At 51.1% G+C, this 283,831-nt stretch overlaps 64 non-coding genes across 64 annotated transcripts; all 64 read left to right on the forward strand.

The window, feature by feature from the left end:
- Positions 1-2,850: 2,850 nt before the first annotated feature.
- On the forward strand, positions 2,851-2,922 carry trnad-guc (transfer RNA aspartic acid (anticodon GUC)). Its single transcript has one exon. It is a non-coding gene; the product is annotated as a tRNA-Asp (tRNA).
- Positions 2,923-6,123: 3,201 nt separating this feature from the next.
- trnad-guc (transfer RNA aspartic acid (anticodon GUC)) lies at positions 6,124-6,195 on the forward strand. Its single transcript has one exon. It is a non-coding gene; the product is annotated as a tRNA-Asp (tRNA).
- Positions 6,196-12,677: 6,482 nt separating this feature from the next.
- On the forward strand, positions 12,678-12,749 carry trnad-guc (transfer RNA aspartic acid (anticodon GUC)). The gene has a single exon. It is a non-coding gene; the product is annotated as a tRNA-Asp (tRNA).
- Positions 12,750-15,950: 3,201 nt separating this feature from the next.
- On the forward strand, positions 15,951-16,022 carry trnad-guc (transfer RNA aspartic acid (anticodon GUC)). The gene has a single exon. It is a non-coding gene; the product is annotated as a tRNA-Asp (tRNA).
- Positions 16,023-19,227: 3,205 nt separating this feature from the next.
- On the forward strand, positions 19,228-19,299 carry trnad-guc (transfer RNA aspartic acid (anticodon GUC)). The gene has a single exon. It is a non-coding gene; the product is annotated as a tRNA-Asp (tRNA).
- A 3,207-nt stretch (positions 19,300-22,506) lies between these two features.
- On the forward strand, positions 22,507-22,578 carry trnad-guc (transfer RNA aspartic acid (anticodon GUC)). Its single transcript has one exon. It is a non-coding gene; the product is annotated as a tRNA-Asp (tRNA).
- A 3,211-nt stretch (positions 22,579-25,789) lies between these two features.
- trnad-guc (transfer RNA aspartic acid (anticodon GUC)) lies at positions 25,790-25,861 on the forward strand. The gene has a single exon. It is a non-coding gene; the product is annotated as a tRNA-Asp (tRNA).
- A 3,202-nt stretch (positions 25,862-29,063) lies between these two features.
- On the forward strand, positions 29,064-29,135 carry trnad-guc (transfer RNA aspartic acid (anticodon GUC)). The gene has a single exon. It is a non-coding gene; the product is annotated as a tRNA-Asp (tRNA).
- Positions 29,136-32,340: 3,205 nt separating this feature from the next.
- On the forward strand, positions 32,341-32,412 carry trnad-guc (transfer RNA aspartic acid (anticodon GUC)). The gene has a single exon. It is a non-coding gene; the product is annotated as a tRNA-Asp (tRNA).
- Positions 32,413-35,618: 3,206 nt separating this feature from the next.
- Positions 35,619-35,690, forward strand: trnad-guc (transfer RNA aspartic acid (anticodon GUC)). The gene has a single exon. It is a non-coding gene; the product is annotated as a tRNA-Asp (tRNA).
- Positions 35,691-38,900: 3,210 nt separating this feature from the next.
- On the forward strand, positions 38,901-38,972 carry trnad-guc (transfer RNA aspartic acid (anticodon GUC)). Its single transcript has one exon. It is a non-coding gene; the product is annotated as a tRNA-Asp (tRNA).
- A 3,205-nt stretch (positions 38,973-42,177) lies between these two features.
- trnad-guc (transfer RNA aspartic acid (anticodon GUC)) lies at positions 42,178-42,249 on the forward strand. The gene has a single exon. It is a non-coding gene; the product is annotated as a tRNA-Asp (tRNA).
- A 3,203-nt stretch (positions 42,250-45,452) lies between these two features.
- Positions 45,453-45,524, forward strand: trnad-guc (transfer RNA aspartic acid (anticodon GUC)). The gene has a single exon. It is a non-coding gene; the product is annotated as a tRNA-Asp (tRNA).
- Positions 45,525-48,721: 3,197 nt separating this feature from the next.
- Positions 48,722-48,793, forward strand: trnad-guc (transfer RNA aspartic acid (anticodon GUC)). The gene has a single exon. It is a non-coding gene; the product is annotated as a tRNA-Asp (tRNA).
- A 3,208-nt stretch (positions 48,794-52,001) lies between these two features.
- trnad-guc (transfer RNA aspartic acid (anticodon GUC)) lies at positions 52,002-52,073 on the forward strand. The gene has a single exon. It is a non-coding gene; the product is annotated as a tRNA-Asp (tRNA).
- A 6,477-nt stretch (positions 52,074-58,550) lies between these two features.
- Positions 58,551-58,622, forward strand: trnad-guc (transfer RNA aspartic acid (anticodon GUC)). The gene has a single exon. It is a non-coding gene; the product is annotated as a tRNA-Asp (tRNA).
- Positions 58,623-65,096: 6,474 nt separating this feature from the next.
- On the forward strand, positions 65,097-65,168 carry trnad-guc (transfer RNA aspartic acid (anticodon GUC)). The gene has a single exon. It is a non-coding gene; the product is annotated as a tRNA-Asp (tRNA).
- Positions 65,169-68,356: 3,188 nt separating this feature from the next.
- trnad-guc (transfer RNA aspartic acid (anticodon GUC)) lies at positions 68,357-68,428 on the forward strand. Its single transcript has one exon. It is a non-coding gene; the product is annotated as a tRNA-Asp (tRNA).
- A 3,209-nt stretch (positions 68,429-71,637) lies between these two features.
- trnad-guc (transfer RNA aspartic acid (anticodon GUC)) lies at positions 71,638-71,709 on the forward strand. The gene has a single exon. It is a non-coding gene; the product is annotated as a tRNA-Asp (tRNA).
- Positions 71,710-74,913: 3,204 nt separating this feature from the next.
- On the forward strand, positions 74,914-74,985 carry trnad-guc (transfer RNA aspartic acid (anticodon GUC)). Its single transcript has one exon. It is a non-coding gene; the product is annotated as a tRNA-Asp (tRNA).
- Positions 74,986-78,188: 3,203 nt separating this feature from the next.
- trnad-guc (transfer RNA aspartic acid (anticodon GUC)) lies at positions 78,189-78,260 on the forward strand. The gene has a single exon. It is a non-coding gene; the product is annotated as a tRNA-Asp (tRNA).
- Positions 78,261-81,468: 3,208 nt separating this feature from the next.
- On the forward strand, positions 81,469-81,540 carry trnad-guc (transfer RNA aspartic acid (anticodon GUC)). The gene has a single exon. It is a non-coding gene; the product is annotated as a tRNA-Asp (tRNA).
- A 3,205-nt stretch (positions 81,541-84,745) lies between these two features.
- trnad-guc (transfer RNA aspartic acid (anticodon GUC)) lies at positions 84,746-84,817 on the forward strand. Its single transcript has one exon. It is a non-coding gene; the product is annotated as a tRNA-Asp (tRNA).
- A 3,204-nt stretch (positions 84,818-88,021) lies between these two features.
- trnad-guc (transfer RNA aspartic acid (anticodon GUC)) lies at positions 88,022-88,093 on the forward strand. Its single transcript has one exon. It is a non-coding gene; the product is annotated as a tRNA-Asp (tRNA).
- A 3,205-nt stretch (positions 88,094-91,298) lies between these two features.
- On the forward strand, positions 91,299-91,370 carry trnad-guc (transfer RNA aspartic acid (anticodon GUC)). Its single transcript has one exon. It is a non-coding gene; the product is annotated as a tRNA-Asp (tRNA).
- A 3,205-nt stretch (positions 91,371-94,575) lies between these two features.
- Positions 94,576-94,647, forward strand: trnad-guc (transfer RNA aspartic acid (anticodon GUC)). The gene has a single exon. It is a non-coding gene; the product is annotated as a tRNA-Asp (tRNA).
- A 3,189-nt stretch (positions 94,648-97,836) lies between these two features.
- On the forward strand, positions 97,837-97,908 carry trnad-guc (transfer RNA aspartic acid (anticodon GUC)). Its single transcript has one exon. It is a non-coding gene; the product is annotated as a tRNA-Asp (tRNA).
- A 6,466-nt stretch (positions 97,909-104,374) lies between these two features.
- On the forward strand, positions 104,375-104,446 carry trnad-guc (transfer RNA aspartic acid (anticodon GUC)). The gene has a single exon. It is a non-coding gene; the product is annotated as a tRNA-Asp (tRNA).
- Positions 104,447-107,857: 3,411 nt separating this feature from the next.
- Positions 107,858-107,929, forward strand: trnam-cau (transfer RNA methionine (anticodon CAU)). The gene has a single exon. It is a non-coding gene; the product is annotated as a tRNA-Met (tRNA).
- Positions 107,930-110,688: 2,759 nt separating this feature from the next.
- trnad-guc (transfer RNA aspartic acid (anticodon GUC)) lies at positions 110,689-110,760 on the forward strand. The gene has a single exon. It is a non-coding gene; the product is annotated as a tRNA-Asp (tRNA).
- A 351-nt stretch (positions 110,761-111,111) lies between these two features.
- trnam-cau (transfer RNA methionine (anticodon CAU)) lies at positions 111,112-111,183 on the forward strand. The gene has a single exon. It is a non-coding gene; the product is annotated as a tRNA-Met (tRNA).
- Positions 111,184-114,381: 3,198 nt separating this feature from the next.
- Positions 114,382-114,453, forward strand: trnam-cau (transfer RNA methionine (anticodon CAU)). The gene has a single exon. It is a non-coding gene; the product is annotated as a tRNA-Met (tRNA).
- A 2,760-nt stretch (positions 114,454-117,213) lies between these two features.
- trnad-guc (transfer RNA aspartic acid (anticodon GUC)) lies at positions 117,214-117,285 on the forward strand. Its single transcript has one exon. It is a non-coding gene; the product is annotated as a tRNA-Asp (tRNA).
- A 351-nt stretch (positions 117,286-117,636) lies between these two features.
- Positions 117,637-117,708, forward strand: trnam-cau (transfer RNA methionine (anticodon CAU)). The gene has a single exon. It is a non-coding gene; the product is annotated as a tRNA-Met (tRNA).
- A 3,203-nt stretch (positions 117,709-120,911) lies between these two features.
- trnam-cau (transfer RNA methionine (anticodon CAU)) lies at positions 120,912-120,983 on the forward strand. The gene has a single exon. It is a non-coding gene; the product is annotated as a tRNA-Met (tRNA).
- Positions 120,984-123,744: 2,761 nt separating this feature from the next.
- trnad-guc (transfer RNA aspartic acid (anticodon GUC)) lies at positions 123,745-123,816 on the forward strand. The gene has a single exon. It is a non-coding gene; the product is annotated as a tRNA-Asp (tRNA).
- A 351-nt stretch (positions 123,817-124,167) lies between these two features.
- On the forward strand, positions 124,168-124,239 carry trnam-cau (transfer RNA methionine (anticodon CAU)). The gene has a single exon. It is a non-coding gene; the product is annotated as a tRNA-Met (tRNA).
- Positions 124,240-127,010: 2,771 nt separating this feature from the next.
- trnad-guc (transfer RNA aspartic acid (anticodon GUC)) lies at positions 127,011-127,082 on the forward strand. Its single transcript has one exon. It is a non-coding gene; the product is annotated as a tRNA-Asp (tRNA).
- A 351-nt stretch (positions 127,083-127,433) lies between these two features.
- trnam-cau (transfer RNA methionine (anticodon CAU)) lies at positions 127,434-127,505 on the forward strand. Its single transcript has one exon. It is a non-coding gene; the product is annotated as a tRNA-Met (tRNA).
- Positions 127,506-130,687: 3,182 nt separating this feature from the next.
- trnam-cau (transfer RNA methionine (anticodon CAU)) lies at positions 130,688-130,759 on the forward strand. Its single transcript has one exon. It is a non-coding gene; the product is annotated as a tRNA-Met (tRNA).
- A 3,196-nt stretch (positions 130,760-133,955) lies between these two features.
- Positions 133,956-134,027, forward strand: trnam-cau (transfer RNA methionine (anticodon CAU)). Its single transcript has one exon. It is a non-coding gene; the product is annotated as a tRNA-Met (tRNA).
- Positions 134,028-136,788: 2,761 nt separating this feature from the next.
- On the forward strand, positions 136,789-136,860 carry trnad-guc (transfer RNA aspartic acid (anticodon GUC)). The gene has a single exon. It is a non-coding gene; the product is annotated as a tRNA-Asp (tRNA).
- A 351-nt stretch (positions 136,861-137,211) lies between these two features.
- On the forward strand, positions 137,212-137,283 carry trnam-cau (transfer RNA methionine (anticodon CAU)). The gene has a single exon. It is a non-coding gene; the product is annotated as a tRNA-Met (tRNA).
- Positions 137,284-140,480: 3,197 nt separating this feature from the next.
- On the forward strand, positions 140,481-140,552 carry trnam-cau (transfer RNA methionine (anticodon CAU)). The gene has a single exon. It is a non-coding gene; the product is annotated as a tRNA-Met (tRNA).
- A 2,761-nt stretch (positions 140,553-143,313) lies between these two features.
- Positions 143,314-143,385, forward strand: trnad-guc (transfer RNA aspartic acid (anticodon GUC)). Its single transcript has one exon. It is a non-coding gene; the product is annotated as a tRNA-Asp (tRNA).
- A 351-nt stretch (positions 143,386-143,736) lies between these two features.
- trnam-cau (transfer RNA methionine (anticodon CAU)) lies at positions 143,737-143,808 on the forward strand. The gene has a single exon. It is a non-coding gene; the product is annotated as a tRNA-Met (tRNA).
- Positions 143,809-147,008: 3,200 nt separating this feature from the next.
- On the forward strand, positions 147,009-147,080 carry trnam-cau (transfer RNA methionine (anticodon CAU)). The gene has a single exon. It is a non-coding gene; the product is annotated as a tRNA-Met (tRNA).
- Positions 147,081-150,263: 3,183 nt separating this feature from the next.
- Positions 150,264-150,335, forward strand: trnam-cau (transfer RNA methionine (anticodon CAU)). The gene has a single exon. It is a non-coding gene; the product is annotated as a tRNA-Met (tRNA).
- A 2,765-nt stretch (positions 150,336-153,100) lies between these two features.
- On the forward strand, positions 153,101-153,172 carry trnad-guc (transfer RNA aspartic acid (anticodon GUC)). The gene has a single exon. It is a non-coding gene; the product is annotated as a tRNA-Asp (tRNA).
- A 350-nt stretch (positions 153,173-153,522) lies between these two features.
- On the forward strand, positions 153,523-153,594 carry trnam-cau (transfer RNA methionine (anticodon CAU)). The gene has a single exon. It is a non-coding gene; the product is annotated as a tRNA-Met (tRNA).
- A 2,769-nt stretch (positions 153,595-156,363) lies between these two features.
- Positions 156,364-156,435, forward strand: trnad-guc (transfer RNA aspartic acid (anticodon GUC)). The gene has a single exon. It is a non-coding gene; the product is annotated as a tRNA-Asp (tRNA).
- Positions 156,436-156,785: 350 nt separating this feature from the next.
- Positions 156,786-156,857, forward strand: trnam-cau (transfer RNA methionine (anticodon CAU)). Its single transcript has one exon. It is a non-coding gene; the product is annotated as a tRNA-Met (tRNA).
- Positions 156,858-160,051: 3,194 nt separating this feature from the next.
- trnam-cau (transfer RNA methionine (anticodon CAU)) lies at positions 160,052-160,123 on the forward strand. The gene has a single exon. It is a non-coding gene; the product is annotated as a tRNA-Met (tRNA).
- A 2,762-nt stretch (positions 160,124-162,885) lies between these two features.
- On the forward strand, positions 162,886-162,957 carry trnad-guc (transfer RNA aspartic acid (anticodon GUC)). The gene has a single exon. It is a non-coding gene; the product is annotated as a tRNA-Asp (tRNA).
- A 351-nt stretch (positions 162,958-163,308) lies between these two features.
- On the forward strand, positions 163,309-163,380 carry trnam-cau (transfer RNA methionine (anticodon CAU)). The gene has a single exon. It is a non-coding gene; the product is annotated as a tRNA-Met (tRNA).
- Positions 163,381-166,561: 3,181 nt separating this feature from the next.
- On the forward strand, positions 166,562-166,633 carry trnam-cau (transfer RNA methionine (anticodon CAU)). The gene has a single exon. It is a non-coding gene; the product is annotated as a tRNA-Met (tRNA).
- A 2,762-nt stretch (positions 166,634-169,395) lies between these two features.
- trnad-guc (transfer RNA aspartic acid (anticodon GUC)) lies at positions 169,396-169,467 on the forward strand. The gene has a single exon. It is a non-coding gene; the product is annotated as a tRNA-Asp (tRNA).
- A 351-nt stretch (positions 169,468-169,818) lies between these two features.
- On the forward strand, positions 169,819-169,890 carry trnam-cau (transfer RNA methionine (anticodon CAU)). The gene has a single exon. It is a non-coding gene; the product is annotated as a tRNA-Met (tRNA).
- Positions 169,891-173,073: 3,183 nt separating this feature from the next.
- trnam-cau (transfer RNA methionine (anticodon CAU)) lies at positions 173,074-173,145 on the forward strand. The gene has a single exon. It is a non-coding gene; the product is annotated as a tRNA-Met (tRNA).
- Positions 173,146-175,906: 2,761 nt separating this feature from the next.
- trnad-guc (transfer RNA aspartic acid (anticodon GUC)) lies at positions 175,907-175,978 on the forward strand. Its single transcript has one exon. It is a non-coding gene; the product is annotated as a tRNA-Asp (tRNA).
- A 351-nt stretch (positions 175,979-176,329) lies between these two features.
- trnam-cau (transfer RNA methionine (anticodon CAU)) lies at positions 176,330-176,401 on the forward strand. Its single transcript has one exon. It is a non-coding gene; the product is annotated as a tRNA-Met (tRNA).
- A 2,761-nt stretch (positions 176,402-179,162) lies between these two features.
- On the forward strand, positions 179,163-179,234 carry trnad-guc (transfer RNA aspartic acid (anticodon GUC)). The gene has a single exon. It is a non-coding gene; the product is annotated as a tRNA-Asp (tRNA).
- A 351-nt stretch (positions 179,235-179,585) lies between these two features.
- trnam-cau (transfer RNA methionine (anticodon CAU)) lies at positions 179,586-179,657 on the forward strand. Its single transcript has one exon. It is a non-coding gene; the product is annotated as a tRNA-Met (tRNA).
- Positions 179,658-182,430: 2,773 nt separating this feature from the next.
- Positions 182,431-182,502, forward strand: trnad-guc (transfer RNA aspartic acid (anticodon GUC)). Its single transcript has one exon. It is a non-coding gene; the product is annotated as a tRNA-Asp (tRNA).
- The last annotated feature ends 101,329 nt before the right edge of the window (positions 182,503-283,831 follow it).

The following is a 283,831-nucleotide window of genomic DNA, read 5'->3' on the forward strand; positions in this document are numbered from 1 at the left end:
GTCAGCAGCAGAGTGGCGCAGCGGTAGCGTGCTGGGCCCATAACCCAGAGGTCGATGGATCGAAACCATCCTCTGCTATGGCTGTACTCCTTACGTGTCTTTTGAAGAGCTTGCAGATGTATGGTCTTTGTTACTTAGCTGACCTGGTCCAGTAAAGAGTTCACGCTTCCTTTACTGCTGTTCTCGATGCATTTATTGCTCTTGAGTGCATTCACACGCCATTGCGGGACATTGAAGCATCGTGAAACACCGTAACTGTCCTCACTAGTCCATTGTCACTCTTATGGACTTGAAAAATCCCAGCCAGTTTCCATTCGTTTCGGGGAACCTCCTCCTTTTTGACGATCACCACATCTCCAACTTGCATGTTTCTTCTTGGCGTATGCCATCTTTGTCTCAGAGCAGTGTTGGTCAGATACTCCTTCCACCATTTGTTCCAGAACTATTCCGACAAATATTGCAATTATCTCCATCTCATTTTAGTATACAAGTCCATCCATCCATCCATCCATTTTCCTCCGCTTATCCAGGTCCAGGTCGCGGGGGGCAGCAGTCTTAGTAGGGAAGCCCAGATTTCCCGGTCCCCGGCCACCTCCTCCATCTCCACCGGGAGGACACCAAGGTGTTCCCAGGCCAGCTGTGAGACATAATCCCTCCAGCGTGTCCTAGGTCTGCCCCGGGGCCTTTTCCCGGCTGGGTATGCCCGGAACACCTCACCAGGGAGGCGTCCGGGAGGCATCCGGACTAGATGCCCGAGCCACCTCAACTGACTCCTCTCGATGTGAAGGAGAAGCGGCTCTACTCTGAGCCCTCCCGGATGACTGAGCTCCTCACCCTATCTCTTAGAGTGAGTCCAGCTACCCTACGGAGGAAACTCATTTCAGCCGCCTGTATCCGAGATGTCATTCTTTCGGTCATGACCCAAAGCTCATGACCATAGGTGAGGATGGGAACAGAGATCGACCGGTAAATTGAAAGCTTTTTTAACCACGACGGTCCGTTACAGCGACCGCATTACTGCCGAGGCTGCGCCGATCCGTCTGTCGACCTCACGCTCCCACTTTCCCTCACTCGTGACCATACCTAAGATACCTAAACTCCTCCACCTGGGGTAGGACCTCATTCCCAACCCGGAGGGAGCACTCCACCCTTTTACGACTGAGAACCACGGCCTCTGATTTGGAGGTACCGAGTCTCATCCCAGAGGCTTCGCACTCAGATGCAAACCGTCCCAGTAAGCGCTGAAGGTCACAGCCCGTAGAGGCCATAAGAACCACATCATCTGCAAATAGCAGAGATGAGATTCTAAGGCCCCTGAAACAGATTCCCTCAACACCTTGGCTGCGCCTAGAAATTCTGGGATGTCCATAAGTGCACGTGGCACCAGGACACCCTTGGCTGCAGGTCTATGATCGACTTTGCAGTCGTGTCATCAGACCTGCGTCCGCATGTTCTGGACAGGCGGGTGAAGAGAGGGGCTGAGCTGTCAACTGATCACCACCTGGTGATGAGTTGGATTAGATGGCGGGGGAGGATGCAGGACAGACCTGGTAGACCCAAACGAGTAGTGAGGGTGTGCTGGGAACGTCTGGCAGAGTCTCCCGTTTGTCGAGTCTTCAACTCTCACCTCTGGCAGAGCTTCGCCTGCATCCCGGGGGAGGACCGGGATATTGAGTCCGAATGGGCCATATTCCGTGCCTCCATTGCTGAGGCGGCTGACCGGAGCTGCGGCCGCAAGGCGGTCGGTGCCAGTCGTGGCGGCAGGCCCCGAACCCGATGGTGGACACCAGAGGTCAGGGCCGCCATCAAGCTGAAGAAGGAGTCCTATCGAGCATTGATGGCTTGTGGGACTCCGGAAGCAGCTGACAGGTACTGTCAGGCCAAACGGTTTGCGGCTTCTGCGGTTGTCGAGGCAAAAACTCGGGTGTGGGAGGAATTCGGTGAGGCCATGTAGCGCGACTTTTGGTCGGCCTCGAAGGGGTTCTGGCAAACCGTCCGGACCCTCCGAAAAGGGAAGCATTGCCCAGTCCACACTGTTTACAGTGGAGACGGGGCCTGCTGACCTCGACTGGGGATTTGTTTTGGTGAAGTAGGTGCAGACACATCTATTAAAAAATGAAAATACAAAATATACAGTATACAGTATAAATATATGTACACGGTCTGTTTTTTGTTTGTTGTTCCGGAACTGCAGTCTGATTGTTTTTCCTAAGAGTCCAAACTGAGCGTTAATTTAACGCATATAGAGTGTCAAAGTGGCAGGATGAGGCAGAGGTGGGGTGTGAACAGTGTCGGGGGGGGGGGGATTCCGGGACTTGTTGATGACGCTGACAGCAGACGGGAAGAAACTGTTCTTGTGGCGTGAGGTTTTGGTCCTGATGGACCGCAGCCTCCTCTCAAAGAGACTGTGTCCGGGGTAAAAAAAAAAAAAACTAGCAAGACAGCCTCAAGATCCAAAAGTGTTAAGGCAGTCCCATAGTGTCCCCACATCATGCCATGTGTCTATTTGCCTTGAGACATGAGTAAATTAGCTTAAATGCTAACATGCTAATGGTCATCATGTTAGCACCAAGCAAGAGAGTTTTTTTTCAGTCGGGTCTAAAAGTGGGGGCAATGTGAAGCTGTGTCTGTGCCACCTACTATGTTGCTGTGTCCCTGGTCCAGTGTGTTCTCATCTTGGGTTGGAATGTCCCCATGCTGGTAACGGGTGGGGAATACAGTCCGTTGATGAGGATAAGCGGGATGGATTTCAGTGGTTAAAGTCTCCAGCTACCATAAAAACGGTCATGGGCCACGAGCCTGTTCTGAATTCCCCTTTGGCCAATCGACACCACATCATCGCCGCAGCAGTCCTCGTTAGTATAGTGGACAGTATCTCCGCCTGTCACGCGGAAGACCGGGGTTCGATTCCCCGACGGGGAGTACCTCTTTTGTATGTCACAATGTCAACAAACAAACCCTTCTCATTAGAACAAAACCTCTCTTAATCTTCTTCTCAAGGTGTTCAGGTGTCTTGTACAATCTGACAGTCTTTTGCTGCCAAATCATTCCAGTCGTGGATAATGGAGCTGACCAGGAAAATGCCAGCTGTGGGATTTCAACCAGTGCCTCCTGAGCGTAAGGAACCTTAATCTGGCGCTTTCGATCACTCATCCACCCAACCTAAAACGGTGCCCTGATCAGGAAAAAAAACTGTGACCTTGTGAGGTTCACTGACAACAGAGGACACTCAAAAGGAGCCGCACAAAGCTGGGTACTTGGACAGATGTCAGCAGCAGAGTGGCGCAGCGGTAGCGTGCTGGGCCCATAACCCAGAGGTCGATGGATCGAAACCATCCTCTGCTATGGCTGTACTCCTTACGTGTCTTTTGAAGAGCTTGCAGATGTATGGTCTTTGTTACTTCGCTGACCTGGTCCAGTAAAGAGTTCACGCTTCCTTTACTGCTGTTCTCGATGCATTTATTGCTCTTGAGTGCATTCCCACGCCATTGCGGGACATTGAAGCATCGTGAAACACCGTAACTGTCCTCACTAGTCCATTGTCACTCTTATGGACTTGAAAAATCCCAGCCAGTTTCCATTCGTTTCGGGGAACCTCCTCCTTTTTGACGATCACCACATCTCCAACTTGCATGTTTCTTCTTGGCGTATGCCATCTTTGTCTCAGAGCAGTGTTGGTCAGATACTCCTTCCACCATTTGTTCCAGAACTATTCCGACAAATATTGCAATTATCTCCATCTCATTTTAGTATACAAGTCCATCCATCCATCCATCCATCCATTTTCCTCCGCTTATCCAGGTCCAGGTCGCGGGGGGCAGCAGTCTTAGTAGGGAAGCCCAGATTTCCCGGTCCCCGGCCACCTCCTCCATCTCCACCGGGAGGACACCAAGGTGTTCCCAGGCCAGCTGTGAGACATAATCCCTCCAGCGTGTCCTAGGTCTGCCCCGGGGCCTTTTCCCGGCTGGGTATGCCCGGAACACCTCACCAGGGAGGCGTCCGGGAGGCATCCGGACTAGATGCCCGAGCCACCTCAACTGACTCCTCTCGATGTGAAGGAGAAGCGGCTCTACTCTGAGCCCTCCCGGATGACTGAGCTCCTCACCCTATCTCTTAGAGTGAGTCCAGCTACCCTACGGAGGAAACTCATTTCAGCCGCCTGTATCCGAGATGTCATTCTTTCGGTCATGACCCAAAGCTCATGACCATAGGTGAGGATGGGAACAGAGATCGACCGGTAAATTGAAAGCTTTTTTAACCACGACGGTCCGTTACAGCGACCGCATTACTGCCGAGGCTGCGCCGATCCGTCTGTCGACCTCACGCTCCCACTTTCCCTCACTCGTGACCATACCTAAGATACCTAAACTCCTCCACCTGGGGTAGGACCTCATTCCCAACCCGGAGGGAGCACTCCACCCTTTTACGACTGAGAACCACGGCCTCTGATTTGGAGGTACCGAGTCTCATCCCAGAGGCTTCGCACTCAGATGCAAACCGTCCCAGTAAGCGCTGAAGGTCACAGCCCGTAGAGGCCATAAGAACCACATCATCTGCAAATAGCAGAGATGAGATTCTAAGGCCCCTGAAACAGATTCCCTCAACACCTTGGCTGCGCCTAGAAATTCTGGGATGTCCATAAGTGCACGTGGCACCAGGACACCCTTGGCTGCAGGTCTATGATCGACTTTGCAGTCGTGTCATCAGACCTGCGTCCGCATGTTCTGGACAGGCGGGTGAAGAGAGGGGCTGAGCTGTCAACTGATCACCACCTGGTGATGAGTTGGATTAGATGGCGGGGGAGGATGCAGGACAGACCTGGTAGACCCAAACGAGTAGTGAGGGTGTGCTGGGAACGTCTGGCAGAGTCTCCCGTTTGTCGAGTCTTCAACTCTCACCTCTGGCAGAGCTTCGCCTGCATCCCGGGGGAGGACCGGGATATTGAGTCCGAATGGGCCATATTCCGTGCCTCCATTGCTGAGGCGGCTGACCGGAGCTGCGGCCGCAAGGCGGTCGGTGCCAGTCGTGGCGGCAGGCCCCGAACCCGATGGTGGACACCAGAGGTCAGGGCCGCCATCAAGCTGAAGAAGGAGTCCTATCGAGCATTGATGGCTTGTGGGACTCCGGAAGCAGCTGACAGGTACTGTCAGGCCAAACGGTTTGCGGCTTCTGCGGTTGTCGAGGCAAAAACTCGGGTGTGGGAGGAATTCGGTGAGGCCATGTAGCGCGACTTTTGGTCGGCCTCGAAGGGGTTCTGGCAAACCGTCCGGACCCTCCGAAAAGGGAAGCATTGCCCAGTCCACACTGTTTACAGTGGAGACGGGGCCTGCTGACCTCGACTGGGGATTTGTTTTGGTGAAGTAGGTGCAGACACATCTATTAAAAAATGAAAATACAAAATATACAGTATACAGTATAAATATATGTACACGGTCTGTTTTTTGTTTGTTGTTCCGGAACTGCAGTCTGATTGTTTTTCCTAAGAGTCCAAACTGAGCGTTAATTTAACGCATATAGAGTGTCAAAGTGGCAGGATGAGGCAGAGGTGGGGTGTGAACAGTGTCGGGGGGGGGGGGGGATTCCGGGACTTGTTGATGACGCTGACAGCAGACGGGAAGAAACTGTTCTTGTGGCGTGAGGTTTTGGTCCTGATGGACCGCAGCCTCCTCTCAAAGAGACTGTGTCCGGGGTAAAAAAAAAAAAAACTAGCAAGACAGCCTCAAGATCCAAAAGTGTTAAGGCAGTCCCATAGTGTCCCCACATCATGCCATGTGTCTATTTGCCTTGAGACATGAGTAAATTAGCTTAAATGCTAACATGCTAATGGTCATCATGTTAGCACCAAGCAAGAGAGTTTTTTTTCAGTCGGGTCTAAAAGTGGGGGCAATGTGAAGCTGTGTCTGTGCCACCTACTATGTTGCTGTGTCCCTGGTCCAGTGTGTTCTCATCTTGGGTTGGAATGTCCCCATGCTGGTAACGGGTGGGGAATACAGTCCGTTGATGAGGATAAGCGGGATGGATTTCAGTGGTTAAAGTCTCCAGCTACCATAAAAACGGTCATGGGCCACGAGCCTGTTCTGAATTCCCCTTTGGCCAATCGACACCACATCATCGCCGCAGCAGTCCTCGTTAGTATAGTGGACAGTATCTCCGCCTGTCACGCGGAAGACCGGGGTTCGATTCCCCGACGGGGAGTACCTCTTTTGTATGTCACAATGTCAACAAACAAACCCTTCTCATTAGAACAAAACCTCTCTTAATCTTCTTCTCAAGGTGTTCAGGTGTCTTGTACAATCTGACAGTCTTTTGCTGCCAAATCATTCCAGTCGTGGATAATGGAGCTGACCAGGAAAATGCCAGCTGTGGGATTTCAACCAGTGCCTCCTGAGCGTAAGGAACCTTAATCTGGCGCTTTCGATCACTCATCCACCCAACCTAAAACGGTGCCCTGATCAGGAAAAAAAACTGTGACCTTGTGAGGTTCACTGACAACAGAGGACACTCAAAAGGAGCCGCACAAAGCTGGGTACTTGGACAGATGTCAGCAGCAGAGTGGCGCAGCGGTAGCGTGCTGGGCCCATAACCCAGAGGTCGATGGATCGAAACCATCCTCTGCTATGGCTGTACTCCTTACGTGTCTTTTGAAGAGCTTGCAGATGTATGGTCTTTGTTACTTAGCTGACCTGGTCCAGTAAAGAGTTCACGCTTCCTTTACTGCTGTTCTCGATGCATTTATTGCTCTTGAGTGCATTCCCACGCCATTGCGGGACATTGAAGCATCGTGAAACACCGTAACTGTCCTCACTAGTCCATTGTCACTCTTATGGACTTGAAAAATCCCAGCCAGTTTCCATTCGTTTCGGGGAACCTCCTCCTTTTTGACGATCACCACATCTCCAACTTGCATGTTTCTTCTTGGCGTATGCCATCTTTGTCTCAGAGCAGTGTTGGTCAGATACTCCTTCCACCATTTGTTCCAGAACTATTCCGACAAATATTGCAATTATCTCCATCTCATTTTAGTATACAAGTCCATCCATCCATCCATCCATCCATTTTCCTCCGCTTATCCAGGTCCAGGTCGCGGGGGGCAGCAGTCTTAGTAGGGAAGCCCAGATTTCCCGGTCCCCGGCCACCTCCTCCATCTCCACCGGGAGGACACCAAGGTGTTCCCAGGCCAGCTGTGAGACATAATCCCTCCAGCGTGTCCTAGGTCTGCCCCGGGGCCTTTTCCCGGCTGGGTATGCCCGGAACACCTCACCAGGGAGGCGTCCGGGAGGCATCCGGACTAGATGCCCGAGCCACCTCAACTGACTCCTCTCGATGTGAAGGAGAAGCGGCTCTACTCTGAGCCCTCCCGGATGACTGAGCTCCTCACCCTATCTCTTAGAGTGAGTCCAGCTACCCTACGGAGGAAACTCATTTCAGCCGCCTGTATCCGAGATGTCATTCTTTCGGTCATGACCCAAAGCTCATGACCATAGGTGAGGATGGGAACAGAGATCGACCGGTAAATTGAAAGCTTTTTTAACCACGACGGTCCGTTACAGCGACCGCATTACTGCCGAGGCTGCGCCGATCCGTCTGTCGACCTCACGCTCCCACTTTCCCTCACTCGTGACCATACCTAAGATACCTAAACTCCTCCACCTGGGGTAGGACCTCATTCCCAACCCGGAGGGAGCACTCCACCCTTTTACGACTGAGAACCACGGCCTCTGATTTGGAGGTACCGAGTCTCATCCCAGAGGCTTCGCACTCAGATGCAAACCGTCCCAGTAAGCGCTGAAGGTCACAGCCCGTAGAGGCCATAAGAACCACATCATCTGCAAATAGCAGAGATGAGATTCTAAGGCCCCTGAAACAGATTCCCTCAACACCTTGGCTGCGCCTAGAAATTCTGGGATGTCCATAAGTGCACGTGGCACCAGGACACCCTTGGCTGCAGGTCTATGATCGACTTTGCAGTCGTGTCATCAGACCTGCGTCCGCATGTTCTGGACAGGCGGGTGAAGAGAGGGGCTGAGCTGTCAACTGATCACCACCTGGTGATGAGTTGGATTAGATGGCGGGGGAGGATGCAGGACAGACCTGGTAGACCCAAACGAGTAGTGAGGGTGTGCTGGGAACGTCTGGCAGAGTCTCCCGTTTGTCGAGTCTTCAACTCTCACCTCTGGCAGAGCTTCGCCTGCATCCCGGGGGAGGACCGGGATATTGAGTCCGAATGGGCCATATTCCGTGCCTCCATTGCTGAGGCGGCTGACCGGAGCTGCGGCCGCAAGGCGGTCGGTGCCAGTCGTGGCGGCAGGCCCCGAACCCGATGGTGGACACCAGAGGTCAGGGCCGCCATCAAGCTGAAGAAGGAGTCCTATCGAGCATTGATGGCTTGTGGGACTCCGGAAGCAGCTGACAGGTACTGTCAGGCCAAACGGTTTGCGGCTTCTGCGGTTGTCGAGGCAAAAACTCGGGTGTGGGAGGAATTCGGTGAGGCCATGTAGCGCGACTTTTGGTCGGCCTCGAAGGGGTTCTGGCAAACCGTCCGGACCCTCCGAAAAGGGAAGCATTGCCCAGTCCACACTGTTTACAGTGGAGACGGGGCCTGCTGACCTCGACTGGGGATTTGTTTTGGTGAAGTAGGTGCAGACACATCTATTAAAAAATGAAAATACAAAATATACAGTATACAGTATAAATATATGTACACGGTCTGTTTTTTGTTTGTTGTTCCGGAACTGCAGTCTGATTGTTTTTCCTAAGAGTCCAAACTGAGCGTTAATTTAACGCATATAGAGTGTCAAAGTGGCAGGATGAGGCAGAGGTGGGGTGTGAACAGTGTCGGGGGGGGGGGGGGGGGGATTCCGGGACTTGTTGATGACGCTGACAGCAGACGGGAAGAAACTGTTCTTGTGGCGTGAGGTTTTGGTCCTGATGGACCGCAGCCTCCTCTCAAAGAGACTGTGTCCGGGGTAAAAAAAAAAAAAACTAGCAAGACAGCCTCAAGATCCAAAAGTGTTAAGGCAGTCCCATAGTGTCCCCACATCATGCCATGTGTCTATTTGCCTTGAGACATGAGTAAATTAGCTTAAATGCTAACATGCTAATGGTCATCATGTTAGCACCAAGCAAGAGAGTTTTTTTTCAGTCGGGTCTAAAAGTGGGGGCAATGTGAAGCTGTGTCTGTGCCACCTACTATGTTGCTGTGTCCCTGGTCCAGTGTGTTCTCATCTTGGGTTGGAATGTCCCCATGCTGGTAACGGGTGGGGAATACAGTCCGTTGATGAGGATAAGCGGGATGGATTTCAGTGGTTAAAGTCTCCAGCTACCATAAAAACGGTCATGGGCCACGAGCCTGTTCTGAATTCCCCTTTGGCCAATCGACACCACATCATCGCCGCAGCAGTCCTCGTTAGTATAGTGGACAGTATCGCCGCCTGTCACGCGGAAGACCGGGGTTCGATTCCCCGACGGGGAGTACCTCTTTTGTATGTCACAATGTCAACAAACAAACCCTTCTCATTAGAACAAAACCTCTCTTAATCTTCTTCTCAAGGTGTTCAGGTGTCTTGTACAATCTGACAGTCTTTTGCTGCCAAATCATTCCAGTCGTGGATAATGGAGCTGACCAGGAAAATGCCAGCTGTGGGATTTCAACCAGTGCCTCCTGAGCGTAAGGAACCTTAATCTGGCGCTTTCGATCACTCATCCACCCAACCTAAAACGGTGCCCTGATCAGGAAAAAAAACTGTGACCTTGTGAGGTTCACTGACAACAGAGGACACTCAAAAGGAGCCGCACAAAGCTGGGTACTTGGACAGATGTCAGCAGCAGAGTGGCGCAGCGGTAGCGTGCTGGGCCCATAACCCAGAGGTCGATGGATCGAAACCATCCTCTGCTATGGCTGTACTCCTTACGTGTCTTTTGAAGAGCTTGCAGATGTATGGTCTTTGTTACTTCGCTGACCTGGTCCAGTAAAGAGTTCACGCTTCCTTTACTGCTGTTCTCGATGCATTTATTGCTCTTGAGTGCATTCCCACGCCATTGCGGGACATTGAAGCATCGTGAAACACCGTAACTGTCCTCACTAGTCCATTGTCACTCTTATGGACTTGAAAAATCCCAGCCAGTTTCCATTCGTTTCGGGGAACCTCCTCCTTTTTGACGATCACCACATCTCCAACTTGCATGTTTCTTCTTGGCGTATGCCATCTTTGTCTCAGAGCAGTGTTGGTCAGATACTCCTTCCACCATTTGTTCCAGAACTATTCCGACAAATATTGCAATTATCTCCATCTCATTTTAGTATACAAGTCCATCCATCCATCCATCCATCCATTTTCCTCCGCTTATCCAGGTCCAGGTCGCGGGGGGCAGCAGTCTTAGTAGGGAAGCCCAGATTTCCCGGTCCCCGGCCACCTCCTCCATCTCCACCGGGAGGACACCAAGGTGTTCCCAGGCCAGCTGTGAGACATAATCCCTCCAGCGTGTCCTAGGTCTGCCCCGGGGCCTTTTCCCGGCTGGGTATGCCCGGAACACCTCACCAGGGAGGCGTCCGGGAGGCATCCGGACTAGATGCCCGAGCCACCTCAACTGACTCCTCTCGATGTGAAGGAGAAGCGGCTCTACTCTGAGCCCTCCCGGATGACTGAGCTCCTCACCCTATCTCTTAGAGTGAGTCCAGCTACCCTACGGAGGAAACTCATTTCAGCCGCCTGTATCCGAGATGTCATTCTTTCGGTCATGACCCAAAGCTCATGACCATAGGTGAGGATGGGAACAGAGATCGACCGGTAAATTGAAAGCTTTTTTAACCACGACGGTCCGTTACAGCGACCGCATTACTGCCGAGGCTGCGCCGATCCGTCTGGCGACCTCACGCTCCCACTTTCCCTCACTCGTGACCATACCTAAGATACCTAAACTCCTCCACCTGGGGTAGGACCTCATTCCCAACCCGGAGGGAGCACTCCACCCTTTTACGACTGAGAACCACGGCCTCTGATTTGGAGGTACCGAGTCTCATCCCAGAGGCTTCGCACTCAGATGCAAACCGTCCCAGTAAGCGCTGAAGGTCACAGCCCGTAGAGGCCATAAGAACCACATCATCTGCAAATAGCAGAGATGAGATTCTAAGGCCCCTGAAACAGATTCCCTCAACACCTTGGCTGCGCCTAGAAATTCTGGGATGTCCATAAGTGCACGTGGCACCAGGACACCCTTGGCTGCAGGTCTATGATCGACTTTGCAGTCGTGTCATCAGACCTGCGTCCGCATGTTCTGGACAGGCGGGTGAAGAGAGGGGCTGAGCTGTCAACTGATCACCACCTGGTGATGAGTTGGATTAGATGGCGGGGGAGGATGCAGGACAGACCTGGTAGACCCAAACGAGTAGTGAGGGTGTGCTGGGAACGTCTGGCAGAGTCTCCCGTTTGTCGAGTCTTCAACTCTCACCTCTGGCAGAGCTTCGCCTGCATCCCGGGGGAGGACCGGGATATTGAGTCCGAATGGGCCATATTCCGTGCCTCCATTGCTGAGGCGGCTGACCGGAGCTGCGGCCGCAAGGCGGTCGGTGCCAGTCGTGGCGGCAGGCCCCGAACCCGATGGTGGACACCAGAGGTCAGGGCCGCCATCAAGCTGAAGAAGGAGTCCTATCGAGCATTGATGGCTTGTGGGACTCCGGAAGCAGCTGACAGGTACTGTCAGGCCAAACGGTTTGCGGCTTCTGCGGTTGTCGAGGCAAAAACTCGGGTGTGGGAGGAATTCGGTGAGGCCATGTAGCGCGACTTTTGGTCGGCCTCGAAGGGGTTCTGGCAAACCGTCCGGACCCTCCGAAAAGGGAAGCATTGCCCAGTCCACACTGTTTACAGTGGAGACGGGGCCTGCTGACCTCGACTGGGGATTTGTTTTGGTGAAGTAGGTGCAGACACATCTATTAAAAAATGAAAATACAAAATATACAGTATACAGTATAAATATATGTACACGGTCTGTTTTTTGTTTGTTGTTCCGGAACTGCAGTCTGATTGTTTTTCCTAAGAGTCCAAACTGAGCGTTAATTTAACGCATATAGAGTGTCAAAGTGGCAGGATGAGGCAGAGGTGGGGTGTGAACAGTGTCGGGGGGGGGGGGGGGGGATTCCGGGACTTGTTGATGACGCTGACAGCAGACGGGAAGAAACTGTTCTTGTGGCGTGAGGTTTTGGTCCTGATGGACCGCAGCCTCCTCTCAAAGAGACTGTGTCCGGGGTAAAAAAAAAAAAAAACTAGCAAGACAGCCTCAAGATCCAAAAGTGTTAAGGCAGTCCCATAGTGTCCCCACATCATGCCATGTGTCTATTTGCCTTGAGACATGAGTAAATTAGCTTAAATGCTAACATGCTAATGGTCATCATGTTAGCACCAAGCAAGAGAGTTTTTTTTCAGTCGGGTCTAAAAGTGGGGGCAATGTGAAGCTGTGTCTGTGCCACCTACTATGTTGCTGTGTCCCTGGTCCAGTGTGTTCTCATCTTGGGTTGGAATGTCCCCATGCTGGTAACGGGTGGGGAATACAGTCCGTTGATGAGGATAAGCGGGATGGATTTCAGTGGTTAAAGTCTCCAGCTACCATAAAAACGGTCATGGGCCACGAGCCTGTTCTGAATTCCCCTTTGGCCAATCGACACCACATCATCGCCGCAGCAGTCCTCGTTAGTATAGTGGACAGTATCTCCGCCTGTCACGCGGAAGACCGGGGTTCGATTCCCCGACGGGGAGTACCTCTTTTGTATGTCACAATGTCAACAAACAAACCCTTCTCATTAGAACAAAACCTCTCTTAATCTTCTTCTCAAGGTGTTCAGGTGTCTTGTACAATCTGACAGTCTTTTGCTGCCAAATCATTCCAGTCGTGGATAATGGAGCTGACCAGGAAAATGCCAGCTGTGGGATTTCAACCAGTGCCTCCTGAGCGTAAGGAACCTTAATCTGGCGCTTTCGATCACTCATCCACCCAACCTAAAACGGTGCCCTGATCAGGAAAAAAAACTGTGACCTTGTGAGGTTCACTGACAACAGAGGACACTCAAAAGGAGCCGCACAAAGCTGGGTACTTGGACAGATGTCAGCAGCAGAGTGGCGCAGCGGTAGCGTGCTGGGCCCATAACCCAGAGGTCGATGGATCGAAACCATCCTCTGCTATGGCTGTACTCCTTACGTGTCTTTTGAAGAGCTTGCAGATGTATGGTCTTTGTTACTTCGCTGACCTGGTCCAGTAAAGAGTTCACGCTTCCTTTACTGCTGTTCTCAATGCATTTATTGCTCTTGAGTGCATTCCCACGCCATTGCGGGACATTGAAGCATCGTGAAACACCGTAACTGTCCTCACTAGTCCATTGTCACTCTTATGGACTTGAAAAATCCCAGCCAGTTTCCATTCGTTTCGGGGAACCTCCTCCTTTTTGACGATCACCACATCTCCAACTTGCATGTTTCTTCTTGGCGTATGCCATCTTTGTCTCAGAGCAGTGTTGGTCAGATACTCCTTCCACCATTTGTTCCAGAACTATTCCGACAAATATTGCAATTATCTCCATCTCATTTTAGTATACAAGTCCATCCATCCATCCATCCATCCATTTTCCTCCGCTTATCCAGGTCCAGGTCGCGGGGGGCAGCAGTCTTAGTAGGGAAGCCCAGATTTCCCGGTCCCCGGCCACCTCCTCCATCTCCACCGGGAGGACACCAAGGTGTTCCCAGGCCAGCTGTGAGACATAATCCCTCCAGCGTGTCCTAGGTCTGCCCCGGGGCCTTTTCCCGGCTGGGTATGCCCGGAACACCTCACCAGGGAGGCGTCCGGGAGGCATCCGGACTAGATGCCCGAGCCACCTCAACTGACTCCTCTCGATGTGAAGGAGAAGCGGCTCTACTCTGAGCCCTCCCGGATGACTGAGCTCCTCACCCTATCTCTTAGAGTGAGTCCAGCTACCCTACGGAGGAAACTCATTTCAGCCGCCTGTATCCGAGATGTCATTCTTTCGGTCATGACCCAAAGCTCATGACCATAGGTGAGGATGGGAACAGAGATCGACCGGTAAATTGAAAGCTTTTTTAACCACGACGGTCCGTTACAGCGACCGCATTACTGCCGAGGCTGCGCCGATCCGTCTGTCGACCTCACGCTCCCACTTTCCCTCACTCGTGACCATACCTAAGATACCTAAACTCCTCCACCTGGGGTAGGACCTCATTCCCAACCCGGAGGGAGCACTCCACCCTTTTACGACTGAGAACCACGGCCTCTGATTTGGAGGTACCGAGTCTCATCCCAGAGGCTTCGCACTCAGATGCAAACCGTCCCAGTAAGCGCTGAAGGTCACAGCCCGTAGAGGCCATAAGAACCACATCATCTGCAAATAGCAGAGATGAGATTCTAAGGCCCCTGAAACAGATTCCCTCAACACCTTGGCTGCGCCTAGAAATTCTGGGATGTCCATAAGTGCACGTGGCACCAGGACACCCTTGGCTGCAGGTCTATGATCGACTTTGCAGTCGTGTCATCAGACCTGCATCCGCATGTTCTGGACAGGCGGGTGAAGAGAGGGGCTGAGCTGTCAACTGATCACCACCTGGTGATGAGTTGGATTAGATGGCGGGGGAGGATGCAGGACAGACCTGGTAGACCCAAACGAGTAGTGAGGGTGTGCTGGGAACGTCTGGCAGAGTCTCCCGTTTGTCGAGTCTTCAACTCTCACCTCTGGCAGAGCTTCGCCTGCATCCCGGGGGAGGACCGGGATATTGAGTCCGAATGGGCCATATTCCGTGCCTCCATTGCTGAGGCGGCTGACCGGAGCTGCGGCCGCAAGGCGGTCGGTGCCAGTCGTGGCGGCAGGCCCCGAACCCGATGGTGGACACCAGAGGTCAGGGCCGCCATCAAGCTGAAGAAGGAGTCCTATCGAGCATTGATGGCTTGTGGGACTCCGGAAGCAGCTGACAGGTACTGTCAGGCCAAACGGTTTGCGGCTTCTGCGGTTGTCGAGGCAAAAACTCGGGTGTGGGAGGAATTCGGTGAGGCCATGTAGCGCGACTTTTGGTCGGCCTCGAAGGGGTTCTGGCAAACCGTCCGGACCCTCCGAAAAGGGAAGCATTGCCCAGTCCACACTGTTTACAGTGGAGATGGGGCCTGCTGACCTCGACTGGGGATTTGTTTTGGTGAAGTAGGTGCAGACACATCTATTAAAAAATGAAAATACAAAATATACAGTATACAGTATAAATATATGTACACGGTCTGTTTTTTGTTTGTTGTTCCGGAACTGCAGTCTGATTGTTTTTCCTAAGAGTCCAAACTGAGCGTTAATTTAACGCATATAGAGTGTCAAAGTGGCAGGATGAGGCAGAGGTGGGGTGTGAACAGTGTCGGGGGGGGGGGGGGATTCCGGGACTTGTTGATGACGCTGACAGCAGACGGGAAGAAACTGTTCTTGTGGCGTGAGGTTTTGGTCCTGATGGACCGCAGCCTCCTCTCAAAGAGACTGTGTCCGGGGTAAAAAAAAAAAAAACTAGCAAGACAGCCTCAAGATCCAAAAGTGTTAAGGCAGTCCCATAGTGTCCCCACATCATGCCATGTGTCTATTTGCCTTGAGACATGAGTAAATTAGCTTAAATGCTAACATGCTAATGGTCATCATGTTAGCACCAAGCAAGAGAGTTTTTTTTCAGTCGGGTCTAAAAGTGGGGGCAATGTGAAGCTGTGTCTGTGCCACCTACTATGTTGCTGTGTCCCTGGTCCAGTGTGTTCTCATCTTGGGTTGGAATGTCCCCATGCTGGTAACGGGTGGGGAATACAGTCCGTTGATGAGGATAAGCGGGATGGATTTCAGTGGTTAAAGTCTCCAGCTACCATAAAAACGGTCATGGGCCACGAGCCTGTTCTGAATTCCCCTTTGGCCAATCGACACCACATCATCGCAGCAGCAGTCCTCGTTAGTATAGTGGACAGTATCTCCGCCTGTCACGCGGAAGACCGGGGTTCGATTCCCCGACGGGGAGTACCTCTTTTGTATGTCACAATGTCAACAAACAAACCCTTCTCATTAGAACAAAACCTCTCTTAATCTTCTTCTCAAGGTGTTCAGGTGTCTTGTACAATCTGACAGTCTTTTGCTGCCAAATCATTCCAGTCGTGGATAATGGAGCTGACCAGGAAAATGCCAGCTGTGGGATTTCAACCAGTGCCTCCTGAGCGTAAGGAACCTTAATCTGGCGCTTTCGATCACTCATCCACCCAACCTAAAACGGTGCCCTGATCAGGAAAAAAAACTGTGACCTTGTGAGGTTCACTGACAACAGAGGACACTCAAAAAGCGGCCGCACAAAGCTGGGTACTTGGACAGATGTCAGCAGCAGAGTGGCGCAGCGGTAGCGTGCTGGGCCCATAACCCAGAGGTCGATGGATCGAAACCATCCTCTGCTATGGCTGTACTCCTTACGTGTCTTTTGAAGAGCTTGCAGATGTATGGTCTTTGTTACTTCGCTGACCTGGTCCAGTAAAGAGTTCACGCTTCCTTTACTGCTGTTCTCGATGCATTTATTGCTCTTGAGTGCATTCCCACGCCATTGCGGGACATTGAAGCATCGTGAAACACCGTAACTGTCCTCACTAGTCCATTGTCACTCTTATGGACTTGAAAAATCCCAGCCAGTTTCCATTCGTTTCGGGGAACCTCCTCCTTTTTGACGATCACCACATCTCCAACTTGCATGTTTCTTCTTGGCGTATGCCATCTTTGTCTCAGAGCAGTGTTGGTCAGATACTCCTTCCACCATTTGTTCCAGAACTATTCCGACAAATATTGCAATTATCTCCATCTCATTTTAGTATACAAGTCCATCCATCCATCCATCCATCCATTTTCCTCCGCTTATCCAGGTCCAGGTCGCGGGGGGCAGCAGTCTTAGTAGGGAAGCCCAGATTTCCCGGTCCCCGGCCACCTCCTCCATCTCCACCGGGAGGACACCAAGGTGTTCCCAGGCCAGCTGTGAGACATAATCCCTCCAGCGTGTCCTAGGTCTGCCCCGGGGCCTTTTCCCGGCTGGGTATGCCCGGAACACCTCACCAGGGAGGCGTCCGGGAGGCATCCGGACTAGATGCCCGAGCCACCTCAACTGACTCCTCTCGATGTGAAGGAGAAGCGGCTCTACTCTGAGCCCTCCCGGATGACTGAGCTCCTCACCCTATCTCTTAGAGTGAGTCCAGCTACCCTACGGAGGAAACTCATTTCAGCCGCCTGTATCCGAGATGTCATTCTTTCGGTCATGACCCAAAGCTCATGACCATAGGTGAGGATGGGAACAGAGATCGACCGGTAAATTGAAAGCTTTTTTAACCACGACGGTCCGTTACAGCGACCGCATTACTGCCGAGGCTGCGCCGATCCGTCTGTCGACCTCACGCTCCCACTTTCCCTCACTCGTGACCATACCTAAGATACCTAAACTCCTCCACCTGGGGTAGGACCTCATTCCCAACCCGGAGGGAGCACTCCACCCTTTTACGACTGAGAACCACGGCCTCTGATTTGGAGGTACCGAGTCTCATCCCAGAGGCTTCGCACTCAGATGCAAACCGTCCCAGTAAGCGCTGAAGGTCACAGCCCGTAGAGGCCATAAGAACCACATCATCTGCAAATAGCAGAGATGAGATTCTAAGGCCCCTGAAACAGATTCCCTCAACACCTTGGCTGCGCCTAGAAATTCTGGGATGTCCATAAGTGCACGTGGCACCAGGACACCCTTGGCTGCAGGTCTATGATCGACTTTGCAGTCGTGTCATCAGACCTGCGTCCGCATGTTCTGGACAGGCGGGTGAAGAGAGGGGCTGAGCTGTCAACTGATCACCACCTGGTGATGAGTTGGATTAGATGGCGGGGGAGGATGCAGGACAGACCTGGTAGACCCAAACGAGTAGTGAGGGTGTGCTGGGAACGTCTGGCAGAGTCTCCCGTTTGTCGAGTCTTCAACTCTCACCTCTGGCAGAGCTTCGCCTGCATCCCGGGGGAGGACCGGGATATTGAGTCCGAATGGGCCATATTCCGTGCCTCCATTGCTGAGGCGGCTGACCGGAGCTGCGGCCGCAAGGCGGTCGGTGCCAGTCGTGGCGGCAGGCCCCGAACCCGATGGTGGACACCAGAGGTCAGGGCCGCCATCAAGCTGAAGAAGGAGTCCTATCGAGCATTGATGGCTTGTGGGACTCCGGAAGCAGCTGACAGGTACTGTCAGGCCAAACGGTTTGCGGCTTCTGCGGTTGTCGAGGCAAAAACTCGGGTGTGGGAGGAATTCGGTGAGGCCATGTAGCGCGACTTTTGGTCGGCCTCGAAGGGGTTCTGGCAAACCGTCCGGACCCTCCGAAAAGGGAAGCATTGCCCAGTCCACACTGTTTACAGTGGAGACGGGGCCTGCTGACCTCGACTGGGGATTTGTTTTGGTGAAGTAGGTGCAGACACATCTATTAAAAAATGAAAATACAAAATATACAGTATACAGTATAAATATATGTACACGGTCTGTTTTTTGTTTGTTGTTCCGGAACTGCAGTCTGATTGTTTTTCCTAAGAGTCCAAACTGAGCGTTAATTTAACGCATATAGAGTGTCAAAGTGGCAGGATGAGGCAGAGGTGGGGTGTGAACAGTGTCGGGGGGGGGGGGGGGGGATTCCGGGACTTGTTGATGACGCTGACAGCAGACGGGAAGAAACTGTTCTTGTGGCGTGAGGTTTTGGTCCTGATGGACCGCAGCCTCCTCTCAAAGAGACTGTGTCCGGGGTAAAAAAAAAAAAAACTAGCAAGACAGCCTCAAGATCCAAAAGTGTTAAGGCAGTCCCATAGTGTCCCCACATCATGCCATGTGTCTATTTGCCTTGAGACATGAGTAAATTAGCTTAAATGCTAACATGCTAATGGTCATCATGTTAGCACCAAGCAAGAGAGTTTTTTTTCAGTCGGGTCTAAAAGTGGGGGCAATGTGAAGCTGTGTCTGTGCCACCTACTATGTTGCTGTGTCCCTGGTCCAGTGTGTTCTCATCTTGGGTTGGAATGTCCCCATGCTGGTAACGGGTGGGGAATACAGTCCGTTGATGAGGATAAGCGGGATGGATTTCAGTGGTTAAAGTCTCCAGCTACCATAAAAACGGTCATGGGCCACGAGCCTGTTCTGAATTCCCCTTTGGCCAATCGACACCACATCATCGCCGCAGCAGTCCTCGTTAGTATAGTGGACAGTATCTCCGCCTGTCACGCGGAAGACCGGGGTTCGATTCCCCGACGGGGAGTACCTCTTTTGTATGTCACAATGTCAACAAACAAACCCTTCTCATTAGAACAAAACCTCTCTTAATCTTCTTCTCAAGGTGTTCAGGTGTCTTGTACAATCTGACAGTCTTTTGCTGCCAAATCATTCCAGTCGTGGATAATGGAGCTGACCAGGAAAATGCCAGCTGTGGGATTTCAACCAGTGCCTCCTGAGCGTAAGGAACCTTAATCTGGCGCTTTCGATCACTCATCCACCCAACCTAAAACGGTGCCCTGATCAGGAAAAAAAACTGTGACCTTGTGAGGTTCACTGACAACAGAGGACACTCAAAAGGAGCCGCACAAAGCTGGGTACTTGGACAGATGTCAGCAGCAGAGTGGCGCAGCGGTAGCGTGCTGGGCCCATAACCCAGAGGTCGATGGATCGAAACCATCCTCTGCTATGGCTGTACTCCTTACGTGTCTTTTGAAGAGCTTGCAGATGTATGGTCTTTGTTACTTCGCTGACCTGGTCCAGTAAAGAGTTCACGCTTCCTTTACTGCTGTTCTCGATGCATTTATTGCTCTTGAGTGCATTCCCACGCCATTGCGGGACATTGAAGCATCGTGAAACACCGTAACTGTCCTCACTAGTCCATTGTCACTCTTATGGACTTGAAAAATCCCAGCCAGTTTCCATTCGTTTCGGGGAACCTCCTCCTTTTTGACGATCACCACATCTCCAACTTGCATGTTTCTTCTTGGCGTATGCCATCTTTGTCTCAGAGCAGTGTTGGTCAGATACTCCTTCCACCATTTGTTCCAGAACTATTCCGACAAATATTGCAATTATCTCCATCTCATTTTAGTATACAAGTCCATCCATCCATCCATCCATCCATTTTCCTCCGCTTATCCAGGTCCAGGTCGCGGGGGGCAGCAGTCTTAGTAGGGAAGCCCAGATTTCCCGGTCCCCGGCCACCTCCTCCATCTCCACCGGGAGGACACCAAGGTGTTCCCAGGCCAGCTGTGAGACATAATCCCTCCAGCGTGTCCTAGGTCTGCCCCGGGGCCTTTTCCCGGCTGGGTATGCCCGGAACACCTCACCAGGGAGGCGTCCGGGAGGCATCCGGACTAGATGCCCGAGCCACCTCAACTGACTCCTCTCGATGTGAAGGAGAAGCGGCTCTACTCTGAGCCCTCCCGGATGACTGAGCTCCTCACCCTATCTCTTAGAGTGAGTCCAGCTACCCTACGGAGGAAACTCATTTCAGCCGCCTGTATCCGAGATGTCATTCTTTCGGTCATGACCCAAAGCTCATGACCATAGGTGAGGATGGGAACAGAGATCGACCGGTAAATTGAAAGCTTTTTTAACCACGACGGTCCGTTACAGCGACCGCATTACTGCCGAGGCTGCGCCGATCCGTCTGTCGACCTCACGCTCCCACTTTCCCTCACTCGTGACCATACCTAAGATACCTAAACTCCTCCACCTGGGGTAGGACCTCATTCCCAACCCGGAGGGAGCACTCCACCCTTTTACGACTGAGAACCACGGCCTCTGATTTGGAGGTACCGAGTCTCATCCCAGAGGCTTCGCACTCAGATGCAAACCGTCCCAGTAAGCGCTGAAGGTCACAGCCCGTAGAGGCCATAAGAACCACATCATCTGCAAATAGCAGAGATGAGATTCTAAGGCCCCTGAAACAGATTCCCTCAACACCTTGGCTGCGCCTAGAAATTCTGGGATGTCCATAAGTGCACGTGGCACCAGGACACCCTTGGCTGCAGGTCTATGATCGACTTTGCAGTCGTGTCATCAGACCTGCGTCCGCATGTTCTGGACAGGCGGGTGAAGAGAGGGGCTGAGCTGTCAACTGATCACCACCTGGTGATGAGTTGGATTAGATGGCGGGGGAGGATGCAGGACAGACCTGGTAGACCCAAACGAGTAGTGAGGGTGTGCTGGGAACGTCTGGCAGAGTCTCCCGTTTGTCGAGTCTTCAACTCTCACCTCTGGCAGAGCTTCGCCTGCATCCCGGGGGAGGACCGGGATATTGAGTCCGAATGGGCCATATTCCGTGCCTCCATTGCTGAGGCGGCTGACCGGAGCTGCGGCCGCAAGGCGGTCGGTGCCAGTCGTGGCGGCAGGCCCCGAACCCGATGGTGGACACCAGAGGTCAGGGCCGCCATCAAGCTGAAGAAGGAGTCCTATCGAGCATTGATGGCTTGTGGGACTCCGGAAGCAGCTGACAGGTACTGTCAGGCCAAACGGTTTGCGGCTTCTGCGGTTGTCGAGGCAAAAACTCGGGTGTGGGAGGAATTCGGTGAGGCCATGTAGCGCGACTTTTGGTCGGCCTCGAAGGGGTTCTGGCAAACCGTCCGGACCCTCCGAAAAGGGAAGCATTGCCCAGTCCACACTGTTTACAGTGGAGACGGGGCCTGCTGACCTCGACTGGGGATTTGTTTTGGTGAAGTAGGTGCAGACACATCTATTAAAAAATGAAAATACAAAATATACAGTATACAGTATAAATATATGTACACGGTCTGTTTTTTGTTTGTTGTTCCGGAACTGCAGTCTGATTGTTTTTCCTAAGAGTCCAAACTGAGCGTTAATTTAACGCATATAGAGTGTCAAAGTGGCAGGATGAGGCAGAGGTGGGGTGTGAACAGTGTCGGGGGGGGGGGGGGGGGGGGATTCCGGGACTTGTTGATGACGCTGACAGCAGACGGGAAGAAACTGTTCTTGTGGCGTGAGGTTTTGGTCCTGATGGACCGCAGCCTCCTCTCAAAGAGACTGTGTCCGGGGTAAAAAAAAAAAAAACTAGCAAGACAGCCTCAAGATCCAAAAGTGTTAAGGCAGTCCCATAGTGTCCCCACATCATGCCATGTGTCTATTTGCCTTGAGACATGAGTAAATTAGCTTAAATGCTAACATGCTAATGGTCATCATGTTAGCACCAAGCAAGAGAGTTTTTTTTCAGTCGGGTCTAAAAGTGGGGGCAATGTGAAGCTGTGTCTGTGCCACCTACTATGTTGCTGTGTCCCTGGTCCAGTGTGTTCTCATCTTGGGTTGGAATGTCCCCATGCTGGTAACGGGTGGGGAATACAGTCCGTTGATGAGGATAAGCGGGATGGATTTCAGTGGTTAAAGTCTCCAGCTACCATAAAAACGGTCATGGGCCACGAGCCTGTTCTGAATTCCCCTTTGGCCAATCGACACCACATCATCGCCGCAGCAGTCCTCGTTAGTATAGTGGACAGTATCTCCGCCTGTCACGCGGAAGACCGGGGTTCGATTCCCCGACGGGGAGTACCTCTTTTGTATGTCACAATGTCAACAAACAAACCCTTCTCATTAGAACAAAACCTCTCTTAATCTTCTTCTCAAGGTGTTCAGGTGTCTTGTACAATCTGACAGTCTTTTGCTGCCAAATCATTCCAGTCGTGGATAATGGAGCTGACCAGGAAAATGCCAGCTGTGGGATTTCAACCAGTGCCTCCTGAGCGTAAGGAACCTTAATCTGGCGCTTTCGATCACTCATCCACCCAACCTAAAACGGTGCCCTGATCAGGAAAAAAAACTGTGACCTTGTGAGGTTCACTGACAACAGAGGACACTCAAAAGGAGCCGCACAAAGCTGGGTACTTGGACAGATGTCAGCAGCAGAGTGGCGCAGCGGTAGCGTGCTGGGCCCATAACCCAGAGGTCGATGGATCGAAACCATCCTCTGCTATGGCTGTACTCCTTACGTGTCTTTTGAAGAGCTTGCAGATGTATGGTCTTTGTTACTTCGCTGACCTGGTCCAGTAAAGAGTTCACGCTTCCTTTACTGCTGTTCTCGATGCATTTATTGCTCTTGAGTGCATTCCCACGCCATTGCGGGACATTGAAGCATCGTGAAACACCGTAACTGTCCTCACTAGTCCATTGTCACTCTTATGGACTTGAAAAATCCCAGCCAGTTTCCATTCGTTTCGGGGAACCTCCTCCTTTTTGACGATCACCACATCTCCAACTTGCATGTTTCTTCTTGGCGTATGCCATCTTTGTCTCAGAGCAGTGTTGGTCAGATACTCCTTCCACCATTTGTTCCAGAACTATTCCGACAAATATTGCAATTATCTCCATCTCATTTTAGTATACAAGTCCATCCATCCATCCATCCATCCATTTTCCTCCGCTTATCCAGGTCCAGGTCGCGGGGGGCAGCAGTCTTAGTAGGGAAGCCCAGATTTCCCGGTCCCCGGCCACCTCCTCCATCTCCACCGGGAGGACACCAAGGTGTTCCCAGGCCAGCTGTGAGACATAATCCCTCCAGCGTGTCCTAGGTCTGCCCCGGGGCCTTTTCCCGGCTGGGTATGCCCGGAACACCTCACCAGGGAGGCGTCCGGGAGGCATCCGGACTAGATGCCCGAGCCACCTCAACTGACTCCTCTCGATGTGAAGGAGAAGCGGCTCTACTCTGAGCCCTCCCGGATGACTGAGCTCCTCACCCTATCTCTTAGAGTGAGTCCAGCTACCCTACGGAGGAAACTCATTTCAGCCGCCTGTATCCGAGATGTCATTCTTTCGGTCATGACCCAAAGCTCATGACCATAGGTGAGGATGGGAACAGAGATCGACCGGTAAATTGAAAGCTTTTTTAACCACGACGGTCCGTTACAGCGACCGCATTACTGCCGAGGCTGCGCCGATCCGTCTGTCGACCTCACGCTCCCACTTTCCCTCACTCGTGACCATACCTAAGATACCTAAACTCCTCCACCTGGGGTAGGACCTCATTCCCAACCCGGAGGGAGCACTCCACCCTTTTACGACTGAGAACCACGGCCTCTGATTTGGAGGTACCGAGTCTCATCCCAGAGGCTTCGCACTCAGATGCAAACCGTCCCAGTAAGCGCTGAAGGTCACAGCCCGTAGAGGCCATAAGAACCACATCATCTGCAAATAGCAGAGATGAGATTCTAAGGCCCCTGAAACAGATTCCCTCAACACCTTGGCTGCGCCTAGAAATTCTGGGATGTCCATAAGTGCACGTGGCACCAGGACACCCTTGGCTGCAGGTCTATGATCGACTTTGCAGTCGTGTCATCAGACCTGCGTCCGCATGTTCTGGACAGGCGGGTGAAGAGAGGGGCTGAGCTGTCAACTGATCACCACCTGGTGATGAGTTGGATTAGATGGCGGGGGAGGATGCAGGACAGACCTGGTAGACCCAAACGAGTAGTGAGGGTGTGCTGGGAACGTCTGGCAGAGTCTCCCGTTTGTCGAGTCTTCAACTCTCACCTCTGGCAGAGCTTCGCCTGCATCCCGGGGGAGGACCGGGATATTGAGTCCGAATGGGCCATATTCCGTGCCTCCATTGCTGAGGCGGCTGACCGGAGCTGCGGCCGCAAGGCGGTCGGTGCCAGTCGTGGCGGCAGGCCCCGAACCCGATGGTGGACACCAGAGGTCAGGGCCGCCATCAAGCTGAAGAAGGAGTCCTATCGAGCATTGATGGCTTGTGGGACTCCGGAAGCAGCTGACAGGTACTGTCAGGCCAAACGGTTTGCGGCTTCTGCGGTTGTCGAGGCAAAAACTCGGGTGTGGGAGGAATTCGGTGAGGCCATGTAGCGCGACTTTTGGTCGGCCTCGAAGGGGTTCTGGCAAACCGTCCGGACCCTCCGAAAAGGGAAGCATTGCCCAGTCCACACTGTTTACAGTGGAGACGGGGCCTGCTGACCTCGACTGGGGATTTGTTTTGGTGAAGTAGGTGCAGACACATCTATTAAAAAATGAAAATACAAAATATACAGTATACAGTATAAATATATGTACACGGTCTGTTTTTTGTTTGTTGTTCCGGAACTGCAGTCTGATTGTTTTTCCTAAGAGTCCAAACTGAGCGTTAATTTAACGCATATAGAGTGTCAAAGTGGCAGGATGAGGCAGAGGTGGGGTGTGAACAGTGTCGGGGGGGGGGGGGGGGGGGGGGGATTCCGGGACTTGTTGATGACGCTGACAGCAGACGGGAAGAAACTGTTCTTGTGGCGTGAGGTTTTGGTCCTGATGGACCGCAGCCTCCTCTCAAAGAGACTGTGTCCGGGGTAAAAAAAAAAAAGAACTAGCAAGACAGCCTCAAGATCCAAAAGTGTTAAGGCAGTCCCATAGTGTCCCCACATCATGCCATGTGTCTATTTGCCTTGAGACATGAGTAAATTAGCTTAAATGCTAACATGCTAATGGTCATCATGTTAGCACCAAGCAAGAGAGTCTTTTTTCAGTCGGGTCTAAAAGTGGGGGCAATGTGAAGCTGTGTCTGTGCCACCTACTATGTTGCTGTGTCCCTGGTCCAGTGTGTTCTCATCTTGGGTTGGAATGTCCCCATGCTGGTAACGGGTGGGGAATACAGTCCGTTGATGAGGATAAGCGGGATGGATTTCAGTGGTTAAAGTCTCCAGCTACCATAAAAACGGTCATGGGCCACGAGCCTGTTCTGAATTCCCCTTTGGCCAATCGACACCACATCATCGCAGCAGCAGTCCTCGTTAGTATAGTGGAGAGTATCTCCGCCTGTCACGCGGAAGACCGGGGTTCGATTCCCCGACGGGGAGTCCCTCTTTTGTATGTCACAATGTCAACAAACAAACCCTTCTCATTAGAACAAAACCTCTCTTAATCTTCTTCTCAAGGTGTTCAGGTGTCTTGTACAATCTGACAGTCTTTTGCTGCCAAATCATTCCAGTCGTGGATAATGGAGCTGACCAGGAAAATGCCAGCTGTGGGATTTCAACCAGTGCCTCCTGAGCGTAAGGAACCTTAATCTGGCGCTTTCGATCACTCATCCACCCAACCTAAAACGGTGCCCTGATCAGGAAAAAAAACTGTGACCTTGTGAGGTTCACTGACAACAGAGGACACTCAAAAGGAGCCGCACAAAGCTGGGTACTTGGACAGATGTCAGCAGCAGAGTGGCGCAGCGGTAGCGTGCTGGGCCCATAACCCAGAGGTCGATGGATCGAAACCATCCTCTGCTATGGCTGTACTCCTTACGTGTCTTTTGAAGAGCTTGCAGATGTATGGTCTTTGTTACTTAGCTGACCTGGTCCAGTAAAGAGTTCACGCTTCCTTTACTGCTGTTCTCGATGCATTTATTGCTCTTGAGTGCATTCACACGCCATTGCGGGACATTGAAGCATCGTGAAACACCGTAACTGTCCTCACTAGTCCATTGTCACTCTTATGGACTTGAAAAATCCCAGCCAGTTTCCATTCGTTTCGGGGAACCTCCTCCTTTTTGACGATCACCACATCTCCAACTTGCATGTTTCTTCTTGGCGTATGCCATCTTTGTCTCAGAGCAGTGTTGGTCAGATACTCCTTCCACCATTTGTTCCAGAACTATTCCGACAAATATTGCAATTATCTCCATCTCATTTTAGTATACAAGTCCATCCATCCATCCATCCATCCATTTTCCTCCGCTTATCCAGGTCCAGGTCGCGGGGGGCAGCAGTCTTAGTAGGGAAGCCCAGATTTCCCGGTCCCCGGCCACCTCCTCCATCTCCACCGGGAGGACACCAAGGTGTTCCCAGGCCAGCTGTGAGACATAATCCCTCCAGCGTGTCCTAGGTCTGCCCCGGGGCCTTTTCCCGGCTGGGTATGCCCGGAACACCTCACCAGGGAGGCGTCCGGGAGGCATCCGGACTAGATGCCCGAGCCACCTCAACTGACTCCTCTCGATGTGAAGGAGAAGCGGCTCTACTCTGAGCCCTCCCGGATGACTGAGCTCCTCACCCTATCTCTTAGAGTGAGTCCAGCTACCCTACGGAGGAAACTCATTTCAGCCGCCTGTATCCGAGATGTCATTCTTTCGGTCATGACCCAAAGCTCATGACCATAGGTGAGGATGGGAACAGAGATCGACCGGTAAATTGAAAGCTTTTTTAACCACGACGGTCCGTTACAGCGACCGCATTACTGCCGAGGCTGCGCCGATCCGTCTGTCGACCTCACGCTCCCACTTTCCCTCACTCGTGACCATACCTAAGATACCTAAACTCCTCCACCTGGGGTAGGACCTCATTCCCAACCCGGAGGGAGCACTCCACCCTTTTACGACTGAGAACCACGGCCTCTGATTTGGAGGTACCGAGTCTCATCCCAGAGGCTTCGCACTCAGATGCAAACCGTCCCAGTAAGCGCTGAAGGTCACAGCCCGTAGAGGCCATAAGAACCACATCATCTGCAAATAGCAGAGATGAGATTCTAAGGCCCCTGAAACAGATTCCCTCAACACCTTGGCTGCGCCTAGAAATTCTGGGATGTCCATAAGTGCACGTGGCACCAGGACACCCTTGGCTGCAGGTCTATGATCGACTTTGCAGTCGTGTCATCAGACCTGCGTCCGCATGTTCTGGACAGGCGGGTGAAGAGAGGGGCTGAGCTGTCAACTGATCACCACCTGGTGATGAGTTGGATTAGATGGCGGGGGAGGATGCAGGACAGACCTGGTAGACCCAAACGAGTAGTGAGGGTGTGCTGGGAACGTCTGGCAGAGTCTCCCGTTTGTCGAGTCTTCAACTCTCACCTCTGGCAGAGCTTCGCCTGCATCCCGGGGGAGGACCGGGATATTGAGTCCGAATGGGCCATATTCCGTGCCTCCATTGCTGAGGCGGCTGACCGGAGCTGCGGCCGCAAGGCGGTCGGTGCCAGTCGTGGCGGCAGGCCCCGAACCCGATGGTGGACACCAGAGGTCAGGGCCGCCATCAAGCTGAAGAAGGAGTCCTATCGAGCATTGATGGCTTGTGGGACTCCGGAAGCAGCTGACAGGTACTGTCAGGCCAAACGGTTTGCGGCTTCTGCGGTTGTCGAGGCAAAAACTCGGGTGTGGGAGGAATTCGGTGAGGCCATGTAGCGCGACTTTTGGTCGGCCTCGAAGGGGTTCTGGCAAACCGTCCGGACCCTCCGAAAAGGGAAGCATTGCCCAGTCCACACTGTTTACAGTGGAGACGGGGCCTGCTGACCTCGACTGGGGATTTGTTTTGGTGAAGTAGGTGCAGACACATCTATTAAAAAATGAAAATACAAAATATACAGTATACAGTATAAATATATGTACACGGTCTGTTTTTTGTTTGTTGTTCCGGAACTGCAGTCTGATTGTTTTTCCTAAGAGTCCAAACTGAGCGTTAATTTAACGCATATAGAGTGTCAAAGTGGCAGGATGAGGCAGAGGTGGGGTGTGAACAGTGTCGGGGGGGGGGGGGGGATTCCGGGACTTGTTGATGACGCTGACAGCAGACGGGAAGAAACTGTTCTTGTGGCGTGAGGTTTTGGTCCTGATGGACCGCAGCCTCCTCTCAAAGAGACTGTGTCCGGGGTAAAAAAAAAAAAAACTAGCAAGACAGCCTCAAGATCCAAAAGTGTTAAGGCAGTCCCATAGTGTCCCCACATCATGCCATGTGTCTATTTGCCTTGAGACATGAGTAAATTAGCTTAAATGCTAACATGCTAATGGTCATCATGTTAGCACCAAGCAAGAGAGTTTTTTTTCAGTCGGGTCTAAAAGTGGGGGCAATGTGAAGCTGTGTCTGTGCCACCTACTATGTTGCTGTGTCCCTGGTCCAGTGTGTTCTCATCTTGGGTTGGAATGTCCCCATGCTGGTAACGGGTGGGGAATACAGTCCGTTGATGAGGATAAGCGGGATGGATTTCAGTGGTTAAAGTCTCCAGCTACCATAAAAACGGTCATGGGCCACGAGCCTGTTCTGAATTCCCCTTTGGCCAATCGACACCACATCATCGCCGCAGCAGTCCTCGTTAGTATAGTGGACAGTATCTCCGCCTGTCACGCGGAAGACCGGGGTTCGATTCCCCGACGGGGAGTACCTCTTTTGTATGTCACAATGTCAACAAACAAACCCTTCTCATTAGAACAAAACCTCTCTTAATCTTCTTCTCAAGGTGTTCAGGTGTCTTGTACAATCTGACAGTCTTTTGCTGCCAAATCATTCCAGTCGTGGATAATGGAGCTGACCAGGAAAATGCCAGCTGTGGGATTTCAACCAGTGCCTCCTGAGCGTAAGGAACCTTAATCTGGCGCTTTCGATCACTCATCCACCCAACCTAAAACGGTGCCCTGATCAGGAAAAAAAACTGTGACCTTGTGAGGTTCACTGACAACAGAGGACACTCAAAAGGAGCCGCACAAAGCTGGGTACTTGGACAGATGTCAGCAGCAGAGTGGCGCAGCGGTAGCGTGCTGGGCCCATAACCCAGAGGTCGATGGATCGAAACCATCCTCTGCTATGGCTGTACTCCTTACGTGTCTTTTGAAGAGCTTGCAGATGTATGGTCTTTGTTACTTCGCTGACCTGGTCCAGTAAAGAGTTCACGCTTCCTTTACTGCTGTTCTCGATGCATTTATTGCTCTTGAGTGCATTCCCACGCCATTGCGGGACATTGAAGCATCGTGAAACACCGTAACTGTCCTCACTAGTCCATTGTCACTCTTATGGACTTGAAAAATCCCAGCCAGTTTCCATTCGTTTCGGGGAACCTCCTCCTTTTTGACGATCACCACATCTCCAACTTGCATGTTTCTTCTTGGCGTATGCCATCTTTGTCTCAGAGCAGTGTTGGTCAGATACTCCTTCCACCATTTGTTCCAGAACTATTCCGACAAATATTGCAATTATCTCCATCTCATTTTAGTATACAAGTCCATCCATCCATCCATCCATCCATTTTCCTCCGCTTATCCAGGTCCAGGTCGCGGGGGGCAGCAGTCTTAGTAGGGAAGCCCAGATTTCCCGGTCCCCGGCCACCTCCTCCATCTCCACCGGGAGGACACCAAGGTGTTCCCAGGCCAGCTGTGAGACATAATCCCTCCAGCGTGTCCTAGGTCTGCCCCGGGGCCTTTTCCCGGCTGGGTATGCCCGGAACACCTCACCAGGGAGGCGTCCGGGAGGCATCCGGACTAGATGCCCGAGCCACCTCAACTGACTCCTCTCGATGTGAAGGAGAAGCGGCTCTACTCTGAGCCCTCCCGGATGACTGAGCTCCTCACCCTATCTCTTAGAGTGAGTCCAGCTACCCTACGGAGGAAACTCATTTCAGCCGCCTGTATCCGAGATGTCATTCTTTCGGTCATGACCCAAAGCTCATGACCATAGGTGAGGATGGGAACAGAGATCGACCGGTAAATTGAAAGCTTTTTTAACCACGACGGTCCGTTACAGCGACCGCATTACTGCCGAGGCTGCGCCGATCCGTCTGTCGACCTCACGCTCCCACTTTCCCTCACTCGTGACCATACCTAAGATACCTAAACTCCTCCACCTGGGGTAGGACCTCATTCCCAACCCGGAGGGAGCACTCCACCCTTTTACGACTGAGAACCACGGCCTCTGATTTGGAGGTACCGAGTCTCATCCCAGAGGCTTCGCACTCAGATGCAAACCGTCCCAGTAAGCGCTGAAGGTCACAGCCCGTAGAGGCCATAAGAACCACATCATCTGCAAATAGCAGAGATGAGATTCTAAGGCCCCTGAAACAGATTCCCTCAACACCTTGGCTGCGCCTAGAAATTCTGGGATGTCCATAAGTGCACGTGGCACCAGGACACCCTTGGCTGCAGGTCTATGATCGACTTTGCAGTCGTGTCATCAGACCTGCGTCCGCATGTTCTGGACAGGCGGGTGAAGAGAGGGGCTGAGCTGTCAACTGATCACCACCTGGTGATGAGTTGGATTAGATGGCGGGGGAGGATGCAGGACAGACCTGGTAGACCCAAACGAGTAGTGAGGGTGTGCTGGGAACGTCTGGCAGAGTCTCCCGTTTGTCGAGTCTTCAACTCTCACCTCTGGCAGAGCTTCGCCTGCATCCCGGGGGAGGACCGGGATATTGAGTCCGAATGGGCCATATTCCGTGCCTCCATTGCTGAGGCGGCTGACCGGAGCTGCGGCCGCAAGGCGGTCGGTGCCAGTCGTGGCGGCAGGCCCCGAACCCGATGGTGGACACCAGAGGTCAGGGCCGCCATCAAGCTGAAGAAGGAGTCCTATCGAGCATTGATGGCTTGTGGGACTCCGGAAGCAGCTGACAGGTACTGTCAGGCCAAACGGTTTGCGGCTTCTGCGGTTGTCGAGGCAAAAACTCGGGTGTGGGAGGAATTCGGTGAGGCCATGTAGCGCGACTTTTGGTCGGCCTCGAAGGGGTTCTGGCAAACCGTCCGGACCCTCCGAAAAGGGAAGCATTGCCCAGTCCACACTGTTTACAGTGGAGACGGGGCCTGCTGACCTCGACTGGGGATTTGTTTTGGTGAAGTAGGTGCAGACACATCTATTAAAAAATGAAAATACAAAATATACAGTATACAGTATAAATATATGTACACGGTCTGTTTTTTGTTTGTTGTTCCGGAACTGCAGTCTGATTGTTTTTCCTAAGAGTCCAAACTGAGCGTTAATTTAACGCATATAGAGTGTCAAAGTGGCAGGATGAGGCAGAGGTGGGGTGTGAACAGTGTCGGGGGGGGGGGGGGGGGATTCCGGGACTTGTTGATGACGCTGACAGCAGACGGGAAGAAACTGTTCTTGTGGCGTGAGGTTTTGGTCCTGATGGACCGCAGCCTCCTCTCAAAGAGACTGTGTCCGGGGTAAAAAAAAAAAAGAACTAGCAAGACAGCCTCAAGATCCAAAAGTGTTAAGGCAGTCCCATAGTGTCCCCACATCATGCCATGTGTCTATTTGCCTTGAGACATGAGTAAATTAGCTTAAATGCTAACATGCTAATGGTCATCATGTTAGCACCAAGCAAGAGAGTCTTTTTTCAGTCGGGTCTAAAAGTGGGGGCAATGTGAAGCTGTGTCTGTGCCACCTACTATGTTGCTGTGTCCCTGGTCCAGTGTGTTCTCATCTTGGGTTGGAATGTCCCCATGCTGGTAACGGGTGGGGAATACAGTCCGTTGATGAGGATAAGCGGGATGGATTTCAGTGGTTAAAGTCTCCAGCTACCATAAAAACGGTCATGGGCCACGAGCCTGTTCTGAATTCCCCTTTGGCCAATCGACACCACATCATCGCAGCAGCAGTCCTCGTTAGTATAGTGGACAGTATCTCCGCCTGTCACGCGGAAGACCGGGGTTCGATTCCCCGACGGGGAGTCCCTCTTTTGTATGTCACAATGTCAACAAACAAACCCTTCTCATTAGAACAAAACCTCTCTTAATCTTCTTCTCAAGGTGTTCAGGTGTCTTGTACAATCTGACAGTCTTTTGCTGCCAAATCATTCCAGTCGTGGATAATGGAGCTGACCAGGAAAATGCCAGCTGTGGGATTTCAACCAGTGCCTCCTGAGCGTAAGGAACCTTAATCTGGCGCTTTCGATCACTCATCCACCCAACCTAAAACGGTGCCCTGATCAGGAAAAAAAACTGTGACCTTGTGAGGTTCACTGACAACAGAGGACACTCAAAAGGAGCCGCACAAAGCTGGGTACTTGGACAGATGTCAGCAGCAGAGTGGCGCAGCGGTAGCGTGCTGGGCCCATAACCCAGAGGTCGATGGATCGAAACCATCCTCTGCTATGGCTGTACTCCTTACGTGTCTTTTGAAGAGCTTGCAGATGTATGGTCTTTGTTACTTAGCTGACCTGGTCCAGTAAAGAGTTCACGCTTCCTTTACTGCTGTTCTCGATGCATTTATTGCTCTTGAGTGCATTCACACGCCATTGCGGGACATTGAAGCATCGTGAAACACCGTAACTGTCCTCACTAGTCCATTGTCACTCTTATGGACTTGAAAAATCCCAGCCAGTTTCCATTCGTTTCGGGGAACCTCCTCCTTTTTGACGATCACCACATCTCCAACTTGCATGTTTCTTCTTGGCGTATGCCATCTTTGTCTCAGAGCAGTGTTGGTCAGATACTCCTTCCACCATTTGTTCCAGAACTATTCCGACAAATATTGCAATTATCTCCATCTCATTTTAGTATACAAGTCCATCCATCCATCCATCCATCCATTTTCCTCCGCTTATCCAGGTCCAGGTCGCGGGGGGCAGCAGTCTTAGTAGGGAAGCCCAGATTTCCCGGTCCCCGGCCACCTCCTCCATCTCCACCGGGAGGACACCAAGGTGTTCCCAGGCCAGCTGTGAGACATAATCCCTCCAGCGTGTCCTAGGTCTGCCCCGGGGCCTTTTCCCGGCTGGGTATGCCCGGAACACCTCACCAGGGAGGCGTCCGGGAGGCATCCGGACTAGATGCCCGAGCCACCTCAACTGACTCCTCTCGATGTGAAGGAGAAGCGGCTCTACTCTGAGCCCTCCCGGATGACTGAGCTCCTCACCCTATCTCTTAGAGTGAGTCCAGCTACCCTACGGAGGAAACTCATTTCAGCCGCCTGTATCCGAGATGTCATTCTTTCGGTCATGACCCAAAGCTCATGACCATAGGTGAGGATGGGAACAGAGATCGACCGGTAAATTGAAAGCTTTTTTAACCACGACGGTCCGTTACAGCGACCGCATTACTGCCGAGGCTGCGCCGATCCGTCTGTCGACCTCACGCTCCCACTTTCCCTCACTCGTGACCATACCTAAGATACCTAAACTCCTCCACCTGGGGTAGGACCTCATTCCCAACCCGGAGGGAGCACTCCACCCTTTTACGACTGAGAACCACGGCCTCTGATTTGGAGGTACCGAGTCTCATCCCAGAGGCTTCGCACTCAGATGCAAACCGTCCCAGTAAGCGCTGAAGGTCACAGCCCGTAGAGGCCATAAGAACCACATCATCTGCAAATAGCAGAGATGAGATTCTAAGGCCCCTGAAACAGATTCCCTCAACACCTTGGCTGCGCCTAGAAATTCTGGGATGTCCATAAGTGCACGTGGCACCAGGACACCCTTGGCTGCAGGTCTATGATCGACTTTGCAGTCGTGTCATCAGACCTGCGTCCGCATGTTCTGGACAGGCGGGTGAAGAGAGGGGCTGAGCTGTCAACTGATCACCACCTGGTGATGAGTTGGATTAGATGGCGGGGGAGGATGCAGGACAGACCTGGTAGACCCAAACGAGTAGTGAGGGTGTGCTGGGAACGTCTGGCAGAGTCTCCCGTTTGTCGAGTCTTCAACTCTCACCTCTGGCAGAGCTTCGCCTGCATCCCGGGGGAGGACCGGGATATTGAGTCCGAATGGGCCATATTCCGTGCCTCCATTGCTGAGGCGGCTGACCGGAGCTGCGGCCGCAAGGCGGTCGGTGCCAGTCGTGGCGGCAGGCCCCGAACCCGATGGTGGACACCAGAGGTCAGGGCCGCCATCAAGCTGAAGAAGGAGTCCTATCGAGCATTGATGGCTTGTGGGACTCCGGAAGCAGCTGACAGGTACTGTCAGGCCAAACGGTTTGCGGCTTCTGCGGTTGTCGAGGCAAAAACTCGGGTGTGGGAGGAATTCGGTGAGGCCATGTAGCGCGACTTTTGGTCGGCCTCGAAGGGGTTCTGGCAAACCGTCCGGACCCTCCGAAAAGGGAAGCATTGCCCAGTCCACACTGTTTACAGTGGAGACGGGGCCTGCTGACCTCGACTGGGGATTTGTTTTGGTGAAGTAGGTGCAGACACATCTATTAAAAAATGAAAATACAAAATATACAGTATACAGTATAAATATATGTACACGGTCTGTTTTTTGTTTGTTGTTCCGGAACTGCAGTCTGATTGTTTTTCCTAAGAGTCCAAACTGAGCGTTAATTTAACGCATATAGAGTGTCAAAGTGGCAGGATGAGGCAGAGGTGGGGTGTGAACAGTGTCGGGGGGGGGGGGGGGGGGGATTCCGGGACTTGTTGATGACGCTGACAGCTGACGGGAAGAAACTGTTCTTGTGGCGTGAGGTTTTGGTCCTGATGGACCGCAGCCTCCTCTCAAAGAGACTGTGTCCGGGGTAAAAAAAAAAAGAACTAGCAAGACAGCCTCAAGATCCAAAAGTGTTAAGGCAGTCCCATAGTGTCCCCACATCATGCCATGTGTCTATTTGCCTTGAGACATGAGTAAATTAGCTTAAATGCTAACATGCTAATGGTCATCATGTTAGCACCAAGCAAGAGAGTTTTTTTTCAGTCGGGTCTAAAAGTGGGGGCAATGTGAAGCTGTGTCTGTGCCACCTACTATGTTGCTGTGTCCCTGGTCCAGTGTGTTCTCATCTTGGGTTGGAATGTCCCCATGCTGGTAACGGGTGGGGAATACAGTCCGTTGATGAGGATAAGCGGGATGGATTTCAGTGGTTAAAGTCTCCAGCTACCATAAAAACGGTCATGGGCCACGAGCCTGTTCTGAATTCCCCTTTGGCCAATCGACACCACATCATCGCAGCAGCAGTCCTCGTTAGTATAGTGGACAGTATCTCCGCCTGTCACGCGGAAGACCGGGGTTCGATTCCCCGACGGGGAGTCCCTCTTTTGTATGTCACAATGTCAACAAACAAACCCTTCTCATTAGAACAAAACCTCTCTTAATCTTCTTCTCAAGGTGTTCAGGTGTCTTGTACAATCTGACAGTCTTTTGCTGCCAAATCATTCCAGTCGTGGATAATGGAGCTGACCAGGAAAATGCCAGCTGTGGGATTTCAACCAGTGCCTCCTGAGCGTAAGGAACCTTAATCTGGCGCTTTCGATCACTCATCCACCCAACCTAAAACGGTGCCCTGATCAGGAAAAAAAACTGTGACCTTGTGAGGTTCACTGACAACAGAGGACACTCAAAAGGAGCCGCACAAAGCTGGGTACTTGGACAGATGTCAGCAGCAGAGTGGCGCAGCGGTAGCGTGCTGGGCCCATAACCCAGAGGTCGATGGATCGAAACCATCCTCTGCTATGGCTGTACTCCTTACGTGTCTTTTGAAGAGCTTGCAGATGTATGGTCTTTGTTACTTAGCTGACCTGGTCCAGTAAAGAGTTCACGCTTCCTTTACTGCTGTTTTCGATGCATTTATTGCTCTTGAGTGCATTCACACGCCATTGCGGGACATTGAAGCATCGTGAAACACCGTAACTGTCCTCACTAGTCCATTGTCACTCTTATGGACTTGAAAAATCCCAGCCAGTTTCCATTCGTTTCGGGGAACCTCCTCCTTTTTGACGATCACCACATCTCCAACTTGCATGTTTCTTCTTGGCGTATGCCATCTTTGTCTCAGAGCAGTGTTGGTCAGATACTCCTTCCACCATTTGTTCCAGAACTATTCCGACAAATATTGCAATTATCTCCATCTCATTTTAGTATACAAGTCCATCCATCCATCCATCCATTTTCCTCCGCTTATCCAGGTCCAGGTCGCGGGGGGCAGCAGTCTTAGTAGGGAAGCCCAGATTTCCCGGTCCCCGGTCCCCGGCCACCTCCTCCATCTCCACCGGGAGGACACCAAGGTGTTCCCAGGCCAGCTGTGAGACATAATCCCTCCAGCGTGTCCTAGGTCTGCCCCGGGGGCCTTTTCCCGGCTGGGTATGCCCGGAACACCTCACCAGGGAGGCGTCCGGGAGGCATCCGGACTGGATGCCCGAGCCACCTCAACTGACTCCTCTCGATGTGAAGGAGAAGCGGCTCTACTCTGAGCCCTCCCGGATGACTGAGCTCCTCACCCTATCTCTTAGAGTGAGTCCAGCTACCCTACGGAGGAAACTCATTTCAGCCGCCTGTATCCGAGATGTCATTCTTTCGGTCATGACCCAAAGCTCATGACCATAGGTGAGGATGGGAACAGAGATCGACCGGTAAATTGAAAGCTTTTTTAACCACGACGGTCCGTTACAGCGACCGCATTACTGCCGAGGCTGCGCCGATCCGTCTGTCGACCTCACGCTCCCACTTTCCCTCACTCGTGACCATACCTAAGATACCTAAACTCCTCCACCTGGGGTAGGACCTCATTCCCAACCCGGAGGGAGCACTCCACCCTTTTACGACTGAGAACCACGGCCTCTGATTTGGAGGTACCGAGTCTCATCCCAGAGGCTTCGCACTCAGATGCAAACCGTCCCAGTAAGCGCTGAAGGTCACAGCCCGTAGAGGCCATAAGAACCACATCATCTGCAAATAGCAGAGATGAGATTCTAAGGCCCCTGAAACAGATTCCCTCAACACCTTGGCTGCGCCTAGAAATTCTGGGATGTCCATAAGTGCACTTGGCACCAGGACACCCTTGGCTGCAGGTCTATGATCGACTTTGCAGTCGTGTCATCAGACCTGCGTCCGCATGTTCTGGACAGGCGGGTGAAGAGAGGGGCTGAGCTGTCAACTGATCACCACCTGGTGATGAGTTGGATTAGATGGCGGGGGAGGATGCTGGACAGACCTGGTAGACCCAAACGAGTAGTGAGGGTGTGCTGGGAACGTCTGACAGAGTCTCCCGTTTGTCGAGTCTTCAACTCTCACCTCTGGCAGAGCTTCGCCTGCATCCCGGGGGAGGACCGGGATATTGAGTCCGAATGGGCCATATTCCGTGCCTCCATTGCTGAGGCGGCTGACCGAAGCTGCGGCCGCAAGGCGGTCGGTGCCAGTCGTGGCGGCAGGCCCCGAACCCGATGGTGGACACCAGAGGTCAGGGCCGCCATCAAGCTGAAGAAGGAGTCCTATCGAGCATTGATGGCTTGTGGGACTCCGGAAGCAGCTGACAGGTACTGTCAGGCCAAACGGTTTGCGGCTTCTGCGGTTGTCGAGGCAAAAACTCGGGTGTGGGAGGAATTCGGTGAGGCCATGTAGCGCGACTTTTGGTCGGCCTCGAAGGGGTTCTGGCAAACCGTCCGGACCCTCCGAAAAGGGAAGCATTGCCCAGTCCACACTGTTTACAGTGGAGACGGGGCCTGCTGACCTCGACTGGGGATTTGTTTTGGTGAAGTAGGTGCAGACACATCTATTAAAAAATGAAAATACAAAATATACAGTATACAGTATAAATATATGTACACGGTCTGTTTTTTGTTTGTTGTTCCGGAACTGCAGTCTGATTGTTTTTCCTAAGAGTCCAAACTGAGCGTTAATTTAACGCATATAGAGTGTCAAAGTGGCAGGATGAGGCAGAGGTGGGGTGTGAACAGTGTCGGGGGGGGGGGGGGGGGGGATTCCGGGACTTGTTGATGACGCTGACAGCTGACGGGAAGAAACTGTTCTTGTGGCGTGAGGTTTTGGTCCTGATGGACCGCAGCCTCCTCTCAAAGAGACTGTGTCCGGGGTAAAAAAAAAAAGAACTAGCAAGACAGCCTCAAGATCCAAAAGTGTTAAGGCAGTCCCATAGTGTCCCCACATCATGCCATGTGTCTATTTGCCTTGAGACATGAGTAAATTAGCTTAAATGCTAACATGCTAATGGTCATCATGTTAGCACCAAGCAAGAGAGTTTTTTTTCAGTCGGGTCTAAAAGTGGGGGCAATGTGAAGCTGTGTCTGTGCCACCTACTATGTTGCTGTGTCCCTGGTCCAGTGTGTTCTCATCTTGGGTTGGAATGTCCCCATGCTGGTAACGGGTGGGGAATACAGTCCGTTGATGAGGATAAGCGGGATGGATTTCAGTGGTTAAAGTCTCCAGCTACCATAAAAACGGTCATGGGCCACGAGCCTGTTCTGAATTCCCCTTTGGCCAATCGACACCACATCATCGCAGCAGCAGTCCTCGTTAGTATAGTGGACAGTATCTCCGCCTGTCACGCGGAAGACCGGGGTTCGATTCCCCGACGGGGAGTACCTCTTTTGTATGTCACAATGTCAACAAACAAACCCTTCTCATTAGAACAAAACCTCTCTTAATCTTCTTCTCAAGGTGTTCAGGTGTCTTGTACAATCTGACAGTCTTTTGCTGCCAAATCATTCCAGTCGTGGATAATGGAGCTGACCAGGAAAATGCCAGCTGTGGGATTTCAACCAGTGCCTCCTGAGCGTAAGGAACCTTAATCTGGCGCTTTCGATCACTCATCCACCCAACCTAAAACGGTGCCCTGATCAGGAAAAAAAACTGTGACCTTGTGAGGTTCACTGACAACAGAGGACACTCAAAAGGAGCCGCACAAAGCTGGGTACTTGGACAGATGTCAGCAGCAGAGTGGCGCAGCGGTAGCGTGCTGGGCCCATAACCCAGAGGTCGATGGATCGAAACCATCCTCTGCTATGGCTGTACTCCTTACGTGTCTTTTGAAGAGCTTGCAGATGTATGGTCTTTGTTACTTCGCTGACCTGGTCCAGTAAAGAGTTCACGCTTCCTTTACTGCTGTTCTCGATGCATTTATTGCTCTTGAGTGCATTCCCACGCCATTGCGGGACATTGAAGCATCGTGAAACACCGTAACTGTCCTCACTAGTCCATTGTCACTCTTATGGACTTGAAAAATCCCAGCCAGTTTCCATTCGTTTCGGGGAACCTCCTCCTTTTTGACGATCACCACATCTCCAACTTGCATGTTTCTTCTTGGCGTATGCCATCTTTGTCTCAGAGCAGTGTTGGTCAGATACTCCTTCCACCATTTGTTCCAGAACTATTCCGACAAATATTGCAATTATCTCCATCTCATTTTAGTATACAAGTCCATCCATCCATCCATCCATCCATTTTCCTCCGCTTATCCAGGTCCAGGTCGCGGGGGGCAGCAGTCTTAGTAGGGAAGCCCAGATTTCCCGGTCCCCGGCCACCTCCTCCATCTCCACCGGGAGGACACCAAGGTGTTCCCAGGCCAGCTGTGAGACATAATCCCTCCAGCGTGTCCTAGGTCTGCCCCGGGGCCTTTTCCCGGCTGGGTATGCCCGGAACACCTCACCAGGGAGGCGTCCGGGAGGCATCCGGACTAGATGCCCGAGCCACCTCAACTGACTCCTCTCGATGTGAAGGAGAAGCGGCTCTACTCTGAGCCCTCCCGGATGACTGAGCTCCTCACCCTATCTCTTAGAGTGAGTCCAGCTACCCTACGGAGGAAACTCATTTCAGCCGCCTGTATCCGAGATGTCATTCTTTCGGTCATGACCCAAAGCTCATGACCATAGGTGAGGATGGGAACAGAGATCGACCGGTAAATTGAAAGCTTTTTTAACCACGACGGTCCGTTACAGCGACCGCATTACTGCCGAGGCTGCGCCGATCCGTCTGTCGACCTCACGCTCCCACTTTCCCTCACTCGTGACCATACCTAAGATACCTAAACTCCTCCACCTGGGGTAGGACCTCATTCCCAACCCGGAGGGAGCACTCCACCCTTTTACGACTGAGAACCACGGCCTCTGATTTGGAGGTACCGAGTCTCATCCCAGAGGCTTCGCACTCAGATGCAAACCGTCCCAGTAAGCGCTGAAGGTCACAGCCCGTAGAGGCCATAAGAACCACATCATCTGCAAATAGCAGAGATGAGATTCTAAGGCCCCTGAAACAGATTCCCTCAACACCTTGGCTGCGCCTAGAAATTCTGGGATGTCCATAAGTGCACGTGGCACCAGGACACCCTTGGCTGCAGGTCTATGATCGACTTTGCAGTCGTGTCATCAGACCTGCGTCCGCATGTTCTGGACAGGCGGGTGAAGAGAGGGGCTGAGCTGTCAACTGATCACCACCTGGTGATGAGTTGGATTAGATGGCGGGGGAGGATGCAGGACAGACCTGGTAGACCCAAACGAGTAGTGAGGGTGTGCTGGGAACGTCTGGCAGAGTCTCCCGTTTGTCGAGTCTTCAACTCTCACCTCTGGCAGAGCTTCGCCTGCATCCCGGGGGAGGACCGGGATATTGAGTCCGAATGGGCCATATTCCGTGCCTCCATTGCTGAGGCGGCTGACCGGAGCTGCGGCCGCAAGGCGGTCGGTGCCAGTCGTGGCGGCAGGCCCCGAACCCGATGGTGGACACCAGAGGTCAGGGCCGCCATCAAGCTGAAGAAGGAGTCCTATCGAGCATTGATGGCTTGTGGGACTCCGGAAGCAGCTGACAGGTACTGTCAGGCCAAACGGTTTGCGGCTTCTGCGGTTGTCGAGGCAAAAACTCGGGTGTGGGAGGAATTCGGTGAGGCCATGTAGCGCGACTTTTGGTCGGCCTCGAAGGGGTTCTGGCAAACCGTCCGGACCCTCCGAAAAGGGAAGCATTGCCCAGTCCACACTGTTTACAGTGGAGACGGGGCCTGCTGACCTCGACTGGGGATTTGTTTTGGTGAAGTAGGTGCAGACACATCTATTAAAAAATGAAAATACAAAATATACAGTATACAGTATAAATATATGTACACGGTCTGTTTTTTGTTTGTTGTTCCGGAACTGCAGTCTGATTGTTTTTCCTAAGAGTCCAAACTGAGCGTTAATTTAACGCATATAGAGTGTCAAAGTGGCAGGATGAGGCAGAGGTGGGGTGTGAACAGTGTCGGGGGGGGGGGGGGGGGATTCCGGGACTTGTTGATGACGCTGACAGCAGACGGGAAGAAACTGTTCTTGTGGCGTGAGGTTTTGGTCCTGATGGACCGCAGCCTCCTCTCAAAGAGACTGTGTCCGGGGTAAAAAAAAAAAAGAACTAGCAAGACAGCCTCAAGATCCAAAAGTGTTAAGGCAGTCCCATAGTGTCCCCACATCATGCCATGTGTCTATTTGCCTTGAGACATGAGTAAATTAGCTTAAATGCTAACATGCTAATGGTCATCATGTTAGCACCAAGCAAGAGAGTCTTTTTTCAGTCGGGTCTAAAAGTGGGGGCAATGTGAAGCTGTGTCTGTGCCACCTACTATGTTGCTGTGTCCCTGGTCCAGTGTGTTCTCATCTTGGGTTGGAATGTCCCCATGCTGGTAACGGGTGGGGAATACAGTCCGTTGATGAGGATAAGCGGGATGGATTTCAGTGGTTAAAGTCTCCAGCTACCATAAAAACGGTCATGGGCCACGAGCCTGTTCTGAATTCCCCTTTGGCCAATCGACACCACATCATCGCAGCAGCAGTCCTCGTTAGTATAGTGGACAGTATCTCCGCCTGTCACGCGGAAGACCGGGGTTCGATTCCCCGACGGGGAGTCCCTCTTTTGTATGTCACAATGTCAACAAACAAACCCTTCTCATTAGAACAAAACCTCTCTTAATCTTCTTCTCAAGGTGTTCAGGTGTCTTGTACAATCTGACAGTCTTTTGCTGCCAAATCATTCCAGTCGTGGATAATGGAGCTGACCAGGAAAATGCCAGCTGTGGGATTTCAACCAGTGCCTCCTGAGCGTAAGGAACCTTAATCTGGCGCTTTCGATCACTCATCCACCCAACCTAAAACGGTGCCCTGATCAGGAAAAAAAACTGTGACCTTGTGAGGTTCACTGACAACAGAGGACACTCAAAAGGAGCCGCACAAAGCTGGGTACTTGGACAGATGTCAGCAGCAGAGTGGCGCAGCGGTAGCGTGCTGGGCCCATAACCCAGAGGTCGATGGATCGAAACCATCCTCTGCTATGGCTGTACTCCTTACGTGTCTTTTGAAGAGCTTGCAGATGTATGGTCTTTGTTACTTAGCTGACCTGGTCCAGTAAAGAGTTCACGCTTCCTTTACTGCTGTTCTCGATGCATTTATTGCTCTTGAGTGCATTCACACGCCATTGCGGGACATTGAAGCATCGTGAAACACCGTAACTGTCCTCACTAGTCCATTGTCACTCTTATGGACTTGAAAAATCCCAGCCAGTTTCCATTCGTTTCGGGGAACCTCCTCCTTTTTGACGATCACCACATCTCCAACTTGCATGTTTCTTCTTGGCGTATGCCATCTTTGTCTCAGAGCAGTGTTGGTCAGATACTCCTTCCACCATTTGTTCCAGAACTATTCCGACAAATATTGCAATTATCTCCATCTCATTTTAGTATACAAGTCCATCCATCCATCCATCCATTTTCCTCCGCTTATCCAGGTCCAGGTCGCGGGGGGCAGCAGTCTTAGTAGGGAAGCCCAGATTTCCCGGTCCCCGGTCCCCGGCCACCTCCTCCATCTCCACCGGGAGGACACCAAGGTGTTCCCAGGCCAGCTGTGAGACATAATCCCTCCAGCGTGTCCTCGGTCTGCCCCGGGGCCTTTTCCCGGCTGGGTATGCCCGGAACACCTCACCAGGGAGGCGTCCGGGAGGCATCCGGACTGGATGCCCGAGCCACCTCAACTGACTCCTCTCGATGTGAAGGAGAAGCGGCTCTACTCTGAGCCCTCCCGGATGACTGAGCTCCTCACCCTATCTCTTAGAGTGAGTCCAGCTACCCTACGGAGGAAACTCATTTCAGCCGCCTGTATCCGAGATGTCATTCTTTCGGTCATGACCCAAAGCTCATGACCATAGGTGAGGATGGGAACAGAGATCGACCGGTAAATTGAAAGCTTTTTTAACCACGACGGTCCGTTACAGCGACCGCATTACTGCCGAGGCTGCGCCGATCCGTCTGTCGACCTCACGCTCCCACTTTCCCTCACTCGTGACCATACCTAAGATACCTAAACTCCTCCACCTGGGGTAGGACCTCATTCCCAACCCGGAGGGAGCACTCCACCCTTTTACGACTGAGAACCACGGCCTCTGATTTGGAGGTACCGAGTCTCATCCCAGAGGCTTCGCACTCAGATGCAAACCGTCCCAGTAAGCGCTGAAGGTCACAGCCCGTAGAGGCCATAAGAACCACATCATCTGCAAATAGCAGAGATGAGATTCTAAGGCCCCTGAAACAGATTCCCTCAACACCTTGGCTGCGCCTAGAAATTCTGGGATGTCCATAAGTGCACTTGGCACCAGGACACCCTTGGCTGCAGGTCTATGATCGACTTTGCAGTCGTGTCATCAGACCTGCGTCCGCATGTTCTGGACAGGCGGGTGAAGAGAGGGGCTGAGCTGTCAACTGATCACCACCTGGTGATGAGTTGGATTAGATGGCGGGGGAGGATGCTGGACAGACCTGGTAGACCCAAACGAGTAGTGAGGGTGTGCTGGGAACGTCTGACAGAGTCTCCCGTTTGTCGAGTCTTCAACTCTCACCTCTGGCAGAGCTTCGCCTGCATCCCGGGGGAGGACCGGGATATTGAGTCCGAATGGGCCATATTCCGTGCCTCCATTGCTGAGGCGGCTGACCGAAGCTGCGGCCGCAAGGCGGTCGGTGCCAGTCGTGGCGGCAGGCCCCGAACCCGATGGTGGACACCAGAGGTCAGGGCCGCCATCAAGCTGAAGAAGGAGTCCTATCGAGCATTGATGGCTTGTGGGACTCCGGAAGCAGCTGACAGGTACTGTCAGGCCAAACGGTTTGCGGCTTCTGCGGTTGTCGAGGCAAAAACTCGGGTGTGGGAGGAATTCGGTGAGGCCATGTAGCGCGACTTTTGGTCGGCCTCGAAGGGGTTCTGGCAAACCGTCCGGACCCTCCGAAAAGGGAAGCATTGCCCAGTCCACACTGTTTACAGTGGAGACGGGGCCTGCTGACCTCGACTGGGGATTTGTTTTGGTGAAGTAGGTGCAGACACATCTATTAAAAAATGAAAATACAAAATATACAGTATACAGTATAAATATATGTACACGGTCTGTTTTTTGTTTGTTGTTCCGGAACTGCAGTCTGATTGTTTTTCCTAAGAGTCCAAACTGAGCGTTAATTTAACGCATATAGAGTGTCAAAGTGGCAGGATGAGGCAGAGGTGGGGTGTGAACAGTGTCGGGGGGGGGGGGGATTCCGGGACTTGTTGATGACGCTGACAGCAGACGGGAAGAAACTGTTCTTGTGGCGTGAGGTTTTGGTCCTGATGGACCGCAGCCTCCTCTCAAAGAGACTGTGTCCGGGGTAAAAAAAAAAAGAACTAGCAAGACAGCCTCAAGATCCAAAAGTGTTAAGGCAGTCCCATAGTGTCCCCACATCATGCCATGTGTCTATTTGCCTTGAGACATGAGTAAATTAGCTTAAATGCTAACATGCTAATGGTCATCATGTTAGCACCAAGCAAGAGAGTTTTTTTTCAGTCGGGTCTAAAAGTGGGGGCAATGTGAAGCTGTGTCTGTGCCACCTACTATGTTGCTGTGTCCCTGGTCCAGTGTGTTCTCATCTTGGGTTGGAATGTCCCCATGCTGGTAACGGGTGGGGAATACAGTCCGTTGATGAGGATAAGCGGGATGGATTTCAGTGGTTAAAGTCTCCAGCTACCATAAAAACGGTCATGGGCCACGAGCCTGTTCTGAATTCCCCTTTGGCCAATCGACACCACATCATCGCAGCAGCAGTCCTCGTTAGTATAGTGGACAGTATCTCCGCCTGTCACGCGGAAGACCGGGGTTCGATTCCCCGACGGGGAGTACCTCTTTTGTATGTCACAATGTCAACAAACAAACCCTTCTCATTAGAACAAAACCTCTCTTAATCTTCTTCTCAAGGTGTTCAGGTGTCTTGTACAATCTGACAGTCTTTTGCTGCCAAATCATTCCAGTCGTGGATAATGGAGCTGACCAGGAAAATGCCAGCTGTGGGATTTCAACCAGTGCCTCCTGAGCGTAAGGAACCTTAATCTGGCGCTTTCGATCACTCATCCACCCAACCTAAAACGGTGCCCTGATCAGGAAAAAAAACTGTGACCTTGTGAGGTTCACTGACAACAGAGGACACTCAAAAGGAGCCGCACAAAGCTGGGTACTTGGACAGATGTCAGCAGCAGAGTGGCGCAGCGGTAGCGTGCTGGGCCCATAACCCAGAGGTCGATGGATCGAAACCATCCTCTGCTATGGCTGTACTCCTTACGTGTCTTTTGAAGAGCTTGCAGATGTATGGTCTTTGTTACTTCGCTGACCTGGTCCAGTAAAGAGTTCACGCTTCCTTTACTGCTGTTCTCGATGCATTTATTGCTCTTGAGTGCATTCCCACGCCATTGCGGGACATTGAAGCATCGTGAAACACCGTAACTGTCCTCACTAGTCCATTGTCACTCTTATGGACTTGAAAAATCCCAGCCAGTTTCCATTCGTTTCGGGGAACCTCCTCCTTTTTGACGATCACCACATCTCCAACTTGCATGTTTCTTCTTGGCGTATGCCATCTTTGTCTCAGAGCAGTGTTGGTCAGATACTCCTTCCACCATTTGTTCCAGAACTATTCCGACAAATATTGCAATTATCTCCATCTCATTTTAGTATACAAGTCCATCCATCCATCCATCCATCCATTTTCCTCCGCTTATCCAGGTCCAGGTCGCGGGGGGAAGCAGTCTTAGTAGGGAAGCCCAGATTTCCCGGTCCCCGGCCACCTCCTCCATCTCCACCGGGAGGACACCAAGGTGTTCCCAGGCCAGCTGTGAGACATAATCCCTCCAGCGTGTCCTAGGTCTGCCCCGGGGCCTTTTCCCGGCTGGGTATGCCCGGAACACCTCACCAGGGAGGCGTCCGGGAGGCATCCGGACTAGATGCCCGAGCCACCTCAACTGACTCCTCTCGATGTGAAGGAGAAGCGGCTCTACTCTGAGCCCTCCCGGATGACTGAGCTCCTCACCCTATCTCTTAGAGTGAGTCCAGCTACCCTACGGAGGAAACTCATTTCAGCCGCCTGTATCCGAGATGTCATTCTTTCGGTCATGACCCAAAGCTCATGACCATAGGTGAGGATGGGAACAGAGATCGACCGGTAAATTGAAAGCTTTTTTAACCACGACGGTCCGTTACAGCGACCGCATTACTGCCGAGGCTGCGCCGATCCGTCTGTCGACCTCACGCTCCCACTTTCCCTCACTCGTGACCATACCTAAGATACCTAAACTCCTCCACCTGGGGTAGGACCTCATTCCCAACCCGGAGGGAGCACTCCACCCTTTTACGACTGAGAACCACGGCCTCTGATTTGGAGGTACCGAGTCTCATCCCAGAGGCTTCGCACTCAGATGCAAACCGTCCCAGTAAGCGCTGAAGGTCACAGCCCGTAGAGGCCATAAGAACCACATCATCTGCAAATAGCAGAGATGAGATTCTAAGGCCCCTGAAACAGATTCCCTCAACACCTTGGCTGCGCCTAGAAATTCTGGGATGTCCATAAGTGCACGTGGCACCAGGACACCCTTGGCTGCAGGTCTATGATCGACTTTGCAGTCGTGTCATCAGACCTGCGTCCGCATGTTCTGGACAGGCGGGTGAAGAGAGGGGCTGAGCTGTCAACTGATCACCACCTGGTGATGAGTTGGATTAGATGGCGGGGGAGGATGCAGGACAGACCTGGTAGACCCAAACGAGTAGTGAGGGTGTGCTGGGAACGTCTGGCAGAGTCTCCCGTTTGTCGAGTCTTCAACTCTCACCTCTGGCAGAGCTTCGCCTGCATCCCGGGGGAGGACCGGGATATTGAGTCCGAATGGGCCATATTCCGTGCCTCCATTGCTGAGGCGGCTGACCGGAGCTGCGGCCGCAAGGCGGTCGGTGCCAGTCGTGGCGGCAGGCCCCGAACCCGATGGTGGACACCAGAGGTCAGGGCCGCCATCAAGCTGAAGAAGGAGTCCTATCGAGCATTGATGGCTTGTGGGACTCCGGAAGCAGCTGACAGGTACTGTCAGGCCAAACGGTTTGCGGCTTCTGCGGTTGTCGAGGCAAAAACTCGGGTGTGGGAGGAATTCGGTGAGGCCATGTAGCGCGACTTTTGGTCGGCCTCGAAGGGGTTCTGGCAAACCGTCCGGACCCTCCGAAAAGGGAAGCATTGCCCAGTCCACACTGTTTACAGTGGAGACGGGGCCTGCTGACCTCGACTGGGGATTTGTTTTGGTGAAGTAGGTGCAGACACATCTATTAAAAAATGAAAATACAAAATATACAGTATACAGTATAAATATATGTACACGGTCTGTTTTTTGTTTGTTGTTCCGGAACTGCAGTCTGATTGTTTTTCCTAAGAGTCCAAACTGAGCGTTAATTTAACGCATATAGAGTGTCAAAGTGGCAGGATGAGGCAGAGGTGGGGTGTGAACAGTGTCGGGGGGGGGGATTCCGGGACTTGTTGATGACGCTGACAGCAGACGGGAAGAAACTGTTCTTGTGGCGTGAGGTTTTGGTCCTGATGGACCGCAGCCTCCTCTCAAAGAGACTGTGTCCGGGGTAAAAAAAAAAAGAACTAGCAAGACAGCCTCAAGATCCAAAAGTGTTAAGGCAGTCCCATAGTGTCCCCACATCATGCCATGTGTCTATTTGCCTTGAGACATGAGTAAATTAGCTTAAATGCTAACATGCTAATGGTCATCATGTTAGCACCAAGCAAGAGAGTCTTTTTTCAGTCGGGTCTAAAAGTGGGGGCAATGTGAAGCTGTGTCTGTGCCACCTACTATGTTGCTGTGTCCCTGGTCCAGTGTGTTCTCATCTTGGGTTGGAATGTCCCCATGCTGGTAACGGGTGGGGAATACAGTCCGTTGATGAGGATAAGCGGGATGGATTTCAGTGGTTAAAGTCTCCAGCTACCATAAAAACGGTCATGGGCCACGAGCCTGTTCTGAATTCCCCTTTGGCCAATCGACACCACATCATCGCAGCAGCAGTCCTCGTTAGTATAGTGGACAGTATCTCCGCCTGTCACGCGGAAGACCGGGGTTCGATTCCCCGACGGGGAGTCCCTCTTTTGTATGTCACAATGTCAACAAACAAACCCTTCTCATTAGAACAAAACCTCTCTTAATCTTCTTCTCAAGGTGTTCAGGTGTCTTGTACAATCTGACAGTCTTTTGCTGCCAAATCATTCCAGTCGTGGATAATGGAGCTGACCAGGAAAATGCCAGCTGTGGGATTTCAACCAGTGCCTCCTGAGCGTAAGGAACCTTAATCTGGCGCTTTCGATCACTCATCCACCCAACCTAAAACGGTGCCCTGATCAGGAAAAAAAACTGTGACCTTGTGAGGTTCACTGACAACAGAGGACACTCAAAAGGAGCCGCACAAAGCTGGGTACTTGGACAGATGTCAGCAGCAGAGTGGCGCAGCGGTAGCGTGCTGGGCCCATAACCCAGAGGTCGATGGATCGAAACCATCCTCTGCTATGGCTGTACTCCTTACGTGTCTTTTGAAGAGCTTGCAGATGTATGGTCTTTGTTACTTAGCTGACCTGGTCCAGTAAAGAGTTCACGCTTCCTTTACTGCTGTTCTCGATGCATTTATTGCTCTTGAGTGCATTCACACGCCATTGCGGGACATTGAAGCATCGTGAAACACCGTAACTGTCCTCACTAGTCCATTGTCACTCTTATGGACTTGAAAAATCCCAGCCAGTTTCCATTCGTTTCGGGGAACCTCCTCCTTTTTGACGATCACCACATCTCCAACTTGCATGTTTCTTCTTGGCGTATGCCATCTTTGTCTCAGAGCAGTGTTGGTCAGATACTCCTTCCACCATTTGTTCCAGAACTATTCCGACAAATATTGCAATTATCTCCATCTCATTTTAGTATACAAGTCCATCCATCCATCCATCCATTTTCCTCCGCTTATCCAGGTCCAGGTCGCGGGGGGCAGCAGTCTTAGTAGGGAAGCCCAGATTTCCCGGTCCCCGGTCCCCGGCCACCTCCTCCATCTCCACCGGGAGGACACCAAGGTGTTCCCAGGCCAGCTGTGAGACATAATCCCTCCAGCGTGTCCTCGGTCTGCCCCGGGGCCTTTTCCCGGCTGGGTATGCCCGGAACACCTCACCAGGGAGGCGTCCGGGAGGCATCCGGACTGGATGCCCGAGCCACCTCAACTGACTCCTCTCGATGTGAAGGAGAAGCGGCTCTACTCTGAGCCCTCCCGGATGACTGAGCTCCTCACCCTATCTCTTAGAGTGAGTCCAGCTACCCTACGGAGGAAACTCATTTCAGCCGCCTGTATCCGAGATGTCATTCTTTCGGTCATGACCCAAAGCTCATGACCATAGGTGAGGATGGGAACAGAGATCGACCGGTAAATTGAAAGCTTTTTTAACCACGACGGTCCGTTACAGCGACCGCATTACTGCCGAGGCTGCGCCGATCCGTCTGTCGACCTCACGCTCCCACTTTCCCTCACTCGTGACCATACCTAAGATACCTAAACTCCTCCACCTGGGGTAGGACCTCATTCCCAACCCGGAGGGAGCACTCCACCCTTTTACGACTGAGAACCACGGCCTCTGATTTGGAGGTACCGAGTCTCATCCCAGAGGCTTCGCACTCAGATGCAAACCGTCCCAGTAAGCGCTGAAGGTCACAGCCCGTAGAGGCCATAAGAACCACATCATCTGCAAATAGCAGAGATGAGATTCTAAGGCCCCTGAAACAGATTCCCTCAACACCTTGGCTGCGCCTAGAAATTCTGGGATGTCCATAAGTGCACTTGGCACCAGGACACCCTTGGCTGCAGGTCTATGATCGACTTTGCAGTCGTGTCATCAGACCTGCGTCCGCATGTTCTGGACAGGCGGGTGAAGAGAGGGGCTGAGCTGTCAACTGATCACCACCTGGTGATGAGTTGGATTAGATGGCGGGGGAGGATGCTGGACAGACCTGGTAGACCCAAACGAGTAGTGAGGGTGTGCTGGGAACGTCTGACAGAGTCTCCCGTTTGTCGAGTCTTCAACTCTCACCTCTGGCAGAGCTTCGCCTGCATCCCGGGGGAGGACCGGGATATTGAGTCCGAATGGGCCATATTCCGTGCCTCCATTGCTGAGGCGGCTGACCGAAGCTGCGGCCGCAAGGCGGTCGGTGCCAGTCGTGGCGGCAGGCCCCGAACCCGATGGTGGACACCAGAGGTCAGGGCCGCCATCAAGCTGAAGAAGGAGTCCTATCGAGCATTGATGGCTTGTGGGACTCCGGAAGCAGCTGACAGGTACTGTCAGGCCAAACGGTTTGCGGCTTCTGCGGTTGTCGAGGCAAAAACTCGGGTGTGGGAGGAATTCGGTGAGGCCATGTAGCGCGACTTTTGGTCGGCCTCGAAGGGGTTCTGGCAAACCGTCCGGACCCTCCGAAAAGGGAAGCATTGCCCAGTCCACACTGTTTACAGTGGAGACGGGGCCTGCTGACCTCGACTGGGGATTTGTTTTGGTGAAGTAGGTGCAGACACATCTATTAAAAAATGAAAATACAAAATATACAGTATACAGTATAAATATATGTACACGGTCTGTTTTTTGTTTGTTGTTCCGGAACTGCAGTCTGATTGTTTTTCCTAAGAGTCCAAACTGAGCGTTAATTTAACGCATATAGAGTGTCAAAGTGGCAGGATGAGGCAGAGGTGGGGTGTGAACAGTGTCGGGGGGGGGGGGGGGGGGATTCCGGGACTTGTTGATGACGCTGACAGCTGACGGGAAGAAACTGTTCTTGTGGCGTGAGGTTTTGGTCCTGATGGACCGCAGCCTCCTCTCAAAGAGACTGTGTCCGGGGTAAAAAAAAAAAGAACTAGCAAGACAGCCTCAAGATCCAAAAGTGTTAAGGCAGTCCCATAGTGTCCCCACATCATGCCATGTGTCTATTTGCCTTGAGACATGAGTAAATTAGCTTAAATGCTAACATGCTAATGGTCATCATGTTAGCACCAAGCAAGAGAGTTTTTTTTCAGTCGGGTCTAAAAGTGGGGGCAATGTGAAGCTGTGTCTGTGCCACCTACTATGTTGCTGTGTCCCTGGTCCAGTGTGTTCTCATCTTGGGTTGGAATGTCCCCATGCTGGTAACGGGTGGGGAATACAGTCCGTTGATGAGGATAAGCGGGATGGATTTCAGTGGTTAAAGTCTCCAGCTACCATAAAAACGGTCATGGGCCACGAGCCTGTTCTGAATTCCCCTTTGGCCAATCGACACCACATCATCGCAGCAGCAGTCCTCGTTAGTATAGTGGACAGTATCTCCGCCTGTCACGCGGAAGACCGGGGTTCGATTCCCCGACGGGGAGTACCTCTTTTGTATGTCACAATGTCAACAAACAAACCCTTCTCATTAGAACAAAACCTCTCTTAATCTTCTTCTCAAGGTGTTCAGGTGTCTTGTACAATCTGACAGTCTTTTGCTGCCAAATCATTCCAGTCGTGGATAATGGAGCTGACCAGGAAAATGCCAGCTGTGGGATTTCAACCAGTGCCTCCTGAGCGTAAGGAACCTTAATCTGGCGCTTTCGATCACTCATCCACCCAACCTAAAACGGTGCCCTGATCAGGAAAAAAAACTGTGACCTTGTGAGGTTCACTGACAACAGAGGACACTCAAAAGGAGCCGCACAAAGCTGGGTACTTGGACAGATGTCAGCAGCAGAGTGGCGCAGCGGTAGCGTGCTGGGCCCATAACCCAGAGGTCGATGGATCGAAACCATCCTCTGCTATGGCTGTACTCCTTACGTGTCTTTTGAAGAGCTTGCAGATGTATGGTCTTTGTTACTTCGCTGACCTGGTCCAGTAAAGAGTTCACGCTTCCTTTACTGCTGTTCTCGATGCATTTATTGCTCTTGAGTGCATTCCCACGCCATTGCGGGACATTGAAGCATCGTGAAACACCGTAACTGTCCTCACTAGTCCATTGTCACTCTTATGGACTTGAAAAATCCCAGCCAGTTTCCATTCGTTTCGGGGAACCTCCTCCTTTTTGACGATCACCACATCTCCAACTTGCATGTTTCTTCTTGGCGTATGCCATCTTTGTCTCAGAGCAGTGTTGGTCAGATACTCCTTCCACCATTTGTTCCAGAACTATTCCGACAAATATTGCAATTATCTCCATCTCATTTTAGTATACAAGTCCATCCATCCATCCATCCATCCATTTTCCTCCGCTTATCCAGGTCCAGGTCGCGGGGGGCAGCAGTCTTAGTAGGGAAGCCCAGATTTCCCGGTCCCCGGCCACCTCCTCCATCTCCACCGGGAGGACACCAAGGTGTTCCCAGGCCAGCTGTGAGACATAATCCCTCCAGCGTGTCCTAGGTCTGCCCCGGGGCCTTTTCCCGGCTGGGTATGCCCGGAACACCTCACCAGGGAGGCGTCCGGGAGGCATCCGGACTAGATGCCCGAGCCACCTCAACTGACTCCTCTCGATGTGAAGGAGAAGCGGCTCTACTCTGAGCCCTCCCGGATGACTGAGCTCCTCACCCTATCTCTTAGAGTGAGTCCAGCTACCCTACGGAGGAAACTCATTTCAGCCGCCTGTATCCGAGATGTCATTCTTTCGGTCATGACCCAAAGCTCATGACCATAGGTGAGGATGGGAACAGAGATCGACCGGTAAATTGAAAGCTTTTTTAACCACGACGGTCCGTTACAGCGACCGCATTACTGCCGAGGCTGCGCCGATCCGTCTGTCGACCTCACGCTCCCACTTTCCCTCACTCGTGACCATACCTAAGATACCTAAACTCCTCCACCTGGGGTAGGACCTCATTCCCAACCCGGAGGGAGCACTCCACCCTTTTACGACTGAGAACCACGGCCTCTGATTTGGAGGTACCGAGTCTCATCCCAGAGGCTTCGCACTCAGATGCAAACCGTCCCAGTAAGCGCTGAAGGTCACAGCCCGTAGAGGCCATAAGAACCACATCATCTGCAAATAGCAGAGATGAGATTCTAAGGCCCCTGAAACAGATTCCCTCAACACCTTGGCTGCGCCTAGAAATTCTGGGATGTCCATAAGTGCACGTGGCACCAGGACACCCTTGGCTGCAGGTCTATGATCGACTTTGCAGTCGTGTCATCAGACCTGCGTCCGCATGTTCTGGACAGGCGGGTGAAGAGAGGGGCTGAGCTGTCAACTGATCACCACCTGGTGATGAGTTGGATTAGATGGCGGGGGAGGATGCAGGACAGACCTGGTAGACCCAAACGAGTAGTGAGGGTGTGCTGGGAACGTCTGGCAGAGTCTCCCGTTTGTCGAGTCTTCAACTCTCACCTCTGGCAGAGCTTCGCCTGCATCCCGGGGGAGGACCGGGATATTGAGTCCGAATGGGCCATATTCCGTGCCTCCATTGCTGAGGCGGCTGACCGGAGCTGCGGCCGCAAGGCGGTCGGTGCCAGTCGTGGCGGCAGGCCCCGAACCCGATGGTGGACACCAGAGGTCAGGGCCGCCATCAAGCTGAAGAAGGAGTCCTATCGAGCATTGATGGCTTGTGGGACTCCGGAAGCAGCTGACAGGTACTGTCAGGCCAAACGGTTTGCGGCTTCTGCGGTTGTCGAGGCAAAAACTCGGGTGTGGGAGGAATTCGGTGAGGCCATGTAGCGCGACTTTTGGTCGGCCTCGAAGGGGTTCTGGCAAACCGTCCGGACCCTCCGAAAAGGGAAGCATTGCCCAGTCCACACTGTTTACAGTGGAGACGGGGCCTGCTGACCTCGACTGGGGATTTGTTTTGGTGAAGTAGGTGCAGACACATCTATTAAAAAATGAAAATACAAAATATACAGTATACAGTATAAATATATGTACACGGTCTGTTTTTTGTTTGTTGTTCCGGAACTGCAGTCTGATTGTTTTTCCTAAGAGTCCAAACTGAGCGTTAATTTAACGCATATAGAGTGTCAAAGTGGCAGGATGAGGCAGAGGTGGGGTGTGAACAGTGTCGGGGGGGGGGGGGATTCCGGGACTTGTTGATGACGCTGACAGCAGACGGGAAGAAACTGTTCTTGTGGCGTGAGGTTTTGGTCCTGATGGACCGCAGCCTCCTCTCAAAGAGACTGTGTCCGGGGTAAAAAAAAAAAAGAACTAGCAAGACAGCCTCAAGATCCAAAAGTGTTAAGGCAGTCCCATAGTGTCCCCACATCATGCCATGTGTCTATTTGCCTTGAGACATGAGTAAATAAGCTTAAATGCTAACATGCTAATGGTCATCATGTTAGCACCAAGCAAGAGAGTCTTTTTTCAGTCGGGTCTAAAAGTGGGGGCAATGTGAAGCTGTGTCTGTGCCACCTACTATGTTGCTGTGTCCCTGGTCCAGTGTGTTCTCATCTTGGGTTGGAATGTCCCCATGCTGGTAACGGGTGGGGAATACAGTCCGTTGATGAGGATAAGCGGGATGGATTTCAGTGGTTAAAGTCTCCAGCTACCATAAAAACGGTCATGGGCCACGAGCCTGTTCTGAATTCCCCTTTGGCCAATCGACACCACATCATCGCAGCAGCAGTCCTCGTTAGTATAGTGGACAGTATCTCCGCCTGTCACGCGGAAGACCGGTGTTCGATTCCCCGACGGGGAGTACCTCTTTTGTATGTCACAATGTCAACAAACAAACCCATCTCATTAGAACAAAACCTCTCTTAATCTTCTTCTCAAGGTGTTCAGGTGTCTTGTACAATCTGACAGTCTTTTGCTGCCAAATCATTCCAGTCGTGGATAATGGAGCTGACCAGGAAAATGCCAGCTGTGGGATTTCAACCAGTGCCTCCTGAGCGTTAAGGAACCTTAATCTGGCGCTTTCGATCACTCATCCACCCAACCTAAAACGGTGCCCTGATCAGGAAAAAAAACTGTGACCTTGTGAGGTTCACTGACAACAGAGGACACTCAAAAGGAGCCGCACAAAGCTGGGTACTTGTACAGATGTCAGCAGCAGAGTGGCGCAGCGGTAGCGTGCTGGGCCCATAACCCAGAGGTCGATGGATCGAAACCATCCTCTGCTATGGCTGTACTCCTTACGTGTCTTTTGAAGAGCTTGCAGATGTATGGTCTTTGTTACTTAGCTGACCTGGTCCAGTAAAGAGTTCACGCTTCCTTTACTGCTGTTCTCGATGCATTTATTGCTCTTGAGTGCATTCACACGCCATTGCGGGACATTGAAGCATCGTGAAACACCGTAACTGTCCTCACTAGTCCATTGTCACTCTTATGGACTTGAAAAATCCCAGCCAGTTTCCATTCGTTTCGGGGAACCTCCTCCTTTTTGACGATCACCACATCTCCAACTTGCATGTTTCTTCTTGGCGTATGCCATCTTTGTCTCAGAGCAGTGTTGGTCAGATACTCCTTCCACCATTTGTTCCAGAACTATTCCGACAAATATTGCAATTATCTCCATCTCATTTTAGTATACAAGTCCATCCATCCATCCATCCATCCATTTTCCTCCGCTTATCCAGGTCCAGTTCGCGGGGGGCAGCGGTCTTAGTAGGGAAGCCCAGACTTCCCGGTCCCCGGCCACCTCCTCCATCTCCACCGGGAGGACACCAAGGTGTTCCCAGGCCAGCTGTGAGACATAATCCCTCCAGCGTGTCCTAGGTCTGCCCCGGGGCCTTTTCCCGGCTGGGTATGCCCGGAACACCTCACCAGGGAGGCGTCCGGGAGGCATCCGGACTAGATGCCCGTGCCACCTCAACTGACTCCTCTCGATGTGAAGGAGAAGCGGCTCTACTCTGAGCCCTCCCGGATGACTGAGCTCCTCACCCTATCTCTTAGAGTGAGTCCAGCTACCCTACGGAGGAAACTCATTTCAGCCGCCTGTATCCGAGATGTCATTCTTTCGGTCATGACCCAAAGCTCATGACCATAGGTGAGGATGGGAACAGAGATCGACCGGTAAATTGAAAGCTTTTTTAACCACGACGGTCCGTTACAGCGACCGCATTACTGCCGAGGCTGCGCCGATCCGTCTGTCGACGTCACGCTTCCACTTTCCCTCACTCGTGACCATACCTAAGATACCTAAACTCCTCCACCTGGGGTAGGACCTCATTCCCAACCCGGAGGGAGCACTCCACCCTTTTACGACTGAGAACCACGGCCTCTGATTTGGAGGTACCGAGTCTCATCCCAGAGGCTTCGCACTCAGATGCAAACCGTCCCAGTCAGCGCTGAAGGTCACAGCCCGTAGAGGCCATAAGAACCACATCATCTGCAAATAGCAGAGATGAGATTCTAAGGCCCCTGAAACAGATTCCCTCAACACCTTGGCTGCGCCTAGAAATTCTGGGATGTCCATAAGTGCACTTGGCACCAGGACACCCTTGGCTGCAGGTCTATGATCGACTTTGCAGTCGTGTCATCAGACCTGCGTCCGCATGTTCTGGACAGGCGGGTGAAGAGAGGGGCTGAGCTGTCAACTGATCACCACCTGGTGATGAGTTGGATTAGATGGCGGGGGAGGATGCTGGACAGACCTGGTAGACCCAAACGAGTAGTGAGGGTGTGCTGGGAACGTCTGGCAGAGTCTCCCGTTTGTCGAGTCTTCAACTCTCACCTCTGGCAGAGCTTCGCCTGCATCCCGGGGGAGGACCGGGATATTGAGTCCGAATGGGCCATATTCCGTGCCTCCATTGCTGAGGCGGCTGACCGGAGCTGCGGCCGCAAGGCGGTCGGTGCCAGTCGTGGCGGCAGGCCCCGAACCCGATGGTGGACACCAGAGGTCAGGGCCGCCATCAAGCTGAAGAAGGAGTCCTATCGAGCATTGATGGCTTGTGGGACTCCGGAAGCAGCTGACAGGTACTGTCAGGCCAAACGGTTTGCGGCTTCTGCGGTTGTCGAGGCAAAAACTCGGGTGTGGGAGGAATTCGGTGAGGCCATGGAGCGCGACTTTTGGTCGGCCTCGAAGGGGTTCTGGCAAACCGTCCGGACCATCCGAAAAGGGAAGCATTGCCCAGTCCACACTGTTTACAGTGGAGACGGGGCCTGCTGACCTCGACTGGGGATTTGTTTTGGTGAAGTAGGTGCAGACACATCTATTAAAAAATGAAAATACAAAATATACAGTATACAGTATAAATATATGTACACGGTCTGTTTTTTGTTTGTTGTTCCGGAACTGCAGTCTGATTGTTTTTCCTAAGAGTCCAAACTGAGCGTTAATTTAACGCATATAGAGTGTCAAAGTGGCAGGATGAGGCAGAGGTGGGGTGTGAACAGTGTCGGGGGGGGGGCGGGGATTCCGGGACTTGTTGATGAGGCTGACAGCAGACGGGAAGAAACTGTTCTTGTGGCGTGAGGTTTTGGTCCTGATGGACCGCAGCCTCCTCTCAAAGAGACTGTGTCCGGGGTAAAAAAAAAAAAAAACTAGCAAGACAGCCTCAAGATCCAAAAGTGTTAAGGCAGTCCCATAGTGTCCCCACATCATGCCATGTGTCTATTTGCCTTGAGACATGAGTAAATTAGCTTAAATGCTAACATGCTAATGGTCATCATGTTAGCACCAAGCAAAAGAGTCTTTTTTCAGTCGGGTCTAAAAGTGGGGGCAATGTGAAGCTGTGTCTGTGCCACCTGCTATGTTGCTGTGTCCCTGGTCCAGTGTGTTCTCATCTTGGGTTGGAATGTCCCCATGCTGGTAACGGGTGGGGAATACAGTCCGTTGATGAGGATAAGCGGGATGGATTTCAGTGGTTAAAGTCTCCAGCTACCATAAAAACGGTCATGGGCCACGAGCCTGTTCTGAATTCCCCTTTGGCCAATCGACACCACATCATCGCAGCAGCAGTCCTCGTTAGTATAGTGGACAGTATCTCCGCCTGTCACGCGGAAGACCGGGGTTCGATTCCCCGACGGGGAGTACCTCTTTTGTATGTCACAATGTCAACAAACAAACCCATCTCATTAGAACAAAACCTCTCTTAATCTTCTTCTCAAGGTGTTCAGGTGTCTTGTACAATCTGACAGTCTTTTGCTGCCAAATCATTCCAGTCGTGGATAATGGAGCTGACCAGGAAAATGCCAGCTGTGGGATTTCAACCAGTGCCTCCTGAGCGTTAAGGAACCTTAATCTGGCGCTTTCGATCACTCATCCACCCAACCTAAAACGGTGCCCTGATCAGGAAAAAAAACTGTGACCTTGTGAGGTTCACTGACAACAGAGGACACTCAAAAGGAGCCGCACAAAGCTGGGTACTTGTACAGATGTCAGCAGCAGAGTGGCGCAGCGGTAGCGTGCTGGGCCCATAACCCAGAGGTCGATGGATCGAAACCATCCTCTGCTATGGCTGTACTCCTTACGTGTCTTTTGAAGAGCTTGCAGATGTATGGTCTTTGTTACTTAGCTGACCTGGTCCAGTAAAGAGTTCACGCTTCCTTTACTGCTGTTCTCGATGCATTTATTGCTCTTGAGTGCATTCACACGCCATTGCGGGACATTGAAGCATCGTGAAACACCGTAACTGTCCTCACTAGTCCATTGTCACTCTTATGGACTTGAAAAATCCCAGCCAGTTTCCATTCGTTTCGGGGAACCTCCTCCTTTTTGACGATCACCACATCTCCAACTTGCATGTTTCTTCTTGGCGTATGCCATCTTTGTCTCAGAGCAGTGTTGGTCAGATACTCCTTCCACCATTTGTTCCAGAACTATTCCGACAAATATTGCAATTATCTCCATCTCATTTTAGTATACAAGTCCATCCATCCATCCATCCATTTTCCTCCGCTTATCCAGGTCCAGTTCGCGGGGGGCAGCGGTCTTAGTAGGGAAGCCCAGATTTCCCGGTCCCCGGCCACCTCCTCCATCTCCACCGGGAGGACACCAAGGTGTTCCCAGGCCAGCTGTGAGACATAATCCCTCCAGCGTGTCCTAGGTCTGCCCCGGGGCCTTTTCCCGGCTGGGTATGCCCGGAACACCTCACCAGGGAGGCGTCCGGGAGGCATCCGGACTAGATGCCCGAGCCACCTCAACTGACTCCTCTCGATGTGAAGGAGAAGCGGCTCTACTCTGAGCCCTCCCGGATGACTGAGCTCCTCACCCTATCTCTTAGAGTGAGTCCAGCTACCCTACGGAGGAAACTCATTTCAGCCGCCTGTATCCGAGATGTCATTCTTTCGGTCATGACCCAAAGCTCATGACCATAGGTGAGGATGGGAACAGAGATCGACCGGTAAATTGAAAGCTTTTTTAACCACGACGGTCCGTTACAGCGACCGCATTACTGCCGAGGCTGCGCCGATCCGTCTGTCGACCTCACGCTTCCACTTTCCCTCACTCGTGACCATACCTAAGATACCTAAACTCCTCCACCTGGGGTAGGACCTCATTCCCAACCCGGAGGGAGCACTCCACCCTTTTACGACTGAGAACCACGGCCTCTGATTTGGAGGTACCGAGTCTCATCCCAGAGGCTTCGCACTCAGATGCAAACCGTCCCAGTAAGCGCTGAAGGTCACAGCCCGTAGAGGCCATAAGAACCACATCATCTGCAAATAGCAGAGATGAGATTCTAAGGCCCCTGAAACAGATTCCCTCAACACCTTGGCTGCGCCTAGAAATTCTGGGATGTCCATAAGTGCACTTGGCACCAGGACACCCTTGGCTGCAGGTCTATGATCGACTTTGCAGTCGTGTCATCAGACCTGCGTCCGCATGTTCTGGACAGGCGGGTGAAGAGAGGGGCTGAGCTGTCAACTGATCACCACCTGGTGATGAGTTGGATTAGATGGCGGGGGAGGATGCTGGACAGACCTGGTAGACCCAAACGAGTAGTGAGGGTGTGCTGGGAACGTCTGGCAGAGTCTCCCGTTTGTCGAGTCTTCAACTCTCACCTCTGGCAGAGCTTCGCCTGCATCCCGGGGGAGGACCGGGATATTGAGTCCGAATGGGCCATATTCCGTGCCTCCATTGCTGAGGCGGCTGACCGGAGCTGCGGCCGCAAGGCGGTCGGTGCCAGTCGTGGCGGCAGGCCCCGAACCCGATGGTGGACACCAGAGGTCAGGGCCGCCATCAAGCTGAAGAAGGAGTCCAATCGAGCATTGATGGCTTGTGGGACTCCGGAAGCAGCTGACAGGTACTGTCAGGCCAAACGGTTTGCGGCTTCTGCGGTTGTCGAGGCAAAAACTCGGGTGTGGGAGGAATTCGGTGAGGCCATGGAGCGCGACTTTTGGTCGGCCTCGAAGGGGTTCTGGCAAACCGTCCGGACCCTCCGAAAAGGGAAGCATTGCCCAGTCCACACTGTTTACAGTGGAGACGGGGCCTGCTGACCTCGACTGGGGATTTGTTTTGGTGAAGTAGGTGCAGACACATCTATTAAAAAATGAAAATACAAAATATACAGTATACAGTATAAATATATGTACACGGTCTGTTTTTTGTTTGTTGTTCCGGAACTGCAGTCTGATTGTTTTTCCTAAGAGTCCAAACTGAGCGTTAATTTAACGCATATAGAGTGTCAAAGTGGCAGGATGAGGCAGAGGTGGGGTGTGAACAGTGTCGGGGGGGGGGGGGGGGGGATTCCGGGACTTGTTGATGAGGCTGACAGCAGACGGGAAGAAACTGTTCTTGTGGCGTGAGGTTTTGGTCCTGATGGACCGCAGCCTCCTCTCAAAGAGACTGTGTCCGGGGTAAAAAAAAAAAAAACTAGCAAGACAGCCTCAAGATCCAAAAGTGTTAAGGCAGTCCCATAGTGTCCCCACATCATGCCATGTGTCTATTTGCCTTGAGACATGAGTAAATTAGCTTAAATGCTAACATGCTAATGGTCATCATGTTAGCACCAAGCAAGAGAGTCTTTTTTCAGTCGGGTCTAAAAGTGGGGCCAATGTGAAGCTGTGTCTGTGCCACCTGCTATGTTGCTGTGTCCCTGGTCCAGTGTGTTCTCATCTTGGGTTGGAATGTCCCCATGCTGGTAACGGGTGGGGAATACAGTCCGTTGATGAGGATAAGCGGGATGGATTTCAGTGGTTAAAGTCTCCAGCTACCATAAAAACGGTCATGGGCCACGAGCCTGTTCTGAATTCCCCTTTGGCCAATCGACACCACATCATCGCAGCAGCAGTCCTCGTTAGTATAGTGGACAGTATCTCCGCCTGTCACGCGGAAGACCGGTGTTCGATTCCCCGACGGGGAGTACCTCTTTTGTATGTCACAATGTCAACAAACAAACCCATCTCATTAGAACAAAACCTCTCTTAATCTTCTTCTCAAGGTGTTCAGGTGTCTTGTACAATCTGACAGTCTTTTGCTGCCAAATCATTCCAGTCGTGGATAATGGAGCTGACCAGGAAAATGCCAGCTGTGGGATTTCAACCAGTGCCTCCTGAGCGTTAAGGAACCTTAATCTGGCGCTTTCGATCACTCATCCACCCAACCTAAAACGGTGCCCTGATCAGGAAAAAAAACTGTGACCTTGTGAGGTTCACTGACAACAGAGGACACTCAAAAGGAGCCGCACAAAGCTGGGTACTTGTACAGATGTCAGCAGCAGAGTGGCGCAGCGGTAGCGTGCTGGGCCCATAACCCAGAGGTCGATGGATCGAAACCATCCTCTGCTATGGCTGTACTCCTTACGTGTCTTTTGAAGAGCTTGCAGATGTATGGTCTTTGTTACTTAGCTGACCTGGTCCAGTAAAGAGTTCACGCTTCCTTTACTGCTGTTCTCGATGCATTTATTGCTCTTGAGTGCATTCACACGCCATTGCGGGACATTGAAGCATCGTGAAACACCGTAACTGTCCTCACTAGTCCATTGTCACTCTTATGGACTTGAAAAATCCCAGCCAGTTTCCATTCGTTTCGGGGAACCTCCTCCTTTTTGACGATCACCACATCTCCAACTTGCATGTTTCTTCTTGGCGTATGCCATCTTTGTCTCAGAGCAGTGTTGGTCAGATACTCCTTCCACCATTTGTTCCAGAACTATTCCGACAAATATTGCAATTATCTCCATCTCATTTTAGTATACAAGTCCATCCATCCATCCATCCATCCATTTTCCTCCGCTTATCCAGGTCCAGTTCGCGGGGGGCAGCGGTCTTAGTAGGGAAGCCCAGATTTCCCGGTCCCCGGCCACCTCCTCCATCTCCACCGGGAGGACACCAAGGTGTTCCCAGGCCAGCTGTGAGACATAATCCCTCCAGCGTGTCCTAGGTCTGCCCCGGGGCCTTTTCCCGGCTGGGTATGCCCGGAACACCTCACCAGGGAGGCGTCCGGGAGGCATCCGGACTAGATGCCCGAGCCACCTCAACTGACTCCTCTCGATGTGAAGGAGAAGCGGCTCTACTCTGAGCCCTCCCGGATGACTGAGCTCCTCACCCTATCTCTTAGAGTGAGTCCAGCTACCCTACGGAGGAAACTCATTTCAGCCGCCTGTATCCGAGATGTCATTCTTTCGGTCATGACCCAAAGCTCATGACCATAGGTGAGGATGGGAACAGAGATCGACCGGTAAATTGAAAGCTTTTTTAACCACGACGGTCCGTTACAGCGACCGCATTACTGCCGAGGCTGCGCCGATCCGTCTGTCGACCTCACACTTCCACTTTCCCTCACTCGTGACCATACCTAAGATACCTAAACTCCTCCACCTGGGGTAGGACCTCATTCCCAACCCGGAGGGAGCACTCCACCCTTTTACGACTGAGAACCACGGCCTCTGATTTGGAGGTACCGAGTCTCATCCCAGAGGCTTCGCACTCAGATGCAAACCGTCCCAGTAAGCGCTGAAGGTCACAGCCCGTAGAGGCCATAAGAACCACATCATCTGCAAATAGCAGAGATGAGATTCTAAGTCCCCTGAAACAGATTCCCTCAACACCTTGGCTGCGCCTAGAAATTCTGGGATGTCCATAAGTGCACTTGGCACCAGGACACCCTTGGCTGCAGGTCTATGATCGACTTTGCAGTCGTGTCATCAGACCTGCGTCCGCATGTTCTGGACAGGCGGGTGAAGAGAGGGGCTGAGCTGTCAACTGATCACCACCTGGTGATGAGTTGGATTAGATGGCGGGGGAGGATGCTGGACAGACCTGGTAGACCCAAACGAGTAGTGAGGGTGTGCTGGGAACGTCTGGCAGAGTCTCCCGTTTGTCGAGTCTTCAACTCTCACCTCTGGCAGAGCTTCGCCTGCATCCCGGGGGAGGACCGGGATATTGAGTCCGAATGGGCCATATTCCGTGCCTCCATTGCTGAGGCGGCTGACCGGAGCTGCGGCCGCAAGGCGGTCGGTGCCAGTCGTGGCGGCAGGCCCCGAACCCGATGGTGGACACCAGAGGTCAGGGCCGCCATCAAGCTGAAGAAGGAGTCCTATCGAGCATTGATGGCTTGTGGGACTCCGGAAGCAGCTGACAGGTACTGTCAGGCCAAACCGTTTGCGGCTTCTGCGGTTGTCGAGGCAAAAACTCGGGTGTGGGAGGAATTCGGTGAGGCCATGGAGCGCGACTTTTGGTCGGCCTCGAAGGGGTTCTGGCAAACCGTCCGGACCCTCCGAAAAGGGAAGCATTGCCCAGTCCACACTGTTTACAGTGGAGACGGGGCCTGCTGACCTCGACTGGGGATTTGTTTTGGTGAAGTAGGTGCAGACACATCTATTAAAAAATGAAAATACAAAATATACAGTATACAGTATAAATATATGTACACGGTCTGTTTTTTGTTTGTTGTTCCGGAACTGCAGTCTGATTGTTTTTCCTAAGAGTCCAAACTGAGCGTTAATTTAACGCATATAGAGTGTCAAAGTGGCAGGATGAGGCAGAGGTGGGGTGTGAACAGTGTCGGGGGGGGGGGGGATTCCGGGACTTGTTGATGAGGCTGACAGCAGACGGGAAGAAACTGTTCTTGTGGCGTGAGGTTTTGGTCCTGATGGACCGCAGCCTCCTCTCAAAGAGACTGTGTCCGGGGTAAAAAAAAAAAAACTAGCAAGACAGCCTCAAGATCCAAAAGTGTTAAGGCAGTCCCATAGTGTCCCCACATCATGCCATGTGTCTATTTGCCTTGAGACATGAGTAAATTAGCTTAAATGCTAACATGCTAATGGTCATCATGTTAGCACCAAGCAAGAGAGTCTTTTTTCAGTCGGGTCTAAAAGTGGGGGCAATGTGAAGCTGTGTCTGTGCCACCTGCTATGTTGCTGTGTCCCTGGTCCAGTGTGTTCTCATCTTGGGTTGGAATGTCCCCATGCTGGTAACGGGTGGGGAATACAGTCCGTTGATGAGGATAAGCGGGATGGATTTCAGTGGTTAAAGTCTCCAGCTACCATAAAAACGGTCATGGGCCACGAGCCTGTTCTGAATTCCCCTTTGGCCAATCGACACCACATCATCGCAGCAGCAGTCCTCGTTAGTATAGTGGACAGTATCTCCGCCTGTCACGCGGAACACCGGGGTTCGATTCCCCGACGGGGAGTACCTCTTTTGTATGTCACAATGTCAACAAACAAACCCATCTCATTAGAACAAAACCTCTCTTAATCTTCTTCTCAAGGTGTTCAGGTGTCTTGTACAATCTGACAGTCTTTTGCTGCCAAATCATTCCAGTCGTGGATAATGGAGCTGACCAGGAAAATGCCAGCTGTGGGATTTCAACCAGTGCCTCCTGAGCGTTAAGGAACCTTAATCTGGCGCTTTCGATCACTCATCCACCCAACCTAAAACGGTGCCCTGATCAGGAAAAAAAACTGTGACCTTGTGAGGTTCACTGACAACAGAGGACACTCAAAAGGAGCCGCACAAAGCTGGGTACTTGTACAGATGTCAGCAGCAGAGTGGCGCAGCGGTAGCGTGCTGGGCCCATAACCCAGAGGTCGATGGATAGAAACCATCCTCTGCTATGGCTGTACTCCTTACGTGTCTTTTGAAGAGCTTGCAGATGTATGGTCTTTGTTACTTAGCTGACCTGGTCCAGTAAAGAGTTCACGCTTCCTTTACTGCTGTTCTCGATGCATTTATTGCTCTTGAGTGCATTCACACGCCATTGCGGGACATTGCGTAACTTTCCTCACTAGTCCATTGTCACTCTTATGGACTTGAAAAATCCCAGCCAGTTTCCATTCGTTTCGGGGAACCTCCTCCTTTTTGACGATCACCACATCTCCAACTTGCATGTTTCTTCTTGGCGTATGCCATCTTTGTCTCAGAGCAGTGTTGGTCAGATACTCCTTCCACCATTTGTTCCAGCACTATTCCGACAAATATTGCAATTATCTCCATCTCATTTTAGTATACAAGTCCATCCATCCATCCATCCATCCATCCATTTTCCTCCGCTTATCCAGGTCCAGTTCGCGGGGGGCAGCGGTCTTAGTAGGGAAGCCCAGATTTCCCGGTCCCCGGCCACCTCCTCCATCTCCACCGGGAGGACACCAAGGTGTTCCCAGGCCAGCTGTGAGACATAATCCCTCCAGCGTGTCCTAGGTCTGCCCCGGGGCCTTTTCCCGGCTGGGTATGCCCGGAACACCTCACCAGGGAGGCGTCCGGGAGGCATCCGGACTAGATGCCCGAGCCACCTCAACTGACTCCTCTCGATGTGAAGGAGAAGCGGCTCTACTCTGAGCCCTCCCGGATGACTGAGCTCCTCACCCTATCTCTTAGAGTGAGTCCAGCTACCCTACGGAGGAAACTCATTTCAGCCGCCTGTATCCGAGATGTCATTCTTTCGGTCATGACCCAAAGCTCATGACCATAGGTGAGGATGGGAACAGAGATCGACCGGTAAATTGAAAGCTTTTTTAACCACGACGGTCCGTTACAGCGACCGCATTACTGCCGAGGCTGCGCCGATCCGTCTGTCGACCTCACGCTCCCACTTTCCCTCACTCGTGACCATACCTAAGATACCTAAACTCCTCCACCTGGGGTAGGACCTCATTCCCAACCCGGAGGGAGCACTCCACCCTTTTACGACTGAGAACCACGGCCTCTGATTTGGAGGTACCGAGTCTCATCCCAGAGGCTTCGCACTCAGATGCAAACCGTCCCAGTAAGCGCTGAAGGTCACAGCCCGTAGAGGCCATAAGAACCACATCATCTGCAAATAGCAGAGATGATATTCTAAGGCCCCTGAAACAGATTCCCTCAACACCTTGGCTGCGCCTAGAAATTCTGGGATGTCCATAAGTGCACTTGGCACCAGGACACCCTTGGCTGCAGGTCTATGATCGACTTTGCAGTCGTGTCATCAGACCTGCGTCCGCATGTTCTGGACAGGCGGGTGAAGAGAGGGGCTGAGCTGTCAACTGATCACCACCTGGTGATGAGTTGGATTAGATGGCGGGGGAGGATGCTGGACAGACCTGGTAGACCCAAACGAGTAGTGAGGGTGTGCTGGGAACGTCTGGCACAGTCTCCCGTTCGTCGAGTCTTCAACTCTCACCTCTGGCAGAGCTTCGCCTGCATCCCGGGGGAGGACCGGGATATTGAGTCCGAATGGGCCATATTCCGTGCCTCCATTGCTGAGGCGGCTGACCGGAGCTGCGGCCGCAAGGCGGTCGGTGCCAGTCGTGGCGGCAGGCCCCGAACCCGATGGTGGACACCAGAGGTCAGGGCCGCCATCAAGCTGAAGAAGGAGTCCTATCGAGCATTGATGGCTTGTGGGACTCCGGAAGCAGCTGACAGGTACTGTCAGGCCAAACGGTTTGCGGCTTCTGCGGTTGTCGAGGCAAAAACTCGGGTGTGGGAGGAATTCGGTGAGGCCATGGAGCGCGACTTTTGGTCGGCCTCGAAGGGGTTCTGGCAAACCGTCCGGACCCTCCGAAAAGGGAAGCATTGCCCAGTCCACACTGTTTACAGTGGAGACGGGGCCTGCTGACCTCGACTGGGGATTTGTTTTGGTGAAGTAGGTGCAGACACATCTATTAAAAAATGAAAATACAAAATATACAGTATACAGTATAAATATATGTACACGGTCTGTTTTTTGTTTGTTGTTCCGGAACTGCAGTCTGATTGTTTTTCCTAAGAGTCCAAACTGAGCGTTAATTTAACGCATATAGAGTGTCAAAGTGGCAGGATGAGGCAGAGGTGGGGTGTGAACAGTGTCGGGGGGGGGGGGGGAATCCGGGACTTGTTGATGAGGCTGACAGCAGACGGGAAGAAACTGTTCTTGTGGCGTGAGGTTTTGGTCCTGATGGACCGCAGCCTCCTCTCAAAGAGACTGTGTCCGGGGTAAAAAAAAAAAACTAGCAAGACAGCCTCAAGATCCAAAAGTGTTAAGGCAGTCCCATAGTGTCCCCACATCATGCCATGTGTCTATTTGCCTTGAGACATGAGTAAATTAGCTTAAATGCTAACATGCTAATGGTCATCATGTTAGCACCAAGCAAGAGAGTCTTTTTTCAGTCGGGTCTAAAAGTGGGGGCAATGTGAAGCTGTGTCTGTGCCACCTGCTATGTTGCTGTGTCCCTGGTCCAGTGTGTTCTCATCTTGGGTTGGAATGTCCCCATGCTGGTAACGGGTGGGGAATACAGTCCGTTGATGAGGATAAGCGGGATGGATTTCAGTGGTTAAAGTCTCCAGCTACCATAAAAACGGTCATGGGCCACGAGCCTGTTCTGAATTCCCCTTTGGCCAATCGACACCACATCATCGCAGCAGCAGTCCTCGTTAGTATAGTGGACAGTATCTCCGCCTGTCACGCGGAACACCGGGGTTCGATTCCCCGACGGGGAGTACCTCTTTTGTATGTCACAATGTCAACAAACAAACCCATCTCATTAGAACAAAACCTCTCTTAATCTTCTTCTCAAGGTGTTCAGGTGTCTTGTACAATCTGACAGTCTTTTGCTGCCAAATCATTCCAGTCGTGGATAATGGAGCTGACCAGGAAAATGCCAGCTGTGGGATTTCAACCAGTGCCTCCTGAGCGTTAAGGAACCTTAATCTGGCGCTTTCGATCACTCATCCACCCAACCTAAAACGGTGCCCTGATCAGGAAAAAAAACTGTGACCTTGTGAGGTTCACTGACAACAGAGGACACTCAAAAGGAGCCGCACAAAGCTGGGTACTTGTACAGATGTCAGCAGCAGAGTGGCGCAGCGGTAGCGTGCTGGGCCCATAACCCAGAGGTCGATGGATAGAAACCATCCTCTGCTATGGCTGTACTCCTTACGTGTCTTTTGAAGAGCTTGCAGATGTATGGTCTTTGTTACTTAGCTGACCTGGTCCAGTAAAGAGTTCACGCTTCCTTTACTGCTGTTCTCGATGCATTTATTGCTCTTGAGTGCATTCACACGACATTGCGGGACATTGAAGCATCGTGAAACACCGTAACTGTCCTCACTAGTCCATTGTCACTCTTATGGACTTGAAAAATCCCAGCCAGTTTCCATTCGTTTCGGGGAACCTCCTCCTTTTTGACGATCACCACATCTCCAACTTGCATGTTTCTTCTTGGCGTATGCCATCTTTGTCTCAGAGCAGTGTTGGTCAGATACTCCTTCCACCATTTGTTCCAGAACTATTCCGACAAATATTGCAATTATCTCCATCTCATTTTAGTATACAAGTCCATCCATCCATCCATCCATCCATCCATTTTCCTCCGCTTATCCAGGTCCAGTTCGCGGGGGGCAGCGGTCTTAGTAGGGAACCCCAGATTTCCCGGTCCCCGGCCACCTCCTCCATCTCCACCGGGAGGACACCAAGGTGTTCCCAGGCCAGCTGTGAGACATAATCCCTCCAGCGTGTCCTAGGTCTGCCCCGGGGCCTTTTCCCGGCTGGGTATGCCCGGAACACCTCACCAGGGAGGCGTCCGGGAGGCATCCGGACTAGATGCCCGAGCCACCTCAACTGACTCCTCTCGATGTGAAGGAGAAGCGGCTCTACTCTGAGCCCTCCCGGATGACTGAGCTCCTCACCCTATCTCTTAGAGTGAGTCCAGCTACCCTACGGAGGAAACTCATTTCAGCCGCCTGTATCCGAGATGTCATTCTTTCGGTCATGACCCAAAGCTCATGACCATAGGTGAGGATGGGAACAGAGATCGACCGGTAAATTGAAAGCTTTTTTAACCACGACGGTCCGTTACAGCGACCGCATTACTGCCGAGGCTGCGCCGATCCGTCTGTCGACCTCACGCTCCCACTTTCCCTCACTCGTGACCATACCTAAGATACCTAAACTCCTCCACCTGGGGTAGGACCTCATTCCCAACCCGGAGGGAGCACTCCACCCTTTTACGACTGAGAACCACGGCCTCTGATTTGGAGGTACCGAGTCTCATCCCAGAGGCTTCGCACTCAGATGCAAACCGTCCCAGTAAGCGCTGAAGGTCACAGCCCGTAGAGGCCATAAGAACCACATCATCTGCAAATAGCAGAGATGATATTCTAAGGCCCCTGAAACAGATTCCCTCAACACCTTGGCTGCGCCTAGAAATTCTGGGATGTCCATAAGTGCACTTGGCACCAGGACACCCTTGGCTGCAGGTCTATGATCGACTTTGCAGTCGTGTCATCAGACCTGCGTCCGCATGTTCTGGACAGGCGGGTGAAGAGAGGGGCTGAGCTGTCAACTGATCACCACCTGGTGATGAGTTGGATTAGATGGCGGGGGAGGATGCTGGACAGACCTGGTAGACCCAAACGAGTAGTGAGGGTGTGCTGGGAACGTCTGGCAGAGTCTCCCGTTTGTCGAGTCTTCAACTCTCACCTCTGGCAGAGCTTCGCCTGCATCCCGGGGGAGGACCGGGATATTGAGTCCGAATGGGCCATATTCCGTGCCTCCATTGCTGAGGCGGCTGACCGGAGCTGCGGCCGCAAGGCGGTCGGTGCCAGTCGTGGCGGCAGGCCCCGAACCCGATGGTGGACACCAGAGGTCAGGGCCGCCATCAAGCTGAAGAAGGAGTCCTATCGAGCATTGATGGCTTGTGGGACTCCGGAAGCAGCTGACAGGTACTGTCAGGCCAAACGGTTTGCGGCTTCTGCGGTTGTCGAGGCAAAAACTCGGGTGTGGGAGGAATTCGGTGAGGCCATGGAGCGCGACTTTTGGTCGGCCTCGAAGGGGTTCTGGCAAACCGTCCGGACCCTCCGAAAAGGGAAGCATTGCCCAGTCCACACTGTTTACAGTGGAGACGGGGCCTGCTGACCTCGACTGGGGATTTGTTTTGGTGAAGTAGGTGCAGACACATCTATTAAAAAATGAAAATACAAAATATACAGTATACAGTATAAATATATGTACACGGTCTGTTTTTTGTTTGTTGTTCCGGAACTGCAGTCTGATTGTTTTTCCTAAGAGTCCAAACTGAGCGTTAATTTAACGCATATAGAGTGTCAAAGTGGCAGGATGAGGCAGAGGTGGGGTGTGAACAGTGTCGGGGGGGGGGGGGGATTCCGGGACTTGTTGATGAGGCTGACAGCAGACGGGAAGAAACTGTTCTTGTGGCGTGAGGTTTTGGTCCTGATGGACCGCAGCCTCCTCTCAAAGAGACTGTGTCCGGGGTAAAAAAAAAAAAAAAGACTAGCAAGACAGCCTCAAGATCCAAAAGTGTTAAGGCAGTCCCATAGTGTCCCCACATCATGCCATGTGTCTATTTGCCTTGAGACATGAGTAAATTAGCTTAAATGCTAACATGCTAATGGTCATCATGTTAGCACCAAGCAAGAGAGTCTTTTTTCAGTCGGGTCTAAAAGTGGGGGCAATGTGAAGCTGTGTCTGTGCCACCTGCTATGTTGCTGTGTCCCTGGTCCAGTGTGTTCTCATCTTGGGTTGGAATGTCCCCATGCTGGTAACGGGTGGGGAATACAGTCCGTTGATGAGGATAAGCGGGATGGATTTCAGTGGTTAAAGTCTCCAGCTACCATAAAGACGGTCATGGGCCACGAGCCTGTTCTGAATTCCCCTTTGGCCAATCGACACCACATCATCGCAGCAGCAGTCCTCGTTAGTATAGTGGACAGTATCTCCGCCTGTCACGCGGAAGACCGGGGTTCGATTCCCCGACGGGGAGTACCTCTTTTGCATGTCACAATGTCAACAAACAAACCCATCTCATTAGAACAAAACCTCTCTTAATCTTCTTCTCAAGGTGTTCAGGTGTCTTGTACAATCTGACAGTCTTTTGCTGCCAAATCATTCCAGTCGTGGATAATGGAGCTGACCAGGAAAATGCCAGCTGTGGGATTTCAACCAGTGCCTCCTGAGCGTTAAGGAACCTTAATCTGGCGCTTTCGATCACTCATCCACCCAACCTAAAACGGTGCCCTGATCAGGAAAAAAAACTGTGACCTTGTGAGGTTCACTGACAACAGAGGACACTCAAAAGGAGCCGCACAAAGCTGGGTACTTGTACAGATGTCAGCAGCAGAGTGGCGCAGCGGTAGCGTGCTGGGCCCATAACCCAGAGGTCGATGGATAGAAACCATCCTCTGCTATGGCTGTACTCCTTACGTGTCTTTTGAAGAGCTTGCAGATGTATGGTCTTTGTTACTTAGCTGACCTGGTCCAGTAAAGAGTTCACGCTTCCTTTACTGCTGTTCTCGATGCATTTATTGCTCTTGAGTGCATTCACACGCCATTGCGGGACATTGAAGCATCGTGAAACACCGTAACTGTCCTCACTAGTCCATTGTCACTCTTATGGACTTGAAAAATCCCAGCCAGTTTCCATTCGTTTCGGGGAACCTCCTCCTTTTTGACGATCACCACATCTCCAACTTGCATGTTTCTTCTTGGCGTATGCCATCTTTGACTCAGAGCAGTGTTGGTCAGATACTCCTTCCACCATTTGTTCCAGAACTATTCCGACAAATATTGCAATTATCTCCATCTCATTTTAGTATACAAGTCCATCCATCCATCCATCCATCCATCCATTTTCCTCCGCTTATCCAGGTCCAGTTCGCGGGGGGCAGCGGTCTTAGTAGGGAAGCCCAGATTTCCCGGTCCCCGGCCACCTCCTCCATCTCCACCGGGAGGACACCAAGGTGTTCCCAGGCCAGCTGTGAGACATAATCCCTCCAGCGTGTCCTAGGTCTGCCCCGGGGCCTTTTCCCGGCTGGGTATGCCCGGAACACCTCACCAGGGAGGCGTCCGGGAGGCATCCGGACTAGATGCCCGAGCCACCTCAACTGACTCCTCTCGATGTGAAGGAGAAGCGGCTCTACTCTGAGCCCTCCCGGATGACTGAGCTCCTCACCCTATCTCTTAGAGTGAGTCCAGCTACCCTACGGAGGAAACTCATTTCAGCCGCCTGTATCCGAGATGTCATTCTTTCGGTCATGACCCAAAGCTCATGACCATAGGTGAGGATGGGAACAGAGATCGACCGGTAAATTGAAAGCTTTTTTAACCACGACGGTCCGTTACAGCGACCGCATTACTGCCGAGGCTGCGCCGATCCGTCTGTCGACCTCACGCTCCCACTTTCCCTCACTCGTGACCATACCTAAGATACCTAAACTCCTCCACCTGGGGTAGGACCTCATTCCCAACCCGGAGGGAGCACTCCACCCTTTTACGACTGAGAACCACGGCCTCTGATTTGGAGGTACCGAGTCTCATCCCAGAGGCTTCGCACTCAGATGCAAACCGTCCCAGTAAGCGCTGAAGGTCACAGCCCGTAGAGGCCATAAGAACCACATCATCTGCAAATAGCAGAGATGATATTCTAAGGCCCCTGAAACAGATTCCCTCAACACCTTGGCTGCGCCTAGAAATTCTGGGATGTCCATAAGTGCACTTGGCACCAGGACACCCTTGGCTGCAGGTCTATGATCGACTTTGCAGTCGTGTCATCAGACCTGCGTCCGCATGTTCTGGACAGGCGGGTGAAGAGAGGGGCTGAGCTGTCAACTGATCACCACCTGGTGATGAGTTGGATTAGATGGCGGGGGAGGATGCTGGACAGACCTGGTAGACCCAAACGAGTAGTGAGGGTGTGCTGGGAACGTCTGGCAGAGTCTCCCGTTTGTCGAGTCTTCAACTCTCACCTCTGGCAGAGCTTCGCCTGCATCCCGGGGGAGGACCGGGATATTGAGTCCGAATGGGCCATATTCCGTGCCTCCATTGCTGAGGCGGCTGACCGGAGCTGCGGCCGCAAGGCGGTCGGTGCCAGTCGTGGCGGCAGGCCCCGAACCCGATGGTGGACACCAGAGGTCAGGGCCGCCATCAAGCTGAAGAAGGAGTCCTATCGAGCATTGATGGCTTGTGGGACTCCGGAAGCAGCTGACAGGTACTGTCAGGCCAAACGGTTTGCGGCTTCTGCGGTTGTCGAGGCAAAAACTCGGGTGTGGGAGGAATTCGGTGAGGCCATGGAGCGCGACTTTTGGTCGGCCTCGAAGGGGTTCTGGCAAACCGTCCGGACCCTCCGAAAAGGGAAGCATTGCCCAGTCCACACTGTTTACAGTGGAGACGGGGCCTGCTGACCTCGACTGGGGATTTGTTTTGGTGAAGTAGGTGCAGACACATCTATTAAAAAATGAAAATACAAAATATACAGTATACAGTATAAATATATGTACACGGTCTGTTTTTTGTTTGTTGTTCCGGAACTGCAGTCTGATTGTTTTTCCTAAGAGTCCAAACTGAGCGTTAATTTAACGCATATAGAGTGTCAAAGTGGCAGGATGAGGCAGAGGTGGGGTGTGAACAGTGTCGGGGGGGGGGGGATTCCGGGACTTGTTGATGAGGCTGACAGCAGACGGGAAGAAACTGTTCTTGTGGCTGAGGTTTTGGTCCTGATGGACCGCAGCCTCCTCTCAAAGAGACTGTGTCCGGGGTAAAAAAAAAAAAAAACTAGCAAGACAGCCTCAAGATCCAAAAGTGTTAAGGCAGTCCCATAGTGTCCCCACATCATGCCATGTGTCTATTTGCCTTGAGACATGAGTAAATTAGCTTAAATGCTAACATGCTAATGGTCATCATGTTAGCACCAAGCAAGAGAGTCTTTTTTCAGTCGGGTCTAAAAGTGGGGGCAATGTGAAGCTGTGTCTGTGCCACCTGCTATGTTGCTGTGTCCCTGGTCCAGTGTGTTCTCATCTTGGGTTGGAATGTCCCCATGCTGGTAACGGGTGGGGAATACAGTCCGTTGATGAGGATAAGCGGGATGGATTTCAGTGGTTAAAGTCTCCAGCTACCATAAAGACGGTCATGGGCCACGAGCCTGTTCTGAATTCCCCTTTGGCCAATCGACACCACATCATCGCAGCAGCAGTCCTCGTTAGTATAGTGGACAGTATCTCCGCCTGTCACGCGGAAGACCGGGGTTCGATTCCCCGACGGGGAGTACCTCTTTTGCATGTCACAATGTCAACAAACAAACCCATCTCATTAGAACAAAACCTCTCTTAATCTTCTTCTCAAGGTGTTCAGGTGTCTTGTACAATCTGACAGTCTTTTGCTGCCAAATCATTCCAGTCGTGGATAATGGAGCTGACCAGGAAAATGCCAGCTGTGGGATTTCAACCAGTGCCTCCTGAGCGTTAAGGAACCTTAATCTGGCGCTTTCGATCACTCATCCACCCAACCTAAAACGGTGCCCTGATCAGGAAAAAAAACTGTGACCTTGTGAGGTTCACTGACAACAGAGGACACTCAAAAGGAGCCGCACAAAGCTGGGTACTTGTACAGATGTCAGCAGCAGAGTGGCGCAGCGGTAGCGTGCTGGGCCCATAACCCAGAGGTCGATGGATAGAAACCATCCTCTGCTATGGCTGTACTCCTTACGTGTCTTTTGAAGAGCTTGCAGATGTATGGTCTTTGTTACTTAGCTGACCTGGTCCAGTAAAGAGTTCACGCTTCCTTTACTGCTGTTCTCGATGCATTTATTGCTCTTGAGTGCATTCACACGCCATTGCGGGACATTGAAGCATCGTGAAACACCGTAACTGTCCTCACTAGTCCATTGTCACTCTTATGGACTTGAAAAATCCCAGCCAGTTTCCATTCGTTTCGGGGAACCTCCTCCTTTTTGACGATCACCACATCTCCAACTTGCATGTTTCTTCTTGGCGTATGCCATCTTTGACTCAGAGCAGTGTTGGTCAGATACTCCTTCCACCATTTGTTCCAGAACTATTCCGACACATATTGCAATTATCTCCATCTCATTTTAGTATACAAGTCCATCCATCCATCCATCCATCCATCCATTTTCCTCCGCTTATCCAGGTCCAGTTCGCGGGGGGCAGCGGTCTTAGTAGGGAAGCCCAGATTTCCCGGTCCCCGGCCACCTCCTCCATCTCCACCGGGAGGACACCAAGGTGTTCCCAGGCCAGCTGTGAGACATAATCCCTCCAGCGTGTCCTAGGTCTGCCCCGGGGCCTTTTCCCGGCTGGGTATGCCCGGAACACCTCACCAGGGAGGCGTCCGGGAGGCATCCGGACTAGATGCCCGAGCCACCTCAACTGACTCCTCTCGATGTGAAGGAGAAGCGGCTCTACTCTGAGCCCTCCCGGATGACTGAGCTCCTCACCCTATCTCTTAGAGTGAGTCCAGCTACCCTACGGAGGAAACTCATTTCAGCCGCCTGTATCCGAGATGTCATTCTTTCGGTCATGACCCAAAGCTCATGACCATAGGTGAGGATGGGAACAGAGATCGACCGGTAAATTGAAAGCTTTTTTAACCACGACGGTCCGTTACAGCGACCGCATTACTGCCGAGGCTGCGCCGATCCGTCTGTCGACCTCACGCTCCCACTTTCCCTCACTCGTGACCATACCTAAGATACCTAAACTCCTCCACCTGGGGTAGGACCTCATTCCCAACCCGGAGGGAGCACTCCACCCTTTTACGACTGAGAACCACGGCCTCTGATTTGGAGGTACCGAGTCTCATCCCAGAGGCTTCGCACTCAGATGCAAACCGTCCCAGTAAGCGCTGAAGGTCACAGCCCGTAGAGGCCATAAGAACCACATCATCTGCAAATAGCAGAGATGATATTCTAAGGCCCCTGAAACAGATTCCCTCAACACCTTGGCTGCGCCTAGAAATTCTGGGATGTCCATAAGTGCACTTGGCACCAGGACACCCTTGGCTGCAGGTCTATGATCGACTTTGCAGTCGTGTCATCAGACCTGCGTCCGCATGTTCTGGACAGGGGGTGAAGAGAGGGGCTGAGCTGTCAACTGATCACCACCTGGTGATGAGTTGGATTAGATGGCGGGGGAGGATGCTGGACAGACCTGGTAGACCCAAACGAGTAGTGAGGGTGTGCTGGGAACGTCTGGCAGAGTCTCCCGTTTGTCGAGTCTTCAACTCTCACCTCTGGCAGAGCTTCGCCTGCATCCCGGGGGAGGACCGGGATATTGAGTCCGAATGGGCCATATTCCGTGCCTCCATTGCTGAGGCGGCTGACCGGAGCTGCGGCCGCAAGGCGGTCGGTGCCAGTCGTGGCGGCAGGCCCCGAACCCGATGGTGGACACCAGAGGTCAGGGCCGCCATCAAGCTGAAGAAGGAGTCCTATCGAGCATTGATGGCTTGTGGGACTCCGGAAGCAGCTGACAGGTACTGTCAGGCCAAACGGTTTGCGGCTTCTGCGGTTGTCGAGGCAAAAACTCGGGTGTGGGAGGAATTCGGTGAGGCCATGGAGCGCGACTTTTGGTCGGCCTCGAAGGGGTTCTGGCAAACCGTCCGGACCCTCCGAAAAGGGAAGCATTGCCCAGTCCACACTGTTTACAGTGGAGACGGGGCCTGCTGACCTCGACTGGGGATTTGTTTTGGTGAAGTAGGTGCAGACACATCTATTAAAAAATGAAAATACAAAATATACAGTATACAGTATAAATATATGTACACGGTCTGTTTTTTGTTTGTTGTTCCGGAACTGCAGTCTGATTGTTTTTCCTAAGAGTCCAAACTGAGCGTTAATTTAACGCATATAGAGTGTCAAAGTGGCAGGATGAGGCAGAGGTGGGGTGTGAACAGTGTCGGGGGGGGGGGATTCCGGGACTTGTTGATGAGGCTGACAGCAGACGGGAAGAAACTGTTCTTGTGGCTGAGGTTTTGGTCCTGATGGACCGCAGCCTCCTCTCAAAGAGACTGTGTCCGGGGTAAAAAAAAAAAAAAAACTAGCAAGACAGCCTCAAGATCCAAAAGTGTTAAGGCAGTCCCATAGTGTCCCCACATCATGCCATGTGTCTATTTGCCTTGAGACATGAGTAAATTAGCTTAAATGCTAACATGCTAATGGTCATCATGTTAGCACCAAGCAAGAGAGTCTTTTTTCAGTCGGGTCTAAAAGTGGGGGCAATGTGAAGCTGTGTCTGTGCCACCTGCTATGTTGCTGTGTCCCTGGTCCAGTGTGTTCTCATCTTGGGTTGGAATGTCCCCATGCTGGTAACGGGTGGGGAATACAGTCCGTTGATGAGGATAAGCGGGATGGATTTCAGTGGTTAAAGTCTCCAGCTACCATAAAAACGGTCATGGGCCACGAGCCTGTTCTGAATTCCCCTTTGGCCAATCGACACCACATCATCGCAGCAGCAGTCCTCGTTAGTATAGTGGACAGTATCTCCGCCTGTCACGCGGAAGACCGGGGTTCGATTCCCCGACGGGGAGTACCTCTTTTGTATGTCACAATGTCAACAAACAAACCCATCTCATTAGAACAAAACCTCTCTTAATCTTCTTCTCAAGGTGTTCAGGTGTCTTGGACAATCTGACAGTCTTTTGCTGCCAAATCATTCCAGTCGTGGATAATGGAGCTGACCAGGAAAATGCCAGCTGTGGGATTTCAACCAGTGCCTCCTGAGCGTTAAGGAACCTTAATCTGGCGCTTTCGATCACTCATCCACCCAACCTAAAACGGTGCCCTGATCAGGAAAAAAAACTGTGACCTTGTGAGGTTCACTGACAACAGAGGACACTCAAAAGGAGCCGCACAAAGCTGGGTACTTGTACAGATGTCAGCAGCAGAGTGGCGCAGCGGTAGCGTGCTGGGCCCATAACCCAGAGGTCGATGGATAGAAACCATCCTCTGCTATGGCTGTACTCCTTACGTGTCTTTTGAAGAGCTTGCAGATGTATGGTCTTTGTTACTTAGCTGACCTGGTCCAGTAAAGAGTTCACGCTTCCTTTACTGCTGTTCTCGATGCATTTATTGCTCTTGAGTGCATTCACACGCCATTGCGGGACATTGAAGCATCGTGAAACACCGTAACTGTCCTCACTAGTCCATTGTCACTCTTATGGACTTGAAAAATCCCAGCCAGTTTCCATTCGTTTAGGGGAACCTCCTCCTTTTTGACGATCACCACATCTCCAACTTGCATGTTTCTTCTTGGCGTATGCCATCTTTGTCTCAGAGCAGTGTTGTTCAGATACTCCTTCCACCATTTGTTCCAGAACTATTCCGACAAATATTGCAATTATCTCCATCTCATTTTAGTATACAAGTCCATCCATCCATCCATCCATCCATCCATTTTCCTCCGCTTATCCAGGTCCAGTTCGCGGGGGGCAGCGGTCTTAGTAGGGAAGCCCAGATTTCCCGGTCCCCGGCCACCTCCTCCATCTCCACCGGGAGGACACCAAGGTGTTCCCAGGCCAGCTGTGAGACATAATCCCTCCAGCGTGTCCTAGGTCTGCCCCGGGGCCTTTTCCCGGCTGGGTATGCCCGGAACACCTCACCAGGGAGGCGTCCGGGAGGCATCCGGACTAGATGCCCGAGCCACCTCAACTGACTCCTCTCGATGTGAAGGAGAAGCGGCTCTACTCTGAGCCCTCCCGGATGACTGAGCTCCTCACCCTATCTCTTAGAGTGAGTCCAGCTACCCTACGGAGGAAACTCATTTCAGCCGCCTGTATCCGAGATGTCATTCTTTCGGTCATGACCCAAAGCTCATGACCATAGGTGAGGATGGGAACAGAGATCGACCGGTAAATTGAAAGCTTTTTTAACCACGACGGTCCGTTACAGCGACCGCATTACTGCCGAGGCTGCGCCGATCCGTCTGTCGACCTCACGCTCCCACTTTCCCTCACTCGTGACCATACCTAAGATACCTAAACTCCTCCACCTGGGGTAGGACCTCATTCCCAACCCGGAGGGAGCACTCCACCCTTTTACGACTGAGAACCACGGCCTCTGATTTGGAGGTACCGAGTCTCATCCCAGAGGCTTCGCACTCAGATGCAAACCGTCCCAGTAAGCGCTGAAGGTCACAGCCCGTAGAGGCCATAAGAACCACATCATCTGCAAATAGCAGAGATGATATTCTAAGGCCCCTGAAACAGATTCCCTCAACACCTTGGCTGCGCCTAGAAATTCTGGGATGTCCATAAGTGCACTTGGCACCAGGACACCCTTGGCTGCAGGTCTATGATCGACTTTGCAGTCGTGTCATCAGACCTGCGTCCGCATGTTCTGGACAGGCGGGTGAAGAGAGGGGCTGAGCTGTCAACTGATCACCACCTGGTGATGAGTTGGATTAGATGGCGGGGGAGGATGCTGGACAGACCTGGTAGACCCAAACGAGTAGTGAGGGTGTGCTGGGAACGTCTGGCAGAGTCTCCCGTTTGTCGAGTCTTCAACTCTCACCTCTGGCAGAGCTTCGCCTGCATCCCGGGGGAGGACCGGGATATTGAGTCCGAATGGGCCATATTCCGTGCCTCCATTGCTGAGGCGGCTGACCGGAGCTGCGGCCGCAAGGCGGTCGGTGCCAGTCGTGGCGGCAGGCCCCGAACCCGATGGTGGACACCAGAGGTCAGGGCCGCCATCAAGCTGAAGAAGGAGTCCTATCGAGCATTGATGGCTTGTGGGACTCCGGAAGCAGCTGACAGGTACTGTCAGGCCAAACGGTTTGCGGCTTCTGCGGTTGTCGAGGCAAAAACTCGGGTGTGGGAGGAATTCGGTGAGGCCATGGAGCGCGACTTTTGGTCGGCCTCGAAGGGGTTCTGGCAAACCGTCCGGACCCTCCGAAAAGGGAAGCATTGCCCAGTCCACACTGTTTACAGTGGAGACGGGGCCTGCTGACCTCGACTGGGGATTTGTTTTGGTGAAGTAGGTGCAGACACATCTATTAAAAAATGAAAATACAAAATATACAGTATACAGTATAAATATATGTACACGGTCTGTTTTTTGTTTGTTGTTCCGGAACTGCAGTCTGATTGTTTTTCCTAAGAGTCCAAACTGAGCGTTAATTTAACGCATATAGAGTGTCAAAGTGGCAGGATGAGGCAGAGGTGGGGTGTGAACAGTGTCGGGGGGGGGGGGGGGGGGGATTCCGGGACTTGTTGATGAGGCTGACAGCAGACGGGAAGAAACTGTTCTTGTGGCGTGAGGTTTTGGTCCTGATGGACCGCAGCCTCCTCTCAAAGAGACTGTGTCCGGGGTAAAAAAAAAAACTAGCAAGACAGCCTCAAGATCCAAAAGTGTTAAGGCAGTCCCATAGTGTCCCCACATCATGCCATGTGTCTATTTGCCTTGAGACATGAGTAAATTAGCTTAAATGCTAACATGCTAATGGTCATCATGTTAGCACCAAGCAAGAGAGTCTTTTTTCAGTCGGGTCTAAAAGTGGGGGCAATGTGAAGCTGTGTCTGTGCCACCTGCTATGTTGCTGTGTCCCTGGTCCAGTGTGTTCTCATCTTGGGTTGGAATGTCCCCATGCTGGTAACGGGTGGGGAATACAGTCCGTTGATGAGGATAAGCGGGATGGATTTCAGTGGTTAAAGTCTCCAGCTACCATAAAAACGGTCATGGGCCACGAGCCTGTTCTGAATTCCCCTTTGGCCAATCGACACCACATCATCGCAGCAGCAGTCCTCGTTAGTATAGTGGACAGTATCTCCGCCTGTCACGCGGAACACCGGGGTTCGATTCCCCGACGGGGAGTACCTCTTTTGTATGTCACAATGTCAACAAACAAACCCATCTCATTAGAACAAAACCTCTCTTAATCTTCTTCTCAAGGTGTTCAGGTGTCTTGTACAATCTGACAGTCTTTTGCTGCCAAATCATTCCAGTCGTGGATAATGGAGCTGACCAGGAAAATGCCAGCTGTGGGATTTCAACCAGTGCCTCCTGAGCGTTAAGGAACCTTAATCTGGCGCTTTCGATCACTCATCCACCCAACCTAAAACGGTGCCCTGATCAGGAAAAAAAACTGTGACCTTGTGAGGTTCACTGACAACAGAGGACACTCAAAAGGAGCCGCACAAAGCTGGGTACTTGTACAGATGTCAGCAGCAGAGTGGCGCAGCGGTAGCGTGCTGGGCCCATAACCCAGAGGTCGATGGATAGAAACCATCCTCTGCTATGGCTGTACTCCTTACGTGTCTTTTGAAGAGCTTGCAGATGTATGGTCTTTGTTACTTAGCTGACCTGGTCCAGTAAAGAGTTCACGCTTCCTTTACTGCTGTTCTCGATGCATTTATTGCTCTTGAGTGCATTCACACGACATTGCGGGACATTGAAGCATCGTGAAACACCGTAACTGTCCTCACTAGTCCATTGTCACTCTTATGGACTTGAAAAATCCCAGCCAGTTTCCATTCGTTTCGGGGAACCTCCTCCTTTTTGACGATCACCACATCTCCAACTTGCATGTTTCTTCTTGGCGTATGCCATCTTTGTCTCAGAGCAGTGTTGGTCAGATACTCCTTCCACCATTTGTTCCAGAACTATTCCGACAAATATTGCAATTATCTCCATCTCATTTTAGTATACAAGTCCATCCATCCATCCATCCATCCATTTTCCTCCGCTTATCCAGGTCCAGTTCGCGGGGGGCAGCGGTCTTAGTAGGGAACCCCAGATTTCCCGGTCCCCGGCCACCTCCTCCATCTCCACCGGGAGGACACCAAGGTGTTCCCAGGCCAGCTGTGAGACATAATCCCTCCAGCGTGTCCTAGGTCTGCCCCGGGGCCTTTTCCCGGCTGGGTATGCCCGGAACACCTCACCAGGGAGGCGTCCGGGAGGCATCCGGACTAGATGCCCGAGCCACCTCAACTGACTCCTCTCGATGTGAAGGAGAAGCGGCTCTACTCTGAGCCCTCCCGGATGACTGAGCTCCTCACCCTATCTCTTAGAGTGAGTCCAGCTACCCTACGGAGGAAACTCATTTCAGCCGCCTGTATCCGAGATGTCATTCTTTCGGTCATGACCCAAAGCTCATGACCATAGGTGAGGATGGGAACAGAGATCGACCGGTAAATTGAAAGCTTTTTTAACCACGACGGTCCGTTACAGCGACCGCATTACTGCCGAGGCTGCGCCGATCCGTCTGTCGACCTCACGCTCCCACTTTCCCTCACTCGTGACCATACCTAAGATACCTAAACTCCTCCACCTGGGGTAGGACCTCATTCCCAACCCGGAGGGAGCACTCCACCATTTTGCGACTGAGAACCACGGCCTCTGATTTGGAGGTACTGAGTCTCATCCCAGAGGCTTCGCACTCAGATGCAAACCGTCCCAGTAAGCGCTGAAGGTCACAGCCCGTAGAGGCCATAAGAACCACATCATCTGCAAATAGCAGAGATGATATTCTAAGGCCCCTGAAACAGATTCCCTCAACACCTTGGCTGCGCCTAGAAATTCTGGGATGTCCATAAGTGCACTTGGCACCAGGACACCCTTGGCTGCAGGTCTATGATCGACTTTGCAGTCGTGTCATCAGACCTGCGTCCGCATGTTCTGGACAGGCGGGTGAAGAGAGGGGCTGAGCTGTCAACTGATCACCACCTGGTGATGAGTTGGATTAGATGGCGGGGGAGGATGCTGGACAGACCTGGTAGACCCAAACGAGTAGTGAGGGTGTGCTGGGAACGTCTGGCAGAGTCTCCCGTTTGTCGAGTCTTCAACTCTCACCTCTGGCAGAGCTTCGCCTGCATCCCGGGGGAGGACCGGGATATTGAGTCCGAATGGGCCATATTCCGTGCCTCCATTGCTGAGGCGGCTGACCGGAGCTGCGGCCGCAAGGCGGTCGGTGCCAGTCGTGGCGGCAGGCCCCGAACCCGATGGTGGACACCAGAGGTCAGGGCCGCCATCAAGCTGAAGAAGGAGTCCTATCGAGCATTGATGGCTTGTGGGACTCCGGAAGCAGCTGACAGGTACTGTCAGGCCAAACGGTTTGCGGCTTCTGCGGTTGTCGAGGCAAAAACTCGGGTGTGGGAGGAATTCGGTGAGGCCATGGAGCGCGACTTTTGGTCGGCCTCGAAGGGGTTCTGGCAAACCGTCCGGACCCTCCGAAAAGGGAAGCATTGCCCAGTCCACACTGTTTACAGTGGAGACGGGGCCTGCTGACCTCGACTGGGGATTTGTTTTGGTGAAGTAGGTGCAGACACATCTATTAAAAAATGAAAATACAAAATATACAGTATACAGTATAAATATATGTACACGGTCTGTTTTTTGTTTGTTGTTCCGGAACTGCAGTCTGATTGTTTTTCCTAAGAGTCCAAACTGAGCGTTAATTTAACGCATATAGAGTGTCAAAGTGGCAGGATGAGGCAGAGGTGGGGTGTGAACAGTGTCGGGGGGGGGGGGGGGGATTCCGGGACTTGTTGATGAGGCTGACAGCAGACGGGAAGAAACTGTTCTTGTGGCGTGAGGTTTTGGTCCTGATGGACCGCAGCCTCCTCTCAAAGAGACTGTGTCCGGGGTAAAAAAAAAAAAAAACTAGCAAGACAGCCTCAAGATCCAAAAGTGTTAAGGCAGTCCCATAGTGTCCCCACATCATGCCATGTGTCTATTTGCCTTGAGACATGAGTAAATTAGCTTAAATGCTAACATGCTAATGGTCATCATGTTAGCACCAAGCAAGAGAGTCTTTTTTCAGTCGGGTCTAAAAGTGGGGGCAATGTGAAGCTGTGTCTGTGCCACCTGCTATGTTGCTGTGTCCCTGGTCCAGTGTGTTCTCATCTTGGGTTGGAATGTCCCCATGCTGGTAACGGGTGGGGAATACAGTCCGTTGATGAGGATAAGCGGGATGGATTTCAGTGGTTAAAGTCTCCAGCTACCATAAAAACGGTCATGGGCCACGAGCCTGTTCTGAATTCCCCTTTGGCCAATCGACACCACATCATCGCAGCAGCAGTCCTCGTTAGTATAGTGGACAGTATCTCCGCCTGTCACGCGGAAGACCGGGGTTCGATTCCCCGACGGGGAGTACCTCTTTTGTATGTCACAATGTCAACAAACAAACCCATCTCATTAGAACAAAGCCTCTCTTAATCTTCTTCTCAAGGTGTTCAGGTGTCTTGTACAATCTGACAGTCTTTTGCTGCCAAATCATTCCAGTCGTGGATAATGGAGCTGACCAGGAAAATGCCAGCTGTGGGATTTCAACCAGTGCCTCCTGAGCGTAAGGAACCTTAATCTGGCGCTTTCGATCACTCATCCACCCAACCTAAAACGGTGCCCTGATCAGGAAAAAAAACTGTGACCTTGTGAGGTTCACTGACAACAGAGGACACTCAAAAGGAGCCGCACAAAGCTGGGTACTTGTACAGATGTCAGCAGCAGAGTGGCGCAGCGGTAGCGTGCTGGGCCCATAACCCAGAGGTCGATGGATCGAAACCATCCTCTGCTATGGCTGTACTCCTTACGTGTCTTTTGAAGAGCTTGCAGATGTATGGTCTTTGTTACTTAGCTGACCTGGTCCAGTAAAGAGTTCACGCTTCCTTTACTGCTGTTCTCGATGCATTTATTGCTCTTGAGTGCATTCACACGCCATTGCGGGACATTGAAGCATCGTGAAACACCGTAACTGTCCTCACTAGTCCATTGTCACTCTTATGGACTTGAAAAATCCCAGCCAGTTTCCATTCGTTTCGGGGAACCTCCTCCTTTTTGACGATCACCACATCTCCAACTTGCATGTTTCTTCTTGGCGTATGCCATCTTTGTCTCAGAGCAGTGTTGGTCAGATACTCCTTCCACCATTTGTTCCAGAATTATTCCGACAAATATTGCAATTATCTCCATCTCATTTTAGTATACAAGTCCATCCATCCATCCATCCATCCATTTTCCTCCGCTTATCCAGGTCCAGTTCGCGGGGGGCAGCGGTCTTAGTAGGGAAGCCCAGATTTCCCGGTCCCCGGCCACCTCCTCCATCTCCACCGGGAGGACACCAAGGTGTTCCCAGGCCAGCTGTGAGACATAATCCCTCCAGCGTGTCCTAGGTCTGCCCCGGGGCCTTTTCCCGGCTGGGTATGCCCGGAACACCTCACCAGGGAGGCGTCCGGGAGGCATCCGGACTAGATGCCCGAGCCACCTCAACTGACTCCTCTCGATGTGAAGGAGAAGCGGCTCTACTCTGAGCCCTCCCGGATGACTGAGCTCCTCACCCTATCTCTTAGAGTGAGTCCAGCTACCCTACGGAGGAAACTCATTTCAGCCGCCTGTATCCGAGATGTCTTTCTTTCGGTCATGACCCAAAGCTCATGACCATAGGTGAGGATGGGAACATAGATCGACCGGTAAATTGAAAGCTTTTTTAACCACGACGGTCCGTTACATTACTGCCGAGGCTGCGCCGATCCGTCTGTCGACCTCACGCTCCCACTTTCCCTCACTCGTGACCATACCTAAGATACCTAAACTCCTCCACCTGGGGTAGGACCTCATTCCCAACCCGGAGGGAGCACTCCACCATTTTGCGACTGAGAACCACGGCCTCTGATTTGGAGGTACTGAGTCTCATCCCAGAGGCTTCGCACTCAGATGCAAACCGTCCCAGTAAGCGCTGAAGGTCACAGCCCGTAGAGGCCATAAGAACCACATCATCTGCAAATAGCAGAGATGATATTCTAAGGCCCCTGAAACAGATTCCCTCAACACCTTGGCTGCGCCTAGAAATTCTGGGATGTCCATAAGTGCACTTGGCACCAGGACACCCTTGGCTGCAGGTCTATGATCGACTTTGCAGTCGTGTCATCAGACCTGCGTCCGCATGTTCTGGACAGGCGGGTGAAGAGAGGGGCTGAGCTGTCAACTGATCACCACCTGGTGATGAGTTGGATTAGATGGCGGGGGAGGATGCTGGACAGACCTGGTAGACCCAAACGAGTAGTGAGGGTGTGCTGGGAACGTCTGGCAGAGTCTCCCGTTTGTCGAGTCTTCAACTCTCACCTCTGGCAGAGCTTCGCCTGCATCCCGGGGGAGGACCGGGATATTGAGTCCGAATGGGCCATATTCCGTGCCTCCATTGCTGAGGCGGCTGACCGGAGCTGCGGCCGCAAGGCGGTCGGTGCCAGTCGTGGCGGCAGGCCCCGAACCCGATGGTGGACACCAGAGGTCAGGGCCGCCATCAAGCTGAAGAAGGAGTCCTATCGAGCATTGATGGCTTGTGGGACTCCGGAAGCAGCTGACAGGTACTGTCAGGCCAAACGGTTTGCGGCTTCTGCGGTTGTCGAGGCAAAAACTCGGGTGTGGGAGGAATTCGGTGAGGCCATGGAGCGCGACTTTTGGTCGGCCTCGAAGGGGTTCTGGCAAACCGTCCGGACCCTCCGAAAAGGGAAGCATTGCCCAGTCCACACTGTTTACAGTGGAGACGGGGCCTGCTGACCTCGACTGGGGATTTGTTTTGGTGAAGTAGGTGCAGACACATCTATTAAAAAATGAAAATACAAAATATACAGTATACAGTATAAATATATGTACACGGTCTGTTTTTTGTTTGTTGTTCCGGAACTGCAGTCTGATTGTTTTTCCTAAGAGTCCAAACTGAGCGTTAATTTAACGCATATAGAGTGTCAAAGTGGCAGGATGAGGCAGAGGTGGGGTGTGAACAGTGTCGGGGGGGGGGGGGGGGGGGGGGGGATTCCGGGACTTGTTGATGAGGCTGACAGCAGACGGGAAGAAACTGTTCTTGTGGCGTGAGGTTTTGGTCCTGATGGACCGCAGCCTCCTCTCAAAGAGACTGTGTCCGGGGTAAAAAAAAAAAAAAAACTAGCAAGACAGCCTCAAGATCCAAAAGTGTTAAGGCAGTCCCATAGTGTCCCCACATCATGCCATGTGTCTATTTGCCTTGAGACATGAGTAAATTAGCTTAAATGCTAACATGCTAATGGTCATCATGTTAGCACCAAGCAAGAGAGTCTTTTTTCAGTCAGGTCTAAAAGTGGGGGCAATGTGAAGCTGTGTCTGTGCCACCTGCTATGTTGCTGTGTCCCTGGTCCAGTGTGTTCTCATCTTGGGTTGGAATGTCCCCATGCTGGTAACGGGTGGGGAATACAGTCCGTTGATGAGGATAAGCGGGATGGATTTCAGTGGTTAAAGTCTCCAGCTACCATAAAAACGGTCATGGGCCACGAGCCTGTTCTGAATTCCCCTTTGGCCAATCGACACCACATCATCGCAGCAGCAGTCCTCGTTAGTATAGTGGACAGTATCTCCGCCTGTCACGCGGAAGACCGGGGTTCGATTCCCCGACGGGGAGTACCTCTTTTGTATGTCACAATGTCAACAAACAAACCCATCTCATTAGAACAAAGCCTCTCTTAATCTTCTTCTCAAGGTGTTCAGGTGTCTTGTACAATCTGACAGTCTTTTGCTGCCAAATCATTCCAGTCGTGGATAATGGAGCTGACCAGGAAAATGCCAGCTGTGGGATTTCAACCAGTGCCTCCTGAGCGTTAAGGAACCTTAATCTGGCGCTTTCGATCACTCATCCACCCAACCTAAAACGGTGCCCTGATCAGGAAAAAAAACTGTGACCTTGTGAGGTTCACTGACAACAGAGGACACTCAAAAGGAGCCGCACAAAGCTGGGTACTTGTACAGATGTCAGCAGCAGAGTGGCGCAGCGGTAGCGTGCTGGGCCCATAACCCAGAGGTCGATGGATAGAAACCATCCTCTGCTATGGCTGTACTCCTTACGTGTCTTTTGAAGAGCTTGCAGATGTATGGTCTTTGTTACTTAGCTGACCTGGTCCAGTAAAGAGTTCACGCTTCCTTTACTGCTGTTCTCGATGCATTTATTGCTCTTGAGTGCATTCACACGACATTGCGGGACATTGAAGCATCGTGAAACACCGTAACTGTCCTCACTAGTCCATTGTCACTCTTATGGACTTGAAAAATCCCAGCCAGTTTCCATTCGTTTCGGGGAACCTCCTCCTTTTTGACGATCACCACATCTCCAACTTGCATGTTTCTTCTTGGCGTATGCCATCTTTGTCTCAGAGCAGTGTTGGTCAGATACTCCTTCCACCATTTGTTCCAGAACTATTCCGACAAATATTGCAATTATCTCCATCTCATTTTAGTATACAAGTCCATCCATCCATCCATCCATCCATTTTCCTCCGCTTATCCAGGTCCAGTTCGCGGGGGGCAGCGGTCTTAGTAGGGAACCCCAGATTTCCCGGTCCCCGGCCACCTCCTCCATCTCCACCGGGAGGACACCAAGGTGTTCCCAGGCCAGCTGTGAGACATAATCCCTCCAGCGTGTCCTAGGTCTGCCCCGGGGCCTTTTCCCGGCTGGGTATGCCCGGAACACCTCACCAGGGAGGCGTCCGGGAGGCATCCGGACTAGATGCCCGAGCCACCTCAACTGACTCCTCTCGATGTGAAGGAGAAGCGGCTCTACTCTGAGCCCTCCCGGATGACTGAGCTCCTCACCCTATCTCTTAGAGTGAGTCCAGCTACCCTACGGAGGAAACTCATTTCAGCCGCCTGTATCCGAGATGTCATTCTTTCGGTCATGACCCAAAGCTCATGACCATAGGTGAGGATGGGAACAGAGATCGACCGGTAAATTGAAAGCTTTTTTAACCACGACGGTCCGTTACAGCGACCGCATTACTGCCGAGGCTGCGCCGATCCGTCTGTCGACCTCACGCTCCCACTTTCCCTCACTCGTGACCATACCTAAGATACCTAAACTCCTCCACCTGGGGTAGGACCTCATTCCCAACCCGGAGGGAGCACTCCACCATTTTGCGACTGAGAACCACGGCCTCTGATTTGGAGGTACTGAGTCTCATCCCAGAGGCTTCGCACTCAGATGCAAACCGTCCCAGTAAGCGCTGAAGGTCACAGCCCGTAGAGGCCATAAGAACCACATCATCTGCAAATAGCAGAGATGATATTCTAAGGCCCCTGAAACAGATTCCCTCAACACCTTGGCTGCGCCTAGAAATTCTGGGATGTCCATAAGTGCACTTGGCACCAGGACACCCTTGGCTGCAGGTCTATGATCGACTTTGCAGTCGTGTCATCAGACCTGCGTCCGCATGTTCTGGACAGGCGGGTGAAGAGAGGGGCTGAGCTGTCAACTGATCACCACCTGGTGATGAGTTGGATTAGATGGCGGGGGAGGATGCTGGACAGACCTGGTAGACCCAAACGAGTAGTGAGGGTGTGCTGGGAACGTCTGGCAGAGTCTCCCGTTTGTCGAGTCTTCAACTCTCACCTCTGGCAGAGCTTCGCCTGCATCCCGGGGGAGGACCGGGATATTGAGTCCGAATGGGCCATATTCCGTGCCTCCATTGCTGAGGCGGCTGACCGGAGCTGCGGCCGCAAGGCGGTCGGTGCCAGTCGTGGCGGCAGGCCCCGAACCCGATGGTGGACACCAGAGGTCAGGGCCGCCATCAAGCTGAAGAAGGAGTCCTATCGAGCATTGATGGCTTGTGGGACTCCGGAAGCAGCTGACAGGTACTGTCAGGCCAAACGGTTTGCGGCTTCTGCGGTTGTCGAGGCAAAAACTCGGGTGTGGGAGGAATTCGGTGAGGCCATGGAGCGCGACTTTTGGTCGGCCTCGAAGGGGTTCTGGCAAACCGTCCGGACCCTCCGAAAAGGGAAGCATTGCCCAGTCCACACTGTTTACAGTGGAGACGGGGCCTGCTGACCTCGACTGGGGATTTGTTTTGGTGAAGTAGGTGCAGACACATCTATTAAAAAATGAAAATACAAAATATACAGTATACAGTATAAATATATGTACACGGTCTGTTTTTTGTTTGTTGTTCCGGAACTGCAGTCTGATTGTTTTTCCTAAGAGTCCAAACTGAGCGTTAATTTAACGCATATAGAGTGTCAAAGTGGCAGGATGAGGCAGAGGTGGGGTGTGAACAGTGTCGGGGGGGGGGGGGGGGATTCCGGGACTTGTTGATGAGGCTGACAGCAGACGGGAAGAAACTGTTCTTGTGGCGTGAGGTTTTGGTCCTGATGGACCGCAGCCTCCTCTCAAAGAGACTGTGTCCGGGGTAAAAAAAAAAAAAAACTAGCAAGACAGCCTCAAGATCCAAAAGTGTTAAGGCAGTCCCATAGTGTCCCCACATCATGCCATGTGTCTATTTGCCTTGAGACATGAGTAAATTAGCTTAAATGCTAACATGCTAATGGTCATCATGTTAGCACCAAGCAAGAGAGTCTTTTTTCAGTCGGGTCTAAAAGTGGGGGCAATGTGAAGCTGTGTCTGTGCCACCTGCTATGTTGCTGTGTCCCTGGTCCAGTGTGTTCTCATCTTGGGTTGGAATGTCCCCATGCTGGTAACGGGTGGGGAATACAGTCCGTTGATGAGGATAAGCGGGATGGATTTCAGTGGTTAAAGTCTCCAGCTACCATAAAAACGGTCATGGGCCACGAGCCTGTTCTGAATTCCCCTTTGGCCAATCGACACCACATCATCGCAGCAGCAGTCCTCGTTAGTATAGTGGACAGTATCTCCGCCTGTCACGCGGAAGACCGGGGTTCGATTCCCCGACGGGGAGTACCTCTTTTGTATGTCACAATGTCAACAAACAAACCCATCTCATTAGAACAAAGCCTCTCTTAATCTTCTTCTCAAGGTGTTCAGGTGTCTTGTACAATCTGACAGTCTTTTGCTGCCAAATCATTCCAGTCGTGGATAATGGAGCTGACCAGGAAAATGCCAGCTGTGGGATTTCAACCAGTGCCTCCTGAGCGTAAGGAACCTTAATCTGGCGCTTTCGATCACTCATCCACCCAACCTAAAACGGTGCCCTGATCAGGAAAAAAAACTGTGACCTTGTGAGGTTCACTGACAACAGAGGACACTCAAAAGGAGCCGCACAAAGCTGGGTACTTGTACAGATGTCAGCAGCAGAGTGGCGCAGCGGTAGCGTGCTGGGCCCATAACCCAGAGGTCGATGGATCGAAACCATCCTCTGCTATGGCTGTACTCCTTACGTGTCTTTTGAAGAGCTTGCAGATGTATGGTCTTTGTTACTTAGCTGACCTGGTCCAGTAAAGAGTTCACGCTTCCTTTACTGCTGTTCTCGATGCATTTATTGCTCTTGAGTGCATTCACACGCCATTGCGGGACATTGAAGCATCGTGAAACACCGTAACTGTCCTCACTAGTCCATTGTCACTCTTATGGACTTGAAAAATCCCAGCCAGTTTCCATTCGTTTCGGGGAACCTCCTCCTTTTTGACGATCACCACATCTCCAACTTGCATGTTTCTTCTTGGCGTATGCCATCTTTGTCTCAGAGCAGTGTTGGTCAGATACTCCTTCCACCATTTGTTCCAGAATTATTCCGACAAATATTGCAATTATCTCCATCTCATTTTAGTATACAAGTCCATCCATCCATCCATCCATCCATTTTCCTCCGCTTATCCAGGTCCAGTTCGCGGGGGGCAGCGGTCTTAGTAGGGAAGCCCAGATTTCCCGGTCCCCGGCCACCTCCTCCATCTCCACCGGGAGGACACCAAGGTGTTCCCAGGCCAGCTGTGAGACATAATCCCTCCAGCGTGTCCTAGGTCTGCCCCGGGGCCTTTTCCCGGCTGGGTATGCCCGGAACACCTCACCAGGGAGGCGTCCGGGAGGCATCCGGACTAGATGCCCGAGCCACCTCAACTGACTCCTCTCGATGTGAAGGAGAAGCGGCTCTACTCTGAGCCCTCCCGGATGACTGAGCTCCTCACCCTATCTCTTAGAGTGAGTCCAGCTACCCTACGGAGGAAACTCATTTCAGCCGCCTGTATCCGAGATGTCTTTCTTTCGGTCATGACCCAAAGCTCATGACCATAGGTGAGGATGGGAACATAGATCGACCGGTAAATTGAAAGCTTTTTTAACCACGACGGTCCGTTACATTACTGCCGAGGCTGCGCCGATCCGTCTGTCGACCTCACGCTCCCACTTTCCCTCACTCGTGACCATACCTAAGATACCTAAACTCCTCCACCTGGGGTAGGACCTCATTCCCAACCCGGAGGGAGCACTCCACCATTTTGCGACTGAGAACCACGGCCTCTGATTTGGAGGTACTGAGTCTCATCCCAGAGGCTTCGCACTCAGATGCAAACCGTCCCAGTAAGCGCTGAAGGTCACAGCCCGTAGAGGCCATAAGAACCACATCATCTGCAAATAGCAGAGATGATATTCTAAGGCCCCTGAAACAGATTCCCTCAACACCTTGGCTGCGCCTAGAAATTCTGGGATGTCCATAAGTGCACTTGGCACCAGGACACCCTTGGCTGCAGGTCTATGATCGACTTTGCAGTCGTGTCATCAGACCTGCGTCCGCATGTTCTGGACAGGCGGGTGAAGAGAGGGGCTGAGCTGTCAACTGATCACCACCTGGTGATGAGTTGGATTAGATGGCGGGGGAGGATGCTGGACAGACCTGGTAGACCCAAACGAGTAGTGAGGGTGTGCTGGGAACGTCTGGCAGAGTCTCCCGTTTGTCGAGTCTTCAACTCTCACCTCTGGCAGAGCTTCGCCTGCATCCCGGGGGAGGACCGGGATATTGAGTCCGAATGGGCCATATTCCGTGCCTCCATTGCTGAGGCGGCTGACCGGAGCTGCGGCCGCAAGGCGGTCGGTGCCAGTCGTGGCGGCAGGCCCCGAACCCGATGGTGGACACCAGAGGTCAGGGCCGCCATCAAGCTGAAGAAGGAGTCCTATCGAGCATTGATGGCTTGTGGGACTCCGGAAGCAGCTGACAGGTACTGTCAGGCCAAACGGTTTGCGGCTTCTGCGGTTGTCGAGGCAAAAACTCGGGTGTGGGAGGAATTCGGTGAGGCCATGGAGCGCGACTTTTGGTCGGCCTCGAAGGGGTTCTGGCAAACCGTCCGGACCCTCCGAAAAGGGAAGCATTGCCCAGTCCACACTGTTTACAGTGGAGACGGGGCCTGCTGACCTCGACTGGGGATTTGTTTTGGTGAAGTAGGTGCAGACACATCTATTAAAAAATGAAAATACAAAATATACAGTATACAGTATAAATATATGTACACGGTCTGTTTTTTGTTTGTTGTTCCGGAACTGCAGTCTGATTGTTTTTCCTAAGAGTCCAAACTGAGCGTTAATTTAACGCATATAGAGTGTCAAAGTGGCAGGATGAGGCAGAGGTGGGGTGTGAACAGTGTCGGGGGGGGGGGGGGGGGGGGGGGGGATTCCGGGACTTGTTGATGAGGCTGACAGCAGACGGGAAGAAACTGTTCTTGTGGCGTGAGGTTTTGGTCCTGATGGACCGCAGCCTCCTCTCAAAGAGACTGTGTCCGGGGTAAAAAAAAAAAAAAAACTAGCAAGACAGCCTCAAGATCCAAAAGTGTTAAGGCAGTCCCATAGTGTCCCCACATCATGCCATGTGTCTATTTGCCTTGAGACATGAGTAAATTAGCTTAAATGCTAACATGCTAATGGTCATCATGTTAGCACCAAGCAAGAGAGTCTTTTTTCAGTCAGGTCTAAAAGTGGGGGCAATGTGAAGCTGTGTCTGTGCCACCTGCTATGTTGCTGTGTCCCTGGTCCAGTGTGTTCTCATCTTGGGTTGGAATGTCCCCATGCTGGTAACGGGTGGGGAATACAGTCCGTTGATGAGGATAAGCGGGATGGATTTCAGTGGTTAAAGTCTCCAGCTACCATAAAAACGGTCATGGGCCACGAGCCTGTTCTGAATTCCCCTTTGGCCAATCGACACCACATCATCGCAGCAGCAGTCCTCGTTAGTATAGTGGACAGTATCTCCGCCTGTCACGCGGAAGACCGGGGTTCGATTCCCCGACGGGGAGTACCTCTTTTGTATGTCACAATGTCAACAAACAAACCCATCTCATTAGAACAAAGCCTCTCTTAATCTTCTTCTCAAGGTGTTCAGGTGTCTTGTACAATCTGACAGTCTTTTGCTGCCAAATCATTCCAGTCGTGGATAATGGAGCTGACCAGGAAAATGCCAGCTGTGGGATTTCAACCAGTGCCTCCTGAGCGTAAGGAACCTTAATCTGGCGCTTTCGATCACTCATCCACCCAACCTAAAACGGTGCCCTGATCAGGAAAAAAAACTGTGACCTTGTGAGGTTCACTGACAACAGAGGACACTCAAAAGGAGCCGCACAAAGCTGGGTACTTGTACAGATGTCAGCAGCAGAGTGGCGCAGCGGTAGCGTGCTGGGCCCATAACCCAGAGGTCGATGGATCGAAACCATCCTCTGCTATGGCTGTACTCCTTACGTGTCTTTTGAAGAGCTTGCAGATGTATGGTCTTTGTTACTTAGCTGACCTGGTCCAGTAAAGAGTTCACGCTTCCTTTACTGCTGTTCTCGATGCATTTATTGCTCTTGAGTGCATTCACACGCCATTGCGGGACATTGAAGCATCGTGAAACACCGTAACTGTCCTCACTAGTCCATTGTCACTCTTATGGACTTGAAAAATCCCAGCCAGTTTCCATTCGTTTCGGGGAACCTCCTCCTTTTTGACGATCACCACATCTCCAACTTGCATGTTTCTTCTTCGCGTATGCCATCTTTGTCTCAGAGCAGTGTTGGTCAGATACTCCTTCCACCATTTGTTCCAGAATTATTCCGACAAATATTGCAATTATCTCCATCTCATTTTAGTATACAAGTCCATCCATCCATCCATCCATCCATTTTTCTCCGCTTATCCAGGTCCAGTTCGCGGGGGGCAGCGGTCTTAGTAGGGAAGCCCAGATTTCCCGGTCCCCGGCCACCTCCTCCATCTCCACCGGGAGGACACCAAGGTGTTCCCAGGCCAGCTGTGAGACATAATCCCTCCAGCGTGTCCTAGGTCTGCCCCGGGGCCTTTTCCCGGCTGGGTATGCCCGGAACACCTCACCAGGGAGGCGTCCGGGAGGCATCCGGACTAGATGCCCGAGCCACCTCAACTGACTCCTCTCGATGTGAAGGAGAAGCGGCTCTACTCTGAGCCCTCCCGGATGACTGAGCTCCTCACCCTATCTCTTAGAGTGAGTCCAGCTACCCTACGGAGGAAACTCATTTCAGCCGCCTGTATCCGAGATGTCTTTCTTTCGGTCATGACCCAAAGCTCATGACCATAGGTGAGGATGGGAACATAGATCGACCGGTAAATTGAAAGCTTTTTTAACCACGACGGTCCGTTACATTACTGCCGAGGCTGCGCCGATCCGTCTGTCGACCTCACGCTCCCACTTTCCCTCACTCGTGACCATACCTAAGATACCTAAACTCCTCCACCTGGGGTAGGACCTCATTCCCAACCCGGAGGGAGCACTCCACCATTTTGCGACTGAGAACCACGGCCTCTGATTTGGAGGTACTGAGTCTCATCCCAGAGGCTTCGCACTCAGATGCAAACCGTCCCAGTAAGCGCTGAAGGTCACAGCCCGTAGAGGCCATAAGAACCACATCATCTGCAAATAGCAGAGATGAGATTCTAAGGCCCCTGAAACAGATTCCCTCAACACCTTGGCTGCGCCTAGAAATTCTGGGATGTCCATAAGTGCACTTGGCACCAGGACACCCTTGGCTGCAGGTCTATGATCGACTTTGCAGTCGTGTCATCAGACCTGCGTCCGCATGTTCTGGACAGGCGGGTGAAGAGAGGGGCTGAGCTGTCAACTGATCACCACCTGGTGATGAGTTGGATTAGATGGCGGGGGAGGATGCTGGACAGACCTGGTAGACCCAAACGAGTAGTGAGGGTGTGCTGGGAACGTCTGGCAGAGTCTCCCGTTCGTCGAGTCTTCAACTCTCACCTCTGGCAGAGCTTCGCCTGCATCCCGGGGGAGGACCGGGATATTGAGTCCGAATGGGCCATATTCCGTGCCTCCATTGCTGAGGCGGCTGACCGGAGCTGCGGCCGCAAGGCGGTCGGTGCCAGTCGTGGCGGCAGGCCCCGAACCCGATGGTGGACACCAGAGGTCAGGGCCGCCATCAAGCTGAAGAAGGAGTCCTATCGAGCATTGATGGCTTGTGGGACTCCGGAAGCAGCTGACAGGTACTGTCAGGCCAAACGGTTTGCGGCTTCTGCGGTTGTCGAGGCAAAAACTCGGGTGTGGGAGGAATTCGGTGAGGCCATGGAGCGCGACTTTTGGTCGGCCTCGAAGGGGTTCTGGCAAACCGTCCAGACCCTCCGAAAAGGGAAGCATTGCCCAGTCCACACTGTTTACAGTGGAGACGGGGCCTGCTGACCTCGACTGGGGATTTGTTTTGGTGAAGTAGGTGCAGACACATCTATTAAAAAATGAAAATACAAAATATACAGTATACAGTATAAATATATGTACACAGTCCGTTTTTTGTTTGTTGTTCCGGAACTGCAGTCTGATTGTTTTTCCTAAGAGTCCAAACTGAGCGTTAATTTAACGCATATAGAGTGTCAAAGTGGCAGGATGAGGCAGAGGTGGGGTGTGAACAGTGTCGGGGGGGGGGGCGGGGTTCCGGGACTTGTTGATGAGGCTGACAGCAGACGGGAAGAAACTGTTCTTGTGGCGTGAGGTTTTGGTCCTGACGGGCCGCAGCCTCCTCTCAAAGAGACTGTGTCCGGGGTAAAAAAAAAAATAGCAAGACAGCCTCAAGATCCAAAAGTGTTAAGGCAGTCCCATAGTGTCCCCACATCATGCCATGTGTCTATTTGCCTTGAGACATGAGTAAATTAGCTTAAATGCTAACATGCTAATGGTCATCATGTTAGCACCAAGCAAGAGAGTCTTTTTTCAGTCGGGTCTAAAAGTGGGGGCAATGTGAAGCTGTGTCTGTGCCACCTACTATGTTGCTGTGTCCCTGGTCCAGTGTGTTCTCATCTTGGGTTGGAATGTCCCCATGCTGGTAGCGGGTGGGGAATACAGTCCGTTGATGAGGATAAGCGGGATGGATTTCAGTGGTTAAAGTCTCCAGCTACCATAAAAACGGTCATGGGCCACGAGCCTGTTCTGAATTCCCCTTTGGCCAATCGACACCACATCATCGCAGCAGCAGTCCTCGTTAGTATAGTGGACAGTATCTCCGCCTGTCACGCGGAAGACCGGGGTTCGATTCCCCGACGGGGAGTACCTCTTTTGTATGTCACAATGTCAACAAACAAACCCTTCTCATTAGAACAAAACCTCTCTTAATCTTCTTCTCAAGGTGTTCAGGTGTCTTGTACAATCTGACAGTCTTTTGCTGCCAAATCATTCCAGTCGTGGATAATGGAGCTGACCAGGAAAATGCCAGCTGTGGGATTTCAACCAGTGCGTCCTGAGCGTAAGGAACCTTAATCTGGCGCTTTCGATCACTCATCCACCCAACCTAAAACGGTGCCCTGATCAGGAAAAAAAACTGTGACCTTGTGAGGTTCACTGACAACAGAGGACACTCAAAAGGAGCCGCACAAAGCTGGGTACTTGTACAGATGTCAGCAGCAGAGTGGCGCAGCGGTAGCGTGCTGGGCCCATAACCCAGCGGTCGATGGATCGAAACCATCCTCTGCTATGGCTGTACTCCTTACGTGTCTTTTGAAGAGCTTGCAGATGTATGGTCTTTGTTACTTAGCTGACCTGGTCCAGTAAAGAGTTCACGCTTCCTTTACTGCTGTTCTCGATGCATTTATTGCTCTTGAGTGCATTCACACGCCATTGCGGGACATTGAAGCATCGTGAGACACCGTAACTGTCCTCACTAGTCCATTGTCACTCTTATGGACTTGAAAAATCCCAGCCAGTTTCCATTCGTTTCGGGGAACCTCCTCCTTTTTGACGATCACCACATCTCCAACTTGCATGTTTCTTCTTGGCGTATGCCATCTTTGTCTCAGAGCAGTGTTGGTCAGATACTCCTTCCACCATTTGTTCCAGAACTATTCCGACAAATATTGCAATTATCTCCATCTCATTTTAGTATACAAGTCCATCCATCCATCCATCCATCCATCCATTTTCCTCCGCTTATCCAGGTCCAGGTCGCGGGGGGCAGCAGTCTTAGTAGGGAAGCCCAGATTTCCCGGTCCCCGGCCACCTCCTCCATCTCCACCGGGAGGACACCAAGGTGTTCCCAGGCCAGCTGTGAGACATAATCCCTCCAGCGTGTCCTAGGTCTGCCCCGGGGCCTTTTCCCGGCTGGGTATGCCCGGAACACCTCACCAGGGAGGCGTCCGGGAGGCATCCGGACTAGATGCCTGAGCCACCTCTACTGACTCCTCTCGATGTGAAGGAGAAGCGGCTCTACTCTGAGCCCTCCCGGATGACTGAGCTCCTCACCCTATCTCTTAGAGTGAGTCCAGCTACCCTACGGAGGAAACTCATTTCAGCCGCCTGTATCCGAGATGTCATTCTTTCGGTCATGACCCAAAGCTCATGACAATAGGTGAGGATGGGAACAGAGATTGACCGGTAAATTGAAAGCTTTTTTAACCACGACGGTCCGTTACAGCGACCGCATTACTGCCGAGGCTGCGCCGATCCGTCTGTCGACCTCACGCTCCCACTTTCCCTCACTCGTGACCATACCTAAGATACCTAAACTCCTCCACCTGGGGTAGGACCTCATTCCCAACCCGGAGGGAGCACTCCACCATTTTGCGACTGAGAACCACGGCCTCTGATTTGGAGGTACTGAGTCTCATCCCAGAGGCTTCGCACTCAGATGCAAACCGTCCCAGTAAGCGCTGAAGGTCACAGCCCGTAGAGGCCTTAAGAACCACATCATCTGCAAATAGCAGAGATGAGATTCTAAGGCCCCTGAAACAGATTCCCTCAACACCTTGGCTGCGCCTAGAAATTCTGGGATGTCCATAAGTGCACTTGGCACCAGGACACCCTTGGCTGCAGGTCTATGATCGACTTTGCAGTCGTGTCATCAGACCTGCGTCCGCATGTTCTGGACAGGCGGGTGAAGAGAGGGGCTGAGCTGTCAACTGATCACCACCTGGTGATGAGTTGGATTAGATGGCGGGGGAGGATGCTGGACAGACCTGGTAGACCCAAACGAGTAGTGAGGGTGTGCTGGGAACGTCTGGCAGAGTCTCCCGTTCGTCGAGTCTTCAACTCTCACCTCTGGCAGAGCTTCGCCTGCATCCCGGGGGAGGACCGGGATATTGAGTCCGAATGGGCCATATTCCGTGCCTCCATTGCTGAGGCGGCTGACCGGAGCTGCGGCCGCAAGGCGGTCGGTGCCAGTCGTGGCGGCAGGCCCCGAACCCGATGGTGGACACCAGAGGTCAGGGCCGCCATCAAGCTGAAGAAGGAGCCCTATCGAGCATTGATGGCTTGTGGGACTCCGGAAGCAGCTGACAGGTACTGTCAGGCCAAACGGTTTGCGGCTTCTGCGGTTGTCGAGGCAAAAACTCGGGTGTGGGAGGAATTCGGTGAGGCCATGGAGCGCGACTTTTGGTCGGCCTCGAAGGGGTTCTGGCAAACCGTCCGGACCCTCCGAAAAGGGAAGCATTGCCCAGTCCACACTGTTTACAGTGGAGACGGGGCCTGCTGACCTCGACTGGGGATTTGTTTTGGTGAAGTAGGTGCAGACACATCTATTAAAAAATGAAAATACAAAATATACAGTATACAGTATACAGTATAAATATATGTACACAGTCCGTTTTTTGTTTGTTGTTCCGGAACTGCAGTCTGATTGTTTTTCCTAAGAGTCCAAACTGAGCGTTAATTTAACGCATATAGAGTGTCAAAGTGGCAGGATGAGGCAGAGGTGGGGTGTGAACAGTGTCGGGGGGGGGGCGGGGTTCCGGGACTTGTTGATGAGGCTGACAGCAGACGGGAAGAAACTGTTCTTGTGGCGTGAGGTTTTGGTCCTGATGGGCCGCAGCCTCCTCTCAAAGAGACTGTGTCCGGGGTAAAAAAAAAAAAAATAGCAAGACAGCCTCAAGATCCAAAAGTGTTAAGGCAGTCCCATAGTGTCCCCACATCATGCCATGTGTCTATTTGCCTTGAGACATGAGTAAATTAGCTTAAATGCTAACATGCTAATGGTCATCATGTTAGCACCAAGCAAGAGAGTCTTTTTTCAGTCGGGTCTAAAAGTGGGGGCAATGTGAAGCTGTGTCTGTGCCACCTACTATGTTGCTGTGTCCCTGGTCCAGTGTGTTCTCATCTTGGGTTGGAATGTCCCCATGCTGGTAACGGGTGGGGAATACAGTCCGTTGATGAGGATAAGCGGGATGGATTTCAGTGGTTAAAGTCTCCAGCTACCATAAAAACGGTCATGGGCCACGAGCCTGTTCTGAATTCCCCTTTGGCCAATCGACACCACATCATCGCAGCAGCAGTCCTCGTTAGTATAGTGGACAGTATCTCCGCCTGTCACGCGGAAGACCGGTGTTCGATTCCCCGACGGGGAGTACCTCTTTTGTATGTCACAATGTCAACAAACAAACCCTTCTCATTAGAACAAAACCTCTCTTAATCTTCTTCTCAAGGTGTTCAGGTGTCTTGTACAATCTGACAGTCTTTTGCTGCCAAATCATTCCAGTCGTGGATAATGGAGCTGACCAGGAAAATGCCAGCTGTGGGATTTCAACCAGTGCCTCCTGAGCGTAAGGAACCTTAATCTGGCGCTTTCGATCACTCATCCACCCAACCTAAAACGGTGCCCTGATCAGGAAAAAAACTGTGACCTTGTGAGGTTCACTGACAACAGAGGACACTCAAAAGGAGCCGCACAAAGCTGGGTACTTGTACAGATGTCAGCAGCAGAGTGGCGCAGCGGTAGCGTGCTGGGCCCATAACCCAGAGGTCGATGGATCGAAACCATCCTCTGCTATGGCTGTACTCCTTACGTGTCCTTTGAAGAGCTTGCAGATGTATGGTCTTTGTTACTTAGCTGACCTGGTCCAGTAAAGAGTTCACGCTTCCTTTACTGATGTTCTCGATGCATTTATTGCTCTTGAGTGCATTCACACGCCATTGCGGGACATTGAAGCATTGTGAAACCCCGTAACTGTCCTCACTAGTCCATTGTCACTCTTATGGACTTGAAAAATCCCAGCCAGTTTCCATTCGTTTCGGGGAACCTCCTCCTTTTTGACGATCACCACATCTCCAACTTGCATGTTTCTTCTTGGCGTATGCCATCTTTGTCTCAGAGCAGTGTTGGTCAGATACTCCTTCCACCATTTGTTCCAGAACTATTCCGACAAATATTGCAATTATCTCCATCTCATTTTAGTATACAAGTCCATCCATCCATCCATCCATTTTCCTCCGCTTATCCAAGTCCAGTTCGCGGGGGGCAGCAGTCTTAGTAGGGAAGCCCAGATTTCCCGGTCCCCGGCCACCTCCTCCATCTCCACCGGGAGGACACCAAGGTGTTCCCAGGCCAGCTGTGAGACATAATCCCTCCAGCGTGTCCTAGGTCTGCCCCGGGGCCTTTTCCCGGCTGGGTATGCCCGGAACACCTCACCAGGGAGGCGTCCGGGAGGCATCCGGACTAGATGCCCGAGCCACCTCAACTGACTCCTCTCGATGTGAAGGAGAAGCGGCTCTACTCTGAGCCCTCCCGGATGACTGAGCTCCTGACCCTATCTCTTAGGGTGAGTCCAGCTACCCTATGGAGGAAACTCATTTCAGCCGCCTGTATCCGAGATGTCATTCTTTCGGTCATGACCCAAAGCTCATGACCATAGGTGAGGATGGGAACATAGATCGACCGGTAAATTGAAAGCTTTTTTAACCACGACGGTCCGTTACATTACTGCCGAGGCTGCGCCGATCCGTCTGTCGACCTCACGCTCCCACTTTCCCTCACTCGTGACCATACCTAAGATACCTAAACTCCTCCACCTGGGGTAGGACCTCATTCCCAACCCGGAGGGAGCACTCCACCCTTTTACGACTGAGAACCACGGCCTCTGATTTGGAGGTACTGAGTCTCATCCCAGAGGCTTCGCACTCAGATGCAAACCGTCCCAGTCAGCGCTGAAGGTCACAGCCCGTAGAGGCCATAAGAACCACATCATCTGCAAATAGCAGAGATGAGATTCTAAGGCCCCTGAAACAGATTCCCTCAACACCTTGGCTGCGCCTAGAAATTCTGGGATGTCCATAAGTGCACTTGGCACCAGGACACCCTTGGCTGCAGGTCTATGATCGACTTTGCAGTCGTGTCATCAGACCTGCGTCCGCATGTTCTGGACAGGCGGGTGAAGAGAGGGGCTGAGCTGTCAACTGATCACCACCTGGTGATGAGTTGGATTAGATGGCGGGGGAGGATGCTGGAAAGACCTGGTAGACCCAAACGAGTAGTGAGGGTGTGCTGGGAACGTCTGGCAGAGTCTCCCGTTCGTCGAGTCTTCAACTCTCACCTCTGGCAGAGCTTCGCCTGCATCCCGGGGGAGGACCGGGATATTGAGTCCGAATGGGCCATATTCCGTGCCTCCATTGCTGAGGCGGTTGACCGGAGCTGCGGCCGCAAGGCGGTCGGTGCCAGTCGTGGCGGCAGGCCCCAAACCCGATGGTGGACACCAGAGGTCAGGGCCGCCATCAAGCTGAAGAAGGAGTCCTATCGAGCATTGATGGCTTGTGGGACTCCGGAAGCAGCTGACAGGTACTGTCAGGCCAAACGGTTCGCGGCTTCTGCGGTTGTCGAGGCAAAAACTCGGGTGTGGGAGGAATTCGGTGAGGCCATGGAGCGCGACTTTTGGTCGGCCTCGAAGGGGTTCTGGCAAACCGTCCGGACCCTCCGAAAAGGGAAGCATTGCCCAGTTCACACTGTTTACAGTGGAGACGGGGCCTGCTGACCTCGACTGGGGATTTGTTTTGGTGAAGTAGGTGCAGACACATCTATTAAAAAATGAAAATACAAAATATACAGTATACAGTATAAATATATGTACACAGTCCGTTTTTTGTTTGTTGTTCCGGAACTGCAGTCTGATTGTTTTTCCTAAGAGTCCAAACTGAGCGTTAATTTAACGCATATAGAGTGTCAAAGTGGCAGGATGAGGCAGAGGTGGGGTGTGAACAGTGTCGGGGGGGGGGTTCCGGGACTTGTTGATGAGGCTGACAGCAGACGGGAAGAAACTGTTCTTGTGGCGTGAGGTTTTGGTCCTGATGGACCGCAGCCTCCTCTCAAAGAGACTGTGTCCGGGGTAAAAAAAAAAAAAAACTAGCAAGACAGCCTCAAGATCCAAAAGTGTTAAGGCAGTCCCATAGTGTCCCCACATCATGCCATGTGTCTATTTGCCTTGAGACATGAGTAAATTAGCTTAAATGCTAACATGCTAATGGTCATCATGTTAGCACCAAGCAAGAGAGTCTTTTTTCAGTCGGGTCTAAAAGTGGGGGCAATGTGAAGCTGTGTCTGTGCCACCTACTATGTTGCTGTGTCCCTGGTCCAGTGTGTTCTCATCTTGGGTTGGAATGTCCCCATGCTGGTAACGGGTGGGGAATACAGTCCGTTGATGAGGATAAGCGGGATGGATTTCAGTGGTTAAAGTCTCCAGCTACCATAAAAACGGTCATGGGCCACGAGCCTGTTCTGAATTCCCCTTTGGCCAATCGACACCACATCACCGCAGCAGCAGTCCTCGTTAGTATAGTGGACAGTATCTCCGCCTGTCACGCGGAAGACCGGGGTTCGATTCCCCGACGGGGCGTACCTCTTTTGTATGTCACAATGTCAACAAACAAACCCTTCTCATTAGAACAAAACCTCTCTTAATCTTCTTCTCAAGGTGTTCAGGTGTCTTGTACAATCTGACAGTCTTTTGCTGCCAAATCATTCCAGTCGTGGATAATGGAGCTGACCAGGAAAATGCCAGCTGTGGGATTTCAACCAGTGCCTCCTGAGCGTAAGGAACCTTAATCTGGCGCTTTCGATCACTCATCCACCCAACCTAAAACGGTGCCCTGATCAGGAAAAAAAACTGTGACCTTGTGAGGTTCACTGACAACAGAGGACACTCAAAAGGAGCCGCACAAAGCTGGGTACTTGTACAGATGTCAGCAGCAGAGTGGCGCAGCGGTAGCGTGCTGGGCCCATAACCCAGAGGTCGATGGATCGAAACCATCCTCTGCTATGGCTGTACTCCTTACGTGTCCTTTGAAGAGCTTGCAGATGTATGGTCTTTGTTACTTAGCTGACCTGGTCCAGTAAAGAGTTCACGCTTCCTTTACTGCTGTTCTCGATGCATTTATTGCTCTTGAGTGCATTCACACGCCATTGCGGGACATTGAAGCATCGTGAAACACCGTAACTGTCCTCACTAGTCCATTGTCACTCTTATGGACTTGAAAAATCCCAGCCAGTTTCCATTCGTTTCGGGGAACCTCCTCCTTTTTGACGATCACCACATCTCCAACTTGCATGTTTCTTCTTGGCGTATGCCATCTTTGTCTCAGAGCAGTGTTGGTCAGATACTCCTTCCACCATTTGCCAGCTGTGAGACATAATCCCTCCAGCGTGTCCTAGGTCTGCCCCGGGGCCTTTTCCCGGCTGGGTATGCCCGGAACACCTCACCAGGGAGGCGTCCGGGAGGCATCCGGACTAGATGCCCGAGCCACCTCAACTGACTCCTCTCGATGTGAAGGAGAAGCGGCTCTACTCTGAGCCCTCCCGGATAACTGAGCTCCTGACCCTATCTCTTAGGGTGAGTCCAGCTACCCTACGGAGGAAACTCATTTCAGCCGCCTGTATCCGAGATGTCATTATTTCGGTCATGACCCAAAGCTCATGACCATAGGTGAGGATGGGAACATAGATCGACCGGTAAATTGAAAGCTTTTTTAACCACGACGGTCCGTTACATTACTGCCGAGGCTGCGCCGATCCGTCTGTCGACCTCACGCTCCCACTTTCCCTCACTCGTGACCATACCTAAGATACCTAAACTCCTCCACCTGGGGTAGGACCTCATTCCCAACCCGGAGGGAGCACTCCACCCTTTTACGACTGAGAACCACGGCCTCTGATTTGGAGGTACTGAGTCTCATCCCAGAGGCTTCGCACTCAGATGCAAACCGTCCCAGTCAGCGCTGAAGGTCACAGCCCGTAGAGGCCATAAGAACCACATCATCTGCAAATAGCAGAGATGAGATTCTAAGGCCCCTGAAACAGATTCCCTCAACACCTTGGCTGCGCCTAGAAATTCTGGGATGTCCATAAGTGCACTTGGCACCAGGACACCCTTGGCTGCAGGTCTATGATCGACTTTGCAGTCGTGTCATCAGACCTGCGTCCGCATGTTCTGGACAGGCGGGTGAAGAGAGGGGCTGAGCTGTCAACTGATCACCACCTGGTGATGAGTTGGATTAGATGGCGGGGGAGGATGCTGGAAAGACCTGGTAGACCCAAACGAGTAGTGAGGGTGTGCTGGGAACGTCTGGCAGAGTCTCCCGTTCGTCGAGTCTTCAACTCTCACCTCTGGCAGAGCTTCGCCTGCATCCCGGGGGAGGACCGGGATATTGAGTCCGAATGGGCCATATTCCGTGCCTCCATTGCTGAGGCGGCTGACCGGAGCTGCGGCCGCAAGGCGGTCGGTGCCAGTCGTGGCGGCAGGCCCCAAACCCGATGGTGGACACCAGAGGTCAGGGCCGCCATCAAGCTGAAGAAGGAGTCCTATCGAGCATTGATGGCTTGTGGGACTCCGGAAGCAGCTGACAGGTACTGTCAGGCCAAACGGTTCGCGGCTTCTGCGGTTGTCGAGGCAAAAACTCGGGTGTGGGAGGAATTCGGTGAGGCCATGGAGCGCGACTTTTGGTCGGCCTCGAAGGGGTTCTGGCAAACCGTCCGGACCCTCTGAAAAGGGAAGCATTGCCCAGTTCACACTGTTTACAGTGGAGACGGGGCCTGCTGACCTCGACTGGGGATTTGTTTTGGTGAAGTAGGTGCAGACACATCTATTAAAAAATGAAAATACAAAATATACAGTATACAGTATAAATATATGTACACAGTCCGTTTTTTGTTTGTTGTTCCGGAACTGCAGTCTGATTGTTTTTCCTAAGAGTCCAAACTGAGCGTTAATTTAACGCATATAGAGTGTCAAAGTGGCAGGATGAGGCAGAGGTGGGGTGTGAACAGTGTCGGGGGGGGGGGGGGGGGTTCCGGGACTTGTTGATGAGGCTGACAGCAGACGGGAAGAAACTGTTCTTGTGGCGTGAGGTTTTGGTCCTGATGGGCCGCAGCCTCCTCTCAAAGAGACTGTGTCCGGGGTAAAAAAAAAAAAATAGCAAGACAGCCTCAAGATCCAAAAGTGTTAAGGCAGTCCCATAGTGTCCCCACATCATGCCATGTGTCTATTTGCCTTGAGACATGAGTAAATTAGCTTAAATGCTAACATGCTAATGGTCATCATGTTAGCACCAAGCAAGAGAGTCTTTTTTCAGTCGGGTCTAAAAGTGGGGGCAATGTGAAGCTGTGTCTGTGCCACCTACTATGTTGCTGTGTCCCTGGTCCAGTGTGTTCTCATCTTGGGTTGGAATGTCCCCATGCTGGTAACGGGTGGGGAATACAGTCCGTTGATGAGGATAAGCGGGATGGATTTCAGTGGTTAAAGTCTCCAGCTACCATAAAAACGGTCATGGGCCACGAGCCTGTTCTGAATTCCCCTTTGGCCAATCGACACCACATCATCGCAGCAGCAGTCCTCGTTAGTATAGTGGACAGTATCTCCACCTGTCACGCGGAAGACCGGTGTTCGATTCCCCGACGGGGAGTACCTCTTTTGTATGTCACAATGTCAACAAACAAACCCTTCTCATTAGAACAAAACCTCTCTTAATCTTCTTCTCAAGGTGTTCAGGTGTCTTGTACAATCTGACAGTCTTTTGCTGCCAAATCATTCCAGTCGTGGATAATGGAGCTGACCAGGAAAATGCCAGCTGTGGGATTTCAACCAGTGCCTCCTGAGCGTAAGGAACCTTAATCTGGCGCTTTCGATCACTCATCCACCCAACCTAAAACGGTGCCCTGATCAGGAAAAAAACTGTGACCTTGTGAGGTTCACTGACAACAGAGGACACTCAAAAGGAGCCGCACAAAGCTGGGTACTTGTACAGATGTCAGCAGCAGAGTGGCGCAGCGGTAGCGTGCTGGGCCCATAACCCAGAGGTCGATGGATCGAAACCATCCTCTGCTATGGCTGTACTCCTTACGTGTCCTTTGAAGAGCTTGCAGATGTATGGTCTTTGTTACTTAGCTGACCTGGTCCAGTAAAGAGTTCACGCTTCCTTTACTGATGTTCTCGATGCATTTATTGCTCTTGAGTGCATTCACACGCCATTGCGGGACATTGAAGCATTGTGAAACCCCGTAACTGTCCTCACTAGTCCATTGTCACTCTTATGGACTTGAAAAATCCCAGCCAGTTTCCATTCGTTTCGGGGAACCTCCTCCTTTTTGACGATCACCACATCTCCAACTTGCATGTTTCTTCTTGGCGTATGCCATCTTTGTCTCAGAGCAGTGTTGGTCAGATACTCCTTCCACCATTTGTTCCAGAACTATTCCGACAAATATTGCAATTATCTCCATCTCATTTTAGTATACAAGTCCATCCATCCATCCATCCATTTTCCTCCGCTTATCCAGGTCCAGTTCGCGGGGGGCAGCAGTCTTAGTAGGGAAGCCCAGATTTCCCGGTCCCCGGCCACCTCCTCCATCTCCACCGGGAGGACACCAAGGTGTTCCCAGGCCAGCTGTGAGACATAATCCCTCCAGCGTGTCCTAGGTCTGCCCCGGGGCCTTTTCCCGGCTGGGTATGCCCGGAACACCTCACCAGGGAGGCGTCCGGGAGGCATCCGGACTAGATGCCCGAGCCACCTCAACTGACTCCTCTCGATGTGAAGGAGAAGCGGCTCTACTCTGAGCCCTCCCGGATGACTGAGCTCCTGACCCTATCTCTTAGGGTGAGTCCAGCTACCCTACGGAGGAAACTCATTTCAGCCGCCTGTATCCGAGATGTCATTCTTTCGGTCATGACCCAAAGCTCATGACCATAGGTGAGGATGGGAACATAGATCGACCGGTAAATTGAAAGCTTTTTTAACCACGACGGTCCGTTACATTACTGCCGAGGCTGCGCCGATCCGTCTGTCGACCTCACGCTCCCACTTTCCCTCACTTGTGACCATACCTAAGATACCTAAACTCCTCCACCTGGGGTAGGACCTCATTCCCAACCCGGAGGGAGCACTCCACCCTTTTACGACTGAGAACCACGGCCTCTGATTTGGAGGTACTGAGTCTCATCCCAGAGGCTTCGCACTCAGATGCAAACCGTCCCAGTCAGCGCTGAAGGTCACAGCCCGTAGAGGCCATAAGAACCACATCATCTGCAAATAGCAGAGATGAGATTCTAAGGCCCCTGAAACAGATTCCCTCAACACCTTGGCTGCGCCTAGAAATTCTGGGATGTCCATAAGTGCACTTGGCACCAGGACACCCTTGGCTGCAGGTCTATGATCGACTTTGCAGTCGTGTCATCAGACCTGCGTCCGCATGTTCTGGACAGGCGGGTGAAGAGAGGGGCTGAGCTGTCAACTGATCACCACCTGGTGATGAGTTGGATTAGATGGCGGGGGAGGATGCTGGAAAGACCTGGTAGACCCAAACGAGTAGTGAGGGTGTGCTGGGAACGTCTGGCAGAGTCTCCCGTTCGTCGAGTCTTCAACTCTCACCTCTGGCAGAGCTTCGCCTGCATCCCGGGGGAGGACCGGGATATTGAGTCCGAATGGGCCATATTCCGTGCCTCCATTGCTGAGGCGGCTGACCGGAGCTGCGGCCGCAAGGCGGTCGGTGCCAGTCGTGGCGGCAGGCCCCAAACCCGATGGTGGACACCAGAGGTCAGGGCCGCCATCAAGCTGAAGAAGGAGTCCTATCGAGCATTGATGGCTTGTGGGACTCCGGAAGCAGCTGACAGGTACTGTCAGGCCAAACGGTTCGCGGCTTCTGCGGTTGTCGAGGCAAAAACTCGGGTGTGGGAGGAATTCGGTGAGGCCATGGAGCGCGACTTTTGGTCGGCCTCGAAGGGGTTCTGGCAAACCGTCCGGACCCTCCGAAAAGGGAAGCATTGCCCAGTTCACACTGTTTACAGTGGAGACGGGGCCTGCTGACCTCGACTGGGGATTTGTTTTGGTGAAGTAGGTGCAGACACATCTATTAAAAAATGAAAATACAAAATATACAGTATACAGTATAAATATATGTACACAGTCCGTTTTTTGTTTGTTGTTCCGGAACTGCAGTCTGATTGTTTTTCCTAAGAGTCCAAACTGAGCGTTAATTTAACGCATATAGAGTGTCAAAGTGGCAGGATGAGGCAGAGGTGGGGTGTGAACAGTGTCGGGGGGCGGGGTTCCGGGACTTGTTGATGAGGCTGACAGCAGACGGGAAGAAACTGTTCTTGTGGCGTGAGGTTTTGGTCCTGATGGGCCGCAGCCTCCTCTCAAAGAGACTGTGTCCGGGGTAAAAAAAAAAAACTAGCAAGACAGCCTCAAGATCCAAAAGTGTTAAGGCAGTCCCATAGTGTCCCCACATCATGCCATGTGTCTATTTGCCTTGAGACATGAGTAAATTAGCTTAAATGCTAACATGCTAATGGTCATCATGTTAGCACCAAGCAAGAGAGTCTTTTTTCAGTCGGGTCTAAAAGTGGGGGCAATGTGAAGCTGTGTCTGTGCCACCTACTATGTTGCTGTGTCCCTGGTCCAGTGTGTTCTCATCTTGGGTTGGAATGTCCCCATGCTGGTAACGGGTGGGGAATACAGTCCGTTGATGAGGATAAGCGGGATGGATTTCAGTGGTTAAAGTCTCCAGCGACCATAAAAACGGTCATGGGCCACGAGCCTGTTCTGAATTCCCCTTTGGCCAATCGACACCACATCATCGCAGCAGCAGTCCTCGTTAGTATAGTGGACAGTATCTCCGCCTGTCACGCGGAAGACCGGGGTTCGATTCCCCGACGGGGAGTACCTCTTTTGTATGTCACAATGTCAACAAACAAACCCTTCTCATTAGAACAAAACCTCTCTTAATCTTCTTCTCAAGGTGTTCAGGTGTCTTGTACAATCTGACAGTCTTTTGCTGCCAAATCATTCCAGTCGTGGATAATGGAGCTGACCAGGAAAATGCCAGCTGTGGGATTTCAACCAGTGCCTCCTGAGCGTAAGGAACCTTAATCTGGCGCTTTCGATCACTCATCCACCCAACCTAAAACGGTGCCCTGATCAGGAAAAAAAACTGTGACCTTGTGAGGTTCACTGACAACAGAGGACACTCAAAAGGAGCCGCACAAAGCTGGGTACTTGTACAGATGTCAGCAGCAGAGTGGCGCAGCGGTAGCGTGCTGGGCCCATAACCCAGAGGTCGATGGATCGAAACCATCCTCTGCTATGGCTGTACTCCTTACGTGTCCTTTGAAGAGCTTGCAGATGTATGGTCTTTGTTACTTAGCTGACCTGGTCCAGTAAAGAGTTCACGCTTCCTTTACTGCTGTTCTCGATGCATTTATTGCTCTTGAGTGCATTCACACGCCATTGCGGGACATTGAAGCATCGTGAAACACCGTAACTGTCCTCACTAGTCCATTGTCACTCTTATGGACTTGAAAAATCCCAGCCAGTTTCCATTCGTTTCGGGGAACCTCCTCCTTTTTGACGATCACCACATCTCCAACTTGCATGTTTCTTCTTGGCGTATGCCATCTTTGTCTCAGAGCAGTGTTGGTCAGATACTCCTTCCACCATTTGTTCCAGAACTATTCCGACAAATATTGCAATTATCTCCATCTCATTTTAGTATACAAGTCCATCCATCCATCCATCCATCCATTTTCCTCCGCTTATCCAGGTCCAGTTCGCGGGGGGCAGCAGTCTTAGTAGGGAAGCCCAGATTTCCCGGTCCCCGGCCACCTCCTCCATCTCCACCGGGAGGACACCAAGGTGTTCCCAGGCCAGCTGTGAGACATAATCCCTCCAGCGTGTCCTAGGTCTGCCCCGGGGCCTTTTCCCGGCTGGGTATGCCCGGAACACCTCACCAGGGAGGCGTCCGGGAGGCATCCGGACTAGATGCCTGAGCCACCTCTACTGACTCCTCTCGATGTGAAGGACAAGCGGCTCTACTCTGAGCCCTCCCGGATGACTGAGCTCCTCACCCTATCTCTTAGAGTGAGTCCAGCTACCCTACGGAGGAAACTCATTTCAGCCGCCTGTATCCGAGATGTCATTCTTTCGGTCATGACCCAAAGCTCATGACCATAGGTGAGGATGGGAACATAGATCGACCGGTAAATTGAAAGCTTTTTTAACCACGACGGTCCGTTACATTACTGCCGAGGCTGCGCCGATCCGTCTGTCGACCTCACGCTCCCACTTTCCCTCACTCGTGACCATACCTAAGATACCTAAACTCCTCCACCTGGGGTAGGACCTCATTCCCAACCCGGAGGGAGCACTCCACCCTTTTACGACTGAGAACCACGGCCTCTGATTTGGAGGTACTGAGTCTCATCCCAGAGGCTTCGCACTCAGATGCAAACCGTCCCAGTCAGCGCTGAAGGTCACAGCCCGTAGAGGCCATAAGAACCACATCATCTGCAAATAGCAGAGATGAGATTCTAAGGCCCCTGAAACAGATTCCCTCAACACCTTGGCTGCGCCTAGAAATTCTGGGATGTCCATAAGTGCACTTGGCACCAGGACACCCTTGGCTGCAGGTCTATGATCGACTTTGCAGTCGTGTCATCAGACCTGCGTCCGCATGTTCTGGACAGGCGGGTGAAGAGAGGGGCTGAGCTGTCAACTGATCACCACCTGGTGATGAGTTGGATTAGATGGCGGGGGAGGATGCTGGAAAGACCTGGTAGACCCAAACGAGTAGTGAGGGTGTGCTGGGAACGTCTGGCAGAGTCTCCCGTTCGTCGAGTCTTCAACTCTCACCTCTGGCAGAGCTTCGCCTGCATCCCGGGGGAGGACCGGGATATTGAGTCCGAATGGGCCATATTCCGTGCCTCCATTGCTGAGGCGGCTGACCGGAGCTGCGGCCGCAAGGCGGTCGGTGCCAGTCGTGGCGGCAGGCCCCAAACCCGATGGTGGACACCAGAGGTCAGGGCCGCCATCAAGCTGAAGAAGGAGTCCTATCGAGCATTGATGGCTTGTGGGACTCCGGAAGCAGCTGACAGGTACTGTCAGGCCAAACGGTTCGCGGCTTCTGCGGTTGTCGAGGCAAAAACTCGGGTGTGGGAGGAATTCGGTGAGGCCATGGAGCGCGACTTTTGGTCGGCCTCGAAGGGGTTCTGGCAAACCGTCCGGACCCTCCGAAAAGGGAAGCATTGCCCAGTTCACACTGTTTACAGTGGAGACGGGGCCTGCTGACCTCGACTGGGGATTTGTTTTGGTGAAGTAGGTGCAGACACATCTATTAAAAAATGAAAATACAAAATATACAGTATACAGTATAAATATATGTACACAGTCCGTTTTTTGTTTGTTGTTCCGGAACTGCAGTCTGATTGTTTTTCCTAAGAGTCCAAACTGAGCGTTAATTTAACGCATATAGAGTGTCAAAGTGGCAGGATGAGGCAGAGGTGGGGTGTGAACAGTGTCGGGGGGGGGGGGGGGGGGGCGGGGTTCCGGGACTTGTTGATGAGGCTGACAGCAGACGGGAAGAAACTGTTCTTGTGGCGTGAGGTTTTGGTCCTGATGGGCCGCAGCCTCCTCTCAAAGAGACTGTGTCCGGGGTAAAAAAAAAAAAATAGCAAGACAGCCTCAAGATCCAAAAGTGTTAAGGCAGTCCCATAGTGTCCCCACATCATGCCATGTGTCTATTTGCCTTGAGACATGAGTAAATTAGCTTAAATGCTAACATGCTAATGGTCATCATGTTAGCACCAAGCAAGAGAGTCTTTTTTCAGTCGGGTCTAAAAGTGGGGGCAATGTGAAGCTGTGTCTGTGCCACCTACTATGTTGCTGTGTCCCTGGTCCAGTGTGTTCTCATCTTGGGTTGGAATGTCCCCATGCTGGTAACGGGTGGGGAATACAGTCCGTTGATGAGGATAAGCGGGATGGATTTCAGTGGTTAAAGTCTCCAGCTACCATAAAAACGGTCATGGGCCACGAGCCTGTTCTGAATTCCCCTTTGGCCAATCGACACCACATCATCGCAGCAGCAGTCCTCGTTAGTATAGTGGACAGTATCTCCGCCTGTCACGCGGAAGACCGGTGTTCGATTCCCCGACGGGGAGTACCTCTTTTGTATGTCACAATGTCAACAAACAAACCCTTCTCATTAGAACAAAACCTCTCTTAATCTTCTTCTCAAGGTGTTCAGGTGTCTTGTACAATCTGACAGTCTTTTGCTGCCAAATCATTCCAGTCGTGGATAATGGAGCTGACCAGGAAAATGCCAGTTGTGGGATTTCAACCAGTGCCTCCTGAGCGTAAGGAACCTTAATCTGGCGCTTTCGATCACTCATCCACCCAACCTAAAACGGTGCCCTGATCAGGAAAAAAACTGTGACCTTGTGAGGTTCACTGACAACAGAGGACACTCAAAAGGAGCCGCACAAAGCTGGGTACTTGTACAGATGTCAGCAGCAGAGTGGCGCAGCGGTAGCGTGCTGGGCCCATAACCCAGAGGTCGATGGATCGAAACCATCCTCTGCTATGGCTGTACTCCTTACGTGTCCTTTGAAGAGCTTGCAGATGTATGGTCTTTGTTACTTAGCTGACCTGGTCCAGTAAAGAGTTCACGCTTCCTTTACTGATGTTCTCGATGCATTTATTGCTCTTGAGTGCATTCACACGCCATTGCGGGACATTGAAGCATTGTGAAACCCCGTAACTGTCCTCACTAGTCCATTGTCACTCTTATGGACTTGAAAAATCCCAGCCAGTTTCCATTCGTTTCGGGGAACCTCCTCCTTTTTGACGATCACCACATCTCCAACTTGCATGTTTCTTCTTGGCGTATGCCATCTTTGTCTCAGAGCAGTGTTGGTCAGATACTCCTTCCACCATTTGTTCCAGAACTATTCCGACAAATATTGCAATTATCTCCATCTCATTTTAGTATACAAGTCCATCCATCCATCCATCCATTTTCCTCCGCTTATCCAGGTCCAGTTCGCGGGGGGCAGCAGTCTTAGTAGGGAAGCCCAGATTTCCCGGTCCCCGGCCACCTCCTCCATCTCCACCGGGAGGACACCAAGGTGTTCCCAGGCCAGCTGTGAGACATAATCCCTCCAGCGTGTCCTAGGTCTGCCCCGGGGCCTTTTCCCGGCTGGGTATGCCCGGAACACCTCACCAGGGAGGCGTCCGGGAGGCATCCGGACTAGATGCCCGAGCCACCTCAACTGACTCCTCTCGATGTGAAGGAGAAGCGGCTCTACTCTGAGCCCTCCCGGATGACTGAGCTCCTGACCCTATCTCTTAGGGTGAGTCCAGCTACCCTACGGAGGAAACTCATTTCAGCCGCCTGTATCCGAGATGTCATTCTTTCGGTCATGACCCAAAGCTCATGACCATAGGTGAGGATGGGAACATAGATCGACCGGTAAATTGAAAGCTTTTTTTAACCACGACGGTCCGTTACATTACTGCCGAGGCTGCGCCGATCCGTCTGTCGACCTCACGCTCCCACTTTCCCTCACTCGTGACCATACCTAAGATACCTAAACTCCTCCACCTGGGGTAGGACCTAATTCCCAACCCGGAGGGAGCACTCCACCCTTTTACGACTGAGAACCACGGCCTCTGATTTGGAGGTACTGAGTCTCATCCCAGAGGCTTCGCACTCAGATGCAAACCGTCCCAGTCAGCGCTGAAGGTCACAGCCCGTAGAGGCCATAAGAACCACATCATCTGCAAATAGCAGAGATGAGATTCTAAGGCCCCTGAAACAGATTCCCTCAACACCTTGGCTGCGCCTAGAAATTCTGGGATGTCCATAAGTGCACTTGGCACCAGGACACCCTTGGCTGCAGGTCTATGATCGACTTTGCAGTCGTGTCATCAGACCTGCGTCCGCATGTTCTGGACAGGCGGGTGAAGAGAGGGGCTGAGCTGTCAACTGATCACCACCTGGTGATGAGTTGGATTAGATGGCGGGGGAGGATGCTGGAAAGACCTGGTAGACCCAAACGAGTAGTGAGGGTGTGCTGGGAACGTCTGGCAGAGTCTCCCGTTCATCGAGTCTTCAACTCTCACCTCTGGCAGAGCTTCGCCTGCATCCCGGGGGAGGACCGGGATATTGAGTCCGAATGGGCCATATTCCGTGCCTCCATTGCTGAGGCGGCTGACCGGAGCTGCGGCCGCAAGGCGGTCGGTGCCAGTCGTGGCGGCAGGCCCCAAACCCGATGGTGGACACCAGAGGTCAGGGCCGCCATCAAGCTGAAGAAGGAGTCCTATCGAGCATTGATGGCTTGTGGGACTCCGGAAGCAGCTGACAGGTACTGTCAGGCCAAACGGTTCGCGGCTTCTGCGGTTGTCGAGGCAAAAACTCGGGTGTGGGAGGAATTCGGTGAGGCCATGGAGCGCGACTTTTGGTCGGCCTCGAAGGGGTTCTGGCAAACCGTCCGGACCCTCCGAAAAGGGAAGCATTGCCCAGTTCACACTGTTTACAGTGGAGACGGGGCCTGCTGACCTCGACTGGGGATTTGTTTTGGTGAAGTAGGTGCAGACACATCTATTAAAAAATGAAAATACAAAATATACAGTATACAGTATAAATATATGTACACAGTCCGTTTTTTGTTTGTTGTTCCGGAACTGCAGTCTGATTGTTTTTCCTAAGAGTCCAAACTGAGCGTTAATTTAACGCATATAGAGTGTCAAAGTGGCAGGATGAGGCAGAGGTGGGGTGTGAACAGTGTCGGGGGGCGGGGTTCCGGGACTTGTTGATGAGGCTGACAGCAGACGGGAAGAAACTGTTCTTGTGGCGTGAGGTTTTGGTCCTGATGGGCCGCAGCCTCCTCTCAAAGAGACTGTGTCCGGGGTAAAAAAAAAAAACTAGCAAGACAGCCTCAAGATCCAAAAGTGTTAAGGCAGTCCCATAGTGTCCCCACATCATGCCATGTGTCTATTTGCCTTGAGACATGAGTAAATTAGCTTAAATGCTAACATGCTAATGGTCATCATGTTAGCACCAAGCAAGAGAGTCTTTTTTCAGTCGGGTCTAAAAGTGGGGGCAATGTGAAGCTGTGTCTGTGCCACCTACTATGTTGCTGTGTCCCTGGTCCAGTGTGTTCTCATCTTGGGTTGGAATGTCCCCATGCTGGTAACGGGTGGGGAATACAGTCCGTTGATGAGGATAAGCGGGATGGATTTCAGTGGTTAAAGTCTCCAGCGACCATAAAAACGGTCATGGGCCACGAGCCTGTTCTGAATTCCCCTTTGGCCAATCGACACCACATCATCGCAGCAGCAGTCCTCGTTAGTATAGTGGACAGTATCTCCGCCTGTCACGCGGAAGACCGGGGTTCGATTCCCCGACGGGGAGTACCTCTTTTGTATGTCACAATGTCAACAAACAAACCCTTCTCATTAGAACAAAACCTCTCTTAATCTTCTTCTCAAGGTGTTCAGGTGTCTTGTACAATCTGACAGTCTTTTGCTGCCAAATCATTCCAGTCGTGGATAATGGAGCTGACCAGGAAAATGCCAGCTGTGGGATTTCAACCAGTGCCTCCTGAGCGTTAAGGAACCTTAATCTGGCGCTTTCGATCACTCATCCACCCAACCTAAAACGGTGCCCTGATCAGGAAAAAAACTGTGACCTTGTGAGGTTCACTGACAACAGAGGACACTCAAAAGGAGCCGCACAAAGCTGGGTACTTGTACAGATGTCAGCAGCAGAGTGGCGCAGCGGTAGCGTGCTGGGCCCATAACCCAGAGGTCGATGGATCGAAACCATCCTCTGCTATGGCTGTACTCCTTACGTGTCCTTTGAAGAGCTTGCAGATGTATGGTCTTTGTTACTTAGCTGACCTGGTCCAGTAAAGAGTTCATGCTTCCTTTACTGCTGTTCTCGATGCATTTATTGCTCTTGAGTGCATTCACACGCCATTGCGGGACATTGAAGCATCGTGAAACACTGTAACTGTCCTCACTAGTCCATTGTCACTCTTATGGACTTGAAAAATCCCAGCCAGTTTCCATTCGTTTCGGGGAACCTCCTCCTTTTTGACGATCACCACATCTCCAACTTGCATGTTTCTTCTTGGCGTATGCCATCTTTGTCTCAGAGCAGTGTTGGTCAGATACTCCTTCCACCATTTGTTCCAGAACTATTCCGACAAATATTGCAATTATCTCCATCTCATTTTAGTATACAAGTCCATCCATCCATCCATCCATCCATTTTCCTCCGCTTATCCAGGTCCAGTTCGCGGGGGGCAGCAGTCTTAGTAGGGAAGCCCAGATTTCCCGGTCCCCGGCCACCTCCTCCATCTCCACCGGGAGGACACCAAGGTGTTCCCAGGCCAGCTGTGAGACATAATCCCTCCAGCGTGTCCTAGGTCTGCCCCGGGGCCTTTTCCCGGCTGGGTATGCCCGGAACACCTCACCAGGGAGGCGTCCGGGAGGCATCCGGACTAGATGCCTGAGCCACCTCTACTGACTCCTCTCGATGTGAAGGAGAAGCGGCTCTACTCTGAGCCCTCCCGGATGACTGAGCTCCTCACCCTATCTCTTAGAGTGAGTCCAGCTACCCTACGGAGGAAACTCATTTCAGCCGCCTGTATCCGAGATGTCATTCTTTCGGTCATGACCCAAAGCTCATGACCATAGGTGAGGATGGGAACATAGATCGACCGGTAAATTGAAAGCTTTTTTAACCACGACGGTCCGTTACATTACTGCCGAGGCTGCGCCGATCCGTCTGTCGACCTCACGCTCCCACTTTCCCTCACTCGTGACCATACCTAAGATACCTAAACTCCTCCACCTGGGGTAGGACCTCATTCCCAACCCGGAGGGAGCACTCCACCCTTTTACGACTGAGAACCACGGCCTCTGATTTGGAGGTACTGAGTCTCATCCCAGAGGCTTCGCACTCAGATGCAAACCGTCCCAGTCAGCGCTGAAGGTCACAGCCCGTAGAGGCCATAAGAACCACATCATCTGCAAATAGCAGAGATGAGATTCTAAGGCCCCTGAAACAGATTCCCTCAACACCTTGGCTGCGCCTAGAAATTCTGGGATGTCCATAAGTGCACTTGGCACCAGGACACCCTTGGCTGCAGGTCTATGATCGACTTTGCAGTCGTGTCATCAGACCTGCGTCCGCATGTTCTGGACAGGCGGGTGAAGAGAGGGGCTGAGCTGTCAACTGATCACCACCTGGTGATGAGTTGGATTAGATGGCGGGGGAGGATGCTGGAAAGACCTGGTAGACCCAAACGAGTAGTGAGGGTGTGCTGGGAACGTCTGGCAGAGTCTCCCGTTCGTCGAGTCTTCAACTCTCACCTCTGGCAGAGCTTCGCCTGCATCCCGGGGGAGGACCGGGATATTGAGTCCGAATGGGCCATATTCCGTGCCTCCATTGCTGAGGCGGCTGACCGGAGCTGCGGCCGCAAGGCGGTCGGTGCCAGTCGTGGCGGCAGGCCCCAAACCCGATGGTGGACACCAGAGGTCAGGGCCGCCATCAAGCTGAAGAAGGAGTCCTATCGAGCATTGATGGCTTGTGGGACTCCGGAAGCAGCTGACAGGTACTGTCAGGCCAAACGGTTCGCGGCTTCTGCGGTTGTCGAGGCAAAAACTCGGGTGTGGGAGGAATTCGGTGAGGCCATGGAGCGCGACTTTTGGTCGGCCTCGAAGGGGTTCTGGCAAACCGTCCGGACCCTCCGAAAAGGGAAGCATTGCCCAGTTCACACTGTTTACAGTGGAGACGGGGCCTGCTGACCTCGACTGGGGATTTGTTTTGGTGAAGTAGGTGCAGACACATCTATTAAAAAATGAAAATACAAAATATACAGTATACAGTATAAATATATGTACACAGTCCGTTTTTTGTTTGTTGTTCCGGAACTGCAGTCTGATTGTTTTTCCTAAGAGTCCAAACTGAGCGTTAATTTAACGCATATAGAGTGTCAAAGTGGCAGGATGAGGCAGAGGTGGGGTGTGAACAGTGTCGGGGGGGGGGGGGGGGGGGGGGGGCGGGGTTCCGGGACTTGTTGATGAGGCTGACAGCAGACGGGAAGAAACTGTTCTTGTGGCGTGAGGTTTTGGTCCTGATGGGCCGCAGCCTCCTCTCAAAGAGACTGTGTCCGGGGTAAAAAAAAAAAAATAGCAAGACAGCCTCAAGATCCAAAAGTGTTAAGGCAGTCCCATAGTGTCCCCACATCATGCCATGTGTCTATTTGCCTTGAGACATGAGTAAATTAGCTTAAATGCTATCATGCTAATGGTCATCATGTTAGCACCAAGCAAGAGAGTCTTTTTTCAGTCGGGTCTAAAAGTGGGGGCAATGTGAAGCTGTGTCTGTGCCACCTACTATGTTGCTGTGTCCCTGGTCCAGTGTGTTCTCATCTTGGGTTGGAATGTCCCCATGCTGGTAACGGGTGGGGAATACAGTCCGTTGATGAGGATAAGCGGGATGGATTTCAGTGGTTAAAGTCTCCAGCTACCATAAAAACGGTCATGGGCCACGAGCCTGTTCTGAATTCCCCTTTGGCCAATCGACACCACATCATCGCAGCAGCAGTCCTCGTTAGTATAGTGGACAGTATCTCCGCCTGTCACGCGGAAGACCGGTGTTCGATTCCCCGACGGGGAGTACCTCTTTTGTATGTCACAATGTCAACAAACAAACCCTTCTCATTAGAACAAAACCTCTCTTAATCTTCTTCTCAAGGTGTTCAGGTGTCTTGTACAATCTGACAGTCTTTTGCTGCCAAATCATTCCAGTCGTGGATAATGGAGCTGACCAGGAAAATGCCAGCTGTGGGATTTCAACCAGTGCCTCCTGAGCGTAAGGAACCTTAATCTGGCGCTTTCGATCACTCATCCACCCAACCTAAAACGGTGCCCTGATCAGGAAAAAAACTGTGACCTTGTGAGGTTCACTGACAACAGAGGACACTCAAAAGGAGCCGCACAAAGCTGGGTACTTGTACAGATGTCAGCAGCAGAGTGGCGCAGCGGTAGCGTGCTGGGCCCATAACCCAGAGGTCGATGGATCGAAACCATCCTCTGCTATGGCTGTACTCCTTACGTGTCCTTTGAAGAGCTTGCAGATGTATGGTCTTTGTTACTTAGCTGACCTGGTCCAGTAAAGAGTTCACGCTTCCTTTACTGATGTTCTCGATGCATTTATTGCTCTTGAGTGCATTCACACGCCATTGCGGGACATTGAAGCATTGTGAAACCCCGTAACTGTCCTCACTAGTCCATTGTCACTCTTATGGACTTGAAAAATCCCAGCCAGTTTCCATTCGTTTCGGGGAACCTCCTCCTTTTTGACGATCACCACATCTCCAACTTGCATGTTTCTTCTTGGCGTATGCCATCTTTGTCTCAGAGCAGTGTTGGTCAGATACTCCTTCCACCATTTGTTCCAGAACTATTCCGACAAATATTGCAATTATCTCCATCTCATTTTAGTATACAAGTCCATCCATCCATCCATCCATTTTCCTCCGCTTATCCAGGTCCAGTTCGCGGGGGGCAGCAGTCTTAGTAGGGAAGCCCAGATTTCCCGGTCCCCGGCCACCTCCTCCATCTCCACCGGGAGGACACCAAGGTGTTCCCAGGCCAGCTGTGAGACATAATCCCTCCAGCGTGTCCTAGGTCTGCCCCGGGGCCTTTTCCCGGCTGGGTATGCCCGGAACACCTCACCAGGGAGGCGTCCGGGAGGCATCCGGACTAGATGCCCGAGCCACCTCAACTGACTCCTCTCGATGTGAAGGAGAAGCGGCTCTACTCTGAGCCCTCCCGGATGACTGAGCTCCTGACCCTATCTCTTAGGGTGAGTCCAGCTACCCTACGGAGGAAACTCATTTCAGCCGCCTGTATCCGAGATGTCATTCTTTCGGTCATGACCCAAAGCTCATGACCATAGGTGAGGATGGGAACATAGATCGACCGGTAAATTGAAAGCTTTTTTTAACCACGACGGTCCGTTACATTACTGCCGAGGCTGCGCCGATCCGTCTGTCGACCTCACGCTCCCACTTTCCCTCACTCGTGACCATACCTAAGATACCTAAACTCCTCCACCTGGGGTAGGACCTCATTCCCAACCCGGAGGGAGCACTCCACCCTTTTACGACTGAGAACCACGGCCTCTGATTTGGAGGTACTGAGTCTCATCCCAGAGGCTTCGCACTCAGATGCAAACCGTCCCAGTCAGCGCTGAAGGTCACAGCCCGTAGAGGCCATAAGAACCACATCATCTGCAAATAGCAGAGATGAGATTCTAAGGCCCCTGAAACAGATTCCCTCAACACCTTGGCTGCGCCTAGAAATTCTGGGATGTCCATAAGTGCACTTGGCACCAGGACACCCTTGGCTGCAGGTCTATGATCGACTTTGCAGTCGTGTCATCAGACCTGCGTCCGCATGTTCTGGACAGGCGGGTGAAGAGAGGGGCTGAGCTGTCAACTGATCACCACCTGGTGATGAGTTGGATTAGATGGCGGGGGAGGATGCTGGAAAGACCTGGTAGACCCAAACGAGTAGTGAGGGTGTGCTGGGAACGTCTGGCAGAGTCTCCCGTTCGTCGAGTCTTCAACTCTCACCTCTGGCAGAGCTTCGCCTGCATCCCGGGGGAGGACCGGGATATTGAGTCCGAATGGGCCATATTCCGTGCCTCCATTGCTGAGGCGGTTGACCGGAGCTGCGGCCGCAAGGCGGTCGGTGCCAGTCGTGGCGGCAGGCCCCAAACCCGATGGTGGACACCAGAGGTCAGGGCCGCCATCAAGCTGAAGAAGGAGTCCTATCGAGCATTGATGGCTTGTGGGACTCCGGAAGCAGCTGACAGGTACTGTCAGGCCAAACGGTTCGCGGCTTCTGCGGTTGTCGAGGCAAAAACTCGGGTGTGGGAGGAATTCGGTGAGGCCATGGAGCGCGACTTTTGGTCGGCCTCGAAGGGGTTCTGGCAAACCGTCCGGACCCTCCGAAAAGGGAAGCATTGCCCAGTTCACACTGTTTACAGTGGAGACGGGGCCTGCTGACCTCGACTGGGGATTTGTTTTGGTGAAGTAGGTGCAGACACATCTATTAAAAAATGAAAATACAAAATATACAGTATACAGTATAAATATATGTACACAGTCCGTTTTTTGTTTGTTGTTCCGGAACTGCAGTCTGATTGTTTTTCCTAAGAGTCCAAACTGAGCGTTAATTTAACGCATATAGAGTGTCAAAGTGGCAGGATGAGGCAGAGGTGGGGTGTGAACAGTGTCGGGGGGCGGGGTTCCGGGACTTGTTGATGAGGCTGACAGCAGACGGGAAGAAACTGTTCTTGTGGCGTGAGGTTTTGGTCCTGATGGGCCGCAGCCTCCTCTCAAAGAGACTGTGTCCGGGGTAAAAAAAAAAAAACTAGCAAGACAGCCTCAAGATCCAAAAGTGTTAAGGCAGTCCCATAGTGTCCCCACATCATGCCATGTGTCTATTTGCCTTGAGACATGAGTAAATTAGCTTAAATGCTAACATGCTAATGGTCATCATGTTAGCACCAAGCAAGAGAGTCTTTTTTCAGTCGGGTCTAAAAGTGGGGGCAATGTGAAGCTGTGTCTGTGCCACCTACTATGTTGCTGTGTCCCTGGTCCAGTGTGTTCTCATCTTGGGTTGGAATGTCCCCATGCTGGTAACGGGTGGGGAATACAGTCCGTTGATGAGGATAAGCGGGATGGATTTCAGTGGTTAAAGTCTCCAGCTACCATAAAAACGGTCATGGGCCACGAGCCTGTTCTGAATTCCCCTTTGGCCAATCGACACCACATCATCGCAGCAGCAGTCCTCGTTAGTATAGTGGACAGTATCTCCGCCTGTCACGCGGAAGACCGGGGTTCGATTCCCCGACGGGGAGTACCTCTTTTGTATGTCACAATGTCAACAAACAAACCCTTCTCATTAGAACAAAACCTCTCTTAATCTTCTTCTCAAGGTGTTCAGGTGTCTTGTACAATCTGACAGTCTTTTGCTGCCAAATCATTCCAGTCGTGGATAATGGAGCTGACCAGGAAAATGCCAGCTGTGGGATTTCAACCAGTGCCTCCTGAGCGTAAGGAACCTTAATCTGGCGCTTTCGATCACTCATCCACCCAACCTAAAACGGTGCCCTGATCAGGAAAAAAAACTGTGACCTTGTGAGGTTCACTGACAACAGAGGACACTCAAAAGGAGCCGCACAAAGCTGGGTACTTGTACAGATGTCAGCAGCAGAGTGGCGCAGCGGTAGCGTGCTGGGCCCATAACCCAGAGGTCGATGGATCGAAACCATCCTCTGCTATGGCTGTACTCCTTACGTGTCCTTTGAAGAGCTTGCAGATGTATGGTCTTTGTTACTTAGCTGACCTGGTCCAGTAAAGAGTTCATGCTTCCTTTACTGCTGTTCTCGATGCATTTATTGCTCTTGAGTGCATTCACACGCCATTGCGGGACATTGAAGCATCGTGAAACACCGTAACTGTCCTCACTAGTCCATTGTCACTCTTATGGACTTGAAAAATCCCAGCCAGTTTCCATTCGTTTCGGGAAACCTCCTCCTTTTTGACGATCACCACATCTCCAACTTGCATGTTTCTTCTTGGCGTATGCCATCTTTGTCTCAGAGCAGTGTTGGTCAGATACTCCTTCCACCATTTGTTCCAGAACTATTCCGACAAATATTGCAATTATCTCCATCTCATTTTAGTATACAAGTCCATCCATCCATCCATCCATCCATTTTCCTCCGCTTATCCAGGTCCAGTTCGCGGGGGGCAGCAGTCTTAGTAGGGAAGCCCAGATTTCCCGGTCCCCGGCCACCTCCTCCATCTCCACCGGGAGGACACCAAGGTGTTCCCAGGCCAGCTGTGAGACATAATCCCTCCAGCGTGTCCTAGGTCTGCCCCGGGGCCTTTTCCCGGCTGGGTATGCCCGGAACACCTCACCAGGGAGGCGTCCGGGAGGCATCCGGACTAGATGCCTGAGCCACCTCTACTGACTCCTCTCGATGTGAAGGAGAAGCGGCTCTACTCTGAGCCCTCCCGGATGACTGAGCTCCTCACCCTATCTCTTAGAGTGAGTCCAGCTACCCTACGGAGGAAACTCATTTCAGCCGCCTGTATCCGAGATGTCATTCTTTCGGTCATGACCCAAAGCTCATGACCATAGGTGAGGATGGGAACATAGATCGACCGGTAAATTGAAAGCTTTTTTAACCACGACGGTCCGTTACATTACTGCCGAGGCTGCGCCGATCCGTCTGTCGACCTCACGCTCCCACTTTCCCTCACTCGTGACCATACCTAAGATACCTAAACTCCTCCACCTGGGGTAGGACCTCATTCCCAACCCGGAGGGAGCACTCCACCCTTTTACGACTGAGAACCACGGCCTCTGATTTGGAGGTACTGAGTCTCATCCCAGAGGCTTCGCACTCAGATGCAAACCGTCCCAGTCAGCGCTGAAGGTCACAGCCCGTAGAGGCCATAAGAACCACATCATCTGCAAATAGCAGAGATGAGATTCTAAGGCCCCTGAAACAGATTCCCTCAACACCTTGGCTGCGCCTAGAAATTCTGGGATGTCCATAAGTGCACTTGGCACCAGGACACCCTTGGCTGCAGGTCTATGATCGACTTTGCAGTCGTGTCATCAGACCTGCGTCCGCATGTTCTGGACAGGCGGGTGAAGAGAGGGGCTGAGCTGTCAACTGATCACCACCTGGTGATGAGTTGGATTAGATGGCGGTGGAGGATGCTGGAAAGACCTGGTAGACCCAAACGAGTAGTGAGGGTGTGCTGGGAACGTCTGGCAGAGTCTCCCGTTCGTCGAGTCTTCAACTCTCACCTCTGGCAGAGCTTCGCCTGCATCCCGGGGGAGGACCGGGATATTGAGTCCGAATGGGCCATATTCCGTGCCTCCATTGCTGAGGCGGCTGACCGGAGCTGCGGCCGCAAGGCGGTCGGTGCCAGTCGTGGCGGCAGGCCCCAAACCCGATGGTGGACACCAGAGGTCAGGGCCGCCATCAAGCTGAAGAAGGAGTCCTATCGAGCATTGATGGCTTGTGGGACTCCGGAAGCAGCTGACAGGTACTGTCAGGCCAAACGGTTCGCGGCTTCTGCGGTTGTCGAGGCAAAAACTCGGGTGTGGGAGGAATTCGGTGAGGCCATGGAGCGCGACTTTTGGTCGGCCTCGAAGGGGTTCTGGCAAACCGTCCGGACCCTCCGAAAAGGGAAGCATTGCCCAGTTCACACTGTTTACAGTGGAGACGGGGCCTGCTGACCTCGACTGGGGATTTGTTTTGGTGAAGTAGGTGCAGACACATCTATTAAAAAATGAAAATACAAAATATACAGTATACAGTATAAATATATGTACACAGTCCGTTTTTTGTTTGTTGTTCCGGAACTGCAGTCTGATTGTTTTTCCTAAGAGTCCAAACTGAGCGTTAATTTAACGCATATAGAGTGTCAAAGTGGCAGGATGAGGCAGAGGTGGGGTGTGAACAGTGTCGGGGGGGGGGGGGGGGTTCCGGGACTTGTTGATGAGGCTGACAGCAGACGGGAAGAAACTGTTCTTGTGGCGTGAGGTTTTGGTCCTGATGGACCGCAGCCTCCTCTCAAAGAGACTGTGTCCGGGGTAAAAAAAAAAAAAAACTAGCAAGACAGCCTCAAGATCCAAAAGTGTTAAGGCAGTCCCATAGTGTCCCCACATCATGCCATGTGTCTATTTGCCTTGAGACATGAGTAAATTAGCTTAAATGCTAACATGCTAATGGTCATCATGTTAGCACCAAGCAAGAGAGTCTTTTTTCAGTCGGGTCTAAAAGTGGGGGCAATGTGAAGCTGTGTCTGTGCCACCTACTATGTTGCTGTGTCCCTGGTCCAGTGTGTTCTCATCTTGGGTTGGAATGTCCCCATGCTGGTAACGGGTGGGGAATACAGTCCGTTGATGAGGATAAGCGGGATGGATTTCAGTGGTTAAAGTCTCCAGCTACCATAAAAACGGTCATGGGCCACGAGCCTGTTCTGAATTCCCCTTTGGCCAATCGACACCACATCACCGCAGCAGCAGTCCTCGTTAGTATAGTGGACAGTATCTCCGCCTGTCACGCGGAAGACCGGGGTTCGATTCCCCGACGGGGAGTACCTCTTTTGTATGTCACAATGTCAACAAACAAACCCTTCTCATTAGAACAAAACCTCTCTTAATCTTCTTCTCAAGGTGTTCAGGTGTCTTGTACAATCTGACAGTCTTTTGCTGCCAAATCATTCCAGTCGTGGATAATGGAGCTGACCAGGAAAATGCCAGCTGTGGGATTTCAACCAGTGCCTCCTGAGCGTAAGGAACCTTAATCTGGCGCTTTCGATCACTCATCCACCCAACCTAAAACGGTGCCCTGATCAGGAAAAAAAACTGTGACCTTGTGAGGTTCACTGACAACAGAGGACACTCAAAAGGAGCCGCACAAAGCTGGGTACTTGTACAGATGTCAGCAGCAGAGTGGCGCAGCGGTAGCGTGCTGGGCCCATAACCCAGAGGTCGATGGATCGAAACCATCCTCTGCTATGGCTGTACTCCTTACGTGTCCTTTGAAGAGCTTGCAGATGTATGGTCTTTGTTACTTAGCTGACCTGGTCCAGTAAAGAGTTCACGCTTCCTTTACTGCTGTTCTCGATGCATTTATTGCTCTTGAGTGCATTCACACGCCATTGCGGGACATTGAAGCATCGTGAAACCCCGTAACTGTCCTCACTAGTCCATTGTCACTCTTATGGACTTGAAAAATCCCAGCCAGTTTCCATTCGTTTCGGGGAACCTCCTCCTTTTTGACGATCACCACATCTCCAACTTGCATGTTTCTTCTTGGCGTATGCCATCTTTGTCTCAGAGCAGTGTTGGTCAGATACTCCTTCCACCATTTGTTCCAGAACTATTCCGACAAATATTGCAATTATCTCCATCTCATTTTAGTATACAAGTCCATCCATCCATCCATCCATTTTCCTCCGCTTATCCAGGTCCAGTTCGCGGGGGGCAGCAGTCTTAGTAGGGAAGCCCAGATTTCCCGGTCCCCGGCCACCTCCTCCATCTCCACCGGGAGGACACCAAGGTGTTCCCAGGCCAGCTGTGAGACATAATCCCTCCAGCGTGTCCTAGGTCTGCCCCGGGGCCTTTTCCCGGCTGGGTATGCCCGGAACACCTCACCAGGGAGGCGTCCGGGAGGCATCCGGACTAGATGCCCGAGCCACCTCAACTGACTCCTCTCGATGTGAAGGAGAAGCGGCTCTACTCTGAGCCCTCCCGGATAACTGAGCTCCTGACCCTATCTCTTAGGGTGAGTCCAGCTACCCTACGGAGGAAACTCATTTCAGCCGCCTGTATCCGAGATGTCATTATTTCGGTCATGACCCAAAGCTCATGACCATAGGTGAGGATGGGAACATAGATCGACCGGTAAATTGAAAGCTTTTTTAACCACGACGGTCCGTTACATTACTGCCGAGGCTGCGCCGATCCGTCTGTCGACCTCACGCTCCCACTTTCCCTCACTCGTGACCATACCTAAGATACCTAAACTCCTCCACCTGGGGTAGGACCTCATTCCCAACCCGGAGGGAGCACTCCACCATTTTGCGACTGAGAACCACGGCCTCTGATTTGGAGGTACTGAGTCTCATCCCAGAGGCTTCGCACTCAGATGCAAACCGTCCCAGTAAGCGCTGAAGGTCACAGCCCGTAGAGGCCATAAGAACCACATCATCTGCAAATAGCAGAGATGAGATTCTAAGGCCCCTGAAACAGATTCCCTCAACACCTTGGCTGCGCCTAGAAATTCTGGGATGTCCATAAGTGCACTTGGCACCAGGACACCCTTGGCTGCAGGTCTATGATCGACTTTGCAGTCGTGTCATCAGACCTGCGTCCGCATGTTCTGGACAGGCGGGTGAAGAGAGGGGCTGAGCTGTCAACTGATCACCACCTGGTGATGAGTTGGATTAGATGGCGGGGGAGGATGCTGGACAGACCTGGTAGACCCAAACGAGTAGTGAGGGTGTGCTGGGAACGTCTGGCACAGTCTCCCGTTCGTCGAGTCTTCAACTCTCACCTCTGGCAGAGCTTCGCCTGCATCCCGGGGGAGGACCGGGATATTGAGTCCGAATGGGCCATATTCCGTGCCTCCATTGCTGAGGCGGCTGACCGGAGCTGCGGCCGCAAGGCGGTCGGTGCCAGTCGTGGCGGCAGGCCCCGAACCCGATGGTGGACACCAGAGGTCAGGGCCGCCATCAAGCTGAAGAAGGAGTCCTATCGAGCATTGATGGCTTGTGGGACTCCGGAAGCAGCTGACAGGTACTGTCAGGCCAAACGGTTTGCGGCTTCTGCGGTTGTCGAGGCAAAAACTCGGGTGTGGGAGGAATTCGGTGAGGCCATGGAGCGCGACTTTTGGTCGGCCTCGAAGGGGTTCTGGCAAACCGTCCGGACCCTCCGAAAAGGGAAGCATTGCCCAGTCCACACTGTTTACAGTGGAGACGGGGCCTGCTGACCTCGACTGGGGATTTGTTTTGGTGAAGTAGGTGCAGACACATCTATTAAAAAATGAAAATACAAAATATACAGTATACAGTATAAATATATGTACACAGTCCGTTTTTTGTTTGTTGTTCCGGAACTGCAGTCTGATTGTTTTTCCTAAGAGTCCAAACTGAGCGTTAATTTAACGCATATAGAGTGTCAAAGTGGCAGGATGAGGCAGAGGTGGGGTGTGAACAGTGTCGGGGGGGCGGGGTTCCGGGACTTGTTGATGAGGCTGACAGCAGACGGGAAGAAACTGTTCTTGTGGCGTGAGGTTTTGGTCCTGATGGGCCGCAGCCTCCTCTCAAAGAGACTGTGTCCGGGGTAAAAAAAAAAAAATAGCAAGACAGCCTCAAGATCCAAAAGTGTTAAGGCAGTCCCATAGTGTCCCCACATCATGCCATGTGTCTATTTGCCTTGAGACATGAGTAAATTAGCTTAAATGCTAACATGCTAATGGTCATCATGTTAGCACCAAGCAAGAGAGTCTTTTTTCAGTCGGGTCTAAAAGTGGGGGCAATGTGAAGCTGTGTCTGTGCCACCTACTATGTTGCTGTGTCCCTGGTCCAGTGTGTTCTCATCTTGGGTTGGAATGTCCCCATGCTGGTAACGGGTGGGGAATACAGTCCGTTGATGAGGATAAGCGGGATGGATTTCAGTGGTTAAAGTCTCCAGCTACCATAAAAACGGTCATGGGCCACGAGCCTGTTCTGAATTCCCCTTTGGCCAATCGACACCACATCATCGCAGCAGCAGTCCTCGTTAGTATAGTGGACAGTATCTCCGCCTGTCACGCGGGAGACCGGTGTTCGATTCCCCGACGGGGAGTACCTCTTTTGTATGTCACAATGTCAACAAACAAACCCTTCTCATTAGAACAAAACCTCTCTTAATCTTCTTCTCAAGGTGTTCAGGTGTCTTGTACAATCTGACAGTCTTTTGCTGCCAAATCATTCCAGTCGTGGATAATGGAGCTGACCAGGAAAATGCCAGCTGTGGGATTTCAACCAGTGCCTCCTGAGCGTAAGGAACCTTAATCTGGCGCTTTCGATCACTCATCCACCCAACCTAAAACGGTGCCCTGACCAGGAAAAAAACTGTGACCTTGTGAGGTTCACTGACAACAGAGGACACTCAAAAGGAGCCGCACAAAGCTGGGTACTTGTACAGATGTCAGCAGCAGAGTGGCGCAGCGGTAGCGTGCTGGGCCCATAACCCAGAGGTCGATGGATCGAAACCATCCTCTGCTATGGCTGTACTCCTTACGTGTCCTTTGAAGAGCTTGCAGATGTATGGTCTTTGTTACTTAGCTGACCTGGTCCAGTAAAGAGTTCACGCTTCCTTTACTGATGTTCTCGATGCATTTATTGCTCTTGAGTGCATTCACACGCCATTGCGGGACATTGAAGCATTGTGAAACCCCGTAACTGTCCTCACTAGTCCATTGTCACTCTTATGGACTTGAAAAATCCCAGCCAGTTTCCATTCGTTTCGGGGAACCTCCTCCTTTTTGACGATCACCACATCTCCAACTTGCATGTTTCTTCTTGGCGTATGCCATCTTTGTCTCAGAGCAGTGTTGGTCAGATACTCCTTCCACCATTTGTTCCAGAACTATTCCGACAAATATTGCAATTATCTCCATCTCATTTTAGTATACAAGTCCATCCATCCATCCATCCATTTTCCTCCGCTTATCCAGGTCCAGTTCGCGGGGGGCAGCAGTCTTAGTAGGGAAGCCCAGATTTCCCGGTCCCCGGCCACCTCCTCCATCTCCACCGGGAGGACACCAAGGTGTTCCCAGGCCAGCTGTGAGACATAATCCCTCCAGCGTGTCCTAGGTCTGCCCCGGGGCCTTTTCCCGGCTGGGTATGCCCGGAACACCTCACCAGGGAGGCGTCCGGGAGGCATCCGGACTAGATGCCCGAGCCACCTCAACTGACTCCTCTCGATGTGAAGGAGAAGCGGCTCTACTCTGAGCCCTCCCGGATGACTGAGCTCCTGACCCTATCTCTTAGGGTGAGTCCAGCTACCCTACGGAGGAAACTCATTTCAGCCGCCTGTATCCGAGATGTCATTCTTTCGGTCATGACCCAAAGCTCATGACCATAGGTGAGGATGGGAACATAGATCGACCGGTAAATTGAAAGCTTTTTTAACCACGACGGTCCGTTACATTACTGCCGAGGCTGCGCCGATCCGTCTGTCGACCTCACGCTCCCACTTTCCCTCACTCGTGACCATACCTAAGATACCTAAACTCCTCCACCTGGGGTAGGACCTCATTCCCAACCCGGAGGGAGCACTCCACCCTTTTACGACTGAGAACCACGGCCTCTGATTTGGAGGTACTGAGTCTCATCCCAGAGGCTTCGCACTCAGATGCAAACCGTCCCAGTCAGCGCTGAAGGTCACAGCCCGTAGAGGCCATAAGAACCACATCATCTGCAAATAGCAGAGATGAGATTCTAAGGCCCCTGAAACAGATTCCCTCAACACCTTGGCTGCGCCTAGAAATTCTGGGATGTCCATAAGTGCACTTGGCACCAGGACACCCTTGGCTGCAGGTCTATGATCGACTTTGCAGTCGTGTCATCAGACCTGCGTCCGCATGTTCTGGACAGGCGGGTGAAGAGAGGGGCTGAGCTGTCAACTGATCACCACCTGGTGATGAGTTGGATTAGATGGCGGGGGAGGATGCTGGAAAGACCTGGTAGACCCAAACGAGTAGTGAGGGTGTGCTGGGAACGTCTGGCAGAGTCTCCCGTTCGTCGAGTCTTCAACTCTCACCTCTGGCAGAGCTTCGCCTGCATCCCGGGGGAGGACCGGGATATTGAGTCCGAATGGGCCATATTCCGTGCCTCCATTGCTGAGGCGGCTGACTGGAGCTGCGGCCGCAAGGCGGTCGGTGCCAGTCGTGGCGGCAGGCCCCAAACCCGATGGTGGACACCAGAGGTCAGGGCCGCCATCAAGCTGAAGAAGGAGTCCTATCGAGCATTGATGGCTTGTGGGACTCCGGAAGCAGCTGACAGGTACTGTCAGGCCAAACGGTTCGCGGCTTCTGCGGTTGTCGAGGCAAAAACTCGGGTGTGGGAGGAATTCGGTGAGGCCATGGAGCGCGACTTTTGGTCGGCCTCGAAGGGGTTCTGGCAAACCGTCCGGACCCTCCGAAAAGGGAAGCATTGCCCAGTTCACACTGTTTACAGTGGAGACGGGGCCTGCTGACCTCGACTGGGGATTTGTTTTGGTGAAGTAGGTGCAGACACATCTATTAAAAAATGAAAATACAAAATATACAGTATACAGTATAAATATATGTACACAGTCCGTTTTTTGTTTGTTGTTCCGGAACTGCAGTCTGATTGTTTTTCCTAAGAGTCCAAACTGAGCGTTAATTTAACGCATATAGAGTGTCAAAGTGGCAGGATGAGGCAGAGGTGGGGTGTGAACAGTGTCGGGGGGGGGGGGGGGGGGGGGCGGGGTTCCGGGACTTGTTGATGAGGCTGACAGCAGACGGGAAGAAACTGTTCTTGTGGCGTGAGGTTTTGGTCCTGATGGGCCGCAGCCTCCTCTCAAAGAGACTGTGTCCGGGGTAAAAAAAAAAAAATAGCAAGACAGCCTCAAGATCCAAAAGTGTTAAGGCAGTCCCATAGTGTCCCCACATCATGCCATGTGTCTATTTGCCTTGAGACATGAGTAAATTAGCTTAAATGCTAACATGCTAATGGTCATCATGTTAGCACCAAGCAAGAGAGTCTTTTTTCAGTCGGGTCTAAAAGTGGGGGCAATGTGAAGCTGTGTCTGTGCCACCTACTATGTTGCTGTGTCCCTGGTCCAGTGTGTTCTCATCTTGGGTTGGAATGTCCCCATGCTGGTAACGGGTGGGGAATACAGTCCGTTGAGGAGGATAAGCGGGATGGATTTCAGTGGTTAAAGTCTCCAGCTACCATAAAAACGGTCATGGGCCACGAGCCTGTTCTGAATTCCCCTTTGGCCAATCGACACCACATCATCGCAGCAGCAGTCCTCGTTAGTATAGTGGACAGTATCTCCACCTGTCACGCGGAAGACCGGTGTTCGATTCCCCGACGGGGAGTACCTCTTTTGTATGTCACAATGTCAACAAACAAACCCTTCTCATTAGAACAAAACCTCTCTTAATCTTCTTCTCAAGGTGTTCAGGTGTCTTGTACAATCTGACAGTCTTTTGCTGCCAAATCATTCCAGTCGTGGATAATGGAGCTGACCAGGAAAATGCCAGCTGTGGGATTTCAACCAGTGCCTCCTGAGCGTAAGGAACCTTAATCTGGCGCTTTCGATCACTCATCCACCCAACCTAAAACGGTGCCCTGATCAGGAAAAAAACTGTGACCTTGTGAGGTTCACTGACAACAGAGGACACTCAAAAGGAGCCGCACAAAGCTGGGTACTTGTACAGATGTCAGCAGCAGAGTGGCGCAGCGGTAGCGTGCTGGGCCCATAACCCAGAGGTCGATGGATCGAAACCATCCTCTGCTATGGCTGTACTCCTTACGTGTCCTTTGAAGAGCTTGCAGATGTATGGTCTTTGTTACTTAGCTGACCTGGTCCAGTAAAGAGTTCACGCTTCCTTTACTGATGTTCTCGATGCATTTATTGCTCTTGAGTGCATTCACACGCCATTGCGGGACATTGAAGCATTGTGAAACCCCGTAACTGTCCTCACTAGTCCATTGTCACTCTTATGGACTTGAAAAATCCCAGCCAGTTTCCATTCGTTTCGGGGAACCTCCTCCTTTTTGACGATCACCACATCTCCAACTTGCATGTTTCTTCTTGGCGTATGCCATCTTTGTCTCAGAGCAGTGTTGGTCAGATACTCCTTCCACCATTTGTTCCAGAACTATTCCGACAAATATTGCAATTATCTCCATCTCATTTTAGTATACAAGTCCATCCATCCATCCATCCATTTTCCTCCGCTTATCCAGGTCCAGTTCGCGGGGGGCAGCAGTCTTAGTAGGGAAGCCCAGATTTCCCGGTCCCCGGCCACCTCCTCCATCTCCACCGGGAGGACACCAAGGTGTTCCCAGGCCAGCTGTGAGACATAATCCCTCCAGCGTGTCCTAGGTCTGCCCCGGGGCCTTTTCCCGGCTGGGTATGCCCGGAACACCTCACCAGGGAGGCGTCCGGGAGGCATCCGGACTAGATGCCCGAGCCACCTCAACTGACTCCTCTCGATGTGAAGGAGAAGCGGCTCTACTCTGAGCCCTCCCGGATGACTGAGCTCCTGACCCTATCTCTTAGGGTGAGTCCAGCTACCCTACGGAGGAAACTCATTTCAGCCGCCTGTATCCGAGATGTCATTCTTTCGGTCATGACCCAAAGCTCATGACCATAGGTGAGGATGGGAACATAGATCGACCGGTAAATTGAAAGCTTTTTTTAACCACGACGGTCCGTTACATTACTGCCGAGGCTGCGCCGATCCGTCTGTCGACCTCACGCTCCCACTTTCCCTCACTCGTGACCATACCTAAGATACCTAAACTCCTCCACCTGGGGTAGGACCTCATTCCCAACCCGGAGGGAGCACTCCACCCTTTTACGACTGAGAACCACGGCCTCTGATTTGGAGGTACTGAGTCTCATCCCAGAGGCTTCGCACTCAGATGCAAACCGTCCCAGTCAGCGCTGAAGGTCACAGCCCGTAGAGGCCATAAGAACCACATCATCTGCAAATAGCAGAGATGAGATTCTAAGGCCCCTGAAACAGATTCCCTCAACACCTTGGCTGCGCCTAGAAATTCTGGGATGTCCATAAGTGCACTTGGCACCAGGACACCCTTGGCTGCAGGTCTATGATCGACTTTGCAGTCGTGTCATCAGACCTGCGTCCGCATGTTCTGGACAGGCGGGTGAAGAGAGGGGCTGAGCTGTCAACTGATCACCACCTGGTGATGAGTTGGATTAGATGGCGGGGGAGGATGCTGGAAAGACCTGGTAGACCCAAACGAGTAGTGAGGGTGTGCTGGGAACGTCTGGCAGAGTCTCCCGTTCGTCGAGTCTTCAACTCTCACCTCTGGCAGAGCTTCGCCTGCATCCCGGGGGAGGACCGGGATATTGAGTCCGAATGGGCCATATTCCGTGCCTCCATTGCTGAGGCGGCTGACCGGAGCTGCGGCCGCAAGGCGGTCGGTGCCAGTCGTGGCGGCAGGCCCCAAACCCGATGGTGGACACCAGAGGTCAGGGCCGCCATCAAGCTGAAGAAGGAGTCCTATCGAGCATTGATGGCTTGTGGGACTCCGGAAGCAGCTGACAGGTACTGTCAGGCCAAACGGTTCGCGGCTTCTGCGGTTGTCGAGGCAAAAACTCGGGTGTGGGAGGAATTCGGTGAGGCCATGGAGCGCGACTTTTGGTCGGCCTCGAAGGGGTTCTGGCAAACCGTCCGGACCCTCCGAAAAGGGAAGCATTGCCCAGTTCACACTGTTTACAGTGGAGACGGGGCCTGCTGACCTCGACTGGGGATTTGTTTTGGTGAAGTAGGTGCAGACACATCTATTAAAAAATGAAAATACAAAATATACAGTATACAGTATAAATATATGTACACAGTCCGTTTTTTGTTTGTTGTTCCGGAACTGCAGTCTGATTGTTTTTCCTAAGAGTCCAAACTGAGCGTTAATTTAACGCATATAGAGTGTCAAAGTGGCAGGATGAGGCAGAGGTGGGGTGTGAACAGTGTCGGGGGGCGGGGTTCCGGGACTTGTTGATGAGGCTGACAGCAGACGGGAAGAAACTGTTCTTGTGGCGTGAGGTTTTGGTCCTGATGGGCCGCAGCCTCCTCTCAAAGAGACTGTGTCCGGGGTAAAAAAAAAAAAACTAGCAAGACAGCCTCAAGATCCAAAAGTGTTAAGGCAGTCCCATAGTGTCCCCACATCATGCCATGTGTCTATTTGCCTTGAGACATGAGTAAATTAGCTTAAATGCTAACATGCTAATGGTCATCATGTTAGCACCAAGCAAGAGAGTCTTTTTTCAGTCGGGTCTAAAAGTGGGGGCAATGTGAAGCTGTGTCTGTGCCACCTACTATGTTGCTGTGTCCCTGGTCCAGTGTGTTCTCATCTTGGGTTGGAATGTCCCCATGCTGGTAACGGGTGGGGAATACAGTCCGTTGATGAGGATAAGCGGGATGGATTTCAGTGGTTAAAGTCTCCAGCGACCATAAAAACGGTCATGGGCCACGAGCCTGTTCTGAATTCCCCTTTGGCCAATCGACACCACATCATCGCAGCAGCAGTCCTCGTTAGTATAGTGGACAGTATCTCCGCCTGTCACGCGGAAGACCGGGGTTCGATTCCCCGACGGGGAGTACCTCTTTTGTATGTCACAATGTCAACAAACAAACCCTTCTCATTAGAACAAAACCTCTCTTAATCTTCTTCTCAAGGTGTTCAGGTGTCTTGTACAATCTGACAGTCTTTTGCTGCCAAATCATTCCAGTCGTGGATAATGGAGCTGACCAGGAAAATGCCAGCTGTGGGATTTCAACCAGTGCCTCCTGAGCGTAAGGAACCTTAATCTGGCGCTTTCGATCACTCATCCACCCAACCTAAAACGGTGCCCTGATCAGGAAAAAAAACTGTGACCTTGTGAGGTTCACTGACAACAGAGGACACTCAAAAGGAGCCGCACAAAGCTGGGTACTTGTACAGATGTCAGCAGCAGAGTGGCGCAGCGGTAGCGTGCTGGGCCCATAACCCAGAGGTCGATGGATCGAAACCATCCTCTGCTATGGCTGTACTCCTTACGTGTCCTTTGAAGAGCTTGCAGATGTATGGTCTTTGTTACTTAGCTGACCTGGTCCAGTAAAGAGTTCACGCTTCCTTTACTGCTGTTCTCGATGCATTTATTGCTCTTGAGTGCATTCACACGCTATTGCGGGACATTGAAGCATCGTGAAACACCGTAACTGTCCTCACTAGTCCATTGTCACTCTTATGGACTTGAAAAATCCCAGCCAGTTTCCATTCGTTTCGGGGAACCTCCTCCTTTTTGACGATCACCACATCTCCAACTTGCATGTTTCTTCTTGGCGTATGCCATCTTTGTCTCAGAGCAGTGTTGGTCAGATACTCCTTCCACCATTTGTTCCAGAACTATTCCGACAAATATTGCAATTATCTCCATCTCATTTTAGTATACAAGTCCATCCATCCATCCATCCATCCATTTTCCTCCGCTTATCCAGGTCCAGTTCGCGGGGGGCAGCAGTCTTAGTAGGGAAGCCCAGATTTCCCGGTCCCCGGCCACCTCCTCCATCTCCACCGGGAGGACACCAAGGTGTTCCCAGGCCAGCTGTGAGACATAATCCCTCCAGCGTGTCCTAGGTCTGCCCCGGGGCCTTTTCCCGGCTGGGTATGCCCGGAACACCTCACCAGGGAGGCGTCCGGGAGGCATCCGGACTAGATGCCTGAGCCACCTCTACTGACTCCTCTCGATGTGAAGGAGAAGCGGCTCTACTCTGAGCCCTCCCGGATGACTGAGCTCCTCACCCTATCTCTTAGAGTGAGTCCAGCTACCCTACGGAGGAAACTCATTTCAGCCGCCTGTATCCGAGATGTCATTCTTTCGGTCATGACCCAAAGCTCATGACCATAGGTGAGGATGGGAACATAGATCGACCGGTAAATTGAAAGCTTTTTTAACCACGACGGTCCGTTACATTACTGCCGAGGCTGCGCCGATCCGTCTGTCGACCTCACGCTCCCACTTTCCCTCACTCGTGACCATACCTAAGATACCTAAACTCCTCCACCTGGGGTAGGACCTCATTCCCAACCCGGAGGGAGCACTCCACCCTTTTACGACTGAGAACCACGGCCTCTGATTTGGAGGTACTGAGTCTCATCCCAGAGGCTTCGCACTCAGATGCAAACCGTCCCAGTCAGCGCTGAAGGTCACAGCCCGTAGAGGCCATAAGAACCACATCATCTGCAAATAGCAGAGATGAGATTCTAAGGCCCCTGAAACAGATTCCCTCAACACCTTGGCTGCGCCTAGAAATTCTGGGATGTCCATAAGTGCACTTGGCACCAGGACACCCTTGGCTGCAGGTCTATCATCGACTTTGCAGTCGTGTCATCAGACCTGCGTCCGCATGTTCTGGACAGGCGGGTGAAGAGAGGGGCTGAGCTGTCAACTGATCACCACCTGGTGATGAGTTGGATTAGATGGCGGGGGAGGATGCTGGAAAGACCTGGTAGACCCAAACGAGTAGTGAGGGTGTGCTGGGAACGTCTGGCAGAGTCTCCCGTTTGTCGAGTCTTCAACTCTCACCTCTGGCAGAGCTTCGCCTGCATCCCGGGGGAGGACCGGGATATTGAGTCCGAATGGGCCATATTCCGTGCCTCCATTGCTGAGGCGGCTGACCGGAGCTGCGGCCGCAAGGCGGTCGGTGCCAGTCGTGGCGGCAGGCCCCAAACCCGATGGTGGACACCAGAGGTCAGGGCCGCCATCAAGCTGAAGAAGGAGTCCTATCGAGCATTGATGGCTTGTGGGACTCCGGAAGCAGCTGACAGGTACTGTCAGGCCAAACGGTTCGCGGCTTCTGCGGTTGTCGAGGCAAAAACTCGGGTGTGGGAGGAATTCGGTGAGGCCATGGAGCGCGACTTTTGGTCGGCCTCGAAGGGGTTCTGGCAAACCGTCCGGACCCTCCGAAAAGGGAAGCATTGCCCAGTTCACACTGTTTACAGTGGAGACGGGGCCTGCTGACCTCGACTGGGGATTTGTTTTGGTGAAGTAGGTGCAGACACATCTATTAAAAAATGAAAATACAAAATATACAGTATACAGTATAAATATATGTACACAGTCCGTTTTTTGTTTGTTGTTCCGGAACTGCAGTCTGATTGTTTTTCCTAAGAGTCCAAACTGAGCGTTAATTTAACGCATATAGAGTGTCAAAGTGGCAGGATGAGGCAGAGGTGGGGTGTGAACAGTGTCGGGGGGGGGGGGGGGGGGGGGGGTTCCGGGACTTGTTGATGAGGCTGACAGCAGACGGGAAGAAACTGTTCTTGTGGCGTGAGGTTTTGGTCCTGATGGGCCGCAGCCTCCTCTCAAAGAGACTGTGTCCGGGGTAAAAAAAAAAAAATAGCAAGACAGCCTCAAGATCCAAAAGTGTTAAGGCAGTCCCATAGTGTCCCCACATCATGCCATGTGTCTATTTGCCTTGAGACATGAGTAAATTAGCTTAAATGCTAACATGCTAATGGTCATCATGTTAGCACCAAGCAAGAGAGTCTTTTTTCAGTCGGGTCTAAAAGTGGGGGCAATGTGAAGCTGTGTCTGTGCCACCTACTATGTTGCTGTGTCCCTGGTCCAGTGTGTTCTCATCTTGGGTTGGAATGTCCCCATGCTGGTAACGGGTGGGGAATACAGTCCGTTGATGAGGATAAGCGGGATGGATTTCAGTGGTTAAAGTCTCCAGCTACCATAAAAACGGTCATGGGCCACGAGCCTGTTCTGAATTCCCCTTTGGCCAATCGACACCACATCATCGCAGCAGCAGTCCTCGTTAGTATAGTGGACAGTATCTCCGCCTGTCACGCGGAAGACCGGTGTTCGATTCCCCGACGGGGAGTACCTCTTTTGTATGTCACAATGTCAACAAACAAACCCTTCTCATTAGAACAAAACCTCTCTTAATCTTCTTCTCAAGGTGTTCAGGTGTCTTGTACAATCTGACAGTCTTTTGCTGCCAAATCATTCCAGTCGTGGATAATGGAGCTGACCAGGAAAATGCCAGTTGTGGGATTTCAACCAGTGCCTCCTGAGCGTAAGGAACCTTAATCTGGCGCTTTCGATCACTCATCCACCCAACCTAAAACGGTGCCCTGATCAGGAAAAAAACTGTGACCTTGTGAGGTTCACTGACAACAGAGGACACTCAAAAGGAGCCGCACAAAGCTGGGTACTTGTACAGATGTCAGCAGCAGAGTGGCGCAGCGGTAGCGTGCTGGGCCCATAACCCAGAGGTCGATGGATCGAAACCATCCTCTGCTATGGCTGTACTCCTTACGTGTCCTTTGAAGAGCTTGCAGATGTATGGTCTTTGTTACTTAGCTGACCTGGTCCAGTAAAGAGTTCACGCTTCCTTTACTGATGTTCTCGATGCATTTATTGCTCTTGAGTGCATTCACACGCCATTGCGGGACATTGAAGCATTGTGAAACCCCGTAACTGTCCTCACTAGTCCATTGTCACTCTTATGGACTTGAAAAATCCCAGCCAGTTTCCATTCGTTTCGGGGAACCTCCTCCTTTTTGACGATCACCACATCTCCAACTTGCATGTTTCTTCTTGGCGTATGCCATCTTTGTCTCAGAGCAGTGTTGGTCAGATACTCCTTCCACCATTTGTTCCAGAACTATTCCGACAAATATTGCAATTATCTCCATCTCATTTTAGTATACAAGTCCATCCATCCATCCATCCATTTTCCTCCGCTTATCCAGGTCCAGTTCGCGGGGGGCAGCAGTCTTAGTAGGGAAGCCCAGATTTCCCGGTCCCCGGCCACCTCCTCCATCTCCACCGGGAGGACACCAAGGTGTTCCCAGGCCAGCTGTGAGACATAATCCCTCCAGCGTGTCCTAGGTCTGCCCCGGGGCCTTTTCCCGGCTGGGTATGCCCGGAACACCTCACCAGGGAGGCGTCCGGGAGGCATCCGGACTAGATGCCCGAGCCACCTTAACTGACTCCTCTCGATGTGAAGGAGAAGCGGCTCTACTCTGAGCCCTCCCGGATGACTGAGCTCCTGACCCTATCTCTTAGGGTGAGTCCAGCTACCCTACGGAGGAAACTCATTTCAGCCGCCTGTATCCGAGATGTCATTCTTTCGGTCATGACCCAAAGCTCATGACCATAGGTGAGGATGGGAACATAGATCGACCGGTAAATTGAAAGCTTTTTTTAACCACGACGGTCCGTTACATTACTGCCGAGGCTGCGCCGATCCGTCTGTCGACCTCACGCTCCCACTTTCCCTCACTCGTGACCATACCTAAGATACCTAAACTCCTCCACCTGGGGTAGGACCTAATTCCCAACCCGGAGGGAGCACTCCACCCTTTTACGACTGAGAACCACGGCCTCTGATTTGGAGGTACTGAGTCTCATCCCAGAGGCTTCGCACTCAGATGCAAACCGTCCCAGTCAGCGCTGAAGGTCACAGCCCGTAGAGGCCATAAGAACCACATCATCTGCAAATAGCAGAGATGAGATTCTAAGGCCCCTGAAACAGATTCCCTCAACACCTTGGCTGCGCCTAGAAATTCTGGGATGTCCATAAGTGCACTTGGCACCAGGACACCCTTGGCTGCAGGTCTATGATCGACTTTGCAGTCGTGTCATCAGACCTGCGTCCGCATGTTCTGGACAGGCGGGTGAAGAGAGGGGCTGAGCTGTCAACTGATCACCACCTGGTGATGAGTTGGATTAGATGGCGGGGGAGGATGCTGGAAAGACCTGGTAGACCCAAACGAGTAGTGAGGGTGTGCTGGGAACGTCTGGCAGAGTCTCCCGTTCGTCGAGTCTTCAACTCTCACCTCTGGCAGAGCTTCGCCTGCATCCCGGGGGAGGACCGGGATATTGAGTCCGAATGGGCCATATTCCGTGCCTCCATTGCTGAGGCGGCTGACCGGAGCTGCGGCCGCAAGGCGGTCGGTGCCAGTCGTGGCGGCAGGCCCCAAACCCGATGGTGGACACCAGAGGTCAGGGCCGCCATCAAGCTGAAGAAGGAGTCCTATCGAGCATTGATGGCTTGTGGGACTCCGGAAGCAGCTGACAGGTACTGTCAGGCCAAACGGTTCGCGGCTTCTGCGGTTGTCGAGGCAAAAACTCGGGTGTGGGAGGAATTCGGTGAGGCCATGGAGCGCGACTTTTGGTCGGCCTCGAAGGGGTTCTGGCAAACCGTCCGGACCCTCCGAAAAGGGAAGCATTGCCCAGTTCACACTGTTTACAGTGGAGACGGGGCCTGCTGACCTCGACTGGGGATTTGTTTTGGTGAAGTAGGTGCAGACACATCTATTAAAAAATGAAAATACAAAATATACAGTATACAGTATAAATATATGTACACAGTCCGTTTTTTGTTTGTTGTTCCGGAACTGCAGTCTGATTGTTTTTCCTAAGAGTCCAAACTGAGCGTTAATTTAACGCATATAGAGTGTCAAAGTGGCAGGATGAGGCAGAGGTGGGGTGTGAACAGTGTCGGGGGGCGGGGTTCCGGGACTTGTTGATGAGGCTGACAGCAGACGGGAAGAAACTGTTCTTGTGGCGTGAGGTTTTGGTCCTGATGGGCCGCAGCCTCCTCTCAAAGAGACTGTGTCCGGGGTAAAAAAAAAAAAACTAGCAAGACAGCCTCAAGATCCAAAAGTGTTAAGGCAGTCCCATAGTGTCCCCACATCATGCCATGTGTCTATTTGCCTTGAGACATGAGTAAATTAGCTTAAATGCTAACATGCTAATGGTCATCATGTTAGCACCAAGCAAGAGAGTCTTTTTTCAGTCGGGTCTAAAAGTGGGGGCAATGTGAAGCTGTGTCTGTGCCACCTACTATGTTGCTGTGTCCCTGGTCCAGTGTGTTCTCATCTTGGGTTGGAATGTCCCCATGCTGGTAACGGGTGGGGAATACAGTCCGTTGATGAGGATAAGCGGGATGGATTTCAGTGGTTAAAGTCTCCAGCGACCATAAAAACGGTCATGGGCCACGAGCCTGTTCTGAATTCCCCTTTGGCCAATCGACACCACATCATCGCAGCAGCAGTCCTCGTTAGTATAGTGGACAGTATCTCCGCCTGTCACGCGGAAGACCGGGGTTCGATTCCCCGACGGGGAGTACCTCTTTTGTATGTCACAATGTCAACAAACAAACCCTTCTCATTAGAACAAAACCTCTCTTAATCTTCTTCTCAAGGTGTTCAGGTGTCTTGTACAATCTGACAGTCTTTTGCTGCCAAATCATTCCAGTCGTGGATAATGGAGCTGACCAGGAAAATGCCAGCTGTGGGATTTCAACCAGTGCCTCCTGAGCGTAAGGAACCTTAATCTGGCGCTTTCGATCACTCATCCACCCAACCTAAAACGGTGCCCTGATCAGGAAAAAAAACTGTGACCTTGTGAGGTTCACTGACAACAGAGGACACTCAAAAGGAGCCGCACAAAGCTGGGTACTTGTACAGATGTCAGCAGCAGAGTGGCGCAGCGGTAGCGTGCTGGGCCCATAACCCAGAGGTCGATGGATCGAAACCATCCTCTGCTATGGCTGTACTCCTTACGTGTCCTTTGAAGAGCTTGCAGATGTATGGTCTTTGTTACTTAGCTGACCTGGTCCAGTAAAGAGTTCATGCTTCCTTTACTGCTGTTCTCGATGCATTTATTGCTCTTGAGTGCATTCACACGCCATTGCGGGACATTGAAGCATCGTGAAACACTGTAACTGTCCTCACTAGTCCATTGTCACTCTTATGGACTTGAAAAATCCCAGCCAGTTTCCATTCGTTTCGGGGAACCTCCTCCTTTTTGACGATCACCACATCTCCAACTTGCATGTTTCTTCTTGGCGTATGCCATCTTTGTCTCAGAGCAGTGTTGGTCAGATACTCCTTCCACCATTTGTTCCAGAACTATTCCGACAAATATTGCAATTATCTCCATCTCATTTTAGTATACAAGTCCATCCATCCATCCATCCATCCATTTTCCTCCGCTTATCCAGGTCCAGTTCGCGGGGGGCAGCAGTCTTAGTAGGGAAGCCCAGATTTCCCGGTCCCCGGCCACCTCCTCCATCTCCACCGGGAGGACACCAAGGTGTTCCCAGGCCAGCTGTGAGACATAATCCCTCCAGCGTGTCCTAGGTCTGCCCCGGGGCCTTTTCCCGGCTGGGTATGCCCGGAACACCTCACCAGGGAGGCGTCCGGGAGGCATCCGGACTAGATGCCTGAGCCACCTCTACTGACTCCTCTCGATGTGAAGGAGAAGCGGCTCTACTCTGAGCCCTCCCGGATGACTGAGCTCCTCACCCTATCTCTTAGAGTGAGTCCAGCTACCCTACGGAGGAAACTCATTTCAGCCGCCTGTATCCGAGATGTCATTCTTTCGGTCATGACCCAAAGCTCATGACCATAGGTGAGGATGGGAACATAGATCGACCGGTAAATTGAAAGCTTTTTTAACCACGACGGTCCGTTACATTACTGCCGAGGCTGCGCCGATCCGTCTGTCGACCTCACGCTCCCACTTTCCCTCACTCGTGACCATACCTAAGATACCTAAACTCCTCCACCTGGGGTAGGACCTCATTCCCAACCCGGAGGGAGCACTCCACCCTTTTACGACTGAGAACCACGGCCTCTGATTTGGAGGTACTGAGTCTCATCCCAGAGGCTTCGCACTCAGATGCAAACCGTCCCAGTCAGCGCTGAAGGTCACAGCCCGTAGAGGCCATAAGAACCACATCATCTGCAAATAGCAGAGATGAGATTCTAAGGCCCCTGAAACAGATTCCCTCAACACCTTGGCTGCGCCTAGAAATTCTGGGATGTCCATAAGTGCACTTGGCACCAGGACACCCTTGGCTGCAGGTCTATGATCGACTTTGCAGTCGTGTCATCAGACCTGCGTCCGCATGTTCTGGACAGGCGGGTGAAGAGAGGGGCTGAGCTGTCAACTGATCACCACCTGGTGATGAGTTGGATTAGATGGCGGGGGAGGATGCTGGAAAGACCTGGTAGACCCAAACGAGTAGTGAGGGTGTGCTGGGAACGTCTGGCAGAGTCTCCCGTTCGTCGAGTCTTCAACTCTCACCTCTGGCAGAGCTTCGCCTGCATCCCGGGGGAGGACCGGGATATTGAGTCCGAATGGGCCATATTCCGTGCCTCCATTGCTGAGGCGGCTGACCGGAGCTGCGGCCGCAAGGCGGTCGGTGCCAGTCGTGGCGGCAGGCCCCAAACCCGATGGTGGACACCAGAGGTCAGGGCCGCCATCAAGCTGAAGAAGGAGTCCTATCGAGCATTGATGGCTTGTGGGACTCCGGAAGCAGCTGACAGGTACTGTCAGGCCAAACGGTTCGCGGCTTCTGCGGTTGTCGAGGCAAAAACTCGGGTGTGGGAGGAATTCGGTGAGGCCATGGAGCGCGACTTTTGGTCGGCCTCGAAGGGGTTCTGGCAAACCGTCCGGACCCTCCGAAAAGGGAAGCATTGCCCAGTTCACACTGTTTACAGTGGAGACGGGGCCTGCTGACCTCGACTGGGGATTTGTTTTGGTGAAGTAGGTGCAGACACATCTATTAAAAAATGAAAATACAAAATATACAGTATACAGTATAAATATATGTACACAGTCCGTTTTTTGTTTGTTGTTCCGGAACTGCAGTCTGATTGTTTTTCCTAAGAGTCCAAACTGAGCGTTAATTTAACGCATATAGAGTGTCAAAGTGGCAGGATGAGGCAGAGGTGGGGTGTGAACAGTGTCGGGGGGGGGGGGGGGGGGGGGCGGGGTTCCGGGACTTGTTGATGAGGCTGACAGCAGACGGGAAGAAACTGTTCTTGTGGCGTGAGGTTTTGGTCCTGATGGGCCGCAGCCTCCTCTCAAAGAGACTGTGTCCGGGGTAAAAAAAAAAAAATAGCAAGACAGCCTCAAGATCCAAAAGTGTTAAGGCAGTCCCATAGTGTCCCCACATCATGCCATGTGTCTATTTGCCTTGAGACATGAGTAAATTAGCTTAAATGCTATCATGCTAATGGTCATCATGTTAGCACCAAGCAAGAGAGTCTTTTTTCAGTCGGGTCTAAAAGTGGGGGCAATGTGAAGCTGTGTCTGTGCCACCTACTATGTTGCTGTGTCCCTGGTCCAGTGTGTTCTCATCTTGGGTTGGAATGTCCCCATGCTGGTAACGGGTGGGGAATACAGTCCGTTGATGAGGATAAGCGGGATGGATTTCAGTGGTTAAAGTCTCCAGCTACCATAAAAACGGTCATGGGCCACGAGCCTGTTCTGAATTCCCCTTTGGCCAATCGACACCACATCATCGCAGCAGCAGTCCTCGTTAGTATAGTGGACAGTATCTCCGCCTGTCACGCGGAAGACCGGTGTTCGATTCCCCGACGGGGAGTACCTCTTTTGTATGTCACAATGTCAACAAACAAACCCTTCTCATTAGAACAAAACCTCTCTTAATCTTCTTCTCAAGGTGTTCAGGTGTCTTGTACAATCTGACAGTCTTTTGCTGCCAAATCATTCCAGTCGTGGATAATGGAGCTGACCAGGAAAATGCCAGCTGTGGGATTTCAACCAGTGCCTCCTGAGCGTAAGGAACCTTAATCTGGCGCTTTCGATCACTCATCCACCCAACCTAAAACGGTGCCCTGATCAGGAAAAAAACTGTGACCTTGTGAGGTTCACTGACAACAGAGGACACTCAAAAGGAGCCGCACAAAGCTGGGTACTTGTACAGATGTCAGCAGCAGAGTGGCGCAGCGGTAGCGTGCTGGGCCCATAACCCAGAGGTCGATGGATCGAAACCATCCTCTGCTATGGCTGTACTCCTTACGTGTCCTTTGAAGAGCTTGCAGATGTATGGTCTTTGTTACTTAGCTGACCTGGTCCAGTAAAGAGTTCACGCTTCCTTTACTGATGTTCTCGATGCATTTATTGCTCTTGAGTGCATTCACACGCCATTGCGGGACATTGAAGCATTGTGAAACCCCGTAACTGTCCTCACTAGTCCATTGTCACTCTTATGGACTTGAAAAATCCCAGCCAGTTTCCATTCGTTTCGGGGAACCTCCTCCTTTTTGACGATCACCACATCTCCAACTTGCATGTTTCTTCTTGGCGTATGCCATCTTTGTCTCAGAGCAGTGTTGGTCAGATACTCCTTCCACCATTTGTTCCAGAACTATTCCGACAAATATTGCAATTATCTCCATCTCATTTTAGTATACAAGTCCATCCATCCATCCATCCATTTTCCTCCGCTTATCCAGGTCCAGTTCGCGGGGGGCAGCAGTCTTAGTAGGGAAGCCCAGATTTCCCGGTCCCCGGCCACCTCCTCCATCTCCACCGGGAGGACACCAAGGTGTTCCCAGGCCAGCTGTGAGACATAATCCCTCCAGCGTGTCCTAGGTCTGCCCCGGGGCCTTTTCCCGGCTGGGTATGCCCGGAACACCTCACCAGGGAGGCGTCCGGGAGGCATCCGGACTAGATGCCCGAGCCACCTCAACTGACTCCTCTCGATGTGAAGGAGAAGCGGCTCTACTCTGAGCCCTCCCGGATGACTGAGCTCCTGACCCTATCTCTTAGGGTGAGTCCAGCTACCCTACGGAGGAAACTCATTTCAGCCGCCTGTATCCGAGATGTCATTCTTTCGGTCATGACCCAAAGCTCATGACCATAGGTGAGGATGGGAACATAGATCGACCGGTAAATTGAAAGCTTTTTTTAACCACGACGGTCCGTTACATTACTGCCGAGGCTGCGCCGATCCGTCTGTCGACCTCACGCTCCCACTTTCCCTCACTCGTGACCATACCTAAGATACCTAAACTCCTCCACCTGGGGTAGGACCTCATTCCCAACCCGGAGGGAGCACTCCACCCTTTTACGACTGAGAACCACGGCCTCTGATTTGGAGGTACTGAGTCTCATCCCAGAGGCTTCGCACTCAGATGCAAACCGTCCCAGTCAGCGCTGAAGGTCACAGCCCGTAGAGGCCATAAGAACCACATCATCTGCAAATAGCAGAGATGAGATTCTAAGGCCCCTGAAACAGATTCCCTCAACACCTTGGCTGCGCCTAGAAATTCTGGGATGTCCATAAGTGCACTTGGCACCAGGACACCCTTGGCTGCAGGTCTATGATCGACTTTGCAGTCGTGTCATCAGACCTGCGTCCGCATGTTCTGGACAGGCGGGTGAAGAGAGGGGCTGAGCTGTCAACTGATCACCACCTGGTGATGAGTTGGATTAGATGGCGGGGGAGGATGCTGGAAAGACCTGGTAGACCCAAACGAGTAGTGAGGGTGTGCTGGGAACGTCTGGCAGAGTCTCCCGTTCGTCGAGTCTTCAACTCTCACCTCTGGCAGAGCTTCGCCTGCATCCCGGGGGAGGACCGGGATATTGAGTCCGAATGGGCCATATTCCGTGCCTCCATTGCTGAGGCGGCTGACCGGAGCTGCGGCCGCAAGGCGGTCGGTGCCAGTCGTGGCGGCAGGCCCCAAACCCGATGGTGGACACCAGAGGTCAGGGCCGCCATCAAGCTGAAGAAGGAGTCCTATCGAGCATTGATGGCTTGTGGGACTCCGGAAGCAGCTGACAGGTACTGTCAGGCCAAACGGTTCGCGGCTTCTGCGGTTGTCGAGGCAAAAACTCGGGTGTGGGAGGAATTCGGTGAGGCCATGGAGCGCGACTTTTGGTCGGCCTCGAAGGGGTTCTGGCAAACCGTCCGGACCCTCCGAAAAGGGAAGCATTGCCCAGTTCACACTGTTTACAGTGGAGACGGGGCCTGCTGACCTCGACTGGGGATTTGTTTTGGTGAAGTAGGTGCAGACACATCTATTAAAAAATGAAAATACAAAATATACAGTATACAGTATAAATATATGTACACAGTCCGTTTTTTGTTTGTTGTTCCGGAACTGCAGTCTGATTGTTTTTCCTAAGAGTCCAAACTGAGCGTTAATTTAACGCATATAGAGTGTCAAAGTGGCAGGATGAGGCAGAGGTGGGGTGTGAACAGTGTCGGGGGGCGGGGTTCCGGGACTTGTTGATGAGGCTGACAGCAGACGGGAAGAAACTGTTCTTGTGGCGTGAGGTTTTGGTCCTGATGGGCCGCAGCCTCCTCTCAAAGAGACTGTGTCCGGGGTAAAAAAAAAAAAACTAGCAAGACAGCCTCAAGATCCAAAAGTGTTAAGGCAGTCCCATAGTGTCCCCACATCATGCCATGTGTCTATTTGCCTTGAGACATGAGTAAATTAGCTTAAATGCTAACATGCTAATGGTCATCATGTTAGCACCAAGCAAGAGAGTCTTTTTTCAGTCGGGTCTAAAAGTGGGGGCAATGTGAAGCTGTGTCTGTGCCACCTACTATGTTGCTGTGTCCCTGGTCCAGTGTGTTCTCATCTTGGGTTGGAATGTCCCCATGCTGGTAACGGGTGGGGAATACAGTCCGTTGATGAGGATAAGCGGGATGGATTTCAGTGGTTAAAGTCTCCAGCTACCATAAAAACGGTCATGGGCCACGAGCCTGTTCTGAATTCCCCTTTGGCCAATCGACACCACATCATCGCAGCAGCAGTCCTCGTTAGTATAGTGGACAGTATCTCCGCCTGTCACGCGGAAGACCGGTGTTCGATTCCCCGACGGGGAGTACCTCTTTTGTATGTCACAATGTCAACAAACAAACCCTTCTCATTAGAACAAAACCTCTCTTAATCTTCTTCTCAAGGTGTTCAGGTGTCTTGTACAATCTGACAGTCTTTTGCTGCCAAATCATTCCAGTCGTGGATAATGGAGCTGACCAGGAAAATGCCAGTTGTGGGATTTCAACCAGTGCCTCCTGAGCGTAAGGAACCTTAATCTGGCGCTTTCGATCACTCATCCACCCAACCTAAAACGGTGCCCTGATCAGGAAAAAAACTGTGACCTTGTGAGGTTCACTGACAACAGAGGACACTCAAAAGGAGCCGCACAAAGCTGGGTACTTGTACAGATGTCAGCAGCAGAGTGGCGCAGCGGTAGCGTGCTGGGCCCATAACCCAGAGGTCGATGGATCGAAACCATCCTCTGCTATGGCTGTACTCCTTACGTGTCCTTTGAAGAGCTTGCAGATGTATGGTCTTTGTTACTTAGCTGACCTGGTCCAGTAAAGAGTTCACGCTTCCTTTACTGATGTTCTCGATGCATTTATTGCTCTTGAGTGCATTCACACGCCATTGCGGGACATTGAAGCATTGTGAAACCCCGTAACTGTCCTCACTAGTCCATTGTCACTCTTATGGACTTGAAAAATCCCAGCCAGTTTCCATTCGTTTCGGGGAACCTCCTCCTTTTTGACGATCACCACATCTCCAACTTGCATGTTTCTTCTTGGCGTATGCCATCTTTGTCTCAGAGCAGTGTTGGTCAGATACTCCTTCCACCATTTGTTCCAGAACTATTCCGACAAATATTGCAATTATCTCCATCTCATTTTAGTATACAAGTCCATCCATCCATCCATCCATTTTCCTCCGCTTATCCAGGTCCAGTTCGCGGGGGGCAGCAGTCTTAGTAGGGAAGCCCAGATTTCCCGGTCCCCGGCCACCTCCTCCATCTCCACCGGGAGGACACCAAGGTGTTCCCAGGCCAGCTGTGAGACATAATCCCTCCAGCGTGTCCTAGGTCTGCCCCGGGGCCTTTTCCCGGCTGGGTATGCCCGGAACACCTCACCAGGGAGGCGTCCGGGAGGCATCCGGACTAGATGCCCGAGCCACCTTAACTGACTCCTCTCGATGTGAAGGAGAAGCGGCTCTACTCTGAGCCCTCCCGGATGACTGAGCTCCTGACCCTATCTCTTAGGGTGAGTCCAGCTACCCTACGGAGGAAACTCATTTCAGCCGCCTGTATCCGAGATGTCATTATTTCGGTCATGACCCAAAGCTCATGACCATAGGTGAGGATGGGAACATAGATCGACCGGTAAATTGAAAGCTTTTTTAACCACGACGGTCCGTTACATTACTGCCGAGGCTGCGCCGATCCGTCTGTCGACCTCACGCTCCCACTTTCCCTCACTCGTGACCATACCTAAGATACCTAAACTCCTCCACCTGGGGTAGGACCTCATTCCCAACCCGGAGGGAGCACTCCACCATTTTGCGACTGAGAACCACGGCCTCTGATTTGGAGGTACTGAGTCTCATCCCAGAGGCTTCGCACTCAGATGCAAACCGTCCCAGTAAGCGCTGAAGGTCACAGCCCGTAGAGGCCATAAGAACCACATCATCTGCAAATAGCAGAGATGAGATTCTAAGGCCCCTGAAACAGATTCCCTCAACACCTTGGCTGCGCCTAGAAATTCTGGGATGTCCATAAGTGCACTTGGCACCAGGACACCCTTGGCTGCAGGTCTATGATCGACTTTGCAGTCGTGTCATCAGACCTGCGTCCGCATGTTCTGGACAGGCGGGTGAAGAGAGGGGCTGAGCTGTCAACTGATCACCACCTGGTGATGAGTTGGATTAGATGGCGGGGGAGGATGCTGGAAAGACCTGGTAGACCCAAACGAGTAGTGAGGGTGTGCTGGGAACGTCTGGCAGAGTCTCCCGTTCGTCGAGTCTTCAACTCTCACCTCTGGCAGAGCTTCGCCTGCATCCCGGGGGAGGACCGGGATATTGAGTCCGAATGGGCCATATTCCGTGCCTCCATTGCTGAGGCGGCTGACCGGAGCTGCGGCCGCAAGGCGGTCGGTGCCAGTCGTGGCGGCAGGCCCCAAACCCGATGGTGGACACCAGAGGTCAGGGCCGCCATCAAGCTGAAGAAGGAGTCCTATCGAGCATTGATGGCTTGTGGGACTCCGGAAGCAGCTGACAGGTACTGTCAGGCCAAACGGTTCGCGGCTTCTGCGGTTGTCGAGGCAAAAACTCGGGTGTGGGAGGAATTCGGTGAGGCCATGGAGCGCGACTTTTGGTCGGCCTCGAAGGGGTTCTGGCAAACCGTCCGGACCCTCCGAAAAGGGAAGCATTGCCCAGTTCACACTGTTTACAGTGGAGACGGGGCCTGCTGACCTCGACTGGGGATTTGTTTTGGTGAAGTAGGTGCAGACACATCTATTAAAAAATGAAAATACAAAATATACAGTATACAGTATAAATATATGTACACAGTCCGTTTTTTGTTTGTTGTTCCGGAACTGCAGTCTGATTGTTTTTCCTAAGAGTCCAAACTGAGCGTTAATTTAACGCATATAGAGTGTCAAAGTGGCAGGATGAGGCAGAGGTGGGGTGTGAACAGTGTCGGGGGGGGGGGGGTTCCGGGACTTGTTGATGAGGCTGACAGCAGACGGGAAGAAACTGTTCTTGTGGCGTGAGGTTTTGGTCCTGATGGACCGCAGCCTCCTCTCAAAGAGACTGTGTCCGGGGTAAAAAAAAAAAAAAAACTAGCAAGACAGCCTCAAGATCCAAAAGTGTTAAGGCAGTCCCATAGTGTCCCCACATCATGCCATGTGTCTATTTGCCTTGAGACATGAGTAAATTAGCTTAAATGCTAACATGCTAATGGTCATCATGTTAGCACCAAGCAAGAGAGTCTTTTTTCAGTCGGGTCTAAAAGTGGGGGCAATGTGAAGCTGTGTCTGTGCCACCTACTATGTTGCTGTGTCCCTGGTCCAGTGTGTTCTCATCTTGGGTTGGAATGTCCCCATGCTGGTAACGGGTGGGGAATACAGTCCGTTGATGAGGATAAGCGGGATGGATTTCAGTGGTTAAAGTCTCCAGCTACCATAAAAACGGTCATGGGCCACGAGCCTGTTCTGAATTCCCCTTTGGCCAATCGACACCACATCACCGCAGCAGCAGTCCTCGTTAGTATAGTGGACAGTATCTCCGCCTGTCACGCGGAAGACCGGGGTTCGATTCCCCGACGGGGAGTACCTCTTTTGTATGTCACAATGTCAACAAACAAACCCTTCTCATTAGAACAAAACCTCTCTTAATCTTCTTCTCAAGGTGTTCAGGTGTCTTGTACAATCTGACAGTCTTTTGCTGCCAAATCATTCCAGTCGTGGATAATGGAGCTGACCAGGAAAATGCCAGCTGTGGGATTTCAACCAGTGCCTCCTGAGCGTAAGGAACCTTAATCTGGCGCTTTCGATCACTCATCCACCCAACCTAAAACGGTGCCCTGACCAGGAAAAAAACTGTGACCTTGTGAGGTTCACTGACAACAGAGGACACTCAAAAGGAGCCGCACAAAGCTGGGTACTTGTACAGATGTCAGCAGCAGAGTGGCGCAGCGGTAGCGTGCTGGGCCCATAACCCAGAGGTCGATGGATCGAAACCATCCTCTGCTATGGCTGTACTCCTTACGTGTCCTTTGAAGAGCTTGCAGATGTATGGTCTTTGTTACTTAGCTGACCTGGTCCAGTAAAGAGTTCACGCTTCCTTTACTGATGTTCTCGATGCATTTATTGCTCTTGAGTGCATTCACACGCCATTGCGGGACATTGAAGCATTGTGAAACCCCGTAACTGTCCTCACTAGTCCATTGTCACTCTTATGGACTTGAAAAATCCCAGCCAGTTTCCATTCGTTTCGGGGAACCTCCTCCTTTTTGACGATCACCACATCTCCAACTTGCATGTTTCTTCTTGGCGTATGCCATCTTTGTCTCAGAGCAGTGTTGGTCAGATACTCCTTCCACCATTTGTTCCAGAACTATTCCGACAAATATTGCAATTATCTCCATCTCATTTTAGTATACAAGTCCATCCATCCATCCATCCATTTTCCTCCGCTTATCCAGGTCCAGTTCGCGGGGGGCAGCAGTCTTAGTAGGGAAGCCCAGATTTCCCGGTCCCCGGCCACCTCCTCCATCTCCACCGGGAGGACACCAAGGTGTTCCCAGGCCAGCTGTGAGACATAATCCCTCCAGCGTGTCCTAGGTCTGCCCCGGGGCCTTTTCCCGGCTGGGTATGCCCGGAACACCTCACCAGGGAGGCGTCCGGGAGGCATCCGGACTAGATGCCCGAGCCACCTCAACTGACTCCTCTCGATGTGAAGGAGAAGCGGCTCTACTCTGAGCCCTCCCGGATGACTGAGCTCCTGACCCTATCTCTTAGGGTGAGTCCAGCTACCCTACGGAGGAAACTCATTTCAGCCGCCTGTATCCGAGATGTCATTCTTTCGGTCATGACCCAAAGCTCATGACCATAGGTGAGGATGGGAACATAGATCGACCGGTAAATTGAAAGCTTTTTTAACCACGACGGTCCGTTACATTACTGCCGAGGCTGCGCCGATCCGTCTGTCGACCTCACGCTCCCACTTTCCCTCACTCGTGACCATACCTAAGATACCTAAACTCCTCCACCTGGGGTAGGACCTCATTCCCAACCCGGAGGGAGCACTCCACCCTTTTACGACTGAGAACCACGGCCTCTGATTTGGAGGTACTGAGTCTCATCCCAGAGGCTTCGCACTCAGATGCAAACCGTCCCAGTCAGCGCTGAAGGTCACAGCCCGTAGAGGCCATAAGAACCACATCATCTGCAAATAGCAGAGATGAGATTCTAAGGCCCCTGAAACAGATTCCCTCAACACCTTGGCTGCGCCTAGAAATTCTGGGATGTCCATAAGTGCACTTGGCACCAGGACACCCTTGGCTGCAGGTCTATGATCGACTTTGCAGTCGTGTCATCAGACCTGCGTCCGCATGTTCTGGACAGGCGGGTGAAGAGAGGGGCTGAGCTGTCAACTGATCACCACCTGGTGATGAGTTGGATTAGATGGCGGGGGAGGATGCTGGAAAGACCTGGTAGACCCAAACGAGTAGTGAGGGTGTGCTGGGAACGTCTGGCAGAGTCTCCCGTTCGTCGAGTCTTCAACTCTCACCTCTGGCAGAGCTTCGCCTGCATCCCGGGGGAGGACCGGGATATTGAGTCCGAATGGGCCATATTCCGTGCCTCCATTGCTGAGGCGGCTGACCGGAGCTGCGGCCGCAAGGCGGTCGGTGCCAGTCGTGGCGGCAGGCCCCAAACCCGATGGTGGACACCAGAGGTCAGGGCCGCCATCAAGCTGAAGAAGGAGTCCTATCGAGCATTGATGGCTTGTGGGACTCCGGAAGCAGCTGACAGGTACTGTCAGGCCAAACGGTTCGCGGCTTCTGCGGTTGTCGAGGCAAAAACTCGGGTGTGGGAGGAATTCGGTGAGGCCATGGAGCGCGACTTTTGGTCGGCCTCGAAGGGGTTCTGGCAAACCGTCCGGACCCTCCGAAAAGGGAAGCATTGCCCAGTTCACACTGTTTACAGTGGAGACGGGGCCTGCTGACCTCGACTGGGGATTTGTTTTGGTGAAGTAGGTGCAGACACATCTATTAAAAAATGAAAATACAAAATATACAGTATACAGTATAAATATATGTACACAGTCCGTTTTTTGTTTGTTGTTCCGGAACTGCAGTCTGATTGTTTTTCCTAAGAGTCCAAACTGAGCGTTAATTTAACGCATATAGAGTGTCAAAGTGGCAGGATGAGGCAGAGGTGGGGTGTGAACAGTGTCGGGGGGGGGGGGGGGGGTTCCGGGACTTGTTGATGAGGCTGACAGCAGACGGGAAGAAACTGTTCTTGTGGCGTGAGGTTTTGGTCCTGATGGACCGCAGCCTCCTCTCAAAGAGACTGTGTCCGGGGTAAAAAAAAAAAAAAAACTAGCAAGACAGCCTCAAGATCCAAAAGTGTTAAGGCAGTCCCATAGTGTCCCCACATCATGCCATGTGTCTATTTGCCTTGAGACATGAGTAAATTAGCTTAAATGCTAACATGCTAATGGTCATCATGTTAGCACCAAGCAAGAGAGTCTTTTTTCAGTCGGGTCTAAAAGTGGGGGCAATGTGAAGCTGTGTCTGTGCCACCTACTATGTTGCTGTGTCCCTGGTCCAGTGTGTTCTCATCTTGGGTTGGAATGTCCCCATGCTGGTAACGGGTGGGGAATACAGTCCGTTGATGAGGATAAGCGGGATGGATTTCAGTGGTTAAAGTCTCCAGCTACCATAAAAACGGTCATGGGCCACGAGCCTGTTCTGAATTCCCCTTTGGCCAATCGACACCACATCACCGCAGCAGCAGTCCTCGTTAGTATAGTGGACAGTATCTCCGCCTGTCACGCGGAAGACCGGGGTTCGATTCCCCGACGGGGAGTACCTCTTTTGTATGTCACAATGTCAACAAACAAACCCTTCTCATTAGAACAAAACCTCTCTTAATCTTCTTCTCAAGGTGTTCAGGTGTCTTGTACAATCTGACAGTCTTTTGCTGCCAAATCATTCCAGTCGTGGATAATGGAGCTGACCAGGAAAATGCCAGCTGTGGGATTTCAACCAGTGCCTCCTGAGCGTAAGGAACCTTAATCTGGCGCTTTCGATCACTCATCCACCCAACCTAAAACGGTGCCCTGACCAGGAAAAAAACTGTGACCTTGTGAGGTTCACTGACAACAGAGGACACTCAAAAGGAGCCGCACAAAGCTGGGTACTTGTACAGATGTCAGCAGCAGAGTGGCGCAGCGGTAGCGTGCTGGGCCCATAACCCAGAGGTCGATGGATCGAAACCATCCTCTGCTATGGCTGTACTCCTTACGTGTCCTTTGAAGAGCTTGCAGATGTATGGTCTTTGTTACTTAGCTGACCTGGTCCAGTAAAGAGTTCACGCTTCCTTTACTGATGTTCTCGATGCATTTATTGCTCTTGAGTGCATTCACACGCCATTGCGGGACATTGAAGCATTGTGAAACCCCGTAACTGTCCTCACTAGTCCATTGTCACTCTTATGGACTTGAAAAATCCCAGCCAGTTTCCATTCGTTTCGGGGAACCTCCTCCTTTTTGACGATCACCACATCTCCAACTTGCATGTTTCTTCTTGGCGTATGCCATCTTTGTCTCAGAGCAGTGTTGGTCAGATACTCCTTCCACCATTTGTTCCAGAACTATTCCGACAAATATTGCAATTATCTCCATCTCATTTTAGTATACAAGTCCATCCATCCATCCATCCATTTTCCTCCGCTTATCCAGGTCCAGTTCGCGGGGGGCAGCAGTCTTAGTAGGGAAGCCCAGATTTCCCGGTCCCCGGCCACCTCCTCCATCTCCACCGGGAGGACACCAAGGTGTTCCCAGGCCAGCTGTGAGACATAATCCCTCCAGCGTGTCCTAGGTCTGCCCCGGGGCCTTTTCCCGGCTGGGTATGCCCGGAACACCTCACCAGGGAGGCGTCCGGGAGGCATCCGGACTAGATGCCCGAGCCACCTCAACTGACTCCTCTCGATGTGAAGGAGAAGCGGCTCTACTCTGAGCCCTCCCGGATGACTGAGCTCCTGACCCTATCTCTTAGGGTGAGTCCAGCTACCCTACGGAGGAAACTCATTTCAGCCGCCTGTATCCGAGATGTCATTCTTTCGGTCATGACCCAAAGCTCATGACCATAGGTGAGGATGGGAACATAGATCGACCGGTAAATTGAAAGCTTTTTTAACCACGACGGTCCGTTACATTACTGCCGAGGCTGCGCCGATCCGTCTGTCGACCTCACGCTCCCACTTTCCCTCACTCGTGACCATACCTAAGATACCTAAACTCCTCCACCTGGGGTAGGACCTCATTCCCAACCCGGAGGGAGCACTCCACCCTTTTACGACTGAGAACCACGGCCTCTGATTTGGAGGTACTGAGTCTCATCCCAGAGGCTTCGCACTCAGATGCAAACCGTCCCAGTCAGCGCTGAAGGTCACAGCCCGTAGAGGCCATAAGAACCACATCATCTGCAAATAGCAGAGATGAGATTCTAAGGCCCCTGAAACAGATTCCCTCAACACCTTGGCTGCGCCTAGAAATTCTGGGATGTCCATAAGTGCACTTGGCACCAGGACACCCTTGGCTGCAGGTCTATGATCGACTTTGCAGTCGTGTCATCAGACCTGCGTCCGCATGTTCTGGACAGGCGGGTGAAGAGAGGGGCTGAGCTGTCAACTGATCACCACCTGGTGATGAGTTGGATTAGATGGCGGGGGAGGATGCTGGAAAGACCTGGTAGACCCAAACGAGTAGTGAGGGTGTGCTGGGAACGTCTGGCAGAGTCTCCCGTTCGTCGAGTCTTCAACTCTCACCTCTGGCAGAGCTTCGCCTGCATCCCGGGGGAGGACCGGGATATTGAGTCCGAATGGGCCATATTCCGTGCCTCCATTGCTGAGGCGGCTGACCGGAGCTGCGGCCGCAAGGCGGTCGGTGCCAGTCGTGGCGGCAGGCCCCAAACCCGATGGTGGACACCAGAGGTCAGGGCCGCCATCAAGCTGAAGAAGGAGTCCTATCGAGCATTGATGGCTTGTGGGACTCCGGAAGCAGCTGACAGGTACTGTCAGGCCAAACGGTTCGCGGCTTCTGCGGTTGTCGAGGCAAAAACTCGGGTGTGGGAGGAATTCGGTGAGGCCATGGAGCGCGACTTTTGGTCGGCCTCGAAGGGGTTCTGGCAAACCGTCCGGACCCTCCGAAAAGGGAAGCATTGCCCAGTTCACACTGTTTACAGTGGAGACGGGGCCTGCTGACCTCGACTGGGGATTTGTTTTGGTGAAGTAGGTGCAGACACATCTATTAAAAAATGAAAATACAAAATATACAGTATACAGTATAAATATATGTACACAGTCCGTTTTTTGTTTGTTGTTCCGGAACTGCAGTCTGATTGTTTTTCCTAAGAGTCCAAACTGAGCGTTAATTTAACGCATATAGAGTGTCAAAGTGGCAGGATGAGGCAGAGGTGGGGTGTGAACAGTGTCGGGGGGGGGGGGGGGGGGGCGGGGTTCCGGGACTTGTTGATGAGGCTGACAGCAGACGGGAAGAAACTGTTCTTGTGGCGTGAGGTTTTGGTCCTGATGGGCCGCAGCCTCCTCTCAAAGAGACTGTGTCCGGGGTAAAAAAAAAAAAATAGCAAGACAGCCTCAAGATCCAAAAGTGTTAAGGCAGTCCCATAGTGTCCCCACATCATGCCATGTGTCTATTTGCCTTGAGACATGAGTAAATTAGCTTAAATGCTATCATGCTAATGGTCATCATGTTAGCACCAAGCAAGAGAGTCTTTTTTCAGTCGGGTCTAAAAGTGGGGGCAATGTGAAGCTGTGTCTGTGCCACCTACTATGTTGCTGTGTCCCTGGTCCAGTGTGTTCTCATCTTGGGTTGGAATGTCCCCATGCTGGTAACGGGTGGGGAATACAGTCCGTTGATGAGGATAAGCGGGATGGATTTCAGTGGTTAAAGTCTCCAGCTACCATAAAAACGGTCATGGGCCACGAGCCTGTTCTGAATTCCCCTTTGGCCAATCGACACCACATCATCGCAGCAGCAGTCCTCGTTAGTATAGTGGACAGTATCTCCGCCTGTCACGCGGAAGACCGGTGTTCGATTCCCCGACGGGGAGTACCTCTTTTGTATGTCACAATGTCAACAAACAAACCCTTCTCATTAGAACAAAACCTCTCTTAATCTTCTTCTCAAGGTGTTCAGGTGTCTTGTACAATCTGACAGTCTTTTGCTGCCAAATCATTCCAGTCGTGGATAATGGAGCTGACCAGGAAAATGCCAGCTGTGGGATTTCAACCAGTGCCTCCTGAGCGTAAGGAACCTTAATCTGGCGCTTTCGATCACTCATCCACCCAACCTAAAACGGTGCCCTGATCAGGAAAAAAACTGTGACCTTGTGAGGTTCACTGACAACAGAGGACACTCAAAAGGAGCCGCACAAAGCTGGGTACTTGTACAGATGTCAGCAGCAGAGTGGCGCAGCGGTAGCGTGCTGGGCCCATAACCCAGAGGTCGATGGATCGAAACCATCCTCTGCTATGGCTGTACTCCTTACGTGTCCTTTGAAGAGCTTGCAGATGTATGGTCTTTGTTACTTAGCTGACCTGGTCCAGTAAAGAGTTCACGCTTCCTTTACTGATGTTCTCGATGCATTTATTGGTCTTGAGTGCATTCACACGCCATTGCGGGACATTGAAGCATTGTGAAACCCCGTAACTGTCCTCACTAGTCCATTGTCACTCTTATGGACTTGAAAAATCCCAGCCAGTTTCCATTCGTTTCGGGGAACCTCCTCCTTTTTGACGATCACCACATCTCCAACTTGCATGTTTCTTCTTGGCGTATGCCATCTTTGTCTCAGAGCAGTGTTGGTCAGATACTCCTTCCACCATTTGTTCCAGAACTATTCCGACAAATATTGCAATTATCTCCATCTCATTTTAGTATACAAGTCCATCCATCCATCCATCCATTTTCCTCCGCTTATCCAGGTCCAGTTCGCGGGGGGCAGCAGTCTTAGTAGGGAAGCCCAGATTTCCCGGTCCCCGGCCACCTCCTCCATCTCCACCGGGAGGACACCAAGGTGTTCCCAGGCCAGCTGTGAGACATAATCCCTCCAGCGTGTCCTAGGTCTGCCCCGGGGCCTTTTCCCGGCTGGGTATGCCCGGAACACCTCACCAGGGAGGCGTCCGGGAGGCATCCGGACTAGATGCCCGAGCCACCTCAACTGACTCCTCTCGATGTGAAGGAGAAGCGGCTCTACTCGGAGCCCTCCCGGATGACTGAGCTCCTGACCCTATCTCTTAGGGTGAGTCCAGCTACCCTACGGAGGAAACTCATTTCAGCCGCCTGTATCCGAGATGTCATTCTTTCGGTCATGACCCAAAGCTCATGACCATAGGTGAGGATGGGAACATAGATCGACCGGTAAATTGAAAGCTTTTTTTAACCACGACGGTCCGTTACCTTACTGCCGAGGCTGCGCCGATCCGTCTGTCGACCTCACGCTCCCACTTTCCCTCACTCGTGACCATACCTAAGATACCTAAACTCCTCCACCTGGGGTAGGACCTCATTCCCAACCCGGAGGGAGCACTCCACCCTTTTACGACTGAGAACCACGGCCTCTGATTTGGAGGTACTGAGTCTCATCCCAGAGGCTTCGCACTCAGATGCAAACCGTCCCAGTCAGCGCTGAAGGTCACAGCCCGTAGAGGCCATAAGAACCACATCATCTGCAAATAGCAGAGATGAGATTCTAAGGCCCCTGAAACAGATTCCCTCAACACCTTGGCTGCGCCTAGAAATTCTGGGATGTCCATAAGTGCACTTGGCACCAGGACACCCTTGGCTGCAGGTCTATGATCGACTTTGCAGTCGTGTCATCAGACCTGCGTCCGCATGTTCTGGACAGGCGGGTGAAGAGAGGGGCTGAGCTGTCAACTGATCACCACCTGGTGATGAGTTGGATTAGATGGCGGGGGAGGATGCTGGAAAGACCTGGTAGACCCAAACGAGTAGTGAGGGTGTGCTGGGAACGTCTGGCAGAGTCTCCCGTTCGTCGAGTCTTCAACTCTCACCTCTGGCAGAGCTTCGCCTGCATCCCGGGGGAGGACCGGGATATTGAGTCCGAATGGGCCATATTCCGTGCCTCCATTGCTGAGGCGGTTGACCGGAGCTGCGGCCGCAAGGCGGTCGGTGCCAGTCGTGGCGGCAGGCCCCAAACCCGATGGTGGACACCAGAGGTCAGGGCCGCCATCAAGCTGAAGAAGGAGTCCTATCGAGCATTGATGGCTTGTGGGACTCCGGAAGCAGCTGACAGGTACTGTCAGGCCAAACGGTTCGCGGCTTCTGCGGTTGTCGAGGCAAAAACTCGGGTGTGGGAGGAATTCGGTGAGGCCATGGAGCGCGACTTTTGGTCGGCCTCGAAGGGGTTCTGGCAAACCGTCCGGACCCTCCGAAAAGGGAAGCATTGCCCAGTTCACACTGTTTACAGTGGAGACGGGGCCTGCTGACCTCGACTGGGGATTTGTTTTGGTGAAGTAGGTGCAGACACATCTATTAAAAAATGAAAATACAAAATATACAGTATACAGTATAAATATATGTACACAGTCCGTTTTTTGTTTGTTGTTCCGGAACTGCAGTCTGATTGTTTTTCCTAAGAGTCCAAACTGAGCGTTAATTTAACGCATATAGAGTGTCAAAGTGGCAGGATGAGGCAGAGGTGGGGTGTGAACAGTGTCGGGGGGCGGGGTTCCGGGACTTGTTGATGAGGCTGACAGCAGACGGGAAGAAACTGTTCTTGTGGCGTGAGGTTTTGGTCCTGATGGGCCGCAGCCTCCTCTCAAAGAGACTGTGTCCGGGGTAAAAAAAAAAAAAACTAGCAAGACAGCCTCAAGATCCAAAAGTGTTAAGGCAGTCCCATAGTGTCCCCACATCATGCCATGTGTCTATTTGCCTTGAGACATGAGTAAATTAGCTTAAATGCTAACATGCTAATGGTCATCATGTTAGCACCAAGCAAGAGAGTCTTTTTTCAGTCGGGTCTAAAAGTGGGGGCAATGTGAAGCTGTGTCTGTGCCACCTACTATGTTGCTGTGTCCCTGGTCCAGTGTGTTCTCATCTTGGGTTGGAATGTCCCCATGCTGGTAACGGGTGGGGAATACAGTCCGTTGATGAGGATAAGCGGGATGGATTTCAGTGGTTAAAGTCTCCAGCTACCATAAAAACGGTCATGGGCCACGAGCCTGTTCTGAATTCCCCTTTGGCCAATCGACACCACATCATCGCAGCAGCAGTCCTCGTTAGTATAGTGGACAGTATCTCCGCCTGTCACGCGGAAGACCGGGGTTCGATTCCCCGACGGGGAGTACCTCTTTTGTATGTCACAATGTCAACAAACAAACCCTTCTCATTAGAACAAAACCTCTCTTAATCTTCTTCTCAAGGTGTTCAGGTGTCTTGTACAATCTGACAGTCTTTTGCTGCCAAATCATTCCAGTCGTGGATAATGGAGCTGACCAGGAAAATGCCAGCTGTGGGATTTCAACCAGTGCCTCCTGAGCGTAAGGAACCTTAATCTGGCGCTTTCGATCACTCATCCACCCAACCTAAAACGGTGCCCTGATCAGGAAAAAAAACTGTGACCTTGTGAGGTTCACTGACAACAGAGGACACTCAAAAGGAGCCGCACAAAGCTGGGTACTTGTACAGATGTCAGCAGCAGAGTGGCGCAGCGGTAGCGTGCTGGGCCCATAACCCAGAGGTCGATGGATCGAAACCATCCTCTGCTATGGCTGTACTCCTTACGTGTCCTTTGAAGAGCTTGCAGATGTATGGTCTTTGTTACTTAGCTGACCTGGTCCAGTAAAGAGTTCATGCTTCCTTTACTGCTGTTCTCGATGCATTTATTGCTCTTGAGTGCATTCACACGCCATTGCGGGACATTGAAGCATCGTGAAACACCGTAACTGTCCTCACTAGTCCATTGTCACTCTTATGGACTTGAAAAATCCCAGCCAGTTTCCATTCGTTTCGGGAAACCTCCTCCTTTTTGACGATCACCACATCTCCAACTTGCATGTTTCTTCTTGGCGTATGCCATCTTTGTCTCAGAGCAGTGTTGGTCAGATACTCCTTCCACCATTTGTTCCAGAACTATTCCGACAAATATTGCAATTATCTCCATCTCATTTTAGTATACAAGTCCATCCATCCATCCATCCATCCATTTTCCTCCGCTTATCCAGGTCCAGTTCGCGGGGGGCAGCAGTCTTAGTAGGGAAGCCCAGATTTCCCGGTCCCCGGCCACCTCCTCCATCTCCACCGGGAGGACACCAAGGTGTTCCCAGGCCAGCTGTGAGACATAATCCCTCCAGCGTGTCCTAGGTCTGCCCCGGGGCCTTTTCCCGGCTGGGTATGCCCGGAACACCTCACCAGGGAGGCGTCCGGGAGGCATCCGGACTAGATGCCTGAGCCACCTCTACTGACTCCTCTCGATGTGAAGGAGAAGCGGCTCTACTCTGAGCCCTCCCGGATGACTGAGCTCCTCACCCTATCTCTTAGAGTGAGTCCAGCTACCCTACGGAGGAAACTCATTTCAGCCGCCTGTATCCGAGATGTCATTCTTTCGGTCATGACCCAAAGCTCATGACCATAGGTGAGGATGGGAACATAGATCGACCGGTAAATTGAAAGCTTTTTTAACCACGACGGTCCGTTACATTACTGCCGAGGCTGCGCCGATCCGTCTGTCGACCTCACGCTCCCACTTTCCCTCACTCGTGACCATACCTAAGATACCTAAACTCCTCCACCTGGGGTAGGACCTCATTCCCAACCCGGAGGGAGCACTCCACCCTTTTACGACTGAGAACCACGGCCTCTGATTTGGAGGTACTGAGTCTCATCCCAGAGGCTTCGCAAACCGTCCCAGTCAGCGCTGAAGGTCACAGCCCGTAGAGGCCATAAGAACCACATCATCTGCAAATAGCAGAGATGAGATTCTAAGGCCCCTGAAACAGATTCCCTCAACACCTTGGCTGCGCCTAGAAATTCTGGGATGTCCATAAGTGCACTTGGCACCAGGACACCCTTGGCTGCAGGTCTATGATCGACTTTGCAGTCGTGTCATCAGACCTGCGTCCGCATGTTCTGGACAGGCGGGTGAAGAGAGGGGCTGAGCTGTCAACTGATCACCACCTGGTGATGAGTTGGATTAGATGGCGGTGGAGGATGCTGGAAAGACCTGGTAGACCCAAACGAGTAGTGAGGGTGTGCTGGGAACGTCTGGCAGAGTCTCCCGTTCGTCGAGTCTTCAACTCTCACCTCTGGCAGAGCTTCGCCTGCATCCCGGGGGAGGACCGGGATATTGAGTCCGAATGGGCCATATTCCGTGCCTCCATTGCTGAGGCGGCTGACCGGAGCTGCGGCCGCAAGGCGGTCGGTGCCAGTCGTGGCGGCAGGCCCCAAACCCGATGGTGGACACCAGAGGTCAGGGCCGCCATCAAGCTGAAGAAGGAGTCCTATCGAGCATTGATGGCTTGTGGGACTCCGGAAGCAGCTGACAGGTACTGTCAGGCCAAACGGTTCGCGGCTTCTGCGGTTGTCGAGGCAAAAACTCGGGTGTGGGAGGAATTCGGTGAGGCCATGGAGCGCGACTTTTGGTCGGCCTCGAAGGGGTTCTGGCAAACCGTCCGGACCCTCCGAAAAGGGAAGCATTGCCCAGTTCACACTGTTTACAGTGGAGACGGGGCCTGCTGACCTCGACTGGGGATTTGTTTTGGTGAAGTAGGTGCAGACACATCTATTAAAAAATGAAAATACAAAATATACAGTATACAGTATAAATATATGTACACAGTCCGTTTTTTGTTTGTTGTTCCGGAACTGCAGTCTGATTGTTTTTCCTAAGAGTCCAAACTGAGCGTTAATTTAACGCATATAGAGTGTCAAAGTGGCAGGATGAGGCAGAGGTGGGGTGTGAACAGTGTCGGGGGGGGGGGGGCGGGGTTCCGGGACTTGTTGATGAGGCTGACAGCAGACGGGAAGAAACTGTTCTTGTGGCGTGAGGTTTTGGTCCTGATGGGCCGCAGCCTCCTCTCAAAGAGACTGTGTCCGGGGTAAAAAAAAAAAATAGCAAGACAGCCTCAAGATCCAAAAGTGTTAAGGCAGTCCCATAGTGTCCCCACATCATGCCATGTGTCTATTTGCCTTGAGACATGAGTAAATTAGCTTAAATGCTATCATGCTAATGGTCATCATGTTAGCACCAAGCAAGAGAGTCTTTTTTCAGTCGGGTCTAAAAGTGGGGGCAATGTGAAGCTGTGTCTGTGCCACCTACTATGTTGCTGTGTCCCTGGTCCAGTGTGTTCTCATCTTGGGTTGGAATGTCCCCATGCTGGTAACGGGTGGGGAATACAGTCCGTTGATGAGGATAAGCGGGATGGATTTCAGTGGTTAAAGTCTCCAGCTACCATAAAAACGGTCATGGGCCACGAGCCTGTTCTGAATTCCCCTTTGGCCAATCGACACCACATCATCGCAGCAGCAGTCCTCGTTAGTATAGTGGACAGTATCTCCGCCTGTCACGCGGAAGACCGGTGTTCGATTCCCCGACGGGGAGTACCTCTTTTGTATGTCACAATGTCAACAAACAAACCCTTCTCATTAGAACAAAACCTCTCTTAATCTTCTTCTCAAGGTGTTCAGGTGTCTTGTACAATCTGACAGTCTTTTGCTGCCAAATCATTCCAGTCGTGGATAATGGAGCTGACCAGGAAAATGCCAGCTGTGGGATTTCAACCAGTGCCTCCTGAGCGTAAGGAACCTTAATCTGGCGCTTTCGATCACTCATCCACCCAACCTAAAACGGTGCCCTGATCAGGAAAAAAACTGTGACCTTGTGAGGTTCACTGACAACAGAGGACACTCAAAAGGAGCCGCACAAAGCTGGGTACTTGTACAGATGTCAGCAGCAGAGTGGCGCAGCGGTAGCGTGCTGGGCCCATAACCCAGAGGTCGATGGATCGAAACCATCCTCTGCTATGGCTGTACTCCTTACGTGTCCTTTGAAGAGCTTGCAGATGTATGGTCTTTGTTACTTAGCTGACCTGGTCCAGTAAAGAGTTCACGCTTCCTTTACTGATGTTCTCGATGCATTTATTGCTCTTGAGTGCATTCACACGCCATTGCGGGACATTGAAGCATTGTGAAACCCCGTAACTGTCCTCACTAGTCCATTGTCACTCTTATGGACTTGAAAAATCCCAGCCAGTTTCCATTCGTTTCGGGGAACCTCCTCCTTTTTGACGATCACCACATCTCCAACTTGCATGTTTCTTCTTGGCGTATGCCATCTTTGTCTCAGAGCAGTGTTGGTCAGATACTCCTTCCACCATTTGTTCCAGAACTATTCCGACAAATATTGCAATTATCTCCATCTCATTTTAGTATACAAGTCCATCCATCCATCCATCCATTTTCCTCCGCTTATCCAGGTCCAGTTCGCGGGGGGCAGCAGTCTTAGTAGGGAAGCCCAGATTTCCCGGTCCCCGGCCACCTCCTCCATCTCCACCGGGAGGACACCAAGGTGTTCCCAGGCCAGCTGTGAGACATAATCCCTCCAGCGTGTCCTAGGTCTGCCCCGGGGCCTTTTCCCGGCTGGGTATGCCCGGAACACCTCACCAGGGAGGCGTCCGGGAGGCATCCGGACTAGATGCCCGAGCCACCTCAACTGACTCCTCTCGATGTGAAGGAGAAGCGGCTCTACTCTGAGCCCTCCCGGATGACTGAGCTCCTGACCCTATCTCTTAGGGTGAGTCCAGCTACCCTACGGAGGAAACTCATTTCAGCCGCCTGTATCCGAGATGTCATTCTTTCGGTCATGACCCAAAGCTCATGACCATAGGTGAGGATGGGAACATAGATCGACCGGTAAATTGAAAGCTTTTTTTAACCACGACGGTCCGTTACATTACTGCCGAGGCTGCGCCGATCCGTCTGTCGACCTCACGCTCCCACTTTCCCTCACTCGTGACCATACCTAAGATACCTAAACTCCTCCACCTGGGGTAGGACCTCATTCCCAACCCGGAGGGAGCACTCCACCCTTTTACGACTGAGAACCACGGCCTCTGATTTGGAGGTACTGAGTCTCATCCCAGAGGCTTCGCACTCAGATGCAAACCGTCCCAGTCAGCGCTGAAGGTCACAGCCCGTAGAGGCCATAAGAACCACATCATCTGCAAATAGCAGAGATGAGATTCTAAGGCCCCTGAAACAGATTCCCTCAACACCTTGGCTGCGCCTAGAAATTCTGGGATGTCCATAAGTGCACTTGGCACCAGGACACCCTTGGCTGCAGGTCTATGATCGACTTTGCAGTCGTGTCATCAGACCTGCGTCCGCATGTTCTGGACAGGCGGGTGAAGAGAGGGGCTGAGCTGTCAACTGATCACCACCTGGTGATGAGTTGGATTAGATGGCGGGGGAGGATGCTGGAAAGACCTGGTAGACCCAAACGAGTAGTGAGGGTGTGCTGGGAACGTCTGGCAGAGTCTCCCGTTCGTCGAGTCTTCAACTCTCACCTCTGGCAGAGCTTCGCCTGCATCCCGGGGGAGGACCGGGATATTGAGTCCGAATGGGCCATATTCCGTGCCTCCATTGCTGAGGCGGTTGACCGGAGCTGCGGCCGCAAGGCGGTCGGTGCCAGTCGTGGCGGCAGGCCCCAAACCCGATGGTGGACACCAGAGGTCAGGGCCGCCATCAAGCTGAAGAAGGAGTCCTATCGAGCATTGATGGCTTGTGGGACTCCGGAAGCAGCTGACAGGTACTGTCAGGCCAAACGGTTCGCGGCTTCTGCGGTTGTCGAGGCAAAAACTCGGGTGTGGGAGGAATTCGGTGAGGCCATGGAGCGCGACTTTTGGTCGGCCTCGAAGGGGTTCTGGCAAACCGTCCGGACCCTCCGAAAAGGGAAGCATTGCCCAGTTCACACTGTTTACAGTGGAGACGGGGCCTGCTGACCTCGACTGGGGATTTGTTTTGGTGAAGTAGGTGCAGACACATCTATTAAAAAATGAAAATACAAAATATACAGTATACAGTATAAATATATGTACACAGTCCGTTTTTTGTTTGTTGTTCCGGAACTGCAGTCTGATTGTTTTTCCTAAGAGTCCAAACTGAGCGTTAATTTAACGCATATAGAGTGTCAAAGTGGCAGGATGAGGCAGAGGTGGGGTGTGAACAGTGTCGGGGGGCGGGGTTCCGGGACTTGTTGATGAGGCTGACAGCAGACGGGAAGAAACTGTTCTTGTGGCGTGAGGTTTTGGTCCTGATGGGCCGCAGCCTCCTCTCAAAGAGACTGTGTCCGGGGTAAAAAAAAAAAAAACTAGCAAGACAGCCTCAAGATCCAAAAGTGTTAAGGCAGTCCCATAGTGTCCCCACATCATGCCATGTGTCTATTTGCCTTGAGACATGAGTAAATTAGCTTAAATGCTAACATGCTAATGGTCATCATGTTAGCACCAAGCAAGAGAGTCTTTTTTCAGTCGGGTCTAAAAGTGGGGGCAATGTGAAGCTGTGTCTGTGCCACCTACTATGTTGCTGTGTCCCTGGTCCAGTGTGTTCTCATCTTGGGTTGGAATGTCCCCATGCTGGTAACGGGTGGGGAATACAGTCCGTTGATGAGGATAAGCGGGATGGATTTCAGTGGTTAAAGTCTCCAGCTACCATAAAAACGGTCATGGGCCACGAGCCTGTTCTGAATTCCCCTTTGGCCAATCGACACCACATCATCGCAGCAGCAGTCCTCGTTAGTATAGTGGACAGTATCTCCGCCTGTCACGCGGAAGACCGGGGTTCGATTCCCCGACGGGGAGTACCTCTTTTGTATGTCACAATGTCAACAAACAAACCCTTCTCATTAGAACAAAACCTCTCTTAATCTTCTTCTCAAGGTGTTCAGGTGTCTTGTACAATCTGACAGTCTTTTGCTGCCAAATCATTCCAGTCGTGGATAATGGAGCTGACCAGGAAAATGCCAGCTGTGGGATTTCAACCAGTGCCTCCTGAGCGTAAGGAACCTTAATCTGGCGCTTTCGATCACTCATCCACCCAACCTAAAACGGTGCCCTGATCAGGAAAAAAAACTGTGACCTTGTGAGGTTCACTGACAACAGAGGACACTCAAAAGGAGCCGCACAAAGCTGGGTACTTGTACAGATGTCAGCAGCAGAGTGGCGCAGCGGTAGCGTGCTGGGCCCATAACCCAGAGGTCGATGGATCGAAACCATCCTCTGCTATGGCTGTACTCCTTACGTGTCCTTTGAAGAGCTTGCAGATGTATGGTCTTTGTTACTTAGCTGACCTGGTCCAGTAAAGAGTTCATGCTTCCTTTACTGCTGTTCTCGATGCATTTATTGCTCTTGAGTGCATTCACACGCCATTGCGGGACATTGAAGCATCGTGAAACACCGTAACTGTCCTCACTAGTCCATTGTCACTCTTATGGACTTGAAAAATCCCAGCCAGTTTCCATTCGTTTCGGGAAACCTCCTCCTTTTTGACGATCACCACATCTCCAACTTGCATGTTTCTTCTTGGCGTATGCCATCTTTGTCTCAGAGCAGTGTTGGTCAGATACTCCTTCCACCATTTGTTCCAGAACTATTCCGACAAATATTGCAATTATCTCCATCTCATTTTAGTATACAAGTCCATCCATCCATCCATCCATCCATTTTCCTCCGCTTATCCAGGTCCAGTTCGCGGGGGGCAGCAGTCTTAGTAGGGAAGCCCAGATTTCCCGGTCCCCGGCCACCTCCTCCATCTCCACCGGGAGGACACCAAGGTGTTCCCAGGCCAGCTGTGAGACATAATCCCTCCAGCGTGTCCTAGGTCTGCCCCGGGGCCTTTTCCCGGCTGGGTATGCCCGGAACACCTCACCAGGGAGGCGTCCGGGAGGCATCCGGACTAGATGCCTGAGCCACCTCTACTGACTCCTCTCGATGTGAAGGAGAAGCGGCTCTACTCTGAGCCCTCCCGGATGACTGAGCTCCTCACCCTATCTCTTAGAGTGAGTCCAGCTACCCTACGGAGGAAACTCATTTCAGCCGCCTGTATCCGAGATGTCATTCTTTCGGTCATGACCCAAAGCTCATGACCATAGGTGAGGATGGGAACATAGATCGACCGGTAAATTGAAAGCTTTTTTAACCACGACGGTCCGTTACATTACTGCCGAGGCTGCGCCGATCCGTCTGTCGACCTCACGCTCCCACTTTCCCTCACTCGTGACCATACCTAAGATACCTAAACTCCTCCACCTGGGGTAGGACCTCATTCCCAACCCGGAGGGAGCACTCCACCCTTTTACGACTGAGAACCACGGCCTCTGATTTGGAGGTACTGAGTCTCATCCCAGAGGCTTCGCAAACCGTCCCAGTCAGCGCTGAAGGTCACAGCCCGTAGAGGCCATAAGAACCACATCATCTGCAAATAGCAGAGATGAGATTCTAAGGCCCCTGAAACAGATTCCCTCAACACCTTGGCTGCGCCTAGAAATTCTGGGATGTCCATAAGTGCACTTGGCACCAGGACACCCTTGGCTGCAGGTCTATGATCGACTTTGCAGTCGTGTCATCAGACCTGCGTCCGCATGTTCTGGACAGGCGGGTGAAGAGAGGGGCTGAGCTGTCAACTGATCACCACCTGGTGATGAGTTGGATTAGATGGCGGTGGAGGATGCTGGAAAGACCTGGTAGACCCAAACGAGTAGTGAGGGTGTGCTGGGAACGTCTGGCAGAGTCTCCCGTTCGTCGAGTCTTCAACTCTCACCTCTGGCAGAGCTTCGCCTGCATCCCGGGGGAGGACCGGGATATTGAGTCCGAATGGGCCATATTCCGTGCCTCCATTGCTGAGGCGGCTGACCGGAGCTGCGGCCGCAAGGCGGTCGGTGCCAGTCGTGGCGGCAGGCCCCAAACCCGATGGTGGACACCAGAGGTCAGGGCCGCCATCAAGCTGAAGAAGGAGTCCTATCGAGCATTGATGGCTTGTGGGACTCCGGAAGCAGCTGACAGGTACTGTCAGGCCAAACGGTTCGCGGCTTCTGCGGTTGTCGAGGCAAAAACTCGGGTGTGGGAGGAATTCGGTGAGGCCATGGAGCGCGACTTTTGGTCGGCCTCGAAGGGGTTCTGGCAAACCGTCCGGACCCTCCGAAAAGGGAAGCATTGCCCAGTTCACACTGTTTACAGTGGAGACGGGGCCTGCTGACCTCGACTGGGGATTTGTTTTGGTGAAGTAGGTGCAGACACATCTATTAAAAAATGAAAATACAAAATATACAGTATACAGTATAAATATATGTACACAGTCCGTTTTTTGTTTGTTGTTCCGGAACTGCAGTCTGATTGTTTTTCCTAAGAGTCCAAACTGAGCGTTAATTTAACGCATATAGAGTGTCAAAGTGGCAGGATGAGGCAGAGGTGGGGTGTGAACAGTGTCGGGGGGGGGGGGGGCGGGGTTCCGGGACTTGTTGATGAGGCTGACAGCAGACGGGAAGAAACTGTTCTTGTGGCGTGAGGTTTTGGTCCTGATGGGCCGCAGCCTCCTCTCAAAGAGACTGTGTCCGGGGTAAAAAAAAAAAAATAGCAAGACAGCCTCAAGATCCAAAAGTGTTAAGGCAGTCCCATAGTGTCCCCACATCATGCCATGTGTCTATTTGCCTTGAGACATGAGTAAATTAGCTTAAATGCTATCATGCTAATGGTCATCATGTTAGCACCAAGCAAGAGAGTCTTTTTTCAGTCGGGTCTAAAAGTGGGGGCAATGTGAAGCTGTGTCTGTGCCACCTACTATGTTGCTGTGTCCCTGGTCCAGTGTGTTCTCATCTTGGGTTGGAATGTCCCCATGCTGGTAACGGGTGGGGAATACAGTCCGTTGATGAGGATAAGCGGGATGGATTTCAGTGGTTAAAGTCTCCAGCTACCATAAAAACGGTCATGGGCCACGAGCCTGTTCTGAATTCCCCTTTGGCCAATCGACACCACATCATCGCAGCAGCAGTCCTCGTTAGTATAGTGGACAGTATCTCCGCCTGTCACGCGGAAGACCGGTGTTCGATTCCCCGACGGGGAGTACCTCTTTTGTATGTCACAATGTCAACAAACAAACCCTTCTCATTAGAACAAAACCTCTCTTAATCTTCTTCTCAAGGTGTTCAGGTGTCTTGTACAATCTGACAGTCTTTTGCTGCCAAATCATTCCAGTCGTGGATAATGGAGCTGACCAGGAAAATGCCAGCTGTGGGATTTCAACCAGTGCCTCCTGAGCGTAAGGAACCTTAATCTGGCGCTTTCGATCACTCATCCACCCAACCTAAAACGGTGCCCTGATCAGGAAAAAAACTGTGACCTTGTGAGGTTCACTGACAACAGAGGACACTCAAAAGGAGCCGCACAAAGCTGGGTACTTGTACAGATGTCAGCAGCAGAGTGGCGCAGCGGTAGCGTGCTGGGCCCATAACCCAGAGGTCGATGGATCGAAACCATCCTCTGCTATGGCTGTACTCCTTACGTGTCCTTTGAAGAGCTTGCAGATGTATGGTCTTTGTTACTTAGCTGACCTGGTCCAGTAAAGAGTTCACGCTTCCTTTACTGATGTTCTCGATGCATTTATTGCTCTTGAGTGCATTCACACGCCATTGCGGGACATTGAAGCATTGTGAAACCCCGTAACTGTCCTCACTAGTCCATTGTCACTCTTATGGACTTGAAAAATCCCAGCCAGTTTCCATTCGTTTCGGGGAACCTCCTCCTTTTTGACGATCACCACATCTCCAACTTGCATGTTTCTTCTTGGCGTATGCCATCTTTGTCTCAGAGCAGTGTTGGTCAGATACTCCTTCCACCATTTGTTCCAGAACTATTCCGACAAATATTGCAATTATCTCCATCTCATTTTAGTATACAAGTCCATCCATCCATCCATCCATTTTCCTCCGCTTATCCAGGTCCAGTTCGCGGGGGGCAGCAGTCTTAGTAGGGAAGCCCAGATTTCCCGGTCCCCGGCCACCTCCTCCATCTCCACCGGGAGGACACCAAGGTGTTCCCAGGCCAGCTGTGAGACATAATCCCTCCAGCGTGTCCTAGGTCTGCCCCGGGGCCTTTTCCCGGCTGGGTATGCCCGGAACACCTCACCAGGGAGGCGTCCGGGAGGCATCCGGACTAGATGCCCGAGCCACCTCAACTGACTCCTCTCGATGTGAAGGAGAAGCGGCTCTACTCTGAGCCCTCCCGGATGACTGAGCTCCTGACCCTATCTCTTAGGGTGAGTCCAGCTACCCTACGGAGGAAACTCATTTCAGCCGCCTGTATCCGAGATGTCATTCTTTCGGTCATGACCCAAAGCTCATGACCATAGGTGAGGATGGGAACATAGATCGACCGGTAAATTGAAAGCTTTTTTTAACCACGACGGTCCGTTACATTACTGCCGAGGCTGCGCCGATCCGTCTGTCGACCTCACGCTCCCACTTTCCCTCACTCGTGACCATACCTAAGATACCTAAACTCCTCCACCTGGGGTAGGACCTCATTCCCAACCCGGAGGGAGCACTCCACCCTTTTACGACTGAGAACCACGGCCTCTGATTTGGAGGTACTGAGTCTCATCCCAGAGGCTTCGCACTCAGATGCAAACCGTCCCAGTCAGCGCTGAAGGTCACAGCCCGTAGAGGCCATAAGAACCACATCATCTGCAAATAGCAGAGATGAGATTCTAAGGCCCCTGAAACAGATTCCCTCAACACCTTGGCTGCGCCTAGAAATTCTGGGATGTCCATAAGTGCACTTGGCACCAGGACACCCTTGGCTGCAGGTCTATGATCGACTTTGCAGTCGTGTCATCAGACCTGCGTCCGCATGTTCTGGACAGGCGGGTGAAGAGAGGGGCTGAGCTGTCAACTGATCACCACCTGGTGATGAGTTGGATTAGATGGCGGGGGAGGATGCTGGAAAGACCTGGTAGACCCAAACGAGTAGTGAGGGTGTGCTGGGAACGTCTGGCAGAGTCTCCCGTTCGTCGAGTCTTCAACTCTCACCTCTGGCAGAGCTTCGCCTGCATCCCGGGGGAGGACCGGGATATTGAGTCCGAATGGGCCATATTCCGTGCCTCCATTGCTGAGGCGGTTGACCGGAGCTGCGGCCGCAAGGCGGTCGGTGCCAGTCGTGGCGGCAGGCCCCAAACCCGATGGTGGACACCAGAGGTCAGGGCCGCCATCAAGCTGAAGAAGGAGTCCTATCGAGCATTGATGGCTTGTGGGACTCCGGAAGCAGCTGACAGGTACTGTCAGGCCAAACGGTTCGCGGCTTCTGCGGTTGTCGAGGCAAAAACTCGGGTGTGGGAGGAATTCGGTGAGGCCATGGAGCGCGACTTTTGGTCGGCCTCGAAGGGGTTCTGGCAAACCGTCCGGACCCTCCGAAAAGGGAAGCATTGCCCAGTTCACACTGTTTACAGTGGAGACGGGGCCTGCTGACCTCGACTGGGGATTTGTTTTGGTGAAGTAGGTGCAGACACATCTATTAAAAAATGAAAATACAAAATATACAGTATACAGTATAAATATATGTACACAGTCCGTTTTTTGTTTGTTGTTCCGGAACTGCAGTCTGATTGTTTTTCCTAAGAGTCCAAACTGAGCGTTAATTTAACGCATATAGAGTGTCAAAGTGGCAGGATGAGGCAGAGGTGGGGTGTGAACAGTGTCGGGGGGCGGGGTTCCGGGACTTGTTGATGAGGCTGACAGCAGACGGGAAGAAACTGTTCTTGTGGCGTGAGGTTTTGGTCCTGATGGGCCGCAGCCTCCTCTCAAAGAGACTGTGTCCGGGGTAAAAAAAAAAAAACTAGCAAGACAGCCTCAAGATCCAAAAGTGTTAAGGCAGTCCCATAGTGTCCCCACATCATGCCATGTGTCTATTTGCCTTGAGACATGAGTAAATTAGCTTAAATGCTAACATGCTAATGGTCATCATGTTAGCACCAAGCAAGAGAGTCTTTTTTCAGTCGGGTCTAAAAGTGGGGGCAATGTGAAGCTGTGTCTGTGCCACCTACTATGTTGCTGTGTCCCTGGTCCAGTGTGTTCTCATCTTGGGTTGGAATGTCCCCATGCTGGTAACGGGTGGGGAATACAGTCCGTTGATGAGGATAAGCGGGATGGATTTCAGTGGTTAAAGTCTCCAGCTACCATAAAAACGGTCATGGGCCACGAGCCTGTTCTGAATTCCCCTTTGGCCAATCGATACCACATCATCGCAGCAGCAGTCCTCGTTAGTATAGTGGACAGTATCTCCGCCTGTCACGCGGAAGACCGGGGTTCGATTCCCCGACGGGGAGTACCTCTTTTGTATGTCACAATGTCAACAAACAAACCCTTCTCATTAGAACAAAACCTCTCTTAATCTTCTTCTCAAGGTGTTCAGGTGTCTTGTACAATCTGACAGTCTTTTGCTGCCAAATCATTCCAGTCGTGGATAATGGAGCTGACCAGGAAAATGCCAGCTGTGGGATTTCAACCAGTGCCTCCTGAGCGTAAGGAACCTTAATCTGGCGCTTTCGATCACTCATCCACCCAACCTAAAACGGTGCCCTGATCAGGAAAAAAAACTGTGACCTTGTGAGGTTCACTGACAACAGAGGACACTCAAAAGGAGCCGCACAAAGCTGGGTACTTGTACAGATGTCAGCAGCAGAGTGGCGCAGCGGTAGCGTGCTGGGCCCATAACCCAGAGGTCGATGGATCGAAACCATCCTCTGCTATGGCTGTACTCCTTACGTGTCCTTTGAAGAGCTTGCAGATGTATGGTCTTTGTTACTTAGCTGACCTGGTCCAGTAAAGAGTTCATGCTTCCTTTACTGCTGTTCTCGATGCATTTATTGCTCTTGAGTGCATTCACACGCCATTGCGGGACATTGAAGCATCGTGAAACACCGTAACTGTCCTCACTAGTCCATTGTCACTCTTATGGACTTGAAAAATCCCAGCCAGTTTCCATTCGTTTCGGGGAACCTCCTCCTTTTTGACGATCACCACATCTCCAACTTGCATGTTTCTTCTTGGCGTATGCCATCTTTGTCTCAGAGCAGTGTTGGTCAGATACTCCTTCCACCATTTGTTCCAGAACTATTCCGACAAATATTGCAATTATCTCCATCTCATTTTAGTATACAAGTCCATCCATCCATCCATCCATTTTCCTCCGCTTATCCAGGTCCAGTTCGCGGGGGGCAGCAGTCTTAGTAGGGAAGCCCAGATTTCCCGGTCCCCGGCCACCTCCTCCATCTCCACCGGGAGGACACCAAGGTGTTCCCAGGCCAGCTGTGAGACATAATCCCTCCAGCGTGTCCTAGGTCTGCCCCGGGGCCTTTTCCCGGCTGGGTATGCCCGGAACACCTCACCAGGGAGGCGTCCGGGAGGCATCCGGACTAGATGCCCGAGCCACCTCAACTGACTCCTCTCGATGTGAAGGAGAAGCGGCTCTACTCTGAGCCCTCCCGGATGACTGAGCTCCTGACCCTATCTCTTAGGGTGAGTCCAGCTACCCTACGGAGGAAACTCATTTCAGCCGCCTGTATCCGAGATGTCATTCTTTCGGTCATGACCCAAAGCTCATGACCATAGGTGAGGATGGGAACATAGATCGACCGGTAAATTGAAAGCTTTTTTTAACCACGACGGTCCGTTACATTACTGCCGAGGCTGCGCCGATCCGTCTGTCGACCTCACGCTCCCACTTTCCCTCACTCGTGACCATACCTAAGATACCTAAACTCCTCCACCTGGGGTAGGACCTCATTCCCAACCCGGAGGGAGCACTCCACCCTTTTACGACTGAGAACCACGGCCTCTGATTTGGAGGTACTGAGTCTCATCCCAGAGGCTTCGCACTCAGATGCAAACCGTCCCAGTCAGCGCTGAAGGTCACAGCCCGTAGAGGCCATAAGAACCACATCATCTGCAAATAGCAGAGATGAGATTCTAAGGCCCCTGAAACAGATTCCCTCAACACCTTGGCTGCGCCTAGAAATTCTGGGATGTCCATAAGTGCACTTGGCACCAGGACACCCTTGGCTGCAGGTCTATGATCGACTTTGCAGTCGTGTCATCAGACCTGCGTCCGCATGTTCTGGACAGGCGGGTGAAGAGAGGGGCTGAGCTGTCAACTGATCACCACCTGGTGATGAGTTGGATTAGATGGTGGGGGAGGATGCTGGAAAGACCTGGTAGACCCAAACGAGTAGTGAGGGTGTGCTGGGAACGTCTGGCAGAGTCTCCCGTTCGTCGAGTCTTCAACTCTCACCTCTGGCAGAGCTTCGCCTGCATCCCGGGGGAGGACCGGGATATTGAGTCCGAATGGGCCATATTCCGTGCCTCCATTGCTGAGGCGGTTGACCGGAGCTGCGGCCGCAAGGCGGTCGGTGCCAGTCGTGGCGGCAGGCCCCAAACCCGATGGTGGACACCAGAGGTCAGGGCCGCCATCAAGCTGAAGAAGGAGTCCTATCGAGCATTGATGGCTTGTGGGACTCCGGAAGCAGCTGACAGGTACTGTCAGGCCAAACGGTTCGCGGCTTCTGCGGTTGTCGAGGCAAAAACTCGGGTGTGGGAGGAATTCGGTGAGGCCATGGAGCGCGACTTTTGGTCGGCCTCGAAGGGGTTCTGGCAAACCGTCCAGACCCTCCGAAAAGGGAAGCATTGCCCAGTTCACACTGTTTACAGTGGAGACGGGGCCTGCTGACCTCGACTGGGGATTTGTTTTGGTGAAGTAGGTGCAGACACATCTATTAAAAAATGAAAATACAAAATATACAGTATACAGTATAAATATATGTACACAGTCCGTTTTTTGTTTGTTGTTCCGGAACTGCAGTCTGATTGTTTTTCCTAAGAGTCCAAACTGAGCGTTAATTTAACGCATATAGAGTGTCAAAGTGGCAGGATGAGGCAGAGGTGGGGTGTGAACAGTGTCGGGGGGCGGGGTTCCGGGACTTGTTGATGAGGCTGACAGCAGACGGGAAGAAACTGTTCTTGTGGCGTGAGGTTTTGGTCCTGATGGGCCGCAGCCTCCTCTCAAAGAGACTGTGTCCGGGGTAAAAAAAAAAAAACTAGCAAGACAGCCTCAAGATCCAAAAGTGTTAAGGCAGTCCCATAGTGTCCCCACATCATGCCATGTGTCTATTTGCCTTGAGACATGAGTAAATTAGCTTAAATGCTAACATGCTAATGGTCATCATGTTAGCACCAAGCAAGAGAGTCTTTTTTCAGTCGGGTCTAAAAGTGGGGGCAATGTGAAGCTGTGTCTGTGCCACCTACTATGTTGCTGTGTCCCTGGTCCAGTGTGTTCTCATCTTGGGTTGGAATGTCCCCATGCTGGTAACGGGTGGGGAATACAGTCCGTTGATGAGGATAAGCGGGATGGATTTCAGTGGTTAAAGTCTCCAGCTACCATAAAAACGGTCATGGGCCACGAGCCTGTTCTGAATTCCCCTTTGGCCAATCGATACCACATCATCGCAGCAGCAGTCCTCGTTAGTATAGTGGACAGTATCTCCGCCTGTCACGCGGAAGACCGGGGTTCGATTCCCCGACGGGGAGTACCTCTTTTGTATGTCACAATGTCAACAAACAAACCCTTCTCATTAGAACAAAACCTCTCTTAATCTTCTTCTCAAGGTGTTCAGGTGTCTTGTACAATCTGACAGTCTTTTGCTGCCAAATCATTCCAGTCGTGGATAATGGAGCTGACCAGGAAAATGCCAGCTGTGGGATTTCAACCAGTGCCTCCTGAGCGTAAGGAACCTTAATCTGGCGCTTTCGATCACTCATCCACCCAACCTAAAACGGTGCCCTGATCAGGAAAAAAAACTGTGACCTTGTGAGGTTCACTGACAACAGAGGACACTCAAAAGGAGCCGCACAAAGCTGGGTACTTGTACAGATGTCAGCAGCAGAGTGGCGCAGCGGTAGCGTGCTGGGCCCATAACCCAGAGGTCGATGGATCGAAACCATCCTCTGCTATGGCTGTACTCCTTACGTGTCCTTTGAAGAGCTTGCAGATGTATGGTCTTTGTTACTTAGCTGACCTGGTCCAGTAAAGAGTTCATGCTTCCTTTACTGCTGTTCTCGATGCATTTATTGCTCTTGAGTGCATTCACACGCCATTGCGGGACATTGAAGCATCGTGAAACACCGTAACTGTCCTCACTAGTCCATTGTCACTCTTATGGACTTGAAAAATCCCAGCCAGTTTCCATTCGTTTCGGGGAACCTCCTCCTTTTTGACGATCACCACATCTCCAACTTGCATGTTTCTTCTTGGCGTATGCCATCTTTGTCTCAGAGCAGTGTTGGTCAGATACTCCTTCCACCATTTGTTCCAGAACTATTCCGACAAATATTGCAATTATCTCCATCTCATTTTAGTATACAAGTCCATCCATCCATCCATCCATCCATTTTCCTCCGCTTATCCAGGTCCAGTTCGCGGGGGGCAGCAGTCTTAGTAGGGAAGCCCAGATTTCCCGGTCCCCGGCCACCTCCTCCATCTCCACCGGGAGGACACCAAGGTGTTCCCAGGCCAGCTGTGAGACATAATCCCTCCAGCGTGTCCTAGGTCTGCCCCGGGGCCTTTTCCCGGCTGGGTATGCCCGGAACACCTCACCAGGGAGGCGTCCGGGAGGCATCCGGACTAGATGCCTGAGCCACCTCTACTGACTCCTCTCGATGTGAAGGAGAAGCGGCTCTACTCTGAGCCCTCCCGGATGACTGAGCTCCTCACCCTATCTCTTAGAGTGAGTCCAGCTACCCTACGGAGGAAACTCATTTCAGCCGCCTGTATCCGAGATGTCATTCTTTCGGTCATGACCCAAAGCTCATGACCATAGGTGAGGATGGGAACATAGATCGACCGGTAAATTGAAAGCTTTTTTAACCACGACGGTCCGTTACATTACTGCCGAGGCTGCGCCGATCCGTCTGTCGACCTCACGCTCCCACTTTCCCTCACTCGTGACCATACCTAAGATACCTAAACTCCTCCACCTGGGGTAGGACCTCATTCCCAACCCGGAGGGAGCACTCCACCCTTTTACGACTGAGAACCACGGCCTCTGATTTGGAGGTACTGAGTCTCATCCCAGAGGCTTCGCACTCAGATGCAAACCGTCCCAGTCAGCGCTGAAGGTCACAGCCCGTAGAGGCCATAAGAACCACATCATCTGCAAATAGCAGAGATGAGATTCTAAGGCCCCTGAAACAGATTCCCTCAACACCTTGGCTGCGCCTAGAAATTCTGGGATGTCCATAAGTGCACTTGGCACCAGGACACCCTTGGCTGCAGGTCTATGATCGACTTTGCAGTCGTGTCATCAGACCTGCGTCCGCATGTTCTGGACAGGCGGGTGAAGAGAGGGGCTGAGCTGTCAACTGATCACCACCTGGTGATGAGTTGGATTAGATGGCGGTGGAGGATGCTGGAAAGACCTGGTAGACCCAAACGAGTAGTGAGGGTGTGCTGGGAACGTCTGGCAGAGTCTCCCGTTCGTCGAGTCTTCAACTCTCACCTCTGGCAGAGCTTCGCCTGCATCCCGGGGGAGGACCGGGATGTTGAGTCCGAATGGGCCATATTCCGTGCCTCCATTGCTGAGGCGGCTGACCGGAGCTGCGGCCGCAAGGCGGTCGGTGCCAGTCGTGGCGGCAGGCCCCAAACCCGATGGTGGACACCAGAGGTCAGGGCCGCCATCAAGCTGAAGAAGGAGTCCTATCGAGCATTGATGGCTTGTGGGACTCCGGAAGCAGCTGACAGGTACTGTCAGGCCAAACGGTTCGCGGCTTCTGCGGTTGTCGAGGCAAAAACTCGGGTGTGGGAGGAATTCGGTGAGGGCATGGAGCGCGACTTTTGGTCGGCCTCGAAGGGGTTCTGGCAAACCGTCCGGACCCTCCGAAAAGGGAAGCATTGCCCAGTTCACACTGTTTACAGTGGAGACGGGGCCTGCTGACCTCGACTGGGGATTTGTTTTGGTGAAGTAGGTGCAGACACATCTATTAAAAAATGAAAATACAAAATATACAGTATACAGTATAAATATATGTACACAGTCCGTTTTTTGTTTGTTGTTCCGGAACTGCAGTCTGATTGTTTTTCCTAAGAGTCCAAACTGAGCGTTAATTTAACGCATATAGAGTGTCAAAGTGGCAGGATGAGGCAGAGGTGGGGTGTGAACAGTGTCGGGGGGGGGGGGGGGGGGGTTCCGGGACTTGTTGATGAGGCTGACAGCAGACGGGAAGAAACTGTTCTTGTGGCGTGAGGTTTTGGTCCTGATGGACCGCAGCCTCCTCTCAAAGAGACTGTGTCCGGGGTAAAAAAAAAAAAAACTAGCAAGACAGCCTCAAGATCCAAAAGTGTTAAGGCAGTCCCATAGTGTCCCCACATCATGCCATGTGTCTATTTGCCTTGAGACATGAGTAAATTAGCTTAAATGCTAACATGCTAATGGTCATCATGTTAGCACCAAGCAAGAGAGTCTTTTTTCAGTCGGGTCTAAAAGTGGGGGCAATGTGAAGCTGTGTCTGTGCCACCTACTATGTTGCTGTGTCCCTGGTCCAGTGTGTTCTCATCTTGGGTTGGAATGTCCCCATGCTGGTAACGGGTGGGGAATACAGTCCGTTGATGAGGATAAGCGGGATGGATTTCAGTGGTTAAAGTCTCCAGCTACCATAAAAACGGTCATGGGCCACGAGCCTGTTCTGAATTCCCCTTTGGCCAATCGACACCACATCATCGCAGCAGCAGTCCTCGTTAGTATAGTGGACAGTATCTCCGCCTGTCATGCGGAAGACCGGGGTTCGATTCCCCGACGGGGAGTACCTCTTTTGTATGTCACAATGTCAACAAACAAACCCTTCTCATTAGAACAAAACCTCTCTTAATCTTCTTCTCAAGGTGTTCAGGTGTCTTGTACAATCTGACAGTCTTTTGCTGCCAAATCATTCCAGTCGTGGATAATGGAGCTGACCAGGAAAATGCCAGCTGTGGGATTTCAACCAGTGCCTCCTGAGCGTAAGGAACCTTAATCTGGCGCTTTCGATCACTCATCCACCCAACCTAAAACGGTGCCCTGATCAGGAAAAAAAACTGTGACCTTGTGAGGTTCACTGACAACAGAGGACACTCAAAAGGAGCCGCACATAGACTGTGCAAAACAGTCTATGTACACACAGTATAACAGACCAGAGATTGACCCAACACACCAAAAAAAATTTCAAGACAATCTGACCATGAATCAGGAAGTTATGGCAGATATACATTTCCACCAGTTGGTGGCGCTATAGAGTCCATATACACACACAGTCACAGACTGGAGGGTGACCGAACCCACCCAAAAAATTAGGAGACGATCCGACCATGCGTGAGGAAGTTACAGCAGATATACATTTCCACCAGTTGGTGGCGCTGTGTTTTGAACATGGGTTCTGGAGCGTTAGGTGCGTCCTGTCATGATAGACTTCTCCACCGAAAATCATAGTGATACGTGCAACGGGTGGCGAGGGATAATGATTTGAAACTTCTAGGTGGCGCTAGTGTGTCAATTTAGATTGGTGTCACATGGGAGCACCACCAGGGCGCTCAAGCCTGGATTCTGACCTTACGTGTAAGATTTCAGCAGCCTGTGACCTTCTGCGGGCGAAATATGAGCCTTCGATGGTCAATGGCGAAGGCTGACCATTCCCACCACATGTGCTTTACACACATCACAGTCCATCAACTGACATCATCAGTCTGTCAGTCAAACTGTGTATTGACTTTGATGTACATTGCTTCAAGGCAAGGCCAGACACCAGGCAGGGCCAGATAAGGTAAAAGTTAAGGTTAAAGTAAAAGTTTGGTGGCGTGCCACGCCCACATCCTAAGTAGCAGCCCAAAATCCTTCGCAATTTAACGTGGGCCATCCGTCTAGTGTCCGTTGATGCTACAACGGACTCATTCGGTCAAACCCCCTAGGAGGAGTTCGTCGAGATACGACCCCTACATCCTCCCCCAAATGGCCGCCGCCACCTAAAATGGCCGACTTCCTGTTGGTTTTTGAACATGGGTTCTTGAGACTTTTTTGTGCGTCCTGTCACGAGTGATGTCTCCTCCGAAAATCATGCCCATAAGTGCAACGGGAGGCGAGGGATAATTATTTTAAAACTTGTAGGTGGCGCTAGTGAGTCAATTTGGCTTGGTTTCAAATGGGGGCCCCACCAGGGCCCTCGGGCCTGGAATCTGCCCCCCCTTATGAGTTTTCAAGCACATGCAATCTTCTGCGGGCGAATGATGACCCTTTCTTTGTAAACGGCGAGGCCTGAGCATTCGCCGCCAGGCCACGCCCACCACATGCGCTTTTCCTGCATCATGGTCCATCAACAGGCTTCACCAGGCTGTCAGGCAGTGACCTTGTGACCTCGGTGTTCATCTGATGAATCTCCTGCCAGAAAAGGCCTCATGTAGATGACACGCCTTTAGCCTGTCGCCAATAGGTGGCGCTGTGACGAAATCAGGAAGTGACCTACGGGGGCCTTCGGGGCGGGGCCATGATCACATGTACCAAGTATGATGAAGATCTGACCACGTGGAGCCAAGTTATTCACGTCTACAGTTACGCTCAGCGTGCAAGGCCCGGACAGATGAAAAAGGGCAAAATTTGGGGGCGTGCCACGCCCACATCGTACGGAATATCCCAAAATCCTTCGCAATTTAACGTCGGCCATCCGTCTAGTGTCCGTTGATGCAACAACGGACTCATTCGGTCAAACCCCCTAGGAGGAGTTCGTCGAGATACGACCCCAACTTCTGGCCCGAAAAAGGCCGGCGCCATCCAAAATGGCCGACTTCCTGTTCGTTTTCCAATATGGGTTCTTGAGACTTTTTGGTCCGTCCTGTCACAATAGACGTCTCCGCCAAGTTTCGTGACGATAGGTTAAACTGGTGGCGGGGGCTAATTTTTTTTAAAATTCAAGGTGGCGCTAGAGAGCCAATTTTGGGACATTATATTTGAAACCCATAAAATATCAAATTTTTCGCCAGACCTGATGCGCTCGCCAAATTTGGTGAGTTTTCGGGCATGTTCAGGCCCTCAAAAAGGCCGTCATTTCGTCAGAATAATAATAATAATAATAAACATTACGATTACAATAGGGCTTTCGCACTGGTCAGTGCTCGAGCCCTAATAATAATAATAATTAAAACTGCAAGCAGTGATGAGCGGGCTCGAGCACCCCGACGCGGTCGGGGGTACGCGCGGGTCGGGGGTACGCGCGGGTGGGGGGCGCGCGCGTGTCCGGACGGGCGCGCGAACGCGCCGTTCGAAAAACCGTGGCGATGGGATAAGCGGTAAGGGAGTTACGGCACTTGCAATTTTCCGCCAGGAGGGGGCGACGCCGGCGGCGAGGCGGGTGCGTGGTCACGTCCCGTCCGACGCCCCGAACCGCCATAAGAAAATTCGCGACGATCGGACCGTGCGGTAGGTACTTGCGGCGGATATACGTTTCCGCCTGTGGGTGGCGCTATACAGTCTATGCGCCCACACGGTAACGGACCGGAGGGTACCCCGAACCACCGGAAAAAATTAGGTGCCGATCCGACCGTGCGGAAGGAAGTTACGGCTGATATACATTTCCACCAGTTGGTGGCGCTATAGCGTATGTACACACACTGTCATAGACCAGAGGGTACCCCGAACCACCGGAAAAAAATTCGGGCAGATCCGACCATGTGGGAGGAAGTTACGGCAGATATACATTTCCACCAGTTGGTGGCGCTATAGAGTCTATGGACACGCAGATTCAAAGAGTGGAGGGTGACCCGACCGACCAAAAAAAAATTTTAGAGACTATCCGACCATGTGGAAGGAAGTTACGCTATATACATTTCCACCAGTTGGTGGCGCTATAGAGTCTATGTACACACACAGTCATAGACCAGACGGTACCCCAAACCACCAAAAAAAATTTGGGACCGATCGGACCAAGTGGGAGGAAGTTACGGCAGATATACATTTTCACCAGTTGGTGGCGCTATAGAGTCTATGTACACACCCAGTCATAGACCGGAGGGTATCCCAAACCACCAGAAAAAATTTGGGGCAGATCCGACCATGTGGAAGGAAGTTACAGCTGATATACATATCCACCAGTTGTGGCGCTATAGAGTCTATGTACACACACAGTCACAGACTGGAGGGTGACCGAACCCACCCAAAGAAAATTGGAGACGATCCGACCATGTGGAAGGAAGTTACAGGGGATATACATTTCCACCAGTTGGTGGCGCTATAGAGTCTATGTTCACACACAGTCATAGACCAGAGGGTACCCCAAACCACCAGAAAAAAATTTTGGACCGATCTGACCATGTGGGAGGAAGTTATGGCAGATATACATTTTCACCAGTTGGTGGCGCTATAGTGTATGTACACACACTGCCATAGACCAGAGTGTACCCCAAACCACCAGAAAAAAATTTGGGCAGATCGGACCATGTGGGAGGAAGTTACGGCAGATATACATATTCACCAGTTGGTGGCGCTATAGAGTATATGTACACACCCCGTCATAGACGGGAGGGTACCCCAAACCACCAGAAAAAAATTTGGGGCAGATCCGACCATGTGGAAGGAAGTTACAGCTGATATACATTTCCACCAGTTGTGGCGCTATAGAGTCTATATACACACACAGTCACAGACTGGAGGGTGACCGAACCCACCCAAAAAAATTTGGAGACGATCCGACAATGTGGAAGGAAGTTACAGGTGATATACATTTCCACCAGTTGGTGGCGCTATAGAGTCTATGTACACACAGTATAACAGACCAGAGATTGACCCAACCCAGCCAAAAAAATGTGGAGACGATCTGACCATGCATAAGGAAGTTGCGGCAGATATACATTTTCGCCAGTTGGTGGCGCTATACAGTCTATGTCCACACACAGTCATAGACCAGAGGGTACCCCAAACCACCAGAAAAAATTTGGGGCCGATCCGACCATGTGGAAGGAAGTTACAGCTGATATACATTTCCACCAGTTGGTGGCGCTATACAGTCTATGTACACACAGTATAACAGACCAGAGATTGACCCAACACACCAAAAAAAATTTCAAGACAATCTGACCATGAATCAGGAAGTTACGGCAGATATACATTTCCACCAGTTGGTGGCGCTGTGTTTTGAACATGGGTTCTGGAGCGTTAGGTGCGTCCTGTAATGATAGACGTCTCCACCGAAAATCATAGTGATACGTGCCACGGGTGGCGAGGGATAATGAATTGAAACTTCTAGGTGGCGCTAGTGTGTCAATTTAGATAGGTGTCACATGGGAGCACCACCAGGGCGCTCAGGCCTGGATTCTGACCTTACGTGTAAGATTTCAGCAGCCTGTGACCTTCTGCGGGCGAAATATGAGCCTTCGATGGTCAATGGCGAAGGCTGACCATTCGCCGTGGCCACGCCCACCACATGTGCTTTACACACATCACAGTCCATCAACTGACATCATCAGTCTGTCAGTCAAACTGTGTATTGACTTTGATGTACATTGCTTCAAGGCAAGGCCAGACACCAGGCAGGGCCAGATAAGGTAAAAGTTAAGGTTAAAGTAAAAGTTTGGTGGCGTGCCACGCCCACATCCTAAGTAGCAGCCCAAAATCCTTCGCAATTTAACGTGGGCCATCCGTCTAGTGTCCGTTGATGCTACAACGGACTCATTCGGTCAAACCCTCTAGGAGGAGTTCGTCGAGATACGACCCCTACATCCTCCCCCAAATGGCCGCCGCCACCTAAAATGGCCGACTTCCTGTTGGTTTTTGAACATGGGTTCTTGAGACTTTTTTGTGCGTCCTGTCACGAGTGATGTCTCCTCTGAAAATCATGCCCATACGTGCAACGGGAGGCGAGGGATAATTATTTTAAAACTTGTAGGTGGCGCTAGTGAGTCAATTTGGCTTGGTTTCAAATGGGGGCCCCACCAGGGCCCTCAGGCCTGGAATCTGCCCCCCCTTATGAGTTTTCAAGCACATGCGACCTTCTGCGGGCGAATGATGACCCTTTCTTTGTAAACGGCGAGGCCTGAGCATTCGCCGCCAGGCCACGCCCACCACGTGCGCTTTTCCTGCATCATGGTCCATCAACAGGCTTCACCAGGCTGTCAGGCAGTGACCTTGTGACCTCGGTGTTCATCTGATGAATCTCCTGCCAGAAAAGGCCTCATGTAGATGACACGCCTTTAGCCTGTCGCCAATAGGTGGCGCTGCGACGAAATCAGGAAGTGACCTACGGGGACCTTCGGGGCGGGGCCATGATCACATGTACCAAGTATGATGAAGATCTGACCACGTGGAGCCAAGTTATTCACGTCTACAGTTACGCTCAGCGTGCAAGGCCCGGACAGATGAAAAAGGGGAAAATTTGGGGGCGTGCCACGCCCACATCGTATGGAATATCCCAAAATCCTTCGCAATTTAACGTCGGCCATCCGTCTAGTGTCCGTTGATGCAACAACGGACTCATTCGGTCAAACCCCCTAGGAGGAGTTCGTCGAGATACGACCCCAACTTCTGGCCCGAAAAAGGCCGGCGCCATCCAAAATGGCCGACTTCCTGTTTGTTTTCCAATATGGGTTCTTGAGACTTTTTGGTCCGTCCTGTCACGATAGACGTCTCCACCAAGTTTCGTGACGATCGGTGAAAGTGGTGGCGGGGGATAATTTTTTTTAAAATTCAAGGTGGCGCTAGAGAGCCAATTTTGGGACATTATATTTGAAACCCATAAAATATCAAATTTTTCGCCAGACCTGATGCGCTCGCCAAATTTGGTGAGTTTTCGGGCATGTTCAGGCCCTCAAAAAGGCCGTCATTTCGTCAGAATAATAATAATAATAATAATAATAATAATAATAATAATAAACATTACGATAACAATAGGGCTTTCGCACTGGTCAGTGCTCGAGCCCTAATAATAAACATTACGATTACAATAGGGCTTTCGCACTGGTCAGTGCTCGAGCCCTAATTAAAACTGCAAGCAGTGATGAGCGGGCTCGAGCACCCTGATGCGGTCGGGGGTACGCGCGGGTCGGGGGTACACGCGGGTCGGGGGCGCGCGCGTGTTCGGACGGGCGCGCGGACGCACCATACGAAAAACCGCAACGATGGGATGAGCGGTAAGGGAGTTACGGCACTTGCAATTTTCCGCCCGGAGGGGGCGACGCCGGCGGCGAGGCTGGTGCGCGGTCACGTCCCGTCCGGCGCCCCGAACCGCCATAAAAAAATTTGCAACGATCAGACCGTGCGGTAGGTACTTGCGGCGGATATACGTTTCCGCCTGTGGGTGGCGCTATACAGTCTATGCGCCCACACGGTAACGGACCGGAGGGTACCCCGAACCACCAGAAAAAATTAGGTGCCGATCCGACCGTGCGGAAGGAAGTTACGGCTGATATACAATTCCACCAGTTGGTGGCGCTATAGCGTATGTACACACACTGTCATAGACCAAAGGGTACCCCGAACCACCAGAAAAAAATTCGGGAAGATCCGACCATGTGGGAGGAAGTTACGGCTATATACATTTCCACCAGTTGGTGGCGCTATAGAGTCTGTGTATACACACAGTCATAGACCAGAGGGTACCCCGAACCACAAGAAAAAATTTGGGACCGATCCGACCATGTGGAAGGAAGTTACAGCTGATATACATATCCACCAGTTGGAGGCGCTATAGCGTATGTACACACACAGTCATAGACCAGAGGGTACCCCGAACCACCAGAAAAAAATTCGGGCAGATCGGACCATGTGGAAGGAAGTTACGGCAGATATAAATTTCCACCAGTTGGTGGTTCTATACAGTCTATGTACACACACAGTCATAGACCAGAGGGTACCCCAAACCACCAGAAAAAAATTTGGGCGGATCGGACCAAGTGGGAGGAAGTGACGGCAGATATACATTTTCACCAGTTGGTGGTGCTATACAGTCTATGTACACACAGTATAACAGACCAGAGATTGACCCAACACACCAAAAAAAATTTCAAGACAATCTGACCATGAATCAGGAAGTTATGGCAGATATACATTTCCACCAGTTGGTGGCGCTATAGAGTCTATGTACACACACAGTCATAGACCAGAGGGTACCCCAAACCACCAGAAAAAATTAGGGGCCGATCCGACCATGTGGAAGGAAGTTACAGCTGATATACATTTCCACCAATTGGTGGCGCTATACAGTCTATGTACACACAGTATAACAGACCAGAGATTGACCCAACACACCAAAAAAAAATTCAAGACAATCTGACCATGAATCAGGAAGTTACGGCATATATACATTTCCACCAGTTGGTGGCGCTATAGAGTCCATATACACACACAGTCACAGACTGGAGGGTGACCGAACCCACCCAAAAAAATTTGGAGACGATCCGACCATGCGTGAGGAAGTTACAGCAGATATACATTTCCACCAGTTGGTGGCGCTGTGTTTTGAACATGGGTTCTGGAGCGTTAGGTGCGTCCTGTCATGATAGACTTCTCCACCGAAAATCATAGTGATACGTGCAACGGGTGGCGAGGTATAAAGAATTGAAACTTCTAGGTGGCGCTAGTGTGTCAATTTAGATTGGTGTCACATGGGAGCACCACCAGGGCGCTCAGGCCTGGATTATGACCTTACGTGTAAGATTTCAGCAGCCTGTGACCTTCTGCGGGCAAAATATGAGCCTTCGATGGTCAATGGCGAAGGCTGACCATTCGCCGTGGCCATGCCCACCACATGTGCTTTACACACATCATAGTCCATCGACTGACATCATCAGTCTGTCAGTCAAACTGTGTATTGACTTTGATGTACATTGCTTCAAGGCAAGGCCAGACACCAGGCAGGGCCAGATAAGGTAAAAGTTAAGGTTAAAGTAAAAGTTTGGTGGCGTGCCACGCCCACATCCTAAGTAGCAGCCCAAAATCCTTCGCAATTTAACGTGCACCATCCGTCTAGTGTCCGTTGATGCTACAACGGACTCATTCGGTCAAACCCCCTAGGAGGAGTTCGTCGAGATACGACCCCTACATCCTCCCCCAAATGGCCGCCGCCACCTAAAATGGCCGACTTCCTGTTGGTTTTTGAACATGGGTTCTTAAGACTTTTTGTGCGTCCTGTCACGAGTGATGTCTCCTCCGAAAATCATGCCCATACGTGCAACGGGAGGCGAGGGATAATTATTTTAAAACTTGTAGGTGGCGCTAGTGAGTCAATTTGGCTTGGTTTCAAATGGAAGCCCCACCAGGGCCCTCAGGCCTGGAATCTGCCCCCCCTTATGAGTTTTCAAGCACATGCGACCTTCTGCCGGCGAATGATGACCCTTTCTTTGTAAACGGCGAGGCCTGAGCATTCGCCGCCAGGCCACGCCCACCACGTGCGCTTTTCCTGCATCATGGTCCATCAACAGGCTTCACCAGGCTGTCAGGCAGTGACCTTGTGACCTCGGTGTTCATCTGATGAATCTCCTGCCAGAAAAGGCCTCATGTAGATGACACGCCTTTAGCCTGTCGCCAATAGGTGGCGCTGCGACGAAATCAGGAAGTGACCTACGGGGACCTTCGGGGCGGGGCCATGATCACATGTACCAAGTATGATGAAGATCTGACCACGTGGAGCCAAGTTATTCACGTCTACAGTTACGCTCAGCGTGCAAGGCCCGGACAGATGAAAAAGGGCAAAATTTGGGGGCGTGCCACGCCCACATCGTATGGAATATCCAAAAATCCTTCGCAATTTAACGTCGGCCATCCGTCTAGTGTCCGTTGATGCAACAACGGACTCATTCGGTCAAACCCCCTAGGAGGAGTTCGTCGAGATACGACCCCAACTTCTGGCCCGAAAAAGGCCGCCGCCATCCAAAATGGCCGACTTCCTGTTCGTTTTACAATATGGGTTCTTGAGACTTTTTGGTCCGTCCTGTCACGATAGACGTCTCCGCCAAGTTTCGTGACGATCGGTGAAACTGGTGGCGGGGGCCAATTTTTTCAAAAATAAAAGGTGGCGCTAGAGAGTCAATTTTGGAACATTGTTTTCGGGACCCCCACCAGATCGAAATTTTCGCCAGACCTGACGCGCTTGCAAAATTTGGTGAGTTTTCGGGCATGTTCAGGCCCTCAAAATGGCCGTCCTTTCGTCAGAATAATAATAATAATAAAAAACGGAACGATTACAATAGGGCTTTCGCACTGGTCAGTGCTCGAGCCCTAATTAAAACTGCAAGCAGTGATGAGCGGGCTCGAGCACCCCGACGCGGTCGGGGGTACGTGCGGGTCGGGGGTACACGCGGGTCGGGGGCGCGCGCGTGTTCGGACGGGCGCGCGGATGCACCGTACGAAAAACCGCAACGATGGGATAAGCGGTAAGGGAGTTACGGCACTTGCAATTTTCCGCCCGGAGTGGGCGACGCCGGCGGCGAGGCTGGTGCGCGGTCACGTCCCGTCCGGCGCCCCGAACCGCCATAAAAAAATTTGCGACGATCGGACCATGCGGTAGGTACTTGCGGCGGATATACGTTTCCGCCTGTGGGTGGCGCTATACAGTCTATGCGCCCACACGGTAACGGACCGGAGGGTACCCCGAACCACCAGAAAAAATTAGGTGCCGATCCGACCGTGCGGAAGGAAGTTACGGCTGATATACATTTCCACCAGTTGGTGGCGCTATAGCGTATGTACACACACTGTCATAGACCAGAGGGTACCCCAAACCACCAGAAAAAATTTGGGGCAGATCCGACCATGTGGGAGGAAGTTACGGCTATATACATTTCCACCAGTTGGTGGCGCTATAGAGTCTATGTACACACACAGTCATAGACCAGACGGTACCCCAAACCACCAGAAAAAATTTGGGACCGATCCGACCATGTGGAAGGAAGTTACGGCAGATATACATTTTCACCAGTTGGTGGCGCTACAGAGTCTATGGACACGCAGATTCAAAGAGTGGAGGGTGACCCGACTGACCAAAAAAAATTTAGAGACGATCAGACCATGTGGAAGGAAGTTACAGCTGATATACATTTCCACCAATTGGTGGCGCTATACAGTCTATGTACACACAGTATAACAGACAAGAGATTGACCCAACACACCAAAAAAAAATTCAAGACAATCTGACCATGAATCAGGAAGTTACGGCATATATACATTTCCACCAGTTGGTGGCGCTGTGTTTTGAACATGGGTTCTGGAGCGTTAGGTGCGTCCTGTCATGATAGACGTCTCCACCGAAAATCATAGCGATATGTGCAAAGGGTGGCGAGGGATAATGAATTGAAACTTCTAGGTGGCGCTAGTGTGTCAATTTAGATTGGTGTCACATGGGAGCACCACCAGGGCGCTCAAGCCTGGATTCTGACCTTACGTGTAAGATTTCAGCAGCCTGTGACCTTCTGCGGGCGAAATATGAGCCTTCGATGGTCAATGGCGAAGGCTGACCATTCGCCGTGGCCACGCCCACCACATGTGCTTTACACACATCATAGTCCATCGACTGACATCATCAGTCTGTCAGTCAAACTGTGTATTGACTTTGATGTACATTGCTTCAAGGCAAGGCCAGACACCAGGCAGGGCCAGATAAGGTAAAAGTTAAGGTTAAAGTAAAAGTTTGGTGGCGTGCCACGCCCACATCCTAAGTAGCAGCCCGAATTCCTTCGCAATTTAACGTAGGCCATCCGTCTAGTGTCCGTTGATGCTACAACGGACTCATTCGGTCAAACCCCCTAGGAGGAGTTCGTCGAGATACGACCCCTAAATCCTCCCCCAAATGGCCGCCGCCACCTAAAATGGCCGACTTCCTGTTGGTTTTTGAACATGGGTTCTTGAGACTTTTTTGTGCGTCCTGTCACGAGTGATGTCTCCTCCGAAAATCATGCCCATACGTGCAACGGGAGGCGAGGGATAATTATTTTAAAACTTGTAGGTGGCGCTAGTGAGTCAATTTGGCTTGGTTTCAAATGGGGGCCCCACCAGGGCCCTCAGGCCTGGAATCTGCCCCCCCTTATGAGTTTTCAAGCACATGCGACCTTCTGCGGGCGAATGATGACCCTTTCTTTGTAAACAGCGAGGCATGAGCATTCGCCGCCAGGCCACGCCCACCACGTGCGTTTTTCCTGCATCATGGTCCATCAACAGGCTTCACCAGGCTGTCAGGCAGTGACCTTGTGACCTCGGTGTTCATCTGATGAATCTCCTGCCAGAAAAGGCCTCATGTAGATCACACGCCTTTAGCCTGTCGCCAATAGGTGGCGCTGCGACGAAATCAGGAAGTGACCTACGGGGACCTTCGGGGCGGGGCCATGATCACATGTACCAAGTATGATGAAGATCTGACCACGTGGAGCCAAGTTATTCACGTCTACAGTTACGCTCAGCGTGCAAGGCCCGGACAGATGAAAAAGGGCAAAATTTGGGGGCGTGCCACGCCCACATCGTACGGAATATCCCAAAATCCTTCGCAATTTAACATCGGCCATCCGTCTAGTGTCCGTTGATGCAACAACGGACTCATTCGGTCAAACCCCCTAGGAGGAGTTCGTCGAGATACGACCCCAACTTCTGGCCCGAAAAAGGCCGGCGCCATCCAAAATGGCCGACTTCCTGTTCGTTTTGCAATATGGGTTCTTGAGACTTTTTGGTCCGTCCTGTCACGATAGACGTCTCCACCATGTTTCGTGACGATCGGTGAAACTGGTAGCGGGGGCCAATTTTTTTTTAATTTCAAGGTGGCGCTAGAGAGCCAATTTTGGAACATTATATTTGAAACCCATAAAATATCAAATTTTTCGCCAGATCTGATGCGCTCGCAAAATTTGGTGAGTTTTCGGGCATGTTAAGGCCCTCAAAATGGCGCTCAAAGGCGCGGAAGAATAATAATAATAAGAAAAAGAAACGGAACGATTACAATAGGGCTTTCGCACTGGTCAGTGCTCGAGCCCTAATAAACATTACGATAACAATAGGGCTTTCGCACTGGTCAGTGCTCGAGCCCTAATAAAAAACGGAACGATTACAATAGGGCTTTCGCACTGGTCAGTGCTCGAGCCCTAATAATAAACATTACGATTACAATAGGGCTTTCGCACTGGTCAGTGCTCGAGCCCTAATAATAAAAAGAAACGGAACGATTACAATAGGGCTTTCGCACTGGTCAGTGCTCGAGCCCTAATTAAAACTGCAAGCAGTGATGAGCGGGCTCGAGCACCCCGACGCGGTCGGGGGTACGCGCGGGTCGGGGGTACGCGCGGTTCGGGGGCGCGCGCGTGTCCGGACGGGCGCGCGGACGCGCCGTACGAAAAACCGCAACGATGGGATAAGCGGTAAGGGAGTTACGGCACTTGCAATTTTCCGCCCGGAGGGGGCGACGCCGGCGGCGAGGCTGGTGCGCGGTCACGTCCCGTCCGGCGCCCCGAACCGCCATAAAAAAATTCACGACGATTGGACCGTGCGGTAGGTACTTGCGGCGGATATACGTTACCGCCTGTGGGTGGCGCTATACAGTCTATGCGTCCACACGGTAACGGACCGGAGGGTACCCCGAACCACCAGAAAAAATTAGGTGCCGATCCGACCGTGCGGAAGGAAGTTACGGCTGATATACATATCCACCAGTTGGTGGCGCTATAGCGTATGTACACACACTGTCATAGACCAAAGGGTACCCCGAACCACCAGAAAAAAATTCGGGCAGATCCGACCATGTGGGAGGAAGTTACGGCAGATATACATTTCCACCAGTTGGTGGCGCTCTAGAGTCTATGGACACGCAGATTCAAAGAGTGGAGGGTGACCCGACCGACCCAAAAAAATTTAGAGACGATCCGACCATTTGGAAGGAAGTTACGGCTATATACATTTCCACCAGTTGGTGGCGCTATAGAGTCTATGTATACACACAGTCATAGACCAGAGGGTACCCCGAACCACCAGAAAAAAATTTGGGACCGATCCGACCATGTGGAAGGAAGTTACAGCTGATATACATATCCACCAGTTGGAGGCGCTATAGCGTATGTACACACACTGTCATAGACCAGAGGGTACCCCGAACCACCAGAAAAAAATTCGGGCAGATCTGACCATGTGGGAGAAAGTTACGGCAGATATAAATTTCCACCAGTTGGTGGTGCTATACAGTCTATGTACACACACAGTCATAGACCAGAGGGTACCCCAAACCACCAGAAAAAATTTGGGGCCGATGCGACCATGTGGAAGGAAGTTACAGCTGATATACATTTCCACCAGATGGTGGCGCTATAGTGTATGTACACACACAGTCATAGACCAGAGGGTACCCCAAACCACCAGAAAAAAATTTGGGCAGATCGGACCAAGTGGGAGGAAGTGACGGCAGATATACATTTTCACCAGTTGGTGGCGCTATAGAGTCTATGTACACACCCAGTCATAGACTGGAGGGTATCCCAAACCACCAGAAAAAATTTGGGGCAGGTCCGACCATGTGGAAGGAAGTTACAGCTGATATACATTGCCACCAATAGGTGGTGCTATACAGTCTATGTACACACAGTACAACAGACCAGAGATTGACCCAACACACCAAAAAAAATTTCAAGACAATCTGACCATGAATCAGGAAGTTATGGCAGATATACATTTCCACCAGTTGGTGGCGCTATAGAGTCCATATACACACACAGTCACAGACTGGAGGGTGACCGAACCCACCCAAAAAAATTAGGAGACGATCCGACCATGCGTGAGGAAGTTACGGCAGATATACATTTCCACCAGTTGGTGGCGCTGTGTTTTGAACATGGGTTCTGGAGCGTTAGGTGCGTCCTGTCATGATAGACGTCTCCACCGAAAATCATAGTGATACGTGCAACGGGTGGCGAGGGATAATGATTTGAAACTTCTAGGTGGCGCTAGTGTGTCAATTTAGATTGGTGTCACATGGGAGTACCACCAGGGCGCTCAGGCCTGGATTCTGACCTTACGTGTAAGATTTCAGCAGCCTGTGACCTTCTGCGGGCAAAATATGAGCCTTCGATGGTCAATGGCGAAGGCTGACCATTCGCCGTGGCCACGCCCACCACATGTGCTTTACACACATCACAGTCCATCAACTGACATCATCAGTCTGTCAGTCAAACTGTGTATTGACTTTGATGTACATTGCTTCAAGGCAAGGCCAGACACCAGGCAGGGCCAGATAAGGTAAAAGTTAAGGTTAAAGTAAAAGTTTGGTGGCGTGCCACGCCCACATCCTATGGAGCAGCCCAAAATCCTTCGCAATTTAACGTGGGCCATCCGTCTAGTGTCCGTTGATGCTACAACGGACTCATTCGGTCAAACCCCCTAGGAGGAGTTCGTCGAGATACGACCCCTACATCCTCCCCCAAATGGCCGCCGCCACCTAAAATGGCCGACTTCCTGTTGGTTTTTGAACATGGGTTCTTGAGACTTTTTTGTGCGTCCTGTCACGAGTGATGTCTCCTCCGAAAATCATGCTCATACGTGCAACGGGAGGCGAGGGATAATTATTTTAAAACTTCTAGGTAGCGCTAGTGAGTCAATTTGGCTTGGTTTCAAATGGGGGCCCCACCAGGGCCCTCAGGCCTGGAATCTGCCCCCCCTTATGAGTTTTCAAGCACATGCGACCTTCTGCGGGCGAATGATGACCCTTTCTTTGTAAACGGCGAGGCCTGAGCATTCGCCGCCAGGCCACGCCCACCACGTGCGCTTTTCCTGCATCATGGTCCATCAACAGGCTTCGCCAGGCTGTCAGGCAGTGACCTTGTGACCTCGGTGTTCATCTGATGAATCTCCTGCCAGAAAAGGCCTCATGTAGATGACACGCCTTTAGCCTGTCGCCAATAGGTGGCGCTGCGACGAAATCAGGAAGTGACCTACGGGGACCTTCGGGGCGGGGCCAAGATCACATGTACCAAGTATGATGAAGATCTGACCATGTGGAGGCAAGTTATTCACGTCTACAGTTACGCTCAGCGTGCAAGGCCCGGGCAGATGAAAAAGGGCAAAATTTGGGGGCGTGCCACGCCCACATCGTATGGAATATCCCAAAATCCTTCGCAATTTAACGTCGGCCATCCGTCTAGTGTCCGTTGATGCAACAACGGACTCATTCGGTCAAACCCCCTAGGAGGAGTTCGTCGAGATACGACCCCAACTTCTGGCCCGAAAAAGGCAGGCGCCATCCAAAATGGCCGACTTCCTGTTCGTTTTACAATATGGGTTCTTGAGACTTTTTGGTCCGTCCTGTCACGATAGACGTCTCCACAAAGTTTCGTGACGATAGGTGAAACTGGTGTCGGGGGCCAATTTTTTCAAAAATAAAAGGTGGCGCTAGAGAGTCAATTTTGGAACATTGTTTTCGGGACCCCCACCAGATCGAAATTTTCGGCAGACCTGACGCGCTTGCAAAATTTGGTGAGTTTTCGGGCATGTTCAGGCCCTCAAAATGGCCGTCGAATCGGCAGAATAATAATAATAATAATAATAATAATAATAATAATAAACATTACGATTACAATAGGGCTTTCGCACTGGTCAGTGCTCGAGCCCTAATTAAAACTGCAAGCAGTGATGAGCGGGCTCGAGCACCCCGACGCGGTCGGGGGTACGCGCGGGTCGGGGGTACGCACGGGTCGGGGGCGCGCGCGGGTCCGGACGGGCGCGCGGACGCGCCGTTCGAAAAACTGTGGCGATGGGATAAGCGGTAAGGGAGTTACGGCACTTGCAATTTTCCGCCAGGAGGGGGCGACGCCGGCGGCGAGGCGGGTGCGCGGTCACGTCCCGTCCGACGCCCCGAACCGCCATAAGAAAATCCGCGACGATCGGACCGTGCGGTAGGTACTTGCGGCGGATATACGTTTCCGCCTGTGGGTGGCGCTATACAGTCTATGCGCCCACACGGTAACGGACCGGAGGGTACCCCGAACCACCAGAAAAAATTAGGTGCCGATCCGACCGTGCGGAAGGAAGTTACGGCTGATATACATTTCCACCAGTTGGTGGCGCTATAGCGTATGTACACACACTGTCATAGACCAGAGGGTACCCCGAACCACCGGAAAAAAATTCGGGCAGATCCGACCATGTGGGAGGAAGTTACGGCAGATATACATTTCCACCAGTTGGTGGCGCTATAGAGTCTATGGACACGCAGATTCAAAGAGTGGAGGGTGACCCGACCGACCAAAAAAAATTTTAGAGACTATCCGACCATGTGGAAGGAAGTTACGGCTATATACATTTCCACCAGTTGGTGGCGCTATAGAGTCTATGTACACACACAGTCATAGACCAGACGGTACCCCAAACCACCAGAAAAAATTTGGGACCGATCCGACCATGTGGAAGGAAGTTACGGCAGATATACATTTTCACCAGTTGGTGGCGCTATAGAGTCTATGTACACACACAGTCATAGACCAGAGGGTACCCCAAACCACCAGAAAAAATTTGGGGCCGATACGACCATGTGGAAGGAAGTTACAGCTGATATACATTTCTACCAGTTGGTGGCGCTATAGCGTATGTACACACACTGTCATAGACCAGAGGGTACCCCGAACCACCGGAAAAAAATTCGGGCAGATCCGACCATGTGGGAGGAAGTTACGGCAGATATACATTTCCACCAGTTGGTGGCGCTATAGAGTCTATGGACACGCAGATTCAAAGAGTGGAGGGTGACCCGACTGACCAAAAAAAATTTAGAGACGATCAGACTATGCGGAAGGAAGTTACAGTTATATACATTTCCACCAGTTGGTGGCGCTATAGAGTCTATGTACACACACAGTCATAGACCAGAGGGTACCCCAAACCACCAGAAAAAATTAGGGGCCGATCCGACCATGTGGAAGGAAGTTACAGCTGATATACATTTCCACCAATTGGTGGCGCTATACAGTCTATGTACATACAGTATAACAGACCAGAGATTGACCCAACACACCAAAAAAAAATTCAAGACAATCTGACCATGAATCAGGAAGTTACGGCATATATACATTTCCACCAGTTGGTGGCGCTATAGAGTCTATGTACACACACAGTCATAGACCAGAGGGTACCCCAAACCACCAGAAAAAATTTTGGACCGATCCGACCATGTGGGAGGAAGTTATGGCAGATATACATTTTCACCAGTTGGTGGCGCTATAGTGTATGTACACACACTGTCATAAAGCAGAGGGTACCCCAAACCACCAGAAAAAAATTTGGGCAGATCGGACCAAGTGGGAGGAAGTTACAGCAGATATACATTTCCACCAGTTGGTGGCGCTGTGTTTTGAACATGGGTTCTGGAGCGTTAGGTGTGTCCTGTCATGATAGACGTCTCCACCGAAAATCATAGTGATACGTGCAACGGGCGGCGAGGGATAATGAATTGAAACTTCTAGGTGGCGCTAGTGTGTCAATTTAGATTGGTGTCACATGGGAGCACCACCAGGGCGCTCAGGCCTGGATTCTGACCTTACGTGTAAGATTTCAGCAGCCTGTGACCTTCTGCGGGCGAAATATGAGCCTTCGATGGTCAATGGCGAAGGCTGACCATTCGCCGTGGCCACGCCCACCACATGTGCTTAACACACATCACAGTCCATCAACTGACATCATCAGTCTATCAGTCAAACTGTGTATTGACTTTGATGTACATTGCTTCAAGGCAAGGCCAGACACCAGGCAGGGCCAGATAAGGTAAAAGTTAAGGTTAAAGTAAAAGTTTGGTGGCGTGCCACGCCCACATCCTAAGTAGCAGCACAAAATCCTTCGCAATTTAACGTGGGCCATCCGTCTAGTGTCCGTTGATGCTACAACGGACTCATTCGGTCAAACCCCCTAGGAGGAGTTCGTCGAGATACGACCCCTACATCCTCCCCCAAATGGCCGCCGCCACCTAAAATGGCCGACTTCCTGTTGGTTTTTGAACATGGGTTCTTGAGACTTTTTTGTGCGTCCTGTCACGAGTGATGTCTCCTCCGAAAATCATGCCCATACGTGCAACGGGAGGCGAGGGATAATTATTTTAAAACTTGTAGGTGGCGCTAGTGAGTCAATTTGGCTTGGTTTCAAATGGGGGCCCCACCAGGGCCCTCAGGCCTGGAATCTGCCCCCCCTTATGAGTTTTCAAGCACATGCGACCTTCTGCGGGCGAATGATGACCCTTTTTTTGTAAACGGCGAGGCCTGAGCATTCGCCGCCAGGCCACGCCCACCACGTGCGCTTTTCCTGCATCATGCTCCATCAACAGGCTTCACCAGGCTGTCAGGCAGTGACCTTGTGACCTCGGTGTTCATCTGATGAATCTCCTGCCAGAAAAGGCCTCATGTAGATGACACGCCTTTAGCCTGTCGCCAATAGGTGGCGCTGCGACGAAATCAGGAAGTGACCTACGGGGACCTTCGGGGCGGGAACATGATCACATGTACCAAGTATGATGAAGATCTGACCACGTAGAGCCAAGTTATTCACGTCTACAGTTACGCTCAGCGTGCAAGGCCCGGACAGATGAAAAAGGGCAAAATTTGGGGGCGTGCCACGCCCACATCGTATGGAATATCCCAAAATCCTTCGCAATTTAACGTCGGCCATCCGTCTAGTGTCCGTTGATGCAACAACGGACTCATTCGGTCAAACCCCCTAGGAGGAGTTCGTCGAGATACGACCCCAACTTCTGGCCCGAAAAAGGCCGGCGCCATCCAAAATGGCCGACTTCCTGTTCGTTTTCCAATATGGGTTCTTGAGACTTTTTGGTCCGTCCTGTCACGATAGACGTCTCCACCAAGTTTCGTGACGATCGGTGAAAGTGGTGGCGGGGGCTAATTTTTTTTAAAATTCAAGGTGGCGCTAGAGAGCCAATTTTGGGACATTATATTTGAAACCCATAAAATATCAAATTTTTCGCCAGACCTGATGCGCTCGCCAAATTTGGTGAGTTTTCGGGCATGTTCAGGCCCTCAAAAAGGCCGTCATTTCGTCAGAATAATAATAATAATAATAATAATAAACATTACGATTACAATAGGGCTTTCGCACTGGTCAGTGCTCGAGCCCTAATAATAAACATTACGATAACAATAGGGCTTTCGCACTGGTCAGTGCTCGAGCCCTAATAAACATTACGATAACAATAGGGCTTTCGCACTGGTCAGTGCTCGAGCCCTAATTAAAACTGCAAGCAGTGATGAGCGGGCTCGAGCACCCCGACGCGGTCGGGGGTACGCGCGGGTCGGGGGTACGCGCGGGTCGGGGGCGCGCGCGTGTCCGGACGGGCGCGCGGACGCGCCGTACGAAAAACCGCGGCGATGGGATAAGCGGTAAGGGAGTTACGGCACTTGCAATTTTCCGCCAGGAGGGGGCGACTCCGGCGGCGAGGCGGGTGCGCGGTCACGTCCTGTCCGGCGCCCCGAACCGCCATAAAAAAATTTGCGACGATCGGACCGTGCGGTAGGTACTTGCGGCGGATATACGTTTCCGCCTGTGGGTGGCGCTATACAGCCTATGCGCCCACACGGTAACGGACCGGAGGGTACCCCGAACCACCAGAAAAAATTAGGTGCCAATCCGACCGTGCGGAAGAAAGTTACGGCTGATATACATTTCCACCAGTTGGTGGCGCTATAGCGTATGTACACACACTGTCATAGACCAGAGGGTACCCCGAACCACCAGAAAAAAATTCGGGCAGATCCGACCATGTGGGAGGAAGTTACGGCAGATATACATTTTCACCAGTTGGTGGCGCTATAGAGTCTATGGACACGCAGATTCAAAGAGTGGAGGGTGACCCGACCGACCAAAAAAATTTAGAGACGATCCGACCATGTGGAAGGAAGTTACGGCTATATACATTTCCACCAGTTGGTGGCGCTATAGAGTCTATGTATACACACAGTCATAGACCAGAGGGTACCCCGAACCACCAGAAAAAATTTGGGACTGATCCGACCATGTGGAAGGAAGTTACAGCTGTTATACATTTCCACCAGTTGGAGGCGCTATAGCGTATGTACACACTGTCATAGACCAGAGGGTACCCCGAACCACCAGAAAAAAATTTGGGCAGATCCGACCGTGTGGGAGAAAGTTACGGCAGATATACATTTCCACCAGTTGGTGGCGCTATACAGTCTATGTACACACACAGTCATAGACCAGAGGGTACCCCAAACCACCAGAAAAAATTTGGGGCTGATGTGACCATGTGAAAGGAAGTTACAGCTGATATACATTTCCACCAGTTGGTGGTGCTATAGTGTATGCACACACACTGTCATAGAGCAGAGGGTACCCCAAACCACCAGAAACAAATTAGGGCAGATCGGACCAAGTGGGATGAAGTTACGGCAGATATACATTTTCACCAGTTGGTGGCGCTATAGAGTCTATGTACACACACAGTCAAAGACCGCAGGGTACCCTAAACCACCAGAAAAAATTTGGGGCAGATCCGACCATGTGGAAGGAAGTTACAGGTGATATACATTTCCACCAGTTGGTGGCGCTGTGTTTTGAACATGGGTTCTGGAGGGTTAGGTGCGTCCTGTCATGATAGACGTCTCCACCGAAAATCATAGTGATACGTGCAACGGGTGGCGAGGGATAATGAATTGAAACTTCTAGGTGGCGCTAGAGTGTCAATTTACATTGGTGTCACATGGGAGCACCACCAGGGCGCTCAGGCCTGGATTCTGACCTTACGTGTAAGATTTCAGCAGCCTGTGACCTTCTGCGGGCGAAATATGAGCCTTCGATGGTCAATGGCGAAGGCTGACCATTCGCCGTGGCCACGCCCACCACATGTGCTTTACACACATCATAGTCCATCGACTGACATCATCAGTCTGTCAGTCAAACTGTGTATTGACTTTGATGTACATTGCTTCAAGGCAAGGCCAGACACCAGGCAGGGCCAGATAAGGTAAAAGTTAAGGTTAAAGTAAAAGTTTGGTGGCGTGCCACGCCCACATCCTAAGTAGCAGCCCAAATTCCTTCGCAATTTAACGTGGGCCATCCGTCTAGTGTCCGTTGATGCTACAACGGACTCATTCCGTCAAACCCCCTAGGAGGAGTTCGTCGAGATACGACCCCTACATCCTCCCCCAAATGGCCGCCGCCACCTAAAATGGCCGACTTCCTGTTGGTTTTTGAACATGGGTTCTTGAGACTTTTTTGTGCGTCCTGTCACGAGTGACGTCTCCTCCGAAAATCATGCCCATACGTGCAACGGGAGGCGAGGGATAATTATTTTAAAACTTGTAGGTGGCGCTAGTGAGTCAATTTGGCTTGGTTTCAAATGGGGGCCCCACCAGGGCCCTCGGGCCTGGAATCTGCCCCCCCTTATGAGTTTTCAAGCACATGCGACCTTCTGCGGGCGAATGATGACCCTTTCTTTGTAAACGGCGAGGCCTGAGCATTCGCCGCCAGGCCACGCCCACCACGTGCGCTTTTCCTGCATCATGGTCCATCAACAGGCTTCACCAGGCTGTCAGGCAGTGACCTTGTGACCTCGGTGTTCATCTGATGAATCTCCTGCCAGAAAAGGCCTCATGTAGATCACACGCCTTTAGCCTGTCGCCAATAGGTGGCGCTGCGACGAAATCAGGAAGTGACCTACGGGGACCTTCGGGGCGGGGCCATGATCACATGTACCAAGTATCATGAAGATCTGACCACGTGGAGGCAAGTTATTCACGTCTACAGTTACGCTCAGCGTGCAAGGCCCGGACAGATGAAAAAGGGCAAAATTTGGGGGCGTGCCACGCCCACATCGTACGGAATATCCCAAAATCCTTCGCAATTTAACGTCGGCCATCCGTCTACTGTCCGTTGATGCAACAACGGACTCATTCGGTCAAACCCCCTAGGAGGAGTTCGTCGAGATACAACCCCAACTTCTGGCCCGAAAAAGCCCGGCGCCATCCAAAATGGCCGACTTCCTGTTCGTTTTCCAATATGGGTTCTTGAGACTTTTTGGTCCGTCCTGTCACGATAGACGTCTCCACCAAGTTTCGTGACGATCGGTGAAAATGGTGGCGGGGGCTAATTTTTTTTAAAATTCAAGGTGGCGCTAGAGAGGCAATTTTGGAACATTATATTTGAAACATATAAAATATAAAATTTTTCGCCAGACCTGATGCGCTCGGCAAATTTGGTGAGTTTTCGGGCATGTTGAGGCCCTCAAAATGGCGCTCATTTTGGGAGAAGAATAATAATAATAAAAAACATTACGATTACAATAGGGCTTTCGCACTGGTCAGTGCTCGAGCCCTAATTAAAACTGCAAGCAGTGATGAGCGGGCTCGAGCACCCCGACGCGGTCGGGGGTACGCGCGGGTCGGGGGTTCGCGCGGGTCGGGGGCGCGCGCGTGACCGGACGGGCGTGCGGACGCGCCGTACGAAAAACCGCGGCGATCAGATAAGCGGTAAGGGAGTTACACACACTGGCATAGACCAGAGGGTACCCCGAACCACCAGAAAAAAATTTGGGCAGATCCGACCATGTGGGAGGAACTTATGGCAGATATACATTTCCACCCGTTGGTGGCGCTATATAGTCTATGGACACGCAGATTCGAAGAGTGGTGGGTGACCCGACCGACCAAAAAAAATTTAGAGACGATCCGACCATGTGGAAGGAAGCTATGGCTATATACATTTCCACCAGTTGGTGGCGCTATATAGTCTATGTACACACACAGTCATAGACCAGAGGGTACCCCAAACCACCAGAAAAAATTGGGGACCGATCCGACCATGTGGAAGGAAGTTCCGGCAGATATACATTTTCACCAGTTGGTGGCGCTATAGAGTCTATGTACACACAGTATAACAGACCAGAGATTGACCCAACCCAGCCAAAAAAATGTGGAGACGATCCGACCATGCATAAGGAAGTTACGGCAGATATACATTTTCGCCAGTTGGTGGCGCTATACAGTCTATGTACACACACAGTCATAGACCAGAGGGTACCCCAAACCACCAGAAAAAATTTGGGGCCGATCCGACCATGTGGAAGGAAGTTAAAGCTGATGTACATTTCCACCAGTTGGTGGCGCTATACAGTCTATGTACACACAGTATAACAGACCAGAGATTGACCCAACACACCAAAAAAAAATTCAAGACAATCTGACCATGAATCAGGAAGTTACGACAGATATACATTTCCACCAGTTGGTGGCGCTGTATTTTGAACATGGGTTCTGGAGCGTTAGGTGCGTCCTGTCATGATAGACGTCTCCACCGAAAATCATAGTGATACGTGCCACGGGTGGCGAGGGATAATGAATTGAAACTTCTAGGTGGCGCTAGTGTGTCAATTTAGATTGGTGTCACATGAGAGCACCACCAGGGCGCTCAGGCCTGGATTCTGACCTTACGTGTAAGATTTCAGCAGCCTGTGACCTTCTGCGGGCAAAATATGAGCCTTCGATGGTCAATGGCGAAGGCTGACCATTCGCCGTGGCCACGCCCACCACATGTGCTTTACACACATCACAGTCCATCAACTGACATCATCAGTCTGTCAGTCAAACTGTGTATTGACTTTGATGTACATTGCTTCAAGGCAAGGCCAGACACCAGGCAGGGCCAGATAAGGTAAAAGTTAAGGTTAAAGTAAAAGTTTGGTGGCGTGCCACGCCCACATCCTAAGTAGCCGCCCAAAATCCTTCGCAATTTAACGTGGGCCATCCGTCTTGTGTCCGTTGATGCTACAACGGACTCATTCGGTCAAACCCCCTAGGAGGAGTTCGTCGAGATACGACCCCTACATCCTCCCCCAAATGGCCGCCGCCACCTAAAATGGCCGACTTCCTGTTGGTTTTTGAACATGGGTTCTTGAGACTTTTTTGTGCATCCTGTCACGAGTGATGTCTCCTCCGAAAATCATGCCCACGGGAGGCGAGGGATAATTATTTTAAAACTTGTAGGTGGCGCTAGTGAGTCAATTTGGCTTGGTTTCAAATGGGGGCCCCACCAGGGCCCTCAGGCCTGGAATCTGCCCCCCTTATGAGTTTTCAAGCACATGCGACCTTCTGCGGGCGAATGATGACCCTTTCTTTGTAAACGGCGAGGCCTGAGCATTCGCCGCCAGGCCACGCCCACCACGTGCGCTTTTCCTGCATCATGGTCCATCAACAGGCTTCACCAGGCTGTCAGGCAGTGACCTTGTGACCTCGGTCTTCATCTGATGAATCTCCTGCCAGAAAAGGCCTCATGTAGATGACACGCCTTTAGCCTGTCGCCAATAGGTGGTGCTGCGACGAAATCAGGAAGTGACCTACGGGAACCTTCGGGGCGGGGCCATGATCACATGTACCAAGTATGATGAAGATCTGACCACGTGGAGCCAAGTTATTCACGTCTACAGTTACGCTCAGCGTGCAAGGCCCGGGCAGATGAAAAAGGGCAAAATTTAGGGGCGTGCCACGCCCACATCGTACGAAATATCCCAAAATCCTTCGCAATTTAACGTCGGCCATCCGTCTAGTGTCCGTTGATGCAACAACGGACTCATTCGGTCAAACCCCCTAGGAGGAGTTCGTCGAGATACGACCCCAACTTCTGGCCCGAAAAAGGCCGGCGCCATCCAAAATGGCCGACTTCCTGTTCGTTTTACAATATGGGTTCTTGAGACTTTTTGGTCCGTCCTGTCACGATAGACGTCTCCACCAAGTTTCGTGACGATCGGTGAAACTGGTGGCGGGGGCCAATTTTTTTTAAATTTCAAGGTGGCGCTAGAGAGCCAATTTTGGAACATTATATTTGAAACTCATAAAATATCAAATTTTTCGACAGACCTGATGCGCTCGCCAAATTTGGTGAGTTTTCGGGCATGTTCAGGCCCTCAAAATGGCGCTCAAAGGCGGAGAAGAATAATAATAATAAGAATTAAAACTGCAAGCAGTGATGAGCGGGCTCGAGCACCCCGACGCGGTCGGGGGTACGCGCGGGTGGGGGGTATGCGCGGGTCCGGACGGGCGCGCGGACACGGCGTACAAAAAAACGCGGCGATGGGATAAGCGGTAAGGGAGTTACGGCACTTGCAATTTTCCGCCAGGAGGGGGCGACGCCGGCGGCGAGGCGGTTGCGCGGTCACGTCCCGTCCGGCGCCCCGAACCGCCATAAAAGAATTTGCGACGATCGGACCGTGCGGTAGGTACTTGCTGCGGATATACGTTTCCGCCTGTGGGTGGCGCTATACAGTCTATGCGCCCACACGATAACGGACCGGAGGGTACCCCGAACCACCAGAAAAAATTAGGTGCCGATCCGACCGTGCGGAAGGAAGTTACGGCTGATATACATTTCCACCAGTTGGTGGCGCTATAGCGTATGTACACACACTGTCATAGACCAGAGGGTACCCCGAACCACCGGAAAAAAATTCGGGCAGATCCGACCATGTGGGAGGAAGTTACGGCAGATATACATTTCCACCAGTTGGTGGCGCTATAGAGTCTATGGACACGCAGATTCAAAGAGTGGAGGGTGACCCGACCGACCAAAAAAAATTTAGAGACGATCCGACCATGTGGAAGGAAGTTACGGCTATATACATTTCCACCAGTTTGTGGCGCTATAGAGTCTATGTACACACACAGTCATAGACCAGAGGGTACCCCAAACCACCAGAAAAAAATTGGGACCGATCCGAACATGTGGAAGGAAGTTACGGCAGATATACATTTTCACCAGTTGGTGGCGTTATAGAGTGTATGTACACACCCAGTCACAGAGTGGAGGGTGACCCAACACAGAAAAAAAAAATTTGAGACCGATCCGACCATGTGGAAGGAAGTTACAGCTGATATACATTTCCACCAGTTGGTGGCGCTATAGCGTATGTACACACACTGTCATAGACCAGAGGGTACCCTGAACCACCAGAAAAAAATTCGGGCAGATCCGACCATGTGGGAGAAAGTTACGGCAGATATACATTTCCACCAGTTGGTGGCGCTATACAGTCTATGTACACACACAGTCATAGACCAAAGGGTACCCCAACCGCCAGAACAAATTTGGTGCCGATCCGACCATTTGGAAGGATGTTACGGCAGATATACATTTCCACCAGTTGTCTGCGCTATAGAGTCTATGTACACACACAGTCATAGACCAGAGGGTACCCCAGACCACCAGAAAAAAATTGGGCCTGATCCGACCATGTGGAAGGAAGTTACGGCAGATATACATTTCCACCAGTTGGTGGCGCTATAGAGTCTATGGACACGCAGATTCAAAGAGTGGTGGGTGACCCGACCGACCAAAAAAAATTTAGAGACGATCCGACCATGTGGAAGGAAGCTATGGCTATATGCATTTCCGCCAGTTGGTGGCGCTATAGAGTGTATGTACACACACAGTCATAGACCAGAAGGTACCCCAAACCACCAGAAAAATTTTGGACCGATCCGACCATGTGGAAGGAAGTTACGGCAGATATACATTTCCACCAGTTGGTGGCGCTATACAGTCTATGTACACACACAGTCACAGAGTGGAGGGTGACCCAACCCAGCAAAAAAAATTTGGGACCGATCCGACCATGTGGAAGGAAGATACGGCTGATATACATTTCCACCAGTTGGTGGCGCTATAGAGTCTATGTACACACAGTATAACAGACCAGAGATTGACCCAACCCAGCCAAAAAAATGTGGAGACGATCCGACCATGCATAAGGAAGTTACGGCAGATATACATTTCCACCAGTTGGTGGCGCTATAGCGTATGTACACACACTGTCATAGACCAGAGGGTACCCCGAACCACCGGAAAAAAATTCGGGCAGATCCGACCATGTGGGAGGAAGTTACGGCAGATATACATTTCCACCAGTTGGTGGCGCTATAGAGTCTATGGACACGCAGATTCAAAGAGTGGAGGGTGACCCGACCGACCAAAAAAAATTTAGAGACGATCCGACCATGTGGAAGGAAGTTACGGCTATATACATTTCCACCAGTTTGTGGCGCTATAGAGTCTATGTACACACACAGTCATAGACCAGAGGGTACCCCAAACCACCAGAAAAAAATTGGGACCGATCCGAACATGTGGAAGGAAGTTACGGCAGATATACATTTTCACCAGTTGGTGGCGTTATAGAGTGTATGTACACACCCAGTCACAGAGTGGAGGGTGACCCAACACAGAAAAAAAAAATTTGAGACCGATCCGACCATGTGGAAGGAAGTTACAGCTGATATACATTTCCACCAGTTGGTGGCGCTATAGCGTATGTACACACACTGTCATAGACCAGAGGGTACCCTGAACCACCAGAAAAAAATTCGGGCAGATCCGACCATGTGGGAGAAAGTTACGGCAGATATACATTTCCACCAGTTGGTGGCGCTATACAGTCTATGTACACACACAGTCATAGACCAAAGGGTACCCCAACCGCCAGAACAAATTTGGTGCCGATCCGACCATTTGGAAGGATGTTACGGCAGATATACATTTCCACCAGTTGTCTGCGCTATAGAGTCTATGTACACACACAGTCATAGACCAGAGGGTACCCCAGACCACCAGAAAAAAATTGGGCCTGATCCGACCATGTGGAAGGAAGTTACGGCAGATATACATTTCCACCAGTTGGTGGCGCTATAGAGTCTATGGACACGCAGATTCAAAGAGTGGTGGGTGACCCGACCGACCAAAAAAAATTTAGAGACGATCCGACCATGTGGAAGGAAGCTATGGCTATATGCATTTCCGCCAGTTGGTGGCGCTATAGAGTGTATGTACACACACAGTCATAGACCAGAAGGTACCCCAAACCACCAGAAAAATTTTGGACCGATCCGACCATGTGGAAGGAAGTTACGGCAGATATACATTTCCACCAGTTGGTGGCGCTATACAGTCTATGTACACACACAGTCACAGAGTGGAGGGTGACCCAACCCAGCAAAAAAAATTTGGGACCGATCCGACCATGTGGAAGGAAGATACGGCTGATATACATTTCCACCAGTTGGTGGCGCTATAGAGTCTATGTACACACAGTATAACAGACCAGAGATTGACCCAACCCAGCCAAAAAAATGTGGAGACGATCCGACCATGCATAAGGAAGTTACGGCAGATATACATTTTCGCCAGTTGGTGACGCTACACAGTCTATGTACACACACAGTCATAGACCAGCGGGTACCCCAAACCACCAGAAAAAATTTGGGGCCGATCCGACCATGTGGAAGGAAGTTACAGCTGATGTACATTTCCACCAGTTGGTGGCGCTATACAGTCTATGTACACACAGTAAAACAGACCAGAGATTGACCCAACACACCAAAAAAAATTTCAAGACAATCTGACCATGAATCAGTAAGTTACGGCAGATATACATTTCCACCAGTTGGTGGCGCTGTGTTTTGAACATGGGTTCTGGAGCGTTAGGTGCGTCCTGTCATGATAGACGTCTCCACCGAAAATCATAGTGATACGTGCAACGGGTGGCGAGGGATAATGAATTGAAAGTTCTAGGTGGCGCTAGTGTGTCAATTTAGATTGGTGTCACATGGGAGCACCACCAGGGCGCTCAGGCCTGGATCATGACCTTACGTGTAAGATTTCAGCAGCCTGTGACCTTCTGCGGGCAAAATATGAGCCTTCGATGGTCAATGGCGAAGGCTGACCATTCGCCGTGGCCACGCCCACCACATGTGCTTTACACACATCACAGTCCATCGACTGACATCATCAGTCTGTCAGTCAAACTGTGTATTGACTTTGATGTACATTGCTTCAAGGCAAGGCCAGACACCAGGCAGGGCCAGATATGGTAAAAGTTAAGGTTAAAGTAAAAGTTTGGTGGCGTGCCACGCCCACATCCTAAGTAGCAGCCCAAAATCCTTCGCAATTTAACGTGAGCCATCCGTCTAGTGTCCGTTGATGCTACAACGGACTCATTCGGTCAAACCCTCTAGGAGGAGTTCGTCGAGATACGACCCCTACATCCTCCCCCAAATGGCGGCCGCCACCTAAAATGGCCGACTTCCTGTTGGTTTTTGAACATGGGTTCTTGAGACTTTTTTGTGCGTCCTGTCACGAGTGATGTCTCCTCCGAAAATCATGCCCATACGTGCAACGGGAGGCGAGGGATAATTATTTTAAAACTTGTAGGTGGCGCTAGTGAGTCAATTTGGCTTGGTTTCAAATGGGGGCCCCACCAGGGCCCTCAGGACTGGAATCTGCCCCCCCTTATGAGTTTTCAAGCACATGCGACCTTCTGCGGGCGAATGATGACCCTTTTTTTGTAAACGGCGAGGCCTGAGCATTCGCCGCCAGGCCACGCCCACCACGTGCGCTTTCCCTGCATCATGCTCCATCAACAGGCTTCACCAGGCTGTCAGGCAGTGACCTTGTGACCTCGGTGTTCATCTGATGATTCTCCTGCCAGAAAAGGCCTCATGTAGATGACACGCCTTTAGCCTGTCGCCAATAGGTGGCGCTGCGACGAAATCAGGAAGTGACCTACGGGGACCTTCGGGGCGGGGCCATGATCACATGTACCAAGTATGATGAAGATCTGACCACGTGGAGCCAAGTTATTCACGTCTACAGTTACGCTCAGCGTGCAAGGCCCGGACAGATGAAAAAGGGCAAAATTTGGGGGCGTGCCACGCCCACATCGTACGGAATATCCCAAAATCCTTCGCAATTTAACGTCGGCCATCCGTCTAGTGTCCGTTGATGCAACAACGGACTCATTCGGTCAAACCCCCTAGGAGGAGTTCGTCGAGATACGACCCCAACTTCTGGCCCGAAAAAGGCCGGCGCCATCCAAAATGGCCGACTTCCTGTTCGTTTTCCAATGTGGGTTCTTGAGACTTTTTGGTCCGTCCTGTCACGATAGACGTCTCCACCAAGTTTCGTGACGATCGGTGAAAGTGGTGGCGGGGGCTAATTTTTTTAAAATTCAAGGTGGCGCTAGAGAGGCAATTTTGGAACATTATATTTGAAACCCATAAAATATCAAATTTTTCGCCAGACCTGATGCGCTCGCCAAATTTGGTGAGTTTTCGGGCATGTTGAGGCCCTCAAAATGGCGTTCATTTTGGGAGAAGAATAATAATAATAAAAAACATTACGATTACAATAGGGCTTTCGCACTGGTCAGTGCTCGAGCCCTAATTAAAACTGCAAGCAGTGATGAGCGGGCTCGAGCACCCCGACGCGGTCGGGGGTACGCGCGGGTCGGGGGTACGCGCGGGTCGAGGGCGCGCGCGTGTTCGGACGGGCGCGCGGACGCGCCGTACGAAAAACCGCAACGATGGGATAAGCGGTAAGGGAGTTACGGCACTTGCAATTTTCCGCCCGGAGGGGGCGACGCCGGCGGCGAGGCTGGTGCGCGGTCACGTCCCGTCCGGCGCCCCGAACCGCCATAAAAAAATTTGCGACGATCGGACCATGCGGTAGGTACTTGCGGCGGATATACGTTTCCGCCTGTGGGTGGCGCTATACAGTCTATGCGCCCACACGGTAACGGACCGGAGGGTACCCCGAACCACCAGAAAAAATTAGGTGCCGATCCGACCGTGCAGAAGGAAGTTACGGCTGATATACATTTCCACCAGTTGGTGGCGCTATAGCGTATGTACACACACTGTCATAGACCAAAGGGTAACCCGAACCACCAGACAAAAATTCGGGCAGATCCGACCATGTGGGAGGAAGTTACGGCAGATATACATTTCCACCAGTTGGTGGCGCTATAGAGTGTATGTATACACACAGTCATAGACCAGAGGGTACCCCGAACCACCAGAAAAAATTTGGGACCGATCCGACCATGTGGGAGAAATTTACGGCAGATATAAATTTCCACCAGTTGGTGGTGCTATACAGTCTATGTACACACACAGTCATAGACCAGAGGGTATCCCAAACCACCAGAAAAAATTTGGGGCCGATGCGACCATGTGGAAGGAAGTTACAGCTGATATACATTTCCACCAGTTGGTGGCGCTATAGTGTATGTACACACACAGTCATAGACCAGAGGGTACCCCAAACCACCAGAAAAAAATTTGGGCAGATCGGACCAAGTGGGAGGAAGTGACGGCAGATATACATTTTCACCAGTTAGTGGCGCTATAGAGTCTATGTACACACCCAGTCATAGACTGGAGGGTATCCCAAACCACCAGAAAAAATTTGGGGCAGATCCGACCATGTGGAAGGAAGTTACAGCTGATATACATTGCCACCAATAGGTGGTGCTATACAGTCTATGTACACACAGTATAACAGACCAGAGATTGACCCAACACACCAAAAAAAAATTCAAGACAATCTGACCATGAATCAGGAAGTTATGGCAGATATACATTTCCACCAGTTGGTGGCGCTATAGAGTCCATATACACACACAGTCACAGACTGGAGGGTGACCGAACCCACCCAAAAAATTAGGAGACGATCCGACCATGCGTGAGGAAGTTACAGCAGATATACATTTCCACCAGTTGGTGGCGCTGTGTTTTGAACATGGGTTCTGGAGCGTTAGGTGCGTCCTGTCATGATAGACTTCTCCACCGAAAATCATAGTGATACGTGCAACGGATGGCGAGGGATAATGATTTGAAACTTCTAGGTGGCGCTAGTGTGTCAATTTAGATTGGTGTCACATGGGAGCACCACCAGGGCGCTCAGGCCTGGATTCTGACCTTACGTGTAAGATTTCAGCAGCCTGTGACCTTCTGCGGGCGAAATATGAGCCTTCGATGGTCAATGGCGAAGGCTGACCATTTGCCGTGGCCACGCCCACCACATGTGCTTCACACACATCACAGTCCATCAACTGACATCATCAGTCTGTCAGTCAAACTGTGTATTGACTTTGATGTACATTGCTTCAAGGCAAGGCCAGACACCAGGCAGGGCCAGATAAGGTAAAAGTTAAGGTTAAAGTAAAAGTTTGGTGGCGTGCCACGCCCACATCCTAAGTAGCAGCCCAAAATCCTTCGCAATTTAACGTGGGCCATCCGTCTAGTGTCCGTTGATGCTACAACGGACTCATTCGGTCAAACCCCCTAGGAGGAGTTCGTCGAGATACGACCCCTACATCCTCCCCCAAATGGCCGCCGCCACCTAAAATGGCCGACTTCCTGTTGGTTTTTGAACATGGGTTCTTGAGACTTTTTTGTGCGTCCTGTCACGAGTGATGTCTCCTCCGAAAATCATGCCCATACGTGCAACGGGAGGCGAGGGATAATTATTTTAAAACTTGTAGGTGGCGCTAGTGAGTCAATTTGGCTTGGTTTCAAATGGGGGCCCCACCAGGGCCCTCAGGCCTGGAATCTGCCCCCCCTTATGAGTTTTCAAGCACATGCGACCTTCTGCGGGCGAATGATGACCCTTTCTTTGTAAACGGCGAGGCCTGAGCATTCGCCGCCAGGCCACGCCCACCACGTGCGCTTTTCCTGCATCATGGTCCATCAACAGGCTTCACCAGGCTGTCAGGCAGTGACCTTGTGACCTCGGTGTTCATCTGATGAATCTCCTGCCAGAAAAGGCCTCATGTAGATGACACGCCTTTAGCCTGTCGCCAATAGGTGGCGCTGCGACGAAATCAGGAAGTGACCCACGGGGACCTTCGGGGCGGGGCCATGATCACATGTACCAAGTATGATGAAGATCTGACCACGCGGAGCCAAGTTATTCACGTCTACAGTTACGCTCAGCGTGCAAGGCCCGGACAGATGAAAAAGGGCAAAATTTGGGGGCGTGCCACGCCCACATCCTATGGAATATCCCAAAATCCTTCGCAATTTAACGTCGGCCATCCGTCTAGTGTCCGTTGATGCAACAACGGACTCATTCGGTCAAACCCCCTAGGAGGAGTTCGTCGAGATACGACCCCAACTTCTGGCCCGAAAAAGGCCGGCGCCATCCAAAATGGCCGACTTCCTGTTCGTTTTGCAATATGGGTTCTTGAGACTTTTTGGTCCGTCCTGTCACGATAGACGTCTCCACCATGTTTCGTGACGATCGGTGAAACTGGTGGCGGGGGCCAATTTTTTTTTAATTTCAAGGTGGCGCTAGAGAGCCAATTTTGGAACATTATATTTGTAACCCATAAAATATCAAATTTTTCGCGAGACCTGATGCGCTCGCAAAATTTGGTGAGTTTTCGGGCATGTTAAGGCCCTCAAAATGGCGCTCAAAGGCGGAGAAGAATAATAATAATAATAAAAAGAAACGGAACGATTACAATAGGGCTTTCGCACTGGTCAGTGCTCGAGCCCTAATAATAAACATTACGATTACAAAAGGGCTTTCGCACTGGTCAGTGCTCGAGCCCTAATAAGAAAAAGAAACGGAACGATTACAATAGGGCATTCGCACTGGTCAGTGCTCGAGCCCTAAAGAAAAAGAAACGGAACGATTACAATAGGGCTTTCGCACTGGTCAGTGCTCGAGCCCTAATAATAAACATTACGATTACAATAGGGCTTTCGCACTGGTCAGTGCTCGAGCCCTAAAAAGAAACGGAACGATTACAATAGGGCTTTCGCACTGGTCAGTGCTCGAGCCCTAATTAAAACTGCAAGCAGTGATGAGCGGGCTCGAGCACCCCGACGCGGTCGGGGGTACGCGCGGGTGGGGGGTATGCGCGGGTCCGGACGGGCGCGCGGACACGGCGTACAAAAAAACGCGGCGATGGGATAAGCGGTAAGGGAGTTACGGCACTTGCAATTTTCCGCCAGGAGGGGGCGACGCCGGCGGCGAGGCGGTTGCGCGGTCACGTCCCGTCCGGCGCCCCGAACCGCCATAAAAGAATTCGCGACGATCGGACCGTGCGGTAGGTACTTGCTGCGGATATACGTTTCCGCCTGTGGGTGGCGCTATACAGTCTATGCGCCCACACGATAACGGACCGGAGGGTACCCCGAACCACCAGAAAAAATTAGGTGCCGATCCGACCGTGCGGAAGGAAGTTACGGCTGATATACATTTCCACCAGTTGGTGGCGCTATAGCGTATGTACACACACTGTCATAGACCAGAGGGTACCCCGAACCACCGGAAAAAAATTCGGGCAGATCCGACCATGTGGGAGGAAGTTACGGCAGATATACATTTCCACCAGTTGGTGGCGCTATAGAGTCTATGGACACGCAGATTCAAAGAGTGGAGGGTGACCCGACCGACCAAAAAAAATTTAGAGACGATCCGACCATGTGGAAGGAAGTTACGGCTATATACATTTCCACCAGTTTGTGGCGCTATAGAGTCTATGTACACACACAGTCATAGACCAGAGGGTACCCCAAACCACCAGAAAAAAATTGGGACCGATCCGAACATGTGGAAGGAAGTTACGGCAGATATACATTTTCACCAGTTGGTGGCGTTATAGAGTGTATGTACACACCCAGTCACAGAGTGGAGGGTGACCCAACACAGAAAAAAAAAATTTGAGACCGATCCGACCATGTGGAAGGAAGTTACAGCTGATATACATTTCCACCAGTTGGTGGCGCTATAGCGTATGTACACACACTGTCATAGACCAGAGGGTACCCTGAACCACCAGAAAAAAATTCGGGCAGATCCGACCATGTGGGAGAAAGTTACGGCAGATATACATTTCCACCAGTTGGTGGCGCTATACAGTCTATGTACACACACAGTCATAGACCAAAGGGTACCCCAACCGCCAGAACAAATTTGGTGCCGATCCGACCATTTGGAAGGATGTTACGGCAGATATACATTTCCACCAGTTGTCTGCGCTATAGAGTCTATGTACACACACAGTCATAGACCAGAGGGTACCCCAGACCACCAGAAAAAAATTGGGCCTGATCCGACCATGTGGAAGGAAGTTACGGCAGATATACATTTCCACCAGTTGGTGGCGCTATAGAGTCTATGGACACGCAGATTCAAAGAGTGGTGGGTGACCCGACCGACCAAAAAAAATTTAGAGACGATCCGACCATGTGGAAGGAAGCTATGGCTATATGCATTTCCGCCAGTTGGTGGCGCTATAGAGTGTATGTACACACACAGTCATAGACCAGAAGGTACCCCAAACCACCAGAAAAATTTTGGACCGATCCGACCATGTGGAAGGAAGTTACGGCAGATATACATTTCCACCAGTTGGTGGCGCTATACAGTCTATGTACACACACAGTCACAGAGTGGAGGGTGACCCAACCCAGCAAAAAAAATTTGGGACCGATCCGACCATGTGGAAGGAAGATACGGCTGATATACATTTCCACCAGTTGGTGGCGCTATAGAGTCTATGTACACACAGTATAACAGACCAGAGATTGACCCAACCCAGCCAAAAAAATGTGGAGACGATCCGACCATGCATAAGGAAGTTACGGCAGATATACATTTTCGCCAGTTGGTGACGCTACACAGTCTATGTACACACACAGTCATAGACCAGCGGGTACCCCAAACCACCAGAAAAAATTTGGGGCCGATCCGACCATGTGGAAGGAAGTTACAGCTGATGTACATTTCCACCAGTTGGTGGCGCTATACAGTCTATGTACACACAGTAAAACAGACCAGAGATTGACCCAACACACCAAAAAAAATTTCAAGACAATCTGACCATGAATCAGTAAGTTACGGCAGATATACATTTCCACCAGTTGGTGGCGCTGTGTTTTGAACATGGGTTCTGGAGCGTTAGGTGCGTCCTGTCATGATAGACGTCTCCACCGAAAATCATAGTGATACGTGCAACGGGTGGCGAGGGATAATGAATTGAAAGTTCTAGGTGGCGCTAGTGTGTCAATTTAGATTGGTGTCACATGGGAGCACCACCAGGGCGCTCAGGCCTGGATCATGACCTTACGTGTAAGATTTCAGCAGCCTGTGACCTTCTGCGGGCAAAATATGAGCCTTCGATGGTCAATGGCGAAGGCTGACCATTCGCCGTGGCCACGCCCACCACATGTGCTTTACACACATCACAGTCCATCGACTGACATCATCAGTCTGTCAGTCAAACTGTGTATTGACTTTGATGTACATTGCTTCAAGGCAAGGCCAGACACCAGGCAGGGCCAGATATGGTAAAAGTTAAGGTTAAAGTAAAAGTTTGGTGGCGTGCCACGCCCACATCCTAAGTAGCAGCCCAAAATCCTTCGCAATTTAACGTGAGCCATCCGTCTAGTGTCCGTTGATGCTACAACGGACTCATTCGGTCAAACCCTCTAGGAGGAGTTCGTCGAGATACGACCCCTACATCCTCCCCCAAATGGCGGCCGCCACCTAAAATGGCCGACTTCCTGTTGGTTTTTGAACATGGGTTCTTGAGACTTTTTTGTGCGTCCTGTCACGAGTGATGTCTCCTCCGAAAATCATGCCCATACGTGCAACGGGAGGCGAGGGATAATTATTTTAAAACTTGTAGGTGGCGCTAGTGAGTCAATTTGGCTTGGTTTCAAATGGGGGCCCCACCAGGGCCCTCAGGACTGGAATCTGCCCCCCCTTATGAGTTTTCAAGCACATGCGACCTTCTGCGGGCGAATGATGACCCTTTTTTTGTAAACGGCGAGGCCTGAGCATTCGCCGCCAGGCCACGCCCACCACGTGCGCTTTCCCTGCATCATGCTCCATCAACAGGCTTCACCAGGCTGTCAGGCAGTGACCTTGTGACCTCGGTGTTCATCTGATGATTCTCCTGCCAGAAAAGGCCTCATGTAGATGACACGCCTTTAGCCTGTCGCCAATAGGTGGCGCTGCGACGAAATCAGGAAGTGACCTACGGGGACCTTCGGGGCGGGGCCATGATCACATGTACCAAGTATGATGAAGATCTGACCACGTGGAGCCAAGTTATTCACGTCTACAGTTACGCTCAGCGTGCAAGGCCCGGACAGATGAAAAAGGGCAAAATTTGGGGGCGTGCCACGCCCACATCGTACGGAATATCCCAAAATCCTTCGCAATTTAACGTCGGCCATCCGTCTAGTGTCCGTTGATGCAACAACGGACTCATTCGGTCAAACCCCCTAGGAGGAGTTCGTCGAGATACGACCCCAACTTCTGGCCCGAAAAAGGCCGGCGCCATCCAAAATGGCCGACTTCCTGTTCGTTTTCCAATGTGGGTTCTTGAGACTTTTTGGTCCGTCCTGTCACGATAGACGTCTCCACCAAGTTTCGTGACGATCGGTGAAAGTGGTGGCGGGGGCTAATTTTTTTAAAATTCAAGGTGGCGCTAGAGAGGCAATTTTGGAACATTATATTTGAAACCCATAAAATATCAAATTTTTCGCCAGACCTGATGCGCTCGCCAAATTTGGTGAGTTTTCGGGCATGTTGAGGCCCTCAAAATGGCGTTCATTTTGGGAGAAGAATAATAATAATAAAAAACATTACGATTACAATAGGGCTTTCGCACTGGTCAGTGCTCGAGCCCTAATAATAAACATTACGATTACAATAGGGCTTTCGCACTGGTCAGTGCTCGAGCCCTAAAGACACGGAACGATTACAATAGGGCTTTCGCACTGGTCAGTGCTCGAGCCCTAAAAAGAAACGGAACGATTACAATAGGGCTTTCGCACTGGTCAGTGCTCGAGCCCTAATAATAATAAACATTACGATTACAATAGGGCTTTCGCACTGGTCAGTGCTCGAGCCCTAAAAACATTACGAAAACAATAGGGCTTTCGCACTGGTCAGTGCTCGAGCCCTAATTGCCATTACAATAGGGCTTTCGCACTGGTCAGTGCTCGAGCCCTAAATAATAATAATAAACATTACGATTACAATAGGGCTTTCGCACTGGTCAGTGCTCGAGCCCTAATTAAGAAAACAATAGGGCTTTCGCACTGGTCAGTGCTCGAGCCCTAATAATAAACATTACGAAAACAATAGGGCTTTCGCACTGGTCAGTGCTCGAGCCCTAATAATAATAAACATTACGATTACAATAGGGCTTTCGCACTGGTCAGTGCTCGAGCCCTAATAATAATAATAATAAACATTACGATTACAATAGGGCTTTCGCACTGGTCAGTGCTCGAGCCCTAATAATAAACATTACGATTACAATAGGGCTTTCGCACTGGTCAGTGCTCGAGCCCTAATAAACATTACGATTACAATAGGGCTTTTGCACTGGTCAGTGCTCGAGCCCTAATAAACATTACGAAAACAATAGGGCTTTCGCACTGGTCAGTGCTCGAGCCCTAATAATAAACATTACGATTACAATAGGGCTTTCGCACTGGTCAGTGCTCGACCCCTAATAATAAAAAGAAACGGAACGATTACAATAGGGCTTTTGCACTGGTCAGTGCTCGAGCCCTAATAATAATAATAAACATTACGATTACAATAGGGCTTTCGCACTGGTCAGTGTTCGAGCCCTAATAAAGTGAAGAAAGCTAAACATCTTGAACCACTTTTAATCCAAAAATGGATTACAGATTTCAAAATGGTCAGCACCATTCAACATTCATACATTCAAACAAAACCAGGTTAGTTTATTCCATATTTGGCTTTTTCAACCGCCTGTGAGCAGCCTTCATCACAGTGGTCACGTAATCTTCCCGTGACGTCTGTGACTGTCATGTCAGCTGATTTATAGTGATGTGGTCACCGCCTATATCTGTATAAGCCAGCTGACACGTCACAAGAACATCATGTGACCACTCTGATGAAGACTGCTAGCAGGCAGTCGAAACTGTCAGGTCAAGAAAAAACTAATTTTGTCTGTCAAAGGGGACCTATTATGCTTTTACCAGTTTTCTGACCTATAAATGTAGTTAGAATGTTGTATGCTGGTGTTAAACAATGCCACAGGTACTCGTAGGTCTGTTGGGATCAGTTTTAGCTTTCTTAGGTAGGAGCCCATGCTTGTCGTGCCAGGGCTTTGGTCTTGGGTGTACTGGATGAGTATCTTGCTCCCAGGAACCGTTGGAGATCTGGTACTCCTTTTCCTCATTTTTCCTTTGGCCTTTTGAGGATGTCTCTCCTCACTCTTTCCCACTTGGAGACCCAAAGGAAATAAATGATGGCCCAATCCAGTTCTAAAAGCACATGTCTTTGGGGGGTAAAAACAGAGCTGATAGTAAAAGCAAAAGTAAAATCACAGCTTTATGATTAAAACCTTTCCCTTGTGATGGCCCTGTTTGGGTTCCATGTGACCCGTCATTAACATGCTGCTTCCCTGAGGTTGCCATGGGACCCGAGCCTGATTGCTGATGTGCAGCACCTGGGAGGAGGCTCCCAGGATAAAAGGGCTCCACCTCCAACAGCTCTCTCCTGCCCCTTCTTCAGACTTCAGGCTGCACCATGCTGTTGTTCTTGTTTGGCTGTTTAGTTTAGTTTTTGCTAGTGTTGGTGTGATGAAGCCCCATGAGGCTTGGAACCATTTCAGTCAACTGGTTTGAGAATGGATTCATTTCTTGAAGCTACATGTGCACACGACACACCTGCTGGCCTTGGATACAATTGCAGGCAGCAATTCATATGTTTTGGCTCTTATAATTATGTACTCCACAATTTTCATTGACAATTGAGTCATCTAAAACATGTAGGAAAACATATACAGTATATATGAAATGCTGAATGTTTTCATGTCAATAAATGCTTCCAGCATCATGTGATATGGCTTGCTTCATCATGGTTTCATGTTACCTGGCATGGCCTCATACAGGCAGAGGACAGTTAAAGTGCTAAAGCTGTATGCTTGTGTAACTTGGACAAGACGTTGGACATTTTATTGAAAAGTAATAGTTTTTCAACAATTTGTGGTTTGAGGCGATTCCTCTTTTTTGATACAACCTCTCCGGCCTTTGAGAAAATTCTTTCGCATGGCACGGTGTCATATAAGGGTGATAACTAATACTATATTCATTCTATCTCCATTTTATTCTAACACACAGAGGATGCAGGCGTGCATAAATAGGTTAAAGCCAACATGTATAAACTGGGGTACAGGGTTTTTTGTCTTTCCCAGTAGTCCAAGGATTTTCCATCCTGCTCAGATTTGGCTCCGATATGTAGCGCTGGACCTCTACCGTGGCATCTGCTGTCACGTTTTGAGTCTTCTGTGCCTCCTTTACACTCGTGTCAAAACGAAGCCACAGTTTGCTTCCTAGAAGAAACCACATATCATGTGAATAAGTGTTCTGAAAGGAATGATTGATTTCAACATTCAAAATAATAGATTACCTCCGGTGTCATCATGAGAAGTAGATGCTTGGGGCATGTCCTGTTTGGACCTTATCAACGTGGCACACTCAGAGGTCAGCCGCTTGATCGCTTCTGATGCCTTATTTGGGCTGAAGAAGCCTATCACTTTAAATGGCGGGTCCAGGAGTGTAGCTAGGGACATGATGCTCATTGATTGTAAAGTGTGGAGCTTCTCCCGGAGGAGCCTTATGAGTTGCTCTCCCATTTCACGTGCAACTACTGAGGCCGGCTTTGTCACTTCCTCCTGAAGAGTTTGCTCAAGCATTTTCAAGAGGGGGACAACTTTAGAGGCACACACATGTTTCTCTGCTGACAGCTCAACTGTGGCATCATAAAACGGAGACAGCAGGGAAAGGCACCCTCCAACAATGGTGAATTCATCAGTTGTCAGGAGTGGTCTGTCGTGTTGGAGCCCTGCGGATGCTGCTCCAACTGGCTCCCTTAATTCGACCAATCGTTGCAGCATTAAGTATGTGCTGTTCCGTCGTGTCTCAACCTCCTGCAGTAGTTTCTTGTTTGGCATTCCAAGATGAAGCTGCACTTGTGTAAGCTTCTCCTTAGGAATACAGATGAGTAAGACTGTTCAATTACCGCAATGTCCTTTTGCCTCCCTTCTGTTTTGTGAGCATTAGAAACTCTGCACCAACCTGAGAGATATGAAAGAAGAGACAAAAGAACCAGTGACAACAAAAAGTGAAGTGCATACTTAAGTATAACTGTGAAACATACAGTAGTTGTTTACAGTCCATAATGTGTTTAACACAAACGATCCAAATACTCACCTGTGAGACATTAAACAAGGTAGGCCACCTGTGCTTCATGTCACTGATGCTCATGTGTATGTCGTATGTTCCTCTATGTATAAAAGTTCTCCACATCAAGTCCTTAATGACTGGGCTGTCTCTCTTCTTTAATTGGTGATTAGTTGGTTTTGGTTCAGCTCCTGGAGGATAGCGAGGAAGAATACCACTTCACCACTGTTCCATGTTTTAAGGGAGCAAGGACATCTTAAATGAAGACGGGGTACTTACAGCCACATCCATAAATACTGTGCTTGACTTGGTAATGCTTGAGAAGCTCCCCTTTTGAAGTATCCTCCAATGTGCAGCGCCTACATTGCCAGGCCACGGGCCGCCACCTTTAAAAAGGAGCATAAATAGTGTTACAATGGTTTGTTTTTAAAGTGCTGTCTAATTTCATGTACAGAGTTTTTGGATTGTTTTAAATCCACAGTTCTAAAGAATGAATTAAAATGCACATTCATTCATGCATTCATTTTCGATTGCTCATCCTCACAAGGGTCGCGAGGGGTGCTGGAGCCTATCCCAGCTGTCTTCGGGGTACACCCTGGACTGGTGGCCAGCCAATCACAGGGCACATATAGACAAACAACCATTCCCACCCACATTCATACCTATGGCCAATTAACTTAACATGTTTTTGGAATGTGGGAGGAAACCGGAGTACCCGGAGAAAACCCACGCATGCACGGGGAGAACATGCAAACTCCACACAGAGATGACCGAGGGTGGAATTGAACTGGCATCTTTTAGCTGTGAGGTCTGCACGCTAATCACTTGCCTGCCAAAAATGCACATTGACATTAATTATATCTCCAAATATAATTGCAGGAAAACATGCAGTAATTCATAATTAGAATTCATATTTTGTATATGAAACCATGAATAAATAATTTTAATGAATACTGTTGCCCATCTCTGTGTGGAGTTTGCATGTTCTCCCTGTGCATGTGTGGGTTTTCTCCGGGTACTCCGGTTTCCTCCCACATTCCAAAAACATGCAAATTTAATTCTAAGTAGACTCTAGGTCGCACCCCCCGCGACCTTCGTGAGGGTGAGCGGTAGAAAACGAATGCTGAATACTCTTATATTACATTTGTAATGAGCTCCGGAAGTAGCTCGGCTGTTCCCACAAGAGTTTCCCATCGGAGCATATCGACATCACGTCATGTTACAAAAACACACAGTAAAACCAAGCAAAACACGGCGTACACACATTGAGAAAGAGAGTGCGGTGAAAGCTTAACTTTTCCGGTTCGATGGTCCGTTACCTGTTAAAGTATGTGCGCTCAACGAACCATGTTAGCTGAGCAATTTGGTGGCTAGCAAACATAGCTAAAGTTAGCTTACGAACAGAATAGCGGTGACATTAAAAAAACAACACCCAGCGTATTTGAAGGAAGACGAGGTCGCTATTAGTTTAATAGCCGCGAATGGGGCACGTCATGACGGTCTACGTCACCAAGCTTAAGCGCTGGACTTAAGCATTTATTTATGTAAGCGATTAAATGATTTTCAGAGGTTTTACTAAGTTAGTAAACTTTATTATTGTTATATTTAATAAGGCTCTGGGTCATTTTCTGAGTGTAGTATTTTGTACATCATTCTAATCGGTCAGATCCATTCGACAACCATTTGTTTACGTTTTATTCTGAAGCAGTGCGTTGCGGTGTGTGGATTGCATTGGAACATTTTGCTCTTTATGGAAAAGTGGTTGGCTCTTAAAAGAGCCGTTGTGGTGAATCTACTGCAGATGCGCAGCAATTTCTCAGCGAAAGTTGAGGTAGAGCGCCTCATTTCCCCTCTCGTTGATATGGCAACCGTCGGCAAGCAAGTCGTGGACGGAGATGTTGGAATGCGGGATGCGCTTCATGCCGCGTTGTCGGAGGAAGCCGCCAAGGACTCGGTTAATCCTTTTCCTTGCATTGTCCAGTCCACGTCCTGTGGGTGCCGTCTGGTAACGCCAGTTCCAACGGGGCAAGATATCCGAAAACACCACCACTGTAGCAAGTGGATGATGTAGTCGAGATCCGCAATCATCTTGAGGAGAAGCTGGCAGCAATGTTGGCCGCCGTAGCCAAAACTATTGCCACCAAGGTGTATGAGCAGCAACTGTGGAGGTGTTGCTCCCGTTTGCAACTTCTGGCGTATAAAAGGCACCAGATGTTCCCACCTCCTGCCGCCTTGTCCATGCCAGGTGACTTGGCAAGGGAGCCCGAAATTGGGGTCCCGCCGATATCGCCTGACGTGTCTTTCCAGCCGGGTCACGATGGAGCTGCCGACGAGCCACAACGTTGTCCTCTGAGTCCTGTTCATCGTTATGGCGATAGTCGCACTTCCGCTTATTTATACAGTGAGCACGCAATGCCATTGGCTAGTTTTACCTCCGTTCGTCCACGTAAACATGGTTTGGTTTAATTCGCCCAATTTCAAATTACATTCATTCCGCCAATAGCTGATCGATTGATAGGTGAGTGAGGCACGATTGGTCAATTTTCAAAATATTGACCCCGCCCAACTTTCAAATTACATTCAATCAGACAATCGCTGATAGGTTGTTTGTTTGGTGACTTACGATTGGTCAATTATCCAAAGGCGGAGCCTGACAGGTTGGTTTTGTGAGCTACGATTGGTCAGTTCTCCAACGGTGTGGTCGCATGGTGCTATAAATGCTGCTTCGCGTGCCCCCCCCCCCCCCCCCCTTTCTGCTCGACCGAACAAAAAACTTTTCGAGAGAGAACGCTTTTTGCATTGCCTAAAAAAGACAAAGGACCTACATTCGCCGGAAACTGCAGTGTGCCATTGTGTTGGATTTCATCTGCTGACATAGAGGTGAGTTTTTTTTAATAGACTTAGTAAACTGAAATATATTCATTTGTAAGAATGAGCACCGAGCGCGATCCGCAGGAATACACGTCCGGTTGGAGCTTAACTCCATTTTGTTTTTTCTGTTTTTTTCTCTATATGTATAATTTTATGTATTTGTATGTTGTCATTGGTGTCACCGCACGATAACTGCATGTTTGGGATACACTAACGGTCGGAACTTAACTCCATATAGCTCAAGTTATATTTGGCGGTGCTGCACGTAGGCCGCTTGTTCAGGATACACGAACGGTCGGAGCTTAACGCTGTATAGCTAAAATTGTATTCGTTGTTGCCGTACCTTAAACGAGCCGTTAGCCTAAAGGTAACGATTCTGTGACCTGTGCTAAATGGAGATAGCGTACCATAAAAGCATTATCGCGATTCACCAGCACCTGGGATTTGCTTGTGTGGAGAAGCCACCGCACCGTAGGTTTTCAACTTTTTAGCTTTCTGTTTCCAATGATTTTAACCCCGTCACTCATCTAAACCACTACCGCGTTGCACCGGGAGATGCTGTTGTGGAGGAGAAGACGCCCACCTTACGTTTTCTTCATTTTTCTTGTTTGCAATGATTAACCCCGTCATTCATCCAAAGAGCCACACCCAAGTGTGCATGTGCCCACTCAAACGCACACAATATGAGGGGGGTGGGGGAAGATGGTGCTCTTGCAGTAAAACACACAGCTGGTGTTTATTTATGTTGTTTTCTGCATAATAGTTGTATTTATTGACAAAGTTTGATTTATCATTTTATCTCTGTGTGGAGTTTGCATGTATTCTATGCATTTGTGTTTCTCCGTGTACCCCCTCCCCCACTGGCGACTCCAAATTGTCAATAGGCATTAATGTGACTGTCAATGGTTGTCTCTGTGACCCATGCTTGGCTGGTGAGCAGGGTGTAGTCCACCTCTCGCCAGAATACAGCTGGGGTAGGCTCCAGCATGCCCACAACCCTTGTGAGGATAAGCAGCACAGAAAATATATGGATATATTCATTCATTTTCTACCGCTGCTGCAGGAGTCTATGCCAGTTGTATTCAGGTGAGAGGCGGGTACATCCTGGTTGTCAGCCAATCACAGGGCACATATAGACAACCATTCACACTCACTTTCTTGCCTATGGACAATATGGCATTGCCAATGGGGGGGCACGGAGAAAACCCACGCACACACGGGGTAACCAGAGAGCATGGAAAAGAGCATTTAGAAGCTTAAGTACATGGTGTGTGAACTGACATTGATTTCATCTCTTTTCTTTTAGATGCCACGAAAGAAGGGTTTCCATATGCGACGCACACCCAGGGCTGCCCAAGCTGTTGATTGTGCAGTTGCAACAAAAGGTAGGGAAGAAGTATCTTCACTGTCACCAGTGGAGGTACCAACAGGTGGGTTACAAAAGGTGGTCAAAGGGTAATTTCATCAAGGTAATACAAGGTTTAAGTATGCAGGAACACAGTGTATGGTGATTGCCTTATGTGCCACTGCTTTACACAGTATTAAAAATGTCTTGTTGTGGGATACTGCTGATCTTGACATGGCTGTTGTTGAAGGCGATCAGTTGTATACTACTCTAAGGGAACGTCACGTAATTCGTGACACATCCCACTTTTTTCAGTCCATGGTTCCACTTGTAAGCCCGTTCAAATATCTAAAAAGGAAAAGGGCCCTGGACAAAAAATGTAAATATGTCGCTGACATGTGCATAAGGGAGACAAAGAAACTAATGACTATGAAGAATTGCAGAGAACAAGCAGTCTTTAGGCAGAGAAAGAAGATGAGTGTTGAAAAATATAGAAATTATGTCATTCATAAAAATAGAGTTAAAACATCTAGCATCTATAAGTATAGAAATGACAGCTTGCATCGGGACAGGGTCAAGATGTGTAGTGTGAGTAAGTATAGAAGTGACAGCTTGCATCGGGACAGGGTCAAGATGCAGAGCATCAAAAAATATAAAATAGATACAAGGCACCGGGCCAGTGTCAAACTAGCCAGTATGAAGAAATATCTCAGTAATGTAGAACACAAAATGCGTGTCATTGCAGATGTCAAGGCACGAAGGCATGCTGCAAAGTTGCGAGAGGAAGAATTTGATGTTGTTGTTGAGCAGATTTTATAGAACGTGAAGAATGGGCCCCAATTTGTCTGCTGTGTGTGCCATAGGTTGATGTTTAAACATCAGGTCCTGCAGTGTCACAGAGAGCATTAACAGCAGAAGTAGTGCAAGTGCTTCTCTTGTGAACACGTGCATTAATGAGGAGTATTTGCACCAATGTAATGCAGAGTGCACGGTACCATGTGTCTTGGTGGAGTCTGGTAGAGGGCAGCTGTGGATTTGCTACACTTGCCATTACAAGATTAGCAAAGGGGAATTCCCACCTGATTGTGTGGCAAATAATTTGAGAGTGGACCCGATTCCTCCTGAGCTGGATTGTCTGAACAGTTTAGAGCAGCATTTAATTGCACTAAATATCCCCTTTATGAAAATGCTTGCATTGCCTAGAGGGGGCCAAAATGGTGTCCATGGGCCTGTGACTTGTGTTCCGGCCAATGTTGTTGAAACGACAAATTTGTTGCCACGGTCCAATATGGAAGGCTCTATGCTCCGTGTCAAGCTCAAAAGGAAGCTGACTTACAAAGGACACTATGAGTACCATTTTGTGGACAGCCTGCACATTCGAGAAGCCTTGAGGTATTTAAAAGTGTCAAATGTGCATTACGAAGATATCGAGTACAACGAGGAGTGGGTCAATGACTTTTGTAGGGAACCTGATGCCTCTCAGGTGGAGGACAGTGGTCCTGCTGTAGATGTCACACCACCTCTAGATGCAGAAGATCAACTTCTCCATGATAGACAGCAACACTACATGTTTCAGGACACTTGTTTAATGCCAGTTGACATTGGTCAGGAAGCGCTAGATCAGTATTACGACAATATATTGAATGTGGCTCCAGCAGAAGGAAATAATCCTGTGAGGTTGCTTTCTGACCATTCGAATGAAGCTAGATGTTTCCCTGTGTTGTTTCCACATGGTCGTTTCACATTTCATGATACTCGAAAATATAGGCTGACGGCGTCGCGATATTTCAATAATCGCATCATGCATGCTGATAAGAGATTTGGGCAGAATGTGGAATACATATTCTATGCTCAGTACTTGTGTGAACTTGTGCAGGTGGTGTCGAGCATTTCCATTGCTTTACGCAAAGGAATTGATGGTTTGGTGGCAAAAATGGCCAAGGATTTGTTGACCAACGATGAGTCGTTAAAAACATTGTTGGAATGTGACCAGGGCTACCGTTTTCTGAAGCCCATCAGAGGCACTCCAGCCTTTTGGCAGAGTACACAGCGCAATATTTTGGCTTGTGTGCGTCAACTTGGTGTTCCCACGTGGTTTTGCTCTTTTTCATCTGCTGATTTACGGTGGAAAAACTTGTTGGACTGCATTTTGAGAGAAGAAGAACGCAAACGGCTGCACATTTGGAGTGGGCTGACAGGTGTGATATGTTGCGACGGAATCCTGTGACTGCTGCACGGATGTTTGATTTCCGGTGGCATGTCTTTCTAAGAGAGGTGATAATGTCTTCGAGCCAACCGATTGGCAAAGTTGTAGACTATTTTTACCGGGTGGAATTTCAGCAGCGTGGTTCCCCGCATGTACATTGTTTGTTCTGGGTAGAGAATGCCCCACGGATTGACGTTAACTCGGATGAAGAAGTCGCAAATTTTATTGATAGATATGTTACTTGTGAATTGCAGACACAGGATGAAGGATTGACAGAGACAACAGTGTCTTCTGTGCAGCAGCATTCTAAGCGACATTCTAAAACATGCAAAAAGAAAAACACTGTGTGCCGTTTCGGTTTTCCCAAACCCGTGTCAGGACGAACATTTATTAGCCATCAGTTTGACGGACAGGGACAAAAAACATGTACTTGTCAGGATAGCCAATCAACCGGTGTTAAACATGCACATGTCCAAAAGCATCCCAAAATGCCGCAAACATGAAAGCAGAAGACGCGTCCGCAATTGTGACATCCATTAAAAAAGTGCTTGCTGACGAGAACCACGCGTATCAAAGTGTGGAACATTTGTTCATTAGTCTCGGTATAACACAAAATACTTTCGAGTCCGCACACCGCCGCTTGGGTCATCGTACGGAAGTGCTAATGAAGCGTCAAATCAATGAGATTGAATGAGCAAACCTCTGCTGAAATGCTGGAATGCTAATATGGACATCCAGTATGTCGTTGATGCGTGTGCGTGCGTGGTTTATATAATCTCATATATTTCCAAAGCTGGGAGGGAGATTGGATTGCTGCTGAGTAATGCCCAGAAAGAAGCATCCAAACAGGCAAACGTCAGTGCCACAGAGGCCTTAAAAAGTCTTGGCAGTGTGTACTTGCACAATAGAGACGTGTGTGCACAAGAGGCCGTTTACCGGCTGACAAATATGCATCTTAAGGAATGCTCGCGCAAAGTTGTTTTTGTTCCAACAGGGGACAATGTGGTCAAAATGAGTTTGCCTGTGAGTGTTTTGCGACAAAAAGCTTCATCAGCCGAATTAACAACGGAAGACATGTGGATGACCAGCATTGTCGACCGTTATAAAAACAGACCAAACGACGACACGTTCAATGACATGTGCTTGGCACAATTGGCTTCCGAATACCGCATCATCAGCAAAAACCAAAGGTCGGCATCCAAAATTGAACCTAAAAACAGCTACGGACATGTGACAAAACGTACACGAACCAAACCTGCCGTAGTACGCTCTGCGCACTTTTCACAAACAAAAATCCCGAGTTGTATTATCATAGCCTTTTGCAGTTGTATCTGCCATGCCGGGTGGATTTGCAGTTAAGACCTGCCAACTGCCCAACATTTGAAGAGTTTTATGACAATGGTGCGGTCCGATTAAATGATGGGTAGATGCATTCTGTTCGATCCATAGTGGATACAAATAAACAACATTTCGACAACGACGGGGATGAACTGGACAGCATCCAAATATCTATTGATCACAGCGGTATTGCTGAGGATGCGTGGTGTCTGCTGTGTCCAGAACAAGAGTTGGAAAGGCTACAGTGCGAAGAAGAACATCGGAAAAAAACAGCAGTTGGTCGAAGAAGAGGCAGAAGTAATACCTGACTTGAAAACAGAACCGCTCTAAACTTACAAAAGTCAATGAGTCGAAATGATGGCTTGGCATTGATCCGCTCCCTAAATAACACTCAAATAGACATTTTTTACAAAATTAGACAGTGGTGCCTTGATAAAGTAGGTGGGAGAAAACCCGAGCCATTACATTTATTCATCACAGGTGGTGCCGGGACAGGAAAAAGCCACGTAATTAAAGCCATCCAATATGAGGCTACCAGGTTGTTGTCAATAATGTGTCGGCAACCAGACAATATTTCTGTCTGTCTGACTGCACCAACAGGGATTGCTGCTTACAATTTAAATGCCACAACCATCCACAGCACCTTGAGCATTGGCAAGGATACCCGTTTGCCTTACACACCACTAGGTGAGGAAACTGTGAATTCCTTGCGTGCCAAGTTCGCGGACCTCCAAATTTTGATAATCGATGAAATATCAATGGTTGATCACAAGTTGTTGACATACATTCATGGTGGTAGGTTGCGACAAATTAAGCAAACCGGTGACTATGCTGCATTTGTCAACGTCAGCATCATCGCCGTCGGTGATTTCTACCAGTTACCGCCAGTCAAAGGAAAGCCTCTCTATGTCAAAGACGCCACTTTCAACTTGTGGACAAAGCTTTTCCGTGTGGTCGAACTGACGATAGTCGATAGTCCGTCAAAAAGATAATCAATTTGCAGCATTGCTAAAAAGACTCCGCAAACATCCGAAAGGCGCGGCGTTGTTGGAAACAGACATAGAACTTCTGAAACAGCGCGAAACGGGTGAGGTCAGCTCCGCGTTACATGTGTTTCCAACCAATCAACAAGTAAACGAGTACAACCTAAAACAGCTTTTCAGGATCTGTCCGGAGTACACAATAATAAAAGCTCAGGATTACAGCCAAAACAAAAAATCCGGTAAATTAGAAAAAAAAAGTTGGGCACCACAGCAAAGTTTACAACACGTGTTTAGAGGAAACTCTGGACATCGCTAAAGATGCTCGTGTAATGCTTTGCAAAAACATTGATATTGAGGACGGCTTAGTTAACAGGGTTTGTGGCACTGTCTCTGACATTCTTTTCCAGCAGGATGACAGATTTCACAGTAGGATCTATGTAAAATTTGATGATGCCCAAGTAGGTAAACAAAGGCACGCACAAACTACTAATGAGTCCGTCACGCTAAAAGACAGTACATTTATTCTGCCAAAGGAAGAAAAGGTAACTAAAAGTGGTGGCATGCGTCACCAGTTCCCTCTGAAGCTCGCTTGGGCTTGCACGGTGCATAAAGTCCAGGGTGTTACCGTGAGCAATGCAGTTGTGTGTCTGGACAGGGTGTTCTCCGCAGGGCAGGCATATGTAGCCTTGAGTCGGGTCACAGGTTTAACTGGTTTGATTATTCAGGACTTTGATGCAGCAAAAATATACTGTAATTAAAACTGCAAGCAGTGATGAGCGGGCTCGAGCACCCCGACGCGGGTCGGGGGTACGCGCGGGTCGGGGGCGCGCGCGTGTCCGGACGGGCGCGCGGACGCGCCGTACGAAAAACCGCGGCGATGGGATAAGCGGTAAGGGGGTTACGGCACTTGCAATTTTCCGCCAGGAGGGGGCGACGCCGGCGGCGAGGCGGGTGCGCGGTCACGTCCCGTCTGGCGCCCCGAACCGCCATAAAAAAATTTGCGACGATCGGGCCGTGCGGTAGGTACTTGCGGCGGATATACGTTTCCGCCTGTGGGTGGCGCTATACAGTCTATGCGCCCACACGGTAACGGACCGGAGGGTACCCCGAACCACCAGAAAAAATTAGGTGCCGATCCGACCGTGCGGAAGGAAGTTACAGCTGATATACATTTCCACCAGTTGGTGGCGCTATAGCGTATGTACACACACTGTCATAGACCAGAGGGTACCCCGAACCACCAGAAAAAAATTCGGGCAGATCCGACCATGTGGGAGGAAGTTACGGCAGATATACATTTTCACCAGTTGGTGGCGCTATAGAGTCTATGGACACGCAGATTCAAAGAGTGGAGGGTGACCCGACCGACCAAAAAAAATTTAGAGACGATCCGACCATGTGGAAGGAAGTTACGGCTATATACATTTCCACCAGTTGGTGGCGCTATAGAGTCTATGTATAAACACAGTCATAGACCAGAGGGTACCCCGAACCACCAGAAAAAATTTGGGACTGATCCGACCATGTGGAAGGAAGTTACAGCTGTTATACATTTCCACCAGTTGGAGGCGCTATAGCGTATGTACACACTGTCATAGACCAGAGGGTACCCCGAACCACCAGAAAAAAATTCGGGCAGATCCGACCATGTGGGAGAAAGTTACGGCAGATATACATTTCCACCAGTTGGTGGCGCTATTCAGTCTATGTACACACACAGTCATAGACCAGAGGGTACCCCAAACCACCAGAAAAAATTTGGGGCCGATGCGACCATGTGGAAGGAAGTTACAGCTGATATACATTTCCACCAGTTGGTGGCGCTATAGTGTATGCACACACACTGTCATAGAGCAGAGGGTACCCCAAACCACCAGAAAAAAACTTAGGGCAGATCGGACCAAGTGGGATGAAGTTACGGCAGATATACATTTTCACCAGTTGGTGGCGCTATAGAGTCTATGTACACAGACAGTCATAGACCGCAGGGTACCCTAAACCACCAGAAAAAATTTGGGGCAGATCCGACCATGTGGAAGGAAGTTACAGGTGATATACATTTCCACCAGTTGGTGGCGCTGTGTTTTGAACATGGGTTCTGGAGGGTTAGGTGCGTCCTGTCATGATAGACGTCTCCACCGAAAATCATAGTGATACGTGCCACGGGTGGCGAGGGATAATGAATTGAAACTTCTAGGTGGCGCTAGTGTGTCAGTTTAGATTGGTGTCACATGGGAGCACCACCAGGGCGCTCAGGCCTGGATTCTGACCTTACGTGTAAGATTTCAGCAGCCTGTGACCTTCTGCGGGCAAAATATGAGCCTTCGATGGTCAATGGCGAAGGCTGACCATTCGCCGTGGCCACGCCCACCACATGTGCTTTACACACATCACAGTCCATCGACTGACATCATCAGTCTGTCAGTCAAACTGTGTATTGACTTTGATGTACATTGCTTCAAGGCAAGGCCAGACACCAGGCAGGGCCAGATAAGGTAAAAGTTAAGGTTAAAGTAAAAGTTTGGTGGCGTGCCACGCCCACATCCTAAGTAGCAGCCCAAAATCCTTCGCAATTTAACGTGGGCCATCCGTCTAGTGTCCGTTGATGCTACAACGGACTCATTCGGTCAAACCCCCTAGGAGGAGTTCGTCGAGATACGACCCCTACATCCTCCCCCAAATGGCCGCCGCCATCTAAAATGGCCGACTTCCTGTTGGTTTTAGAACATGGGTTCTTGAGACTTTTTTGTGCGTCCTGTCACGAGTGATGTCTCCTCCGAAAATCATGCCCATACATGCAACGGGAGGCAAGGGATAATTATTTTAAAACTTGTAGGTGGCGCTAGTGAGTCAATTTGGCTTGGTTTCAAATGGGGGCCCCACCAGGGCCCTCAGGCCTGGAATCTGCCCCCCCTTATGAGCTTTCAAGCACATGCGACCTTCTGCGGGCGAATGATGACCCTTTCTTTGTAAACGGCGAGGCCTGAGCATTCGCCGCCGGGCCACGCCCACCACGTGCGCTTTTCCTGCATCATGGTCCATCAACAGGCTTCACCAGGCTGTCAGGCAGTGACCTTGTGACCTCGGTGTTCATCTGATGAATCTCCTGCCAGAAAAGGCCTCATGTAGATGACACGCCTTTAGCCTGTCGCCAATAGGTGGCGCTGCGATGAAATCAGGAAGTGACCTACGGGGACCTTCGGGGCGGGGCCATGATCACATGTACCAAGTATGATGAAGATCTGACCACGCGGAGCCAAGTTATTCACGTCTACAGTTACGCCCAGCGTGCAAGGCCCGGGCAGATGAAAAAGGGCAAAATTTGGGGGCGTGCCACGCCCACATCGTATGGAATATCCCAAAATCCTTCGCAATTTAACGTCAGCCATCCGTCTAGTGTCCATTGATGCAACAACGGACTCATTCGGTCAAACCCCCTAGGAGGACTTCGTCGAGATACGACCCCAACTTCTGGCCCGAAAAAGGCCGCCGCCATCCAAAATGGCCGACTTCCTGTACATTTTCCAATATGGGTTCTTGAGACTTTTTGGTCCGTCCTGTCACGATAGACGTCTCCGCCAAGTTTCGTGACGATCGGTGAAACTGGTGGCGGGGGCTAATTTTTTTTAAAATTCAAGGTGGCGCTAGAGAGCCAATTTTGGAACATTATATTTGAAACCCATAAAATATAAAATTTTTTGCCAGACCTGATGCGCTCGCCAAATTTGGTGAGTTTTCGGGCATGTTAAGGCCCTCAAAAAGGCCGACGGTTGGCAGAATAATAATAATAATAATTAAAACTGCAAGCAGTGATGAGCGGGCTCGAGCACCCCGACGCGCTCGGGGGTACGGGCGGGTCGGGGGTACGAGCTGGTCGGGGGTACGCGCGGGTCGGGGGCGCGCGTGCGACCGGATGGGCGCGTGGACGCGCCGTACGAAAAACCGCGGCGATGGGATAAGCGGTAAGGGAGTCACGGCACTTGCAATTTTCCGCCAGGAGGGGGCGACGCCGGCGGCGAGGCGGTGTGCGGTCACGTCCCGTCCGACGCCCCGAACGGCCATAAAAAAATTCGCGACAATCGGACCGTGCGGTAGGTACTTGCAGCGGATATACGTTTCCGCCTGTGGGTGGTGCTATACAGTCTATGCGCCCACACGGTAACGGACCGGAGGGTACCCCGAACCTTCAGAAAAAATTAGGTGCCGATTGGACCGTGCGGAAGGAAGTTACGGCTGATATACATTTCCACCAGTTGGTGGCGCTATAGCGTATGTACACACACTGTCATAAACCAGAGGGTACCCAGAACCACCGGAAAAAAATGTGGGAGCGATCCGACCATGTGTAAGGAAGTTACGGCTATATACATATCCACCAGTTGGTGGCGCTATAGAGTCTATGTACACACACAGTCATAGACCAGAGGTAACCCCAAACCACCAGAAAAAAATTGGGACCGATCCGACCATGTGGAAGGAAGTTACGGCAGATATACATTTTCACCAGTTGGTGGCGCTATAGAGTGTATGTACACACCCAGTCACAGAGTGGAAGGTGACCCAACCCAGCAAAAAAAATTTGGGACCGATCCGACCATGTGGAAGGAAGTTACAGCTGATATACATTTCCACCAGTTGGTGGCGCTATACAGTCTATGTACACACACAGTCATAGACCAGAGGGTACCCCAAACCGCCAGAAAAAATTTGGTGCCGATCCGACCATGTGGAAGGAAGTTACGGCAGATATACATTTCCACCAGTTGGTGGCGCTATAGCGTATGTACAGACACTGTCATAGACCAGAGGGTACCCCGAACCACCAGAAAAAAATTTGGGCAGATTTGACCATGTGGGAGAAAGTTACGGCAGATATACATTTCCACCAGTTGGTGGCGCTATACAGTCTATGTACACACACAGTCATAGTCCAGAGGGTACCCCAAACCACCAAAAAAAATTTGGGGCCGATGCGACCATGTGGAAGGAAGTTACAGCTGATATACATTTCCACACGTTGGTGGCGCTATAGTGTATGTACACACACTGTCATAGACCAGAGGGTACCCCGAACCACCAGAAAAAAATTTGGGCAGATCCGACAATGTGGGAGGAAGTTACGGCAGATATACATTTCCACCAGTTGGTGGCGCTATAGAGTCTATGGACACGCAGATTCAAAGACTGGAGGGTGACCCGACCGACCAAAAAAAGTTTAGAGACGATCCGACCATGTGGAAGGAAGTTACGGCTATATACATTTCCACCAGTTGGTGGCGCTATAGAGTCTATGTATACACACAGTCATAGACCAGAGGGTACCCCGAACCACCAGAAAAAATTTGGGACCGATCCGACCATGTGGAACGAAGTTACAGCTGATATACATATCCACCAGTTGGAGGCGCTATAGCGTATGTACACACACTGTCATAGACCAGAGGGTACCCCGAACCACCAGAAAAAAATTTGGGCAGATCCGACCATGTGGGAGGAAGTTACGGCAGATATACATTTCCACCACTTGGTGGCGCTATAGAGTCTATGGACACGCAGATTCAAAGAGTGGTGGGTGACCCGACCGACCAAAAAAAATTTAGAGACGATCCGACCATGTGGAAGGAAGCTATGGCTATATACATTTCCGCCAGTTGGTGGCGCTATAGAGTCTATGTACACACACAGTCACAGAGTGGAGGGTGACCCAACCCAGCAAAAAAATTTTGGGATCGATCCGACCATGTGGAAGGAAGATCCGGCTGATATACATTTCCACCAGTTGGTGGCGCTATAGAGTCTATGTACACACAGTATAACAGACCAGAGATTGACCCAACCCAGCCAAAAAAATGTGGAGATGATCCGACCATGCATAAGGAAGTTACGGCAGATATACATTTTCGCCAGTTGGTGGCGCTATACAGTCTATGTACACACACAGTCATAGACCAGAGGGTACCCCAAACCACCAGAAAAAATTTGGGGCCGATCCGACCATGTGGAAGGAAGTTACAGCTGATGTACATTTCCACCAGTTGGTGGCGCTATACAGTCTATGTACACACAGTATAACAGACCAGAGATTGACCCAACACACCAAAAAAAAAGACAATCTGACCATGAATCAGGAAGTTACGGCAGATATACATTTCCACCAGTTGGTGGCGCTGTGTTTTGAACATGGGTTCCGGAGCGTTAGGTGCGTCCTGTCATGATCGACGTCTCCACCGAAAATCATAGTGATACGTGCCACGGGTGGCGAGGGATAATGAATTGAAACTTCTAGGTGGCGCTAGTGTGTCAATTTAGATTGATGTCACATGGGAGCACCACCAGGGCGCTCAGGCCTGGATTCTGACCTTACGTGTAAGATTTCAGCAGCCTGTGACCTTCTGCGGGCAAAATATGAGCCTTCGATGGTCAATGGCGAAGGCTGACCATTCGCCGTGGCCACGCCCACCACATGTGCTTTACACACATCACAGTCCATCGACTGACATCATCAGTCTGTCAGTCAAACTGTGTATTGACTTTGATGTACATTGCTTCAAGGCAAGGCCAGACACCAGGCAGGGCCAGATAAGGTAAAAGTTAAGGTTAAAGTAAAAGTTTGGTGGCGTGCCACGCCCACATCCTAAGGAGCAGCCCAAAATCCTTCGCAATTTAACGCGGGCCATCTGTCTAGTGTCCGTTGATGCTACAACGGACTCATTCGGTCAAACCCCCTAGGAGGAGTTCGTCGAGATACGACCCCTACATCCTCCCCCAAATGGCCGCCGCCACCTAAAATGGCCGACTTCCTGTTGGTTTTTGAACATGGGTTCTTGAGACTTTTTTTGTGCGTCCTGTCACGAGTGATGTCTCCTCCGAAAATCATGTCCATACGTGCAACGGGAGGCGAGGGATAATTATTTTAAAACTTGTAGGTGGCGCTAGTGAGTCAATTTGGCTTGGTTTCAAATGGGGGCCCCACCAGGGCCCTCAGGCCTGGAATCTGCCCCCCCTTATGAGTTTTCAAGCACATGCGACCTTCTGCGGGCGAATGATGACCCTTTCTTTGTAAACGGCGAGGCCTGAGCATTCGCCGCCAGGCCACGCCCACCACGTGCGCTTTTCCTGCATCATGGTCCATCAACAGGCTTCACCAGGCTGTCAGGCAGTGACCTTGTGACCTCGGTGTTCATCTGATGAATCTCCTGCCAGAAAAGGCCTCATGTAGATGACACGCCTTTAGCCTGTCGCCAATAGGTGGCGCTGCGACAAAATCAGGAAGTGACCTACGGGGACCTTCGGGGCGGGGCCATGATCACATGTACCAAGTATGATGAAGATCTGACCACGTGGAGCCAAGTTATTCACGTCTACAGTTACGCTCAGCGTGCAAGGCCCGGACAGATGAAAAAGGGCAAAATTTGGGGGCGTGCCACGCCCACATCGTATGGAATATCCCAAAATCCTTCGCAATTTAAAGTCGGCCATCCGTCTAGTGTCCATTGATGCAACAACGGACTCATTCGGTCAAACCCCCTAGGAGGAGTTCGTCGAGATACGACCCCAACTTCTTGCCCGAAAAAGTCCGGCGCCATCCAAAATGGCCGACTTCCTGTTCGTTTTGCAATATGGGTTCTTGAGACTTTTTGGTCCGTCCTGTCACGATAGACGTCTCCACCAAGTTTCGTGACGATCGGTGAAACTGGTGGCGGGGGCCAATTTTTTTAAAATTTCAAGGTGGCGCTAGAGAGCCAATTTTGGAACATTATATTTGAAACCCATAAAATATCAAATTTTTCGCCAGACCTGATGCGCTCGCCAAATTTGGTGAGTTTTCGGGCATGTTAAGGCCCTCAAAATGGCCCTCAAAGAGGGAGAAGAATAATAATAATAAAAAGAAACGGAACGATTACAATAGGGCTTTCGCACTGGTCAGTGCTCGAGCCCTAATAAACATTACGATTACAATAGGGCTTTCGCACTGGTCAGTGCTCGAGCCCTAATAATTAAAACTGCAAGCAGTGATGAGCGGGCTCGAGCACCCCGACGCGGTCGGGGGTACGCGCGGGTCGGGGGTACGCGCGGGTCGGGGGCGCGCGCGTGTCCGGACGGGCGCGCGGACGCGCCGTACGAAAAACCGCGGCGATGGGATAAGCTCTAAGGGAGTAACGGCACTTGCAATTTTCCGCCAGGAGGGGGCGACGCCGGCGGCGAGGCGGGTGCGCGGTCACGTCCCGTCCGACGCCCCGAACCGCCATAAGAAAATTAGCGACGATCGGACCGTGCGGTAGGTACTTGCGGCGGATATACGTTTCCGCCTGTGGGTGGCGCTATACAGTCTATGCGCCCACACGGTAACGGACCGGAGGGTACCCCGAACCACCAGAAAAAATTAGGTGCCGATCCGACCGTGCGGAAGGAAGTTACGGCTGATATACATTTCCACCAGTTGGTGGCGCTATAGCGTATGTACACACACTGTCATAGACCAGAGGGTACCCCGAACCACCGGAAAAAAATTCGGGCAGATCCGACCATGTGGGAGGAAGTTACGGCAGATATACATTTCCACCAGTTGGTGGCGCTATAGAGTCTATGGACACGCAGATTGAAAGTGTGGAGGGTGACCCGACCGACCAAAAAAAAATTTAGAGACTATCCGACCATGTGGAAGGAAGTTACAGCTATATACATTTCCACCAGTTGGTGGCGCTATAGAGTCTATGTACACACACAGTCATAGACCAGACGGTACCCCAAACCACCAGAAAAAATTTGGGACCGATCCGACCATGTGGAAGGAAGTTACGGCAGATATACATTTTCACCAGTTGGTGGCGCTATAGAGTCTATGTACACACACAGTCATAGACCAGAGGGTACCCCAAACCACCAGAAAAAATTTGGGGCCGATCCGACCATGTGGAAGGAAGTTACAGCTGATATACAATTCTACCAGTTGGTGGCGCTATAGCGTATGTACACACACTGTCATAGACCAGAGGGTACCCCGAACCACCGGGAAAAAATTTGGGCAGATCCGACCATGTGGGAGGAAGTTACGGCAGATATACATTTCCACCAGTTGGTGGCGCTATAGAGTCTATGGACACGCAGATTCAAAGAGTGGAGGGTGACCCGACTGACCAAAAAAAATTTAGAGACGATCAGACCATGTGGAAGGAAGTTACAGCTATATACATTTCCACCAGTTGGTGGCGCTATAGAGTATGTACACACACAGTCATAGACCAGAGGGTACCCCAAACCACCAGAAAGAATTAGGGGCCGATCCGACCATGTGGAAGGAAGTTACAGCTGATATACATTTCCACCAATTGGTGGCGCTATACAGTCTATGTACACACAGTATAACAGACCAGAGATTGACCCAACACACCAAAAAAAAAATTCAAGACAATCTGACCATGAATCAGGAAGTTACGGCATATATACATTTCCACCAGTTGGTGGCGCTGTATTTTGAACATGGGTTCTGGAGCGTTAGGTGCGTCCTGTCATGATAGACGTCTCCACCGAAAATCATAGTGATATGTGCAACGGGTGGCGAGGGATAATGAATTGAAACTTCTAGGTGGCGCTAGTGTGTCAATTTAGATTGGTGTCACATGGGAGCACCACCAGGGCGCTCAGGCCTGGATTCTGACCTTACGTGTAAGATTTCAGCAGCCTGTGACCTTCTGCGGGCAAAATATGAGCCTTCGATGGTCAATGGCGAAGGCTGACCATTCGCCATGGCCACGCCCACCACATGTGCTTTACACACATCACAGTCCATCGACTGACATCATCAGTCTGTCAGTCAAACTGTGTATTGACTTTGATGTACATTGCTTCAAGGCAAGGCCAGACACCAGGCAGGGCCAGATAAGGTAAAAGTTAAGGTTAAAGTAAAGGTTTGGTGGCGTGCCACGCCCACATCCTAAGTAGCAGCCCAAAATCCTTCGCAATTTAACGTGGGCCATCCGTCTAGTGTCCGTTGATGCTACAAGGGACTCATTCGGTCAAACCCCCTAGGAGGAGTTCGTCGAGATCCGACCCCAACTTCTGGCCCGAAAAAGGCCGGCGCCATCCAAAATGGCCGACTTCCTGTTCGTTTTGCAATATGGGTTCTTGAGACTTTTTGGTCCGTCCTGTCACGATAGACGTCTCCACCAAGTTTCGTGACGATCGGTGAAACTGGTGGCGGGGGCCAATTTTTTTTAAATTTCAAGGTGGCGCTAGAGAGCCAATTTTAGAACATTATATTTGAAACCCATAAAATATCAAATTTTTCGCCAGACCTGATGCGCTCGCAAAATTTGGTGAGTTTTCGGGCATGTTAAGGCCCTCAAAATGGCGCTCAAAGGCGGAGAATAATAATAATAATTAAAACTGCAAGCAGTGATGAGCGGGCTCGAGCACCCCGACGCGGTCGGGGGTACGCGCGGGTCGGGGGTACACGCGGGTCGAGGGCGCGCGCGTGTTCGGACGGGCGCGCGGACGCACCGTACGAAAAACCGCAACGATGGGATAAGCGGTAAGGGAGTTACGGCACTCGCAATTTTCCGGCGACGCCGGCGGTGAGGCTGGTGCGCGGTCACGTCCCGTCCGGCGCCCCGAACCGCCATAAAAAAATTTGCGACGATCGGACCATGCGGTAGGTACTTGAGGCGGATATACGTTTCCGCCTGTGGGTGGCGCTATACAGTCTATGCGCCCACACGGTAACGGACCGGAGGGTACCCCGAACCACCAGAAAAAATTAGGTGCCGATCCGACCGTGCAGAAGGAAGTTACGGCTGATATACATTTCCACCAGTTGGTGGCGCTATAGCGTATGTACACACACTGTCATAGACCAAAGGGTAACCCGAACCACCAGAAAAAAATTCGGGCAGATCCGACCATGTGGGAGGAAGTTACGGCAGATATACATTTCCACCAGTTGGTGGCGCTATAGAGTCTATGGACACGCAGATTCAAAGAGTGGAGGGTGACCCGACCGACCAAAAAAAATTTAGAGACGATCCGACCATGTGGAAGGAAGTTACGGCTATATACATTTCCACCAGTTGGTGGCGCTATAGAGTCTATGTATACACACAGTCATAGACCAGAGGGTACCCCGAACCACCAGAAAAAATTTGGGACCGATCCGACCATGTGGAAGGAAGTTACAGCTGATATACATATCCACCAGTTGGAGGCGCTATAGCGTATGTACACACACTGTCATAGACCAGAGGGTACCCCGAACCACCAGAAAAAAATTCGGGCAGATCCGACCATGTGGGAGAAAGTTACGGCAGATATAAATTTCCACCAGTTGGTGGTGCTATACAGTAATGTACACACACAGTCATAGACCAGAGGGTACCCCAAACCACCAGAAAAAATTTGGGGCCGATGCGACCATGTGGAAGGAAGTTACAGCTGATATACATTTCCACCAGTTGGTGGCGCTATAGTGTATGTACACACACAGTCATAGACCAGAGGGTACCCCAAACCACCAGAAAAAAATTTGGGCAGATCGGACCAAGTGGGAGGAAGTGACGGCAGATATACATTTTTACCAGTTGGTGGCGCTATAGAGTCTATGTACACACCCAGTCATAGACTGGAGGGTATCCCAAACCACCAGAAAAAATTTGGGGCAGATCCGACCATGTGGAAGGAAGTTACAGCTGATATACATTGCCACCAATAGGTGGTGCTATACAGTCTATGTACACACAGTATAACAGACCAGAGATTGACCCAACACACCAAAAAAAAATTCAAGACAATCTGACCATGAATCAGGAAGTTATGGCAGATATACATTTCCACCAGTTGGTGGCGCTATAGAGTCCATATACACACACAGTCACAGACTGGAGGGTGACCGAACCCACCCAAAAAATTAGGAGACGATCCGACCATGCGTGAGGAAGTTACAGCAGATATACATTTCCACCAGTTGGTGGCGCTGTGTTTTGAACATGGGTTCTGGAGCGTTAGGTGCGTCCTGTCATGATAGACTTCTCCACCGAAAATCATAGTGATACGTGCAACGGGTGGCGAGGGATAATGATTTGAAACTTCTAGGTGGCGCTAGTGTGGCAATTTAGATTGGTGTCACATGGGAGCACCACCAGGGCGCTCAGGCCTGGATTCTGACCTTACGTGTAAGATTTCAGCAGCCTGTGACCTTCTGCGGGCGAAATATGAGCCTTCGATGGTCAATGGCGAAGGCTGACCATTCGCCGTGGCCACGCCCACCACATGTGCTTTACACACATCACAGTCCATCAACTGACATCATCAGTCTGTCAGTCAAACTGTGTATTGACTTTGATGTACATTGCTTCAAGGCAAGGCCAGACACCAGGCAGGGCCAGATAAGGTAAAAGTTAAGGTTAAAGTAAAAGTTTGGTGGCGTGCCACGCCCACATCCTAAGTAGCAGCCCAAAATCCTTCGCAATTTAACGTGGGCCATCCGTCTAGTGTCCGTTGATGCTACAACGGACTCATTCGGTCAAACCCCCTAGGAGGAGTTCGTCGAGATACGACCCCTACATCCCCCCCCAAATGGCCGCCGCCACCTAAAATGGCTGACTTCCTGTTGGTTTTTGAACATGGGTTCTTGAGACTTTTTTGTGCGTCCTGTCACGAGTGATGTCTCCTCCGAAAATCATGCCCATACGTGCAACGGGAGGCGAGGGATAATTATTTTAAAACTTGTAGGTGGCGCTAGTGAGTCAATTTGGCTTGGTTTCAAATGGGGGCCCCACCAGGGCCCTCAGGCCTGGAATCTGCCCCCCCTTATGAGTTTTCAAGCACATGCGACCTTCTGCGGGCGAATGATGACCCTTTCTTTGTAAACGGCGAGGCCTGAGCATTCGCCGCCAGGCCACGCCCACCACGTGCGCTTTTCCTGCATCATGGTCCATCAACAGGCTTCACCAGGCTGTCAGGCAGTGACCTTGTGACCTCGGTGTTCATCTGATGAATCTCCTGCCAGAAAAGGCCTCATGTAGATGACACGCCTTTAGCCTGTCGCCAATAGGTGGCGCTGCGACGAAATCAGGAAGTGACCTACGGGGACCTTCGGGGCGGGGCCATGATCACATGTACCAAGTATGATGAAGATCTGACCATGTGGAGGCAAGTTATTCACGTCTACAGTTACGCTCAGCGTGCAAGGCCCGGGCAGATGAAAAAGGGCAAAATTTGGGGGCGTGCCACGCCCACATCGTATGGAATATCCCAAAATCCTTCGCAATTTAACGTCGGCCAGCCGTCTAGTGTCCGTTGATGCAACAACGGACTCATTCGGTCAAACCCCCTAGGAGGAGTTCGTCGAGATACGACCCCAACTTCTGGCCCGAAAAAGGCCGGCGCCATCCAAAATGGCCGACTTCCTGTTCGTTTTACAATATGGGTTCTTGAGACTTTTTGGTCCGTCCTGTCACGATAGACGTCTCCACAAAGTTTCGTGACGATAGGTGAAACTGGTGTCGGGGGCCAATTTTTTCAAAAATAAAAGGTGGCGCTAGAGAGTCAATTTTGGAACATTGTTTTCGGGACCCCCACCAGATCGCAATTTTCGGCAGACCTGACGCGCTTGCAAAATTTGGTGAGTTTTCGGGCATGTTCAGGCCCTCAAAATGGCCGTCGAATCGGCAGAATAATAATAATAATAATAATAATAATAATAATAATAATAATAATAATAATAATAATAATAATTAAAACTGCAAGCAGTGATGAGCGGGCTCGAGCACCCCGACGCGGTCGGGGGTACGCGCGGGTTGGGGGTACACGCGGGTCGGGGGCGCGCGCTTGTTCGGACGGGCGCGCGGACGCACCGTACGAAAAACCGCAACGATGGGATAAGCGGTAAGGGAGTTACGGCACTTGCAATTTTCCGCCCGGAGGGGGCGACGCCGGCGGCGAGGCTGGTGCGCGGTCACGTCCCGTCCGGCGCCCCGAACCACCATAAAAAAATTCACGACGATTGGACCGTGCGGTAGGTACTTGCGGCGGATATACGTTTCCGCCTGTGGGTGGCGCTATACAGTCTATGCGTCCACACGGTAACGGACCGGAGGGTACCCCGAACCACCAGAAAAAATTAGGTGCCGATCCGACCGTGCGGAAGGAAGTTACGGCTGATATACATTTCCACCAGTTGGTGGCGCTATAGCGTATGTACACACACTGTCATAGACCAGAGGGTACCCCGAACCACCAGAAAAAAATTCGGGCAGATCCGACCATGTGGGAGGAAGTTACGGCAGATATACATTTCCACCAGTTGGTGGCGCTCTAGAGTCTATGGACACGCAGATTCAAAGAGTGGAGGGTGACCCGACCGACCCAAAAAAATTTAGAGACGATCCGACCATGTGGAAGGAAGTTACGGCTATATACATTTCCACCAGTTGGTGGCGCTATAGAGTCTATGTATACACACAGTCATAGACCAGAGGGTACCCCGAACCACCAGAAAAAATTTGGGACCGATCCGACCATGTGGAAGGAAGTTACAGCTGATATACATTTCCACCAGTTGGTGGCGCTATAGTGTATGTACACACACAGTCATAGATCAGAGGGTACCCCAAACCACCAGAAAAAAATTTGGGCAGATCGGACCAAGTGGGAGGAAGTGACGGCAGATATACATTTTCACCAGTTGGTGGCGCTATAGAGTCTATGTACACACCCAGTCATAGACCGCAGGTTACCCTAAACCACCAGAAAAAAATTGGGGCAGATCCGACCATGTGGAAGGAAGTTACAGGTGATATACATTTCCACCAGTTGGTGGCGCTGTGTTTTGAACATGGGTTCTGGAGCGTTAGGTGCATCCTGTCATGATAGACTTCTCCACCGAAAATCATAGTGATACGTGCAACGGGTGGCGAGGGATAATGAATTGAAACTTCTAGGTGGCGCTAGTGTGTCAATTTAGATTGGTGTCACATGGGAGCACCACCAGGGCGCTCAGGCCTGGATTCTGACCTTACGTGAAAGATTTCAGCAGCCTGTGACCTTCTGCGGGCGAAATATGAGCCTTCGATGGTCAATAGCGAAGGCTGACCATTCGCCGTGGCCACGCCCACCACATGTGCTTTACACACATCACAGTCCATCAACTGACATCATCAGTCTGTCAGTCAAACTGTGTATTGACTTTGATGTACATTGCTTCAAGGCAAGGCCAGACACCAGGCAGGGCCAGATAAGGTAAAAGTTAAGGTTAAAGTAAAAGTTTGGTGGCGTGCCACGCCCACATCCTAAGTAGCAGCCCAAAATCCTTCGCAATTTAACGTGGGCCATCCGTCTAGTGTCCGTTGATGCTACAACGGACTCGTTCGGTCAAACCCCCTAGGAGGAGTTCGTCGAGATACGACCCCTACATCCTCCCCCAAATGGCCGCCGCCACCTAAAATGGCCGACTTCCTGTTGGTTTTTGAACATGGGTTCTTGAGACTTTTTTGTGCGTCCTGTCACGAGTGATGTCTCCTCCGAAAATCATGCCCATACGTGCAACGGGAGGCGAGGGATAATTATTTTAAAACTTGTAGGTGGCGCTAGTGAGTCAATTTGGCTTGGTTTCAAATGGGGGCCCAACCAGGGCCCTCAGGCCTGGAATCTGCCCCCCCTTATGAGTTTTCAAGCACATGCGACCTTCTGCGGGCGAATGATGACCCTTACTTTGTAAACGGCGAGGCCTGAGCATTCGCCGCCAGGCCACGCCCACCACGTGCGCTTTTCCTGCATCATGGTCCATCAACAGGCTTCACCAGGCTGTCAGGCAGTGACCTTGTGACCTCGGTGTTCATCTGATGAATCTCCTGCCAGAAAAGGCCTCATGTAGATGACACGCCTTTAACCTGTCGCCAATAGGTGGCGCTGCGACGAAATCAGGAAGTGACCTACGGGGACGTTTGGGGCGGGGCCATGATCACATGTACCAAGTATGATGAAGATCTGACCACGTGGAGCCAAGTTATTCACGTCTACAGTTACGCTCAGCGTGCAAGGCCCGGACAGATGAAAAAGGGCAAAATTTGGGGGCGTGCCACGCCCACATCGTACGTAATATCCCAAAATCCTTCGCAATTTAACGTCGGCCATCCGTCTAGTGTCCGTTGATGCAAGAACGGACTCATTCGGTCAAACCCCCTAGGAGGAGTTCGTTGAGATACGACCCCAACTTCTGGCCCGAAAAAGGCCGGCGCCATCCAAAATGGCCGACTTCCTGTTCGTTTTACAATATGGGTTCTTGAGACTTTTTGGTCCGTCCTGTAACGATAGACATCTCCACCAAGTTTCGTGACGATCGGTGAAACTGGTGGCGGGGGCTAATTTTTTTTAAAATTCAAGGTGGCGCTAGAGAGCCAATTTTGGAACATTATATTTGAAACCCATAAAATATAAAATTTTTCGCCAGACCTGATGCGCTCGCCAAATTTGGTGAGTTTTCGGGCATGTTGAGGCCCTCAAAAAGGCCGACGGTTGGCAGAATAATAATAATAATAATAATAATAATTAAAACTGCGAGCAGTGATGAGCGGGCTCGAGCACCCCGACGCGGTCGGGGTTACGCGCGGGTCGGGGGTGCGCGCGGGTCGGGGGCGCGCGCGTGACCGGACGGGCGTGCGGACGCGCCATACGAAAAACCGCGGCGATCGGATAAGCGGTAAGGGAGTTACGGCATTTACAAATTTCCGACAGGAGGGGGCGACGCCGGCGGCGAGGCGGGTGCGCGGTCACGTCCCGTCCGACGACCCGAACCGCCATAAAAAAATTCGCAACGATCGGACCGTGCGGTAGTTACTTGTGGCGGATATACGTTACCGCCTGTTGGTGGCGCTATACAGTCTATGCGCCCACATGGGAACGGACCAGAGGGTACCCCGAACCACCAGAAAAAAATTCGGGCAGATCCGACCATGTGGGAGGAAGTTACGGCAGATATACATTTCCACCAGTTGGTGGCGCTATAGAGTCTATGGACACGCAGATCCAAAGAGTGGAGGGTGACCCGACCGACCAAAAAGAATTTAGAGACGATCCGACCATGTGGAAGGAAGTTATGGCTATATACATTTCCACCAGTTGGTGGCGCTATAGAGTCTATGTATACACACAGCCATAGACCAGAGGGTACCCCGAACCACCAGAAAAAATTTGGGACTGATCCGACCATGTAGAAGGAAGTTACAGCTGATATACATTTCCACCAGTTGGAGGCGCTATAGCGTATGTACACACATTGTCATAGACCAGAGGGTACCCCGAACCACCAGAAAAAAATTCGGGCAGATCCGACCATGTGGGAGGAAGTTACGGCAAATATACATTTCCACCAGTTGGTGGCGCTATAGAGTCTATGGACACGCAGATTCAAAGAGTGGAGGGTGACCCGACCGACCAAAAAAAATTTAGAGACGATCCGACCATGTGGAAGGAAGCTATGGTTGTATACATTTCCGCCAGTTGGTGGCGCTATAAAGTCTATGTACACACACAGTCATAGACCAGAGGGTACCCCAAACCACCAGAAAAAATTTGGGACCGATCCGACCATGTGGACGGAAGTTACAGCTGATATACATTTCCACCAGTTGGTGGCGCTATAGCGTATGTACACACACTGTCATAGACCAGAGGACACCTTGAACCACCAGAAAAAAATTCGGGCAGATCCGACCATGTGGGAGAAAGTTACGGCAGATATACATTTCCACCAGTTGGTGGCGCTATACAGTCTATGTACACACACAGTCATAGACCAGAGGGTACCCCAAACCACCAGAAAAAATTTGGGGCCGATGCGACCATGTGGAAGGAAGTTACGGCAGATATACATTTCCACCAGTTGGTGGTGCTATACAGTCTATGTACACACACTGTCATAGACCAGAGGGTACCCCAAACCACCAGAAAAAAATTTGGGCAGATCGGACCAAGTGGGAGGAAGTGACGGCAGATATACATTTTCACCAGTTGGTGGCGCTATAGAGTCTATGTACACACCCAGTCATAGACTGGAGGGTATCCCAAACCACCAGAAAAAATTTGGGGCAGATCCGACCATGTGGAAGGAAGTTACAGGTGATATACATTTCCACCAGTTGGTGGCGCTATAGAGTCCATATACACACACAGTCACAGACTGGAGGGTGACCGAACCCACCCAAAAAATTAGGAGACGATCCGACCATGCGTGAGGAAGTTACAGCAGATATACATTTCCACCAGTTGGTGGCGCTGTGTTTTGAACATGGGTTCTGGAGCGTTAGGTGCGTCCTGTCATGATAGACTTCTCCACCGAAAATCATAGTGATACGTGCAACGGGTGGCGAGGGATAATGATTTGAAACTTCTAGGTGGCGCTAGTGTGTCAATTTAGATTGGTGTCACATGGGAGCACCACCAGGGCGCTCAGGCCTGGATTCTGACCTTACGTGTAAGATTTCAGCAGCCTGTGACCTTCTGCGGGCGAAATATGAGCCTTCGATGGTCAATGGCGAAGGCTGACCATTCGCCGTGGCCACGCCCACCACATGTGCTTTACACACATCACAGTCCATCAACTGACATCATCAGTCTGTCAGTCAAACTGTGTATTGACTTTGATGTACATTGCTTCAAGGCAAGGCCAGACACCAGGCAGGACCAGATATGAAAAGGTAAAAGTTTGGTGGCGTGCCACGCCCACATCCTACGGAGCAGCCCAAAATCCTTCGCAATTTAACGTGGGCCGTCCGTCTAGTGTCCGTTGATGCTACAACGGACTCATTCGGTCAAACCCCCTAGGAGCAGTTCGTCGAGATACGACCCCTACATCCTCCCCCAAATGGCCGCCGCCACCTAAAATGGCCGACTTCCTGTTGGTTTTTGAACATGGGTTCTTGAGACTTTTTTGTGCGTCCTGTCACGAGTGATGTCTCCTCCGAAAATCATGCCCATACGTGCAACGGGAGGCGAGGGATAATTATTTTAAAACTTGTAGGTGGCGCTAGTGAGTCAATTTGGCTTGGTTTCAAATGGGGGCCCCACCAGGGCCCTCGGGCCTGGAATCTGCCCCCCCTTATGAGTTTTCAAGCACATGCGATCTTCTGCGGGCGAATGATGACCCTTTCTTTGTAAACGGCGAGGCCTGAGCATTCGCCGCCAGGCCACGCCCACCACGTGCGCTTTTCCTGCATCATGGTCCATCAACAGGCTTCACCAGGCTGTCAGGCAGTGACCTTGTGACGTCGGTGTTCATCTGATGAATCTCCTGCCAGAAAAGGCCTCATGTAGATGACACGCCTTTAGCCTGTCGCCAATAGGTGGCGCTGCGACGAAATCAGGAAGTGACCTACGGGGACTTTTGGGGCGGGGCCATGATCACATGTACAAAGTATGATGAAGATCTGACCACGTGGAGCCAAGTTATTCACGTCTACAGTTACGCTCAGCGTGCAAGGCCCGGACAGATGAAAAAGGGCAAAATTTGGGGGCGTGCCACGCCCACATCGTACGGAATATCCCAAAATCCTTCGCAATTTAACGTCGGCCATCCGTCTAGTGTCCGTTGATGCAACAACGGACTCATTCGGTCAAACCCCCTAGGAGGAGTTCGTCGAGATACGACCCCAACTTCTGGCCCGAAAAAGGCCGCCGCCATCCAAAATGGCCGACTTCCTGTTCGTTTTACAATATGGGTTCTTGAGACTTTTTGGTCCGTCCTGTCACAATAGACGTCTACGCCAAGTTTCGTGACGATAGGTTAAACTGGTGGCGGGGGCCAATTTTTTCCAAATTAAAAGGTGGCGCTAGAGAGCCAAATTTGGAACATGATATTTGGGACCCCTAAAATATCAAATTTTTCGCCAGACCTGACGCGCCTGCAAAAATTGGTGAGTTTTGGGGCATGTTAAGGCCCCCAAAAAGGCGATCATTTCGGGAGAATAATAATAATAATAATAATAAACATTAAAACTGCAAGCAGTGATGAGCGGGCTCGAGCACCCCGACGCGGTCGGGGGTACGCGCGGGTCGGGGGTGCGCGCGGGTCGGGGGCGCGCGCGCGACCGGACGGGCGTGCGGACGCGCCGTACGAAAAACCGCGGCGATCGGATAAGCGGTAAGGGATTTACGGCATTTACAAATTTCCGCCAGGAGGGGGCGACGCCGGCGGCGAGGCGGGTGCGCGGTCAAGTCCCGTCCGACGTCCCGAACCGCCATAAAAAAATTCGCAACGACCGGACCGTGCGGTAGGTACTTGTGGCGGATATACGTTTCCGCCTGTTGGTGGCGCTATACAGTCTATGCGCCCACATGGTAACGGACCGGAGGGTACCCCGAACCACCAGAAAAAATTAGGTGCGGATCCGACGGTGCGGAAGGAAGTTACGGCTGATATACATTTCCAACAGTTGGTGGTGCTATAGCGTATGTACACACACTGTCATAGACCAGAGGGTACCCCGAACCACCAGAAAAAAATTCGGGCAGATCCGACCATGTGGGAGGAAGTTACGGCAGATATACATTTCCACCAGTTGGTGGCGCTATAGAGTCTATGGACACGCAGATCCAAAGAGTGGAGGGTGACCCGACCGACCAAAAAAAATTTAGAGACGATCCGACCATGTGGAAGGAAGTTACGGCTATATACATTTCCACCAGTTGGTGGCGCTATAGAGTCTATGTATACACACAGTCATAGACCAGAGGGTACCCCAGACCACCAGAAAAAATTTGGGACTGATCCGACCATGTAGATGGAAGTTACAGCTGATATACATTTCCACCAGTTGGAGGCGCTATAGCGTATGTACACACATTGTCATAGACCAGAGGATACCCCGAACCACCAGAAAAAAATTCGGGCAGATCCGACCATGTGGGAGAAAGTTACGGCAGATATACATTTCCACCAGTTGGTGGCGCTATACAGTCTATGTACACACACAATCATAGACCAGAGGGTACCCCAAACCACCAGAAAAAATTAGGTGCCGATCCGACCGTGCGGAAGGAAGTTATGGCTGATATACATTTCCACCAGTTGGTGGCGCTATAGCGTAAGTACACACACTGTCATAGACCAGAGGGTACCCCGAACCACCAGAAAAAAATTCGGGCAGATCCGACCATGTGGGAGGAAGTTACGGCAGATATACATTTCCACCAGTTGGTGGCGCTATAGAGTCTATGGACACGCAGATTCAAAGAGCGGAGGGTGACTGGACCGACCAAAAAAAACATTAGAGACGATCCGACCATGTGGAAGGAAGTTACGGCTATATACATTTCCACCAGTTGGTGGCGCTATAGAGTCTATGTATACACACAGTCATAGACCAGAGGGTACCCCGAACCACCAGAAAAAATTTGGGACTGATCCGACCATGTGGAAGGAAGTTAGCGCTGATATACATTTCCACCAGTTGGAGGCGCTATAGCGTATGTACACACACTGTCATAGACCAGAGGGTACCCCGAACAACCAGAAAAATATTTGGGCAGATCCGACCATGTGGGAGAAAGTTACGGCAGATATACATTTCCACCAGTTGGTGGCGCTATAGAGTCTATGGACACGCAGATTCAAAGAGTGGAGGGTGACTGGACCGACCAAAAAAATTTTAGAGACGATCCGACCATGTGGAAGGAAGTTACGGCTGATATACATTTCCACCAGTTGGTGGCGCTCTAGAGTCTATGTACACACACAGTCATAGACCAGAGGGTACCCCAGACCACCAGAAAAAATTTGGGCCTGATCCGACCATGTGGAAGGAAGTTACGGCAGATATACATTTTCACCAGTTGGTGGCGCTATAGAGTCTATGTACACACACAGTCATAGACCAGAGGGTACCCCAAACCACCAGAAAAAATTAGGGGCCGATCCGACCATGTGGAAGGAAGTTACAGCTGATATACATTTCCACCAATTGGTGGCGCTATACAGTCTACGTACACACAGTATAACAGACCAGAGATTGACCCAACACACCAAAAAAAAATTCAAGACAATCTGACCATGAATCAGGAAGTTACGGCATATATACATTTCCACCAGTTGGTGGCGCTGTGTTTTGAACATGGGTTCTGGAGCGTTAGGTGCGTCCTGTCATGATAGACGTCTCCACCGAAAATCATAGTGATATGTGCAACGGGTGGCGAGGGATAATGAATTGAAACTTCTAGGTGGCGCTAGTGTGTCAATTTAGATTGGTGTCACATGGGAGCACCACCAGGGCGCTCAGGCCTGGATTACGACCTTACGTGTAAGATTTCAGCAGCCTGTGACCTTCTGCGGGCAAAATATGAGCCTTCGATGGTCAATGGCGAAGGCTGACCATTCGCCGTGGCCACGCCCACCACATGTGCTTTACACACATCACAGTCCATCAACTGACATCATCAGTCTGTCAGTCAAACTGTGTATTGACTTTGATGTACATTGCTTCAAGGCAAGGCCAGACACCAGGCAGGACCAGATATGAAAAGGTAAAAGTTTGGTGGTGTGCCACGCCCACATCCTACGGAGCAGCCCAAAATCCTTCGCAATTTAACGTGGGCCGTCCGTCTAGTGTCCGTTGATGCTACAACGGACTCATTCGGTCAAACCCCCTAGGAGCAGTTCGTCGAGATACGACCCCTACATCCTCCCCCAAATGGCCGCCGCCACCTAAAATGGCCGACTTCTTGTTGGTTTTTGAACATGGGTTCTTGAGACTTTTTTGTGCGTCCTATCACGAGTGATGTCTCCTCCGAAAATCATGCCCATACGTGCAACAGGAGGCGAGGGATAATTATTTTAAAACTTGTAGGTGGCGCTAGTGAGTCAATTTGGCTTGGTTTCAAATGGGGGCCCCACCAGGGCCCTCGGGCCTGGAATCTGCCCCCCCTTATGAGTTTTCAAGCACATGCGATCTTCTGCGGGCGAATGATGACCCTTTCTTTGTAAACGGCGAGGCCTGAGCATTCGCCGCCAGGCCACGCCCACCACGTGCGCTTTTCCTGCATCATGGTCCATCAACAGGCTTCACCAGGCTGTCAGGCAGTGACCTTGTGACGTCGGTGTTCATCTGATGAATCTCCTGCCAGAAAAGGCCTCATGTAGATGACACGCCTTTAGCCTGTCGCCAATAGGTGGCGCTGCGACGAAATCAGGAAGTGACCTACGGGGACCTTCGGGGCGGGGCCATGATCACATGTACCAAGTATGATGAAGATCTGACCACGTGGAGCCAAGTTATTCACGTCTACAGTTACGCTCAGCGTGCAAGGCCCGGACAAATGAAAAAGGGCAAAATTTGGGGGCGTGCCACGCCCAGATCGTACGGAATATCCCAAAATCCTTCGCAATTTAACGTAGGCCATCCGTCTAGTGTCCGTTGATGCAACAACGGACTCATTCGGTCAAACCCCCTAGGAGGAGTTCGTCGAGATACGACCCCAACTTCTGGCCCGAAAAAGGCCGCCGCCATCCAAAATGGCCGACTTCCTGTTCGTTTTACAATATGGGTTCTTGAGACTTTTTGGTCCGTCCTGTCACAATAGACGTCTCCGCCAAGTTTCGTGACGATAGGTTAAACTGGTGGCGGGGGCCATTTTTTTCCAAATTAAAAGGTGGCGCTAGAGAGCCAAATTTGGAACATGATATTTGGGACCCCTAAAATATCAAATTTTTCGCCAGACCTGACGCGCCTGCAAAAATTGGTGAGTTTTGGGGCATGTTAAGGCCCCCAAAAATGCGATCATTTCGGGAGAATAATAATAATAATAATAATTAAAACTGCAAGCAGTGATGAGCGGGCTCGAGCACCCCGACGCGGTCGGGGGTACGCGCGGGTCGGGGGTACGCGCGGGTCGGGGGTACGCGCGGGTCGGGGCACGCGCGGGTCGGGGCACGCGTGTGTCCGGACGGGCGCGCGGACGCGCCGTACGAAAAACCGCGGCGATGGGATAAGCGGTAAGGGAGTTACGGCACTTGCAATTTTCCGCCAGGAGGGGGCGACGCCGGCGGCGATGCGGGTGCGCGGTCACGTCCCGTCCGACGCCCCGAACAGCCATAAAAAAATTCCCGACGATCGGACCGTGCGGTAGGTACTTGCGGCGGATATACGTTTCCGCCTGTGGGTGGCGCTATACAGTCTATGCGCCCACACGGTAACGGACCGGAGGGTACCCCGAACCACCAGAAAAAATTAGGTGCCGATCCGACCGTGCGGAAGGAAGTTACGGCAGATATACATTTCCACCAGTTGGTGGCGCTATAGCGTATGTACACACACTGTCATAGACCAGAGTGTACCACGAACCACCGGAAAAAAATTCGGGCAGATCCGACCATGTGGGAGGAAGTTAGGGCAGATATACATTTTCACCAGTTGGTGGTGCTATAGAGTCTACGTATATACACACCAGGTGACAGAGTGGAGGGTGACCCAACCCAGCAAAAAAAATGTGGAGACGATCCGACCATGCATAACGAAGTTACGGCAGATATACATTTTCGCCAGTTGGTGGCGCTATACAGTCTATGTACACACACAGTCACAATCCAGAGGGTACCCCGAACCACCGGAAAAAAATTCGGGCAGATCCGACCATGTAGGAGGAAGTTAGGGCAGATATACATTTTCACCAGTTGGTGGCGCTATAGAGTCTATATACACACCTGGTCACAGAGTAGAGGGTGACCCAACCCAGGAAAAAAAATGTGGAGACAATCCGACCATGCATAACAAAGTTACGGCAGATATACATTTTCGCCAGTCGGTGGCGCTATACAGTCTATGTACACACACAGTCATAGACCAGAGGGTACCCCAAACCACCAGAAAAAATTTGGGACTGATCCGACCATGTGGAAGGAAGTTGCGGCAGATATACATTTCCACCAGTTGGTGGCGCTATAGAGTCTATATATACACACACAGTCACAGACTGGAAGGTGACCGAACCCACCCAAAAAAAATTGGAGACGATCCGACCATGTATAAGGAAGTTACGGCAGATATACATTTCCACCAGTTGGTGGCGCTGTGTTTTGAACATGGGTTCTGGAGCGTTAGGTGCGTCCTGTCATGATAGACGTCTCCACCGAAAATCATAGTGATACGTGCAACGGGTGGTGAGGGATAATGAATTGAAACTTCTAGGTGGCGCTAGTGTGTCAATTTAGATTGGTGTCAAATGGGAGCACCACCAGGGCGCTCAGGCCTGGATTCTGACCATACGTGTAAGATTTCAGCAGCCTGTGACCTTCTGCGGGCAAATTATGAGCCTTCGATGGTCAATGGCGAAGGCTGACCATTCGCCGTGGCCACGCCCACCACATGTGCTTTACACACATCATAGTCCATCGACTGACATCATCAGTCTGTCAGTCAAACTGTGTATTGACTTTGATGTACATTGCTTCAAGGCAAGGCCAGACACCAGGCTGGGCCAGATAAGGTAAAAGTTAAGGTTAAAGTGAAAGTTTGGTGGCGTGCCACGCCCACATCCTAAGTAGCAGCCCAAAATCCTTCGCAATTTAATGTGGGCCATCCGTCTAGTGTCCGTTGATGCTACAACGGACTCATTCGGTCAAACCCCCTAGGAGGAGTTCGTCGAGATACGACCCCTACATCCTCCCCCAAATGGCCGCCGCCACCTAAAATGGCCGACTTCCTGTTGGTTTTCGAACATGGGTTCTTGAGACTTTTTTGTGCGTCCTGTCACGAGTGATGTCTCCTCCGAAAATCATGCCCATACGTGCAACGGGAGGCGAGGGATAATTATTTTAAAACTTGTAGGTGGCGCTAGTGAGTCAATTTGGCTTGGTTTCAAATGGGGGCCCCACCAGGGCCCTCAGGCTTGGAATCTGCCCCCCCTTATGAGTTTTCAAGCACATGCGACCTTCTGCGGGCGAATGATGACCCTTTCTATGTAAACGGCGAGGCCTGAGCATTCGCCGCCAGGCCACGCCCACCACGTGCGCTTTTCCTGCATCATGGTCCATCAACAGGCTTCACCAGGCTGTCAGGCAGTGACCTTGTGACCTCGGTGTTCATCTGATAAATCTCCTGCCAGAAAAGGCCTCATGTAGATGACACGCCTTTAGCCTGTCGCCAATAGGTGGCGCTGCGACGAAATCAGGAAGTGACCTACGGGGACGTTCGGGACGGGGCCATGATCACATGTACCAAGTATGATGAAGATCTGACCACGTGGAGCCAAGTTATTCACGTCTACAGTTACGCTCAGCGTGCAAGGCCCGGGCAGATGAAAAAGGGCAAAATTTGGGGGCGTGCCACGCCCACATCGTATGGAATATCCCAAAATCCTTCGCAATTTAACGTCGGCCAGCCGTCTAGTGTCCGTTGATGCTACAACGGACTCATTCGGTCAAACCCCCTAGGAGGAGTTCGTCGAGATACGACCCCAACTTCTGGGCCGAAAAAGGCCGCCGCCATCCAAAATGGCCGACTTCCTGTTCGTTTTCCAATATGGGTTCTTGAGACTTTTTGGTCCGTCCTGTCATGATAGACGTCTCCACCAAGTTTCGTGACGATCGGTGAAACTGGTGGCGGGGGCTAATTTTTTTTAAAATTCAAGGTGGCGCTAGAGAGCCAATTTTGGAACATTATATTTGAAACCCATAAAATATAAAATTTTTCGCCAGACCTGATGCGCTCAGCAAATTTGGTGAGTTTTCGGGCATGTTGAGGCCCTCAAAAAGGCCGACGGTTGGCAGAATAATAATAATAATAATAATAATAAACATTACGATTACAATAGGGCTTTTGCACTGGTCAGTGCTCGAGCCCTAATTAAAACTGCAAGCAGTGATGAGCGGGCTCGAGCACCCCGACGCGGTCGGGGGTACGCGCGGGTCGGGGGTACGCGCGGGTCGGGGGCGCGCGCGTGTCCGGACGGGCGCGCGGACGCGCCGTACGAAAAACCGCGGCGGTGGGATAAGCTCTAAGGGAGTAACGGCACTTGCAATTTTCCGCCAGGAGGGGGCGACGCCGGCGGCGAGGTGGGTGCGCGGTCACGTCCTGTCCGGCGCCCCGAACCGCCATAAAAAAATTTGCCACGATCGGACCGTGCGGTAGGTACTTGCCACGGATATACGTTTCCGCCTGTGGGTGGCGCTATACAGTCTATGCGCCCACACGGTAATGGACCGGAGGGTACCCCGAACCACAAGAAAAAATTAGGTGCCGATCCGACCGTGCGGAAGGAAGTTACGGCTGATATACATTTCCACCAGTTGGTGGCGCTATAGCGTATGTACACACACTGTCATAGACCAGAGGGTACCCCGAACCGCCAAAAAAAAATTCGGGCAGATCCGACCATGTGGGAGGAAGTTACGGCAGATATACATTTCCACCAGTTGGTAGCGCTATAGAGTCTATGGACACGCAGATTCAAAGAGTGGAGGGTGACCCGACCGACCAAAAAAAATTTAGAGACGATCCGACCATGTGGAAGGAAGCTATGGCTGTATACATTTCCACCAGTTGGTGGCGCTATAGAGTCTATGTACACACACAGTCATAGACCGGAGGGTACCCCAAACCACCAGAAAAAATTTGGGACCGATCCGACCATGTGGAAGGAAGTTACGGCAGATATACATTTTCACCAGTTGGTGGCGCTATAGAGTGTATGTACACACCCAGTCAAAGAGTGGAGGGTGACCCAACCCAGCAAAAATAATTTGGGACCGATCCGACCATGTGGAAGGAAGTTACAGCTGATATACATTTCCACCAGTTGGTGGCGCTATAGAGTCTATGTACACACAGTATAACAGACCAGAGATTGACCCAACCCAGCCAAAAAAATGTGGAGACGATCCGACCATGCATAAGGAAGTTACGGCAGATATACATTTTCGCCAGTTGGTGGCGCTATACAATCTATGTACACACACAGTCATAGACCAGAGGGTACCCCAAACCACCAGAAAAAATTTGGGGCAGATCCGACCATGTGGAAGGAAGTTACAGCTGATATACATTTCCACCAGTTGGTGGCGCTATAGTGTATGTACACACACTGTCATAGACCAGAGGGTACCCCAAACCACCAGAAAAAAAATTGGGCAGATTGGACCATGTGGGAGGAAGTTACGGCAGATATACATTTTCACCAGTTGGTGGCGCTATACAGTCTATGTACACACACAGTCATAGACCAGAGGGTATCCGAGACCACCAGAAAAAATTTGGGCCTGATCCGACCATGTGGAAGAAAGTTACGGCTATATACATTTCCACCAGTTGGTGGCGCTATAGAGTCTATGTACACACAGTATACCAGACCAGAGATTGACCCAACACACCAAAAAAAAATTCAAGACAATCTGACAATGAATCAGGAAGTTACAGCAAATATACTTTTCCACCAGTTGGTGGCGCTATAGAATCTATATACACACACAGTCACAGACTGGCGGGTGACCGAACCCACCCAAAAAAATTTGGAGACGATCCGACCATGTGGAAGGAAGTTACAGGTGATATACATTTCCACCAGTTGGTGGCGCTATACAGTCTATGTACACACAGTATAACATCCCAGAGATTGACCCAACACACCAAAAAAAATTTCAAGACAATCTGACCATGAATCAGGAAGTTACGGCAGATATACATTTCCACCAGTTGGTGGCGCTATAGAGTCTATATACATACACAGTCACAGACTGGAGGGTGACCGAACCCACCCAAAAAAAATTGGAGACAATCCGACCATGTATAAGGAAGTTACGGCAGATATACATTTCCACCAGTTGGTGGCGCTGTGTTTTGAACATGGGTTCTGGAGCGTTAGGTGCGTCTTGTCATGATAGACGTCTCCACCGAAAATCATAGCGATACGTGCAACGGGTGGCGAGGGATAATGAATTGAAACTTCTAGGTGGCGCTAGTGTGTCAATTTAGATTGGTGTCACATGGGAGCACCACCAGGGCGCTCAGGCCTGGATTCTGACCTTACGTGTAAGATTTCAGCAGCCTGTGACCTTCTGCGGGCGAAATATGAGCCTTCGATGGTCAATGGCGAAGGCTGACCATTCGCCGTGGCCACGCCCACCACATGTGCTTTACACACATCATAGTCCATCGACGGACATCATCAGTCTGTCAGTCAAACTGTGTATTGACTTTGATGTACATTGCTTCAAGGCAAGGCCAGACACCAGGCAGGGCCAGATAAGGTAAAAGTTAAGGTTAAAGTAAAAGTTTGGTGGCGTGCCACGCCCACATCCTAAGTAGCAGCCCAAAATCCTTCGCAATTTAACGTGGGCCATCCGTCTAGTGTCCGTTGATGCTACAACGGACTCATTCGGTCAAACCCCCTAGGAGGAGTTCGTCGAGATACGACCCCTACATCCTCCCCAAATGGCCGCCGCCACCTAAAATGGCCGACTTCCTGTTGGTTTTTGAACATGGGTTCTTGAGATTTTTTTGTGCGTCCTGTCACGAGTGATGTCTCCTCCGAAAATCATGCCCATATGTGCAACGGGAGGCGAGGGATAATTATTTTAAAACTTGTAGGTGGCGCTAGTGAGTCAATTTGGCTTGGTTTCAAATGGGGGCCCCACAAGGGCCCTCAGGCCTGGAATCTGCCCCCCCTTATGAGTTTTCAAGCACATGCGACCTTCTGCGGGCGAATGATGACCCTTTCTTTGTAAACGGCGAGGCCTGAGCATTCGCCGCCAGGCCACGCCCACCACGTGCACTTTTCCTGCATCATGGTCCATCAACAGGCTTCACCAGGCTGTCAGGCAGTGACCTTGTGACCTCGGTGTTCATCTGATGAATCTCCTGCCAGAAAAAGCCTCATGTAGATCACACGCCTTTAGCCTGTCGCCAATAGGTGGCGCTGCGACGAAATCAGGAAGTGACCTACGGGGACCTTCGGGGCGGGGCCATGATCACATGTACCAAGTATGATGAAGATCTGACCACGTGGAGCCAAGTTATTCACGTCTACAGTTACGCTCAGCGTGCAAGGCCCGGACAGATGAAAAAGGGCAAAATTTGGGGGCGTGCCACGCCCACATCGTATGGAATATCCCAAAATCCTTCGCAATTTAACGTCGGCCATCCGTCTAGTGTCTGTTGATGCTACAACGGACTCATTCGGTCAAAGCCCCGAGGAGGAGTTCGTCGAGATACGACCCCAACTTCTGGCCCGAAAAAGGCCGGCGCCATCCAAAATGGCCGACTTCCTGTTGGTTTTGCAATATAAGTTCTTGAGACTTTTTGGTCCGTCCTGTCACGATAGACGTCTCCACCAAGTTTCGTGACGATCGGTGAAACTGGTGGCGGGGGCCAATTTTTTTTAAATTTCAAGGTGGCGCTAGAGAGCCAATTTTGGAACATTATATTTGAAACCCATAAAATATCAAATTTTTCGCCAGACCTGATGCGCTCGCCAAATTTGGTGAGTTTTCGGGCATGTTGAGGCCCTCAAAATGGCGCTCAAAGGCGGAGAAGAATAATAATAATAATAATTAAAACTGCAAGCAGTGATGAGCGGGCTCGAGCACCCCGACGCGGTCGGGGGTACGCGCGGGTCGGGGGTACGCGCGGGTCGGGGGTACGCGCGGGTCGGGGCGCGTGCGTGTCCGGACGGGCGCGCGGACGCGCCGTACGAAAAACCGCGGCGATGGGATAAGCGGTAAGGGAGTTACGGCACTTGCAATTTTCCGCCAGGAGGGGGCGACTCCGGCGGCAAGGTGCGCGGTCACGTCCCGTCCGGCGCCCCGAACCTCCATAAAAAAATTTGCGACGATCGGACCGTGCGGTAGGTACTTGTGGCGGATATACGTTTCCGCCTGTTGGTGGCGCTATACAGTCTATGCGCCCACATGGTAACGGACCGGAGGGTACCCCGAACCACCAGAAAAAATTAGGTGCGGATCCGACCGTGCAGAAGGAAGTTACGGCTGATATTCATTTCCACCAGTTGGTGGCGCTATAGCGTATGTACACACACTGTCATAGACCAGAGGGTACCCCGAACCACCAGAAAAAAATTCGGGCAGATCCGACCATGTGGGAAGAAGTTACGGTAGATATACATTTCCTCCAGTTGTTGGCGCTATAGAGTCTATGGACACGCAGATCCAAAGAGTGGAGGGTGACCCGACCGACCAAAAAAAATTTAGAGACGATCCGACCATGTGGAAGGAAGTTACGGCTATATACATTTCCACCAGTTGGTGGCGCTATAGAGTCTATGTTTACACACAGTCATAGACCAGAGGGTACCCCGAACCACCAGAAAAAATTTGGGACTGATCCGACCATGTAGAAGGAAGTTACAGCTGATATACATTTCCACCAGTTGGTGGCGCTATAGCGTATGTACACACACTGTCATAGACCAGAGGATACCTTAAACCACAAGAAAAAAATTCGGGCAGATCCGAAGATGTGGGAGAAAGTTACGGCAGATATAAATTTCCACCAGTTGGTGGCGCTATACAGTCTATGTACACACACAGTCATAGACCAGAGGGTACCCCAAACCGCCAGAAAAAATTTGGTGCCGATCCGACCATGTGGAAGGAAGTTACGGCAGATATACATTTCCACCAGTTGGTGGCGCTATAGCGTATGTACACACACTGTCATAGACCAGAGGGTACCCCGAACCACTAGAAAAAAATTCGGGAAGATCCGACCATGTGGGAGGAAGTTACGGCAGATATACATTTCCACTAGTTGGTGGCGCTATAGAGTCTATGTACACACACAGTCATAGACCAGAGGGTACCCCAGACCACCAGAAAAAATTTGGGCCTGATCCGACCATGTGGAAGGAAGTTACGGCTATATACATTTCCACCAGTTGGTGGCGCTATAGAGTGTATGTACACACACAGTCATAGACCAGAGAGTACCCCAAACCACCAGAAAAAATGTGGGACCGATCCGACCATGTGGAAGGAAGATACAGCTGATATACATTTCCACCAGTTGGTGGCGCTATAGAGTCTATGGACACGCAGATTCAAAGAGTGGAGGGTTACCCGACCGACCAAAAAAAATTTAGAGACGATCCGACCATGTGGAAGGAAGCTATGGTTGTATACATTTCCGCCAGTTGGTGGCGCTATAAAGTCTATGTACACACACAGTCATAGACCAGAGGGTACCCCAAACCACCAGAAAAAATTTGGTACCGATCCGACCATGTGGAAGGAAGTTACGGCAGATATACATTTTCACCAGTTGGTGGCGCTATAGAGTGTATGTACACACCCAGTCACCGAGTGGAGGGTGACCCAACCCAGCAAAAAAAATTTGGGACCGATCCGACCATGTGGAAGGAAGTTACAGCTGATATACATTTCCACCAGTTGGTGGCGCTATAGCGTATGTACACACACTGTCATAGACCAGAGGATACCTTGAACCACCAGAAAAAAATTCGGGCAGATCCGACCATGTGGGAGAAAGTTACGGCAGATATACATTTCCACCAGTTGGTGGCGCTATACAGTCTATGTACACACACAGTCATAGACCAGAGGGTACCCCAAACCACCAGAAAAAATTTGGGGCCGATGCGACCATGTGGAAGGAAGTTACGGCAGATATACATTTCCACCAAATGGTGGCGCTATAGTGTATGTACACACACTGTCATAGACCAGAGGGTACCCCAAACCACTAGAAAAAAATTTGGGCAGATCGGACCAAGTGGGAGGAAGTGACGGCAGATATACATTTTCACCAGTTGGTGGCGCTATAGAGTCTATGTACACACCCAGTCATAGACTGGAGGGTATCCCAAACCACCAGAAAAAATTTGGGGCAGATCCGACCATGTGGAAGGAAGTTACAGCTGATGTACATTTCCACCAGTTGTGGCGCTATAGAGTCTATGTACACACCCAGTCATAGACTGGAGGGTATCCCAAACCACCAGAAAAAATTTGGGGCAGATCCGACCATGTGGAAGGAAGTTACAGCTGATGTACATTTCCACCAGTTGTGGCGCTATAGAGTCTATGTACACACAGTATAACAGACCAGAGATTGACCCAACACACCAAAAAAAATTTCAAGACAATCTGACCATGAATCAGGAAGTTACAGCAGATATACATTTCCACCAGTTGGTGGCGCTATAGAATCTATATACACACACAGTCACAGACTGTAGGGTGACCGAACCCACCCAAAAAAATTTGGAGACGATCCGACCATGTGGAAGGAAGTTACAGGTGATATACATTTCCACCAGTTGGTGGCGCTATACAGTCTATGTACACACAGTATAACAGACCAGAGATTGACCAGACACACCAAAAAAAATTTCAAGACAATCTGACCATGAATCAGGAAGTTACAGCAGATATACATTTCCACCAGTTGGTGGCGCTATAGAGACCATATACACACACAGTCACAGACTGGAGGGTGACCGAACCCACCCAAAAAAATTTGGAGACGATCCGACCATGTGGAAGGAAGTTTAGGCAGATATACATTTCCACCAGTTGGTGGCGCTGTGTTGTCAACATGGGTTCTGGAGCGTTAGGTGCGTCCTGTCATGATAGACGTCTCCACCGAAAATCATAGTGATACGTGCAACGGGTGGCGAGGGATAATGAATTGAAACTTCTAGGTGGCGCTAGTGTGTCAATTTAGATTGGTGTCACATGGGAGCACCACCAGGGCGCTCAGGCCTGGATTCTGACCTTACGTGTAAGATTTCAGCAACCTGTGACCTTCTGCGGGCAAAATATGAGCCTTCGATGGTCAATGGCGAAGGCTGACCATTCGCCGTGGCCACGCCCACCAAATGTGCTTTACACACATCATAGTCCATCGAATGACATCATCAGTCTGTCAGTCAAACTGTGTATTGACTTTGATGTACATTGCTTCAAGGCAAGGCCAGACACCAGGCAGGGCCAGATATGGTAAAAGTTAAGGTTAAAGTAAAAGTTTGGTGGCGTGCCACGCCCACATCCTAAGTAGCAGCCCAAAATCCTTCACAATTTAACGTGGGCCGTCCGTCTAGTGTCCGTTGATGCTACAACGGACTCATTCGGTCAAACCCCCTAAGAGGAGTTCGTCGAGATACGACCCCTACATCCTCCCCCAAATGGCCGCCGCCACCTAAAATGGCGGACTTCCTGTTGGTTTTAGAACATGGGTTCTTGAGACTTTTTTGTGCGTCCTGTCACGAGTGATGTCTACTCCGAAAATCATGCCCATACGTGCAACGGGAGGCGAGGGATAATTATTTTAAAAGTTGTAGGGGGCGCTAGTGAGTCAATTTGGCTTGGTTTCAAATGGGGGCCCCACCAGGGCCCTCAGGCTTGGAATCTGCCCCCCCTTATGAGTTTTCAAGCACATGCGACCTTCTGCGGGCGAATGATGACCCTTTCTTTGTAAACGGCGAGGCCTGAGCATTCGCCGCCAGGCCACGCCCACCACGTGCGCTTTTCCTGCATCATGGTCCATCAACAGGCTTCACCAGGCTGTCAGGCAGTGACCTTGTGACCTCGGTGTTCATCTGATTGTCAGGTCCAACTAGGCCTAAACACCTAGTGGCTGTGGAACGGAAAGGCGAGTGAACTCACACAATGGGTTTTATTTTGTCGGGCTAGCTAGCCAGGGAGATTGTTGGACAACTGATGGAAACACCACCAGCGTACAAGAAGTCTCTCTCATCTTCCTGTAGCGAGCCTTCTTTTATTTGCACAAAGGGGAACTGAATCATGTGGTAAGGAAGTTCACAGACAGTCCAGCGCCTGTCTGTATCACAATCTAGCACAGTCCGTATCACAATCTAGCACTTGTCTGTGGTCTAGGGTATGGTTCAAAAGTTTAAAACACACATTCGTATATGATAAGCTGCAAAAGCATAATCAATCCTACATTTCCCTCCTGTTGTGGGTTTTAACACTTCAAACGCCTACCATCCCAAAGTGGGGTTTAGGTGGCCGTCATCATGGGTCCACTAACAGGATGTACATACATGAAGGAGGCGAAAAAACAGCCACACGCCTGCGAATACATATTAGGTCGTGTGAGTGCAAAAAATTCCTCCTTTCCCTCCCTTCTAGCATGGGACGAGAGCAGCTTCATGCCATGTGTGTACTGGGAAAACAACCTGAAAACAACACAATACAATGTTACTTCCGGTAGCAATTTACAAGCTGGAACTCTTTTGAACATTTCAACAGCGGTCAGAACCACTGTCGGCGGCAAATGTGTGGTGTACTTTACCGGATGTCCATTTTGTCCTTGAGTCCTTTAAACGTTGTCGTCGTCCTCTTCGCCTTCACTGTCCTGATCCACCAGTTTGTATTGTTCGCTAAATGATTGCAACACTACATTGATACGTGTGTCTAAAGTATCAGACAATCTCTTGAAAGCTATCTTGCATCCGCACGAGATGAACATTAGCAGGATGAAACCGAAAGCTAGGGTGAGTAACAATGAAATGACTGGATTTTTCCAATTTCCAAATGTATCTTGAAACCACTGCAGGACAGGGTTGGGTGCTACCCCCTCCTGTTGCTGCAGGTTCTCTTGGTAGGTTCTAAACCAGGACAATAGCTGTGTGATGCTGCCATTTTCTGCAGTATGTAATGGGATGAAAGCACAACATTCACCTGAGTCTGGAATGAATTTACACAACCCTCCTTTTTCTGCCAACAGTAGATCCAGAGCCAACCGATTTTGTAAGGCCATGACGGAGGTGGCGTGCAATTGTTCGGCCACCCTGGAATGCATTAACTCAGTGAAATTTGTCAGCACCACTAATTTCCAATTTAGGTAATTGATGAGTTCAGTGTGTTTGTATGTCATTACGGGAAAGATAGCCGAGATGAGCGGCAGATGGGATGCGGCGGCTTGTCCTTCGTCGATGAGCTTGACACTGTATGGAACGCCCCTCGGCATCCCAATGGCATCGAAGTACACGCCGTGGTTTGTGAGTGACGTCTCAGCTTCAGAGAGGAGGCTTCTTTTCTTTCTGGTGCTTCCTGTCGTTGCGTTCCCAGTCTGCTTTGTTTCCAGGACGATGGTGGTTGATTCTTGGACTACGGTGACAAGGGCACACATGCCTGTCCACTTATTGGGGAGCTTACCGTACAGAGCTCCACCTCCACAGTACCACCACAACCTGGATCTAATGTAATGGGTTGGGTTATCTTCAGTGTTAGCGGGATCTTTATTGATGGTGCGATTGCACAGCTTGGTCGCGCTCCCCACGTCCTTGCAGGGTGGGTCGGAGCAGTTGGTTCGTTGGAAGCATACAAAGCTGCCATTCTTGTCTGGCAGCATGAAGGTGGGTGGTGTGTCTCTGTGAGTGCTGAGCGGGTATCGTCGGGATAGGGTAGCACACTCACCTATCAGTTGGACTCCCAGAGACATGTTCCATATACACGTCTCGTTCTGCACAGGTTGGACCAACAGGAGGGCCAACTTTGGTTTGAGGCACACCACACAGTCTTTCCTCACAGTCTTGGCGATACGGAGAACACTCTCCAAATAGGTGTTCTCCACCGGTTTAATGCCAGTTTCCTGTTTCAAAAAATCTTCGAGCTGCTCACCTTTGACATGAACCTTAACACCTTCGGCCTTGAACACTTGGTTATCTCTCATGATCACGACAGTGGCGGCCTTGGCAGCTGTGGGAGACTTGGTTGGGGTGTAACAAACCTCTATGGGCACTCGGGGGTGATTTTGTGAGTTGGTCCAAGCCCACAGCGTCACTCTGGAGCAGTTAGTTGCATCTGCTCCAGGTAGGGCTGTCATTGCTGCAAATTGGAAAGTCAGTTTTTTGTTGGCTTTTGTCATGGTTACCTTGTTTCGCCATGCTTTGGCGGTGGCTGTGATACTCAATTTGGGCCAATATACGCCATCTTGGGAAGTGATGTAATTCGACCACTCTTGCCACTTTTTGTCGTTGTCCGCCGACATTAAGTAGAACCAGTAGTTGTGCCATTCAGCCATCTTTGTTTCCTGCGTGAACTCCCATTGGTGGACGGTCTGGGTTGGTCTTTGCTTTGGTCGGGGTCGACCTTGAGGTGTTCTACTGTTGTGCTCACGAATGGAGATGTGTCTAGAGGTTAGTACTGACCGGAACTGGTCCAATGGGATGGTGATGGTCTGATCGTTGTTCAGGATGGTCAGGTTGATTTGGGTTCCGGTCTGCTGCAGCCATTGTTTTTGTGTCTGTCCGTATGACGTAGTGCACCCCCCTGGGTGACTAAGGCTGAGAAGCAGGAGTAGCAGGCTCAGCATCCTGCAATGGGATTACCTTTTTGCAATGGCTTTGGTGAACCCAAGTGGATCTTTCTTGAATTTTGCAAGCGGTTGGTGTGGTTAACAGGACAGTGAAGGGACCTTCCCACTTTGGACTGGACCAGTTCTTTCTTTTGATGACTTTTATCAGTACTTGGTCTCCCGGTCGTAGCAGTTCCTGTGCAGGAGGGAGAGAAACACTAGGCAGATCATTTGGTCTTTGAACTTCTCTTTGCTTGAACAGCTTACATAACCACTCAGTCATAGGGTCTAACTGACCCCTTTTGTCTTGTACTGAGTGTCCTTCCCACATGGGTAGTTGAAAAGGTCTGCCCATGACTGTCTCAAAAGGTGTCGTTCCAGTGTGTGTTGGAACGATGCGCATGTACATCATCACTAAATACAAACATTCAGGCCAGCTGCGGCCTGTGTCGTCCATTGCTTTTTTGAGTCTGGACTTAACAGTTCCGTTTGTTCTTTCAACAAGTCCTGCACTTTGGGGATGGTATGAGCAGTGATTTCTTAATTGTATACCAAGATGTTGACCCATTAGCGTCACGATGTCGTTCACAAAGTGGGTTCCGTTGTCGCTCCATAACACTTTCGGGATGCCATGTGTGGGCACAATGTGTTTGCAAATAGCTTTTGCCACTGTAAGAGCATTTGGATGTTTTGTTGGAACAAGTTCAACCCACCTTGAGAAGGAATCAATCAGCACCAGACAATATTTGTATTGACCGGACGTTGACAGTTCAATGTAATCCATGTGCACAATCTCAAAGGGGTACGTGCCTTCGGGAGTTTTACCTCTCTTAGGACGCAGGTTCCCTTGTGGATTGTGCTTGGCACAGGTCAGACATGACCTACAAAAATTTTTGAAATAGGTATTGAGACCCTTAGGTATATGAAACGACTTTTGTACCAGGGAGATCATCCCTCCTGTTGAGACATGGCACTGCCCATGGCTCAATTTAGCAACTGCCTGGAACAAATTTCGTGGAATGCATGGTTTGAGGTCGACCTCCCAGAGGCCGGACGGCGATTTGACGGCGCCATCCTCCTGCCAAGAGGTGAGCTCTGTTTTGGAGGCAGCTGATTGCATGTCTTGCAGGATCTGAAATGGAATGGGACTATCAACGTCTACATGAAGTGCATAAAGGGGACCATGAGCAGCCAATTTGGCTGCCTCATCCGCCTTGGCATTGCCTAAGGATGTGGGATCTGTACCTGATGTGTGTGCTTTGCATTTAACAACTGCTATTTGAGATGGAAGCTGGACTGTTTGAATCAATTCTATTATCAATGGTGCATTTAACACCGGTTTGCCTGTGGAGGTGACCATTCCACGCCTCTGCCATTGTGCTGCAAAGACGTGCAATGTTCCCCATGCGTATTGGCTGTCGGTGTAGATGGTGACAGGTCGTTTTGCAAACAACTTGCATGCCTCGCTGAGTGCTTTAAGTTCAGCGGCTTGGGCTGACCAATTGTTGGGCAGCCGTCCTGATGCTAGGGTTTCCGTGGCTGTGACGACTGCAAACCCTGTGTGATTGGTCCCGTCAGGGGCCTTTTGTGAGGACCCGTCAACATATACAACGTGCCCAGAGGTAAGTGGGACGTCCATCAGGTCCGGACGAGGCTTACACGTTTCCTGTACCCGGTCAGGACACTGATGGGGGTCGCCATCAAGATCAGTGGGTACCAAAGAGGCGGGGTTCAAGGTGTTACACCGGACAATGGTCAAATGTGGTTGTGATAGCAGTGTTGCTGTTACACTCAAATGGCGCGACGGTGATAGAAAACCCATTTTCGTTTGTGTCAACAGGATGTCTACCTCATGTGGAACCAACAGTGTTAATGGGTGAAACAATACTAATTGGGCTGATGCGTGAACTGCCAGTGCTGCTGCGCATACCGCCTGGACACAAGGGGGAAGTGCTGCGGCCACCGGATCCAATTTCTTGGAGAAGTACCCCACTGGTCTGTCCTTCTCCCCAGACCGTTGTGTCAACACGGAGGTCATGAACCCCTGCTTACAGTCGACGGTCTGTCGAAATGGTTTGCTGTAATCGGGGAGTGCCAACACTCCTGAGGAGACGATGGCGGTCTTGATGTTATCAAATGCTTGCTCTCCCTCTGGTGTCCAGGTTACATGGGCTGACAATTCCATCTGTTCGGAATAAATCAGGTCAAGGAGTGGTTGTGTTACGTGTGCGTAGTCAAGAATCCACGAGCGACAGTAGTTGGCCAGTCCTAGAAAGGCCATCATCTGACGCTTAGTTTTGGGTTTCGGGGCACTTAACACCGTCTGTTTTCGTTCGTTTGTTAACTGGCGTCCATGTTCTGAAATCTCGTGTCCTAAAAACACGACTTTAGATTGACAGTATTGTAATTTTGGGAGCGATGCTTTATTGCCTGTTTCAGCCAGATGTGTAAACAGTCGCTTGGCCTCTCGCTTGTTTTCATCCTCAGAGGGACTGGCAATCAGAATGTCGTCAACGTAGACAAGAATTTGGGTGGATTCAGGCCAGGTGTGCATGTTTACACATCTAGTGAGTTCAGTAGAGAATATTGTTGGACTGTCACAAAACCCTTGTGGTAACCTTGTGTAGGTGTACCTGGTGTTGTTGAATGTGAATCCGAACCATCCACGTGACTCGGGGTGGAGTGGGATGGAAAAGAAAGCGTTTGACAAATCTACCACTGTGAAAACCTTTTGGGTGGGTCTTAGTTCATTCAACAATGTGTGTGGATCAGGGACACATGGAGCACGGGTTTTTACCACTTGATTTATTGCCCTTAGATCATGCACCAGCCTCCAGGCGGAGGTATCTGCCTTTCGGACCGGAAATATTGGTGTGTTGCAGGGTGTTGTGTCGTCTTCAATCAGTATGCCTGCTTTGACCATGTTGGCTATGACTGGTTTTATGCCTTCTACTGCGTCTGGTTTTAGTGGATATTGACGAACTCGCGGTTGATAGCCCGTTTTACCTTCAATGTGGACGGGTGTTGCCGTTGTTAAGAGTCCTACATCTGTTTTTGATTTTGACCAAAATGTTTCCGGAACGTCAGGGAAGTCTGTGGCTGACAGTGGCTGAATGAGCACTTGTCAGTTTGCCAGGTGAACGGTAGGTGTGGCTACCGTTGTCCACCTGACTGGTAGTACTACAACAGTACCATAACCGCACACCTCGGAGGTGTAGGTGCCATCAGGTTGTTCCTCCCAACGACTTCGTCCGGGGAACGTCACATCCCGGGCGAACTCGGCGAGTTCTTTCCAATGTCCCTTTTGGGGCTTGGTCAGTGAAATGTGGGGGGTTCTTTGACCTATTAGGGTGTTGGCTTGAGGTGACAGGCCCACCAATGCACAACAATAACCCTTCTCGGATGCAATAATGTACCGAGTGTGAACTGTTTGGGGGCCCAACATGTGGAACGCACGCTCCCACTGCTTCTCAGGCGGGTCCTGTCGCCTGAAAAGTAGCGTAATGTGGAGCGGCCATTCCTTCTGTGGCCTCCCTGTAGGACACAGTCGTTGAGCGGTGTCCATCAGGGCCTGAGTTATGGACCTGGGTCCCGAAGGGGTCAGGTCGAGCGAGTAGAAAGTCGCTGGAATGCGTCGACTTTGGACCACTAGAATTTCTGGTTTGTCTGGCACCAACCTACCGTTTTGATGGATTAAATTTAGTCCTAGTTTGGCCATGAGGTCTCGACCCATTAGGTTTGTCGGACAATCGGGTGCCATGATAACTGTAGTAGTTACCGTGGTGCCGTCCTCGTCCTCCATGTCTATGGGTCTTGAGTATGCCTGTGCATATGGTCGGCCTCCTGCTCCTATCATGATCACTGTCTTATTGCTTTTCCTTAGTCCCCTAATCGTCTGTCTGATCACTGTCTTATCTGCCCCTGAGTCTAAAAGGAATTTGACTGGCGTCTTGTTTGGTCCTACCAACAAAGTCCTGTAAGGTCTGTCTTCGTCTCGCGGGTCAAAGTCATGTAAGTTAAGCACGGACAAGTCAAACACGTCAATTTGTTGATCTGGTTCGTCCGAATCATCATTGAGAAGATCGACTTGCTCTTCCTCTTGGCGTCATTGTGGGGTCTTGGGCTTTTTTGGTTCTCTGCACTCGTAGTAGTGGTGTCCCTTTTTCCCACAATTGTAACATTCATCGTTGGTTTTGTTGCGTGGCTGCCGATTTTGGTTTCGCCTTGGCCTTTGGTTGCCGCCACGCCCTTGAAAATACACTTCATCGGTGCTTGACGTTATCGACGCCACCAATGTTGCAATAGACTTGAGGTCTTTCTTTTTCTCGTTGTCCACATCCTTTTTCTTCAATTGTTGTTGGGCATGACACGCCCATTCCAGAATCTGACTTCTTGTCATGGTGCGGTAGCCCACATTATGTTTTTGGATGAAATTTCTGATTGCAGGATTTAAACCGTTCATGATCCATTGACGCAAATTTGCTTGATATGGTCCGTCTTCTTCGGGACTGTATGGAATGCCACTATTTTGGACGAAAAGTTTCTCCAATCTTGTCACAAAATCGTGGGGTTTCTCGCCGTCTTCTTGTTTGCATTCTTGAATTTTGGAAAATGTTGGTGGTTTGAGGTAGGCTCCTACAATGCGGCCTAGAACGCCATCTACCGCTACAGCCAAACCACCACTGTTGTAGGCAAGAGGTCGTCCCTCTGGGGTCCGTCCAGTGAAATTGCCTCTTACCCTTCCCCATCTGTGTCCCAGGGCGGTTCGAAATGCGCCCTCTGTTTCCTGTCCATTCAAGTTGAAGGACATCAATAGATCGCGGAAGTTAGTGCACCACTTTTGTGGTTCTTCTTCCACGTCACCCAAACCTCTGCAAGCGTCCTCGCATTCGGTTTGAGTCCAGGGGCGGTAGACCAACAGGTTGGGGTCTGCGTCGGGGTCAATTCCGTACCTCGGATTTGCCACGGCGATCATTGGAAAAACACCGGTGGGTGGGGTCTGAGTTTCTATTTGAACAGGATAGGTCTGGTAAGGCTGCTGTGGATTACCTTTAGACCTGGTCAAGGGAGGGGAGAAATATTGTAAATAAGGAGGGGGTCCGGCAGGAATGTTAACCTCCCTGGGTCCAGATGGCAATGCAGGATACAAACCCCCCGCAGCACCTTGCGGTTGAGGTGGGGCCGTTTCCTGTTGTTGCATCGTCGGACCTACTTCCTCTGTTCTCGGCAGAGGTGCAGTTTCTTCATCCGGACGAATTTTCATAGCTGCAGTCATCTTTACTTCCTTTTTCTTCTTCTTCTCTTCCACTTTCTGTTGTCTCTTCTTACATTCGGTTTCCCATAATTTCAACACGCGCAGTTGATCGTCGCAATCGCTACACTTACCACGTACCTTTTCTGCATTCAGTTCTTTCTTCACTTCCTCTATTTTAGTCAACATTTCGAATGTTGGGTCATATCCGTATTTAGTCACCCATTTGCGTAAGTAACAACAGCTACCGGGGTGTTGTCTACGCATGTAAATCACATTTGGGTGGCTTTCTATTTCTTTACTTTGATTTTTTCCCATTGTGAAGTCACTTTATTGTTACAATTACTTTAGTAACACGCGACGAAGTATTACAATTACTTTAGTAACACACGACACAGTATATAGGAATTTACTTAATAGGTGTATTTCTTTACACAGTATCAGTACTTCGATACTACACAACCAGTACTTCGGTTAATGTCTACCTTCCAACTGTATATGTCTTTCGTCTCACCTTTCCGGTGCACAGCCCTGGTTCGTTGGGACCCCTCGCCACCACGCCAGGACGGGGTAGGACCAAAGAATGGCCTCCGTCACAGGAAAGGAAACTTGTCACTCTGTCGACGGTTCGTTGGTCCCACGTCGTCTTGGACAGGTAGATGTTGAGGTCCCGGGTTTCGGCACCAGAGAAAAATGTCAGGTCCAACTAGGCCTAAACACCTAGTGGCTGTGGAACGGAAAGGCGAGTGAACTCACACAATGGGTTTTATTTTGTCGGGCTAGCTAGCCAGGGAGATTGTTGGACAACTGATGGAAACACCACCAGCGTACAAGAAGTCTCTCTCATCTTCCTGTAGCGAGCCTTCTTTTATTTGCACAAAGGGGAACTGAATCATGTGGTAAGGAAGTTCACAGACAGTCCAGCGCCTGTCTGTATCACAATCTAGCACAGTCCGTATCACAATCTAGCACTTGTCTGTGGTCTAGGGTATGGTTCAAAAGTTTAAAACACACATTCGTATATGATAAGCTGCAAAAGCATAATCAATCCTACACTGATGAATCTCCTGCCAGAAAAGGCCTCATGTAGATGACACGCCTTTAGCCTGTCGCCAATAGGTGGCGCTGCGACGAAATCAGGAAGTGACCTACGGGGACTTTCGGGGCGGGGCCATGATCACATGTACCAAGTATGATGAAGATCTGACCACGTGGAGCCAAGTTATTCACGTCTACAGTTACGCTCAGCGTGCAAGGCCCGGACAGATGAAAAAGGGCAAAATTTGGGGGCGTGCCACGCCCACATCGTACAGAATATCCCAAAATCCTTCGCAATTTAACGTCGGCCATCCGTCTAGTGTCCGTTGACGCAACAACGGACTCATTCGGTCAAACCCCCTAGGAGGAGTTCGTCGAGATATGACCCCAACTTCTGGCCCGAAAAAGGCCGCCGCCATCCAAAATGGCCGACTTCCTGTTCGTTTTCCAATATGGGTTCTTGAGACTTTTTGGTCTGTCCTGCCACGATAGACGTGTCCACCAAGTTTCGTGACGATCGGTGAAACTGGTGGCGGGGGCCAATTTTTTTTTAATTTCAAGGTGGCGCTAGAGAGCCAATTTTGGAACATTATATTTGAAACCCATAAAATATCAAATTTTTCGCCAGACCTGATGCGCTCGGCAAATTTGGTGAGTTTTCGGGCATGTTCAGGCCCTCAAAATGGCGCTCAAAGGCGGAGAAGAATAATAATAATAATTAAAACTGCAAGCAGTGATGAGCGGGCTCGAGCACCCCGACGCGGTCGGGGGTACGCGCGGGTCGGGGGTACGCGCGGTTCGGGGGCGCGCGCGTGTCCGGACGGGCGCGCGGACGCGCCGTATGAAAAACCGCGGCGATGGGATAAGCGGTAAGGGAGTTACGGCACATGCAATTTTCTGCCAGGAGGGGGCGACGCCGGCGGCGAGGCTGGTGCGCGGTCACATCCCGTCCGGCGCCCCGAACCGCCATAAAAAAATTCGCGACGATCGGACCGTGCGGTAGGTACTTGCGGCGGATATACGTTTCCGCCTGTGGGTGGCGCTATACAGTCTATGCGCCCACACGGTAACGGACCGGAGGGTACCCCGAACGACCAGAAAAAATTAGGTGCCGATCCGACCGTGCGGAAGGAAGTTACGGCTGATATACATTTCCACCAGTTGGTGGTGCTATAGCGTATGTACACACACTGTCATCGACCAGAGGGTACCCCGAACCACCGGAAAAAAATTCGGGCAGATTCGACCATGTGGGAGGAAGTTACGGCAGATATACATTTCCACCAGTCGGTGGCGCTATAGATTCTATGGACACGCAGATTCAAAGAGTGGAGGGTGACCCGACCGACCAAAAAAAATTTAGAGACGATGCGACCATGTGGAAGGAAGTTATGCTTATATACATTTCCACCAGTTGGTGGCGCTATAGAGTATATGTATACACAAAGTCATAGACCAGAGGGTACCCCGAAACACCAGAAAAAAATTCGGGCAGATCCGACCATGTGGGAGAAAGTTACGGCAGATATACAATTCCACCAGTTGGTGGCGCGATACAGTCTATGTACACACACAGTCATAGACCAGAGGGTACCCCAAACCACCAGAAAAAATTTGGGGCTGATGCGACCATGTGGAAGGAAGTTACAGCTGATATACATTTCCACCATTTGGTGGCGCTATAGTGTATGTACACACACAGTCATAGACCAGAGGGTACCCCAAACCACCAGAAAAAAATTTGGGCAGATCGGACCAAGTGGGAGGAAGTTACGGCAGATATACATTTTCACCAGTTGGTGGCGCTATAGAGTCTATGTACACACCCAGTCATAGACCGGAGGGTATCCCAAACCACCAGAAAAAATTTGGGGCAGATCGGACCATGTGGAAGGAAGTTACAGGTGATATACATTTCCACCAGTTGGTGGCGCTATACAGTCTATGTACACACACAGTCATAGACCAGAGGGTACCCCAAACCACCAGAAAACATTTGGGGCCGATCCGACCATGTGGAAGGAAGTTACAGCTAATGTACATTTCCACCAGTTGGTGGCGCTATACAGTCTATGTACATATAGTATAACAGACCAGAGATTGACCCAACACACCAAAACAAATTTCAAGTCAATCTGACCATGAATCAGGAAGTTACGGCAGATATACATTTCTACCAGTTGGTGGCGCTGTGTTTTGAACATGGGTTCTGGAGCGTTAGGTGCGTCCTGTCATGATAGACGTCTCCACCGAAAATCATACTGATACGTGCCACGGGTGGCGAGGGATAATGAATTGAAACTTCTAGGTGGCGCTAGTGTGTCAATTTAGATTGGTGTCACATGGGAGCACCACCAGGGCGCTCAGGCCTGGATTATGACCTTACGTGTAAGATTTCAGCAGCCTCTGACCTTCTGCGGGCAAAATATGAGCCTTCGATGGTCAATGGCGAAGGCTGACCATTCGCCGTGGCCACGCCCACCACATGTGCTTTACACACATCACAGTCCATCGACTGACATCATCAGTCTGTGAGTCAAACTGTGTATTGACTTTGATGTACATTGCTTCAAGGCAAGGCCAGACACCAGGCAGGGCCAGATAAGGTAAAAGTTAAGGTTAAAGTAAAAGTTTGGTGGCGTGCCACGCCCCCATCCTAAGTAGCAGCCCGAAATCCTTCGCAATTTAACGTGGGCCATCCGTCTAGTGTCCGTTGATGCTACAACGGACTCATTCGGTCAAACCCCCTAGGAGGAGTTCGTCGAGATACGACCCCTACATCCTCCCCCAAATGGCCGCCGCCACCTAAAATGGCCGACTTCCTGTTGGTTTTAGAACATGGGTTCTTGAGACTTTTTTGTGCGTCCTGTCACGAGTGATGTCTCCTCCGAAAATCATGCCCATACGTGCAACGGGAGGCGAGGGATAATTATTTTAAAACTTGTAGGTGGCGCTAGTGAGTCAATTTGGCTTGGTTTCAAATGGGGGCCCCACCAGGGCCCTCAGGCCTGGAATCTGCCCCCCCTTATGAGTTTTCAAGCACATGCGACCTTCTGCGGGCGAATGATGACCCTTTCTTTGTAAACGGCGAGGCCTGAGCATTCGCCGCCAGGCCACGCCCACCACGTGCGCTTTTCCTGCATCATGGTCCATCAACAGGCTTCACCAGGCTGTCAGGCAGTGACCTTGTGACCTCGGTGTTCATCTGATGAATCTCCTGCCAGAAAACGCCTCATGTAGATGACACGCCTTTAGCCTGTCGCCAATAGGTGGCGCTGCGACGAAATCAGGAAGTGACCTACGGGGACCTTCGGGGCGGGAACATGATCACATGTACCAAGTATGATGAAGATCTGACCACGTGGAGCCAAGTTATTCACGTCTACAGTTACGCTCAGCGTGCAAGGCCCGGACAGATGAAAAAGGGCAAAATTTGGGGGCGTGCCACGCCCACATCGTATGGAATATCCCAAAATCCTTCGCAATTTAACGTCGGCCATCCGTCTAGTGTCCGTTGATGCAACAACGGACTCATTCGGTCAAACCCCCTAGGAGGAGTTCGTCGAGATACGACCCCAACTTCTGGCCCGAAAAAGGCCGGCGCCATCCAAAATGGCCGACTTCCTGTTCGTTTTCCAATATGGGTTCTTGAGACTTTTTGGTCCGTCCTGTCACGATAGACGTCTCCACCAAGTTTCGTGACAATCGGTGAAAGTGGTGGCGGGGGCTAATTTTTTTTAAAATTCAAGGTGGCGCTAGAGAGCCAATTTTGGGACATTATATTTGAAACCCATAAAATATCAAATTTTTCGCCAGACCTGATGCGCTCGCCAAATTTGGTGAGTTTTCGGGCATGTTCAGGCCCTCAAAAAGGCCGTCATTTCGTCAGAATAATAATAATAATAATAATAATAATAATAATTAAAACTGCAAGCAGTGATGAGCGGGCTCGAGCACCCCGACGCGGTCGGGGGTACGCGCGGGTCGGGGGTACACGCGGGTCGGGGGCGCGCGCGTGTTCGGACGGGCGCGCGGACGCACCGTACGAAAAACCACAACGATGGGATAAGCGGTAAGGGAGTTACGGCACTTGCAATTTTCCGCCCGGAGGGGGCGACGCCGGCGGCGAGGCTGGTGCGCGGTCACGTCCCGTCCGGCGCCCCGAACCGACATAAAAAAATTTGCGACGATCGGACGGTGCGGTAGGTACTTGCGGCGGATATACGTTGCCGCCTGTGGGTGGCGCTATACAGTCTATGCGCCCACACGGTAACGGACCGGAGGGTACCCCGAACCACCAGAAAAAATTAGGTACCGATCCGACCGTGCGGAAGGAAATTACGGCTGATATACATTTCCACCAGTTGGTGGCGCTATAGCGTATGTACACACACTGTCATAGACCAAAGGGTACCCCGAACCACCAGAAAAAAATTCGGGCAGATCCGACCATGTGGGAGGAAGTTATGGCAGATATACATTTCCACCAGTTGGTGGCGCTATAAAGTCTATGGACACGCAGATTCAAAGAGTGGAGGGTGACCCGACCGACCAAAAAAAATTTAGAGACGATCCGACCATGTGGAAGGAAGTTACGGCTATATACATTTCCACCAGTTGGTGGCGCTATAGAGTCTATGTATACACACAGTCATAGACCAGAGGGTACCCCGAACCACCAGAAAAAATTTGGGACCGATCCGACCATGTGGAAGGAAGTTACAGCTGATATACATATCCACCAGTTGGAGGCGCTATAGCTTATGTACACACACTGTCATAGACCAGAGGGTACCCCAAACCACCAGAAAAAAATTCGGGCAGATCCGACCATATGGGAGAAAGTTACGGCAGATATAAATTTCCACCAGTTGGTGGTGCTATACAGTCTATGTACACACACAGTCATAGACCAGAGGGTACCCCAAACCACCAGAAAAAATTTGGGGCCGATGCGACCATGTGGAAGGAAGTTACAGCTGATATACATTTCCACCAGTTGGTGGCGCTATAGTGTATGTACACACACAGTCATAGACCAGAGGGTACCCCAAACCACCAGAAAAAAATTTGGGCAGATCGGACCAAGTGGGAGCAAGTGACGGCAGATATACATTTTCACCAGTTGGTGGCGCTATAGAGTCTATGTACACACCCAGTCATAGACTGGAGGGTATCCCAAACCACCAGAAAAAATTTGGGGCAGATCCGACCATGTGGAAGGAAGTTACAGCTGATATACATTGCCACCAATAGGTGGTGCTATACAGTCTATGTACACACAGTATAACAGACCAGAGATTGACCCAACACACCAAAAAAAATTTCAAGACAATCTGACCATGAATCAGGAAGTTATGGCAGATATACATTTCCACCAGTTGGTGGCGCTATAGAGTCCATATACACACACAGTCACAGACTGGAGGGTGACCGAACCCACCCAAAAAAATTAGGAGACGATCCGACCATGCGTGAGGAAGTTACAGCAGATATACATTTCCACCAGTTGGTGGCGCTGTGTTTTGAACATGGGTTCTGGAGCGTTAGGTGCGTCCTGTCATGATAGACGTCTCCACCGAAAATCAAAGTGATACGTGCAACGGGTGGCGAGGGATAATGAATTGAAACTTCTAGGTGGCGCTAGTGTGTCAATTTAGATTGGTGTCACATGGGAGCACCACCAGGGCGCTCAGGCCTGGATTCTGACCTTACGTGTAAGATTTCAGCAGCCTGTGACCTTCTGCGGGCAAAATATGAGCCTTCGATGGTCAATGGCGAAGGCTGACCATTCGCCGTGGCCACGCCCACCACATGTGCTTTACACACATCACAGTCCATCAGCTGACATCATCAGTCTGTCAGTCAAACTGTGTATTGACTTTGATGTACATTGCTTCAAGGCAAGGCCAGACACCAGGCAGGGCCAGATAAGGTAAAAGTTAAGGTTAAAGTAAAAGTTTGGTGGCGTGCCACGCCCACATCCTAAGTAGCAGCCCAAAATCCTTCGCAATTTAACGTGGGCCATCCGTCTAGTGTCCGTTGATGCTACAACGGACTCATTCGGTCAAACCCCCTAGGAGGAGTTCGTCGAGATACGACCCCTACATCCTCCCCCAAATGGCCGCCGCCACCTAAAATGGCTGACTTCCTGTTGGTTTTTGACCATGGGTTCTTGAGACTTTTTTGTGCGTCCTGTCACGAGTGATGTCTCCTCCGAAAATCATGCCCATACGTGCAACGGGAGGCGAGGGATAATTATTTTAAAACTTGTAGGTGGCGCTAGTGAGTCAATTTGGCTTGGTTTCAAATGGGGGCCCCACCAGGGCCCTCGGGCCTGGAATCTGCCCCCCCTTATGAGTTTTCAAGCACATGCGATCTTCTGCGGGCGAATGATGACCCTTTCTTTGTAAACGGCGAGGCCTGAGCATTCGCCGCCAGGCCACGCCCACCACGTGCGCTTTTCCTGCATCATGGTCCATCAACAGGCTTCACCAGGCTGTCAGGCAGTGACCTTGTGACCTCGGTGTTCATCTGATGAATCTCCTGCCAGAAAAGGCCTCATGTAGATGACACGCCTTTAGCCTGTCGCCAATAGGTGGCGCTGCGACGAAATCAGGAAGTGACCTACGGGGACGTTCGGGGCGGGGCCATGATCACATGTACCAAGTATGATGAAGATCTGACCACGTGGAGCCAAGTTATTCACGTCTACAGTTATGCTCAGCGTGCAAGGCCCGGACAGATGAAAAAGGGCAAAATTTGGGGGCGTGCCACGTCCACATCGTACGGAATATCCCAAAATCCTTCGCAATTTAACGTCGGCCATCCGTCTAGTGTCCGTTGATGCAACAACGGACTCATTCGGTCAAACCCCCTAGGAGGAGTTCGTCGAGATACGACCCCAACTTCTGGCCCGAAAAAGGCCGCCGCCATCCAAAATGGCCGACTTCCTGTTCGTTTTACAATATGGGTTCTTGAGACTTTTTGGTCCGTCCTGTCACAATAGACGTCTCCGCCAAGTTTCGTGACGATAGGTTAAACTGGTGGCGGGGGCCAATTTTTTCCAAATTAAAAGGTGGCGCTAGAGAGCCAAATTTGGAACATGATATTTGGGACCCCTAAAATATCAAATTTTTCGCCAGACCTGACGCGCCTGCAAAAATTGGTGAGTTTTGGGGCATGTTAAGGCCCCCAAAAAGGCGATCATTTCGGGAGAATAATAATAATAATAATAATTAAAACTGCAAGCAGTGATGAGCGGGCTCGAGCACCCCGACGCGGTCGGGGGTACGCGCGGGTCGGGGGCGTGCGCGTGACCGGACGGGCGTGCGGACGCGCCGTACGAAAAACTGCGGCGATCGGATAAGCCGTTAGGGAGTTACGGCACTTAAAATTGTCCGCCAGGAGGGGGCGACGCCGGCGGCGAGGCGGTTGCGCGGTCACGTCCCGTCCGGCGCCCCAAACAGCCATAAAAAAATTTGTGACGATCGGACCGTGCGGTAGGTACTTGCAGCGGATATACGTTTCCGCCTGTGGGTGGCGCTATACAGTCTATGCGCCCACATGGTAACGGACCGGAGGGTACCCCGAACCACCAGAAAAAATTAGGTGCCGATTGGACCGTGCGGAAGGAAGTTACGGCTGATATACATTTCCACCAGTTGGTGGCGCTATAGCGTATGTACACACACTGTCATAGACCAGAGGGTACCCCGAACCACCGGAAAAAAATTTGGGCAGATCCGACCATGTGGGAGGAAGTTACGGCAGATAAACATTTCCACCAGTTGGTGGCGCTATAGAGTCTATGGACACGCAAATTCAAAGAGTGGAGGG

The sequence above is a fragment of the Doryrhamphus excisus genome, chromosome 2, assembly GCF_030265055.1.
Source record: "Doryrhamphus excisus isolate RoL2022-K1 chromosome 2, RoL_Dexc_1.0, whole genome shotgun sequence".
NCBI classification, from domain to species: Eukaryota; Metazoa; Chordata; class Actinopteri; order Syngnathiformes; family Syngnathidae; genus Doryrhamphus; species Doryrhamphus excisus.